At 41.8% G+C, this 250150-nt stretch overlaps 2 protein-coding genes across 4 annotated transcripts; one reads left to right on the forward strand and one right to left on the reverse strand.

Moving 5' to 3' along the window:
* Nucleotides 1-18702: 18702 nt before the first annotated feature.
* Nucleotides 18703-149199, forward strand: nlk2 (nemo-like kinase, type 2). Of its 3 annotated transcripts, XM_080024710.1 has the most exons (11): nt 18703-20407; nt 37128-37257; nt 40504-40559; nt 53851-53957; nt 60856-60941; nt 91637-91846; nt 93129-93230; nt 107927-108013; nt 130086-130284; nt 140527-140620; nt 144570-144768. In XM_080024710.1, the coding sequence occupies exons 1-11, from the start codon at nt 19959-19961 to the stop codon at nt 144622-144624; spliced, it is 1575 nt and encodes a 524-aa protein (XP_079880836.1). In that variant the 5' UTR covers nt 18703-19958; the 3' UTR covers nt 144625-144768. The 3 variants fall into 3 exon arrangements, 2 of the variants coding, with proteins under 2 accessions (XP_079880836.1, XP_079880837.1); XR_013844788.1 differs by lacking the exons at nt 140527-140620; nt 144570-144768 and adding an exon at nt 129184-129330 and having other exon boundaries at nt 130086-130225; XM_080024711.1 differs by lacking the exon at nt 130086-130284 and having other exon boundaries at nt 144570-149199.
* A 3062-nt stretch (nt 149200-152261) lies between these two features.
* On the reverse strand, nt 152262-200234 carry LOC307271279 (Na(+)/H(+) exchange regulatory cofactor NHE-RF3-like; the record flags this gene model as incomplete). The annotated part of the gene is made up of 9 exons (XM_080053688.1): nt 152262-152441; nt 152526-152722; nt 155673-155880; nt 156485-156621; nt 180600-180732; nt 182742-182813; nt 198466-198677; nt 198797-198858; nt 199591-200234. 9 exons carry the CDS (start codon nt 200232-200234, stop codon nt 152262-152264), a joined length of 1845 nt encoding a protein of 614 aa, XP_079909814.1.
* Between the last annotated feature and the right edge of the window lie 49916 nt (nt 200235-250150).

Raw genomic sequence — 250150 nt, forward strand, 5'->3', positions numbered from 1 at the left:
TTTTATTTACAAGCATGTTTTTAGAACCAAAATGTTATACCACTATACGATCAATGTCGAGAAGGAAAATGTTCTTAACGCTGTTGTGCGAGCAAGAAGACTCCAGACTTTTCAATTAATGCACACTGGTTGTGTTGCCATTCCATGTTGTTGCAGAATAAAAACCAGTGCAGTACTCCACCCAACCTGTCCTGAGGTCCTGTCATTCAAACAGCAGAAGAATTATAACAAAGGTCACACTATCACGAACTAATCTGCTCGTCAGACATTGCCCCACAGCCAACAGCTGGCTCCAAGCTTCGTGCTGGTTACGCACACTGTGACACAACTCTTACCTCACATTGTATTCCACTCAAAGGTTATGGGAGTGTAAACCGATATTAACTAGATCGGATTCTTACGGCCAACATGAACATATAGCCTAAACATTGGACGTTTACGGGGTTTTGATCAGGCATCGACGTAGCTACCACCACCAGCTACCCTGATCACCAATTAATCTGACACACCGGCCAGCATACAAAAACCCAGTCTTACCGGAGCTTCTACACAAGGCGGAGTCTCCCAGGCTTCGAGTTGAAAAAGTTGATTATGTCATCATAATCCGAACTGTCAATTAGTTCTCTTTCAAAAGACAAAAGTGTCAAGTTGTTAATATGATATTCCTTTCGCGGACAAGTCTGCGGTCGCAACAAAGCCCACTGCCCGCTCTTTGATGACACCTCCGTGAAGGAATCGCACACACATGGCAACCGGCTCACGTTTAGCTAAGTCTTTGTACTCATCTGCAAGTATGGCAAAATATTGTCCATGCAGTTCGGTCTTTATCTTGCGTAGCAGGATTGATGCTGCAGCGTCAAGCAGCTCATCCTTGATGTGGTGGCTCATCAATGTGACATTTCGGGGTGGTATTTCTAGCTTGGCACAGAACACAATATCAAGAACAACTTTGCTCCCGGTTTCGTTCCACAAATGACGGGGCGTCGCCGTGCAGCTGATTCAAAACTGTCCCGCGGCTTTGCGGTGTATGGCTGTCACTGTATGCTTTTAGTTTAGTTTGTGCAAAATCATGCGACTTGCTTGATTTCCTGTAACCATCTCTGATTAAAGTAAACTCTGCGTGCATATCTGTAAAATGCCTACACGCCCTGCAAAAGACTGCGTCCCGCTCTTGGCTGTATTCCATCCATTTGAATTGCTCATACCACCTGATGTTAAATGAGCGTGATTTCCAATTTATGACAGTAGCTGGAAATGTTTTCAGCTTTGATTGAGTGGCGGGTTCCTCCAGGGCAGAGAGATCCGATGGAGTCCCGCCGACGGTTGTCTCTCTGGATGCCAGCGGCTGCGGCTGTATTCTAACATTAGCAGGACTGGTTGTGGCCATTTCCTCTGCAATCTCCGGGCAATCCTGATGCTGCGGAGTCTGCATAGCTACAACCTGGTCCAACGGTATTTCATCATAATTTTGTAGACGTCGTTTTTTTTTAAAGTGACTCAAAGAGAGCAGTTTAGCCATTGCTAATTGAGGCTGCTATAGACCCCTTATCAGTCTACGTTGTAAGAGCCATTTTCCTGTTTGCCATTTGTGTTGTAATGTATGTTTTGACCACTGAGTGTTGCTGTGTCCTACTGCAGGCACAGGTATAAAGGGTACGTCATTTGGGTTACCTCTGTTGTTTTGACCCCGGAAGGGCATACGGTTTTTGACCGCTAGACGCTCAATTGTCAATATTGTTATCACTGAGGAACCTAACGAATGTATTCCGTATTCACATGTGCAATAATTGGTGTCATGATGAGCAGAATAAACGGGTTGCAAATCGGAGATGATCGCTTGGTTCAGTCATTGCTACACAGCTATATGATAGGCTACAAACATTGAGGGAAACATCATAGCGCGTCAGCCAAGTCACCCGGGAGTCAATCCACACGGAGCACACACATTGGATGTGGCTTCTATATACGTCACACAGCGTCAATCCCCGCTCTACTGCGCATGTCCGTTGCAGAAAGAGACAAGAGCGACACGAGCCACAATCATGTCTTGTTGTCCTGTTGGATGCACAAACCGTTTATTTTTTGTTTGAATGGTGATAAAGCTAGTAAATGCCCAAATTCACCGCTGTATAATTACATAAATGAGTTGTGAAATGTTTACAATAAGGACAGTGACCGGAGACGAGGCTATATCAATGGAAAGCAATGGAGGCTTATTTACAATGACCCAGACGTTATACATCTCCGTCCTCTTCCCTTGTGTTTGACTCTATGGTTTGACTAGGCAGTAGGGGTTTGCACGTGTACACGTGTAGCCGGTAAGTAGGCTAAATCATACCATTTAGGAAAAATCAATAAACGAAAACCGAGTGGGGTCGACATGTGCTAGCCTACTGTAGGCTACTAAAGCAGATAACACAACACATTATTGTGTTTGGTTATAGGCTAATATTTATTCATTTAACTATTTAACTGCTCCACCATAAGTTTCACTTTCCTTTTCATCTCCGTCTCAAACAGCTGGTCTGACCCCTTTTCTGATAAACAGAAAAGGGGTCTATCTGATAGTGCACGAAACCGCCATCCGTTGTCTGCGTCGACCATGATTTTGCGTAAAGACGTCACTGGACAGAACTAATGAGTAGGCTACGAGAGGGGTTTCTGAATATCATTATATTTTAGTAGCTACTGTACATATTTTAAATTATAAATGTATTCAAGAAAAAAACATATATTGTATGAGAAAAGACAATTAAACATTAAAAAGATTTTTTTTTCTTTTTTTCATGAATCTGATTGGGTGGGCCCACTGTCAATCTGCGTAGATCCGCCCCTGAGATGGAGTTGAGTCAACTAAAAATATCTATTTAAGTTAACTAATAGGTTAACTTAACTTAGTTGTCTTGACATAAAATTTCAAGGCAGCATGGACACTTGAATTTTTAAGTTGAAACAACAAGTTCGGGTTTACAATGTATAGTTAATTTTGACTGACATGACATAAGAAAATGACAATGTTATAAAACAGCAGAGAATTGTATGAAAGCAACTGATACATGTCCAAAAGCATTTGCAATTTGTTCAGAGGAATGAGAAATTGCTACTATGATGTGCTCAAATGACTAAATGTTGCGGAGGTTGAACTAATAGTTATGTGAATTTTCATTCTGATCTGAGAAAACACCAAAGCAACTGAGAAAAACTGTAAATGTGTTAAGCACTGTAACAGGCACATCTGTACAAGGCATAAACAAGCCAAACTAAAGCAGGGAATGTGTATTGGGTATTGGGTAACACTGCCATCTTTAGGCTATCTGTATGAAGTAAGCCATAGAGGCAGCTTGGATATGAGAGAAAGAAAAAACGTCATGTGTGACACCACAGAGGGGCAGTGTCTACCTGTTGTTGAACATTAAAAGAGGATTTATAAATCAATAGTATACATTTTTTTATTGAAGAAGCTGACTCTAGGAAAATCGCACAAGAATCTGTGCGATTTCTGTGCTGTTCTTTACTTGTGCAAATGGAAATAAACATATTCTATTCTATTCATATGATATTTTTGTTGAAAATCTTTTTTTTATGCTTTCTAGTGTTAAACAGGGTCCACTCTACTCCAAATAAGAAGCCAAAGAAGACAGTACGAATAAGGCTACAATGTTTCAATTGTATGGTTTCATTTTTTATATTTAGTAGCCTTTGCTTAGCCTGGCTCCGCCCGCCTACCTACTTCCGCTCAATTTTCATTTCACGAAATGAAGTACGATGGTCTGGTTGGACCAGGCTTGCTAGCAGATGACTGTGAATTAAATATGCCTGCAATACTCTATTCATCCACACGATGTCAGTGTTGCACTGCTGAATACTTCACTCTGTTCCGTCTGCCCACTCTACACCAGTGGTTCAGAGAGCGCCTTGCATGGCAGCTACTGCTATAAGTGTATGAGTGTGTGTGTGAATGGGTGAATGTATCAAGAAATGTAAAGTGCTTTGGGGCTGAGAAAATCGTCAAAAAAGCGCTGTATATGCATCGGCTAAAAAGCGCTGTATATGCATTCATTTACCATTTACCTGTCTCTCTCTTTCTCTCCTCTCACACTAAGCACTAAAAAACCATCTATTGTCCTGCATCATCAGGGATGTACGCTTATTTTTTTAGGTGGTAGCACTGGTGCTAGCAAGCAAAAAAATTCAGTAGCACAAAAATAAATTTGGTAGCACACAAAGTATGATCGAAAACTTGCATAACCTTAACCCTTGCATTTCACTGTAATTACCTTTGAGCCTGTCATCTTGGTCTCATTTGAGATTCTCAATTAATATTATATCCTAGTGTGCAGTAATAATTATAGAAAAATGAATAGGGGTGCACTGATTGCAATTTAGACAAAATAATCTAAAATGCCAATTGCAATTTTTTGCTGATTCAGAATGATTTCTCCCCATAAAAATATAAAAATAATATCTATATATTTTTTGTATATACATATAATTATTATATTAATAATAATATTTTTTTTTAGAAAATGTCCTTCTGTTAATTAAAACCAAACTTTAAAACATTAAACATATCCTATTACATAAATAAGTATACATATTGGTACAATTTAGGATAAATTAAATATGTTGTGAATGTGTTGTGAGTTGTTGTTCAGTGGTTTATTTCAAACGTTGTTTTTAGACTACTGTTGACTTTTCTCTGCAGCTGAATGAGTTGCCTTTCTAGCTAGACCACTGCAGGGCTGTGAAGCGCTAACTTCCTGTTCTTACCGGCTTCAAAATAAAAGTCAACTCACGTTTGGCTAGTAACAGGCTTTTAACGTGAAGGCGCACAGGAAATGTTCTGTTTGCACACGCGTTAACTTAACTGCGGTAATGTGCCGTCTCCTTCCGGTTATTACCGTTGGTGAAGTTGTTATACGCTAGAATCGCTGCACGAGCACAGATCCCGAGGACACATCTTTCACCAGCCAAAGTGGAGGGTGGACTCAATAACTTACTTGCCTAAGACTACATTCGCCACTGCCGCCACTGCCGTGGGTAGGAAGATTGCCTCTGGAGTGCAGGGTCGGAGGTTCGATTCCCCGCCTACCCACCACATGTCGAAGTGTCCCTGGGCAAGACACTGAACCCCAAATTGCTCCCGATGGTTCAGAGAGCGCCTTGCATGGCAGCTACTGCCATCGGTGTATGAGTGTGTGTATGAATGGGTGAATGTGGTAAGATATGTAAAGCGCTTTGGGGCTGCGAAAATCGGCTAGAAAAGCGCTATATAAGTCAAGTCCATTTACCATTTACCATTTACATTTACCCCCATTTGGAGTGTTAATGTAGGGCCCTCTAAGCAGTGTTGTGCAGCGCTCCTCTGTGTTTCAAAGACAGCCTCTCCTCATTAGCACTAGTGCGAATGGACTTGTTTTCATCATCGCACGTGATCAATTTCAGTAGCAAATGCGATCAAAACTGTCGCACTGTACAGCCCTGCCTGCATCTCACGTTCACAATGCATATTGTGGATAAACGGTGTTTCAGCACCATGGACAGAGAGCGGAGGCCAGCACGCGCAATAGTCTGGCTTGGCTTTGTGAAGTGCACTGCTGGAACTTAGCCTACATCGTCTTGTGTTTTTGTTTTAATAATCACAAGTTTGTCTCGTTATCCATTTTGTTGGGTTGGTCTCGGAGTTTTGTGACTCTAGTTCTGCTACTTTATTAGGAAGGTCGGGGCGAAATGTGCGACGGCAAATGCAACATTCAAGTGTTCCTCGGAAAACTTTGTTTAAAAAAAACTGCGTCCTGCGGCGCATCTTTTCCCCATAGTTGCCCCAATTAGCCTATGTAAATGGCAATAGCTGCTGCTGTTAAAGGTCACATATTATGCTAAATGCACTTTTTAAATGTGTTCTAACATATCCATGGGTCCACGGTGTGCCTAGAGACTGCCAAAATATTAAAAAAAATAACAATCTCTCCTTTTCTCACTCTCCCCCTTTCTGAAACCCCCACCCCTCCCCCCCAATATACTCCAGTCAGAATTCTCCTCGTTTCTGACCTCAAAAACTGGAAAGCCAGAAGCTTCCACTGTGCAGCCCACACCCCTATTTCTTATTGGTCCACGGCCCTGACAGACAGAGGGCGAGGCGTATCTGGCTTCGCTTCCGGACAGGGGGCGGGGGGAGCTCAAAGATTGTATATTTACGAGGGGAGCTGCTGCTCTTTTTAAAAAATAGGCCATTGTGAGATTAGCTGAACATCAGCATAGTACAATAAATTATCTGAAAGTTTTTTTCAGCAAACAATTAAAGAAAAACGTATTAGGGACCACTAAGACCATATAATATGGTGTATAATAGAACTGAAAAGTGTATAATATGGGAGCTTTAAATCATGATAAATTGTAGGCTATAATGTGGTGGTTCTTTCAAATCCACCATTGCAGCATGTCTCAGGTGTCTGCCTAGGCTATAAAAGAAGCAGGTGTATTTATGAAGCACACATGATTAATAAAAAGTAAAGTCAAATGGTGAGTTAAAAACTAATAATTTTTTTTTATATTTAGTAGCTGTGTGTGGGCCTGACTATGTTTGCAGTGTGCTTAAATTTCGCTGGTATTGATTTAGTCAAACCTATAGGCTATAGCACCTTATACCGTCTACATAGCCTATGTGTGTGTGTGTGCGCCCGCGCGTGTTGTCCTCCGCTCTCTGTCCATGGTGCTGAAACAACTTGTCAAAATGAGCATTATTTTTTTGTGAGAGAGGAGAGAAAGAGAGTGAGAGAAGAGAGAGAGAGTTAGAAACTCCAGGGATTGTGTATATAGTCGGAATATCGTCGGCCTCCTTTTTGAATAATCGGATAAACGGCACTTCGGACCAATGCGATCTGTTTTCTCAACATCCCCCCCACACACACAGACATGCACGAACACTGCTGCGTAGCTACCTGGGGCCGGTTTCCCGAAGCCTTCTTAGAGCCTTCTTAACGCTACGTCATTCGTAACCCCTACGTAGAGTTCCTACTTAACATTTCGCCTGTTTCCCGAAACGTTCTTTACTACGAATCTCTTTCGTAGGCTACGTCATACGTTGGTAAAGTTGGTCTGGAGCGCCCTCGGAGCCTTCTTAGATCTACCGTAGGGGTGTTTCAGCTCTCGCTTGTGTCATTTAACTAATAAATCTGACTGTATTTCATATCAAACGGACACAGCGATGACTGTATTTAATAACAAACTGTTAAAAACGATCCAACTGTATAGTGTATATCACGTATATTTAAAGTAGGCTATTTGATATTTTAGCAGAATACCATTCACAAAGTGTTCAAACTATATGAACAAATACTTTTTAGTCATCTACTGACTTGCATTAACTGATTGGATGCGATGTCCGTCAATATGAAAATACTTTATACGTGATACACAATAGCCTGCAGTCGGATCGTTTTTTATCAGTTTGATATTTAATACAGTCATCGCTGTGTCCCTTTGATATGAAATACAGTCAGATGTATAAGTTTAATGACACAAGTGAAAGTCCCTCCGATCGCTGTGGCATCGCCAGAGATACAGACCCCCACATATCCTTCCGTTAAAGCACCATGCACCATGCGTAAAACGGACACAAGTGACATCCCTGTTGCGCATGGAACTGCCACACATTCATGAAGAAAATAATTGCTGGAAACACTCTTAATCTTAATCTCCTCCGCTGTTTCTATATTTTCTATATGTTTTTTTAAATCAGTATAGGCTATGGTAGAGTATGTCTCCGGGGCTGCAGCTGGATACTATTGAGAACCTCCGAACTGTGTTCCACACGGCTCGTCTGGCTGGCTCAGCTGACAGCAGCCGGGCAGAGTTTGTCGGATCCTCCGGCTCAAAACATGTAAACGTGTGAAAAAAATTATTAATAATCAATTAAAGCTTACCTTAAAATAAGTGTGCCATGTTAATGTTTATTGTATTTAGGATTTTAGCTCATTTGGACGCTGTTTTGGCCGTCTGTTTTTATTGATATAGGCTATTGGCGATATTATATCTACTTTCAGTTTCCTTACTGACCCACCACGAAACGTGATTAGTGTTCTTAAAGATACTTAGATTATAAAACAAGAGGTCCAAAACACAGATGATGGTTAAACAAACTAATGTATGACTTTATATTACACTAGAAATGCACGGGTAGATTTGATTACGCAGCATATAAAGAGAACGCTGGCGCTTCTAGTGTTAAATACATGTTTCTGCCTTGAAGGATTTCTAGCAATCTTTTATTCGCAAAGACTGCAATACGTTTTATAATATAGCCTAGTGTTGTCATGCAGCTGCGCATGAAATGAGCAGGCAATGGAAAATCGAACTCTGAGCAATCGATTTCAGCAGTGTACGAACGACGTAAGGAGTGCTTCTCCTAAGAGACCGTTCGGGAACCACGACTACAGAGGTAAACAACTTTGGTAAGTCATAACGTAGGAGTCTTCGTAGCTCGCTAAGAGAGGACGTTATCGGGAAACCAGCCCCTGGTCTATTAAACTATGCTTTATAAAGCATAGTTTTATAGACCAGGTACCTATAGGCCTACATTATACAATCATATGAAAAAGTTTGGGAACCCCTCTCAGCCGGCATTATAATTGACTCTGCTTTCACAAAAAAAAATATAAAAGTGGTATGTCTTTAATTTACCAGGAACAGCTAAGTACTGGGATGTTTTCCAAACAAAGATTTTTTGAAAAGCAGTATTTGGTTGTATGAAATAAAATAAAATGTGAAAAACTGGCTGTGCAAAAATATGGGAACCCTTGTGGTTTTGTTGATTTTAATGCCTGTAACAGCATGTAAAACTGATTAATTTAAACACAAAGTTGGTTGGATTATGTTGTTAAGCCTTGAACCTCATAGAAATGTCTGTTTAATCATGAGAAAATGTATTTTAGGTGCCTAAATGCAAGTTGCACTTCTCTTTGACTCTCTGCTGAAGTGAGACAGAATGGGATCATCAAAACTGCTCCCAAAAGATCTTAAAAGCAAAGATTATTCATTATCATGGTTTAGGGGAAGGCTACAAGAAGCTTTCCCAAAGGTTTCAATTGTCAATTTCTACTGTAAGGAACGTTGTCAGGGAATGGAAGGACACAGACACAGTTGCAGTTAAACCCAGGTCTAGCAGACCAAGAAAAGTACAAGAGCAGCATATGCGGCGGATTGTGAGAATGGTTGCACACAACCCAAAGATCACCTCCAAAGACCTGCAAGAACATCTGGCTGCAGATTGTGTATATGTACATGGTTCAACAAATCAGTGCAATTTGCACCAAAACATCTGTATGGCCAGGTGATGAGAAGGAAGCCCTTTCTGCGCCCACGCCACAGATACAGTTGCATGGAGTATGCAAAAGCTCATTTAGACAAGCCAGATTCATATTGGAAGAAAATGCTTTGGACTGATGAGACAAAAATTAAGTTATTTGGTCTTTATAAAAAGCAGATGTTTTGGTGCAAATTGCGCTGAATTGTTGAACGATGTACAGATACACCAGTGGTATTCACTATTTTTTTCAGGAGAGCCGCACTGACAGGACAAAGTCAGCAGGAGAGCCATTTTTGCCGCAAAGTATCAACAGCTATAAATCCAGTCATACATAAGCATGCCTGCTTATTAATATGTAATTCTTGAACCAGTGTTTCCCACAGTATTTTGTGAAACTGAGGGAACCCAGTCCTTAGGGGGGTCCGGGGGCATGCTCCCCCGGAAGAAAATTTGGTACCTTTTAACCCAGAATGCATCAATCTGGTGCACTTTTGGAGGAAAATTAAGAGTTGTGTGACTGTGTACTATTATCTGGAATAATTTGGAGACACTGGGTCACATAACATCAAAGCTATTGAAGAATAAATTATTATCCTACTTTTTATTCAAATATTTGTTTAAACAAATTTATGAATGACATATTATCAATCAAAATGGATGTGTTCATATAATACCCCCCTGGAATACATTTTTTTTACCTTTCAAAAGGTAAATTCATCAATCTGGTGCACTATGAGAGGAAAATTAAGAGGCTAATTCAACTGTGTCCTATGTGAGTTGTTTAGCAGCCTATTATTTTTCTGGAATAATTCAGAGACATTGGGAACCCTGCCTGATCAAAGTGAACATACAATATGCAGTTTAGCCAAAACACTTCATTTTCCTCGTTTGTGGAGTTTTTCATCTGTCCACCTGGTGCCCAACTGGTTCTGAATAGACATCTATCAATGTACCAGTAACCAGCATGAAATGTTGAAATCGCATCCAAGCTAGCATTGTTGCGGTACCGTGCGTGTGGTTGCCAGGTTGTTAAGTGTTCTCCAATTTAAATGTCCAACTTAGCGATATGAAACGAGATCTATTTTTTTGCAAATGATTTAATATATTCCATGTTCGTGAGCATGCCTGTGATAGACGGTATGCATAACATATTTTTATTGACCGTGAGTTAGTTTTTTCCCCCACAACCCAATCTATCCAAGAGCACATTCTCCCTTGTAATGCATGAAAACCGCAAATCTGGCAACCCCGCTGTCAGTCAGCGTACGGCTGAGCAAGTTTAAATATACTATTTTCTAGTCTGTATTTCCACCTTGTAATGCCGTTGTTGACTTATTCTTTTATTACTTATTTGTATGAGAGCAGCCACGTTAGTTTAACAGGTTTGATGTTATAGATCTGCTTGTTTTTAATGGTTTTATGAAATATCTGTGCATGATCATATCACAGTATTTTTTTATTGCCATGCGAGCCGCACATAGAAGCTTGGCGAGCCGCGCTATGAGTAACGCTGAGATACACAATCTGCAGCCAGATGTTCTTGCAGGTCTTTGGAGGTGATCTGTGGGTTGTGTGCAACCATTCTCACGATCCTCCACCTATGCCGCTCCTGTTTTTTTCTTGGTCTGCCATGCCTGGGTTTAACTGCCACTGTGCCTGTGTCCTTCCATTTCCTGACAACGTTCCCTACAGTCAAAATTGACAATTGAAACCTTTGGGAAAGCTTCTTGTAGCCTTCCCCTAAACCATGACAATGAACAATCTTTGTTTTTCAGATCTTTTGGGAGCTGATGATCCCATTCTGTCTCACTTCAGCAGAGAGTCAAAGAGAAGTGCAACTTGCATTTAGGCACCTAAAATACATTTTCTCATGATTAAACAGACATTTCTATGAGGTTCAAGGCTTAACAACATAATCCAACCAACTTTGTGTTTAAAGTCATCAGTTTTACATGCTGTTACAGGCATTAAATGGGACATATTATGCAAAAACTCGGGTTTAAATGTGTATTTCCGAGGTCTACTAGAAAAGGTTTTAATGGTCTATTGTACAAAAAGCCCATTAGTTTTCTACCAATGCCCATCTCTTCATTGCCTTTTCAGGCCTTTTTTGGCCTCTCCCTAAAAAATTTGGTTTTGACATCTACCCCCCTCCTAGTCTGCTCTGACTGGTCAGATCTACATGGGCGTGCATGCACCGCCCTGCTCATTTACTCTATACCTACCTATATGGGCATGGCACACGCCCAGCTGTCAGTTTTGTTTACTTTTGGCCAATGCAGCATGGAGATCGATGTTACCATGTTTAGCTTCATTTCTACAGCAAATGTCAGCACACTTACCACTTCTAAACCAAAAGCTTTACAACTGAACCTGGTCAGGCAGGAATCTGAGCTGAAAACTGTGAAAATTGCATCAAGATTTCTGGTTTCCCTGACATTATCCTCAGGTAAATACAGTTTAAATATGTCACTGTCAATAACAGAATATGAGCTAAGTATTTATGCAAAAACCTCCTAACTTGTAACATACAACGTTTTATGTATGTCTCTACAGGTTAAACTGGGGAATGATCTACAACCCAGTGGAGTGAAAAAGCTTTGGTTGTGAAGCCATGCTGAGGTAACATGTATACATGTACAGTAACGAGGCAGGAAAGGAATGTATCATGTCAAGATTCACTGGAAAGGCATCTTTTGTAAAAAAAAAAAATTGAAATAATTAGTCATAACTGCGAATTATCACAATTAGCTGGCACCCTTTCAATATCATTTGTATTGTGATCACTGATTTATAATAAAGTTTGACTGTTAAAAAATGTATTGTGTTGCTAACTGTCACTGTTTGCTTCGTGTAGTAAAGGATTACTTGAAACTCACATTTTCATAGTCAAGATGTTGGACTAGTTTTCTGACCGATTTACATGCATTGACTTTACGTTTTTTTTAATTCAACCCTTTATCTCTCTGAAGATTTCTTATAAAACAGTATCATTCATTACATTTTAAAAAGACCAAAACCATACTTAAAAATAAAGCAGTTTATTCAAAGCCAGTGAAATGGAAATATAAAGTTTACATATCAAACAGAAGCAAAGTCATAACTTGTATGTAACTGTCCTGTTGTTGCTGGTGGGCCCCGAAGAAAACCACCTGTCCCAGCAGTGAACACATCCTCTGAAGGAACGAATAGTGTGGTCCGTCAGGTCACTCACATCTGTAAAACATGACACATTCAATGTTATATCATGTAGACTAGCTGAAATATACATCATACATCTGTAGTTATGGCAAAGCTACAAACTAATGAAAATATATTTTTTCTTCCATTATTAAATAAGATTGGCTACTAATAAGTTCAGTATAGCCCTTGCTTAAGAAGCAACGAGTTCTGAGTGATAGGCTACTGTGTGCTTTTTGAAATATAATGGACAGGAAACAAACATCAGCTATTTACAGTATTCCTGTCTATTATATTGTACATTATACTGGAGATGTAATAGGCCTACTGCTGCATGTACCACAACTGCTTGCATAACTACACACTGTCAACAACAAATAAATACTATTCAGTTTCCAACACACCATAGTTTCACAGTCTGTTTTTCACACAGGGGCTGTCATGGACAGACTCACAGATCTAAATGTTAGCATAAAGCTAACGGTTAAGCTAGAGGACGCTAACGCTAACTCTAGCTATATACTACTGTAACCAAGCGTTTTGGCCGTCCCTATACTTCAGTATTATAGGAATAAGGACTCGGAAAACTCCATTCACGGAACGGAACGAGCCACTTTATTGAAGCGCTCCCAACATAAGTCAAAACAACCACATTACAACAACACTTCCGTGTTCCACCTTTTCACAATAGAGCCTACACAAGAAATAGCGGCATTATCTCGTTTGGCGTTGGTTATTTTAGGAGGGATAAATGAAAGCACATTACACACATTGAACTCATAAACGGACAGATTTGTTTTTAAATAGGACTAGGCTACTTACATTTCCAGAGGAGAGATGGTGTCTCTCAGTCTTCCAGGCACAATCTCCTTCACACTCCAGTACTATAATGGCAGATCACACTAGATTGCCAACCTTTGCTGGGCATAGCCTAACAACAAATGAAGTAAATCCATTCAGCCCCGGGCTGCTTCGAGGCTGGGGTGTGATGGTTCTATCTATGGTGATGGTAGCTTGAGGATGAGCTAACACTGCAGCTTGCTTCTGCTCTGTTGTTGCATTAGCAGGTGCAGTTCCAGGTGTGTGTGGTTACCAACGGGGCGTATTGATTTGCCAATCAACTGCCGAGTTTCTGATGAGCTTTCCCGTGGGAGTATTTATGTTAATGAAAACCGACCGATTTCGTCATCAGTCTATGTTTTTTGGAAGAAACCTTCAAATCCCCCCTTTTTCGAAATAAGCATCCTAGAAGAAACTAACATAGTTGTCTTTTATAAGCTTGTGTGTGCTGGTATTGACCCCAATAACCTACAAAGTGTGCCCAAGCACCGGCAATGTTTGGTTTTTCATAATATATGTCCCCTTTAAAATCAACAAAACCACAAGGGTACCCACATTTTTGCACAGCCAGTTTTTCACATTATATTTTATTTCATACAACCAAATACTGCTTTTCAAAAAATCTTTGTTTGGAAAACATCCCAGTACTTAGCTGTTCCTGGTAAATTAAAGACATACCACTTTTATATTTTTTTTGTGAAAGCAGAGTCAATTATAATGCCGACTGAGAGGGGTTCCCAAACTTTTTCATATGACTGTATACCCTCACTGTGATAATCTAGTCCAGTTTTGAAGAGTCTACGTGCAGTGGTTTTCAATCAGGACCAGTTCTAATGCCTTCTGGAACCCTAAAAAGCATTAGAATGTACATTATTAGCATTTTCAAAAATAGAATAAAAGTTTCACAAATCAGAAACTATTTTTTCTATAATGTACAGCCTCACTGTGATATTCTAGTCCAGATTTGAAGAGTCTAGGTGCAGTGGTTTTCAATCAGGACCAGTTCTAATGCGGTCTGGACCCCTAAATGGCATTGACATGTGCCTTTATCGCATTTTCACAGATAGAAAAAAAGTTTCACAAATCAGAAACTATGTTTTCTATAATCTATAGCCTCACTGTGATATTTTAGTACAGGTTTGAAGAGTCTAGGTGCAGTGGTTTTCAATCAGGACCAGTTCTAATGCGGTCTGGACCCCAAAAAAACATTGACTGTGCCTTTATTGCATTTTCACAGATAGGGTAAAAGTTTCACAAATCAGAAACTATGTTTTCTATAATGTATAGCCTCACTATGATATTCTAGTCCAGATTTGAAGAGTCTAGGTCCAGTGGTTTTCAATCAGAACCAGTTCTAATGCGTTCTGGACCCCTAAAAACCATTAAAATGTGCATTCTTTGCATTTTCACAAATAGAAAAAAAGTTTCACAAATCAGAAACTATGTTTTCTATAATCTATAGCCTCACTGTGATATTCCAGTCCAGATTTGAAGAGTCTAGGTGTAGTGGTTTTCAATCAGGAGCAGTTCTAATGTGGTCTGGACCCCAAAAAAACATTGTAATTTATCTTTATTGCAATTTCACAAATAGAAAAAAGATTTCACAAATATGAAACTATGTTTTCTATAATCTATAGCCTCACTGTGATATTCTAGTCCAGATTTGAAGAGTCTAGGTGCAGTGGTTTTCAATCAGGACCAGTTCTAATGCGGTCTGGACCCCAAAAAAGTGTTGACATGTGCCTTTATTGCATTTTCACAAATAGAAAAAAGGTTTCACAAATCTGAAACTATGTTTTCTATAATGTATAGCCTACTGTGATAATCTAGTCCAGATTTGAAGAGTCTAGGTGCAGTGGTTTTCAATCAGGACCAGTTCTAATGCGGTCTGGACCCCTAAAAGGCATTAAAATGTGCATTCTTTGCATTTCCACAAATAGAAAAAAAGTTTCACAAATCAGAAACTATGTTTCTATAATCTATAGCCTCACTGTGATTTTCTAGTCCAGATTTGAAGAGTCTAGGTGCGGTGGTTTTCAATAAGGACCAGTACTAATGCGGTCTTGACCCCAAAAAAACATTTAAATGTGCATTCTTTGCATTTTCAAAAATAGAATAAAAGTTTCACAAATCAGAAACTATGTTTTCTATAATCTATAGACTCACTGTGATATTCTAGTCCAGATTTGAAGAGTCTAGGTGCAGTGGTTTTCAATCAGGACCAGTTCTGGAAGCCAAAAAACCATTAAAATGTGCATTCTTTGCATTTTCAAAAATATAATAAAAGTTTCACAAATCAGAAACTATGTTTTCTATAATGTATAGCCTCACTGTGATATTCTAGTCCAGATTTGAAGAGTCTAGGTGAAGTGGTTTTCAATCAGGACCAGTACTAATGAGGTCTGGACCCCTAAAAACCATTAAAATGTGCATTCTTTGCATTTTCACAAATAGAAAAAAAGTTTCACAAATCAGAAACTATGTTTTCTATAATATATAGCCTCACTAGTCCAGATTTGAAGAGTCTAGGTGCAGTGGTTTTCAATCAGGACCAGTTCTAATGCGGTCTGGACCCCTAAATGGCATTGACATGTGCCTTTATTGCATTTCCACAGTTAGAAAAAAAGTTTCACAAATCAGAAACTATGTTTTCTATAATCTATAGCCTCACTGTGATATTTTAGTCCAGGTTTGAAGAGTCTAGGTGCAGTGGTTTTCAATCAAGACCAGTTCTAATGCGGTCTGGACCCCAAAAAAGCATTGACATGTGCCTTTATTGCATTTTCACAGATAGGGTAAAAGTTTCACAAATCAGAAACTATGTTTTCTATAATGTATAGCCTCACTGTGATATTCTAGTCCAGATTTGAAGAGTCTAGGTGCAGTGGTTTTCAATCAGAACCAGTTCTAATGCGGTCTGGACCCCTAAAAACCATTAAAATGTGCATTCTTTGCATTTTCACAAATAGAAAAAAAGTTTCACAAATCAGAAACTATGTTTTCTATAATCTATAGCCTCACTGTGATATTCCAGCCCAGATTTGAAGAGTCTAGGTGTAGTGGTTTTCAATCAGGAGCAGTTCTAATGTGGTCTGGACCCCAAAGAAACATTGAAATTTATCTTTATTGCAATTTCACAAATAGAATAAAAGTTTCACAAATCAGAAACTATGTTTTCTATAATGTATAGCCTCACTGTGATATTCTAGTCAAGATTTGAAGAGTCTAGGTGCAGTGGTTTTCAATCAGGACCAGTTCTGGAAGCCAAAAAAACATTAAAATGTGCATTCTTTGCATTTTCAAAAATAGAATAAAAGTTTCACAAATCAGAAACTATGTTTTATATAATGTATAGCCTCACTGTGATATTCTAGTCCAGATTTGAAGAGTCTAGGTGAAGTGGTTTTCAATCAGGACCAGTACTAACGAGGTCTGGACCCCTAAAAACCATTAAAATGTGCATTCTTTGCATTTTCACAAATAGAAAAAAAGTTTCACAAATCAGAAACTATGTTTTCTATAATATATAGCCTCACTGTGATAATCTAGTCCAGATTTGAAGAGTCTAGGTGAAGTGGTTTTCAATCAGGAGCCGTTCTAATGTGGTCTGGACCCCCAAAAAACATTGAAATTTATCTTTATTGCAATTTCACAAATAGAAAAAAGGTTTCACAAATATGAAACTATGTTTTCTATAATCTATAGCAGGGGTCACCAACACAGTGCCCGCGGGCACAAGGTAGCCCGCAAGGACCATTTGAGGCGCCCTCAGGCCTGTTCTAAAAATAGCATAATAATCTGTTTCCCACCTTTTTTAAGTCATTGTTGATAATTATTGTGAGAAATCATTAACATGATTAGTGTCTTCACATAGATGAATATCATTCATCATTAATAATAATATATAACTAAAGGCAAACTGAGCAAATTTGTTATTTCAGAAGATTGTATCAAACTGGGTGCCCTTCGTATGACTCAGTACCCATGAAGTAGCCCTCAGGTTCAAAAAGGTTGGTGACCCCTGATCTATAGCCTCACTGTGATATTCTAGTCCAGATTTGAAGAGTCTAGGTGCAGTGGTTTTCAATCAGGACCAGTTCTAATGCGGTCTGGACCACAAAAAAGCGTTGACATGTGCCTTTATTGCATTTTCACAAATAGAAAAAAGGTTTCACCAATTTGAAACTATGTTTTCTATAATCTATAGCCTTACTGTGATAATCTAGTCCAGATTTGAAGAGTCTAGGTGCAGTGGTTTTCAATCAGGACCAGTTCTAATGCGGTCTGGACCCCTAAAAGGCATTAAAATGTGCATTCTTTGCATTTCCACAAATAGAAAAAGAGTTTCACAAATCAGAAACTATGTTTCTATAATCTATAGCCTCACTGTGATATTGTAGTCCAGATTTGAAGAGTCTAGGTGCAGTGGTTTTCAATCAGGACCAGTACTAATGCGGTCTTGACCCCAAAAAAACATTAAAATGTGCATTCTTTGCATTTTCAAAAATAGAATAAAAGTTTCACAAATCAGAAACTATGTTTTCTATAATCTATAGCCTCACTGTGATATTCTAGTCCAGATTTGAAGAGTCTAGGTGCAGTGGTTTTCAATCAGGACCAGTACTAATGCGGTCTTGACCCCAAAAAAACATTAAAATGTGCATTCTTTGCATTTTCAAAAATAGAATAAAAGTTTCACAAATCAGAAACTATGTTTTCTATAATGTATAGCCTCACTGTGATAATTTAGTCCAGATTTGAAGAGTCTAAGTGCAATGGTTTTCAATCAGGACCAGTTCTAATGCGGTCTGGACCCCAAAAAAACATAAAAATGTGCATTCTTTGTATTTTCAAAAATAGAATAAAAGTTTCACAAATCAGAAACTATGTTTTCTATAATGTATAGCCTAACTGTGATATTCTAGTCAAAATTTGAAGAGTCTAGGTGCAGTGGTTTTCAATCAGGATCAGTTCCAATGTGGTCCAGATGCAAAAAAAGCAGTGAAATCTCTCCTCTCTTTTTTTTAACAAACTAAATAAAGGTTACATAAATTGTAAACAATTTTTAAAGAATGTTTAGACTCTCTTAGATAATCTAGACTAATTAATGTGGCTTTACCGCGGCGATTTAGGAGGTTAAACAACTGAGAATTGGGCCTTCCTTCGCACCAGCATTAAAATCCAACCCCGCTATCATCCCACCCTACACGCGCCACTGGCTGCGCGCCCTGCCAATCAAGGAGATTACCATAACGTCATTGCGTTGCGGTAGGTGATTGGCTGGTCGTCGCGCATAATCTCACCGCTGAAAAGCTAAGGTTTTGTTCACCATGTTGGATCAACTGCTCGTTTTTTGTGACCAATACTTTTATCATGTCAGTAACAACAGGGCGTCGTGGGCCCAAAGTGTAGTGTAGCCACAGAGTGGCTTCCTCTTTTCCCTCCGGGCAGCAGGCTCACCTACGAAGGGACTAGGCCTACTGTTTTGATGTGGGGACAGGGCCACCGATGAGTTAGCTCCTATCTGTCAGGTTGAATACTGTTGTATCACTAGGTCCTGACAGCAGGGGAATTTAATCCGCTTTACAAGGGTTTAACTTTTTTCTTTTTCTCTCGCGCATTGTTATTTGGTCTCCCTGGATGAGTGTAGCCTATCTAAGCCGCGAGGGGAAACAAACAGGCTACTGAACACAAGGCTGTCGATGGGGAAAATAAGTTGCCTGCCGGCCGTCTGCCACGATTTCTCTTATTTTGTTGTCATGTCCGAAGCTTCGTCACTCTTGTCTGAATGGTGGGGATTTGTTTGGAAACGCGCGGCTTGAATCGGTCTCATAATATGTGAGTGGAGTTGGCCTACCTGCCTGCATGCGCTGTTGTATTGTGGCTAGGGCTGGGATACACCTCCTCTGCACCGGATCAGCAGCGTTCTTTACGGCTCGGACATCCCCCCTGTTGACACAGCGGCTGTCCGGCCTGCGCACACATTCGAAGGAGGATTCCGTTTGGAATAATAGATGCGATTTCCAAGCCGTTTGGAACCCCGGTGGTGGGAAGAACAACGTCGCTGGACCAGAGCCTGTGAAAAACTTGGACTCTTGTAAAAGATGGATGTCCCATATGACACGCTTTAGATCCCACTGTTTAATCAAGACAGGGAAGTTGAATTTCATCAGGAGGGACGCGGCACCACCTTTATCATGAGGGGCATTTAGGGCCATCTACTTTTATTGATCGAAGGGTGTGTGTATTATGTTCTGTTCATAGTTTACTATTCAACAATGTTAGTAGTAGCACTAGTACTGTTATAGGGTTGCACATATTTCAAGACCTGGGTTGTCATTGCTCTACATGCTCATGTTATGTTTTCTCGTTATCAGCCCCAGGCTACAGTAGCCTAATGGAGTGCAAGCAAGAACATTAATTTAGAGGAAGTGGGTCAGTATCTTGTTGGCATTATTATGAGGACACACACCACCATGGTTTATCTTCCCACAGATTTAAATAAGATGTTGTTGGATTATTAAACCCTGAACTTTTTTCTCATTCCATTAGTGGTATTGTTACAGCCTGGTAGCCATTATCGTTTCTTTTAGAAACAGGGTTGTAAAGGAAGGCATTTCAGCATCATTGAATGGCTCTTTGCGATACAACAGCTACACATGTTACAAAAAGGATGGCTGCTTACAATGGTGGCTCCTCAGCAGTGCTTGCCCATCACCCCCATCACCACCACCAGCTCCAGCACCTTCCGCCTCCCCACATGCACCACCACCACCATCATGCAGGCCTGCAGCACCCTGGCTCTGCGGCCGCCGTGCACCCTGTTCAGCAGCACAGCTCAGCTGCTGTTGTGATGCTGAACCCCGGCCAGCAGCAGCCCTACTTCCCCTCTCCTGCCCCAGGACAAGCCCCCGGGCCAGCGGCAGCCGCGGCTCCTGCCCAGGTTCAAGCTGCCGCCTCTGTCAAAGCTCACCACCACCACAACCAGCAGCATCAGCAGCAACACACACACCACCTACATCAGCCGCTGGAAATTGAGCCCGACAGGCCCATCGGCTATGGAGCGTTTGGGGTAGTCTGGTAAGTCCATTGCAGTACTTAAAAGAAAAAGAAAAAAAAGACCTTCCAGGTAGCCACTGGTTTCCCTTTCTTTAAAGAGATCCTATTATACTACTTTTCTGGTCTTAATTTCTTGTTAAAAACTGCTATAGAGCAACCTGACACGAATCACATCACAAAAAACTATGTAGATTTTCGGGACACTCTTCCTCTTACCCTAGCCAGCACAGCAGTCTCTCTCTACACACTGCTTTGAGCTTTTCCGCCCCTCCCCCCCCCCCCCCCCCCCTGCTGCAAACCCCACTCCGTTGTGATTGGTTACCTTCCTTCCAGTAGCGGGAAATTTCAGGAAATTTCCAGGAAGGTGGGGGCATGCAGCCGGAGCTTGCCTGAGCGGCAGCATAACCATACATGGAAACATGACAGAAACGACCCGAGCGTGACAGAGAAAACCCGGAAATTTGAACAAGTTCGGCTCGACCGGCTGCCATAGTTTTTAGTGCTCTGCATAGCCACCCCAGACGGTCAGCAGGGAATACGTCGAAATGCATGTACGAAATTATTTGATACTCTAGTATGGTTAAACATGACTATAAATCATTATAACAACGTTTATAGGTCATAAAAGTCGAAAAGTATCATAGGTCCTCTTTAAGTTTAGTATGGACATTTACTTAAGTAGTCTTCTAGTTTGTCACGCTGAGCATAATTTTGCCTTTAATTAGTCAGTTAAATAGTTTTTGTGGTAGTGTTAATCTTTCATGTATCTGCCATTTAAACTGTACTCAGGGTTTCCCCCAGTAATGTTGTTAGGCCAGGTGGCATTAGTGGCGCACGATTTGGTGAAACCTGCGATTGTCATTATAGTGGATAATATTTCGATTTGCGATATAATGAATAAATGTTATTATGATTCTACTTGAAAATGTAGGCTTATTTCTCAATTTACACGCACATTGTTTTATATTTCTCCGCCAGGGTTAGGATTTGATCCAAAACAATAACCAAAAACAGTTTGATGACATGGATCATGTGAACAGCTTAGGCGAGAGAAAAGGGCAAGGCATTGTCCATCATGATGACGCAAAAAGTTAAATCAATTTAATAAAAATGTTTTTACCCCTTGAAAATAAATGCTTTCCTCCAAAGGTCAAAGACATTAGCAGTCTGGCACTTCTGTAAGCTTACTGAAACATGCATGGCCTTCACTGTCTTACAAATGGACTTTTTGGCATACTAGCCAAGGTGATTGGATTTGATTTATTAGGATCCCCATTAGCAACACACCGGAGTAAGAGCTAGTCTTCCTGTGGGGTATACTACGAAGCGAGATTAAAGGGGTAGTTCAGGATTTTAGACATAGGGCCTTATTCCCAAGTTAGCCTTGGTGTTCTTTATCAGTGGAGACAGTTTTCAACACATTTAATTCAGTCCTTATAGTTGCAGAGTGCGCTCGTGCTAAGCTAGCGCACGGCATCGGGGGGATATCTAGCTTGCAACTAAAACAGTCTTACCCACTCCACAGTACACCCGAGGCCAATCAATTATAACGCCAGACTATCGATGTAAATGTCTGTGTTGATAGAATAATTTTAGAAATAAAACCAACCTCGCATATTGCATTTTGAGGGACTTTATTCCTTGTAGGCTGCGGCAGCGGCGGACTAATACCTAGGTTACAGGCTCTATAATAGTTTGTTTACCTGCTGCTGCCCGTACCTGTACGAGCCGGAATACACTGATGAAGAATTGAGAGGGATGCTCAAAGGGCAGAAAGAGAAAGAGCGTCTGTAGAGACAGCCCCCGCTGGAGCTGCAGCAGAGAACCGGGACAGAATGACGGTAGACTGGTGGCAGTGCAGTTTCAGTTTCTGTCCCACGCTGCTCTGTTTACTTTCTGCTGTAGTGATTCGGTTACACAGCAAAGTAAAAGTCCGCTGCTGCTAAGAAAGTAGTCCCTCAAAATGCGATAATTCATGCGATGCGAGGTTGGTTTTATTTCTAAAATTATTCTATCAACACAGACATTTACATCGATAGTCTGGCGTTATAATTGATTGGCCTCGGGTGTACTGTGGAGTGGGTAAGACTGTTTTAGTAGCAGGCTAGGTATTCCCCCGATGCCGTGCGCTAGCTTAGCACGAGCGCACTCTGCAACTAGAAGGACTGAATTAAATGTGTTGAAAACTGTCTCCAATGATAAAGAACACCAAGGCTAACTTGGGAATAAGGCCCTATGTCTAAAATCCTGAACTACCCCTTTAAGGGCTGAGCGAGGTCTGTTGAGTCTAAAGCCAGAGTTTTCAGTATCACGAAAGGTGGCTCTCTTTCTACCTGGCTAGATCACCGTGGTAACAGAGGCTGCACGGCTAACCTGCCCAGACCAGTTTTTGTTCCAGAGTTTGAGTTTAAATTCGGCTCTTAGACCCCGTTTCCACCTGGCATTAACATGTGGTTTTTGTGATCCGATCACATGAATACAGCTCTAACTACAGGTGAGAACACTCTCAAGGCGCATTGAGATCGGATCACAAAAACCACATTCGGAGGTGGTTTACGTCGCTTGTGTCGCTTGTGTTCGCATTCATTTGGTAGTGGAAACACCAATGTGACTCTTGTCCACTTTAGGGACCTCCTACTCAACTGCTGCCCCCTGCCTGGGCGGAAATACGTTGAAAATGCATCACTGGCGTTCATGCAGCTTTTATAGAAGCCTCATGAACGAGTTGCAAATGACAAGTTACTCCTCTGTTTTCATTTCACTGCGTAAATCTGAAAACACGGAAATCGCTGCTATTGACTGGAGAGCTGCAAGGCAACGACTTCCTGTTCTTATCTGCTTAAGAATAAAAGTCAACTCGCGTTTGGGTAGTAACAGGCTTTTAATGTGAAGGCGCACAGGAAATATTCTGTTCGCATACAGTATCTTAACTTCATACAGAAAGCCGCCCATGTAGCCTACTGGTGGTGGCGGTGACAAGAGTGTAGCAGACGTTAGAAAAGGCGCCCCGCAAACACACATCTTTCACCAGCCAAAGAGGCGTAATAACTTACTCGCCTAAGAGTTTTTACTTTTAACTATCTATGATATTTCCCGCATTTGGCGAGAGCCCTCTAAGCAGTGTTGTGCATCGCGCCTCCTTGTCTAAATGAGACAGTAGCATATCTCGTCAACCTAGACTGGTAATTATCTTCGCATGTAATGCATTTTAATAGCAAATGCGATTAAAACTGTGGCACTGTACAGCCCTGTATGTTTACTTGTTTGAACCCCACCGGTTAAAAACACCAATGCAAACGGAAATGATGAACGTGTTGATTTAAATACAGCGCGGGTAAATGGAATCCGATCACAAGTAGACAGAGAAGTCACATTTGAAAATACAAGTGGGAACACACGGACTGAGAGCTGTCCACTTGTAACCAGATTCAAAAAGTCAGATGTTAATGCCAGGTGGAAACAGGGTCTTAGAGCGCTGCCCTTTAAGGAAACTACACCTTTTGAAAAGGCGCGGACCTGACTATATTGTCTGAGCGATACTTCTCACTGAGTAAACTAGTTAAATCAGTAAACTTATTGATCAGTAAGTTAATGAACGAAACGAAGCCGTGACATAAGGCTTACATTAGAGTGAACTGTAACATCGCGCTGCAGCTTTTTTCCACATGCATAGTTATTGATGCAGAAAATTTAAAATAGCCTAGACATACAGTCATATGAAAAAGTTTGGGAACCCCTCTCAGCCGGCATTATAATTGACTCTGCTTTCACAAAAAAAATATAAAAGTGGTATGTCTTTAATTTACCAGGAACAGCTAAGTACTGGGATGTTTTCCAAACAAAGATTTTTTGAAAAGCAGTATTTGGTTGTATGAAATAAAATACAATGTGAAAAACTGGCTGTGCAAAAATATGGGTACCCTTGTGGTTTTGTTGATTTTAATGCCTGTAACAGCATGTAAAACTGATGAATTTAAACACAAAGTTGGTTGGATTATGTTGTTAAGCCTTGAACCTCATAGAAATGTATGTTTAATCATGAGAAAATGTATTTTAGGTGCCTAAATGCAAGTTGCACTTCTCTTTGACTCTCTGCTGAAGTGAGACAGAATGGGATCATCAAAACTGCTCCCAAAAGATCTTAAAAACAAAGATTATTCATTATCATGGTTTAGGGGAAGGCTACAAGAAGCTTTCCCAAAGGTTTCAATTGTCAATTTCTACTGTAAGGAACGTTGTCAGGGAATGGAAGGACACAGGCACAGTTGCAGTTAAACCCAGGTCTAGCAGACCAAGAAAAGTACAAGAGCGGCATATGCGGCGGATTGTGAGAATGGTTGAACACAACCCAAAGATCACCTCCAAAGACCTGCAAGAACATTTGGCTGCAGATTGTGTATCTGTACATGGTTCAACAAATCAGTGCAATTTGCACCAAAACATCTGTATGGCCAGGTGATGAGAAGGAAGCCCTTTCTGCGCCCACGCCACAGATACAGTTGCATGGAGTATGCAAAAGCTCATTTAGACAAGCCAGATTCATATTGGAAGAAAATGCTTTGGACTGATGAGACAAAAATTAATTTATTTGGTCTTTATAAAAAGCAGATGTTTTGGTGCAAATTGCGCTGAATTGTTGAACGATGTACAGATACACAATCTGCAGCCAGATGTTCTTGCAGGTCTTTGGAGGTGATCTGTGGGTTGTGTGCAACCATTCTCACAATCCTCCACCTATGCCGCTCCTGTTTTTTTCTTGGTCTGCCATGCCTGGGTTTAACTGCCACTGTGCCTGTGTCCTTCCATTACCTGACAACGTTCCCTACAGTCGAAATTGACAATTGAAACCTTTGGGAAAGCTTCTTGTAGCCTTCCCCTAAACCATGGCAATGAACAATCTTTGTTTTTCAGATCTTTTGGGAGCTGTTTTGATGATCCCATTCTGTCTCACTTCAGCAGAGAGTCAAAGAGAAGTGCAACTTGCATTTAGGCACCTAAAATACATTTTCTCATGATTAAACAGACATTTCTATGAGGTTCAAGGCTTAACAACATAATCCAACCAACTTTGTGTTTAAATTCATCAGTTTTACATGCTGTTACAGGCATTAAAATCAACAAAACCACAAGGGTACCCATATTTTTGCACAGCCAGTTTTTCACATTTTATTTTATTTCATACAACCAAATACTGCTTTTCAAAAAATCTTTGTTTGGAAAACATCCCAGTACTTAGCTGTTCCTGGTAAATTAAAGACATACCACTTTTATATTTTTTTGTGTGAAAGAGTCAATTATAATGCCGGCTGAGAGGGGTTCCCAAACTTTTTCATATGACTGTATGTATGCAGCGCCATGCTCTCACCTCAAATGATTTTACCTGGCGATCTACACACACTGGCTCTTAATGAAGCGTTCTATAAAATCACAGGTTGCAACATTATTTCACTGTAGGCTTCTTTCTTTTCATCAGTAGCGATTACAGTTGTGACGTGACAGGTGACAGCTGTCACAGTTCGGACATCGCTGCAGACTCGCAAGCTTCTCAAAGTAGATTCATATTTGTCCGGAAAATACAGACTAGACTACAGGTTTTGTATCTAGGCTATTTATTTTAATGGTATTTAAAAGATGCAAATCAAGGGCTATTGGCCTAAATCAAAATTGTATTAATTTTGATGTGGCCCAACACTAACGTGATTTTCCACATAGGCTATATGCTATTCATTAGGGGACAGTGTCAGACTTAAATCAGATTCTTAAGTGTAGGATTATCAACTAGGCTAAATGGTGTACTGTTTAAATCCGAGTTCAACCTTTAATTGCTTTATAATGTCATTTAATGTCATTTATTTTACAGATCGTTCTCACTGCGAGAACGATCTGTGAAATAAATTAATCAATTCAGTAGCCCAATTTTCTGACAACATTCCACTCTCTCCTTATTTGCAGTATGAGTTTTTTTCGGCTCTCTGTTTTCTGCTGTTCTGTGATCATTCAGACTGACAAACTCTTGTGAAGTCAGCGAAGTCAGCTGCTCGCAATCAGTCCGTTAGTGTAAAGTTAGCGGCACAAGATCAGTCCAGTCTGTGCGGAAGCAGAGTCAAATGACGGCCAAACGCCCCCTCTTATGGGGACGCGCACAGAGCCTGAAGCTGAAACCCTCGTTCAACATAAGAGGTTGATAACTGCCTTCGTGATACCGGTTAGCTCTGAGCGAGGGTATGTGTTATGTTGAACCAGATCAAAAAAAGAGAGCCGGGCTCTGTTGAGTTTGCTTTGTAGTATACCCCTCTGGGGTCCGAAACATAAAATATAGACAACAGTTTAACACTAAGTTTAATCACTGTTTAACATTATGTCAAACAAAAATAAAACAAATAATAACAACAATAACAGTATGATTTAAAAACATCAGAATTACAAATATAACAAAAGAAAAAAACATAAGTAAGCTACAAAATTAAATAAACTTTAAAAATGTATATAGTAGTAAGTAGTAAAAATATTTATTTCGGTCCATCAAAGCACATCACATGCGATCAATAAAAAAATTAAAAAAATTAAAAATTAAAAAATAATGGCCGAAAAGGTCTAGGCTGAAGCCGAGGCTTATTATGCCGACCCTTTTTACAATAATAGTAAGTTCATTATTAACACCTTCATTTACCATTATTAATTATATATATAAAAGAAAAATACATATACTGTATATATACTATATATATATATATATATTTTTTTTTTAACGTTTACAAATATATAACTCTCTGCAAATACATAATATAATATAATACAATACAACAAGATACAATATGACATAATACAATATAACATAATATAATATAATACTATAAATATAATACACTAAAAATATAATATATATATTCATATTTTAACCTCTAAAATATATAATTTTCTACGCTTACACAACATAGCATAACATAACAGAACATAATATAATATAATAAGATACAATATAACATAATACAATCTAACATAAGATGACACAATATTATAAATATACCATAAATATGAATATAATATACTATAAACATTATTTACCATGAATACAACATAAGATAAGATAACATTATATAACACAACACATAATACAATATAATAATTCGAAAAAAAGAAAAACAACAAAAAAACTAAAACAAAGCAAAAACAAAGTCATAATGACGCTTTATATCTTTCTATTACCTTGGTTTTGAAATTCCTTTTGAATTTTTTAATAGAGTTGCACGTTTTTAGTTCACAGTCCAATTGGTTCCATAGGTTGATACCTTTAACGGAAATGCACCTACTCTTAGTGTCCGTTCTTTCCCCTGCACTTCTAAACATATGTGCGCCTCTTAATTGGTAGTGACCATCTCTAGCCCCAAACAGCTCCTGGATGCAGTGCGGAAGTGTTCTGTGATGTGCCTTGTACATTACAACTGCCGTTCAAAGGACAGCTAGATCTTCTAATTTCAAGGCGTGGAGTTTAATGAAAAGAGGATTTGTTGATGCATACTAGTTAGCATGATTTACAATTCTTATGGCTTTTTTCTGCAGTAAAAAAATTTGGTTGATGTTTGTTTTATATGCGTTACCCCATACCTCAACACAGTAAGTGATGTAAGGAAGAATGAGGGAGCAATACAATATATATAGTGAGTTCTGATTTAAAATATTTTTCATTTTATACAATATTGCAATGGTTTTTGATATTTTTGATTTTATATTATTTATCTGTGGTTTCCAGTTAAAGCGGATACGAGTAACATTTAAATATCTTTTAAACAACCTCATGTTTCCTCTGATAATCATAAATTACCTTTAACAGCAAACGAGACCATCAGTGCAAAGAAAGACGTTTTTATATAGTTTTTATTACTGCTTTTGGTCTGGTCGCACACCCAGTCCGATTTTCGGTTCGCTCGTGCAGGCTCTATGGTCACATATCCGTATTGGTTGCAGATTTCAGTGTGGCGCTGCAACGCGATTTGAGAAGCCTATCCCTCCAGGTGAGGGAAGGGGAGCGGGAGCCTTGTTTGAGACAGTTATTTGTCGTCATAAATGACTGATAACGGGGCTGAACCATCAAAGAAAAAAAAGAGAATGCAATGAAGAAAAGCGAAAAGGGAGAGTGAGTGATAGGCGGGCGGGAGGACGTTGCCAAGCAACGTGTATACAATTTCACGAGAGCGAAACTAGACTGCTAAATGAATGAGCGGTTGGTACTAACACAAAGTTTGCTTTGCTTCACCATCATCAGATAACCATTATCTGAAATAGTCATTATTTACATCAACAACACAAACACATTAGGCTACCTCATCGTGATCCATAGTCTACTAACTGCCGTCTCTCATTCATTCGCTTTCTGTGAGGACACAGCTCCGTGAGAGAGAGAGTAGTTAGGTGACGCTGCTGAATCAACTCATTGCAAGCAGGTGTGTGTACTGACTGGCATTAGTTGATGCAGTGTCAAAACCACTCTCACGGAGCCGAAAAGAGTCCTCACACTTTCAACACACGAACATGCACTATATTGCGCCCTTCTCAGTCCACGCTCACGCGCCTGGCACGAGCATTTGCGACAGCGGGCGTCGTAAAAATACTACCGCTTTTGTCCAAAGGGGACGCCAACGTGCCATCTTACTCGTAGTGCCTTTAAGTTTATTATCGATTATGGTTCCCAAAAAAATATTTTCATTTACACGCTCAATTTCAACATCATTAATCATAAGTTTAGCCTGTTCATTAATTTTCTTATTGCCAAAGATAATAAATTGTTTTTTTTAGGTTCAAAGACAGCTTATTAATGTCAAACCACTTCTTTAGAATTGTTAATTCGTTTTCCACTGCATCCAGGAGCTGCTCAAGGTCTTTTCCAGAGCAGTGCAAACTGGTGTCATCCGCAAACAAAACACACTTTAGTAATTTCGAGACGTCACATAAATCATTAATGTACATAATAAAAAGTTTAGGACCCAGCACAGAGCCCTGTGGGACCCCATGTGTTACTTTTTGCAAGTCAGAGTCTACATTATACATATGCACATATTGGTCTCTATCATCAAGGTAACTTTTAAGCCAGTTATGAGCAATGCCTCTTACACCATATCTTTCCATTTTTTCCAAGAGTATACCATGGTCAATTGTGTCGAAAGCCTTCTTTAGGTCGATAAAAACCCCAACTGTATATTCCCTGTTGTCTATTGCAGTAGATATCCCTTCAACCAGCTCCATCACTGCCATTGAGGTGGACATATTGCTTCTGAAACCGTACTGGTGGTCGCTCAATAGATGATGCTTCTCTATAAAATTATCTAATCTTGTAACAAACAGTTTTTCAATTATTTTTGAGAATTGTGAGAGCAGAGAGATTGGTCTATAGTTTGTGAATTGATGTCTGTCTCCACTTTTGAAGATTGGAATTACTTTAGCAGTTTTCATTGTATTTGGGAAAATTCCTGTGAGGAAAGATTGGTTGCAGATATAAGTGAATGGTGTTACTATGCAATCAACTATGTTTTTTACTAGCATCATATCTAAATTAGCAAAGTCAGTAGACTTTTTGTTTTTAAATTTATTTACAATATCAAGAATTTCATTTTCATTTACATTGCAGATAAAAATGGAATTTGGATTCCTTCTGATAATGTTTACATCCAATCCTTCCTTGTCTCTCTGCTCTACAATCTCTGTGGCTAGGTTAGATCCAACTTTTACAAAGAAATTATTGAATTCATTTGCAATTTCCTTTGATTTATCCATGGTTATATTCTCTTTAGTAAAGTACGTTGGATAATCATTTTTGCCAGTGCCTTTTTTGATTATGCTATTTAAAATGTTCCATGTCCCTTGGATGTTACTCCTTTGCTGTTCCAGTAGCCTATGGTAATATTCCTTCCTATGAAATCTAATAATTCATCATCATCATCATCATCATCATCATCAACCGCTTATCCGAAATCGGGTCGCGGGGGCAGCAGCTTGAGCAGGGAACCCCAAACTTCTCTTTCCCGGGCCACATCAACCAGCTCTGACTGGGGGATCCCGAGGCGTTCCCAGGCCAGTGTGGAGATATAATCTCTCCACCTAGTCCTGGGTCTTCCCCGAGGCCTCCTTCCAGCTGGACGCTCCTGGAACACCTCCCTAGGGAGGCGCCCTGGGGGCATCCTTACCAGATGCCCGAACCACCTCAACTGGCTCCTTTCAACGCAAAGGAGTAGCGGCTCTGCCCCGAGTTCCTCACGAATGACTGAGCTTCTCACCCTATCTCTAAGGGAGACGCCAGCCACTCTCCTGAGAAAGCCCATTTCGGCCGCTTGTACCCGCGATCTCGTTCTTTCGGTCATTACCCAGCCTTCATGACCATAGGTGAGGGTAGGAACAAAGATCGCCCGGTAGATCGAAAGCTTTGCCTTACGACTCAGCTCTCTTTTCGTCACAACAGTGCGGTAAAGCGAGTGCAAAACCGCCCCTGCTGCTCCGATTCTACGGCCAATCTCACGCTCCATTGTTCCCTCACTCGCAAACAAGACCCCGAGGTACTTGAACTCCTTCACTTGGGGTAAGGACTCATTCCCTACCTGTAGTAGACAATCCATCGGTTTCCTGCTGAGCACCATGGCCTCAGATTTAGAGGTACTGATCCTCATCCCAACCGCTTCACACTCGGCTGCAAACCGATCCAATGAGAGCTGAAGGTCACAGGCCGATGATGCCATCAGAACCACATCATCCGCAAACAGCAGAGATGAGATCTTCAGCCCACCAAACTGCAACCCCTCCCCACCACGACTACGCCTTGATATCCTGTCCATGAATATCACAAACAGGATTGGTGATAAAGCGCAGCCCTGGCGGAGGCCAACCCCCACCGGAAACGGGTCTGACTTACTACCGAGAACCCGTACACAGCTCTCGCTTTGAGCGTACAGAGATTGGATGGCCCTCAGAAGAGACACCCTCACCCCATACTCCCGCAGCACCCCCCACAGTATCTCCCGGGGAACCCGGTCATAAGCCTTCTCCAGATCTACAAAACACATGTAGACTGGATGAGCAAACTCCCAAGCTCCCTCTAGGATCCTTGCGAGAGTGAAGAGCTGGTCCGTTGTTCCACGGCCAGGACGGAATCCGCATTGTTCCTCTTCAATCTGAGGTTCGACTATCGGCCGAACCCTCCTTTCCAGCACCTTGGAGTAGACTTTGCCGGGAAGGCTGAGAAGTGTGATACCCCGGTAGTTGGAACACACTCTCTGGTCCCCCTTTTTGAAAATAGGAACCACCACCCCGGTCTGCCACTCCTTCGGCACTGTACCCGACTTCCACGCAATGTTGAAGAGGCGTGTCATCCAAGACAGCCCCTCCACACCCATTGCTTTCAGCATTTCTGGACGGATCTCATCAACCCCCGGGGCTTTGCCACTGTGGAGTTGTTTGACTACCTCAGTGACTTCCACCAGGGAAATTGACGATGATCCCCCATCAGCCTCCAGCTCTGCCTCCAACATAGAGGGCGTGTTAGTCGGATTCAGGAGTTCCTCAAAGTGCTCTTTCCACCGACCGACTACCTCCTCAGTTGAGGTCAACAGCGTCCCATCCTTACTGTACACAGCTTGGATGGTTCCCCGCTTCCCCCTCCTGAGGTGCCGGACGGTCTTCCAGAAACACTTTGGTGCCGACCGAAAGTCCTTCTCCATGGTTTCTCCGAACTTCTCCCACACCCGCTGCTTTGCCTCGGTCACGGCAGAAGCTGCAGCCCTTCGGGCCTGTCGGTACCTTGCAACTGCCTCAGGAGTCCCCCGAGATAACATATCCCGGAAGCACTCCTTCTTCAGTCGGACGGCTTCCCTGACCACCGAGGTCCACCACGGCGTTCGAGGGTTACCGCCCCTTGAGGCACCTAAGACCTTGAGACCACAGCTGTCTGCCGCGGCTTCAGCAATGGAAGTTTTGAACATCGACCACTCGGGTTCAATGCCCCCAACCTCCACAGGGATGCTAGAAAAGCTCTGCAGGAGGTGCGAATTAAAGATCTCTTGAACAGGGGCCTCCGCCAGACGTTCCCAGTTCACCCGCACTACCCGTTTGGGCTTACCAGGTCTGTCCAGAGTCTTCCCCCACCCTTTGACCCAACTCACAACCAGATGGTGATCAGTTGACAGCTCCGCCCCTCTCTTCACCCGAGTGTCCGAAACATGCGGCCTCAGATCAGATGATACGATCACGAAATCGATCATCGACCTTCGGCCTAGGGTGCTCTGGTACCATGTACACTTATGAGCATCCTTATGTTCGAACATGGTGTTCGTTATAGACAAACCATGACCAGCACAGAAGTCTAACAACAAACGACCACTCGGGTTCAGATCGGGGAGGCCGTTCCTCCCAATCACGCCTTTCCAGGTGTCTCCATCATTGCCCACGTGCGCGTTAAAGTCTCCCAGCAGAACTATGGAGTCCCCTACCGGAGCCCCATGCAGGACTCCGTTCAGGGTCTCCAAGAAGGCCGAATACTCCGAACTGCTGTTCGGTGCGTACGCACAAACAACAGTCAGAGTCTTCCCCCCCACAACCCGGAGGCGTAGGGAGGCGACCCTCTCGTCCACCGGGGTAAACTCTAACGTAGTAGCGCCCAGCCGGGGGCTCGTGAGTATCCCCACACCGGCCCGGCGCCTCACACCTTGGGCAACTCCAGAGAAGAATAGAGTCCAACCCCTGTCCAGAAGTACGGTTCCAGAGCCAAGACTGTGCGTGGAGGTAAGCCCCACCAGGTCTAATTGGTAGCGCTCCACCTCCCGCACCAGTTCCAGCTCCTTCCCCCACAGCGAGGTGACGTTCCACGTCCCCAAAGCCAGCCTCTGCCGCCCGGGTCTGGTCCGTTGTGGTCCCCGCCCTTCACTGCCACCCTTTAGGCAGCGCACCCGACCCCAGCGGTTCCTCCGACGAGTGGTGGGCCCATCGGTCATAGAGGGGGTTGGTGCCACGTAGCTTCTTCGGGCTGTGCCCGGCCGGGCCCCGTGGCAGACCCGGCCACCAGACGCTCGCAGGCGGGCCCCCTTTCTGGGCCTGGCTCCAGACGGGGGCCCCGGGCTTCCTCCGGGCAGGGTCTCTCCTCCTCTTTGGTGATTTTCCATAGGGTCTTTTTGAACCATTCTTAGTCGGGCCCCTCACCTGAGACCACTTTGCCTTGGGAGACCCTACCAGGAGCACTAGGCTCCGGACAACACAGCTCCCAGGTTCACAGGGACACACAAACCTCTCCACCACGGTAAGGTGATGGTTCCCGGAATCTAATAATTCGTATTAATTAATTTTTGTATGTCTTATATTTATTTTCAGCATCTTTTGTTCTTTGTTTTAAGAATATCCTGTAAAGTAAATTTTTCTTTTTACAGGCATTTTCTATACCTTTAGTAATCCATGGCTTATCATGTCTATATTTTCTTCTGGTAGCAGTCTTTCTTATTGGACAGTGTTTATCATATAGCTTAAGTATAGTCGACAGAAAGGCCTCATAGGCTTGATTAGGGTCTTCAGTTGCATAGACCTGATTCCAAGTCTGTGTGCTTAAGTCCATCCTAAGGGCAGCGATGGCTTCTGGTGTTCTACATCGAGTCAGCTGATGGGTGTGGTTCTTTTTTATATTTTCCACCTCAAGAAGATTTTGAAAGATTGCAAAAACAGGAAGATGATCGCTTATGTCATTTATAAGGAGTCCAGCTGTCACTTGACTTGCTATTGTATTTATGAAAATATTATCTATCAATGTGGCTGTGTCTTTTGTTATTCTACTTGGTTTTGTAATAACAGGAAATAGACTATTACTATACATTGTGTTGATAAAATCAATTGTGTTAATATACATTACATATGGACCAGATGTTTTTTATGCAGACTTTTTAAAGTTGTATTTGCTATTTATGCTAGAAGTTATGTCTTCTGGTAGTTCATTCCATAATGAAATCGATCTGTAAATGATGGTATTTTTAAGAAGATTGGACCTCGGTCTGGGTAAAGCTAGATGTCCGTTACTTGCTTCTCTCATGCTACGACCGTGTCTTCAACAAAGAAGGCGGGTCTTCTGCAGCTACTGACTGACCTCAGGAACATCAGGAGATTTAGTCCATGTTCACACTGTGAAAACGCAATGGTTTTCCCCTTTATGTTTCCCAAAAGTTTCCACGTTCAGATAGCCTGGCGTTTCCAGACCTGCCACGCTGGAAAATTAAATTTGCTGCGCCTGTTGGTCTGGGCACTCTCCATTGAAGCTCATTAAATATGTCATGAAATCCTGAGCTACCAATCAAATCGTTCTATCTGATATGGGCGGGCTAGAGCCCTTTGTATGGTGCTCTGGGGCGGACGTAACCGGATGACGACAGTGACGTGCATGCGCCGTCGAAGCCGTGATAGTAAACATCAAAGATTGCTGTGGATATGTTGTTTGAGTTTGAGACGGCTTTGGCCTCGACGTTTTACGATTTGGAAGACGGCACTCAAATAAGTAAGTGGAATGTTCAGTTTTGCCGACCGACCACGGCCAAAGTTTAATTTAACAGTTAAACCACTGTTCGCTAAACGAACAGGGCTTAATACGTCACCTTGTGCATCGCTCTGATTGGTTGTAGTGCTATCCAATTGCGTGCAGTGGCATTTGAAATGCGTAGGAGCCGCCCCTTGAGTTGGAAATTACTATTGATCATGACCAGACCCTCTATCGTTTATGATATCAGGGTCTGGATTTCCAGGCTAACATTCAGAAGCAATTGATTTGAAAACTTAACTTGTGTTTATGGTTTCGGAAAACGGGACGAAATCGCTGTAGTATGCATGCCAAGCCATTTGTCGGCGGTGACACTTAAGGCCGAATTCCACCGGCTGCCTGTCCGGTCTTTCTCCGCTATAGCACAGCATTGAAGCTGTCAGGTTTTTACTTTAGTCAGTGGGTGAGTGTCCACCACGTCCGCTGCACCGTCTCTCTGCTCCGCTGCTGCTCCAGCTGTCTGCACTGCTTTACTACTAGTTCTGCCGGATGCCTGATCTCATCGCATCAAATTAGCTAGGGCTCTGCGATATGGCGATATACACACTCACCGGCCACTTTATTAGGTACACCTGTTTTATGGCTTATAAAAACAAAAAGATAATCAGCCAATCAGATGGCAGAAAATCAATGCATTTTCTGAATTGGTGGATTCTTTTTTTGTTTTGTTTTATTTCCTTGCACTGTCTTGAAAATTTAAATTTTTTGTGTTTTTTTTTTTTTAATTGCATCGGTTTTCTCTCATATACCATTGGTTTTAATTACAGGCTGAGATTGAATATTGCTCTCCTCTGCTACTAGCCACTGCAGGCCACATGAATAAATTGTTTCAGCTAAAATGCTCTCTCTCTATTCTTAGTGGTGGCATAGTATAGTATAGATGTGTTTTTCGACAAATAAGTGTGTGTGCGTGTCTGTGTGTGTATCCAAACACGGACACTCAAATTCACATAAAAACTGAGAAAAACAGTTCAGTGTAAATCCATAAAAATTGCATGTTTTGATCCCATGGTCAATTGAGGTTAAATACATGAATTTGGTAATATTAGACATTCATCCTGTTCTTATACCTTGAAATTTTACATTTTTACTATTTTACAGCTGATTTCATCCTTATAGGCCTGAAGAGCAAAGATACCCCTAGTGGAAACGAGGGAACTGTGATTAATTTTGTATTGTTATTATTTGTAAAGGCTATAGGCAGGACTTAATTCATAAAACATCTGAAAAAATCATAAAAATATTAAATTTCAAGTTATAAGAGCATGATGAATGTGTAATATTACCATATTCACAAATATATCCTCAATTAACCATGGGATCGAAACATGCTGTTTTCATGGATTTACATTGAGCTGTATTTCTATGTGAATTTCACTATCTGTTATTGGATACACACACAGGCACACATATTCACAAATACATATTTGTTGAAATACACATATACACTACCCTATGATATTATGAAGAACCCAGACAGAGCATGTTATCTCAAATAATTTATTCATGTGGCCTGCAGTGGCCTAAGTATCAAGGGAGTGCAAATTTACATTTTAGCCTGTAGTTGAAACACTGGCATGTGTGAAATTAGCAACAACTAGTAAAAAACACAAAAAATGGAAAATGTCAAGACATTAGTACAAGGAACCAAAAGAATAATAAAAAAAAATCAGTTTCTCTCATCTTTTGGCAGCAGGGTCAAAAAGTGTGGTTCTAATAGAATTCTGTGTGCCGTACAATGGCCCTTAATGGAGGGCACATTTTAAATCTTAAATAGCTAAAAGAATAGAAATGCATTCAATTCAATATTATTGTTAATTCTTGACATATATCACAATCTTCTAATCCCCCTCAAAAAAATCCAATTTAGACTAATTATTTAGCTTTTAATTGATTTTTTGTGTTTTTTCTTTAAAATAAACTAGTGACTTTTTCTAAAACTGGAATTTAAAGGGTTAAAATCCTTAAAATAAAGATGAATATGGTTTGTATGGTGAGGACTCGAGTTGAAAAAGAAAGTTATAAAAAAAAATTGGTGGAAAAATACATTCATGTTATTTTTATCTACATATCAATTCAAAGTGACACCTTAAGCGCCGAAGGAGGCAGAGTGTGATTTTTTTTTTTTTAAGGATGCACTGAAGGATAAGATCCACTGAAGCTTGGTAATATTTGTTTGTCCTTTTTACCCAGGTCAGTGACTGACCCCAGAGATGGAAAGCGAGTAGCCCTCAAAAAGATGCCCAATGTCTTCCAAAACCTGGTTTCTTGCAAGAGGGTATTTCGGGAGTTGAAGATGCTGTGTTTCTTCATACATGAAAATGTAAGTACACATCAATGTTAAAATGTGTCATCCATGGTTCTATGACATACTGTATGTTAGAGACTGTATTCACATTAATGCTGGGCTTACACTACAGACAATCTTCCAATGTCGAACTGAAATCACGGGAGTCTGCTGGAGTTGCGGCGCGCGCCAGTAATCTCAGTCGTTTGGTGTAAGGTGGTCATCCGACCCCATTTCAGTCAGTCTTCTTCCAGTCTTGACGTTATCAAACATGTTTGATAATATCGTTAGTCTTAAGGGTTTGGCTCAAGCTAAATTACGTGAACAGTCAACCACCAACGGGTGCATTCTCTCCAGCACCAAACACGACGCAGGATGAGCGGCATTAGTCGCAACCTGTGTCCGCCTGTGAGGCACTTTTTTCGGATACTTTTACCTATCGGCCTCGGCTGGAGAACCAGGCTGACAACTGCGCAACCTTAAAACTTTACCTTCACATTTAGGTTTAGGAGTTAGAGGTATTGGGGGAGAGATCAGCAAATAAAGCTGGTCAAATAACTAAAGGATCCCTCCTTAATCGGAAAATTGAATTACATTTTTATAAATTAAATAATCACAATCGCGTTTGCAGTTTTTAACATGATCATGCATGTCATTGAGCCTACGTGATAAGGGCATATAGTTGTTTATATTTACTTAACACCAAGTCCATTTAACCTGCTAAAAAATACTTTTTATTCGACTGAAATCACTTTTATTCCCCGGTAGCAGGATTGGAAATAATATTAATCTCAAAAGGAATCTAGTTGTAGTCTTGCACAGGGCTGCCTTTACCTGCCACTGGGCCCTGGGGCTGAGAGGTTTCGTAGGCCCCCCCCTCCCCCCCCCCCTCGGGCGGCGGTCTTACAATACAGATGCGTAAAAGCCATGTTTGTCTACACCACAATATCTCTATTGATGAAATACAAAATCACCTAAGGTATCAAACCCCTCCTGGTATAATGACTTTTAATAACCAAACACACATGGTTGGTTACAGTGTTTTTCCAAGTTATTGAAGAGACAGCGGTGGGGACCCAGGACCTTCTAGGGGGGTCCGGGGGCATGCCCCCCCGGAAGAAAAATTTGAACCTTTTAAAGTAAAATGCATCAATCTGGTGCACTTTGAGAAGAAAACTAAGGCTAAATCAACTGTGTCCTATGTGAGCTATTTTCTGGAATAATTTGACACAGAAATACCAAAAAGCAGAAACAAAAATATAAAGGTTTAAAAAATCCAGTCAGTCAGTATTCCATTTTTTTTTTTAAATAATCCCTTATCCCAAAGCTACTTCTCTCTTTGAATTCTTCGTTTTGTTTTTATGGCTCAACTCAATATAGGCTCATGATCTGCGTTGCCCCGAACAATGTTATTTAAACAAAAATAACATATGTACTGGTGAATGATAGGCCCCTTGATCTTCATAGGCCAAAAATAATGTGATTTTTTTTCCTTTTTCTTTACTGGTTCATAATAGGCCCCTGTTCTCCGTACGCCCGCCCCCCCTACGAAGATTAGGGGCCTATCATGAGCCAGTCAATAATTTATTGTTTTAAATGACAATGTTCGGGGCCTTCTTAGATCAGGGGCCTATATTGAGAAAGTAAAAAAAAAAAAAAAAAAAAAATTTTTTTTTTTTGAGAGGCCCCTGATCTTCGTAGGCCCTGGGGCTTCAGCCCAGGTAAGCCCGTGCATAAAGGCGGCCCTGACTCTTGCAATATGAGACCCCTTGTCCTTTCAAAATCTCATTATGTGACTGAAAACTCAGAGGTCTTTTCAAAGTCTTTTAAAAGTCCTCTAGTGTAAGCCCAGCATAAGCTGCTCAGACCACAACATATGCGAACATCGCTTTATTTTTCTCAAAATGTTTGTAAAATCAACATTGTATTGTGCTTTTTTATTGTTGCTACAAAAATGCTATTTAATTTACATTTTGTATGTTGAACCGAAGTGACAGTTGTTTTCTATTAGACTTTTCAGATTTAGAATTTTTATTTTTAAATTACAGATATATTTTGAACACATGTATATATCTGTTAAAGGGCCCATATTATACACTTTTCTGTCAATTGTATATGGTCTCAGTAGTCCCTAAAGGTTTTTTCTTTAGCTGTTTGCTGAAATTTTTTTTTTCAGATCATTTATTGTAGCATGTTTCTATATCCTGATTTTCATCTCATCTCAGGATGGCCTATTTTGGTGTGTGCCTCTTTAAAAAGAATGAGTTGCGTTCTCCCCCCGCCCCTGTCAGGAAGCCACCCGGCCCTCTGGTCGTGGTCCCTGTCTCCGTCCCCGTAGTCAATGCTAAGCTTGTTTAATTTCTACGCAAGTAGCTTCCTATCCTTTGTCTTGTTGAAAACTATGCTTATTAGACTGCAATGGGTAAGCAGAGTCAGTGGATTATAGGCAAAAGGCTTCTGTGTTGGTTTATGCAACACTCAGCATGCCTTGCTTAACTATGGGCATCTTGTCGATTAGAGGGAAAAACAATATGGCGGTCGCTGGAAAATTTTTCCAAAGGATCTGGGGGCCGTGGACCAATAAGAAAAAGGGGTGGGCTTATCATAGCCTATCGCACGGTGGAAGTTCCTGGTTATTAATGTGGGGGGAGGTGTGCTGGTTTGATTTAGGGAATTGGAAGAGGCAGGATGCCATTGTTGGCACCGGCATTTACCGTTACTGAGCGACACTTGTGCCTCACTAGAATGTGTGGTGGTGTGTTTACCCCCCCCCCCCCCCTCCCTCCCCTTGGCTGTATTTTGCTTTGTTATGGTTTCCTTTGCTCCGTTGGGACGTTTCTAGGTGTCAACCAATTGAGCAGTGCACATGGAGAGTGTTGAACCCTCAACCAATAACAGCGTGAGGCTCAGGGCGCTGCCAAGGCGCTGCACCTGGATGACAAGACGCTCAACTAGGTCTCATACAGCAGAGCACAGAGCAGCAACCCCTCCCCTATCCATTTACTTAGATAAACACACAGCCACATATTCTTAGTGGGGCAGAAGTGATCATCGAGAGGGATTATTTTTGTGTGACTGTAAACATATATCATACTAACATCTAAGTACTTTACCGCTACAACTTCTCAAAAATGAAACTTCTATTGGGGACCCATTGAATTTCCCAGGGACCCACTTAAAGCCCCACCTGCAGGTCCCAGTGACCCATTACATTGAGAACCTATCAACATCACTGACCTGAAAATCTAAAAAAAAAATCATCCCTTGGCTCTCTCTCCTCAGGTGCTCTCTGCTCTGGACATGCTACAACCTCCACACATTGACTACTTTGAAGAAATGTATCCTTTACCATTGATAGATTCAAAGATGGATCTTAATCCGGGAATATTATCAGATTTTTGGCCAATCTGGGAATAAATTCTTTACCACTAGATTTCTTCACCAATGTGCTTGTAAAGGTGTCTACTAAGACATCTTAAAAAGTTGAAATTCAACTCCCGTAGGAAAATCCCTGAGAGCTGCTGAAAGTTGGGGTACTTTATATAGTGGCATTTCTAGATGTAAAAAACAGACCCCCCCACCCTCCATATTAAGCCGGCAGCTTGGCTGATCAAAATCCCGGGTTGGGTATTGGATGGATTTTTCCCTATATCGGTTACTGCTCTGTATTTTTTAAACAGTTCCGGTGCTTAAACGGTACTTTAACCGGTACTTTAAAACCTCAAAATGCACACACTTTGTCAAAAAACAATGCCCTTTTATTTCCAGTGCCAAATTGAACACAATTAATTTAAACAATTTAAATACAAGTAGGCCTAGGCCTAGCCTGACATAAAAATAAACTATTATTAACACTAGAACCGCCATTGGGGTCAATTTTACCCTTGGGGATTTTTCAGTTGCCCATATACTTTTGTAAAATATTGAAGCCCCCCACTCTTTGACTTTTCCTAAAACGGTCTATTATACCCGCACAGGAAAATTTAATATTTTCAAGCAAGTTGCTGGGCAACCGCATTTTTTGGATTCCGCGACCCGACAACTATACGTGCAGTCATTAATAAACACTTAGGCCTACTATAGAGACACTGCGGAGATAAGAGATGAAGATAAATACCTAACAACATGAGAGTAACTAAGTGAAATAAGTGATGGCGAGTCTGATAGCGGGGAGACAGAACTGAATGCTGTGTTCCACTCCGCGGCTTGTCCAGCTCAACTGACAGCTGAGTGCTGTCAGATGAGTCGGACAGAGTGGCTGTGTTCAGAAAGCCATATTAACGTCATACTCATACTAATTTTGACGTCAATTTGAGTACGTGAAGGTTGTGTATGCGAGTTTGGGTAGGTGAGAAATGCCCGGATGAGTAATGATGGATTGGATTTATATAGCGCTTTTCAAGGCACTCAAAGCGCTTTACAGGGGTCCAGGTTCCATTCATTCACCAGGGTTTTTCCTGGCTCAGAATGGGCCTTTGGGGGGGTCAGTACGCGGACCAATTTTTTTGGGGTTGCAACTATGTTTAACAGTAAAGGCAAAACGTTTGTGTATTTTAAAGCTCCCATATTATGCACTTTGCTGTCAATTTTATATGGTCCAAGTAGTCCATAATACTTATTTTTTTAAATGTTTGCTGAAAAACCCGTTCAGATGATTTATTGTAGCAAGCCTCGATACCCTGATGTTCCTCTGGTCTCAGGATGACCTATATTGGTGTCTGCAGCCTGCGATCTGGCTGGCCCCTCCCACCGTCTCTGCCGTGCTCTCGTGATACTAGAGAGACACTGCGTGACTGCGAACAGTGTTTACCCGGAGCAAAGCCATACTTTGAACAGTTTGACATGACCTGACATGATTAAAACCAGTGAAAACAGTAGCTTCACAGTTTGATTTCTACAGGAATAACTTCCCACCCTTTGTGGTGTTAAAAACGAGGCATTATTAAACTGCAATGGGAAAGCTAAGTTAGTGTAATAGAAGCAAACGTTGGATGCTACATCCGAAGCTACATGTGCGCTAACGGCAAAAAATAACACTCAGACAATTTAAAACCAGTGAAAACAGTAGCTTCACAGTTTGATTTCTACAGGAATAACTTCCCACCCTTTGTGGTGTTAAAAATGAGGCATTATTAAACTGCAATGGGAAAGCTAAGTTAGTGTAATAGACTACTGCACGGTGGAAGTTTCTGGTTACTAATGTGGGGGGGAAGCATGGACATATAAAGAAAATATGGGGAAGTGGCTTCTTCTCGCTGTGACGACATATCGGGAAGAATTCTGAACGGAGTACATTGGGGGGGAGGGGTGGGGGTTTCAGAAAGGGGGAGAGTGAGAAAAGGAGAGATTGTTATTTTTTTGATATTTTGGCAGTCTCTAGGCACACCGTGGACCCATGGATATTTTAGAACACATTTAAAAAGTGCATTTAGCATAATGTGTGGGGTTAGGAGAGGTGTGTTTCTGTCCAGCTATAGAGCATTTCAGTTAGGCTGTCAATCGGTATGTTACCATGAAGCTCACTGACTTATAAAATCTCAATAAAGAACCTGTAGATATGAAGTCAAAATACTAATGATGACTATCTATTTGATAATGTAATTGTTTCTAATTGATCTAAACTATGGAAATTGCAAGAAGGAAGGGCTGCTTGATTATGAAAAAAATCATAATCATGATTATTTTGATTGACATTGTGTAATCACGATTATTAAAGACAGTCAATCATTGATTTAAGAACATCATGCATTTATTTAACTTTTAACAAGGTTGTTTCTATTAACACCATGACTTTGGACTTTAAACATAGGTCTAATTGAACTAAAAACAAGGAAAATAGAAATAGGCTAAATAAGTGAAACATATATTTTTAATAAAATCAATATGTCAAAATAAAAATAACCCATTGCTAATGGTGTTGATAGGACACATATTTTGCTAGCAGGAATGTGAGGACATCATTTATTCATGTCTCAAGGAGCTGGCTGGATAGGCAGTTGCATTGTACAGTGTTGACAGTTGTGGTGGCAGGAGTCAAGGAGCTTTAAATTCCTGTGTTTTTAATTCATTTATTGCCTCGTCATAGACCGCTATGATTCGACTTAAGATGAATAAACAAATTGGTCGGGATGTTTTGAGGTGCAGACATGTTCGCATTTGCCTTTTTCTCTCTCTCTCGATCGCGTAGCCTATGTCACGTGACTCGCGTGTCCGCGTGTGACTTATCTTGCACATTGTTTTAGTCTGTTGTGAGTCTGAAGTGTTTTCAGACAACACGACCAAAGGCTGACTTTCTGTCGTCCTCGGAAGTTTTTCAAAACACCCGGCAATGCGCAACATTTCCCTCCTTCTTTCTGGACCAGCCGATAGCTAAACTATCAGGTGAGGGAGGGGCCGAACGGAGCTCATGGCTGAAAGGGTTCACTGCATTTACAAGCCTGCATGCCCCTGCGTGCGGAACAATGATAGTTTAATTACGATTATTTTGTTTACATGATTGAGGGAAGCCGTAATAGTAATCGAAATTGAAATGTAAGTTATTGCCCAGCCCCTCAAGAAGGGTGACTTAAATTGGGCTGAATTTGGAGAGGTTTTAAATGGCTATAATTATTCTAAAATGTTATCATTTTGGCGCTGGTGATTTTCCTTTGGCGCTCGGTAAATCCTCTTTGGGGGGCGCCTAAAATTTCTCTATGCATGAAAAACACTGTTCACACACAGTCATACTGGTGGTGGTAAACTACAACAGTAGCCACAGCTGCCCTGGGGTAGGCTGCCGGAAGTGTGGCTGCCATTCAGCGCCTACGGCCCCTCGGACCACCACCTCAAACATACAGCAGTCATACACATTCACACCAGGCGAGGTGGGTGAAGTGTCTTGCCCAAGGACACAACAACCATGACACAGGTTGCAGAGCGGGGATCGAACCGCCAACCCTTGGATCATTGGCCAACCCGCTCTACCTACTGAGCCAAGGTCGCCCTAAGTAGATTTCTTCCAGGAAGATTTTGTGTATGGATCGATAGGATACTTTTCCTACTCAACCGCCCCACAATGCATTGCGTCTTTTCAAACGACATCAACGTTTTTTTCTTTTCTTTTTTTAATTCTTGGACTATATGAAGTACCCAAACTTTCAGCCGCTCTCAGGGATTTTCCTAGGGGAGTTGAATTTCAACTTTTTAAGATGTGTTAATAGACACCTTTACAAACACATTGGTGAAGGAAGCTAGTCTAGATTTTCACAATATGCCCTCACTATTTAGGGATTCCTTTATTGATACGTTTTACAATAGTTCTACACCTGTGGCAAGACTTCATGTACTGTGTTCAGGCAATAAAAAAGCTCTGTAGCTGCTACAGATCTCTGGGGCCACACGGAATGAGAGAGTCTACCAGCAAGTCTACAAACATATGCGCTGATGTCGTTGTTTGCTGTTACAGTTGATTTATTTATGATCATCAGAGGAAAAATTTGACTGTTTCATAAACGTTTAAAAGTTTCTCCTAGGCGGTTTAACCCTCCTGTTTTCCTCAAATATTACTTGCTAATTTCACCCTTGGCAAGCGCTCACCCAAAGCTTTCTCTTGTATCGGCTCAGGCTGCCTACTGTTAATATTGCCTATGGGTTTTCTGGCTGATGCAAGGTGCGATTTAAAAAAAAAAAAAAAAAAAAAAAAAAGGGTGATGTTTATAAACATGAAAAAATAAATCTCCCACACCGCAGCAATCAAAGTCGATTGTGTATTGTGTTCAACAGGTTTAAAACAAATATGTAAATTAGATTTGTTTTTCCTTGCAATTTTACTACTTTAGTCTGGAAAATTCCTTAATATCAGTAGTATTCCCGCCAGCTGCAGTAGATTTTCAATTCAGAGATACTGTGATATTTCATCAAGTTCTGAGGTGTCTTTGTGAAGGTTCTGTAGGTGTTGTGCAAATTATTCTGTATATTTTATCTATTTATTTTCTAAGAAAATTAAATACTTCTGCTTTTCATAGAAGGTGGCTGATATGGAAAGCTTCTACAGTATGAGTGAGACGGGTGTTGGTTTGTAGCGTTCTCTCTTCTGATTGGATAAAAATTTCGGGATACTCCAATACGTTTATTTGCCGATTACATGCAAAGCAGCTGACTGAGAGATCGGCTTTATGAAACGCGCACATTATGTAAGTGATCACTGTATGAATAAAGAGCGATTTAACACTAATATTAACATAAATAAACCGCTTACTTCACCTTTAAGTTCCGCTGTGTTTACTCTCTTTTGTCAGACGTTTTTTCCCCTCTCCCATCAGCTGTTATAATTCTGCCTTCATGCACAGCGGTGGAGATGAACCCAAAACAACATACAGTGGGACTTGGTGGTCCAGCAATAAGCAAACAGCAATAAGCAAAAGTTTCTTTTAACAAGAAACTTTATAAAGACACTTAAAGTTATGATCTCTGCGTGAGTACGCCCTGAGAATACCTGTAAATTGCATCTAGTGCAGTAAGAGCAGTGGTGTAGTCCACGTGATACGCAGGTATACTCAGTATAACCACTAAGAAAGCGCCAGCATTTCCGTATGCCCACTTAGAAATGCGAAATGACACGTAACAATTTCGATAGTGACAGAACTTAACTGTCATACTTTCATTCATATATTCAACCTGTGCACTGTGTCCCTGTGGAAGTCGCAACAGACTTATAATAGATAAACGGGACTAGGCATTAGCCCTCGGCCCGTTTCATTGCGGAATGTCCAACCCGAAAATAATGGCAGCGCGACGCAACATTCAGCTCAGTAGTCCCCTCGGGAGACGTGCACGGTGCTGTCGGAGCACACCAAAAGCACGCATGGACTTATTTTCTCTGTGAGGAAAAAGTTATATTCTCAGTTTGCATAACCCGTTTGGAATTCATATTAACTTTTGCAAGCACTTCAAGATCGGATCATAAGTGCAGTTTATGTCATGGGGAAGAGATACGATAAAAACAAACACAACGGTCAATTATCATAGGCTTAGGTGGATTGATTGATTCACCACATCAATCAATACACCAATGAGTAACATGAAAGAAAACCAGAGCCGGCCCGAGGCCTAAGCCAACTAAGCGGTTGCTTAGGGCCCCCGACCGCCAGGGGGGCCCCCCCAACTTTTTTATTTTTATTTTTATTTTTTTTAAGTTTGTGTGTTTGATATTATGCAAATGTGATTTATCATACAAAAAAATGTGGAATACAATTTTTGGTCTAGATAGTTAATAGCCTAATAATTGAATCAGTTCATCTGGGAGGTAATCCGAGGTTAACTGATCACGTCACATTCACGTCCTAGCACAGTGTGTATTGAGTTTATTAAAAAAATATGGAAATGGGGCTGCCCTCAGTTGCCCATGCACTGTTTAGTCTATAGCCTATTTCAGCCTCGTCTGTGGAACAAAAGATTGCTGGACAACGGAGTTCTTCTGCTTCGTTCCTCTCACTGCATTTAAATGCATTCATTATATTACAGAGAAATATGTCCCATAAAAGAAAAAGAGCACCAAGCCCATGCCAGAGGACCCTGCATAATATTTTATTTTAAATTAATATTTTTATGGAAAATCAATGGGTCTTTCTTCAATAGCTTCTAATTCATCGGACCCAGTGTCTCCAAATTCTTTGTCCACACAATTCCTCAGATTTAGCCTCTTAATTTTCCTCTCAAAGTGCACCAGAGTCATAGCCTGGCATTCCCAGACCTGCCACTAGGCGCTGGCAAATTAAATTTGCTGCGCGTGTTGGTCTGGAGACGCTCCGTTGAAGCTTATCAAGACTACCAGAAATCTGGTATAACGTTTCAATTGGTTCTATCTAATATGGGCGCGCCAGAGCCCTTTATATGGTGCTCTGGGGAGGACGTAACCGGATGACGACAGTGACGTGCATGCGACGTCGAAGCTGTGATAGTAAACATCAAAGATGGCTGCGGATATGTTGTGTGAGTTTGAGACTGCTTTGGCCTCGACCCTTAACGAATTGGAAGACGGGACTCATAGCTTTCACTAGCAAGTAAGTGGAATGTTCTGTTTTGCCGACCGACAACGGCAGACGTTTAATTGAACAGTTTAACAGCTGTTCGCTAAACGAACGGGGCTTACGTCACTTGTGCATCGCTCTGATTGGTTGTAGTGCTATCCAACTGCGTGCAGTGGCATTTGAAATGCACGAGTAGGAGCCGCCCCTAGAGTTGGAAATTACTATTGATCGTCGCCAGACCCTCTATCGTTCAAGATATCAGGGTCAGGATTTCCAGGCTACCAGAGTCATGCATTTCACTTTAAAAAGGTAAAAAAAATTCCCCCATACCCCCGGACCCCCCTAGAAGGGTTAGGATCTAGAACAGACAGTGTTTTTCTATTGTAGTCACCAGAAGGCGGGAAACAATGTACTTTAATATATAGACCCCCCATACCCCCCAATTTCATTTGGGAATAGAAATCCTAAATTCTGTGTTTCTAAAGGCAGGCTAAGGTGTAAAATGTGTTTGACTTTGCTGCACCTAATGCAGAAACAACAAAATTGTAAACTAACCATGGTATAAGCCATATGTTTAATGTCTAAATGCTATGCTGCATATTCAAGAAGAGGCTAGGAGGGAATCATCACAGTGTACCCACTACAAATAAATAGACTGAGTAAGAGGAAGCAGAGGGTTTTCCCTCAACATCAGGCTATCAAGAAAATAAAAGGAAATAACTTAAATTAATTAAATTGACTTCTAACAAGGCACTGTTTGATAACAGATATATGTATGCATTTAAAGATCAATGTCACAATTTACAGATCTGTGTATGCATTTAAGAAACTGGTTGTACACACGGATCTGATTACACATGCACAGTTTAAGATACATATTTGTAATTTTTTTTATATAATATTTGCCCCATATCTTAGCGTTTGATTGCTACAATTGTTCAAATGTTTGATGGGAAATGGCTTGCTGACGGGCGGAGCTGAGCACTGATTGGTAGTTTAAACCCTGTGCCTTTGATGCATTTCCCCAATTGTGAAAACACAGCTAAAACGATTTCTAAATCAAAAGTAAAAAATTACCCTTTTGGACAAAAAAATTCCTAATGATACTACAGGGCTAATCAGGATTTCTCCTCATATAGCCTATATTAAGGCCGTTAAGTTCATCATGTCCATCTCTACAATAATAAAAGGGGATTTCTAATTACAAATAAAAAAAGCCCTCTGTTTAAATGACTACCGCCCCGTAGCTCTTACATCGGTCATCATGAAGTGCTTCGAGCGGATAGTCAAAACCCACATCACCTCTTCTCTGCCTGACACCCTGGACCCTTTACAGTTCGCCTACAGGCCAAACAGGTCTACTGACGACGCCATCGCCCTCACACTCCACACTGCCCTCTCCCACCTGGATCAGGGGAGCACTTACGTGAGAATGCTTTTTATTGACTATAGCTCAGCATTCAATACTATAGTGCCCTCTAAACTCATCACCAAGCTCATGGACCTGGGACTGAACACAGCCCTATGCAGCTGAATTCTGGATTTCCTGACGGGCAGACCCCAGGCTGTGAGGATAGGCAACAACACCTCCTCCACCTTGACTCTCAGTACTGGAGCACCGCAGGGCTGCGTGCTCAGTCCTCTCCTCTACTCACTGTTTACGCACGACTGTATGGCCACACACAGCTCAAATAGAATAATTAAGTTCGCTGACGACACCACAGTCATTGGTTTAATCTCCAACAATAACGAGACAGCCTACAGGGAGGAGGTGAGGGCCTTGTCAACATGGTGCCATGACAACAACCTCCACCTCAACGTCACCAAAACAAAGGAGCTCATAGTGGACTATAGGAAGCTGCAGGGAGGAGAGCACACCCCCATCCACATAGATGGGGCTGCAGTAGAGAGAGTCAGCAGCTTCAGGTTCCTTGGCGTACACGTCACTGAGGACCTGTCCTGGTCACACCACACTGACACTGTTGTTAAGGCAGCAAGACAGCAAGACAGCGGCTCTTCTTCCTCCGCAGACTGAGAAGGTTCGGTATGGGCTCCAGAATACTCTGCAACTTTTACCAATGCACCATCGAGAGCATCCTGACCGGCTGTATCACCAGCTGGTATGGAAACTGCAACGACCGCGACCGTAAAGCTCTGCAGAGGGTCGTGAAAACCGCTCAGCACATCATCAGGTCTGATCTGCCATCCATACATGACCTCTACACCCGAAGATGTCGGAGAAAAGCACAGCGCATCCTCAACGACCACAGCCACCCTAGCCAGGAACTGTTCACTCTGCTACCGTCAGGCAGACGGTATCGGAGCATCAAAACCAGAACCACCAGGTTCAAGAACAGCTTTTTTCCGAGCAGCACAAGAATGTTGAACTCCGCAAGTCCCTTAACTGCTGTCTGAGACACTTATATATATGTGTATGTATTCTTTACATACATGTTTACATGTTGTGTGTGTGTGTGTGTATGTGTATATATATATATATATATATATATATATATGTATATATATGTATATATATGTGTGTATGTGTGTGTATATATATGTATATATACTGTACATACAGTATCTCACAAAAGTGAGTACACCCCTAACATTTCTTCAAATATTTCATTATATCTTTCCATGCGACAACACTGAATAAATGACACTTTGATACAATGTCAAGTAGTCAGTGTACAGCTTGTATAACAGTGTAAATTTACTGTCCCCTCAAAATAGCTCGACACGCAGCCATTAATGTCTAAACTGTTGGCAACAAAAGTGAGTACACCCCTAAGAAAAAATGTCCAAATTGGGCCCAAAGTGTCAATTTTTTGTTTTGCCATCATTATTTTCTAGCGCTGCCTTAACCCTCTTGGGCATGTAGTTCACTAGAGCTTCACAGGTTGCAACTGGAACCCTCTTCTACCCATTCATGACGACATCAAGGAGCTGGTGGATATTAGAGTCCTTGCGCTCCTCCATCTCCCGTTTGAGGATGCCCCAAAGATGCTCAATAGGGTTTAAGACTGGTGACATGCTTGGCCAGTCCATAACCTTTACCCTCAGCTTCTTTAGCAAGCCAGTGGTCGTTCGGAGAAGTGTTTGGGGTCGTTATCATGTTGCAGTACTACCCTGCGGCCCAGTTTATGAAGGGAGGGGATCATGCTCTGCTTCAGTATGTCACAGTACATGTTAGAATTCAATGAACTGTAGATCCCCAGTGCTGGCAGCACTCATGCAGCCCCAGACCATGACACTCCAACCACCATGCTTGACTCTAGGCAAGACACACTTGTCTTTGTACTCCTCACCTGGTTGCCGCTCCACACTCTTAACACCATCTGAACCAAATAAATGTATTTTGGTCTCATCAGACCACAGGACATGGTTGCAGTAATCCATGTCCGTAGTCTGTTTGTCTTCAGCAAACTTTTTGTGGGGTTTCTTGTGCATCATCTTTAGAATAGGCTTCCTTCTGGGATGACAGCCATGCAGACCAGTATGATGCAGAGTGCGGCGTATGGTCTGAGCACTGACAGGTTGACCCCCCACCCCTTCAAGCCCTTCAGCAATGCTGGCAGCACTCATACGTCTATTTTCCAAAGCCAACCTCTGTGTACGACGCTGACCACGTGCACTCAACCTTCGTAAACTGGGCCGCAGGGTGGTATTGCAACATGATAACGACCCCAAACACACCTCCAAGACGACCAGTGGCTTGCTAAAAAAGCTGAGGGTAAAGGTTATGGCCTGGCCAAGCATGTCTCCAGACCTAACCCCTATTGAGCATCTTTGGGGCATCCTCAAACTGAAGGTGGAGGAGCGCAAGGTCTTTAATATCCACCAGCTCTGTGATGCTGTCATAAATGGGTGGAAAAGGGTTCCAGTTGCAACCTGTGAAGCTCTAGTGAACTACATGCCCAAGAGGGTTAAGGCAGTGCTGGAAAATAATGGTGGCCACACAAAATATTTACACTTTGGGCCCAATTTGTAAATTTTTTCTAAGGGGTGTACTCACTTTTGTTGCCAGCAGTTTAGACATTAATGGCTGTGTGTCGAGTTATTTTGAGGGGACAGTAAATTTACACTGTTATACAAGCTGTACACTGACTACTTTACATTGTATCAAAGTGTCATTTCTTCAGTGTTGTCCCATGGAAAGATATAATGAAATATTTGAAGAAATGTGAGGGGTGTACTCACTTTTGTGAGATACTGTATATTCTAGGTTTTTATCTAAAATTTGGTTCTTATTGCACTATACGTTGATACTCTTTTACTCTATATACTCTATACTATTTTTAAATTTTTTATTGTTGCATTATTGAGGAGAGCTTGGAACACAAAAATTTCATTGCCAGCTATGACTGCTTGCCTGTTATGTTGTGCATTTGACGAATAAACTAACTAACTAACATTCACTTCATCAACAATTTCGTATTCTTACTATGTAAATCACTCATATTTTTCTTTATATAAATAGGGGAGAGTGGGGTGAGATGTGCCACTTTTTACTCAAAGTTATTTCAAATTGAGGGACAGTTATGTCTCCAACTCAAATATGTACATATATTTCAGGATGTTGTGCATCCCTGGCAATAAAAACTTTGGATCTGGAATAAACTGTTTAAGAAATATAGCTTTCGAAAAAAAAGTTGTCTTGTGGCACAACTTGCCCCCCGGTGTGGTGTAAGTTGTGCCACAAGAGAGAATACCATGGGGTAAATTGTGCCATTGATATATATCCCATAAACTGTAATGCAAGACAAATCCATAAGACAATTACTTTTTTTTTTCAAGCTTTATTAGATAGTACAGAGTTGAAATGGGGAGACATAGAGAGGGGGGATGACCTGCAGTAAGGGTCCACGGGTCGGATTTGAACCCGCGACAACTGCAACGAAGGCCGGAGCCAATATGGTATGCGCTCTATCCACTACACCACCGGAGCGCCCCGACAATTACTTATTTAAGGTTTATTTAAAGTAAATAAAGTAAATATTTTACAAAGATTGAAGGTCAATTTTCTTAAACAAGGCCTAGCAGATCTAGGTGGTCTTACCTGCAAAGCTCACAATGACAAATATCTTACCTCTAACTATCTTACCTCTGCACTATTAGCTTTGTTTATATGTAGATGTCTGGGCTTTATGTCTTTTATTTTTGTTATTGTTATTTTACCTTCATTGTTTACCTACTGAATGCACTATGTACAACACTTTGGACAGTGCAAACTGTTATAAATGTGCTTTTATAAATACATTTTACTTACTTACTTATAACTCACCTAGGCCCTTTGGCACAAATCACCCCAACCCCAGAATTTTGGATAATAAGCATGATGCAGCAGTTTAGGGCTGACATCGTGCTAATTGTATAGACTCAAAGTTTAGCATACTAAAGCACTAAAACATGTGTCAAATGTTTTCAAACTTGTCTATAATTGTTCAGACACAATAATCAAAAACCTTGATCATGGAAATTTTACTTTGAAAGGCAAAACACAGTTTTTTGAGCTTAAATGTGCTTATATCTTATTCTTTGTGTCTCCCTTATTTACAGGATGAGTCAAATGGATGGCTCTTCTTAAATATATGGTCACATTTCCAATTTCTTCCACGGTTTTCTAGAAACAAGGGGTGGCACAACTTCCCCACTGGCACAACTCAGGCCACTCTCCCCTACTATAATTTCTTATATCTGCCTCGGCCAGCAGCTCGATTCCAGCCCGCGGTCGTTCTTTGCATGTCACTCCCCTCTCTGCCCCATTTCAACTCTGTCTCTATCAATAAAGCATAAAAATGCCCAAAAAATATCTTTATAATTTCTTATATCATATTCATTGTTAGAAAGGAGAAGTAATCCCTTATTTTCTTGGATTGTAAAGGATTTATCACTTCAAAGTAGGCTGATCTAATAAATGTAAGAAAGATTCTTGTTGTTTTGATTAATGCCGCTAGCTTATTTGAAGTGTTTAGTCCTTTTCGTTTTGTAGTGTTCTGTTTCTAATCGGTTATAGTATGTGTAGCCCCTCTACGAATATATGCACTTTTCTAATAGGCCTTCAAACTAATACTAGAAAACAAACTTCATCCGCAATAGAGATGCTACTTCCGGCAGCACATGCCACTTGGAGCTGTCAAGCTTCAGTCTGGCTTTATGGTCACTCCCCCAAATGCACACGGCTACCCCTTTCTACTTTCCTGGGCTCAAACAAGCCTATTGTCTTCCAATAACTGTTAGTTTTATTGATCTTGCCTCTTTATTCATACAGAGAAGGAAGTAGCCTAGTGTCCCACTGTGGAATGGTTTCAGTTTTTCAGGGATATTAGCTAAATCAGTTATTTGCACATAAAAGCTTCCGTGATGAGCACTAATATAAGTGTGAGGTACTCAAGCCCCAAATAAATCAACCTGAGATGCGACTAAAAGAGATTGAATTACAACCATCTCTATTACTCTAATGACGAACCTGTACATTTTACAGCTGCCATCTGCCTGTGATGCTTAATCAAGACAATAAATAATGTACAGCTTTAGAATATCACTTTCTTCCAATGGATTTGCAATTTGTGCACTTGGTTGTGTTTTTGTTTTTTTCCCTTAATTTTCCAATGGTCAGCTATGTGGTGACTGAACTGATGCAAAGTGACCTCCATAAGATCATAGTATCACCACAGCCTCTAAGCTCGGACCATGCCAAAGTTTTTCTTTATCAGATACTGCGAGGTAAGTTCTCTGCTTGGTATACAGTAGTTACATTATATTCAAGTCAAGTTTAAACTATTTTATGTCCATACGAATTAAACAGGGGATAATGGGGATTAAATAAGGATAAAATGCTTAAACCAAGATTTGACGAGATGAGTTTTCAAGGTTTTTAGACTAAGTCATTCCAACCAAATACCAGGGGCCGTATTCACAAAACATTTTATCTTAGCGCTAAGAGTACTCATAAGGAGCACTAAAAGTTCTTAGTTAAGAGTGATATCTTTAAACCCAACTTTTACTAAGGAGTAAGCTAAAATGAGAGGACGGAGTTGACCCTGTTGCTATGGATGACATCATGTTCCTACCTTCTATGCCCATAGTGATTGGCTTAGACGGAATGAGTCTGTAAGAGTGAATATGACCCCTGACCTTTATTAGTGTTTTGATCTGGGGCCATATTCACTAAACATTTTAAGGCTAAGAGTAGGTCCTAACTTGCTGATTTAGGAGTGACTCCTAATTTAGGACTCCTAAGTCACTAAAGGCGAAGACACACCGGGTCGACTGCTGATAGTCGGCACAAAATGGAGTCAGACGATTCAGTCAGCTCCAGTCTCCCCGACACGGTCAAAAAATTGCGAAGAACACACCGAGCCGACTACCGACTTGCCGTACGTTCTGCGCTTGCATGGGACAGTGGCGGATACAGAACGTCATTGATGGGTGGGCCTGGGAATGCTTATAACTATGGCTGTCAAATTAACGCGTTAATTTCGATTAATTAATCACAGTAAAATTAACGCGATTAAAAAAATTAACGCAGATTAATCGCACTTCTATAGTGCCCTTTGACCCGGTGCTAAAGGGGTGAGACGAGAGCGCAGCTTGCGGACGCGGCCCGCACGGGATTAAACGGTAAAGAAAGAAGAAGGGCAAAGGGGCCGAGGTCTCTATGGATGTGTTATGGGATGTTTTGGGCAAATAAGCATGAAGGTAAGAAGACAGCTTATTTTATTCTCCGCAGTGTCTGTGAATTATTCATTTAGTGGCCGCCAACAATGTAGGTTCAAAACTCAAGTATCTCTCAATCTTCCTCCGTGTCTCACTTTCGTTTGCTAGCTGTGTGTGTGTGTGTGTGTGTGTCTCTATTTTTGGCGTAGTACGATGGCGAATGAGTCGGCGCTATGTGCAGCTTTATTTCATGTAGCCGAGAGAGAGAGACATATAAACAAGACATACTTCAGCAATAAATAGTCAGTAATCATGTACGAGAATAAATAAATTCTTAAAATCTAAAAGCTAAAAAAAAACCTGTGGGTAGGGAGAAGGCTTCAATAGGTTGAAGCCTGGAGTGATGGGTCGGGTTTGGCTGGCTGGGGGGCCTACTGTTTATTCAACAGCCTGATGGATGCTGAAACAAAGGTGGACATGGCTCGTTTGGTTCTTAGTGGCAGGGAACAAAGTCTCCTTCCTGAAGGTAGCAGGTGGTACTGTACTGTTGAGGTTATGGGTGGGGTCCGATATGATCCGTCTACTTTTCCTGATGGCCTATATAAATTATTAGGATAGATAACTTGCAGATCGATAGTGAATATTAATTTGCTCCTATCAGAATATAGGCTGCCACCCTGTCAGATTAAAAACTCCAAACATAAAATAAGAAATATAATAGCTTTCTATGAAAATGCGTTGAAAGGAGCCAGTTGAGGTGGTTCGGGCATCTGGTAAGGATGCCCCCAGGGGGGCGCCTCCCTACGGAGGTGTTCCAGGAGCGTCCAGCTGGAAGGAGGCCTCGGGGAAGACCCAGGACTAGGTGGAGAGATTATATCTCCACGCTGGCCTGGGAACGCCTCGGGATCCCCCAGTCAGAGCTGGTTGATGTGGCCCGGGAAAGAGAAGTTTGGGGTTCCCTGCTCAAGCTGCTGCCCCCGCGACCCGATTTCGGACAAGCGGTTGAAGATGATGATGATGATGACTATGAAAATAAATCTCACATTTCTTTCTAACTCCCCTACAACATGGGTTGTGGCGATTTTGGGGAACAAGCTAATTTGCCACCTCAAACATCACATCGCACCGACAACTGAGGGACAAGCATATTGTTGACACCTGTGATCAGCAGATAGATGAACCGCACAGAACTGGTGCAGGTGATATGGGAGTGTTTCCGTTGGTGAGATGTGCCAGTAAAAACCCTCTGGGGTCTAGACAGGGGTCAGTCAGAAGTAGTTAGTTTAGTCAGCCTAAAATAAAGTAGGGGAGAATAGGGTTGCAGGGCTGTATGCTTATTTTTTTAGGTGGTAGCACTGGTGCTAGCAAGCAAAAAAATTCAGTAGCACAAAAATAAATTTGGTAGCACACAAAGTAGGCTATGATTGAAAACTTGCATAACCTTAACCCTTGCATTTTGCTCTAATTACGTTTGAGCATGTCATCCTGGTCTCATTTGAGATTCACAATTAATATGATATCCTAGTGTGTGCAGTAATAATTGTAGAAAAATGAATAGGGGTGCACTGATTGCAATTCAAAATAAAAGTCAACTCACGTTTGGCTAGTAACATGCTTTTAATGTGAAGGCGCACAGGAAATGTTCTGTTTGTACACGCGCTAACTGAACTGCGGTAATGTGCTGTCTCCTTCCGGTAATTGCCGTTGAAGCCGTGAAGTTTTTTATACCTAGAATCGCTGCATGAGCACAGATCCCGAGCACACATCTTTCACCAGCCAAAGTGGAGGGTGGACTCAATAACTTGAAGCTTAAGGTGTCGGCTTGAAATGTGTATCCCTCTCGGATTCCAACTTATTGTAATAAAGAAGAAATTAATCATCAATGACACCCTGACACATTGTGACAACCAACCCCATCAAGGGGGCGGTTGTCACACACTATGGGGTTGTTTGTCACAATGTTATCTTAATGGGAAACATCTTAAAAAGAAGGCAAGAAAGCAGAACTAAATTAGAAAGTGTAATTGCATTGTCAAGTTGAAAAATAGGCCTACATAACTTAATGCATCTTAACACAAAATGAGCAAGGAATAAAAGAACAAGAAAGACATATTAAGACCAGCCTATGTAATAACATTAGGAACAAAAAAATAGGTCTAACAATATTAGCCTACTCAACTTGGCTACACACATTCATTATCTGAGTTAGGTGGATTCATACCTCCGGATCTGGACAAAATTTGTCTGTCCGTACTAAACGTTGTATCCGGTACTACCCTTCATAGCTCCGTCCGGTTTCAGCGTAGTTATGGATGCTACGCAATACAGAGGGCAGTGTTGTTTTGCAAATGACCAGCAACGACAATCGCTAACATGGCATCTGTAGAGGAGATGATTTAGCTTTGTGTTATCTGAAATCGGCAAAAGAAGGCACAAAAAGTGTACACAGCGGTGTCATGTGAGACCACTCAATGAGAACCTATACATCAATGGCGAGTTTTTTTCTTTAGTTTTGACGATGAGAGAGCTAGATGATGATTCCTCGATTTTCGGACGTTATTATTCTCTTTTTCGTCTATTTTCGGGAGTTACTACTCTCTTCTTCGTTGATTTTCGCGAATAGTTGAACTTCTGTCTCTATACTCTATACTGCCCCCTCGATTTCCATTGGTATTGCTCCAGTTTGTCCGGAGCGCTCCAGATTCGTAAGCTCTCTGGCGACGGACCCACTGACGGACTAAACGACCTCCGGGAACGTACGAAAGGGTCCCTATCCGTATTTACCGTAGGGTGTGATGGGCCTGATGGAAAATGTAGAGTCTGCTCACTCCCACTAAGCAGAGCTTGTGTGCCCACTGGTTGCACATATAATACAACACTTCTCCCATACCTCCCCTGAACGGCTGTTGGAGAAGGTTTCCAAACAAACCACTTTTTTATGTAGCTCTTTTTTTCTTTTGCATAATAGCTGCTTTTCCTGCTCTATTCTTTCCTTCTCTGGGATGTCAGTGAGGATACAGCTTTATTTTAATCTCTGTAGCTGCCTGCAACAGGGGGCTGTTAATAAATATAGCCTAAATAAGTATGGTCACTGAACAAAACAGTAGGTCTAGCTATTTGTTGAGTGACTTGCATAAGGCTACAGGCTGTCGGAAAAACATTGGTATTTATAGAAAGATTCTTTGCGGAGAAGTGTGCGTATTCCCGCGCTAACTTCTGACCATGCGTAGAGCACCCGCAAGGTTTTCCCGACTCGGGGAATCAGCTACACTCAATGGCAACACAATGAAATAAAGCTCAGTCATCAGAAAAACACACACATATTACCGTGAAATGCTTTGGTCCAATATATTTAATCAATTATATGTATAAGCGTACCTCAAGTTGCGAATATAGGCTACTGTAGTCTATGATATGCAGTTATGATGTATGTTGAATTACTTTTCAAGTGGTCTATACATGTTCAAGTAGGTCTATACATGTTTTGGTTATATTTTTAAATTGAATCTTATAGTTCTACTCTATAAGGGGGGTGCGGGGGGTCGGTCGGTACTCGGGGCTGGCGTTGCTAAGGCGGCCGCCTTAGCCATAAAGGGGGGGAACACAGATATATACCATCTTCAGACTCCTTTCCTACCTGGTTGACAGTTTTCTATCCCATCCAGACAATACATTTTTTGTCTCTAAAAATCTGTGTCCCATGCAGGGCTGGACTGGGACAAAAAATCGGCCCTGGCATTTTTGGCCATGGCAGCCCACCATGATTATTTATACGATATGCGGAGGCAGGGGCGTTGCACCAAATTCTAGGCCCCTATACAGAAAGTCTTTCTGTACAGAAAGTCCCCTATACAGAAAGTCTTTCTGTATAGGGGTCTTACAATACAAACATGTAAAAGCTATGTTTGTCTTTAGCCCAAAACGTATGAGTGACTGGTCCCTCTCTGAGCCAGATAACAACACAATGTTAGACCCGAACAATGTTATTTAAAAAATAACAAAAATGTACTGACGAATGAAAGGCCCCTGATATCTGTTTTTTTTTCCCTAAATACATTTTTTCTGGGCCTTCAAAGATCAGGGGCCTATATTGAGCCAGTAAAAAAAATAAAAATATACGTTTTAATTTTTTTGGGTGCAGCCCCCCTCTGCCTTGGGCCCCCCAAGCCTGTCCGCAGTCCGACGGCCCTGAACGTAACTGACCATTGTCAGATGCTCATAATTACCGAGTAGAAGTTGAATGCGTGATAATAGAATTCAATGCAGCCTCTGAATGGGCGGCCCTCTGCTGTGTGTGTGATAGGGCCAGGCCCAGCCTAGAACCACTCATAATGGCCTGGGAGTGCTGGGACAAAGTTTTAGGGTGTATTCACACATGCTGTGTTTAGTTCGGTTGAAACGAACTCAGGTGCACTTCCACCTTCGGTGCGCATCTTTCAGACAGGTGTGAATACAGCAATCGCACTCGGGGGCGGACCAAACAAACGCTCCGAGACCCAGCTGAAGAGGTAGTCTCGATGCGCTTCAAAACGCACTCTGCTGCAGTTCGTTTGTGGTGTGAATTTGGCCGGACTCGATCCGACCCAATTGCAGGAAGCACTGCGCCTTTTCTTTCTTTTCTTTTTTAATAAATCGCCATCAGCTTCACATTATGGGAAAGTGTTGTTGTCGCCATTGTTAGGAAGATTAGTTGTGGTTTGACCGGGAGCCCCGAGCGAAAATATTACATTTGATAATGATGCGTGCGGATCAGCGATCAGATGGAGAGGAGCGTCTCCCGTAGCGTAGCCTACAGTGCCAACAGGTTCACGCTGCGCTTTGCATGAAGTGTGTGTTTTTATTGTTCTTCCCAACGGGACCGTCAATACTGTCCCCGTGTCAGTTTGGTGCTGAACTGCGCCGAACTGACACCCAGCTGATACACAGCTTAATCAGCTGTGTTTCAGTTTGAGCCTATTCTTCACGCGAGTCGCGCGTCCAGCAGCAAAAATACAGTAAAAATGATGTTTCACATCGTAGGCTAGAAGCCACATAACGTGGCATTGTCATAGGGCTACATATTATAAACATATGAAACAACAATAATTAGATTTTTTTCTTCTTTATTTATAGGCTAGATGTAGGCATTTTTATTATTTTTAACTCCATATTATATCAATGATAAATTCGCAGTTTTTACTTCGTTCTTCCTGCTTCTCTCCACCCCAGAATGTCTGTCCAATGAATGAATGACCTTAGATCACGTGTGGTTTTGCTTCGTAATGCTGGTTCACTTGCAAAAGGGGCAATATGAAAGTGGACCACACCAAACAAAAAAATCCAAATTCTATTTGGTCTGGACCAAAGCAAGTGAACTAACGGACTTTCCATGTGTGAATACACCCTTATTTAACTTTCAGGTGAAGTTGACAGCCTGCACGCACATGTTTATGTCCATGGCACTCCCGAGAGGAAAGGGACCTCGGCCCTCGGCTGTGTGACTTGGCCGGGCCGGGCCGGGCCGGGCTGAGTCACACAGCCCAGGGTCCAAAAAAAAAAAAAAAAAAAAAAAAAATTAAATTATTTATTTTTTTTTATGGACCCGGTCCGGCCCAAAATTCCTGCCGGCCCACCGGGCATTGCCCGGTACGCCCGATGGCCAGTCCAGCCCTGGTCCCATGCAAACCCTGTCACAGCTGAGCCTAATTTTTCAGTTTATAAATTGGACACAGTTGACATCGGGCTTAGACCTGTGGCAAAGTTACATGACCGTAATAATGGTGATACATTTGTTTAATAAAAACATGATGTTATGTTTATATTACAATGTTTGACACATAGCTTAACAATTATTTATATTTATTTCAAATATTTGAATGGACATGTTTTACTAATACAGAATGGTTTCAAGAAGTGGCACTGGTTTCCAATATCTAATGTAAAATCCTTTCCTATGATCTTTCTCCTCACCCCTCACCACCACCAGGACTTAAATACCTTCATTCTGCTGGCATTCTCCACCGGGACATTAAGCCTGGAAACCTCCTGGTAAACAGCAACTGTGTGCTCAAGGTGCGTGTCTACCCTTTTTTCACAAAAAGTGATGGTAACTTTATATAAAGGTCCTTGTAAAAAAATAAGTTAATAGGTAATAAGACCCTAAATGCTCATTAACTTCCATATGTAACTGGTGTTATCTTAAAAAAATAAAAAATATTTAAAAGTGTAGATGTTATTAGGGATTAAGAATAGAATGTCTGGAGCACAATTATCCCCTTAAATGTAATTTTATCATTATTATGTCAAATATATGACACTTGTTATCTTCTGACGACGTCCAAAACAGTGTGTCCAGAGAGAGGTTTCAATCTTTCATATGCAATAAAACCTATTTTCATCAAAAGCAACACTAAATAATCTCTCATATCAATAAAAACTGTTTTTCTTCAACACATTAATGTTTTATATAAGTGGTGGGACACTTTTTGTCACCACCGTCAGACAATCCATTAAAATGTAAGAAAATCAGTCAAAATAAGGGGCAGCTGTCACTATGAAGGACATTTTGTTACATTATACCTCTGCAGAGTACATTAGAGTCAGACAGGCTATGGTAAGTGTTGTAGTTTTAGAATATTTTACATTCCAAATCTTGAAAGTCCTGCATCACAACCATGATACGTCAACACCGACTTACAATTTCTGAAGAAGTTATTTGAAATGTTTCCATCATTTTATTTTCCTGAAGTAGTTCATACTAGCACCTATTATCAACAGAAAAACCAAATGGCTACTAGAAACTCCATTTGTTCTGTTTAAGAAACGTTAAAAATGTCAACACCTTCAGATGTCAAAAAAATATTATATTCATATACATTTTGAAAATATTTTGAGTGGCCTCTGTGAGTCTTGGTGAATATTTATTCACATAAATTGAGGGAAAATTAATTGGTGTTTTTGGCGTCTGATGGTGTTAACACAAAATAAGGAATGGCAAGCTAAAAAGTCCATTTTGTTAAGGAAGGGCAAGGTAAAAAGTCCATTTTGATAAAAAGGACAAAAGCTGGGAGGTTGTGTCAAAGCTTAGCTCAGTAGCTTAGTATATGTTGGATACATACTTGTAATTTAATTTGCCTAAACATAGGGTTTGTATTTTTTCAACATTGCACCCTGTTTTGTCCCACTTCTCAAGAATCACTGCACTGTTAATAGAAGCATTACAAACCCATTTATTGAATCTTACTAACTTACCTTTACTAAACATTTTTGTTGTTGCTTTATTTAAGGTGCTCCGAGGAACTTTCAGTTTGTGGTAATCCTTGCACCCCTTTTGGACAAAAGCGGTAGTGTTTTTACTGCGCCAGCTGTAGTTCCTGGGTGAGTGTACCCATGACAATGGCATTAAGAAAAAACATATAAAAATTGCTTAATTTGCACTGATGGTCTTGTTTGCTGTTAAATGTCATTTATGATCATCAGAGGAAAACATTTACTGTTTCAGAAATATCTAGAATTCCTCGTAGCACCTTTAAGGTAAAAACAACTTTATTATCTTTTATTAAACTGCTAATTATGCATTTCGCCTTTTCATCATGACCTGATCTAAAGCATGAACAATGCCTATTAGGTTTAATAAATCCTTCATTATACACTTATTAACAGTGGTGGACTCAAACACTTTACAGAAGTCAAACTAAACATAAAAAGTCAAAAATTTACTCAAATGTACAGCATTAACTTTTCTAGTTAAGTTAATGTAAGAAAGTACTCACTTTTAAATATACTTAAAGTATTAAAGTAAAAGTACAAGCCAAATGTATATCTCTAAACCAACAGTCTAAAGCAGGGGTGTCAAACTCTGGCCCACGGGCCAAATCTGGCCCGTTTCAATATTTAATCTGGCCCGCGAACCAATTCGGCAATTCCATTGAATTCGGCCCGCGAAAAAAATAAAATAAAATTATGATGATTTTTTTTTTTTTTCACATAAGGAGCCTGTGCCATATCCGCACGTCGCACACGCTCCCAACCGTTAGGACACTCGCATAGCTTACCACTAGGAATGTCTGCTGAAAGTTCCACAGCTCAGGATTTTAAGCCATGAATTGATGAACTTGCATTGAAGAAAATATGTTTTTTCTAATGGCTGTAAATAGGCCAATCTATGGGAGTAAATAGCATGCTAATATGATGATTGATTGTGTCAACTGTCTAAGGATGAATGCTAACATTATCTGGTTTCTAACTTTTGCCTCAAGTTACAATTTAGCTATAGCCCACCCCTTTCATTTCCAATGGTGGCTTTGCATTTCATTACCAATGTAAAGTGTCATAAACATTTAACACTGCTGCGTCATGATTCCTATAAAAAAAATAAAAAAACGTGATGTTTTGAATGTGCAGAAAGTTTTGAAAAATCCAAGATAAAACATATTGTCGCTCAATCCAGAATGCCTGAGAGCCCTACTGCATTATAGTCCTTTATAATTGTTTCACCAGGAACCTGAATGTTGTCTTTTCCTTTACAAAAATAAAGACATTTCCTCAATAAATTTACGCAGAAAAGGCACAGAAAACAGAAACAGAAAAATCTACCAGAACACAGGAAATGAAGTGTTTGACGCACAAACATTTCTGGGGGAGCACCCCCATACACCCCACCTATAATTTGTCCCCCAAAATATGTAAACAAAATCTAGCCTATGTATGTACGCAGGTTATATACCTAGATATTTTGTTTGATTTTTGGATTAAAAAGAAGGCAGCGACATGTCTGGCCCTTGAAAGGTGCCTTAATAAATGTGAGGGTGTATTGATCCTAGTAAGTTTAATTTCCTACTAGAGTAGGCACTTGAGCACTGATGTGGCGCTTTGCAGCATCTCCTTTGTTCCAAAGGTCCGCTACTGTATATAGTGGCTCGCCTTTTTCCTTACGCATGCACTTTACCATTTCGCCGGCGGTTGTTTTTAAATGATGAATTTCCCGCTTTGTCGCTGTCTGACTATTGCCGCCCTTGAGAGAAATACAGTGGCATGTCGTACAGCTCTTCAGTGAGGATATTTTTTCCAATTCAAATCAATGTAAAATTTTAAATTAATAGGCCTTTGTGGCGCTATTGTAGGCTAATTGTGAACAAATGTGTGGGAAACCCTGCAGTATATTCTTGGCTTCATGTTAAATCAGTGTCACTTATCATTAATTAGGGCCCGAGCACCGAATGGTGCGAAGTCCTATTGAAACCGTAAGGATTTTTATTCCCTATTATTATTATTGCGCATTCTTCTCAGTGGTTTTTGGCCCTTTTCACCTACTTCGCGTCATGCAAAAGTTGAAAAAGTTGAAAGTCAGACCTAGTTATCAATGGTTTCAGGATTTGATTAAAAAAAAAGTTTTTCAGGAAATGCATGATCAAAAATTGGGCTACAAGCGTGACATTTTAGGAGAATGTGTATTGGCCCGAGGCGCACATAAATGCAATTTTATGTTCTGGGCCAAACTCAAGAGGAAGTCCGCCATTTTGGATTTAGCGCCTAAAATCGCCATTTTACAACATTTCCCATATCGACGAACTCGTCCTAGACTTTTTACGCCAGGGACGTCAAACCACCTCTCAAATACTCAAGTCGCTTGCCCGATCTTGAATTGCGAAGGAATTTCAAAATTACCCTTGAACCAGGGAGCTAATGGGGGTCAAAGTTGACGTAAACAACATCAAAAAAGAACCTCATGTCATTCGCCAAAACACATCAAAAACGGACCTCATGAACCCTTTAATTGATCATAACCCAGACTGTGTTATACTTAGCTGCACACAATTTGGCGTCATCGCCACGAAACAGGAAGTCGCCGTAACTTAGCTCTGCACAGTCCCACTTGCTCCAAACTTCCCTGGGCAGGTAAGAGCCTAAGCCCGAGGACGTCCTCGCGTCCGTATAAAGCGCGGTAGCGGCGCCTCCCGCAGGTGACTGAAAATGCTGCACGGCGCGCTCCGAAGAGGAGACAGTGGCGCGCTATCTCGCGCGGCTTCACGCAGTCGGCCGGAGGACCGTGGCCGGACGGGACGGTGCCCAGCACGGTAGTGCGAGGGCCCGGTCATCACTGCTTGCAGTTTTAATTGTATTCATATTAGGGCTGTCAAAATAAACGCGTTAAAGCAGGGTGATTAATTTCTGGAATTAACACGTTAATTTTTTTAACGCAATTAACGCATGTGCAGAATGGTCCGCCCCGTACATCCCATCCGCTCTGCACTACAGTCACTCTTAACGTTGTGGTTGACCCAGGATCAGTAGCTGCACGCAGCCAAACATAGCAGCACGTTAGCCCATGCCATGTTTTGAACTGCTAACGGCCACCTGTGTCGTGGGCATAGATAGTATATAAAATCAACTGCCGCGGGTTGCAGTTGATGTCGAAGCAACAGGAGGAGAAACATTGTCCGGTCTGTTCAGAGCCCGCGAGGACATAAACATCTGCAGTTTTCAGAGGTGTGTGTGATTAGACATCAACATAACGTCGGCTTCCTGGCACAAATGAACAGTCCCCTAGAACGTGGTCGCGCGTCCAAACACACACACACACAGACACACACACACACACACACACACACACAGCGGACTGTAATCAAGTTGTATTGGGCGACCGTGGTTCAGATGGTTAATCGGGTTGGCCAATGATCCAAGGGTTGGCGGTTCGATCCCCGCTCTGCCACCTGTGTCATGGTTGTTGTGTCCTTGGGCAAGACACTTCACCCACCTTGCCTTGTGTGAATGTGTATGACTGCTGTATGTTTGAGGTGGTGGTCGGAGGGGCCGTAGGCGCTGAATGGCAGCCACGCTTCCGTCAGTCTGCCCCAGGGCAGCTGTGGCTACTATGGTAGTTTACCACCACCAGTATGACTGTGTGTGAATGAATGGAACCTGGAACCTTGTAAAGCGTCTTTGAGTGCCTTGAAAAGCGCTATATAAATCCAATCCATTATTATTATTATTCAAGATTGCACAACCTATAGATTCACCAAATAAATGCCATTATATAGCCTATATTTGCCCAAAGACGTAGTAAAGAGACAAAACCAATTGAATTATGGTGTGGTATATATTTTAGTTTGATTTAAATTTATTTTCAGTATTAAAACCATCATTTGGATTTTCAATTAATAAAAAAAGACTAATTTTAAATGTACATATCCACCTTCTGTCATTTATTTCCCGTTCATACAACAATATACAGAGAAAATTCAAATTTTTCGGGCATATATCGAAAGGTAAAATTAATCGTGATTAATCCACAGCATCCTGTGATTAATCTGATTAAAAATGTTAATCGTTTGACAGCCCTAATTTATATCTCTTTACTTTAATAAAGTAACTCCTATTTGGAGTTTTATTTTAGTTATTTTTCTTTTTCTTTTCTCCTTTTCTTTTTGATTTATTATTCGTGAGTTGCACTCGGACACTGGCTTCATTATGACAGCTGGACTCTTTTTGTTTTGTTTTCCTGGCTGTATCAAGACAGTTGGACACTTTTTGTTTTATGAGAAGTTCATACTATTGTTTTGTCATATGTTCAAAAAACACAGGAAGGTACATGGTTACAAGCGATCATCTGAAGGAACATCAATTTGTAAAGATATTTTTAATGGACACATGGGAACTGGCAGACAGTGACTTGGATCATAAAATATTTTATTTATTTCTGATATGTTCAGGCAGTTAAATGTCTAGTAAGCTAATTAAATTCATTTCATGGAACATAAACGGTTGTGGGAGTCCCCTTAAAAGAAAGAAGATATTGACATATTTGAAAAATAATCAAACAGATATTGTTTTTATACAGGAAACCCACATGCAGGGTGAAGCTGAGAAATTCAAAGTGGGCTGGGTAGGTCATCTTTTCCATAGCTCATTTTCAAGTAAACGTAATGGAGTGCTGATTCTAATTCATAAGAACTTAAATTTCATCCTCTTAAAGCAAACTAAAGATACAGAGGGAAGGATTGTATGCATTGAAGCAATAATAGAGGAAATCTCCATAGTATTATGTAACCCTTTGTTTTTCCATGAGGTTAATAAGATCCTAGGAGATACGGAAGGTCAAACTATACTAGCTGGGGACTTCAATTAAGTTATTGACCCGGTCTTGGATAAGAGTTTTTATAGAGCCCCTCCCCTGACGAAGGAGAGAGAGGCATTTCACATGCTGAGTAGAGATCCAGGTCTAACTGACATATGGAGGCTGACTAACCCGACAATGAGAGACTATACTTGTTTCTCCCACCGTCATAAAACATATTCAAGGATTGATTTTTTTCTAATAAGTTCCTCTCTGGCAGATAGTGCAGCTAGTTGTGCTATAAAAGCAATATCCATCACAGATCCCGCACCAGTCGAATTACTCATTACAGCAAACTTAAGTAATGAGGTAGGTGGAGATTAAATACCACATTACTATCAGACTCACTCTTTAGAAACATGGTAGAGGAGGACTTGAAATATTTTTTTTAAACTAACATTGGCAGCATTGAGGAAATAACAACTGTGTGGGAAGCTTCAAAAGCATACATAAGGGGAAAATTTATAGCACAGGCTACTAAAAATAAAAGAGAAAATCCTAGTAGGATGAAATATTTAGAAAAGGAAATACAAGATAAAGAATTAGACCTGGCAAGACACTTCTGTAATGAGAAGTATCAGGAACTCTCTAAGGTTAGGGACAGCAGCCCCCTGCCTTCCATGACAACATAGAGTGGCGGCAGGAGGCGCTGACTGAGCCCTCAGTGGGAAGCGAGAAATGTTAAATATGTTGAAAAACCTGCTTAAACCGTGCAACTCCCCTGACCCGCCGGGAGTGCGCATGCAAGCCAGAGCAGAGAGAGCACACCTCTCTGCCCTTCCGTGGACAAACGAGCCTTCTGTGGACAAACGAGCCTTCTGGAGGGGACGCACATTCCCTCGGCTTACATGAGCATCCCGGAGCCGGGGTCAGGGACAGCAGCCCCCTGCCCCCCATGACAACGAAGAGTGGCGACAGGAGGCGCTGACTGAGCCCTCAGTAGGAAGCTAGATAGATAAAATACCTTAGTGAGGCTATTTAAATCTATACAAAATGATAGTTATTGAATAACAGGGTGGAGACTAATATCGAGACGCAGACTGAGCAATCGTAGGAAGCCAGATAATTAAAATACATTTGAAAATGCTACTTAATCTATGTATATGCTTAATACTTTATTAATTAGCTAACATGTTTGATAGTAAATAAGAGCATCAAATGCCATCGCAGTACCTGCTTGAGGAAACCTCTCGAACGCTATGGTCCTACCAGACCATCGTACTTCAGCGGAAGCCAGATAGATTAAAGTACCTTAGTGAGGCTATTTAAATCTATACGAAAAGCTGATAAGTTATCCAATACCAGGGTGGACTAATATCTAGGCACATGAAGACAAATCATATATGCCCTAATTATTTGAATGAGTCAGCAATAACACGGCACCCATGGATGCTTTTGAGCGTAGATTATACTTGAGGCCCGGACCGGAGGTGATATTTATAGGCAGACGAAGACCCACAGCCCAAGCTTTGAGCGTTAACAAAGGAGCTACTGATGCTGCAGATGATGCTGCTCTGCACAGAGCATGAGGAGTGGAGCGCTCAGGCTGGAGCCCACAGTATGGCAGAGGAGGCGAGGGCAGGAGGCAACCTGGCTCCAGCTCTGGGCATAGGTTTCTCCTCCGTAACGAGGAGGCTCACGTTGCTGGAGCCCACAGTATGGCAGAGGAGGCGAGGGCAGGAGGCAACCTGGCTCCAGCTCTGGGCATGGGTTTCTCCTCCATAACGAGGAGGCTCACGATGCTGGATTGAGGTGGGCTTCACCAATATCGACTCATAGGACAGAGGACAGAAAACAGAGTTAGATTCAGCAGTTAAGATGATGTTCCCTCCTTATTCCCCTCAGGTTATAGGTAATGCAAAGTAAGTGAGGTTGGCGGTTGTGATCAAATAGCAAAACTGCCAAACAGCAAATGGGATGCTTCAAGCACATCCCCAGTTCAGGAACATTGGCGTGAGTCAGTGGCTTATTTTACGCTATAGCCTGAATACTGTATATTTGATATATGCATCTATTTAATTTCCCATTCTGTAAGGCTAGGGTGCTAAGCTAACTAATGGCGCTTTTCCACCGCATGGTATCAGCTCGACTCGACTCAACTCGCATTTTTGGCTTTTCCACCGCAATTTCATGGTACCTGGTACCACGTAGCGGCTGCTTTTTTGGTATCGCCTCGCTCTAGGTTCCAAGCGAGCTGAGCCGATGCTAAAAGGTGACGTCGGCAGACGGCCGGCCACTGATTGGCCAGAGACTATTGTCTGGCCAATCAGTGGCCAGAGACTACCGGCTTCATTCTGTTGTTTATTCTCCCCAACTCTCCGGGACTTTTGAGTGTATTTACGCCGCGTGCAGCCTTCTCTGGCTCTCTTTCATTTGATTTGCATCACAGATCTGAATTTATTTTCCATATATTCGCTAAGCTCACCCAGTGTTGGTTGTTGGGGAAGTTACTTATCATACGAGAGGAGACATGTAGGGCAGCTAGCAGCTAGGCTAATAGTAGCCAGCTGGGACAGACATGATAGCGAGCGATTACATTACAAGCCTCGGACTGAACTGATTACCTCAATAAAATATTCAGGCTGAGACACGGCTTGCATTTGAAAACACGTATCCTGAAACAAGCACTAAACAGTCAACTTTATAATGCCCGTGTTTACGTGCATAGGGATGTACGTGACGCATCCCTACAGCTGACTGTGTGGCAGAGTCACACATCGGGACAACAACCATCCCTTTTAATGGCCCGTAGCAATATTCTTCTACTTCTTTTAGCAAACAGATACAAGGGGGGTATTTCTTAAACATTTTTCATCCGTGTTTTTGGCGGTTGGTTCAGTTAATAGTGCAACAACTGCTCGCAATTTCTGCTCTGCTACTTTGCTCCGGAGTAGGCTTTCAGCCCCTTACGACGACCCAGCCCACGTTCAGCAGGTACTATTTGCGGTGGAAAACGACCCGTGCTGCTACCAAACCAAGTTGAGTCGAGTCGAGTTACATTTGCGGTGGAAAAGCGCCATAAGCTAACTATCGGGAGCAATTCATGGTTCAGTGTCTTTCCCAGGGACACTTCGACATGTGGCGGGGAGACGGGGGATCGAACCTCCGACCCTGCACACCAGAGGCGAACTCCCTACCCACTTCGCCACTGCCGCCCCAAAAAAAGAAAAAAGAGAGAAAAAAAGCATGGGCTGTATTTGGCTAACAATCAAAATAGACATTTAAAATAAGAAGGGCAGCAAATACAATAAAATTATTGTCCTACAATTTAAACACATAGATAGGCTAAATAACTCACCAAAGCAGTAGAAGTAGTAGTATATCCAACCGCGTAATGCTCACTCCTGTCCGTGACTAATTACCGCGACTAATTCCTCGTTAACGGAACGTTACACCGGTCGGCTTTTGAATCTCAATCCTATATTCCATAATAAAGGCTTCTTAAATGTCGTTTGCTCGAATGTGCCCGAAGTCAGCCTGGCTTCTTTATGTGACTTTCCAAGTTTTCCAGCACCGCATTCAGCTCTGCGGTGCTGTGGAGACCACACACTGGCTGCGCTGCACGGAGGTGGCAGTTATTTGCGGTTTCTGTTTGACACAACGCTTAGTTTATTTAACTTGGATCAAAATATTTAATTTTGTTAAACTTTATATCCGTTTTGTGCCGTTTTGTACACGTATATAACATTTTAAAATAGGGGCGGCCGGCCGGCCGGCCTAAAGGCTACAAACACTAAAAAAAACAAAAAAACGATTTTCCTCATCCACCAATCGAGATCATTTGAAACGAGGAGTACTCGAGTACTCGATTACTAACGCCCATCCCTAGTAGCTACAGAATATATACTGTGCTGTGTAATAACAGGGTCGAAAAACGGGGAAAAAGTTGCGGCTTGTAGGCCGAAAAGTACGGTAGTCAAGAGTTGAGCGGCTATCAATCGTTTTGCACAAAAAAACTTCTTATATTCATACATCCTTGGCTGCTTATGTTTCACAGTAGGGCTGTCCCCGACTCGGAATTTCAGTTTATGAGTGAACCGGAGTGAGTGATTACTAACTTAAATTACCGTTGTTTGGTGAAAACAGTTCCGAATGTCTTCTCCTTTCCTTTTCTTCCCCGACATTCTTCCTTCAGCCGCATTCACAGCGCAGCAGCTGAGCTGATTGATTCCGTCCCGAAATTACAGCAGAAGCTGTTTTACCCATGGTTTTACCGCTCTCAAATGAAGCAACCAATCGCCGTTAACCGAAACACAACCCACGACAACCAACAGGAGGCAAAGCCAATCACAAAATACATAAGGCGGGACTATAAAGAGGCAACGCATTAACCCTTTCTCGTCGTTGTCATCTCGTTCTCATATTGGTGTGGACAATTTCAGCACATTTGAATATTGGTATGGACACGTCCACACGGTCCATACGCAATTTTACGCCCATGGCCACACCCAATACAGCCCCCTAGTGTTATGGAGCGCAAAACATGAACGTAGCAGAATAAATGAATATGGCTCCTATGAGGCCTAACATAGGCTATTGCGCTCGGAGATAGGAGAGACTGCAGCAGCGGTGGTGTGCACCATTTAATGAGCCACACTGATAAGACGAAATCACGTACCTTTACCCATACAGTCTATGCTTTACCACGACTGTATCAAGCTTCATCCGATCAAATAAACAGCCACACGTCTGTTTAGTTAGCCGTCATCATCATCCCTGAACCATGCGGCCCGTAACGGACACTCATAAAAAGCAGCATTGCCTACCTACTAGAGTGGGCGGATGCATGCATGCATTACCAATCGTATCCCCTCGTTGTCACGGCGTGTTGGTTCTGTCCACCTGGTGACTACTTGATTAGAAATCAATACATCCAGTATGTTGATAACACAAGCTAAAATGCTGCAATACCTTAGCCGACACATGGAATATAAGAAGCAGAACTAGCGTTGAGAATGAAATGCCAGGTTGTTATAGTGTCCCTCAATTTAATTGCTTCGTATTAGCGATATGAATGCAAGAGCACGGTAGCCGTTAAATGCTTGATTAGGCCGCCCGACCTGGCAACTCAGCAGTTAGATTTTTTTTTATTTTTTTTTATATATATTTCACCGTATACTGCCAAGCGAGGCACGCATTTAACTAGGTAAGCAGCAGGGGCTTGCGAGACATGCGTAGTTCGCACAGCCAGACAAAGCTACAGATGGTGTAGGGTGTAATGAGTAGGCTAACACTTGGAGTTTTGCCACTGGTCAGAGGAAATAACCGGAACTACACTTCCCAGCATTCTCCGCGGGATAGTGATGCCTCGCTACCCACTAGAGTGACGACATCGGCCGGCGACGCAGCCGCTGGCTGCTGCTGCTGCTCAGCTGGAGAGGGAAGAGGACCGGAGCTTGTTGACCTGGGAACGTCATGGACCCGCTGAGTTTGCCGAACCGGACTCCGAGGCTTCGATGCGGGAATACATCATAGCAAGTGATGTTTGGATGTAGAGCGGCGCTGGGAGGACGACGTTGTCTTCCGAATCACGGAGCTGTCTGCGGCGGCTGGACCCGTGATTGGATCCATGGACCTCACCCAAGAGACTGGAACCAACTCGTGTGCTCTCTTGGGCCGCCGCGGCCGGGGTTGTAACTTCCAGGGTTTTGGCCCCAGCCATTAGCCGATGCTGGGTGATTGAGGTTTTTAACTTGCCCGACGGGAGCTCCGACGAGTGAAACGCCGCTCTGCATACGGATGGCTTCCTCTGCTTCGGATAGCTGTAGCTGAGATAATCCATAGTTTTGTCCATCTGCCATGAATCTTGGTCGTAAATGGAGTGGATCGACACGCCAACAGCAGGGTAAGTAGAGCAAGTGAACTGACAGCCATGTCGTTCGTGTAAGCAGTTGCAAGAGTTTACAGAGGAAGCAGCACCAGTAGGTAGGCTAGAGCAGCTTAAATGAGTGTACGGCCAATGGTGCGCTAGGGGCGTATCCTGGCTGTCAGCTGACGAGCCCAGATGACAGCCGGCTTGACGTCCGTACCCTGCCTGAACTAACGCTACGCTCCATCAGTGATTCTTGAGAAGTGGGACAAAACAGGGTGCAATGTTGAAAAAATACAAACCCTATGTTTAGGCAAATTAAATTACATGTATGTATCCAAATACTAAGCTACTGAGCTAAGGTTTGACACAACCTCCCAGCTTTTGTCCTGTTTATCAAAATGGACTTTTTACCTTGCTTCTCCTTTTTAACATGGGCTTTTTAGCTTGCCATTCCTTATTTTGTGTCAACTCCGTCAGACACCAAAAAACACAAATAAATGTTCCCTCATTTTATGCTGGACCAATGAGATGTATAGTGATCACAAATATTCACCAAAACTGATAGAGCCACAAAAAAATATTTTCAAAATGTATATGAATATACATGTTTTTGATATCTGACGGTGTTGACATATTTAACGTTTCTTAAACAGAACAAATAGAGTTTTTCTAGTAGCAGTTTGGTTTTTCTGTTGATGATAGGTGCTAGTATGAACTACTTCAGGAAAATAAAATTATCGAAACATTTCATAAACTTCTTCAGAAATTGTAAGTCGGTGTTGACGTATCATAGCCTGGTCCAACCAGACCATCGTACTTCATTTCATTTGTACAGGTCTGGAAGTGCTGTAATTGGAAAACGTTCACTCACTTGAAGGCGGGTGTCTGTTGAAGTTTAAAACTATTGGATCTGCCCAGTGCCACTCTGGATTAGCCAACCAATCGCATAATGTTTGGTCGTCACGTGTGTCATGAGCCGGCTTCTGGCGGTGCGTTCCAGTTGGACAGGGAACTCGGAAATTTCCGACTTCATTACATATTGTGGTCTATGGATCTACCGGTACTGGCAACGGTAACTTGTTAGAGCCTAATGTTTAGTTATTTGGACGAGAAAGGTTTTCGGCGTCCATACTTTCGTGAGCAGATGCACTGGAACACAGACAGGTCGGAACTCGGAACGACCAAGTCGGAAATCTCCTTCTTCCGAGTATAAAGGAACGCAGCATTCAACTGAAACTGGAGCGCGATTTTGACGTCATCGTTCTCAGCCACTCGCTCTGTTCGCTGATTGGACACACAGAAATCTGTTCGAGCAGGATCCCACTAATACGCCCCATCACCAGACTGACTACTGAAGGGAAAATTTAATTTGGCCGGATGTAGGTAGGCGGGCGGAGCCAGGCTAGACGTATCATGGTTGTGAGGCAGGACTTTCAAGATTTGTAATGTAAAATATTCTAAAACTACAACACTAATCAGAGCCTGTCTGATTCTAATGTACTCTGCACAGATAGCTTGTAACAATACGGAGACAGCTGCCCCTCATATTGCCTGATTTTATTAAATTTTAATGAAATGTCTGACGGTGGTGACAAAAAGTGTCCCCCCACTTAGAAACCTAATAAAACATGTGTTGTAGAATTTTTTTTATTGATATGAGAGATTATTTAGTGTTGCCTTTCGATGAAAACAGCTCTTTTTAATCATTAAATTACATTTTTAATAGGTTTTATTGCATATGAAAGATTGAAACCTTCTCTGTGGACACACTGTTTTTGACATCATGAGAAGATAACAAGTGTCATAAATTTGACATAATAATAATACAATTTAATTTAAGGGGATAATTGTGCTCCAAACATTCTATTCTTAATCCCTAATAACATCTACAATTTTAAATATTTTTATTTTTAAAGATAACAGCAGTTACATTTTGTCCCAGCCTTTTGTCCCGGTTCTCAAGAATCACTGGTATATGTCACCATGAAAGCAATGATATGGAAGCCATGAAATATGATTTTGTATTATGAATTTTTATCATGTGTCCCTGTATCCTGTGACCAAATACCACCTGTGAACATTTAATAAATATGTGAATTACGAAAAAAAAAAAAAAATCCCTCTTAGTAACTCATTCCCTCTCAGCCAATCACTGAGGCCATAGAAGGTATGAACATGATGTCATCCATAGCAATAGGGTCAACCCGCCCTCTTATCTGAGCTTAGGAGTTCCTCACACTCCTTCGTAAAAGTTTTTAAGGCTTTAAGAAAATACTCTTAACTAAGAACTTTTAGTGCTCTTAGCGCTAAAATTTAATATTTTGTGAATTCGGCCCCTACTGATTATTTCCCCCTGATTTTATTGATTACTTATATTAAAGCTCTCATATTATACAATTTTCTGTCAATATTATATGGTCTTAGAGGTCCCTAATACGTTTTTCTTTAGTTGTTTGCTGAAAAACCGTTCAGATCATTTATTGTAGTATGCCTCTATACCCTGATTTTCAGCTAATCTCACGATGGCCTATTTTTGAAACCGAACTGCAGCTCCCCTCGTAAATATACAATCTATGAGCTCCGGTCCGTGTATGGAATGTTATTTTGTATTAAGATCGGAGTCCAAAGTGACAGAAAGGAACTACCGCTCGTAATTTCGTTTTACCATTTTCTAGCTGGAATGAAGAAACGAAAATTCCATCCGAATTTTCCTTTCTTGTTTCTCGGTACAAAACGAAAAACAAATATGACAGAACAAGGAAATGGGTGAACAGAGGGTTCTGTTAATTTGTATTAAGAGCTGAGTCCAAAGTGACAGAAAGGAAACGGAAGAACGGAGAGCTTTTATTTCCTACATTCAATTCTGACAGTAAAACAAATAAACGAGCCTCATTGGCTTTTCCGTCTGTGGGCGGACTTCTCCTGATTGGTTGCAGCGCTCCGTCAGTTGTGCCACTGAGCCTACTTCTGTATTTCCAGCGTAAAAGTAACCTTTATAAAAGGATCGAAAACTGATACATTTATCTTCAGATTGTGATCAATGCTTGCAATAAGAAAGTAGGGAACTCAGAAAGCAGCACATAATACGCCTAAATAGGCTATAATCAACCTCTAAATAAAATGCATGGTTGGACATATAATAAAAGGTCGGAACATTGATTTTTTCCTGATTTTTATTTTTATTTTTTTAAGTCTTGCTTTAATAGCGTTCATAGCATCAGGAGTGAACACATCGCCAAAGCCGCAATATACGCCGTGACTATAATCTGCTGGATAGATGGTTAGACCTACTCTGAGTTTGTTTTCACTTTACGCTGCAGCTCCAACTGAAGAAATAGTCACTGTCTGTCACAACGCGACCCTGTACAGTTTAAAGCAAAATCACTCCATAGAAATCTCCATCGGGATGTTTTTATCATTTCCTGATGATTTTTCGTTTGATCGATCATTTATCTGATTAGTAGCCTTGTTCTCAGCCCTCTTGTCGTTCATATATAGGCGGCCACCTTACACATCGTGAACATGCTCTACATTCAGATTAATAAACCTAGTTGTATAGGCATATATCATTCTTTGTTTTATTAACATGAGTGTTTTAGGATCACACATTTGTTTATGTTATCAGCGATCATTGACTATGGCTTTTACGCACGCGCTCAACCCAGAGTGAACACGCTCAGAGTTGATTGACCCAACGCTGATCGGGCGATCATAGTCTAATGCATATTTCTCGCTAACAATATTATAAAAACAGACCTGTGGTCTTGCCATTGCTAGGTAAAATTCATAATTTCCCCATGGAAAAAAAGCCATTGGGGCGGCCAGCTGTGGTGTGGTCCTCCCTGCGGTCTCGGCTCGTGGATTATAGACGTTATGAGTAGGCTATAGACAGGTCCGTGGCAGGTGTGTGTGTGTGTGTGGGGGGGGGAGGGGGAGGTGCGAGGCCCTGCTCATTGACGTGCACGCGCATTAATCAAGGACACACGCACGCAGCTTTACTTTTGCGCGCAGGTAATCTAGGTGCAATAGCCTTCATGTTTAACAAGTAGACACTTTATTTTCACATGTTGAAACCTGTTATACATTCTGAAGTATGACAGTATCATTGTCTGGGTACAGAAGGCGAGGTCAGCTCGACTAGCTTCCAATAATCTCCAAGCACTCGCGACTTCAAAAAATTATTGCCTTTATTTTACAACTCAAAAAAGAACAAAACTGTCTTGGAAATAAAGCAAAATATACTGGGAAACGAATAAGCCATTGTAAGCAACGAGTGAATAAGCGGTCGAAATACTTTTTTAAACCACCGCCTCTTTCCCTTGACATTTATTTTTCATCATGACAAACACACACCTGGCCTACCTGGTCGGTGCGGAAAGCCCGCCCACAAAAAACAAAGCAGTCTAGGCATAAACAGTAGCTATATAATATCATTATCATCAATATCATTTCAATTCAAAATGTCTATTTTCATAAACAATAAACAATTCAGACATCTTTGTAAACAGAAAATCAATAGCCTCATTTTAACGGCTGCGACAATCATAGCATTATACAACCAGGTTGCAATCATCCTGGTAGGCTATAACAAATTGGCCATCTCGCGGACTCCTGTCTCTCAACCAGAAGAGAGGAAAGATTTGTCTTCCTTTCCACGCACAAGTCGATCTTGTGGCAGTCCCAGAACGGGATGGTTTTCCTTTAGCATCATGCACGGCGCCAGGATTTTTCCAATATGTGGGGGTGCTGCACTATAACGTATAGCCAGAAAAGAGATTATGTGTGTTTCATTAAAACTCGGTGTGGCACGTTTATTTAGGGTCTGTACAATAACGGGGGTCTGGGGGTCCTCCCCGGCGGATCTGCTTGACTCTCGGCCGGGTGCGAGGCAAAAATAAATAAATAAAAGGACTCGGCACATCACTAGGCTACATAATAGGCTGGCCAGATGTGAAACTTCTCTAAAATATAGGCTACTTATGCAGGCTCGCCAACATAAAACAGACATGCACAAAGCCGCGTGAACATATTCTCAGCAGGGGGTGCTGAAAAAAAAAGCTCAGCCTGCACCTCTCTCTCTCTCTCTCTCTCTCTCTCTCTCTCTCTCTCTCTCTCTCTCTCTCTCTCTCTCTCTCTCTCTCTCTCTCTCTCTCTAAGGGACACTGACCACCATTCGTCAATGAGGACGAGTTGGGGAGAAATGTTGAGTGGTTGGGAGTGAGAACGTGTTTTTACATTAAAATAAAAAAATTAAATGTGGCCTATTATTTATTCGAACATGTAGGCTATACATTTTACAGATTGTGCTCAATAGGGCATAGGCTATGGGTCAGTGTATGCTATGATCCTATTATAAAGGCTACTTTTACGATGGAAATACAGCAGCAGGAAGCTCTCAGTGGCACAGCCAATGAGGCTCGTTTATTTGTTTTCATGTCTGAATCCAACAAAGGGAAATCGGACGAAAATAGCTCCTTAAATTGGGACTAAGCTCTTAATACAAAGTAACAAAACCCTTCCTTCACCCATTTCCTTGTTCTGTCATATTCGTTTTTCGTTTTGTACCAATAAACAAGAAAGGAAAATTCGGATGGAATTTTCGTTTCTTCATTCCAGCTGGAAAATGGTAAAACGAAATTACGAGCGGTAATTCCTTTCTGTCACTTTGGACTCCGATCTTAATTCAAAATAACATTCCATACACGGACCAGCTCCCCACGTCCCTGTATGGAAGCGAAGCCATTGGCGTCTGCCCATAGGTCCATAGCTTGCCGTGCCGGCACTGCATGTTACCACGGTTAGGTTTAGCCCGAGAAGAACCATGTCTAGTGCTAGTAACGCAGGAGCTCACCCGCACTTTGAACAGTTTGACTTGACCGATCCTTGTCTACATGAAAGACTATGTTCATACAGATGCACTGACAGCCACAAGTTAATGGAAACGGCATGTTCACAATAAAAATGCAGCAAAAGATGGAGGCTACTGCGAAGCTAGCTCGGCAGCTTACGGCTAAAAATATTACTAAAATCAGTGAAAAAATTTGCTTCAAAGTTAGACTTCGACTCTATTACCTTCCAATGCTTTGTCTTGCTAAAAACGAGGCATTTTCAGACTGCTGTGGGGAATATAAACAGCATGTTATGAGCAAAAGCTGGTTGCTTGTCCCAAAGCTAATAGCTATACACCAGTCAGGCAAAAATACCAATAAAAACTATTATTTTAGTTTCACCGTTTAAAAAAAAGCACAAGTAGCTTCCTATCCGTTGTGTTATTAAAAACGATGCATTAATAGACTGCTGTGGTTAAGATAAATTAGTGGAGTATGAGCAAAAGCATTCTGTGTTGGTGTATGTAACATTCAGCATGCTTTGGGGCATCTTGTCGCTTAGCGGGGAAAACAACATGGCTGTCGCTCGGAAAATTTTCCATCGGATCTCGGGGCCGTGGACCAATAAGAAATGGGGGGGATGGGGTTATCATAGACTACTGCACGGTGGAAGTTTCTGGTTACTAATGTGAGGGGGAAGCATGGACATATAAAGAAAATATGGGGAAGTGGCTGTGCCGACTGTGACATTATAGTCGGCGAGAATTCTGACTGGAGTATTTGGAGAGGTTTTTAGAAAGGGAGAGGGTGAGGAAACGAGAGATTTTATTTTTTTTGGCAATCCGTAGGCACACCGTGGACCCATATGTTCCAACACATTTAAAAAGTGTGTTTTGCATAATATGTGACCTTTAACAACGCTACCTATTTAGCTTTCCAAGGCTTAAGTAACTATTATCTTCATAACTTCATGGCTCATGATGCCCTTATCAGTTCTCTTCTCCCCTCCCTATATAAGGAATAAAAAGAACAAAAAAGTCAACTAAAATCTGGAAATATAATTTAAGTGGAGCTGAATGATCAAGTCCACCATGCAAATATAATAACAGACAATAGGCTACAGCAGGTTAAGAATCATTAGTAGTTTTTGTTTCATTAAACCCCCCAAAAAGATCTGAGTTGTGGTTAGTCTCTAAGCTAATCAAACACATAATTGAAATGGCTGTCGCATCGCTCGTCATTATCACCTTGGGTCTTTCTGTAATAAGCTGGATGGATGCAACGTTAGCAAGGAGAATGGTTAACTGTCAAATAACGTTAACATGTCAATAGCAGTCAATTGTGACACACACTGTGTGTGTGTGTCACTGCCAAGCTCAGGCTTTGGGTTTAGCTCGTTTAGCTTTTTCAAACGGATTTAAATCATTTCATGAAAGCGATCGTGTTTACCTTCACCTGTAGCAACCCTGTTACAAGGAGTCGGGTTGGTTGAAAAATTTATACAAAATGGCTGAAGTTGCAAAGTAATGAGGTGCTTTTATTTAAAAAAAAGGAGTGACAAAACTACAAAAACGGACGTCCAAACAAAGTAAAACAAAGATTCAAAAAGATTGATCAAAAAGGTGTCTTCAAAAATAACTCTACCGTCACACACTGACTTTTCAGACTGACCCCTAGTCACAAATGCTTGCAGGCTTTTAAAGGCCTAGCCCCTCCCCTTAGCCAAACCATTCAGTTAACTATCAATCAACTACAAATTAACCCAGTTTACACTTTCGTTAACATTTATTTACTACACCACATTTTCCTTCTCCCTGTATTGATTATGTCCATAATCACATCTTCCATAAACATGTTACTCTACACACAAGCTCAGCTACAATCACATGTCACCCCTGGGCCACCATCAGATGGTATCTCCCTGTGTCAGCCCATCTGATTCACCTGGTTGCCACCTGGGAAGAGTTGAAGATGTTAGGTATACAGGATTGAATAAACAATAATTGTGTGTGCGTTAACTCACTGTCTTAAGTGACATGGGATTTATGTCACACTACCACCCTCCTCTCCTGCAGCGACAACGTATGGCAGTCGCGATAGGTAGTCTGCGGTGACATTCTCCTTGCCTGCTTTGTGTCGAACACAGAACTTGAAAGGTTGGAGCTCTAGGTACCACCTTGTTACCCTGGCATTCCGATCCTTCATTGTCTGAATCCGGGTAAGGGCTCTGTGGTCCGTCTGGAGGTTAAACTCCCGCCCAAGCAGATAGTACCTCAGGCTATCCAATGCCCACTTGATGGCAAGGCATTCCTTTTCGATGGTGGAATAACGGGTTTCGCTGGGAAGAAGTTTCCTGCTGAGAAACACCACGGGACGTTCTTCACCTGATTCCCCCTGGGCCAGTACTGCTCCAAGCCCCACTCCTGAGGCATCCACCTGGACCAGGAAGCGTCGTTCAAAGTCAGGACTCTGCAACACGGGTGAAGAGCATAACCTCTCCTTCAGCCCTCGAAAGGCCCTTTCACATTCCTCACTCCAATCCACTGGATTACGGGCCAACTTGCATGTAAGGTTTGTCAAGGGAGCTGCAAGGGTGGCAAACTGAGGGATGAAACGACGGTACCAGCCCACCAAGCCAAGAAACGATCGGACCTGCGTCTTGGTACGTGGTCTTGGGCTTCTCATGATGGCCTCCACTTTGTCCACCTGAGGCCGGACTTCACCTCTCCCCAGCCGATAACCCAGGTAATGTGTTTCCTGCTTGGCCCACTCACATTTCTGTAGGTTGAGTGTAAGTCCTGCTGCATTGATTGCACCTAGGACTCGACGGAGGTGCTCCTGGTGCTCCTCCCACGTCAGGCTGAAGATGACCACATCATCCAGATATGCTGCACTGCAGTCCTCACAGCCTTGAAGCACCTTGTCCATAAGCCTCTGGAACGTTGCCGGGGCTCCATGCAGGCCAAAGGGCATCACTGTGAACTGGAAGAGGCCTAGTGGGGTCCTGAAGGCAGTGAGGGGTCTGGACTGGCTCTCCAGTGGGACCTGCCAATACCCCTTACAGAGATCCAATGTGGTAATGAAGTTTGCCCGCCCAATCCTCTCCAGCAGGTCCTCGATCCGGGGCATAGGATAAGCATCAAAGAACGAGATGGCATTTAGTTTCCTAAAGTCAATGCAAACCCTCAGGGATCCATCTTTCTTTGGCACAATGACAATTGGACTACTCCACTCACTCTCAGATGGTTCGATGACTCCCAGCTCCAGCATCAAGCGTATCTCCGTCTTCAATGCCGCCACCAACCGCTCTGGTACTCTGTAGGCTTGCCGTACGGGATTCTGGTCAGCTTTGAGTCGTATGGAGTGCTGCGCCTTATGGGTATGGCCAGGTTTCTGTGCAAACAGTTGGGGGAAAGTGTCAAACATAACTTGTAATTCAACTTGCTTCTTACCATCCAGGTGAGAGAGATCCACATTTCCCGGCTGTTTCCAGGCCTCCACTACACCTTCAGAGTCGTCTTCCTCTATCACCTGGCGTGCTAGTAGTGAAGTAACGGACGTTGGACTGCTTCGCTCCTCCCAGGCTTTCAACAGGTTAACATGGTATGTCTGCTTCGGTTTTCCCTTCTCCGGATGCAAGATCTCATATGTTGTAGGCCCCATCTTCCTATTGACTTCAAAAGGTCCCTGCCACTTAGCCAGTAGCTTGCTTGTGGAGGAGGGAAGGAGCAACAGCACCTTTTGCCCTGGATTGAACTCAAGTTTGCGTGCCTGCTGGTCATACCACCGTTTCTGGCTCTTCTGGGCCTCCAGGAGGTTGAGTTTGGCCTCCTCTCTGTACTGCTCCAGCCGGTCTCTCATCTGGAGGACAAACTGTACAACACCTTGGCCCTTATCATCAGTGTTTACCTTCTTCTCCCAATTTTGTTTCAGCAGATCGAGAGGTCCCTGGACTGGCCAGCCATAGAGGAGCTCGAAGGGAGAGAATCCTGTGGAGGCTTGCGGTACTTCCCTGTATGCAAAGAGAAGAAATGGTAACCACTTATCCCAATCCTTCCCTGTGTCAGATACAAACTTCCTGAGCATCCTCTTGAGTGTTTGATTAAACCTCTCTACCAGTCCATCTGTCTCAGGGTGATAAGGAAACGTCCTGATGGCGGTAATGCCCAACTCCTTCTGTAGCTGACCCATGAGACGGGATGTGAAGTTGGTTCCCTGGTCGGTCAGGATCTCCTCCGGGATGCCTACACGAGAAAACAGCTGGACAAGAGCACTGATCAGTTTTGGAGTGGTTATTGACCTGAGAGGAAACGCTTCAGGAAAGCGAGTGGCATAGTCACATATCACAAGAATGTACTGATATCCTGCTGAGCTTTTCTCCAGGGGCCCCACAATGTCCATTGCAATTCGCTTGAAGGGGGTGGTAATGACTGGCATAGCTTGGAGTGGTGCACGGTCTGATTTACGGATAGCACAGGTTTTTTGGCACTCTGGGCATGTTTTGCAATACCTCTGAACATCAGTGTACATTGAAGGCCAAAAGAAACGAGAACCTAGCCTTAAATAGGTTTTATAGTGACCTAAGTGTCCTGCCCAGGGGATGGTGTGTGCTAAGTGTAGTACAAGTGGTCTGCAGCTTAGTGGCACCACTAACCTCCCGCTACCTGGTTTCTCCCCCTGATAAAGCATGTCATTGTGAAGCACATATTCAGTACCACCAACCTTGACAGTGTGGCTAGCAGAAGCTAACACCTTTGTTAACACAGACTTTAACACAGGATCAGACAGTTGTAGCATGGCAATATTCTCAGGTATTTCCCACTTAACATCTGCTAAGGCATTATTAGGCAACTCATGTGATGCAGGTGTACCAGTGTGTTTCTCTAAACGCCGTTGTCGACGTGTCTTTCTGGGCCCTTGGGTTCCAGCCGATCACATAAGTCTGGCAGAGGTTGTACACCAGACTGAGCTTGGAGTTTTGCCTGGGAGCGTGTCATGACAAAACAAGAAACTTGCATTTTTTTTCTTGACTCCAGCCCACAAGTATTGGAGAGACTTTTACCATTGCTAAGGAGGTCACACAAAACAGGTAAGTCCCACCCCAAAAGCATTTCCACTGGTAAATTCTCCATTACTCCCACTGTCATCAGATACTTTTGCCCCTCTACTTCCACAGTAAGCTCTACGTGTGGTTCTGGCTTACAGTCACCATGTACACATAACACCTCTGTTTGCTGGCTGTAGTCAATGGCACATGGAACAAGACTCTTTCTTATGAATGACATTGAACTACCAGAATCAAGGAGAGCAGTTATAGGTTTACCATTAACTTTAACTGGAACAGATCTAGACTCTGCCAAACTGTCATGGCTATCAGCTTGCTCACCTTTTCTTGGCACATACCACAGACCAGTCAGTTTTGGTTTCTTCAGAGGGCAAACTGACGCTTTGTGTCCTTGCTGCTGACAATGATAGCATACAAAAGTCTGAAAACTTGCCTGAGCAGTGTGTCCCCGGTCATTTGTCCCCCGATTACCTTCGAAGAACTTCGGAACGCTGTCTCTGAGGCGGTTGAAGTCCCTGGTATCCACTCGTGCTGGACGTGATGTGGACCCCTTCCTCGCATTCAAGTACTGCAGGGCCAACTTTGCTGCTGTTAATCCATCTTCAGGTTCATGTTCTCTCACCCACGTCCTGATGTCAGGAGGAAGCACCAGAAGCAGCTGCTCCAAGATGATGGACTCCCCCAACTCTTCTTTGCTCCTCTGCTCCGGCCGCATCCAGCGTCGGTAGAGGCCCTTCAACCGGTGGTACGCCTCCGATGGTGTCTCCCCAGGTGGTCCTGAAGTAGCCCGGAACCGCTGACGATACGTCTCTGGAGAGATGTCAAACTTGTCCAACAGCGCCTCCCTCAGGTCCTGGTAAGAATCAGACTTATCTTCATCCATATCTTCATTCGTGGCTGTCTTGGCGCATGCTCTGCTGCGACATCACTCACGCGTACCTCGCTCGGCTGCACGCCACGTCTGTCTACGTCTGTCTACGTCTCGTCTCACTGTCTGTCTGTGTATGTATGGACTGGATAAACATGACCACCCTCTACAAATCATTCATCATCCCTGTGACTATTGTATGGCTAATCTGCGATAGCCTCGCACTACAACCTGTCACTGTCAACGGATTACTCACCTATGGCCGCGATGAACTCCTGCTCCACCGTAGCTCACCGCTGTGTAGCATCAAGCCGGCGGTAGCTATCCCACCAGAGCTCCGGCCAAGGAAAAGAGGGAGACGCGGAGGTGTCCGAAGCAGACTACGGAGACGGCCTTTCAGGCCTCCTCTCCCCTCCATCATCCTCTCGAATGTCCGCTCCCTCCGGAACAAAATGGACCTCCTTCACGCCCGGTGCCGAATGGAAAGGGCCTTCAGAGACATCTGCATCATCGCCCTGACTGAGACCTGGCTGGACGAGTCGGCATCCGATGACGAGGTCAGCCTGGACAACTTCACCATCATCAGGGCAGACAGAACCAGGAAATCGGGGAAGACGAGAGGCGACGGGCTCTGTCTTTACATCAACGACAGGTGGTGTAGCAACATCAAAACACACCGGAGGGTCTGTTCGCCAGACCTGGAAATGCTCACCGTGTCCCTTCGCCCCTACTATCTCCCTCGGGAATTCCCAACTGTTGTGGTCAGCTGTGTGTACATCGCACCCAGCGCTAACGTCAACGTAGCGGCAGAGCTGGTAGCCGAGGATGCTAACGCTATGGCAGCTAAGTACCCCGGAGCGCCAGTGCTTATCTTTGGGGACTTCAACACCTGCAGACTCGACTCCGTGCTCCCAACATTCCAGCAGTATGTTGACACTCCTACCAGAGGAAACAACATATTGGATTTATGCTACGGTAACATCTCAGACGCCTTCAGGACAACTTCATATCCACCGCTCGGACTCGCAGACCACAACGTCATCTGTTTACTTCCGCTGTACAAACAAGTACTAAAACGCCTCCCCCCACAGTCCTGCAGCGCCCCACAATGGTCGGAGGACTCCACTGCACAACTCCAAGGTTCCCTGGCATGCACCGACTGGACTATCTTCGACGGAGATTTGGACAACAAAGTCACTGCCATATCCGACTACATCAACTTCTGCATACATACCACCATACCAGTGAAAGCAATAAAAAAATACCCCAACTCAAAACCCTGGGTTACCACTGAAATAAAAAAATGCCTGAAAGAGAAGCACACAGCCTTCAGGCTCAAGGACTCAGCTGGTCTCCAATCTGCAAACCGTAATATTAAAAATAAAATCTTCATGGCCAAAATACAGTTAAAAAATAACCTGGAACACAAGTTTAGCAGCATGAACACTAAGGAAGCCTTTCAGATGGTCAACACTCACTGGTTACAAACCCACTCACAGAAATACAAAATCACACACCACACATGCTCTCCCCACTGAACTGAACACATTTTTCAACCGGTTTGACTCACAGGATTTCACAAACAACTGCATACAAGCACTGCAGGCTCTCCCCCCAATAGACCCAAATGAGTCGGCCCCCTTCACAGTGGAGGAAGTTCGGCACCAGCTCAGCCGGTGCAACCCATCCAAGGCCCCAGGACCCGACGGCATCCCAGCAAGGGTGCTGAAGACCTGTGCCGCTGAGCTGGCTCCAATTGCCCACTCCCTCTTCTGCCAATCCTACCTCACAGCCACAATACCCCTCCTCTGGAAAAGTGCAACAATAATCCCGGTACCCAAAAAATCACGACCCACCGAACTAAATCACTACCGCCCCATCGCCCTCACACCAATAATCATGAAATGCTTCGAAAAACTGCTGCTCAGGACCATCCTCCCATTCGTCAAACCACATCTGGACCCCCTTCAATTCGCCTACAGGGAAAAAAGGGGCACAGAAGACGCTGTCGCCTGCCTGCTGCATCTCCTCCTCCAGCACCTGGACTCCACAGGCAATTTCGCCAGGATCCTCTTTGTGGACTTCAGCTCCGCCTTCAACACCATCCAAAGACACCTGCTCATCCAGAAGCTTCACCACCTCAACACTCCACCCATCCTGATCCATCTCCTGCACAACTTCCTCAGCGACAGACGGCAAGCTGTTCGGGTAGGCACAACCACATCACCCACACTCACCACCAACACCGGAGCCCCTCAGGGCTGTGTGCTTAGCCCTTTCCTATACACCCTTTACACTAATGACTGCACCAGCCCCTCCCACACCACCACCTACCTCAAATACTCTGACGACACTGCCATCCTCGCCCTCCTATCAGACAATAACTCTGTATCAGATTACCACAACACTGTCACTCACTTCTCCCAATGGTGCACACATAACTTCCTCCATCTCAACGTAGCCAAAACAAAAGAAATAACAATAGGTACCCCATCACCCCAGCCCCCCACTCTCATCAACAATGACACAGTAGAAACAGTTGACAGCTTTAAATACCTTGGACTCACACTGGACAATAAACTCACTTTCGACCAGCACACAACAGACATTCAAAAAAGGAGCCACCAAAGACTGTATGCCATCCGTAAACTCAAAGGACTCTATGTTGCACCCCATCTCCTCCTTCTGTTATATCAAAGTATTGTCCAGTCCATCCTGCTCTACTGTTCCACCTGTTTCTTTAACATGCTCACTGTCAAAAACCGGGTCAAGCTTACACGTGTCACAAACATTGCTGCCAAATTAATCTGTCTCCCCACACCCACACTGTCAGAACTGAATCTCAAGGCCATCTCACGCATTGCATCCACAATAGCACAGGACAACATTCACCCACTCAACTGCCACTTCACTGTCATGCCCTCCGGACGCAGGTACAGGTCCCTGTTGTGCCGGAGGGCTCTCTATGGCAAAAGCCTGGTGCCTGCAGCCATAGCAGCCCTCAACAAAAGGCCAAGATAAATCACCCCAGTCCCACCCTGTTTATATATCCTGTATGTATGTTTACTTTGTTTTTGTCTATTGTCTGTCGGCGTGCAGCCCATAAATGTACATGTGATGTGAAAAAGATTTTCCCCTTGGGGACAATAAAGTCTAAAGTCTAAAAGTCTAAAAGTCTAAAGTCATAGCTGTATAGGCCTCCAAGGCTTTTCCAGTCAGCAGGGGAATTAGACGACAGGCCCATTGCCCCCTCGGCCATTGCCATGTTTTTGCCATGCGTTCAAAACGGAGAAGGTAATTTTCAATGTCCTCACCCTTCTGATACACTGGCATTTTTGGCTCCCGACTCTGGATGACTGTTGGCCCCACTGGAGGATTTTCCTGTCTCCCAGAAAAAGACAGCGATTGGCCGATGTTGAAGTCGTCGGTCGGCCCCCTCCTCGAGGTCCACGGAGTTGGGAGGTTAATTCGGGGGCTCCCTCCATCAGCTGTGTTAGACGGCCCAGGTGATGGTGAATGTAGGACAGGCTGTCTGGAGGCCTCAAGTGAAACTCGCAGGCCCCGAAGCTCCTCTTTGAAACGATCATCTCTGCCCTGCTGAGCAGTTAAAAAGTCTTTGAAGAGAGTTATTACCTCTTTGTTTGAAGGCCCCACCTCTGTTTCTGCTGGTCCAGCCTGAAACTGCTGGGTTTTGGGTTTGGCTCCCTCTGCTTCAAACCTCTGCAGCGGTGCATCTTCCTCTGATGAGACAGCTGTCTCCCAATCATCCTCATTCCAAGGGGGTTCCGGTTGTGTGAACGTAGTCCACTTCTTTTCTTAAAGCCACGCTCACCTTTGCGACTGGCCATCCCACCTGCCACCAAATGTTACAAGGAGTCGAGTTGGTTGAAAAATGAATACAAAATGGCTGAAGTTGCAAAGTAATGAGGTGCTTTTATTTTTTTTAAAAAGGAGTGACAAAACTACAAAAACGGACATCCAAACAAAGATTCAAAAAGATTAATCAAAAAGGTGTCTTCAAAAATAACTCTACCGTCACACACTGACTTTTCAGACTGACCCCCAGTCATAAATGCTTGCAGGCTTTTAAAGGCCTAGCCCCTCCCCTTAGCCAAACCATTCAGTTAACTATCAATCAACTACAAATTAACCCAGTTTACACTTTCGTTAACATTTATTTACTACACCACATTTTCCCTCTCCCTGTATTGATTATGTCCATAATCACATCTTCCATAAACATGTTACTCTACACACAAGCACAGCTACAATCACATGTCACCCCTGGGCCACCATCAGATGGTATCTCCCTGTGTCAGCCCATCTGATTCACCTGGTTGCCACCTGGGAAGAGTTGAAGATGTTAGGTATACAGGATTGAATAAACAATAATTGTGTGTGCGTTAACTCACTGTCTTAAGTGACATGGGCTTTACAGTCATATGAAAAAGTTTGGGAACCCCTCTCAGCCGGCATTATAATTGACTCTGCTTTCACAAATAAAATATAAAAGTGGTATGTCTTTAATTTACTAGGAACAGCTAAGTACTGGGATGTTTTCCAAACAAAGATTTTTTGAAAAGCAGTATTTGGTTGTATGAAATAAAATAAAATGTGAAAAACTGGCTGTGCAAAAATATAGGAACCCTTGTGGTTTTGTTGATTTTAATGCCTGTAACAGCATGTAAAACTGATGACTTTAAACACAAAGTTGGTTGGATTATGTTGTTAAGCCTTGAACCTCATAGAAATGTCTGTTTAATCATGAGAAAATGTATTTTAGGTGCCTAAATGCAAGTTGCACTTCTCTTTGACTCTCTGCTGAAGTGAGACAGAATGGGATCATCAAAACAGCTCCCAAAAGATCTGAAAAACAAAGATTGTTCATTGTCATGGTTTAGGGGAAGGCTACAAGAAGCTTTCCCAAAGGTTTCAATTGTCAATTTCGACTGTAGGGAACGTTGTCAGGAAATGGAAGGACACAGGCATAGTGGCAGTTAAACCCAGGCATGGCAGACCAAGAAAAAAACAGGAGCGGCATAGGTGGAGGATTGTGAGAATGGTTGCACACAACCCACAGATCACCTCCAAAGACCTGCAAGAACATCTGGCTGCAGATTGTGTATCTGTACATCGTTCAACAATTCAGCGCAATTTGCACCAAAACATCTGCTTTTTATAAAGACCAAATAACTTAATTTTTGTCTCATCAGTCCAAAGCATTTTCTTCCAATATGAAGCTGGCTTGTCTAAATGAGCGTTCGCATACTCCATGCAACTGTATCTGTGGCGTGGGCGCTGAAAGGGCTTCCTTCTCATCACCCGGCCATACAGATGTTTTGGTGCAAATTGCACGGAATTGTAGAACCATGTACAGATACACAATCTGCAGCCAGATGTTCTTGCAGGTCTTTGGAGGTGATCTTTGGGTTGTGTGCAACCATTCTCACAATCCGCCGCATATGCCGCTCTTGTACTTTTCTTGGTCTGCTAGACCTGGGTTTAACTGCAACTGTGCCTGTGTCCTTCCATTCCCTGACAACGTTCCTTACAGTAGAAATTGACAATTGAAACCTTTGGGAAAGCTTCTTGTAGCCTTCCCCTAAACCATGACAATGAATAATCTTTGTTTTTAAGATTTTTGGGAGCTGTCTTGATGATCACATTCTGTCTCACTTCTGCAGAGAGTCAAAGAGAAGTGGAACTTGCATTTAGGCACCTAAAATACCTTGTATCATGATTAAACAGACCTTTATATGAGGTTCAAGGCTTAACAACATAATCCAACCAATTTTGTGTTTAAAGTCCTCAGTTTTACATGCTGTTACATGCATTAAAATCAGCAAGACCACAGGGGTTCCCATATTTTTGCACAGCCAGTTTTTCACATTTTATTTAATTTCATAAAACTAAATACTGCTTTTCAAAAAATCTTTGTTTGGAAAACATCCCAGTACTTAGCTGTTCCTGGTAAATTAAAGACATACCACTTTTATCTTTTTTGTGTGAAAGCAGAGTCAATTATAATGCCGGCTGAGAGGGGTTCCCAAACTTTTTCATATGACTGTATGTCACACTACCACCCTCCTCTCCTGCAGCGACAACGTATGGCAGTCGCGATAGGTAGTCTGCGGTGACATTCTCCTTGCCTGCTTTGTGTCGAACACAGAATGTCACAAACCCCATCAGAGAATGTGCTAATTCAAATGGAAAACGCTAACTGAAATTAGCATCACTGTCGTGGTAGTGTTTAACTATACATTAACTGTATTACAGTGAAAGTAGCGTAAAGTACGATTGTTCACACTAAAGAGGACAGGTTTGAGGTGTTGGTGATCTGTGGAAAGGTTTAACGTTTAGTTTGGAAAGTTATCCCGGCAGTCACTGTTGAGGGTGAACATGGAATGAGGAAGTAACAAAAGGCAATGTAAGTTTTTGGTCCAAGCTGCCAATCAAATCAGAAGAGGGCAGTTTTACTCTGGGATTACTTCATGGCCGTCCTTACTGCGGCCTTCAGTATGCGCATGCTAGCATGATATAAATATGATAACTTTTACATATTTGGTCCAAAACACTTCAAAATCAAGGATGCACACCCTCGTGCCGTACGCAAGCCACATCGGGAAGCTCAGGACGATCTTACTAACAGTCAGAGAGATATGAGAGCCACAGACAGCCAGACGTTTCTTGCTAGATAGATAGATAGATAGATAGATAGATAGATAGATAGATAGATAGATAGATAGATAGATAGATAGATAGATAGATGTTGTACATGGACAAGATTGCTTATAATTCATTTGCCTCTGATCTTCACAAAATTCTAACCACATGCACATCCCAACATTGACATGTAGTTGCACTGCACATATCCACGGATAAGGACCAGTTATCAAGACTTATTACCTATTAACTAATTCTTATAACAAAGACCTTAATGTAAAGCGTTACCTAATTTGATTCACGTTCATTTCACAGTCTGCCGTTTAGGGTGTTTACAGTGTAGCCTTTATTACTTGTCGGACTTGTTTTCCATAAGATTAGATCAATACATAAATATTACTAATACTGTCTTCTAGATCTGTGATTTTGGCCTGGCCCGAGTAGAGGAGTCGGATGAATCACGGCACATGACTCAGGAAGTGGTGACACAGTACTACCGAGCTCCTGAGATCCTCATGGGGAGCCGCCACTACTCCAACTCCATCGATATCTGGTCCGTGGGCTGCATCTTCGCTGAGCTGTTGGGGCGCCGCATCCTCTTCCAAGCCCAAAGTCCCATCCAGCAGGTAAAAACTCTTACTCTATTAAGATAAGATGAGATGACACTGGAGAGAACTATCAGTTACCCTCAAAGGATTTAGTGTAGCCGAGATGCTAGACATCAGGGGCTAAAGATTAGCACTCCCCAAATGCGGGTACATTTACCCTGCGTTTCGAATCGCATACTTTCTACTATTTAGTATGGTAGAAAAAAGATTTAGTATGTCCCGCTACTTGTGGCCAGGTTTAAGATAAGAGGTTAGAAAGACCCGGATGTCTACCACATCCGGCCAAGATTTTTAGTGTAGAAAGCAGCATACTCTTTGTGCAATTTTGACGCATAATCCAGTGCGAACCTTAAGTGACGTCACATCAACGGAGGCTCCATATGAAAACAAACAGGGATGCGACGGATATAAAAGCAAGAGGCAAGATCAAGGCGCAATGTTATGATGAAATAAATAAGTAAAAGTATGTCCCAATAGTATGCCTACTGCATGCTAACTAGATTCTTTTTTTTTGTCGGTTGTAGTATGTAGAATAGAAAAAAGAAAGAATATGCGATTAGGAGCGCAGGGTTCATCTTAGGTGAGAAAGTTCTTGAGACCACAGCGGTTTGCTGAAACTTCCTGCCTTGATAGGTGTTCGGCCGGACTTCTCTAACAACTAATAAACTTGTTTCACCAACAGCAAACCCTGGGACACGGCTTACTACATTAAAAACCACTATCTGTAGCTTGCAGTCAAGTTATTGCTAAAACAAACTGAACATTTCCTACAATAATAGCATATAATAATAATAATAATAATACATTTTATTTATATAGCGCTCTTCTCTCACTCAGAGATATATAATTGGCCAAAAATGTAGTTGACTTTTATTTTGAAGCAGGCAGGAACAGGAAGGTATCGCTTCACAGCCCAACAGCATGCCTTTGGTGTCAAGAGCTCTACGTGGTGAAAGAAGAGGACAGAAAGCTTGTAGTTTGCAATACTTTTAAGTGTTGGCTTCCAACTAAAGCTTAATGAGCCTCAGTGGCAGGTGCCAGTCAATAAAAAAACATAAAAAAAAAACATCTCCCTTTTTATTCCTATCGACATGCACACACTCACACTCACACATATGCTCCACAAAACAGTTTGGATCTCACAAGCATGCAGACTCCTAGATTCAAGACACACACAAACACAAACACACCTCAACAACCTCAACATATACATCTTTTGAGACCTGCTATTCAGAAACAGACCTTACTATCTACCTCCTATTGACTGTGTTGTATGTTGGTCTGTCTTTTAACTTTGAAGTTGGATTTAATCACTGACCTGCTGGGGACTCCGTCTATGGAGGCGATGAGGACTGCCTGTGAAGGTGCTCGTGCACACATTGTCAGAGGCCCTCACAAACAGGTAAGCAATCATAGAGCTTTCCCATCTGTATTTCTCAAAATATGAAATGAAGGTAGGGTTTTCATGGGATGGGACAGATCCGATCCAATATCTGTATTGGGTCCGATATGGCTTCAATCTACTTATCAGACAGACAACTCTAATGCATTTTTACGATCTAAATTCCATATAATTATTATTTTTTCTTTCAAAATTAGCTTAACTAACAGGAATTTCAGTATGTGATAGCTATGTGATATAGCACACATTAAAAAGAATTAAGCAATTAAAAAGTAAAAAGTAAATTCTGATGTTCTCCTGTATTAAAACTATTCAAAGCAGTTCAAATAAACCTTTATGCATTTTCTGTATATTTTTTGCACTTTTAACTGCCTGCAGCCAATTCTGGTCATTCTGGATTTATTATCTAATAAACCTTGTAAAACATGTGCCTCGTGATGCACAATCAAGCTATGAACATCTTTTTTTTTCAGGACAACCTGGGCTATGAGAATAAACATGCAACAGTGATGTCAGTTGAATGTCGAAATAATTATGGGACGATGAAAACCAAAAAATATTATATGACACCCAAATCAATATTAAAGTAGCATTTCTAAGGCTAAAAAAAACTTCTCCTGTGTGTTTGGAGTTAGAAAATGAAAAAAATATTATTATAACATATAGAACAGTCAAAACCGAAATTATTCATACCCCTGACAAATTTTGACTTAGTTACTTTTATGAAACCAGCAAGCTTTTTCTTGATTTGGAAATGACACAGGCTTCTCCCAAAAGATAATAAGACGATGTACAAGAGGCATCATTGTGGGAAAAAAATATTTTTCAGCTTTTATTTACATTTGAACTAAAAGTGGCATGTCCAAAATTATTCATACCCTTCTCAATAATCAAAAGAAAAAGCCTTTTATGCTATTACAGCAATCAAACGCTTCCTATAATTGCTGACCAGGTTTTTGTACAGTGCCTTGCAAAAGTATTCATACCCCTTGAAATTTTCGACATTTAGTCACGTTATAACCACACACGTACATTTATTTTATTGGGATTTTATGTGATAGACCATAATTGTGAAGTGGAATGAAAATGAAACATGGTTTTAATTTTTTTTATAAATAAAAAACTGAAAAGTGTGGCGTGCAAAAGTATTCAGCCCCCTGAGTCAATGCTTTGTAGAACCACCTATCGCTGCAATTACAGCTGCAAATCTATTTGGGGTATGTCTCCACCAGCTTTGCCCATCTACAGACTGACATTTTTGCCCATTCTTCTTTAAAAAATAGCTTGAGCTTCAGATTTAGCATCAGATTGGATGGAGAACGTCTGTGAACAGCAATTTTCAAGTCTTTCCAGAGATTCTCATTTGTATTGAGGTCTGGACTTTGACTGGACCATTCTAACTAGGGCTGTACGGTATGGTCTAAAATGTATATCACCAGTGACGTGCGGTCAGGGTAGGCAAGGTAGGCAGTGCCTACCCTGGCGCCGTGTGCAAAAAAATAAAATAAAATAAAATATTTTTTTTTTATTTAATAAACTTATATTTGTATTATTACTGTTAATTATTTCGATCTTTACATGTAATCCGCGATTACTTTAAAAAAGTGTAGACGTTTTGATTAGAAAGGTGGCAGTTAGTAAGTTACGCCAAAGAAATAATGTGCTTTTGCTGTTTCCCATTCATTGTGTACGGCAAAGAATCAGTGCTTTTGCGCCTATTCATTGTGGACGGCAAGAAAAAAAAAGTTTTCGCGCATGCGCACTTGATTCTGTATTATTTAACATGTACGCAAATAAGCGGAATTCTTTGTGCTTTTTTTACGTAAATGGTATGCCACATAAGCCTTTACGTTACATATCATTCATGGACCAATTAAAATCGAGATATTACTAGACATTTACGCAGCTTAGGCCAACGTCATTACGTTGGCTATGCTCATTCACGTCGCGTTACCCCCGCGGATTTTTAAGTCAACATTGCAGCTGCCGTGTCTGTGCCCGCGGATATTTCAGACTGGAGGAATTTTAACAAATTGGATTATAATTTAAAAAGGAACAGAATGAATAGCAAGAGAAAGGCCTGCGCCAGCCTTGGACGGTGTACAGCAGCAACAGGGACAAACAATGTTCGAGCATTTCAAACGGACAGGTAGCCTACATGAACGGAAGGATGCTAGCTAGCTGTGCTGTCAGTCAGACTGTCACTGGTTTACTATCGTCTTGCTTATTTCTACAGCCAGGGAGTCAGATTGGTGAGTCAGAAACTTTTTGGGGGTTTATTTAATAATAAAGTTGGATGAATTGATACTGAGTGCAATCCATTCTGCATTTTATATTCAATTGAGCAGTTGTGTTTTCATTGTTACTGACGGACAAACCTAAGCTCTGCAATGTGGATAAATGGTTACATTCTGATGCTGGACAGGTCCATGGGGCATATGCTACTGGTACTTTATCTATTAAGATAAAGTTTATGGAGTGGAGTTGCCATCAGTTATGCTGTAGTCCTACATAATGATGAATGCTGTCTTTTATTTTTAAGTTGAATAGAAGTAGTACCGGTAGTTTGAATCGGCGAAGGTTTGACTTGTTGCCTTACGTTTTTTCGGCCCTCGGTGTGAGGGACGGGTCCGTTAAGTCGATGGATGCGATGTTTAATCATTTAGACCAAACTACAGTAGGCTACGGGCAAACCTGAAGTCACCGTCGTGACATTTCATATACGTCCCGTCTGTGTGTGTGTGTGTGTGTGTGTGTGTGTGTGTGTGTGTGTGAGAAAGAAAGGGAGGAACTTATTTGAAATCGGCCGTGCGTGCCTGTTTGTTGTTTATTGTTTTTGATTTAACAATATATAGGTTTAGAGATATCTGGCTTTCAGGACTCAGTGCCTACCCACTCGCTGACCTCACCGCACCTCACTGTATATCACGGTATTATTTGAAGCATAGACGGTAACGGTATTATATCACGGTATATTCATTTATCTTTAAATGAATGCTTGTGAATGGGTAAAATACTTGCTATTACTGTATGCAGCCGGAGCCTCTGTTAAGTGAAGTTTCCTTTTCTTTCTCCCTCACTTGTGTGAACGTGCAAGTTGCCGCAGTAAACTATCATTCCACGGTTAAAACGTTCTTTCCCTGAGTTTGTTTTGCATCACCTGTTTGAGTAAGTACATGGAGTTTCCCGATCGCTGTAATAAGTTATAATTTATGCACATTATTAAAAGGCCGGGATTCGCCTGTTGCAAAATCTGTTTAATGGGTCATCACGAGCGTATTGCTATTGTTCTTTTCCCGGGATCTGTATGCTGCTGTGCATGTTAAAGAAGAAATAAACAGCGGATACATCCTTACTCCTCGTTTGATCGTCTTATGCTTCATATTCTGACATTTTGGGCGATGTTTTGGTGGTGTTTTGGCCGACACTTCTGAAGTAAAACTAGTGATATTAGCCGATCACCATGGTAACAGTACATCCACCAGTTTCCTCTACTACAATTTATTTTATTTTTGTGAATGACACAGGATCTAGCAGCATAGTCATGGATGTGTGGGCACGTCGATGACGCAGCGGCCGCCTGCATTCATTGTTTGGTAGCTCTCATCACTGCTTTTAAATTCTATACCGTTGACACGGTAGAGTCAAAATCCATATCATAGCGCAACTTCATACCGGTTTACCTTCTATACCATTTATACCGTACACCCCTAATTCTAACACATGACTATGCTTTGATTTAAACCATTCCATAGTAGATCTGGCTGTATTTTTAGGCTAGTTTAGTTGGCCTTAGTGAAGAAGGCCAAATCTAGCTATTATATTTCCCTTACAACTGAAAATTTGAATAACCCACGAAAATTCTGGCAGACAATCAAATCTCTATCTCCAAATAACTCCCCTAGTCTTCCAACTTCCATTGTGTCAGAGTCTGCCACTATCCATGACAGAGCTGAGATGCTAAATTGTTTTAATAAGTATTTTGTTTCTTTTGGTTTTCTTTTTGATAAATTAAATACGCCCAATACTGCAATGGCTCCACTTGCTTTTGCTGAACCCCCTTTGGATAATAAATTTAACTTTAGACCCTTCACTGTTTCGGAAGTACATAAAGCCCTTATGAAATTAGATTCCAAAAAACCATCAGGGCCAGATAATATAGGTGTTTATTTTTTTAAACTTGCCACAGATTTTATTGCAGAGCCACTGACCTACATTTTTTATTTAACTCTAACTAGTAAGGAAATCCCAACGTTTATTGTTTTGGAGAATCTGTGTTAATGGCTGTTGAACACTTGCAAGTTGCTTTTAAAGAAATGGAAGCCCAACTCCTGTCTTTAAGACTAGTACTTAATGTAGATACAACTAAAATGATGATCTTCACTAAATCTAGGAATAAAACTAACTGTTGGCCCACTTTATTTACAGCTCAAGGTACACTTATTGGCCCTCATTTATCAATCTTGCGTAGACCAGAAAAATGGGTGTACGTACATTTCCACGCAAATCTCGGCATTTATCAATATGGACGTGAGCGTAGGGTACGCTCAAATCCCACGCCAGCTCTCAGCTTGTGTACGCAAATTTGAAAACAGCTTGGACTCGCAGTGCAGGCTGTGCCGGGTAGCCGATGACTTTGTTGGACACTTATTAGAAGATAATACAAATGCAGTGCAAATAAGACCGAAATAAAGATATTAATCACTTAAAAATTAGCAGCTTATGTGCAACTGAGTAGGAGAGCTGATTCAATAGTGCGCACACCGGCTGCATGGGACTGCGTAAGGGCAGTCTCCGTCTTGGAGCAGCTGGGGGGACACTGAGGCACGGGGGCTGCATTCATTCAAAATGTTAGCCTAAGTATTAAATATGTAGGCTAGTAGACATACACTGCTCTTTATGATACAAAAAAATACACGGCACAACATTCAGCTTAACATTTTATTTATTTGACGCATTTGTAGATGTTAGTTCCTCTTTTAATGTGTCATTAATGCTAAAGCGAGCGATTTATTTCCACCGTTAACCGGCACGTTGTTCCTATCTGCTGGTGGAGCAGGACGGTGGGCGCTCTCACAGCTGATCGCTGCCGGGTCGGCTTGTGCAGCTGACGGCCGGGCTGACCACTCGTGCCAAGCGCATGCTGTCATACAGTAAAACGCTAAATGTGTTATTTTTAGTTTTTAAAACCCTTTTGAATAGTGCTATCTAAAAGGGCCAATACATTCCAATCATTCAAATCTCTGCAGACGTGTATTTATTTTATGGGGACCATTATCGGACAGTTGGTGCGTCTTTTTCTCCTCCACCACTTATATTATGCCCGCACCCTCAGTTGGTTGCATTTCAGAACAGCAACACGCTTTTTTAGTGGCGATTTTGAGTCAACACCAACGCTGTTGACCGCAGCAGTTATTTCCTTCCTAACTGCTGCCTTCTCTCGTTCTTTGATGCTGCTTGTAGGCTAATGCTCCGAAATGAAACTCTTTTTTTTTCTACTTTCGCTGTTATTCTGTCAATTTCTACTTCAGGGAAGTGCCGTATTGCGCATATCCATGTCGTAAAACCTCTGGGCGAGGCCTCTAAACTGAGAAAATATAGGGGCGTGATACGCTCGTTTTCATCCGCCGCATTTATCAATAATGGCCTGGCGTACGCTGAGATTGGCGAGATACGCCTGTTTGATAAATACCACGCGACACCTGGCGTAGGGAGGTATTTGCGCCAGAATCTGCACCAGTTTCCACGCAAAATTGATAAATGAGGGCCATAGAGACTGTTTCCACTTATAAATACCTTGGTATCATCCTTGACGACAATTTGTCTTTTAACCCATTGATGACTATGGCAATCTAGGATGCATGTCCTTAATGCCTGAGGGTTTTCTGAAAAAATAGTATGAATTGTAAAGTCTACCAAAACTTTAATATATAAGCCTGTGTAGCACATAGAAACATGAAATAAAATACATTTAAAAGTTAAGGTTCACAGGTTTTATTTAAACATGCTCCCTTAGCGCTTACAAGCCAACACATTTTTCTAAAAATCGTCAAAATTAGATGGGGGAGAAAAAAAAAAATAAATAATATAAAATAAAATATTTAAAAATAATGTGCTAAACGAGGTTATAATCCTGCTTCCTTTTAGCATGGATAGTAGTGACTGAGTGTGCAGTGGAGGGATAAAGATAGACGGATATAGGAAGGAGAAGATAGCTTTATTTTATTATTTAGTTCAGTTATCACTAGATTGGATTATCACATATATCGAACAAGACACTCGAACGGACCGTGTCACTTGTCTGAGTATACATGGCCTTTCAGAAATCGGATAAATGTCCGATGCATGGCTGTCTCCACTATGCTAGGTGGCGCTGTAGCCCTTTCAACCATGCTTTCAACAAGTGGTTTTAGAGCCACGTCCGGTTCCCTTCCGTCAATAACCCATGGTCATCACGCGCAGGCACACAAGCACAGAACGAGAAGTCCGATATGCGATGTCCGATCCCTGTATACATGCAGAGAGAAAGCCGACAATGAACGAATTATCTAGGTGTTCTTATCCGACTTCTCTTGTCCGTTATTGTGCCGATTTGTGTCCGAAGTAGATCGGATAAAGGTGTTTACATGCAGTTTAAAAGTCCTGTTGAAGTCTTATTCGTTTAGTTATCCGATTATGAGTCTGCATGTAAACGCACTGACTGGCACCATAAATCCGATTTCCCAGTACAACTGGAACGCAGACTGACTCCTGCTGTCGGGAGCCGATCAGCTGGTCCAAACGGCTGTATACCACGAAGATGAAATCGAAACTGAATCTTAACTATCGCCTGGCTGGGCTGAATTTGAGTTGGAGCAGCAAAATATAGCCTAAATTCATAAATATTGTTAATAAATAGATGCAATGTGTTGTGTGATTTTCGTCAGTAGCCTATAGTAGACCTTGATTCTGCGCTCCGAACGCCACTAACTGTTCTGTAATACACTATCGCCGACACAGCTGGCGTATTTTTTTTATTATTATTTATTTATAAATTTTTTGATTGGCGTGATTTTCGGCAAACCACACATTTTTTGGGTGGTCACGTGGTCTTAAAAAATCAACAAAACCCACCTCATGTGTATTTGAACCAATGACGGTGCATTCTATGTTGCGCACGATAAAGTAACAATGCTGCGCAATGCAGCATCAGGCAGGAGATACAATGTGGCATCGCGCAGCAGCCGTCATCAATGGGTTAAACCCCATATTGAGAACCTGGCAAATAAACTAAAAGTGAGATTGGGCTTTTATTTCAGGCATAAATCCTGTTTTTCTTTTGTTTCTAAAAAAAGGCCAATTGCTGCTACTTTTATCCCATTGTTAGATTATGGTGATGTACATGATCATGAATGCCTGCTCTACTTCACTGCATATGCTTGATGCTACATATCATTTTGCTTTAAGATTCATTCATCACCCATCATTGCACCCTGTATTCTAAAGTAGGCTGGCTGTCCTTGTCAGCTCGCAGGCTTCTTCACTGGTACACCTTCATTTACAAAGCAATTACTGGACTACTCCCCTCATATCTCTGCACATACCTCACTTTTAAATCAAATCCATCATACAGTTTACGCTCTCTGGACTTTCTTTCCACCTCTGTCCCCAGAACTCGTACTGAGTTTGGGAAGAGGGCTTTCATGTACTCTGCTCCCTCCGCCTGGAACACACAAATAACACTCAAATTACAAGAACTCATCACTATGAATTATTTTAAAACTCGGCTCACATGTTTTTTAATGGCAAATTTTGGAGTGTGTCAATGTTTCACGGAGTAGCACTTTATCATTGTCTGAAAACTGTTCTTCTTTTTCACCCACTGAAATGTATGTATTTGTCTCTGTTTTCTCATGTCTGTGCTTTCTCCTTATGTTATCATGTCTTTGCTTTCGTCTCGGTTTTCTCATGTCTGTGCTTTCTTCTTGTCTTGTATTTTATTCATTCTAGCTGCTGCCATTTTGGCCAGGCCTTGCTCGGAAAAGAGGTCATTTGACCTCAAGCAATTTTTCCTGGTTAAATAAAGGTTAAATAGTTGTCCCTCTGGAAGGTGAACCTCCACCCCAGTCTCAAGTCTTTTGCAGACTCTAACAGGTTTTCTGTCCTGTAGGGGAGAACGGGGTAATTTGTCACATGGGTTGGATGTCACATTCGTTATATCTCGTCACCAGAGCGCGCTAGCTCTGAAATGTTGATATAAAAAAGGTCCAGAATTGGGATCAGAGGTCACATACATAGACTTCCTTGGAGGAAGACAGCTGCATTTCAGGTGAGAGGATGTTTTGTGTTTTTCATGTCAAATTCAAAATATTTTGCTTCTCAGTATTTTTCTTCTAGGCTTTTACACAATGGGTTTATAACAAAACACTTGTTACCCTCAGAAAGTGTGAAGGGTAAACTATAGTTTAGATTGTGGTTAGCAAGCTAATTAGTTGTCAGATGGTTGTTGACCTTGATGCTAGCAAGAAATTCAAGTTGGGGTTGGTCGTCAAATTTTTTGGGGGGTTGGTTGTCACATGTTATCTCAAGGCTGCAGCCAGAAAAGGAACCCAATAACGAAATAAATTGTCAAGCTGTATCCTCACTGACACCCCAGAGAAGGAAGGAATAGAGCAGGAAAAGGCAGCTAGCAAGCAAAAGAAAAAAGGGCAACAAAATCAAAACAACCCAGTGCATCCCAAACTAGACCAGCTGCCAAGGCTACAGAACGTTATGTAGGCCTATTTGTCAACTTGACAATGCAATTAAACATTCAAATTTGGTTCTGCCTCCTTGCCTTCTTTTTAAGATTTTTCCCATTAAGATAACATTGTGACAAACAACCCCATAGTGTGTGACAATCGACCCCTTGATGGGGTTGGTTGTCACAATGTGTCAGAGTGTCTTTGATGGTAAATTACTTCTTCATTACAATAAGTTGGAAAAAAAGAGAGACACACATTTCTAGCCAACACCTTACGCTTCAATTTAATGTAGGAATGGCTATTGACAGATGTTTTGGTGATGAGCAATTCTCACTAGAGTAAAAAGTGTGCCTACTTACCCTGTTCTCCCCTATTTGGCTCCATCCATCTTCCCATCAACTCTAAACAGCTTCCCTCTTCCCTGCTGAAGAAAAGCATCCCCATAGCATGATGCTGCCACCACCATGTTTCACTGTGATGATGGTGTGTATAGGGTGATGTGCAGTGTTAGTTTCCGCCACACATTGCATTTTGCATTCAGGCCAAAAACTTCAAGTTTGGTCTCATCTGAATATGCTGTGTACCCCGCATGGCTTGTGGCAAGTGTTGGATGAAGGTGCTCTAGTCAGATGAGACCAAAATTTAAGTTTTTGGCCTTAACGCAAAGTGCAATGTGTGGCAGAAAACTAACACTGCACATCACCCTGAACACACCATCCCCACAGTGAAACATGATGGTGGCAGCATCATGCTGTCGGGGTCCTGTTCTTCAGCAGGGATAGGGAAGCTGGTCAGAGTTGATGGGAAGAAGGATGGAGCCAAATACAGGGCAGAAAAACCTGTTAGAGTCTGCAAAAGACTTGAGACTGGGGTGGAGGTTCACCTTCCAGAAGGTTAAATACCCTAAACATACAGCCAGATCTACAAGGGAATGGTTCAAATCAAAGCATAGTCATGTGTTAGAATGGCCCAGTCAAAGTCCAGACCTCGATACAATTGAGAATATCTGGAAAGACTTGAAAATTGCTGTTGACAGATGCTCTCCATCCAATCTGATGCTGAATCTGAAGCTTGAGCTATTTTGCAAAGAAGAATGGGCAAAAATATCAGTCTCTAGATGGGCAAAGCTGGCGGGGACATACCCCAATAGACTTGCAGCTGTTATTGCAGCGATAGGTGGTTCTACAACGTATTAACTCAGGGGGGCTGAATACTTATGCACGCCAAGCTTTTAAGTTTTTTATTTCTAAACAAAAATTAAAACCATATTTCATTATCATTCCACTTCACAATGATGCACCACTGTGTGTTGGTCTATCACATGAAATCCCAATAAAATAAATGTACGTGTGTGGTTTTAATGTGACAAAATGTGGAAAATTCCAAGGGGTATGAATACTTTTGCAAGCCACTGTATGTCTCCACTAGTATTTTTGACCATTCATCTTTATCAATGAGCTCCAACTCTTTCAGTTTGGTCTCACTGCCATCACCCTGATCTTTAGCTCCTTCCACAGATTCTCAATTGAATTCAAGTCAGGTCTCTGGCTGGGCCACTGTAAAACGTTAATGTGTTGGTCCACTAACCATTTCTTTACCACATTTGCTTTGTGATGGCAAGAAGACCCTCCAACCTGAGAGAGTTGGAGCTCATTGGCAAAGATGAATGGGCAAAAATACCAGTGGGGAGATGCAATAAGCTGGCCAGCAATTATAGGCAGTGACGATTTTGGTTTGGAAACTCTGGTGGGGCCATGCAGGAAAATCTTATAACGCAATCCAGAAATACCACATATTACTACCATCACAACAAAAACAAAGTAGCAAGTGACAGAGGGGACCAAAATTGCAGCTGAATAATGCCATCACTCAAACGCGTATCTGACGACATATATTTGGCTATTATATCAACAGCACCACCAAATGGCAGTGTTCAAGATCTCACAATATCAAAAACTCAAGATCGAAACAACAACGTGGCAACAATAAAAACACAACGGCGCACACCCTATACACAGCAATCAATATACAATGCCACGATTCACAATATAAAACAAACACAAGTTTTCCGCTTAAAAAAACGATCTAGTCCTTTGGTTGAACGATCTAGTCCTTTCCCTCTTGAATAATGTTTAAATCCGTCGGGCGATGTGGTCCCAAACGTTTTATCTCCAACTTCTGTTCAAGTGGTAAAGTGCTAAATCGCACAGTAGACAGATACTCAACACGATTCATTATCATTTAATGAATGAATAAAACGTCAATTTGTTATTACTGTATTACTACGTTAGCTGAGCTAGCAAGATCTGAGCAGCTCCCGCCGTAAACCCCGCCCTTTCTACAAATCAGCCAATGAGAAGCGCTCTGGGGCCCTAACCTTCTGGCCCCACTGCCTAAACTAAAGTGGCCGCTGCGCACGCGCATGCTCGCGCAGCAGCTCCCTCAGTCCGCTACACTGCAGCAGGTCCATCTCGGCTGGGCCCCACCGAGCGGAACAGACGAGACGGAGCAACAAACTATTTCACACACAACTACTACACTACAAAAAGTAAGACAATTGCCATCAAATTAAAACTGCGGACATTTGATTAATTATTAACAATTAATTTATTATTAACTTTTGCTCAATTACACAGAAAAACTTAAATTTATAATCCTGCCCTGCACGGCAGCGCCCTCTGGTGGGGCCGTGCCCCACCGGCCCCTATTGCAAAGACGCCACTGATTATAGGAAGTGTTTGATTGCTGTAAACTTTTCATGTTATGTATTTATTGTATATATTTTGTATTGCTTTTACTGTAACATCCACCTGCCTATGGACTAGGGGTGTGAACGTTTACAAAAATGCCTAACTGTGTACACGACAAAAAACATTTTGTGTACACGGTTAACCGTGACGTCATTGTCCTCGTGCCCCCGCCGTCTTGTAGGCGCGCGCGCGCACACACACATACGTGTTCGTTCGCCTGTAAACACACAATTGACAGGAACTACGCTCGTTTACACACCTCTTATAATAGGTCCATGGTACACACACACACACACGTTCGCCGTCATAATCGCGCTTCATTCATTTCCTGATTAATATAGCCTATCGCTTTCTACATGTCCACGTTAAATGCATGTTGAACAGGTGTTATAAAGTTCGGGCTACTTACGAGCGTAGTTCACGTCAACCGGGTAACTTTAATCTTTAGGTTATCTTTCATCACTCTTCCGTTGCTGTGAGTCGAGCCCCAGCACGGCGACTCCCCGTGTGTGTGTGTGTGTGTGTGCGCCGATACACACACTCACTCACACACACACACTCGCCGAGGGACAGACAGATTCTCGGCAGACTAGCTTTTATCCTCCCCAATTAGTTTATTAGTGATGTAAAATCAATAAACGCGTGTCTCCAGAACATATTTAAAAACTTTAAAATTTGAAAAAAAAAAAAAAAAAAAACGGTTTTCGTTTATTGATTTTTCCTGAACGGTTATGATTTACTAAACGGTTACACGTGTACACATGTACACATGCACACCCCTACTATGGACAACAGATGGAAATTAGCCCCTGGGCTACAATCTGGCACATTTACATGTTGGAATGACTATGTTTATCAATGTGCATTGTCCTGAAATAATTAAATAAATAAAAAAGGAAATAAATAAATAAATAAATAATAGCCAATAAAGGATTTTCTATTGACTATTGAGAAGGTTAATAATTTTGGACATGCCAATTTTTGTTAAAATTTTTATAAAAGCTGAAAAATATTTTTTTTTCACAATGATGCCTCTTGTACATGGTCTTATTATTTTCTGGGAGAAGCCTGTTTCAGTTCCAATCATGAAAAACCTTGCTGGTTTCGTAAAAGTAACTTTAAGTCAAAATTTGCCAGGGTTATGAATAATTTTGGTTTTGACTGTACGTTCCTTCCATAGATAGTAAATAATATGGATGTAGCATCCGGGCTGACCTCAATTATTCACACGGCATCCAATAATCCTGGTATGTGCGCGTCGCTATTTTGTGAGGGGGAGGGAGATAGCTGACGTAATACCTCCGAGGCAAAGTGAGGGACAACGGGCGGAGAGCTGTCACTCAAGCGATCGCGCCAATACATTTTAACCTCAGATAAAATAAAAACTAGCGTGGTCCTAAAAAATTCACCCCCCTCAGTGTTGTCATGGAGATATGACCTAAACATACAGACTAACATGGTTTTGTGGCCCAGGCTGTAAACAGGTTTAATAAGACTTTGAAAATGGCCTGTCTAACAAGTGAGTCAAAGAAAAGCTGCTTGGTCTTGGCACCACGCCCTAGTGGCACTTCCGGTTACTACAGTTGTGGTCACTTCCTTATTGGATGCTGGTAAAAATCGCTGAGGTTGGGGCTTGGTTCCTTCCCTTATACATAGATAGAGGCCTTTTACAAGCTCCAAACACATCAGAGGGGTCTGCAATCATCATAATTAGAATTTTCCAACTTTATTCCATGTCCCTGAAGCGACTCGAGAGATGAAAGGACGAAATAGAACAGGTATATCTCCTAAAGTACGTCATCACGTTAGGGTGGGAGAAAGACGGATAACCAATCAGTAAGTCCCTCCCTAGGTCTTCTTGACTAATCAGAGAGTACTTTTGAGAAGCCACGTCAGTAACGTGACCAGGAAATAGATAAGCATCAACACGCGGCCGAGAAAAATCATGATTTTTGGACAAAATATTGGATCTAAGAGTATGGATTTTTTGGTAGAGGCTCCTTAAAGAGGCACACGTTCGAGGATGGCTGTAAAACCCACTATGTGGACTAGATAGGAGCCTAACGTAGCAATAGAATGGCACTACTATGAACTTTGAACAGGAAAAAAAGGTAAGACGATCATCCTCTCGTCAAAAGATATTCATAACCAAATCCAATTGTGCACGACAGATTTTGCACAATCTGAGAGGCCAAGCAGGGTTGTTGTGTTGCTTAAGCCTTCCTAACCTTACACATAACATCACCCCCCACAAAGAGATGTATGATAATTATGACATCGGACAGATCAATGGAAGATATGTCAGAGAAAGAGAAACACAAGCTATGCTGCGAGTCAGGAGAGACACTAGCCTCGTTTGAGTAGGAGCTGTCTGGCTCAGACCTGCGCAATTATGATGCGCGTCTTGCTGAGCGCACAGCATTTTTGCAGCATTTTGTCAGACACGCGTCATAATTCCGTGGGTCTGAGCAAGACGGCTCCTACTCAAACGAGGCTATTAGCTCTGTAAATCCTTTGAAATCACGATGTGAACATGGTCATGGATCCACCTTCGCCCATTTGCCCAACCCTAAACAGCACTGTGCACATATGCCTTTTTATTGGATCTTTCAGTCAAAAAATTTAGTAAACTAGGTTTATTTGGTTCACAATTCAACAAAGGTTTATGAACATATTTTAGTTCACCTGTACTTAGTGAACATGTGGCGTAACCCAGTGATGTGTTTCATTGAGCAAAGTCTGTTAATGGAAGTAGTACTTTCAGTGATTGCTTGTGATTTCGTCCTTATTGTGACCAATGATAAAATCTAAAAAGTATTAATACTACAATACTGAATAGCAAAAAGAGGTTTGATATGTAGTGATCTGTTTAACGTGTGATTAATGGGTTAATTCTCATGGTATCATGTCAGGTTGACTTGTAATGAAACATCTCTTATTTAGATCTATTGTTTATCATAAAAGCTAATTGTGTGAATCCATGACGCTTCACTGATGTGTTCAGTATACTTTGTTTTATTTTTATATAATTTGAATGATACAGCCATAGTTAAATAAGCTAGCGGTCTTCTTTTTCCTCATAGTATTGGCACACAGCTACATGTTATGGCCCAATTTTAAGAAATGCAATTAATCAAAAAGAAATTGTCTGATAAACATGTATAGTAATATGTACCAGAGAGGGGTTCGATGGTTGATGTTGTGTTGTTTGTATTGTCTGCAGCCATCCTTTCCTGTTCTATACACACTATCAAGCCAAGCAACTCATGAAGCTGTCCACCTCCTTTGCAGGATGCTGGTGTTTGATCCGGTGAGACTTTTGTTTTATACAGTTTTGTATTATGTTTTTGTAATTCGTTTTTCTTCTTTATTTTGAACAAACTAGTGCAGTGCCCGTAGGAAGCAGGTATTAGCGTATGCATGCTTAAATGTAACCCTTCTATGAAAGTGGGACACAGCTCGTTTAGGTGTTAGTTTCTAAGGGATTTAAAACATTTTGTGGAAGCGATCGTGTTTACATTCACCGGTAGCAGAGCTTCTCGAGACCGTGCTAATTAAATGGAAAGCGCTTTTGTTACGCTAACTGAAATTAGCATCACTGTCACAGAAGTGTTTAACTATACATTAACTGTATACAGCGGTGTGCACAGACATTTTGGGGGGCAGGTGCTCAGTGAAAAATAAGGTCACTTTGTGCGGTGTTACGTCCCCTAAGTGGGCTATCTATGGGTAAGGGGAGTAACGTATACCATGTCAAAAACAGTAGGAGTCATGTAGTCCAAGTTAAGGTGTTTATTTCCAAACCCAAGCACAAACAACAAACAAAGCGTAGCCTATCCCTGACTAGAAAAATAAAAAAACAACTTTCTAAATTAAAGAAAAGTGCATGTTCTCACAGCAACAGGGTAAAAGTGGGAACAAACACAATGGCCGGCTTCCTGGCTCAACACAAAACAAGAAATAACAAAAGAACTGCTGAACATTTGACGGGACAGGGATACCGGGCAGCAGGCGACAGCAGACAGCGGCAGGACTCCATGTGTGCACAGTCTAGAGGTGGAGATGAGGGGGTGGAGCCAAGGGTCTTGAGCTAAAGGCAGCATACACAAAAGCACATTAGAACACATGGGAATGAAACATGCAGCCTTATTATAGCAGTGTGAGTTTTTTTTAAAGTGTCATTTTGAAGTAAAGAGTGATCATTACCACTCTCTAAAGCAGCATCCTCCTTGGTGCCATGTCTTTAAAGATGTTGATGACCTCACTATGATTGATCTTGATATCCTTTTCTATAGCAATCAGGAGAAGGTCAGAGAGCCGTTCTTCTCCACACAGACTTCTTAGTTTAGTTTTGATGATTTTCAGCTTTGAAAAGGATCTCTCCACAGAAGCAGTTGTCACTGGCAATGTTGCATAGATTTGTATCATCTTCACAAAGGCAGGAAAGATGAGCTGGCTGCTGTTTTCCCTCAGTATGGCAAAGATTTCTTTGAGGTCTTTTACAGGAAAGCTGGAGTGGAACACCTTGAGTTCTGTCTGCAGCTGGACCTCGTCTTCTCCATAGAAATCACAGAGGATATGCACAGCTTCCTTGGCTTCTGTGTTTGGCGTGCTTACCCAGTTGGCATGTACCGTTAAGGGGTGGAAGGACTGAATGATTCTAGTAGTGGGACATCCAGTGTTGAATCTCCTGTTTAGCTCCTCAGTCATTGTATCCAGAAAGGTGAAAAACACACTACTCCGGAAGTATGACTCCACAGACTCAAACTGAGCACCTACTTGAGACACTGTTGGGCTTTGTTGTAAACGCATTGGCACTTTCCTTTTCCTCTCCTGACCAGGCACTACAGTGGGTACTGGGATGTTGAGACTCTCTGCCTTCTCTGTTGCACATCCAAATATTTCTTCAAACTTCTCCTCAGACCTCATGGTTTGCAACGTGTGAAGCACACCATCAATAACCTTGTAGGCAGTGGAGTGGTCCAGGTGTTCTTCCTGCAGAGAATCTGATGCCAGAGCAGTGACTTCAAACACTGGGGTGGCGATTTCCAGGCAGAGAATAAACATGAAGTTGATGGCATTTCTGTACATCTGAGCATCCCCTCTGGCCAGGTTAGGTGGGTCGCTGTCACTTATGTCATCAAGGAGCTTCAAAATAGCTTTCAGAATTCTCTGAAGGGCCTTCAGTGCTTTCTCCCTGCAAGCCCATCGGGTATCTGACAGCTGCTGGAGCTCCATAACACGCTGTCCAGGATATAGAGACTGCTGCCATTTTACCAAGGCAGCATGGCGCTTTGGGGAGCCTGTGCAAAAGGCATACAATTTCTCCACAAGGTTGAAAAATGTCACGAAATGCTTGTTGGACTTTGATGCTTCCACTAGGACCAGATTGAGACAGTGTGCCTTGCAGTGCACATAGAGGGCCTTCTCATTGTGTGCACGTATTCTGGCTTGAAGGCCTTTATATTGACCACTCATATTTGCAGCTCCATCATAGCCTTGGCCATACATATTCTTCAGCTCTAGGCCGTTCTTCTGCAGAAGCGAAAACACAGTTTTCTCCAGCTCCTGGCCTGTAGTTGTATCAACATTGCAGACCTCAATGAATCTCTCCTTTATTTGCATGTGATGAAAAAATCGCACAACAAATGACACTTGTTCTTTGTGTGAAACATCAGAGGTTTCATCAAGTAGGATGGAGTACATATCAGCCTCCTTTATTTCACTTTGTATCTCCCCCCTGATGTAAGTACCAAGTGCTGCAATTATGTCATTTTGGCTTATGTTAGAAAGCAGTGACACCTGGGGCCTTGTCTTGGTGACTTTAACTATGTCAACTTTTTCCATATGCATATTCAGCACACTGTCATACCGGGAAAACACATCCACCAGTTCAAGGAAGTTTCCACGGTTGTTACTGGACTTGCTCTCATCATGACCTCGGAATGCTTGTCCCTGACGTGCAAAATATACTGTAAGATCAATTAATCTTGTCAGGATTTCTCTATTTGTCTGCCTCTCTCGCTCTCTAACTTCCACACCCTTTACATGTGAAACATCAAATGCAGACTGGAGGGCCTTTTTTTGGAAATTGGTCCATCTAACCATGCTTGTCATGTGCATCTCTGTGATGGAGTGTTGCTTGATTTTTTCAAGAGCAGTGTTCCACTTTCTTATGCCATCAGTTGTCCAAGCTGTTCTATTTCTATACTTTTCCTCAGAAAGGAAAAGCCGACAACTAAAACAGTGGATTGAATCACCAGTGGGAGAGTATTCCAGCCACACATTCCCATCAAACCATTGATTCTGGAATGACCGCCCCTCAGCATTTTTTGGGTAAGGCACTTCTGGTGGTTGACATGGGCCTACACTGCAGCACATGGAAATGTAGCTTTCATTGCCCTTGATATGACATGGGTCATGTGAAGGATCTGTAGGATACTGCATAGCAGCTATCCGTTTAATTGTGTCATCACTTTCAACATGCCTTTCTTGTTGTTCTCCCTCATCTTGTTCATCAGAGAGCACTGTTTCTGAACCTGGTGCTGCACTTGAGTCTGCTTTATGTATATCTCCCTCATCTTCCATGCTGGTGGATTCCCTGACCAGGCTGGCCCTATTGCAGGACAGCACTGAGCTGCTTCCCTGCTGTAGCTGCCTAGAATAAAATAATAATTGTTTTGATAATATCCTATTGAGGTAAATACAAGATTACTGCAAGTCTTGTAACAAAGAAATAACTTATGGTTGGGACAAAATAATATAATTAGCTTATATAGCTTCATGACTGATTTAGTACCACCAACCCACTTTGCGTAGTTAAAATAAAATGTGTGGACAGCTTTTAAGATATTTCAATAACATTTGAGGAACAGTTCAACATTAAAATCTGAGCTTTAAAAGGCCCTCTGACATGACTCTGGTCTTGACTCTGACCTTTCATCTTCATCTTCCTCCTTGCTGCTGGTGGATGCTTTCATCCAGGAGAGCAGAGAGCTGTTCCCCTGGGCTGCCTGCTGTAGCTCCCTTTCTTTTTCCTTTTTTAATCTCTCCTTTCTAGGCATTTTACTGCAATTTGTAAATAAAAAGAGACCAACCATATAAAATAAGACTGCTTGGTTACATTACAACCAGGCACAAGGCTACTTTTTCTGCAGGCAATTGGGAATTGCCCGTTTGTCTTTTAGCAAATAAATAATATTACTGCAAGTGAAGTGTTAATTATATAGCCTAAAGTAAACCTAAACAACACTAAATATTCAGCATACTGATAGATTCACATGCTGTACCAATGACAAACTCCGCCGACATTAGTTGTGTTCATCACGTCATATCTATTTTTTTTTTTTTTTTTGGGCTAGCTTGTTAAGCAGGACAGTCGGCTAATTTATGCTCAGCTGTGTGGCGCTGCATGATAGAGGCTACTTTAAAACAGAGACAAATAAATGCAAGTTATAGCTTGGCAACTGAGGCTTAGGGGGCAAACAATACACTCTTGACTCCATTCATGTATGTGTTACCTCGCTGGTGGGGCAGGGCAGGCCGGGGAGTAGGTGTGTGTGTGCAGCAGCTGTGAACTGGTGCGGCAACACGCCTCTGTTTGTGTCCACTCTGCGCGCTCACGTTGACAAAGGAAGTGTGTGCGGAGGGGGGGTGGGGGGGGCATATTTATTGGGGCATTATTATCAAACGTTTTTAATCGTTGAGCATTTATAGATGATAATGCACACTGGTGGGCCACATAAACTGTAAAAAAAAAAAAAAAAAAAACTTTCAATTTCACCACTTCAGGTCTACCTGTGCACGCCACTGACTGTATAACAGTGAAAATAGCGTAACATGTGATCTTTAACACTAAAGCGTTTGAGGAGTTGGTGATGCCTGTGGAAAGGTTTAAGAACGTTGTCCTGTCCTCTCCACACGCCTTGCATGGATATACAGGTGGATAACTCCGTCCCAATCACCACCACGTAAACAGAGGCTTCCAGTTGAAGTTCTTTATTGTAGTCATTGATTGGCCATAGGATTAAAACTACAAAGAAAATACAGTGTAAATAAATATGTCCACATACACGTTCGTATGTATGCTAATACGTGACAAATAATATGTAGTAATACACCAAACATAAATTGTATCTATATTAAATCCAAAGTGTTAAGATATTGCTAAACATAATGTGACACGTGAAAACACCACTTCCCGTGTCCGTTAATAAACACCTTAAACATGCTTCGATCTACAAAATATAACTCAATATAAATAATAGATGACCCAAAAGATTGATAACACATACCAACGATTCTCTCTCGGACGTGAACGCCTGGATGATAATGGATATGAACATGTGCTTCCTCTCTCTCATATCTAAGATGGAGGACTGCCTCATAGTAACTGATGATGTAACTTCTGGTCACATGACCTGAATCTCCACTACACAAACTCACCAGTAGGAGGTGCCAACACAGGAAACATACAACTGATTAACAAGGCAACACACTCCCCGTCTAGTATCCCTAGATACCATAACATTTCCACAAACCACCTCTAAAGGAGGAAATCGATCAAGCCTGTTCCTCGGGAGAGAACAGCAGAACCACTTCAGCCACAGGCCTGAGATACAGCTTCGGTCCATCTTGTCTGTAGATCTTCACCTCGACTTTACGGACTCTTCCGTCCTTGCTGGGGAACACCTGAGATATGACTCCCATAGGCCAATCGTTTCTTTTAGACTGGCTATCCCTCATGAGAACCACCGAACCTGGAGTGATGTTCGGTTTGTCAGACGTCCATTTCCTTCTTGCTTGCAGGGTAGACAAGTACTGTTTGCGCCATCTGTCCCAAAAGGTATCGGCCAGGCTTTGCACTTGTCGCCACTGTCGCTTATGTAGGTTCTTGTTGTCACCTGGAGGGATGAGATGAGGACCGGTTTTCTGCGTCAGCAGTGTGGCAGGACTGAGGATGAATGGATCCTCTGCATCTGTGGAAACAGGTACTACGGGTCTGTTGTTGACAATTGCCATCACCTCAGCCATAAAGGTGGTGAGCACCTCATGAGTGAGCCGGGAGGTCTGGGACTGGAGAAGCATGGAGTCGAGAATTCTGCGGGTGATTCCAATCATCCTCTCCCATGCCCCACCCATATGGGAGGCATGAGGCGGGTTGAACGTCCAGGTGCAGCCCTTTTCAGAGAGGTACCTCTTCACCATATCCTCATCAACATTAGAAGGGATTCCTAGCTCCTTGCACGCTCCGATGAAGTTGGTACCCCGGTCTGAGCGGATGTGCTTGACCGGCCCACGGATTGCCAGGAACCTTCTCAGCGCATTTATAAAGCTGGAGCTGTCCATTGACTCTATAACCTCAAGATGGATAGCTCTGACGCTCAAACAGGTAAATAGGACGGCCCATCTTTTACTTTCGGCATGGCCACCCCTAGTACGACGTGCTGAGACAGTCCAAGGTCCAAAGACATCAACACCGACATGAGTGAAAGGTGGGTCCATGCTGAGTCTATCCAGAGGTAAATCGGCCATTTTCTGGACCTCACATGTACCTCGTAGCTTACGGCAGGTGATGCACTTGAAGATGAAGCTGCTTACACACCTTTTGGCCCCCACAATCCAGTAGCCAGCTGAACGGACTGCGCCCTCAGTAAAATGGCGTCCTTGATGTTGTGACTCTGTATGATAATGTCGCACAAGAAGGGATGCAACATGATGACGTCCAGGAATGATTAAGGGCCTTTTCTCCTCGTATCCCAAATGTGACTCCTGTATCCGTCCTCCAACCCTCAAGAGACCATCCTCATCAATGAATGGATCCAACATCCTGAGAGGGCTGCTCTTGGGCATATTTCTTTGATCCTTGATGCAATCGATCTCTTCAGCATAAGTTTCCTGCTGCACCGATAGAATGATGACATTTCTACTCTGCCTGAGTTCCTTCACTGAGTATGGTGTTCCACTGTGATGCCATTCTTTGGAGGTACGGCCAGGATCTTCTGAAGCCTTCTTGAAGTGGTAGGCAGTGCGTCTGAGGAAACAGATGCCACGACTAAGAGCCCTCCAAGTCGAAAAGCGTTGAAAACGCTGGGATCCAAGTCGGCTGTCATCGGTGGTGGAGGCAAGCACTGTTACTTGGGTGCGCTGGTCTTTATCCTGCCCTGGGTCTACTAGCTCAAACACATCTGTCTTGAAAGGTGTTTCCTCTGGTTGAGACAGAAACTGAGGTCCGGTAAACCAGCTTGTGTACTTCAGACGAGCTGCATGTACAGACCTTGTGGCGTGGTCCGCAGGATTGTGCTCAGTAGACACATAACGCCATTGCTGTGGCTTTGTGCTCCTTCTGATCCTTTGGATCCTGTTGTGGACATAAACATGGAATCTCCTTTTCTCATTGTAAATGTAGCCCAGGACTACTTTGCTGTCAGTATAAAAGGTGAGTGCATCAAACTCAATGTCGATCTCGGAAATAATGAATTATGCCATGCCCCCAGCCAGCACTGCTGCACACAACTCTAACCGAGGTATAGTTTGTTCTGGCCGTGGAGCCAATCTTGCCTTGCCTAAAATGAACCCTGTGCGGCAGTTACCTTCTGAATCTGTGACTTTTAGGTAGGCAACAGCACCTATTGCCTTGTTCGAAGCATCCCCAAAGACACAGAGTTCTCTGTGCTGCGCAAGGGCTGGAGACACTTTTGTATATGGCCTTGGAATGTTCAGGAGCTGCAGCTCTTTGAGGGACTCTCTCCACTTTTCCCAACTTTCCTGTCCATCCGGAGACAATGGAGCATCCCAGTCACTAGTCTCAGATGAGAGGTCTCTAAGCAAAGCCTTGCCTTGTATGGTGACTGGAGCCACAAATCCTAAGGGGTCATAAAGGCTGTTGACTGTTGCTAAAACTCCTCTGCGAGTGAAGGGCTTCTTTTCTTTTGCCACTTGGAACAGGAAAGTGTCGGTCTTCAAGTCCCAGCAGAGTCCAAGGCTGCGCTGTATAGGTAAGGGGTCGACGCCAATTTCCAGATCCTTCAGATCGTTGGCATGATCTTCGATGGGGAATGCCTCCATGACTTCTCGGCTGTTCGAGGCTATTTTATGTAGCCTGAGGTTGGAGCAAGCCAGCATGTTCTGCGTTCTCTTGAGCAAATCAATGGCAGCTTCCTTTGTGGGGAGAGACTTCAGTCCGTCGTCAACATAAAAGTCTCGATCGACGTACTGCCTGGCGTCTTTGCCAAACTCTTTCTCTCCTTCTTCTGCGGCTCGCCGGAGACAGTGAGTGGCAACGGCTGGCGATGGACTATTGCCGAAGACATGCACTTTCATGCGATATTCCACGATGTCTTTTTCCAGGTCGTTGTCCCTGTGCCAGAGAAATCGTAGGTAATTCCTGTCTTCCGGTCTGACAACGAAGCAGTGGAACATCTGTTGTATGTCCGCTGTGATGGCAATGGAGTCCTTTCGGAAACGAATCAGTACCCCAAGGAGACTGTTATTGAGGTCTGGGCCAGTCACAAGTACCTGATTCAGTGAGACACCTTTGTGTTGAGCACTTGAATCGAAGACGACCCGGATCTGGCCTGGTTTCTTAGGATGGTAAACTCCGAAGCAAGGTAAGTACCAACATTCTTCTTCCGTTTTAAGTGGAGGAGCTACCTCTGCATGGCCATTCTTGAATATCTTTTCCATGAAAGAGATAAAATGTTCCTTCATCTCAGGCTTCTTGTTAAAGGAGCGGTGTAGTGAAGACAAGCGATCAGCTGCTTGTGACCTGTTGTTGGGAAGGCGTCTCCGCGGCTCTCTGAAAGGCAAGGGAGCTACCCAGCTATTGTCCTCATCTTTATAGACTCCCTGTTCCATTGTCTTCTGAAAGAGCATATCTTCAACAGAAAGGCCTATTTTGTCATCATCTTTTGTCTGTCCAAAGACATGACGTCCCAGATGCTCTCCGTAGTCCTCACATGTGGGAGCCTCCACATGGACAGGTGCAAGGAGACTTGTGGCCTTGTTGTCATATAACTTTTCCTTCACAACATAGTGGTTAGGACATGGTCCAAAGACAGAATAGCGTCCATTTTCCAGAGTGTTGGTAAAATAGGTGCTCACAGTGGCTGGCTTGTGGACACTTCCAAGACAAACATTACCAACGATAACCCATCCCAAGTCCAGCCTCTGGGCATAGGGTGAATCATGTGGCCCATTTATCTGTTTCCTTACTTTGTGAACCCTTATTATGTCTCTGCCAAGTAGGAGCATAATAGGAGCCTGAGGGTCTAGCTTTGAGATGTGATGCACCAGAGGTTTCAGGTGTGCGTGATGCTGTGCCGCTTCCGGAGTGGGTATTTCGCAGCGATTGTTTGGAATTTTGTTACACTCAATCAGTGTAGGTAGAGAGAGAGTAACTTGTCCATCTATGGATTCCACCTGGAAACCATGTGCTCTTCTGCCTGATGTCTCAACTACACCAGCACATGTCTTAAGTGAGTAAGGAGAGTTGTGGGATTTGACGTTGAAGAGGTCACAGAACTCAGACCTTACTAACGAACGATTGCTCTGATCGTCTAGTATTGCGTAGCACCGCATTGCCTTTTCCTGCTGGCCATTTGGATAGACTTTCACGAGACAAATCTTAGCACATGATTTTTCGGTGAGATCTCCCCTACAGACCTGAGTACAGGTCGCCGAAACAGTAGCCTCATCAGCATTGAATCCTCCCTCCCCGCCATGCTCACATGGAGGGGTGTGGGCCATCGAGAGCCATGGTGCAGGTCCAGGGTGCAGGGCTGAGTTGTGACTCTCACTCCCGCATTCATCACACTTGATGCAGCTGTTGCAATTTTTGGCCAAATGTGCTGATGATGCACAGCATTTGTAGCAGATGCCATGTTGCTTTAAAAAAGCCTTCCTTTCCTCAATGGATTTTTCCCTAAAGCCACGACACTTTTGCAATGGGTGTGGTTTGTTATGTATGGGGCATTGCTTGGCAACATCCATGTTGTTCTGCTGTGTTGTGTTAGCCCATGTTGAGGTGCTAGGTGACACATCAGTCTTGTGGACAGAGATTGGACTGTCGTACTTAGGTGCTGATTTCCTCATCGGCGTAGGTTCAGTACTGCTTGCAGTGAGTGAGAAGCTAGGGTCGTTTCTCATTTTGGCTTGCTGGCACACAAATTCCACAAAGTAGTCAAATGGAGGGAAAGGAACATTGAAATTTTCCTTAAACCTAGAACCGTGAGAGAGCCATCTCTCCTGCAGATTGTATGGCAGCTTCTGTACGATGGGGTTGATACCACGAGCGGTGTCTAAGTAAGTAAGTCCGAGCAGATCTCCATCTGATTTAGCCGCTTCAAGCTCCATTAACAAGTCACCGAGCTCTCTCAACTTCTTATGGTCCTTATTCGTGATCTTCGGGAAGTCTTCCAGTCTTTGGAACAACAAATTCTCTATGACCTCTGGCGACCCGTAGCACTCGTTGAGCCTATCCCAAGCCATTTTGAGCCCATTCTGTGGGTGGTGGACATTCACAGCTCTTATCCTCTTCACTTGAGTCGCTGATTCTGCACCTAGCCACTTCACTAACAGATCCATTTCTTCGCTGTCTGTTAGGTTTAAACCTTGTATGGCATTGAGGAATGATGCTCTCCAAGCTCTGTAATTCTCTGGTTGATCACTGAATTGGAGAAGCCCTGAAGACACAAGTTCCCGTCTTGCAAAAAACCTGACAAAGTCTGACATGCTCTGGCTGTCAGACGGATGAGCCTGATGAGCATTTGCATACGGAGAAGCTTGTGAACAGTCTCTGTTATTATTTGCTTGTGTCGGACTCATGTGATCCATGCCCCGTCCTGAATACAACAATTTTGGGGGCTTTCTATCAGAAGGTTGTGGAGTGTAAGTAGCAGCCTGCCCTCTCTGGCGTCCAACTGTTGATGCTTGCACTCCAGGATGACTGTTGTGGATTGGTTTATTATCCTGCCAATTGCACTGCACACTAGCGTCTGGGACCCGCTGGATAACCGTAGCTTGTTGACTAATACTGTCAGTAGAAGGTTTTCCCAATGCAGGTACTGGCTGATGAGCAGTGTTTATCTGCTCTTCAACGTATGCTTTTGTGCGCTCTGCTGGGTCATCCGTTGCCATATCAATATTAGAGCTCAGGGCTTCGCTTTGCTCATCCATTGCTGCCTCTAATGCTTCAGCCTTAGCTTCTGCTGCAGCAGCTTTTTTCTCTAGTTGAAGAGTGTCGAGGGATACCTCCAAACGTGTTTTCTCCACCTTTAAGCGTGCTTGTTCCATTTTGATGTGGCTTTCTTGCTCTGCAAATGATGCCTCTACTTTAGCAGCTTGGGCTTCAGCACGAGCTAAGGCTGCAGCGGCATTGGTGGAAGAGCTGTTGGAGCTCTTCGATAAAGATGAACGTGAGGTACGAGACCGTGTCCGTGATGACTGAGATTTTGATGATTTCTTCTCCGACATTTTGATAAAAAAGGTTTTCACTTACTCTCGTCGTGAAACCTTGTCTTTTGCATCACAGTTCAGTCCGTTAGAGAGCGTTGTTTTACTGTCCTGTCCTCTCCACACGCCTTGCATGGATATACAGGTGGATAACTCCGTCCCAATCACCACCACGTAAACAGAGGCTTCCAGTTGAAGTTCTTTATTGTAGTCATTGATTGGCCATAGGATTAAAACTACAAAGAAAATACAGTGTAAATAAATATGTCCACATACACGTTCGTATGTATGCTAATACGTGACAAATAATATGTAGTAATACACCAAACATAAATTGTATCTATATTAAATCCAAAGTGTTAAGATATTGCTAAACATAATGTGACACGTGAAAACACCACTTCCCGTGTCCGTTAATAAACACCTTAAACATGCTTCGATCTACAAAATATAACTCAATATAAATAATAGATGACCCAAAAGATTGATAACACATACCAACGATTCTCTCTCGGACGTGAACGCCTGGATGATAATGGATATGAACATGTGCTTCCTCTCTCTCATATCTAAGATGGAGGACTGCCTCATAGTAACTGATGATGTAACTTCTGGTCACATGACCTGAATCTCCACTACACAAACTCACCAGTAGGAGGTGCCAACACAGGAAACATACAACTGATTAACAAGGCAACACAAACGTTTTGTTTGGAAAGTTGGGTGCATTGAATGAGGAAGTAACAACATGCTGTCTGCTGTGTGTGTCCCGCTCGTCGATGCAAGTTTTGGTCGTAGCAGCCAATCAAATCAGAGGGAGGGGTTTAGTCGAGGATTACTTCATGTTCCATCCTCACTGTGGCCTTCAGTGTGCGCACGTATTCACCGCAAGCATGATATAAATATGATAACTTCTACATACAGTCATGGACAAAAGTGTTGGCAGCCCTGCAATTCTTGCAGATAATGCCCTGCTTCTCCAAAATGTTTGCAAGTACAAATGTTTTGGCATGAATATGTTTGTCATTTGTTTGTAAAAAAAACACAAAAGCGAATAGACAAAAAGCCAAATCGGATATAATTTCTTTGGTAAAAGACATAACAGAAAACGATATGAGGCCTTCAAAGAGAAGAACACAGTCCCTAGAGTTGAACTTGGTGGAGGTTTAAATATGTTTTGGGGTTGCTTTGCTGGCTCTGGAACAGGACTCCTTGACTGTCTGCATGGCATCATTAAATCGGAGGACTATCAAGGAATTTCGGAGCGCAATGTACGGCCCAGTGTCAGAAAGATGTGTCTCCGTCAGAGGTCATGGGTCTTCCAGCAGGACAATGACCCAAAAAGCACAAAAATGGTTTGTTAGAAGTGCTGGAGAGTTCTGAAGTGGCCAGCAATGAGTCCAGATCTGAATCCCTACCAACAGTCACTGGAGCTGAACAGTTCACTTCTGCACACGCAAAATAGTCTCAGTGCAGCAAACACTATGAACCAACCTCATTGAGATAACACATACTGTCACTCAGAACTAGGGTAGGGCACCGAAACCTGGTACCAGTATGGCACCGGTGCCGACGTAAACGGTAGTAACCAGACCAAATAAGAATGAAAGTTTTGGTGCCTCATTTCGGTGCTGCCCTTGCTGTAGTCACGTTTGTATTTTGACAGACTGATCGCTCTTTATGTCATGATTGATGAAGCATGTCCGCTCGCGGATGCTGTTCTGTGTACACCGAGAGGAGCATTTCTCACCGGGCTGTGAGTGACGAGAACGAGCCCGACCGTCTCGAGGAGCGCGCACAAGTGCTCAACAGTCGCTCACGTTAGCAGTTTCACAGACTGATCGCTCTTTATGTCAGACTATTTTTGAACGCCAATGCAATGCATTTCTTTTTGCGAATGACACGTGATCTAGCAGTATTGTCACGGATGTATTAGGCACGTGTAGGCTGACGATGAGGCAGCGGCCGCCTGCATACTTCCTCCCGCATACTTCCTCCCGTCAGCTGTTCTTTACGCACGGTGGTGGAGACGAACCCAAAAAAACACACAGCGGGACACGGCGGCCCGGTGATATGGAAACGTTTAACAAGAAACTTAATAAAGACACACTTAAAATAACGATCTCTGCCCAAACAAAAAGCTCTGACTTGGATAACTTTATGGAGCGATCGATGTATAAAACCATCCGGTAGGCTACATGTGCCTGATGACGGGCCGTTATATTAAACAGCGCGTTGCCGCTGCACATTAGAACAGCATGTACATTAAAGATCTCGTATCCATCCTGAGAAGGCAAACATAACAATTTTTCTGCACAAAAATTGTTAATTTGACAACGTTAATAGTTGTTGTCTTATCTTTACAGAAGACTTATTTGTATTTTTTATGTCAGTTGAATTTTGTTTCAAGTTAAATGCAAATGAGCACTGTTAATATTCCAAAAGGCTAACGCTCTTCCTTGACTGTTTTCAGTCTGTGGTTCTCATTGGGTGTACTTATTCCCTTACTGTAAATCCAATACTGCATTTAAGTTCATATGGGTGTTTTATATGTGTATCTATTTTAATTTTTAAGGTGTTGTATTGTTGAGGTCATAAGGACTCTTTCTTATCAAAATGATTACTTTTAGCTAAAGTTTTAAAATGGAGATTAGATTACCTGGTAGTCTCCATATTAATCTCCATTATTATATTGTTTGAAACAGTATTGTTGTATTAGATAGTATGTAAATTGTGTGAATTTAATTTGATTTAAATTTTAAAATAGTTTATTTGTAAGTTACTCGTAATTCTATTGTTAAAATGAATTGTGTTAAATTTGGCACTGGCTATAAAAGGGCTTTTTTTGACAGTGTGTGCAATTTGAGGCTTCAAAGTAGTGTTGTTTTTGGCGGCAAGTTTTAAGTTTAGTTTTAGTCTAGTCTTTGTGTCAAACTGTCATTTTAGTTTTTATTAGTCTTAGTCACGTTTAAACTCTTTTTCGTCTAGTCAAGTTTCAGTTGACTAAAAGTCTTGAGCTTTTTAGTCTTCTCTTAGTCAGAATTATCTGGGACTATTTTCACCTAGTCTTAGTCAACAAAAACTGATGACATTTAAGTCTAGTTTTAGTCAATGACATTTGTATTTTAGTCTTTTTAGTAATGCAATTATATTTAACCCAGTTAATATAGTACAAGTACCTAGTATAGTACAGCCAAAGTCAAAATGTTCTTTAAGTCCCCCATTTCACAAGTCAAACAAGGTTATCTTATCTTATTATATTATTTTTACCTTATAGACTCAAGAATACATGCAATTCCAGACACGGAAGACGCTCTGATTGAATTTACATCATATTTATTTGAACTACCAAACATGTAAGAATGCCGGATTCCTCAACCTGAACAGCAGTCTGGTGGAGCTCGGACAGCTTCTCTTTGTTTTTCAAAATCTCCTGTCTAATGACATACATTTACATAAAATAAATAGGCCTAAATAAAATAGCTTCAAATGACAATGCCAGAAAAAATTGACATTACATTCAAGTTTAATTAAGAGAAAAAAGGTTCTTGAATGCTAGAGCTACAATAACATAATAACAAAGTGAAAATAAAATGTTTGTGTATGACTTGTATTGCTTGTAAACTGAAGTCAGATTTTGTATTACAAGATATAACACAAATGGTTTGAACCATGAGATTGGAAGCACAGACTGCATACAGTGGAATTCGTTGACAGAACTTATTACATGGTACTTTGAAAATCCTATGTAAATCACGGCATTCTACAGGTCTATTATTTCCAGCAAGACAGACCTCTGTCAAGGGTATAATGACCGTTGCTAAGGACCCACGTCATAGTTTTGATGGATATACGTCCACAAACAGGGCTACTACTCGTTCAGAAAACAATGGAATACTTTTTCGACATGACTCAGGAAAGCAGGGAACATGGTTAATATCCGACAGGAATCCAGTCAAGATGACGTGAGTACGTTTGGCCGCATATTGACAGTTAGCCTATACAGTAACTTCAGGCTGCAGCTGGTTAGTCGTTATAGTTAACCCACCGCCGCAGCTGCATCTTCCTTATTGCCGCGAGTGGGGATTGAGGAAGTAACGTCGCTTGCTAACTTCCTGCTATTTCAAAATAAAAGCCAACTCACGTTTGTCTAGTTAAATACTCATGTTAAGCCAGTGAAATGCTTTTAATCTGAAGCCGTAACCTGTTTGCAGCCCCGAGACTCAGGAAACAGAAATATTGCAAAAATAATAATAATGGCGAGACAAAATAGCCTTATAACATTTCGTGTCCTCTCGTTTTTGTCAGTGAACATCAGGGATGGAAATTAACACCCGCCACACGCCAAATGCGGGTAGATTTGCGTGCTGGCGTGTAAATTGTGTCACTTCACCCGCCACTGTGTCGGGTAATACTTTCCAGTCAGGTCCGATCTAATTTGCATATTTAATACATTCGTCATGAACATGATGACAGGGCGCTACACAGTTCAACAGTTTCTTTTTGCCTTTCTAGTCGAACTGAACTACGGCGCGATCCGCTCCGCTAGGAAATACTATCTGCGAGTTAACGTGTGGAGGCATAAGTCGACAAATCAATCGACTTACTTTGCCCCCTTTTTTTCTTCCCACAGCAGAGGTTGAGGTGCTGAAAATAAAGTGAAAACTGCGCTTTTCCTTTAAGCAGCAGAGCTGCCGCCGTTGTTACAGAATTTGCATCAAAGCCCTAATGGAGATGCTTTATTTAAACGCTGTCCGTTCTTAGAGGTGATTTTAATTGTGTCGGCTGAAACAGAAACTAACGGAGGGATTCGGCTCACATACAGTCCCTTGAGTCGCGCAGTCAGTTTGCCGACATGGCTTTGTATTTAAGGCTCGAGACATACAATCAGATCGCATACAAACAGGGAAGCCTTTCCCATCGATATCGCTAACGGGGAGAATATCCCCGGTTATTATTTGAGCCTCAAACCACAGAGTTCTTCCCCGTGCGGTGGCTCGCGCACTCACTAGTGATCTCACGGTGAAACGCTGCTTTGCTCGGACGAAGGCATCGTGTGTTTCTAGATGATTTAACGTCATAGTCTCAGACGAGCGTTTAACATTATGCTGCATCTTTTGCACTGCACTGTTTTTTATCAACAGTGAAAAAATGGTCCCACACCGGACTCTTATGTGTAGCTGATTACTTCATGCACGCACCTTGCAGAAGTGACGCTCCTGCAGCGCGCTCACGACCAGACGTGACACGGTGACATCTCCCATTAATAAAACGGCATAACTCCCTGATTTTCAGATTTCTATTTTTAAATTCGACTTGAGCGCAAGTGGAAAACCGGTCAATGTGTCGACACATTCACATCCCTAATGCATATGGAGAAAGTGATAAACAATATCAACATTTCATATCATTAACTAAAAAGAAAAAAGAAATCTAAAGGTAACTTCAATACTGTATTATAATTATTGACTAAATGATGAAAAAAAGGTGTCTGCAGGGCCAGTGAAAATATACAAGGGGCCAGTAAAACTCGGATCTATTGGCCAAGCGGGCCAGTTGGGAAAAAAAGTTGCATTGAACCCAGAGTATATATGGAGTTCAATTATACAATGTTTTGAAATAAAGATGGCGTGTATTGTGTATCATATATAGTAAGAGTGTACCATTTAATTTGCAACTCAGTTCCTTGGTAGCACCTACTTACAGTACAAATGACTTCTGATGGAAAACATTTGTATGAAAAACACTTTCATTAGCTATTCTTACTATTGTATTGTTTAACATTAACGCATATATTAAAAAAGATATTGCGTATAAAAAGTGGCTGGTAAAAAAGATGAGTGGCTGGTAGATTTTTAAATCTACCTGCCACAGTGGCTGGTAGGCAAAAAAGTTAATTTCCATCCCTGGTGAACATGAAGAGATATTTTATCAGAGTTTTTGTTTTTGTAAACCATATTTAGTCCCGTTTTTATTAGTCAACAATAAAGCATTATATATTTGATTATAGTCTTCGTCACATGACCACCATTTACGCTGCGTCTCGTCTCGTTTCTGTCACGTGATAAATGTTCGTTGACGACGATATTTTGTCATACATTTCGTTGACAAAAACAACACTACTTCAAAGTACCGGTTAAAGTACCGTTTAAGCACCGGAACCGTTTCAAAAGTACCGAGTAGTAACCGGTATCGGAAAAAACCCAACCGATACCCAACCCTACTCAGAACACACTCAGAGTATAAACACTAGCATCAAACCCCAATACACAAATTACAAACTTTTAATCTTTACAGTTTGAATAATTTGAGTAACCAACATATGTCTAAAATTTGGACTTGATCCGATTTATAATTTTGGATTCATGATTTTTTACGTAAAACGTAGCTAATCAACTAATATTCAAAGCGCTACTGTTTCGTCATCGATGGTCGGGCTTGGCCCCCTAATGAAAATCAAAAGTTTGCTTCAATAGATACACATTTTGTATATTTTATTGATAACATTTCCAAATGTAGTATTTATCTGTGTAAATATTCTATAATTGTAATACAGAAATCAATTCCTGTAATGTTGTCATTTACTGTAAGGGTGCAACTCTAAACTGTTTGTTTGCTGGAAAAAATTGGATTACAGATGCAACTTTAGATCTTTGCATATCTGGTTGCACTCTCAACCCTGCCTCTCTCAAAGAGAGACCATCCCTGCATTCCAATACCCTGTAGTGGTCACGGCTCATTCAGATTAATTTAGCTATTAGAATTAATCTGAAAATATCAATGCATTAATAATTTAGTTGTGTAGGGACGCCACCATTCACTTAAGAATGGAAAAATAATAGCAAGTTTGTCTCGTTTTATCAATGGTTTGTCTTAAATGCTGATTCGTTTAGTGATCAGTATAAATCAATATTAATCAAACCTATACCGAAAGTTAAGGAATTCTTGACGTGTCAGCGGTTGACTTAACCTAAAGTATTCCCACAAATGAATTACAGACACTTTTAGTTACAATATAAAGGCAAGTTTATTTTAACAATAATGAACTTAAGGTTACATCATCCAAATATACAAGCACAGAGAAATTCTACCTAACAACAATCAAAACTTAATCGAAGAAAAGGAACGTCTAGAAAAATGTTAAATATCTGTACACAAATGTCAGTGGGTGTCAGCGTATTTGTGTAGGTGGGTGTGTGTATGTGCGATGAGGGGTGTGTGTGTGTGTGTGTAGGTGTGTGTGGGTGTGGGCCAGCAAAAGGGGAACCAGAATGATGGACTACAAAAACAAATCAGGAGTTTGGGAAAACTACCAAAATGGCGGACAATCTCATGGGATTGAAGTCTCGCATGACTTTGAGATGGTCTTAACCAGTGGGGAAGAGTCACTTATAAAAACTCTTATTGCCTCGTCTCAAATGATACGCAAGGAAGAAATCCTAACCCTAACCCTTCCACGCGATCTTTAACTTTACAATTACAGCCAACATTCATGTAGTCTATTCGTTAAGGCTACGGGAGTGTAATGTGTGTGACAGTGAGAGAAAGTGAGCACATTAGTGCGTAATAAAAAGGAAGAGAGTAGGAATATAGAGTTCACGCAGATATGGCTGGATCACGTCAACAAGCTATAACCAATCTCTACACAGTATTGTAGGCTACATGTAAACAGTGGAGCTCGGATGAGCGGGTTAATGTAAACAAAAGCACAACAGCAATTTCCAGCAGTGGAAAAATAAAACCAACACACTTTTCTCTGTAGAGAAAATAAATCATGAACAGCACAGCAAATCAAACATTCAAAGTCAAAGTAAAACAGAGTTTAGTGATCACTTTAAAAGACGTAGCCTACCTATCTAAACCGGTCCGGTGTTTTGTCTCGTTAACTCGCCAGTTAAAAGGAGACAGTGTTTTCTGCTTGTGTAGACATCAGCGGAACTGTGTGTCCTGGTTCAGAAAAATAATTAAGCAGCTGCAGGCTACTTTGTCGGAGGCGGATAAGCTGAATGGGTCGTCAGCTGGTCGTTCGTTAGGGTGTCGACGTGAGGATATGAAACAGGAAACTGGTCGCCTGGATCGATGCTTGAGATTAATTCACTTTTTAGTGAATGGGAAACAAAGGTATACCGGTTGGTTTCCTTTCGCTCTGGTAGAGCGTAAAACAGACAATCACAATCATCTAGGGCGGGGCTAACCCCGGGAAGCAGCAGCGGTGTCCTGCAAAATATTGCCGGGGGGGGACTTATTTTGATGGAACGTCTTCACGTCCAGAGACTGTCAGAGAAATGGCTAAACCCGCAAACGCCACACAAAAACTATTAAAGACAAAAGGAATATACATAGTGTGTTGCTTTCTAACCAGCATGTCAAGACACCATACACTTTAGCCCCCGAGGAGCTCACGGGATAACTTAACCGGAGTTAACTAGCCACATAGTGTTATCTCTGGTAACATTATCATCGGCGGTTGAGAGGACGGCTACGGCGGTCGAGTAGAATTTTTAGCATTCGAGAACTTATGTCACCACCTCCTATCGCTGTGGTCAGAGCCGTAGTCCGTCTGTTTACAGGCAGAACAGGGTTTTGACGTTGTGAGCGCTACACCAACTGCAGCAAGTAGCCGTAAGAGTTGCTAGGTGATAGTGGAAGCCGTTGGAATCTTTCCCCGTCGCTAAAACACCGCTGCTGTGTCAGTCCCTAATTCACCAAAGAAAGGGAACGGCGGATCTTAATCTAGCTGGTTATAAGGTCCGGTGCTCAATTCAAACCCCCACGCTTCATTTTCCAGAGTTTATGAGGGTATTTCTGCCCGGGGGTAGTTGTACAATGAAGTTGGACAGCTAGGCTAGGATAATCTAGGCTGCGTCCCGGACCGCCGCCGCCAATATTATTATCCCGAAGTATCGCCACACTTTATTTCTGTCTACAGTAATGTGACTTCTCACACCCTGTGTGTGTGTGTGTGTGTGTGTGTGTGTGTGTGTGTGTGTGTGTGTGTGTGTGTGTGTGTGTGTGTGTGTGTGTGTGTGTGTGTGTGTGTGTGTGTGTGTGTGTGTGTGTGTGTGTGTGTGTGTGTGTGTGTGTGTGTGTGTGTGTGTGTGTGTGTGTGTGTGTGTGTGTGTGTGTGTGTGTGTGTGTGAGAGAGAGAGAGAGAGAGAGAGCGCTGCACGTAAGCACACGGGTTGACTGTGAGCGAATTGTTTCCGAATTTGAGGGGGATCACAATAGGGGAAAGCCAGCAACCGGAAAAGGAGGGGGCTGCGTCAGGGCTGCGTAGCTTGCCGCCGCAAGCGAATAGACGCTGGCGGAAGTGGTCATGCCAGACTAGGGTCTATGTAATATACAGGAAACTTGTTGGAATTTAATCAGGATGTCTCTGTTGATATTAGACAGTAGCCCTTTTGAGCTGACAGCAGAATATGCCTCTGCTACAACCCGTTCAACATGCCCTCGTTCACTTTCCCTAGGCACTTGCCCTCGGGGGAATCCCCGCCGCCATCATAAGTGTCGTTCCAATTGTCTGGAAACTGAAGTGAACTTCATGAGATAGACCCTCGGAGGGCTGAGTGATCGAGTGAACATCCATGGTCACTCCGAGGTGGATATCACCCACAGTGCATTGCAGTTCGTCTTCTTCTTCTTCTCCTTTTATTTTCCGGTAGACTGTATGCTTTTAGGGACATCTCGGCCACCCGCAGGATAAATATATATATAAATATATTCCAAAACGCCTCAATTAGCCTATCCTATTTCCATAGGAACAATCCAGTGAATGTATTGCAGTTTACACATTGCTGCTATAACATCGATGGCTGCCAATTATAGGACTATTTAAAACAAATGTTTTTGGTTGAAACTTACATAAATAAGAAAATACGTCGGAGCAAACAATTTACATGTGTAAGTAACAATATCTTGATAATCTGAGTTACCGTGTCGAAATTCAATGTTTGTTATGCTATGGAAATGGCTTTCTGCAATATAGGCTACCTTAGCAGAATGTTATAATTCTGTATTATTTGCATTCAGAACTACCTATGTAACTGACGGTCCATTGCGACTACAAGGGCAAGTGGGTTCCATTTAAATCCCCCGCTCCTCCCCCGCCCAGTCTCCCTCCGCGCTCCAAGTTCCCTCCGTGCAACGTATGCTGGTACGTCATACCAAGGGCTGAGGGTAAGTGAACGAGGGGAAGTGCAACTACTAATGGAATGCAGCTCATGATTCACAACAGGGTCTATCAGTGTAACACTTACTGTATTTCATCAGAAGTTACAGCTCTATGTCTTCCTCCACACATACACACTCTCACTGCCCCACTTCTCCCTCCACAAACCTTCATTGGTCCACTTTCCGAAAGAATGTTTGAGCTTTCCCTATTTACTGTATATGTTCACTAACAAGTCTAAAACAAGACACCTTCTTAGTGGTTCAGTTGAAATTGCAATCCACAGTGCTTAAAATGCACCAGGATGAAATCCATTCTGTTTTGAATGTGTGGTTTACAGTTGTGACAGCAGTATGTTAGCATTTGAACAAAGTGCTGGAAATCCACAGTGTTGTGCAGGTTGTGATATAAGCTATGAGATAAGTGTGTAGAGTTTTGAAAATTGTGTTTAAGCAATGACAAACAAGCTAGTGTTTGGTCCACATGGACTGCTGATGTGCATAGGGTTGTTAGAGTTTTGCACATGTCGCTCCAGATGTGACCACTGTGGTTTAGCGATCGAAAAAAATCGATCTGAGCTTTCCTTATTTATTTTACTCATCATACCAGACGGTATTTTAACCATAGGATATGGTCTGCAATAGGCATTCAGATATAGACAAAAGCCTCCTCAAGGGGGTGCAGGGGCTAGAAAGGGAGGAAAATATTCATACTCTCCCTCAGTAGCTCAGAAAAGGACCTGACATCTAACTTTGTTTTCCAGTCAAAGAGGATTTCAGCAAAGGATGCCCTGGCTCACCCATACCTGGATGAGGGCCGACTGCGTTACCATACATGCATGTGCAAATGCTGTTACACCACATCCTCTGGCCGTGTTTACACCAGTGACTTTGAACCTGTCACTAATCCCAAGTTTGATGATGGTTTTGAGAAAAACCTGAGCTCTGTGAGACAGGTCAAAGGTAAGTGTATGTGCTGAGCTGAGCTACTGGAAGCTTTAATGTTTACTGTATTCAAAGAGATTTTAATTTTTTTATTAAGAGTAGTTGTTCACCCTCATTATTCTTTCGTTAATAACAATATTAAGGCTTTGATTCACATTCACGACAATCTGACAGGGTGGGCCTGTAAAAATCTCCCCCACTTCAGGACTGCTTTGACACGACTGACTGGAAGATGTTTAAAACCCGTGACCAAAAAACCTGCATTGATCCGGGCTTTTTTGTCCAATGGGAAGGGTTACACCTTGCAATTAGATGGCTCAGCTCTGCTCGGCTTTTCTGTGGGAAGACAAGTCCTAGATCAACAAGCTAATTTCTGACGTATCAAGCCATGTGTATATTGCCTTGGCTTTATGTATTAATAATAACTGCTCAACCAGACGGATCACCGTTTTGCAGGGCTCCAGAGTGTGCCTAATTTGCATGTGCGCCCAGATATTTTCACTGGTCGCACCAGTGCACCTGAAATGTATCAAGTCATACTAAATGTAATAGTGGGTGTTTTGCTGCACCATTCTGAATTTATCTAATCGCGATGTGAGCTAATGCAATTAGATAACTGCAAAATGGCTGCGAATGCGATTTAATGTAGGCAAAATAAATGTGCTCACGTGTGTCTATAAACGTTCCAACCGCTCCTCTCCTTTTTGGTAGCGCCCCTCGGCTCCTCTGACAGTGTGTGTGTGTGTTTGTGTGTGTGTGTGTGTGTGTGCGTGCAAGACGGTTGCCGACCATGGACCTATAAAGAGGTGCCGACAGTAGAGTAAACAAACAAACATGGACGCCGACGCGCAGCAGCATCCACGCTGAACTGATGCAAAACAAAGGCAACGTCTGCTAAATGGGGATATTTAGGATTCGGGTATGGCGACGTCGAACAAATTGAACTGCTGTTTTTAAAACTTGGAAAGTTATAGTCGCTATGTCACGTGGCGACCGGTGGCAACACGCCCAGTCTATCAACACATGAGACAGCGCAGAGAAAAGTCTGTTGAGTGCATGAGAGTGAAGGCCCACGCAAGTTTCAGTAAGTTTATAGAGACTATTGTCTTTGGAGGAATGCATCTATTTTCATGGAAAGAATAAATAAAAAAGTATCGCAAATCGCAATATTGGCCACTATAATCGCAATCGCACAACTTCTCCAAATCATGCAGCACTAATTTGGTGCACCCAAAGTATATGCTGGTGCACCTAGATGAAAAAGTTAGGCGCACCGGTGCAACCAATGAAAAGGTCAGTCTGGAGCAGCTGGTTTATTAGCCTGGCACCGCCCACCTACATACTTCCACTCAATTGTCATTTCCCTTCTGTACCAGTCTGGGTTTACGGTATATTTGCGGGTTTTTTCCGCCATATTTTTGCCAGTCCAATCAGCCAATGAGAACAATGACGTTGAGGTTGTGCGGCAGTTTCAGTTGTAGTCAGAAGAAGACCATTGCAACATGATGGCGGATTGCAACATGATGGCGCCACGTACGGTCGCAGTCTTTCGAGCTCCTCCAAGACATTGCTTTTTTATCTTTATTTTGTTGTTATTTCTTAGTACTTTTGTAACATGTACCAGTGCTATCTAGTACGATAGGCAAACGCTCTTAGACGTCAGAATGAGGGCAGAAACAAATTTTTCACCAACACAAACAATTTTCTGAGATTTTCCTTTCTGTTGTATACCTGGGGGCTTACCTGTGAGACGTAAACGCCGTAAGAGACGCGGTAACTGGGCGGGCCTTCTGGTCAGACTAAGGAAACGAGTACATCGAACTCCTCTTCAGATCATTCTTCTAGCTGTCCAGTCACTGGGTAATAAACTTGATGATCTCCAAAGTAGGATGGCTTTTCAACGGGACATTAAGGTGCGAACACACCAAACGCGTTGGGTGCGGTGGCCATCGCGCCCAACGCACCTGATCTGGCGCTTGGTCATTTTGTGTCAAAAAATGGTTCAATGCACCCAACGCTACGCAGCTAGTCTCCCCCCCGATATATTTATTCCCCTAATCAACCATGGCTGCGATCAGACCCGACCCGATACGACAGCGTTCATGTCCGCACAAAAACAACAACACGGCCAACAATTGTGCCAAAAGACAAATAAACAGCAACTGAACGGAACAAATAGCCTTATAACAGCATTGCAGATTCATGCCACTCGGAAATGAACACAAAAAGCAAGGCAGCACCATACCAAACACATTTACAGCAGCATTGTGCGCAGGGCAGTAGAAAATAAAGGCAAGTAGCCTACATTACCCTACCTGGCTGTGACGGGATCGTGGCTGGCATAGATAAACACCGGTGCTTCGCTGTACTCGTGAAAGTTCCCCGGACTTAGCCGTTATGTTTGGGTTCATTATATGGAGGTGGTGGCCGCACACAACCGGGTGAGTTAACTAACGCTATCCGACCGGTAAACTTGGTTTATCGGCTAAAGCACAGCCGCACATATTCACTGAATTAACCAGGAAGCCTATTCTCCTGGCTCACTTTCCCCACGTCTTCTAACCCAACCCCGATCGGCTTTATATCACCAGCCAGCCGCAAATACATTTCCTACTCGGTGTTTCTCAGCCTCTGTGTTGTCCTCCCACCGTGCCGATGTCCGTGACGTCGGGTCAAGCTCACCGCTGATTGGCCAACGCGGCTAAACGTCACGCGATGGAGCGTTAAAAGTTACATTTTTTGACCTTGCGTGGTGGTGCGATGGTGCGATGACGCTTTGGTAACGCGGCTACCGCGCCCAAAGCGCCGCTTTACCGCGGCCAACGCATCATCACGCCTAAACCAATGGTTCCCTATGCAAAAATAGGATTTTTCAACGCCGCCACCGCACCCAACGCGTTTGGTGTGTTCGCACCTTAAGGGACTCCAACGCCATGATATTCACTGAAACTTGGCTGGACCTATCGATTCCTGAGCCACAATCTACCGGAAAGACAGAACGCTGGAATCGGGGAAAACCAAGGGGGTGGTATTTGTACACTACCGTTCAAAAGTTTGGGGTCACCCAGATAATATGTTTTCCATGAAATTGCACAGTTTTAATCATCAAATGAGTTGCAAAATGAATATGAAATATAGTCAAGACATTGATCAGGTTAGAAATAATGATTTTTATTTGAAATGATAATTTTGTCCTTCAAACTTTGCTTTTGTCATAGACTCCTCCTTTTGCAGCAATTACAGCCATGCAGACCTTTGGCATTCTAGCTTTGTCAATTTGTTTAGGTATTTTGAATACATTTCACCCCACACTGTAAACCCCAATAAGTAAGCAGAACTGATGAACTTAAAAGTCAAATGTTTTCAAAACTTAAATATTATGATCACCTGGTACATGTATCTTTTGATTATAAGTCAACTTAAAGTGTTTATTAAGTCACCTCAAATAATTTCATTTAGTACAACTCAAAAGTTTTAATTCACATCTCCAATGTGATTAAGTTTTCAAAACTTAAAATAAATAATTACCTTTTCATTACCGGTAACTTAAAAGTGTTTATTAGGTCACCTCAAATATTTTAATTTAGTACAACTAAACACGAATAAGTAAGCAGAACTTTAAAAAATCAAGGCAACGCGTTGCCTTAATTTTTTTGAGTTGATGAACTTGAAACAAATAATAGCAAAACTTAAAATAAATAAATACACAAATGTCAATTTCAATGACGACAGAGGCTGGTAGTGAACTGGACTTGTCGTTGTCACTGATGACTGTCAGGACGGCCACTGCAACATCTTCAAGCTCTGGCTCAGAATCTGAATTCTGTTTAGGAAAAATAGCATTGTAAGTCAAAAGGAGTACAAATGTAGTATAAAAAAAAGTTATATAATTTTGTTTCACTTAAAAAGATGTAGTCGGCGTATCTGGAGAACGCTTGTTGACAAAATCACTTTGTCAAAATCAGTGAATACCTCCTCACAAAACCCGCTACCTGTCCATACTGTGTGTGCACTGAAAATAAATCCAGTTTTAAGACACAGCCTAGGCTCTGTAAAAGGGTATGTAAACAAAGGTGTTGACCATAACTAGCAACATGCCCGTTTACAGAGCCTAGGATGTGTATTGACACAGCATTTTTTTTTCAACGCACACACAGTAGGGAAAGGTAATGGATTGTGAGGGGATATTCACTGATTTAGGCAAAAAAAGTAATTTTGACAAAAAGCGTTCTCCGAAATCGCTGACTCCACCTTTTAATATAGAGTTTAATGATAATTATTCAATAAGACTCACTGTGCAGGTTCTGAAAAATTCAGAAGCTTCTTTGTGGAGGTACAGGATGAGCATGGAGAACAGTGGTACGCCTGGTGTGGATGACATGCAAATACATAGTGTACATAGTTTGTTGAGCAAACCTGCAATTGAAATGACAATTTCACATATGTATTGCAGTATGACAAATAGCTAAAACTTTTTTTTTTTTACTAATTGTAGAATCAAAAGCTCATTTGATTTATTGAACCCATCTAATGTTACAGAGGCTCAACCTATTAAATGTTTAACTATTTCCTTACCTGTACATCGTGGATTTTTTAAATTTCAGCCGTCTTCCCAGTTTTGGACGCCTTCTGTCTGAATATGGTCATCAATCGCGGAAGATGGCGGTCAAGCTCTGCATAGAATCTGTTGGGCAGGTTCTGGTTTGTAATCCGTTGGAACTCAGAATATACCTACATTTAAAAACCAAGCAGAAGGACAATACAGAATTAGCAATTAAAACAATAATCAATCTAGGTAAAACTGATAGTTGTAGTTCTTCCCAATACTGTGATATTTACTTGTTATATATCCTCCAAGTTTGACCCACAAGCACTTTCCCTGTGTCAAGAATGGGATAATGAATCCCCAACAAACTTGTGTGTGTGTGTGTGTGTCTGCGACGCTGGCTGCACACACACACACACACACACACACACACACACACACACACACACACACACACACACACAGAGGGACCGACAGATTCTACAGCTTTTATTATCCCCAAATTGTTTGTCTTATTTCTGATGTTAAATTAATGACTGCATGTCTCCAGAACACACACAAAAAGGTTTTCGTTTATTGATTTTCGTTATGATTTACTAACCGGTGGTTACACACGTCCACCCCTAATCAGAACTGCGTGCGAATAGGGGGCACAAAGTGCAATAAAACCTTAACAAGTAAACCTTAACAAGTAAAAAGCCCAAACTTTATCAATACACCTGTTCAACCAGCATAAACGTGAATATGTACGGGATATTTTAGTCTGCTATGCCTGTCCACATGCTAGCTCAGCCACAGCTCATTTTTAAAAACACAAGCTTAAACGAAAACTGTAGTGTTGTCTGCCCCCTCCTCCGCCCATGTGGTCCGCAGCAGTATAACATGTACACGGTAAAAATGCCCTCTAATAAACGTTTAGAGATACATCTACATGGTCGGTCACATTCAGGGCTGGACTGGGACCAAAAATTGGCCCTGGCATTTTGGACCCAGACCGGCCCACCACAATTGATCGACCACCCACCAGAACACATTTATCACGGTCCCTTAAAGATGACTGTTCCATTGAATTAAATTAAAATGTTGGTTTATTTTGAAGAAGTGTACAGACATATAATACAATAATATTTACAAAGTTTTATAGTAGCTATAGTATTCTGTTGTAGCCTGGCTCCGCCCGCCTACCTACTTCCCCTCAAATTTCATTTTCCCTTCAGTAGTCAGTCTGAGGCTGCGGTGAATTCACGCGTTTGAGCTCAGGAAAATGTTCGGCCGTCCAATCAGCGAACAGAGCGAGTGGCTGAGAACGATGACGTCGAAGTCGCGCTCCAGTTTCAGTTGAATGCTGCGACCAAACGTTATGCGATTGGTTGGCAGATCCAATAGTTTTAAACTTCAACAGACACCCGCCTCTAAGTGAGTCAGTGAACGTTTGCCAAATAGAGCAGTTCCAGACCTTCTGTACAAATGAAATGAGGTACGATGGTCTGGTAGGACCAGGCTAATTCTGTTGTGGGTGGTGCTCAGGACGGACAAAGTAATCAACCTCCTGCTCCTTGCTCTCTCTCTCGACTGATTCCTCCTCTGTGGATGGTGGCTCAACCTGTTTCATAAATGAGGAGAGACACAGATTTATACAGGCAAAATGCACAAATTGTTGTTTTACTAAGTAAACCAATGTGAAAAAAAGTGTACAAAAGTAATGGTCTAATGTGTATTATTCTAAAGTACATGATGGTCTAGAAAGCAGGTCTAGTAAAATAAACTCAACAGCTCGTAAAAAGTAAGTAGGCTACAAATCTGTGGTGGTCTAATTTTCTGAATGTTTCTTAAAAAGAGAAGCCTAATGCCTCAAACACTGAAAGTGTTGTGAAAGGAGAAAGTGTGACAACTTTATGTTGCATATTTGAGTGAATATACTTTTCTGCATTTACTGTTAACTTTGTGATATATTAATATATTTTTAATGGTCAGGTCAAATTACAGTCTGTATTTTTAAATTGCATTTAAATTATATATAAAATAAATAAAATGCAAGTATGTTTAACCATGTCAACAATCAGTTCAGAAAAGTATATTTAAGTAAAACATTATTAAATCCACTATACTGAATAAGTAGGCTAGCAAGAAGCAAAAACTGACAGCTTCCTCACTTTAATGACGTGTTGCTCAGATAGCAAAGTAATGATACTCTTTGAATACACCAACAACAGAGCTATTTAACTCCTCTTAAAAACCACAAGAGAGCTAGCAAATGTTTAGTAGGTTATTAGCTAAAATAGCCACTTTGACCTGGCTCTATAAATCGCTCTATCCATGATGTTAACGCAAGCAGCTAGCTGTTGGCAAACTGTACACATGCTGTGTTGGTTAAAATTCAGCAAGCTACACAAATAATTGTTCTCAACATAACTTTATTTTCAACTTCTTACCACTAGTCCAGCAACTGTCTCCTTTCCGTTTCTTCTCGAGTTGTTTTTCTGTCTGTTAGTGACGTGACTTGATTGAGTGATTGACAGCCGAGGCCCAAGGGGCGGGACCTCGGCCCTCCGCTGTGTGTGTGATTGGTCCAGGCCCGGTCCAGAACCAATCATGATGAATGGGCCAATATTTCATTGGAAGGCTATAAACATATTTGTTTCTTTAAAAAATGTGAATACAATGAATGATGATAATTACCTTTGAAAATTGAGAGCAGAAATTCAGATCCACCTCACTGTTAGCATTTGCAATGCATGTGTGGCGCGAATCCAACAACCAATGTCTTCTTCTCTTGGTTTTTTGAATAAGCATATGAGGTGCAATACCGCCACCTATTGCTCCGGAGTGTTGGTCAGATATTGAGACCTTTTTACAGTCTGCTTGAGACTCATTAATCCCGTTTGTAAAATAAAGTTAATAAGACTGACAGTCTTTTTTTAAAACTAACAATCATACAATTTTTTATTGCATGAATAATACTCTCCTCAGTGTGACAGTGCTCACATATCCCGTTTGGATGCTATTCCTCACCACAAACACTAACATTACTGTTACTCGTGCTGTTACTCGTGTCTCAGACACACACACACACACACACACACACACACACACACACACGCGTTGAAACAATAGAAATAAGTAGAGTGAAATTATACCTTTTAATTGGTGCTTACTTAAACCATAAAATACTTCAAGTTAATCAAAAATGATCAGTTCAACTAACTCTAAAGAGATAAAGTCACACAAACTCAAAATATTTAAGTCAGTACAATTTTTTCTCAAAATTAAGTTTACAGTACCTAATCAGTATAATTATTTTCAACATTCGGGTTTACAGTGCACCCTTCCTTAAGCACCTCCCACAAGTTGGATTGGCTTGATGGGCATTTCTTACATACCATACAGTCAAGCTGCTCCCACACAAGCTCAACAGGGTTGAGATCTGGTGACTGCGCTGGCCACTCCATTACAGACAGAATACCAGCTGACTACTTCTTCCCTAAATAGTTCTTGCATAACGTGGAGGTGTGCTTTGGGTCATTGTCCTGTTGTAGAAGGAAATTGGCTCCATCAAGCACTGTCCACAGGGTATGGCATGGTGTTGCAAAATGGAGTGATAGCCTTCCTTATTCAAAATTCCTTTTACCTTGCACAAATTTCCAACTTTACTAGCACCAAAGCAGTCCCAAACAATCACATCACCGTGCTTGACAGATGTTGCAGGCACTCCTCCAGCATCTTTTCACTTGTTCTGCATCTTACAAATGTTCTTCTGTGTGATCCAAACACATCAAACTTGGATTTGTCTGTCCATAACACTTTTTTCCAGTCTTCCTCTGTCCAATGTCTGTGTTATTTTGCCCATCTTAATCTTTTACTTTTATTGGCCAGTCTCAGATATGGCTTTTTCTTTGCCACTCTGATTAGAAGGCCAGTATCCCTGAGTCGCCTCTTCACTGTGGACGATGAGACATGCGTTTGGTGGATACCATTTAATGAAGCTGCCAGTTGAGGACCTGTGAGGCGTCTTTTTCTCAAACTAGAGACTCTAATGTACTTGTACTCTTGCTCAGTTGTGCACCGGGGCCTCCCACTTTTCTTTTTTCTCTGGTGAGAGCCCGTTTGTGCTGTTCTCTAAAGGGTACCTATGTAGGTATTCCATTACAAATCAGCCGTTTCGAGCTAGAATAGTCATTTACCACATAAACAATGTCTAGACTACATTTCTGATTAATTTAATGTTATCCTCATTGAAGAAAATAGTGCTTTTCTTTAAAAAATAAGGACATTTCTAAGTGACCCCAAACTTTTGAACGGTAGTGTATGTGTATTACTGTTTATGCCCGATACGAACAAAGCAGGGCCCACTCCTTAAAAAGATTGCTCAATAGTGACTCCACTGGGAACCATTCAAACTCACCTAAGCACATCAATTGGAGGTCAGGGGCCGGTTTCCCAAAGCCTTCTTAACGCTACGTCATTCGTAACCCCCACTTAGAGTTCCTACTTAACATTTTGCGTTTTTCCCGAAATGTTCTTTGCTACGAATCTCTTTCGTACGTCATACGATAGTAAGGTTGGTCTGGAGCGCCCTTAGAGCCTTCTTAGCTCTACCATAGTGATGTTTCAGCTCCTGACACTAGTCGCCACCATGTACGTTGTGCATGGAACTGCCACATTGCCAGTGTTGTGTTTCACCAATGGTTTTAAGTCATTCATGAAGAAAATAATTGCTTGAAACAATTAAAATTTTAATCTCCTCTGCTGTTTCTATATTTTCTATAGCTTTTTTAAAAATCAGTATAGGCTATGTTCGACCATGGTTAACACTTGAAACGCTGCACTGTGTTCCACACCGCGGCTCGTCCGGATAAATTGACAGCGGAGGTGCTGTCAGCTGAGCCGGACAGAGAGCATCGGAGGGATCCTCCGCCTCAAAACATGTCAACGTGTGAAAACAAATAATAAAATCAATTAGAGCTTACCTTAAAATAAGTGTGCCATGTTACTGTTAATTGTATTTAGGATTTTAGCTAATTTGGACGCTGTTTTGGCCTTCTGTTTTCATTGATATAGGCGATATTATATCTACTTTCAGTTTCATTACTGACCCACCACGAAGCGTGATTAGTGTTCTTAAAGATACTTAGATTATATAAAAAGAGGTCGTAAACACAGATGATGATTAAACAAACTCATTTATGACTTTATATTACACTAGAAATGCACGGGTAGATTTGTAGGCAGCATATAAAGAGAACGCTGGCGCTTCTAGTGTTAAATAAATGTTTCGGCCAAGAAGGATTTCTAACAATGTTTTATTCGGAAAGACTGCAATACGTTTTATAATATAGTGTTGTCATGAAATGGAAAATCGAACTCTGAGCAATCGATTTCAGCAGTGTACGAATGACGTAAGGAGTGTTTCTCCTAAGAGACCGTTCGGGAACCACAACTATAGAGGTAAACAACTTTGGTAAGTCATAACGTATGAGTCTTCGTAGCGCGAAAGAGAGGACGTTATCGGGAAACCGGGCCCAGAACGTAACTGCTTGCCTTAGTGACAGGCAGACTATGGCATTTATTGGAGTTTACTCAGTTCATATGACTTCTACTCAAGGTGAAAAATAATATTAGAGATAAATTGTGACATTGTGGTTGCAATAAGAAGGAAATCAAAGTAAGAATTTGATTACTAATCCTTCTCTTCTGGTCTGCATTTTCCCTCATAGAGATCATTCATCAGTTCATTTTGGATCAGCAAAAGGGAAGTCGAGTGCCACTCTGCATTAACCCTCAATCGGCTGCTTTCAAAAGCTTTATCAGGTGAGAGGCTATCTAGTACATAGAAGCATGAAAAGTCTTCTGTAATATCCATAACAAAAGGTTGTTAATCAGACAGCTTCGTAGTTATAGGAAGGTTTATATACAGTATAAATATTATTAGGGGTACACAAAAGTCAGCTTTGAAGTCACTGTTCGGTTCGGTTCATAGTTAAGGTGGAGAATGCAAACAACTGCTTGTTTGTAATGACTAACATAAGTATTAACATAACATATTCAAATAAAAGGTAGGGGAGAGGGGCCTAAGTTGTGTAACTTATCACTCAAAGTGACTTTAAAGTAAGGCCTTGACAGTAAAGTCTCCAACTCAAATATGTACATATATTTCAGGGTGTTGTGCATCCCTGGCAATAAAAACTTTGGATCTGGAATAAACTGTTGAAGAAATATAGCTTTCGGAAAAAAAGTTGTCTTGTTGCACAACTTGCCCCCAGTGTGGTGTAAGTTGTGCGGTTGGAGAGAATACCATGGGGTAAATTGTGCCATTGCAATATATCTCATAAACTGTAATGCAAGACAAATCCATTAGACAATCACTTATTTAAGGTGTATTTAAAGTAAATAAAGTAAATAGTTGACAAAGATTGAAGGACAATTTTCTTAAACAAGGCCTAGCAGATCTAATGGTTTTACCTGCAAAGCTCACAATGACAAAGTCACCATCATCATCTTTCTGGCCATCTGAACTCTCATCAGTGGTGTCGTTAAGTGGAATTGAGATGTCACTCTCTTCTGAGCTACTGTAGACAATCACTTTCTTTTGGTGACCAGCGTATACAGCCATGCCACTGGCACAACTCTCAGAAATGTACTTTGCACTAGTTGCTCCGTGCTTGTGGAACCAACTGCCACCTGACAAATGTGATTCCCTCTACATTTCTGCCTTTAAATCAAGGCTCAAAACCCATATGTACACCCTGATGTTTCCTCCCCATTAACTATCTTACCTCTGCACTACTATCTGTGTTTATGTGGATGTATGGGCTTTACGTCTTTTATTTTGGTTATTGTTATTTTACCTTCATTGTTTACCTACTGAATGCACTATGTACAGCACTTTGGACAGTGCAAACTGTCATAAATGTGCTTTTATAAATACATTTTACTTACTTACTTACTTACTTATAACTCACCTAGGCCCTTTGGCACAAATCACCCCAATCCCAGAAATTTGGATAATAAGCATGATGCAGCAATTTAGGGCTGGCATAGACTCAAAATGCAGCATACCAAAGCACTAAAACATGTGTCAAATGTTTTCAAACTTGTCTATAAGTGTTCAGACACAATAATCAAAAAACCTTGATCATGGAAATTTTACTTTGAAAGGCAAAACACAGTTTTTTTTAGCTTAGATATGCTTATATCTTATTCCTTGTGTCTCCCTTCTTTACAGGATGAGTCAAATGGATGGCTCTTCTTAAATATGTGCTCACATTTCCAATTTCTTCTATGGTTTTCTAGAAACAAGGGGTGGCACAACTTCCAAAATGCACAACTTAGGCCACTCTCCCCTATATATAAAAATATTTTTTCTTATTTCAGCTTATAAGTACTTTTCAGTATAAAAAAGAAGTTCTCCAATAAATAAAAATAATTCTCAAATAAAAGCATAAACTGTTCCAGCTTGCGAGCAACAAGCGAGTTAAGGTTAGCAGGCTTTTGTGCTACAACTAGGGTTGCAAAATTCTGGGAATTGTCAAAGTTGGAAACTTTCCATGGGAATTAAAGGGAATTTATGGGAAGACTCAACAGTCATCGGATGGGAACACTGACTTTTTTTAAAAAACAAGCCTGTACATTCACCAGATTAACGCTATGTGTTTATGGGCCGCAGCCCACCAAACAACCCAGAAGTGCCTGTACCCTGACATTTCGATACGAATATGTGTTTTGTTTAACCCCAATATACTGTATATAGGCTATATATAGTGGCGGCCAAAATTATTAGAACACCTGACAAATCTGAAACTATTGACCTTTTTTGCCTCAAAAACACGATTTAATTTCAAATTGTACATGAAATATGCAGATGCTTACTCTGAGTACAACAGATATCATATGCAGTCAGTACTACTGTTTTTATCCACTTTTAACTTTAATATTTGGTATGTCCACCTTTTGCAGCAATTACAGCAGCACATCTCTCTGGCATATTACCTGAGCACTTCAACACTAATGTTATCCTATGCCTTCTGCATGCTGCTGCCACCACCATGTTTCACAGTGGGGATAGTGTGTTTAGGGTGGTGTACAGTGTGAGTTTTCCACCACACATTGCATTTTGCATTATGGCCAAAAACTTCAATTTTGGTCTCATCTGACCAGAGCACCTTTCCCCAACCCTTGCCACAAACCATTAGGGGGACACAGCATATTCAGATGAGACCAAACGTGAAGTCTTTGGCCTAAATGCAAAATGCAATGTGGCGGAAAACTCGCACTACACATCACCCTATACACACCATCCCAACTGTGAAACATGGTGGTGGCAGCATCATGCTTTGGGGGTCCTTTTTTTCCAGCATGGAAAGGGAAGCTGGTCAGAGTTGATAGGAAGATGGATGGAGCCGAATGCAGGGCAGAAAAACACGTCATTATTTTTTCATCCTTAAGGCCTTTACTGGCTAGCCATGCAATTGAGTACTTCGATGCATGTGATAGAGCATTGTCCTGCATAAAAATCATGGTCTACTTGAAAGATGCAGACTTTTTCCTGTACCACTGCTTTAAGAAAGTATCTTCTAGAAACTGGCAGTAAGTTTGGGAGTTGATTTTGAGGCCATCTTCAACCCGAAAAGGTCCAACTAGCTTTTTCTAGAAGATACTTTCTTCAAGCAGTGGTACAGGAAAATGTTTGCATGTTTCAAGAAGACCATGATTTTTATGCAGGACAATGCTCCATCACATGCATCGAAGTACTCAATTGCATGGCTAGCCAGTAAAGGCCTTAAGGATGAAAAAATAATGACATTGACCCCCTTCCTCACCTGACTTAAACCCTATTGAGAACCTGTGGGCCCTGCTTAAACGGGATATTTACAGTGAAAGAAATCAGTACACTTCTGTGGTTGTGGTTGCTGCCGTGGTTGCTGCTGCACAAAAAGTTGATCGTCAACAGATCAAGAAACTGAGACTCCATGAATGGAAGGCTTGTGACAGTTATTGAAAAGAAGGGTGGCTATATTGGTCACTGATTTTCTTTTTTACATGTCGGATTTTTATTTGTAAATTGAGTTGTTTTATTATTCTCACTTTAACAAATGAAAATAAACAAGTGAGATGGGAAAGTTTTAGTTTCTTTATTTATTTGCAGAATAATTCTGCATACTAATAGTTGCCTAATAATAGCAAAACATATATATATTCTCGTAAGAAAGACAAAACCTCACTTTTACTTTCGTAAACATTCAGGTTTAGGTTCTTTAACATTTTGGATTGACAGAGAGCACTGTAGTTGTTCAAAAATAAAATTAATCCTCAAAAATACAACTTGCCTAAAATTTTTGCACACAGTGTAAGTACGATGGTCAACTGGTCTGGTAGGACCAGGCTAGCATAGTGATGACTTTATATATTTCATTTGTTTTATGTTCAGTGGCCAATTCAACAAAAACAACAACAAACCTAAGCATTCTAATAATTTTGGCCACCACTTTATTTTATACGTATATAAACAGAGATAGACGGATATCCACCACACAATGTCTTTGTACGAGTTATTTGTGTGCTTGTATACTTGTTTGTATACACAGTATCAGTGTGTATACAAACAAGTATACAAGCACAGACATATCTTAAAAACATATTTTTTAACATTTGTGGACTACAACATAATTTACCCTAAATATACCTTTAGCCATTAACAAACAACTGTAGCTGATCGACACGTGGTTAGTTAGTACTAACTTCCAGCACTCCCTTTGAACAGTTCCACAGTGGCTCAGCCCTCTGAAATGCCTCCATCTCCACTGGTGTGGGAATAGCTGCAGTAGTGGGTTGTCATCTTTACCAACTGCCAAGCTGCTAATCTGGGAACAAGAATGTGTCTCAACGTCTTCTATCATCTGTGTAGCGTTTTCACTGGAGAGCAGGACTCGCAGGTGTGCTGTGTTTAATGCTGAGATATGAATCAAATGAAGAGAAATCCACTGAATGTTGCTTTATGGGGGTGTATTAGATGGGTTTGGTATGCAAAAGAATGAGACAAATGCTCTGTAGACCAAATTGTAAGTGTTTTAAACAAACCCATCTGGTCACTTTCAGGTAAATAATAATAAACCGTTATTGCATCATAATGAAGTGCATTTCTTTTGCTATATAAATACGAATGATTTACAAAAGATGTCTATTTAAAAATGTCAAATGTATAGGCTAGACAAATGACAAATTTTCCCATACAATCAGGCCATTCTTCATCATTACACCCACCTCGCCTCTGCACTGGTACATTCAGTTCAACTTGCTTCTTATTAGACAATCGATTGTAATTGGGTTGGTAGGCTCAACGTTATTCCAACTGATAAGAACATGTTTTCCAACACATTGCTTTTTTTAAACTTATTCAAAATAATTATTATTGGCATCTACAGTATATTCCCCTTTGTCCTCCTGCATATTTGGCCATGGTTTGTACTTACACAACAATTAGTTTCCCAAAGATCAAGAGCCTCATGTATAAATGATGCATACACCCTACTGATTTCCAAGGTTTGCAATTTGTAATATATGATCTGACTGAACATATTATATAAGCATAATTATAATAACTATAATTATATTATATTTATTATAATTATAAATAGAATTGATCTAAATTTTAGGCTTGGACATTTCAGCAATTTCTGGTTGTCGTCATGATTATACACAATTCAACCAATGTTTGTCAACTTAACAAGGGGACATACTGTATGTACCTACATAAGTGTAAGTATTGTTTCGACATTATATTTGTAAAATTTTAAAGATATGTACAGTATACCATACATGTATGAGAGAAACTAAACCCATGCATGTTTTCTGCTATTTTGCGCATGTTTTCAGTGATACTTGTTTGCAAACGTTTATACATGAGGCTCCAAAATATATGTAATGATGTTAAATCCTTAAACAGCCATTAGACTATAGCATACTGTACAGTTGTGCTGAATTTAAAAAGGAATCTGCTTTGGTTGTTAAGCAATTGGTTTTTAGTTGTTGAGATTATTCGGTCTCGAAGGTAAGTGAACATGCATAATGTTCACTTTATGCATGTTACATGAGTAACAATTAAACTAAAATGTCATACTATGCCCTGCTCCCAAACAAGACTTTAGAAATCCTAAATGCACTTATTGTACAGGAAATTCTACAGTGCGATTTTGCTCCCCCTCCTGTAGCTTCTGCTTATATAGTTTAGTATACTAGTTTATTGCTAAACAGGAATGTAAGCATAACTTTAAAAAAAGTTTCATGAAAGAATCTGTGCTGTTTAGCTGTGTGTCTCCTGATGTCACTGCTTGTACAGTCAGGTAACTGCAGTATTCACCCACTCAGCCAAACTGAAAACAACAAAGTGTATAAAGATTCCTGAAAAATGTCAGCTTCTAGTGTTCCCCATGACCTATGCTTGACTTCCTCTCTCAACATAGAACTCAAATGAAAAACCTCTATAGCCTTTGACCTTTCTAGTGTTACATAAAAAAAAAAAAATTCACAGTCTGGTTCTTATTTTTGAAGCGTGGCCAATGTGTATTCGTTCTTGCAGGGCCATGTAATTCCTTGACCTTCCGTGCACATACTGTACATGACTCTTTGTTCAACTAAGCTTTGCTTATCAAGTTATTGTTTAGTTCTAGATTGAACTGGCTGATCTTTTGTTGATCAAGGTCTTTTTTATCAATATATAATAAAAAAATATTAAGACAAAAATAAGTAAGTCAATATGATCAATATTACAGGAAAAATAGCTAGGTCATGGGCTCAGTTTATCTTCTTCCATATTTTTTAAAAACTGCCATGTAGCCTAGTTTGTTAAATGGATACTCTGATGGTAAAGCAAACCTTCCTGACGACATGTTGATTTTCACACAATGACCAGACTACTCCAATCAGTGCAGATATTTTGAATATACAAAATCTAACTTTGGACCAATTTATAACTGGGGGCCAACCAGTAGTAGTAACCAGAAGGTCTCTGGTTCGATCCCCGGCACCGGACAGGAGGGTGTTACTTGTAAAACTAGTGGTGGCTGCTATTACATGTACGGTGCCCATCATCTCTACAATTGTGTCCCAAAACTGCTCCAGGGGCGCTGTAATATGGCTAACCCTGCACTCTGACCGCCTCCGAAGTGTGGTAACTTGAGAGGGGATATTCGAAAAGACAAACTTCAATGTGCCTCTTGTAAATTGACTAATAAAAATAACTTAACTGTAAATAATCTTACAGTATATTATACCAGGTCTAATCTTTAAAAAAAATTGTGACAATGGCTCTTTTAAAGTGGTAGCCTGAGTGCTTTTATTATTCTATCAGTTGTAAAGCTGAGGCTACACTTGTTTTCATAAGTGACAAGGGATAGTAGCCAGATAACCAGAGCCAGATTTGGAAGAAACCCAGTACGTTGTGAAAAAATATAAAAATGAAACAAAAACATACAGAGGTAAAGAAGCAGTTAAAGCAGCAATATTAAGATTTGAGGCTGCTCATTCTTTTTCTGTCTACTTGAATGTACTTCGTCAAATAATTGACCAACTTTTTCATCATGTAATTCATATAAGCAACTCACCATAGGATGGAAAAAAGTAGCATATGATTGATTTCTAGAGGATGGCATGTTTTTTTTGTGTTTTTCTTCTTTTTTGTCTAATAAATAATCCAGTGTGCCCCTGATCCTCCTCATACAGATACACTGTCTCCAAGAAAAAAAGAGCTTTTAAGTAAATGATTTAATATATTTTTTAGAATTGTTTTCTATTCCTGTTCTTGTGTCCTATGGCATGCATTCCTCTCACACCTGAAAGTATGATTATGTATTTAAATAGAGAAGTACATCTACACACCAAACAAAAAATAACACTGTATAGAAATTGTATAAGCCTGCACATTTCTAAGGCTGTGAAGTTAATTTTAATTTTAAATTTTGCATACAAATGTATATATTTTCTTGATTTATACCCTTGCAACTAGGATCCGTAGAGGACAACAAATCTTATAAGGATTGACGAAGACACAGTGATGTCAACTGTGTCTTGTGTGTACAGCAGAGTTGTAGATATGTCCAAGGTGAAGCCTTTTTTTATTGTTATGTTTCTTATTGTTGTGCATTATTTCATCACAGAAGAACTGTGAATATGTATATAAAGGATTCACCGTGTTGGTCTCTACCTCTTGAGCTTAATAACTTGGCTTGGCTTTTGAATTGAAAACACTTGAATGTCTATTCAAGCTTTTATACTGTAATGAAAATCTACTGCCCCCCTCCCCAACACACACACACACACTCCCTGCAGACCTTTCCTTGCACTATCCAAATGTGTTGCATCATCTGAAATTTTAAATCCTCAGATGTTTGTCTTATAAATTCCTACCAAGCCAAGGGTTCCCTGACTGTTAGCCAATTGTCACTCTAGGATAGTACCTTATGGGGAGTGAGAGTCACTGCTTACACCAGGGTGGCTGACTTCAACGCTCATTTTCAAAGACTCGATTTGATACAAAGTTAATTTTCCTAGTTTCAGGTAACAAACTATATTCTTCTTTTACACTCTTTACAACACTGTTTTATTCCTCTTCCCTGCGCAGGCTGTATGATGTATTGTTGGGGTACAATCAATCACATTTAATCAAATAAGAATCCAGTACAGATCCCTTACTTAATTTACTCAACAAAAATATAAACGCAACACTTTTGTTTTTGCTCCCATTTTTCATGAGATGGACTTAAAGATCTAAAATTCATTCCAGATACACAATTGTACCATTTCTCTCAAACATTGTTCACAAATCTGTTTAAATGTGTGATAGTGAGCACTTCTGCTTTGCTGAGATAATCCATCCCACCTCACAGGTGTGCCACATCAAGATGCTGATCTGACATCATGATTAGTGCACAGGTGTACCTTAGACTGTCCACAATAAAAGGCCACTCTGAAATGTGCATTTTTTTTGCTTTATTGTGGGTCTGGGGACTCAGAACCAGTCAGTATCTGGTGTGACCAATGCTGTGTTTGTCTATTGGAAACTGAAATGTTCTCAGGAATGAATACAGCTAGCAGTGGTAGAAGCCGTCACTCTCCCTCTCCATGGCCTGTATGATGTCTTTGTGTTGATGTATAGTAGTTTTCTATGTTTTACTTTCTGTTGGAATGTAGAACTTGATGAGAAAAATTATGCTCACTTTGGAAAATTGTAGAGTAAAAACTGACAGACTTGTGTTAGAGACTAACAGCAACCCATGTTTTAATCAGATGAATTGTAATTTGAATAAAACGTGCAGTATATACAGTACATGTATGTATCAAACTCTTGAATCCTAGCACTGTTAATCCAGGATAAGGACTGGGTATTTAGTTTATTTACAGCCATTTGAGAAAGTGTAAAGTTTTTACCCAGAAGGTTACATCTGGAAAATAATGGAGAAAACATTAAATGTTTAAAAGGATACCAAAACCTGTTGTCCATACTTCTCTCTCGTCTCATGATGCAAAAACTGAAGACCACAGAAAGCACAACCACACTGTGAGGTGAAAAATTCTAAATGTTACATTTACTCCAGGAGACAACAGCCTATACATGAAAAGTTTTTATTTATCTTTTTCCCACCCACACATGCAACTCACTCTCACCAAGAATTTTACGTTTTCCAATTGATTTTTAAATTAGAATGAAAAAAAAAGAAGATTTTTCATTGTCACTTCATATTTCTATCTACAGTTAATTTGTCTAATATAGTGTACATTTGAACATCAGAGCTCTGTCTAGTAAGGATGCAAATAAAACATCCATCAAAAAATCAGGTATGTATAAAAGAAAATAGGATTTTATTAAGGATTTGTGTGCATTTCTTTTGTCAAACCATTATCATGGAAAGCGCACACACACACACAAATAGAAAAATCATCACACGTCCAATACTTAAATAAAGACCATTAAAAAAGGCATTTTAAAATGCAGTATCAATCAGTAAAATATTTGGCCATTTGTATATAATTGACAAATAAATGTGAATCAAAACGTACAGGTGGAGATCCAGTGTTAGAAAGGTCATGTGATGTCAAAAGAGTTGGAGTGCCAAAACGTGTGTTGTCCTAGACGATAGTTACACAGGGCTGGTTTCCCCTCAGTCTGAGCCCCTCTTCCTTTGTCTGCTGAATGTGGCATTCAATCATAATGTTAAGTCACCATGTTATGATAATGATTTTCTGAATCTCACTTAGTTTATTATTTTCACATTGGCCTATTATAGTTTGAATTTTGCTGCCTGTTACACACAAGGGGGTTGATCTACTAAGATCCAAAATAAAGAGTGCTAAATTGCAGCAGCATTAAAAAAAAACTTCATTTGTGGCCATTGATCAACTTAGAGTAAATTCACAAGTGAAATCGGGCGCATGCCACCATGCTTCACTGTCTTCAAAGTGTACTGTGGCTTGAATGGGGGCCGCAGACAGTTTGTCAGACGACCCCCAAACACTGAATTCAAGCCACGGTACACTTTGAAGACAGTGAAGCATGGTGGCACAGACATCATGTTATGGGGCTGTTTCTCATACTATGGTGTCGGGTCTATTTATCGCATACCATGGATCATGGATCAGTTTGGTTACATTAGAATACTTGAAGAGGTCATGTTGCCTTATGCTGAAGAGGAAATGCCCTTGAAATGGGTGTTCCAACAAGTCAACAACCCCAAACACACCAGTAAGGGAACAAGATCTTGGTTCCAGACCAACAAGATTAATTGTATGTGTGGCCAGCCCAATCCCTGGACCTTAATCCAATAGAAACCCTATGTGGTGACATCAAAAATGCTGTTTTTGAGGCAAAACCAAGAAATGCAGAGGAATTGTGGAATGTAGTCCAATCGTCCTGGGCTGAAACACCTGTTCACAGGTGCCATAAGTTGGTCGACTGCATGCAACACAGATGTGAAGCAGTTCTCAGAAATGGAGGTTATACAACTAGTTCAGTGATTCATAGGAAAGCTAAATCTTCATGCATTTATCAGTTGATACAGTAAATGTTTGAGTTGTAAAGAAAAATGCAGACACTGCTATTTTTTTAACAGTCTAATATTCCTTTTTCTTCACTTTCTGTAAAGATGAAGAAACATTTGACATTTTCATATTTGGATTTGGAATAGAATGTGCAATGTCCCCAATGCATTTGCATGTTTGGAAATAAAAGCTATGATAAGGATTTTGAATTTGCCTCACTTTTTTAAACACACTGCTATTATTTTGAACACAACTGTACATGCTGTGGGTAAAACAACAAGGACTGATGAATTTAAGAGTATATGGCAGGACATTAGAAGATTAACAAAAGAACACATATCTTATAAAAAAAGCCTTGGAGAAATAAAACAGGTTTCACATGAGATCCTTTTGGAAATAGCAACGTGTAAAAGCCCTGTTTGCCTTCATTCTGTGCGTTCGAGTGCGCACCTGACATCAATTAAGGACTCGGGACAGTAGACAAACTACTGTGGGAGACGCCAGCAGAAATAGTTACAGTGCGCTCATTGCGCTGGAATGACCCAGATGCGAGGAAATGCCTCTTGGCACGGCAGGTATTGTGTGACTGTTTCTTGTGAGTGGCTATAAATAAGACCTTAACTCATCTTGGGCTGACCCCCGAATAGTCGACGATTGGATGTGAGGAGCCTGATTCGACTGCCAATCTCACAGTCGAATAGTCGTAAAATGTGTTTATCGAACAAGGGTCATTCTATTCCAGTTATAGGGGTGCTGAATGTCTGATTGTACATGGAATTGCTTGGTTTCATCCAATAAATCATTTAATAGGTGTATTGTTGAAAAGATCAGCCTATATTACTGTTAATACAAATATTTTAATAAATCTGCCTTCACATCACATGTCCACACAGTCCTTTATGTATCCTCCTCACCAGCTGTCTGTGCGCAACACCTGCTTTTCAAACGTATTAAATTAAAACTAAATTAAAACGACCACAATTATTTTCAGACTTTGTAGATCACAGTGCGTGAGCTTAATAAACCTTTTTGCATCTACTCCTCCCATAATTTGTTAACTCGGGAAGAAACGCCTGATTTTGCATTAGGCAAACGTACTCAATGGACAGCACGTGTTATTTGACACGCAATCCTCAGTGAGCAATCATTAGTAGATCAGCTTGAACGTTTTTTTTGGTGGGTGAAATCCTGTTTGCACACATCTTTATGTGCAAACGTTTAGTAGATCAACCTCAAAGACACACTGAATGTAAAGCGTTTTCCATTCATACTCAGTAAACAGAACAAGGTCTGAATCTGATTCTTTGTTTGTTTGTGTGCATACAGAGTTCTATTTGTGAATCTATAAATCTATTTATCTGGTTGGGACTGGAATGGATACAGTATTGACAGTAGAATTTATAGTAGGATTATACCTGTGTGCTTAAAGTTCCTGAAGTAGGAAACCAGAGTCGTGAACATAAAAGGTAGGATCGGTCACAAGTCCATCTCCATCTGGTTTGGTTCCAGTTTCCCTCTGATTCTCAGTACACAGGGACCCAGTGTGCTGTTGCATGGCATCCCAGAGTGGATGGTCAAAGAACAACAAGGGAGACATGCCTAACTGCAGGAAAACAACAGAAGGCAGTTAAAGGCCAGTCCTAAATCCAGCTTTAGTTTTGTGGAACACATTGATATAACTGCTTACCTCTCTGTAAAAGTCTCTTCCTGGTATTGATATAGAGGTGAGGATGACTTTATCACCACTATGTCTAATTATTTTGACAATGTCCTCATGCTCCATAGACTCTACAGGTTCCCCATTGACAGCTAGCAGCAGATCTCCATCCTCCATCCCTGCCCCCTCAGCTGGGCTCCCAACATCCACCTCTCTTAGCACGTGAACTGGGTCACAGAAGGTAGAGATATGCAAGAAAAACAAGTTCATGTAGGCTAGTTGTATGCACCCAACTCCAGATAAACTTGAAATCGTATTAACTGATCAGTTCTGTTTTTGAAGATGATGGGCATCATGTTAAAGCTGGGGTATGTGATTTCTGATTGGTCAAAATGAACATGAGCTGTACACTTTGACAAATCAGAGCGACGCTCCGATTCTCTGTTCTTATTGGCTGTTGGGACTGTCCATTCACTTTGGCACAACTTTGTTGGTGTAGAGTGTGTCAGGGAGGGACCATAGGGGAGGGGCCAAAGAGAACACGTGGAGCGGTTGAGGTATTTGGATTCGAATCTCTATCCCAACTGCCATTTTCTCCCCAGATCCTCCACCCCAGCTTTAAGTATAATGAGCTGCATTGATTTGTTACACAACATTTGTAGCCTATATACTGTACATCAATTTTACGCAGCATAGCCTCCCTATAATAAAGTTAATCTTGTCCATCTCTACAGTAGGCATTGAAACATTCTTGGAAGTTATTTTTTTAATTTAAAAGCATACTATAAAACATATCATAAAACAAATTACCTTTTATATTCAGTAGCCTATAAGTATTTGTACAATTTAGGCTAAATTAAATAGGTTGTTGTGAATGTTTTGGGAGTAGTTGTTTCACCCCAGCTTATTCAGACTTCAGTGTCGACTGGCTGCCTGCAGCGCGTTAGTTAAGTTTTGTAACGTTAGCGTTACCACCTCTAGTTTATGAGCTGGGACCTTTATTTACATTCCATGGCTGGGTCCTCATACTGTCCAATGCATTGGTGAAAAGGGTAGAACTATCTTTTATTAGGTCCATCGGTAGAACTCAACACAACACTGAAGACATGGTGCTGCTGCTGCTGTTGCTAGCATTAGCTGCTAGTGAAGCGCTACCTACATTCCTGTTCCTGTCAGGATCCCTATTTCAAAATAAAAGTCAGCTCACATTTCACCAGTTAAATGCTTTTGAAGGGTAGCTGCATCGGCAGGAACTTTTCAGTTTGTATTAGCACTAACTTCAGTGCTATTTAAAAAAAAATACAGTTTATGGCTGCAGACAGTGTTTCTCATACATAAAGTGTCCACTGGTGTTACTGATCACAGCAAAATAAGCAGTTGGCGCTGGTGCACCTCTACAAAAATGTTACTTCTGAAATCAATAATATGTTTGCTCAAACTAGATCAGCCAATGGAAAAATTTGTTCGAGTACCCATGTTTCCACTAGAACAGGCAGTCTCGAGGCAGATTTATACCATACAATGTTGAATAAACATAATACTTTGGATTAAAATGTGGAGAATTTGACCTGGGACAATCAACAACACTACTGAATTTGCATATAAATTGGTTGTAAGCTGAAAAAAGTGGTTTGGGGGTTTAGTTACACTTTAAATACTTTGTATCAAGTTACTTTTGTATATGACACACATTGTCAAATGACTTAAAGACATTTTTGTTATATATCTATGTAATCTACATATCATATGTTTCATATCAGGTTTAAACTGCAGCATTTGTCTTTAGAACATTGAGAGCTGCGTCTTACTAGGCGAGTGTGTAGGTTGTGTGTCTGTGTGATTGTTGTCCATCCATAGGTGGTTTTAGCACCTGGTTTAAGCCCCCTTATGTGCTTTGATTAAATTGTTTTGGCCTCTCTGCCTGTTGCAAGTAACCCGCATTTTAAAATCAATGGTAGGCACTAGGCACAAATCTAACTATTCTTGAGAACCGGGACAAAAGGCTGTCTTCCATATGTAACTGCAGTTATGTTTAAAACTAAAAATATGTAAAATTGTAGATGTTATTAGGGATTAAGAATATAATGTCTGGAGCACAAATATCCCCTTAAATTTAATGTTATCATTATTATGTCAAATATATGACACTTGTTATCTTCTCACGATGTCCAAAACAGTGTGTCCTCAGAGAAGGTTTCAATCTTTCATATGCAATTAAACCTATTAAAAATTTATTTTAATGATTAAAAATAGTTTTTTTCATCAAAAGCAACACTAAATAATCTCTCATATCAATAAAAACAGTTTTTCTACAACACATTCATGTTTTATAAGGATTCTAAGTGGTGTGACCACTTAACTGTAAATCAACACCGTCAGACATTTCATTATGTAAAATGTAATAAAATCAGGCAAAATAAGGGGCAGCTGTCACTTTGAAGGACCTCTTGTCAAATTCTACCACTGCACAGTACATTAGAGGCAGACAGGCTCTGATAAGTGTTGTAGTTTTAGAATGTTTTACGTTCCGAATCTTGAAAGTCCTGTGTCACAACCATGATATGTCAACACCGACTTACAATTTCTGAAGAAGTTATTTTAAATTTTTTGATAATTTTATTTTCCTGAAGTAGTTCATACTAGCACCTAACATCAACAGAAAAAACAAATGGCTAATAGATAAATTCCATTTGTTATGTTTAAGAAATGTTAAATATGTCAACACCGTCAGACAGGAAATCTGACAGAGTTGACATCTGACGGTGGTGATAAGCCAATGACGGTAAAAAAAACTAAAGCTGGGAGGTTGTGTCAAAGCTTAGCTCAGTAGCTTAGTATATTTTGGATACATACATGTAATTTAATTTGCAGAAACATAGTTTGTATTTTTTCAACATTGCACCCTGTTTTGTCCAACTTCTCAAGAATCACTGCTAACTGTTTTGATGATAATATTCTTTATAGTTTGTAAAAAATATATAGGCTAAATATCTGTTTAATAATGTCAACCACAATTAATAATAGAAATATCTACACTGTATTATATATATATTTTTTTTTATTTATTTTTTTAAATTACAAGTAGAATTTATTTGCTTCCGGACACAAGGGGTTCCAAATGCACCGCATGCACTCCCCGTAAAACCGCCTATGTGTCCATCAGTGTTTGTCTCTCACCTATCCGTCGAGTGCCTGCCAGCTTCTCTTGTCTCAACAGGAAGCCGTATCCATCCGGTCCTTTGACCAAAGATATGGTCTTAGCAGTGTGAGGGAGACCGCAACATTGAGCCAGACAGGGCAGGATGGGCATCTTCCTCCTCACATAGGAACACTCACTGTGACTGTCAATGACCAGCAGCATCACAAAGCCCACACTCTTCTTCAGCTGAAAAAAACAGAGCGAAGGAAATCACACATGTAAGAGCTTAAATGTAACATTGACGCAAAATGTAAAAAAAAAAAAGAAAAAAAGAATAAAACCCAAAATGTAATAACTGGTCCATTATGTAACAAAATGCTGAACCCAATAACGCAATAACTTTGTATCCTTATTGTAACAACTTATTCTATTTTGGGTCAGTTATTATATTGTGGAGCGAATGTAAAATGTAAAAATGTTCTCCTAATAGTGTGATAATTTTATTACAGTATTAGTGAGTCAATATTTTTGGGATGAAAGCGCTAATTGCTTCAAGAGAGTGTAAGATATTACACTCTACAACAAAGATATTACCGTAAAAATTATTGACTCTATAATGTAGTACAATTATTACACTATTAGGATAAAAATAATTTACTCTTTCCATACTGTAATAACAGACCCAAAATGTAATAAGTTGCTAAATTATGGACAAAAAGTTATCACGTTTTGGCTGCTCAGCATTTTGTTACGTTATCGACCAGTTATTACATTTTGGGTTTTATTTTCTATTACATTTTGGGCTCTTACAACACATCACAAACGCTCCAACTGACTGAGGGTTACATACAGTTCTGATGAGAGTGGATTGTGAGAGAGTTGACACCATGACACCGTTGATCCAGATGACTTTGTCTCCATTGCAGACCCCAGCTTTCTCTGCTGGACCATCAGTCACTGTGCTGACAGCGTACTGGCCCTTCTGACCTGCTGATACAACCATACTATTATCAGAATCATTGGTATGTTAATCAATGCTTAATACGTGTTAACTAAGCATTAACTAACCATTAATATAACCAAGCACTAAATTAAGCATAAATTAATAAACTATGCTCAACAAAGCATTAACTTACTGTTAGTAACAGAGCATTAACGGTTAGTTAATGGTTAATAAGCATTAAAGGCATTGTAGCGGGTACAGGTGGTTCAGATTAATTCAGCTATTAGAAATTAATCTGATGATTAATAATACTTTAATAGTTTATTAAAGTTCAAAAGGGGCACTACCATTAATTCAAGAATGGAAAAATAATAGCAAATTGTCTCGTTTAATCAATGATTTATTCTCAAATGTTGATTAGTTTAAGCTCTAGCCTATTTTTTAGGTTTCTGCTCGAAAATGACATACCCAAAATGAATAGAGTATATCTCTGCATCTACAAGGTCTATTTGAATAATTGTGGTGTCATTATGAAAGGAACACTTGTGAAATGTGTTCAGATGTGTAAGTATCAGTATTTATGTCACTGGCTCAGAGTCAATTAAGTTTGCACACAAGCATAAATGACTGATTTCATTTCCGCCTAAAAAAAAAAAATCACACTTTTTCAATGAATATCTCTTTGAAATGATGCTGATGGGGCTAAAACTCTACATCTAAGCATAGCACAAGGTGTTACCATTATCCCTGCAAAGTTTGATCCTCATAAAGTGAAGCAGAGCAGAATTACAGAGGTTTTAGTACAGACTAGTCAGGCTGACTCTCCAAAATGGTCATTTGGCACATTTTGACACACTTTGGCACTAGCTGTGCCATTTGAAGTTTTTGATGTACTGAACTATATTTTTCACTTTTATGTCATTATCTGTGATCATCACATACATTTTCAAGAGTTTTTGACTTTTTTTTTGATTTTTGATTTTTTTTTCTCATAACCAACCTAAACTATATACAATTTTCAAAGAACCATAAAAAGCAACTGAAGTTTGCATCAAAATGAAACATATTTATTTATCAACAATAATAAACAAACTGTAAAAAAAAAAAATCACAGAACTATTTACACTGACTGTGAAGTCCAAATAAAAACAATATATCAACAATAAGTCCAAACTAAAAACAGTCTCCTTTTCCTCTCTACTTGTTGTCGTGCCAGAGCTGGAAACAGTTCTTTTTTGCAGTGAGACAGTGGTACCTGACATTTCCTGCAATACATGGATGTCTTCACCCTCGGGATCCCAGTATTGAGGCACCACTTGCAAATTTGCGAGTCATAGTAGATGGGCATGCGTGGGAGGACGAACGAAGATAATTACACAGCTTGTTCAAAATAGCAAACACCAATTCGAAAATAAACAGTATTGTTCAACACTTTAAAAAGTAATAATAACTAAACATCTGCCCAGGTAATATAAAGCCAAAATCTCACTTGGGGGGACGCCTAAGTGTCCACTGCTCGTCGTCGTTGAGGCGGGCAGGCCAAATCCTTTCCGGGGCTGGCGGGGCTCGCAAGACAGCGATCCAAATCCAGGCTCCGAACCTTTGGCGGTCGGGGAGCTGGTGAGTCAATCTCTGCGGTCTTCAGATCGCAGGAAAGAGGCAAAGGGGCACAGCTGTGCGGAGGATGGCGGTCGGAGACAAATCGATCGGCTTACGGTCCGCTGTCCAAAAGGCTAGTTTCTAGGTAAACCGCCTGTGTCCTAGTTCTTCTTCTGGTCGTTCCAACGGAACAGTTTACAACTCACTTTGTTGACTTGGAGATCGCCGCGGCCGCAGGCGAAAGCTTTAGTAAAACACGTGGTGGTTGGTTCAGGGGTTGAAGAGGGCCCTGTAGGTTTGTACAAACTTGTCGTCTCTATATGGATCAGCTAAACAGCCGAACACCAGAAGACGGAGAATAAGCAGCGTGCGCGTCCTTTTAAAGGTCCCGGCTTTCAACCAGGGTGGGGTTTCAGGCTAGCGTTTGGATACGCCCACCTGGAGCGGTAAGGGTGCACTGCAGTGTTTTGGCCACACGATGGCGGCACAGAGTTGTCCATAGGTTTGACCCCCTACAGCATCATAGGAAATTATCTGCAATATGCACGTTTTAATATGTTGTGAAAAGTGTTTTTTACACCCCAACAGCAATAAATAACTTATGGGCAATGAAAAAGAAACGAAAACCCCCCAAATTCTGTACCTTCTATAAACCTGTTAAAATGCTGACTAGAAGCATGCAGCCCGAGTCTAACCGCTAAGACAGCAAAAAAACGAGGAAAGACGAATGTTGAAAAGTTAACTGCTGAAAGGGAGACGGAGAGAGCTCGAAAAAAAGTACACCGGCCATGTCTTCTTGCCCTATCACATCAAGACCTCTCCGACCGCGACCTCGTCCCCTTCCTCTGCCCCTCGGCTGCCTGCCGCTAGCAGCAGGACGTCCGCTGGCCCTATATAGCCCTAGTCCTGTGCTCAGTGTTGCCAACTCAAAGCGATTTTGTCGCTATATTTAGTGACTTTTCAGCCCCCCTGGCGACTTTTTTTTCAAAACAGCGACAAGCGACAAATCTAGCTTTTTTTCTGGTGTTATTGATTATTGGTTTTTTCGCCAAAGCAAGTATCACCTCTTCTCAACGAGCAGCGGGAGCACTGACACGCAGCCCGCTCCTCGCGCAGCAGCCCCTCCCAGCTGCGGTCAGAGCAGGAGATACACACACACCTCTCCGCTCTGTTACAATTAGTTTGCTATCTTGCCTGGCTGTTACAGCTACTTTTGTTAGGCCTACCAGCACACTTACAATGATTTTAAGCTAACATACATGGTCTGTCTGTGATTAAAATGAAGATGCTCAATATGTACGTATGTAGTTATCATTACTAATGTTTAATCACCTCGGAATCGGACATGGTGTTTGTCTCCTGTCAATGTAACTGAATTCACATGAACGCGCATAGCTGTCGTTCGGAGGGAGGAACTACAGCAGGTAGAGCGTTGGGAAAACAGCCGTTGGGATCCCAACGGCTGAAACTCTCAACTGCAGCTTTAACTATTTCAAAAGAGAGACAACTATAGTTGTAAAGTCGCCAGATGTTGTGATCTAAATCATCATTTTAATTTAATCTTTAACATATAATGTAGAGAAATATTATAAATATTATATAGAGCTGGTCAATGTGGCCCGGGAAAGAGAAGTTTGGGATCCCCTGCTTGAGCTGCTACCCCCGCAACCTGATTCCGGATAAGCGGTTGAAGATGATGATGACATTTAATGTTTGAATATTTTTTTCTAAAGATGGTCTATGTGGCGTCATGGGTGATATGATCTCCATTTTGAATTTTTTGCAAAGTACTACACTAACGCCTAAATCTAAATAATGAATTTAAATTGACAAAAACAAGTTTCACCAGTCAATTGGAAACAAAAGAAGAGAGAACCTACCATCTAGTGACTGTTTAGTAACTGCAATGTGCACTCTTCATATGGTGGAGATGTCTTTTTACCTGCATCTGGTACAACATACATGTTTTTCCCTTTTAATAGTCAATGAGTTATGGCCAATAAGCTGCTAAGCCCCAGCTGTATCTTATTCCCCTGATGCTTCATGATACATTTGTTGTTGTTGATTGCATACAATTTAAATCCAATAAGAAACATGCAGCCCGAGTCTAAAGAACCAATCACAAGCCTGCGCGTTCTCTCCCCTCTGTGTACGAGCCTGAGCGCGTTCACGGAGGGCAGAGAAAGCGTTGTTGCCATAGTAGTCATGGATAGTAGTGCATGACAGTGGGCTAGACCTAGTTGAGGTAGCCTGCACAATGGAAGACAAACCTAGACAGAAGTTACCACTGCCACCGTTACTTGCACCTGCTCACCATTTACAAAAGGCAAAGAAAAGAAAGAAAGACATCAAGAAAAGAGCAGTTACATACAGCTCGAGGTGGACAAACGCCAGTCAACATTGGAATCACTGTTCAGTGATGGCGACAGCTGAGGACGCTGAATGGCTTGGAAAGTGACACAATGGTTGCCGTCTTTCTCTTGTTGGACAGGTAAGCCTTTGTTTTGTTTCCTGTAAAATGTGTGTTATGGCGAAGTCTAGCCAAGGAAGCTATTTATGTTGCATTAGCCATATTAGCCCGATGCTAACGTTAGCTCCCCAGTCGTTCTAGGCTAGTAGACCCATTACAAGCTGCATTAGCTAACGTTGCCAATAATGTTCCTTTCTTTTTTTTTAACTTCTTTTTATTGAGTTTTTACATTATAAAAAACAATTACAAAATAAACATTGAAATATATCTATATCTCCCCGACCCACCCCCCCCTCTTGATGTACAATTAAATGCATATGAATAACATAAAATATATATATATATAATAATAATAAAAATAAAAAATAAAGTACAATAGTACTAGTTGAAATAGCCCAGGAATACAGAAGTAATAATACAATAAGTACTAAAATACTGTAATAATTAATAAAAAAAATAAAAAAACTCTTACACTCTTTCTGACAAGGGATAAACACTCATGACAGTACTCAATACACTATACACTACGAATCCACCCAGTCTGTAATTTGGGTAATGTTGTCAAAATACAAGAGAAAAGGCATCCATACTTTTTCAAATTTATTTGCAGCTCCCCTCAATGTGAATTTGATCTTTTCAAGCTTTAAATAGAACATGATCTCTTTTAGCCATGAGATGGTGGGACTGGTCTCTTCCAGTTAAGAAGTATAAGGCGGCGGGCTAGCAAAGTTGTAAATGCGACCACATCATGCAACCCAGCCGGCCATATTGTATCTCTCCGGCCATATTGTATCAGCGAGTGGAGTTGCAATTTAAAAGATTCCAAAAAGCAGGAGCTTCCACACCAGAACTACACTTAGCCCATATCATTACCTTCTGTATATTGCTAGCCCAGTAATAATAAAGGAAATTAGGCATTGCCATCCCTCCCAATTTTTTCGGTCTTTGTAAAAAAGATTTACGAATACGAGGGATCTTACCATCCCATAAAAAAGCACTTAAGACTTGATCCAGTGTCAAAAAATGTTTCTTTGGAATAAAAATCAGAATACATTGAAATAAGTAAAGAAACCTGGGGAGGTGCGCAGTAGCAGCCAGCGATTTAGAGTCTGTTATGTCCATGGTGAGCACAGCATGAGGGTGCAGTGTTGCTAATTTAGCGACTTTTGAGACCCCTCTGGCAGCTTTTTTTCAAAAAAGCGACTAGCGACAAATCTAGCAACTTTTTCTGGTGTTATTGGTGACTTTTGGAGACTAAAGCATGTATCGCTCTTTACTTCTAAACGAGCAGCGGCTGCCTCCGAGGCACCTCCCCCGCATGGACATATAAGCCTCGTTCAACTTGGAGCCGTCTTGCTCAGACCTGCGCAACTATAGCCCCTTTTACACAGAGATTGCGGCATATTGACGGAAAAACATCACTCCAAAATGCCGGCTTTGCTTGCTTCTGTGTTATTTACACAGAACCAAGCAACGCCGGCCTGCTGGCGCATCAGTAGTCCCTTTTACACAGCGCTCCGGAATGAAAGAGGTGCTTGTAAACAGCGTCAGGTGTGACGTAAACATTTAGCGCCGCGCCGGTCAGCTGCTTTACAACAACAATGGCCGGTGAATTGAGAGCAGAAGTGCTGGAGCTTGCAGTAAGAGGGCCGTATTTTACTGTCCCCACGATGTGCCAGTTGATCTCGCTACGCGCTGAGTCCAACATCACTGGGACAGTTAACCAAACTGACTAAATCAATCCGACCGCTTCACCTCTGTGTGTGTGTGTGTGTGTGTGTGTGTGTGTGTGTGTGTGTGTGTGTGTGTGTGTGTGTGTGTGTGTGTGTGACAGGTTGGTTGTGAGCGAGTCTCTTTGTGAGGGCAGCGATCTGCCAATCAGACATACACATACACACAGTGTGTGAAGTCACGTTACTGTAGACAGAAATAAAGTGTGGATATACGCTCAGACTTAGGATAATAATAGCGGCGGCGGAATGTGTTAGCAAAACAGTAGCTCTGTGGCTAACAGCTGAGCCGGAGCCTTCAGTCAGCTGAAGCAGACAGTCTAGCGGGGCGAGCAGACTATTCCCCCGTTACTAGGTCGACCTTCAAGCTGAACAAGAGCCCTCCGCTGCGCGTCGGGCTCCTGCTTCAGCTTGTCGGTCTTTATTTCTAGCAAGTGACCCGTTCGCTATACTTTATCCCTTACTTAGCCTAGCCTAGCTTTCCATTGTACAACTTCTCCTGGGCAGAAATAGACTCATACACTCTGCAAAATGAAGCGCGGGGGTTTGGATTGAGCAACGGACCTTATGATCAGCTAGATTATACACCGTTCCTTTTATTTGGTGATTTTTACGGGACATCAGGCCGCCGTGGTTAATGTTAAACACACGTCCTTCAACTGCTAACATGGTCGCATGTTTAGAACGTAGACTATGGAACGTCAAACGCCCCCCTGTTCCGCAACAACAAGCTGGAGCATTTAAACAGAGAGGCGGAACTGATCGTGTCGGGAATCTTACTACCCCCCGAGGTAGTAAAATTCCCGGAACGATCACTCGCACCTTTCTTCCCTCGTTCCGCAACTGTCGCATTTACACAGCTGGGGGGAGGGCCGAAAGGCCGGCATATTCCCGGCTTTCACTGGCTGTGTAAAAGGGGCTTATGACGCGCGTCTTGCTGAGCGCACAACAAAAATGCTGCATAAATGCTGTGCGCTCAGCAAGACGAGCGTCATAATTGCGCAGGTCTTAGCAAGACGGCGACATCTCAAACGAGGCCATAAGCTCCCCCGTCCCTGAGCACTGACACACTTGCGCAGCAGCCCCTCCCAGCTGCAGTCAGAGCAGAAGATACACACCTCTCCGCTCAAGTGTTCTGTTTGCATCCCTACTAGCAGTTGTAGGCTACCCCTCCTTTCTTCTACAGTCTATGAGTAGTGCAAATAAAGATGTTATACAGTGCTATCAAACAGAGAGTGAACTGCATGGCGAAAGTCAACAGGAAACCGTAGCTCGCAGGCGCACCCCTGTCATTCAAATCCCGTTTGAGGGATAACTTCGGATTCCAGTAGAATTATGAAAACAGTGATAAACGTGTGGAACAATGTCGGCACACAGGTTATTGTTTCACCGCGATCGCCTATGTATGTAGGCTATGGACATATAAAGGGAGCCAACACGTCGAACATGCATACGCATTTGAAAAGGCACCATCCAGGTCACCGTTACTGTGAAGAAAATCGAGCTGTGCAAACCCAGACAGTATTTGCTTTTTTATACTGAAAATACACAAGCTGTCATTTAATTGATGATGCAGTTGCACTTTTATTTGATAATTGTTATATTTATAAGAGCACTTCAGAGCTTAAGAGAGCTGCAGTAATATATATATTTTTTAAAGTCAACAATACCCTTAAAGATGACATACCCTTTTTTTACATACCAGCTTACAGAGCCTGCTGAGCATTAACACTGGCTTTTTTTTCCACTGCAATTTTAGTTCATGCTGCACCTTCACTAGTATTAAATAAGTATTTTATTTATTGGATAATTGCAGCAGTATTCTTTTTAGATTTGTTATGCATTGTATTTGTATGTTACATACTGTCAGCTAGTTACTGACAGCTAAAGCTGTTCATTCTCCCTTAACTATGAACCGTACCGTACCGTACTGTACCGTACCGTGACTTCAAAACCGAGGTACGTACCGAACCGTGACTTTAGTGTCCCGTTACACCCCTAATATATATATATATATATATATATATATATATATATATATACAATATATATATATATATATATACAGGTCCTTCTCATATAATTAGCATATTGTGATAAAGTTCAATATTTTCTGTAATGTACTGATAAACATTAGACTTTCATATATTTTAGATTCATTACACACAACTGAAGTAGTTCAAGCCTTTTATTGTTTTAATATTGGTGATTTTGGCAAAAAAGTAAAGAAAAACCAAAAATCCCTATCTCAAAAAATTAGCATATTTCATCCGACCAATAAAAGAAAAGTGTTTTTAATACAAAAAAGTCAACCTTCAAATAATTATGTTCAGTTATGCACTCAATACTTGGTCGGGAATCCTTTCGCAGAAATTACTGCTTCAATGCGGCGTGGCATGGAGGCAATCAGCCTGTGGCACTGCTGAGCCTCCATAACACATGGAGGCTCAGGATGCTTCGATAGCGGCCTTAAGCTCATCCACAGTGTAGGGTCTGGTGTCTCTCAACTTCCTCTTCACAATATCCCACAGATTCTCTATGGGGTTCAGGTCAGGAGAGTTGGCAGGCCAATTGAGCACAGTAATACCATGGTCAGTAAACCATTTACCAGTGGTTTTGGCACTGTGAGCAGGTGCCAGGTCTTGTTGAAAAATGAAATCTTCATCTCCATAAAGCTTTTCAGCAGATGGAAGCATGAAGTGCTCCAAAATCTCCTGATAGCTAGCTGCATTGACCCTGCCTTTGATAAAACACAGTGGACCAACACCAGCAGCTGACTTGGCATCCCAGACCATCACTGACTGTGGGTACTTGACACTGGACTTCAGGCATTTTGGCATTTCCTTCTCCCCAGTCTTCCTCCAGACTCTGGCACCTTGATTTCCGAATGACATGCAAAATTTGCTTTCATCCGAAAAAAGTACTTTGGACCACTGAGCAACAGTCCAGTGCTGCTTCTCTGTAGCCCAGGTCAGGTGCTTCTGCCGCTGTTTCTGGTTCAAAAGTGGCTTGACCTGGGGAATGCGGCACCTGTAGCCCATTTCCTGCACACGCCTGTGCACGGTGGCTCTGGATGTTTCTACTCCAGACTCAGTCCACTGCTTCCGCAGGTCCCCCAAGGTCTGGAATCGGCCGTTCTCCACAATCCTCCTCAGGGTCCGGTCACCTCTTCTGGTTGTGCAGCGTTTTCTGCCACACTTTTTCCTTCCCACAGACTTCCCACTGAGGTGCCTTGATACAGCACTCTGGGAACAGCCTATTCGCTCAGAAATTTCTTTCTGTGTCTTACCCTCTTGCTTGAGGGTGTCAATGATGGCCTTCTGGACAGCAGTCAGGTCGGCAGTCTTACCCATGATTGCGGTTTTGAGTAATGAACCAGGCTGGGAGTTTTTAAAAGCCTCAGGAATCTTTTGCAGGTGTTTAGAGTTAATTAGTTGATTCAGATGATTAGGTTAAGAGCTCGTTTAGAGTACCTTTTCATGATATGCTAATTTTTTGAGATAGGAATTTGGGGTTTTCATGAGCTGTATGCCAAAATCATCAGTATTAAAACAACAAAAGACCTGAAATATTTCAGTTGGTGTGCAATGAATCTAAAATATATGAAAGTTCAATTATTATCATTACATTATGGAAAATAATCAACTTTATCACAATATGCTAATTATATGAGAAGGACCTGTATGTATGTATATATATATATATATATATATATATATATATATATATATATATATATATATATATATATATACATATATATATATTATATATATATATATATTATATATATATATATATATTATATATATATTATATATATAATTTGTTTGTAGAACCTGCCTGGTATTTTTCCAGTATATATATATATATATATATATATATATATATATATATATTTATTTATTTTCCAAACCTGGAAACAATTCACATGAAATTCCATTCAAAGAAAGCAATACTGGAAAAATACCAGGCAGGTTCTACAAACAAATTACAACTTAAAATAGTAAAACCCTCAAGGAGACCATTCTAAACTGCAGTATACTGTTAACAACAAAGTCCAGAAGATGTGTTGAAATAATTATTAACACAAACACAATCTGAGGTAGGAACAAGGTTGAGGTAGGAAACTAAGGTTGTACCTCAAAGTGCAATATTCAAAGTGCTTAACATTTAAACATATCTTTTCATTAAGTCACATTTTTTGTGAATGTATTTTTTCCTGACTTGTTTGCCCAAAGAAAAAGAAAAGTTCTAGAACTTGGGTCATAAAAGTGCAATATTCATGCAGTGGGCCCGGACGCACGACGTGGAGTTTAACGGCTCCAAACTGAGGATCTACCCGGACATGTCTGCTGGCCTGGCGAAGAAACGCGCTGCATTTAAAAACGTCAAGCAGCTCCTACAGTGGTTCCCCTACCATTATACAGGCCTGGCGGGGCCGCCAGGCCAACGAGACCCCCCGCCAGGCCAACAGCAGCCTGACTTAAATCATTTTTTTTTTTTTTTTTTTTTTTTTTAATCAATCTTTCATTGATTCCGTAATAATCATTTGCGCGCGTCTGCGCGGCACTGTCGGTCTACCCCTCGTGTGCGCCTGTCTTTACAACCTCTCGTTTGATCATCCCATCAGCTGATCTGTGTGTCTGCGTGTGTGTGTGTGTCTGCGCGCGGCTCGATGCGCGTGTGCATTCGGTGCGCACTTGTTAAACACGGAAGCCAATGAGCAGAAGCATGACTAGCAAGCAAACGCTGAACTAGTGGCGAAAATAAAACCAGCGCCTGCTCTGTGGAAATATTAAGGACTCAGTAACAGGGACGTTGAACAGGAAAAAGTGCTGAGCAAAACTTAGAAAGTTGAAATCGCTACGTCGCCGTGGCAACACAACCAATCTGTATCAACAGCAGAGACAGCGCTGAAAAAACGGCATGCACACGTTTCAGTAAGTTTACAGAAGTGCCACACTGCTACTGCCTTTGCCATTCTCAGAAGAGCATTCATTTATTTTCAAGGGACATATTAATGTATTTATTGTTTTAACTGTTAAGTTATCTTGAAAACAGCAGGCCATAGTGGGGCTACAAGCTTTATTTTTTTGTATTTTCAATGCTACTTTATTTTTATGTTTCAAATTGAGAAATAGGCTAGATGAAATATAATGGTCGGAATAGGGAATTTGCCTTATGTAGCACACATGTTAATAGGCTAATCATGATGTGTAGCCTATGTTAATTATTTATTTTCAACAAGGCTATTTGCCTAAAAAATAAATAAAAAAAAATGTCAGTAGGCTAGCTTCAAGGTTAGGTGATTCAGATTATTCCAGAAATGAGTCCTAGACAGGACCTGTCTATATTAGATCTTAGTGTTTATTGTTTTTTATTGAAATCCACGTGTTTTTCTTCAATAGTTTACATGGCTTGTGTCTCCAAATTATTACAGGAAATAGTTATAGGCAGGACATATGACAGTTGTTTACAGAGCACATAATTAATCAGATTTCACCGCTCAAAGTGCACCAGATTGATGCATTTAACTTTAAAAGGATAAAGTTTTCTTCTGCAGGGGGATACCCCCAGACCCCACTAGAAGGTCCATTCTCACCCAGCAGGATCTAAAAATCCTGTGAGAAACACCACATGTACAAACGTACTGAATGTGAAAGCATAACCCTATGCCCTCATTCTTAACGGGCTTTTAAAAGAGGCTCATCCCAAATGGGGTTCGTTTTGGTCAATTTCTTCTAGAAATTTGATACCCACGCGGCGCGCATACTCTTTATCAGCTCTTACCACCGGGCCTAAAAAAAATTCTAGGGGAAACACTGGAGAAGAAGATAAGATTCAGTCTGCTACATCCTGCACGTCTCCGAGTTCAGTTTGAGGATGAGACTCTCTTTTTCCACTCACCAGAAGCTGCCAAGGTGTTCTATGACCGTCGGGTTGCCGGACCAATTGACTGATTCTGACTCAAATGGACTAATCTGAGACCGACAGAACTTCATCGAGCTGAAGTGATCAATATGTCTGAAGGTTGGTTAATTTGAGCCGTTACATTTTAAGTGAAGCAAATATCAGTCTGTATCACTTTCATAATCGATAGCAGAATGTTTGTTGACAACTGGTTAACGTTACGTTACAGCCTGAGAGGGGCGTAGCTCAAGCAAAACTATTTGCCTATTTGTTCAGATCCTATGGTTCAGATGCATTTAATTATCATTTAGCCATCTATCCTGTCTATGCAGTAGTTTGAATAATGCATACTTAAGTGTGATATAGGAGGTGAACTAAAGTTAGCCTGCCTACTTGTTATAATAATGGCGGTTGTTTATGTTGACTGGGAACTACAATGTTATTCATCTCTGTTCAGAGTCAATGCCCTGAGTGTGTATACTTGTTAAAGTGAGAGTGGGGAGCATTGTGTAGGGGAAATAACGTATGGGCTATTGGAAGTTTAGTCACAGTAAGATAGCTGCGGTTCGTTACTGTTCAGAGAACGAACCTAGAGTTCACACATGTTCCAGGGTTAGGGTTTTTTTTTTTTTTTTTTTTTTTTTTTTCCTTTCTTTTTTTTTTCTCTCCCGTTCTCCTCCATTTTATATTCTCCCGATCTGGCTATACAGCACCGTCCATTTCAGCCGCATCATTACCCAACCCGCTTGTTTATTAAGCTATGAATAGAGCAAGCACAACTTTAGTTGGAGGGTCTGCAGTACGTTTTGTTAGCTGGAATGTCAGAGGCATGAATGGCCCAGTGAAAAGGGCGCAAATTTTTTCACATTTAAAACGGTTGCACACTGAAATTGCATTTCTGCAGGAAACGCACCTACGAGTACAAGATCAAGTTTTGCTTAGAAAGGCCTGGATAGGTCAGGTGTACCTTCAACCTTTAGTAACAGAGCTAGAGGTGCTGCAATTATAATCCATAAAAAAGTACTCTTCACTGCTTCAAAAATAATTTCAGATCCCCAGGGACGTTATCTTATAGTATCAGGTCGTCTCTATCACGCCCCGGTGGTTTTGGTTAGTATTTACGCCCCCAACTGGGATGATGCAGATTTTTTCAGGAAGATAATCACCTTATTACCAGATTTAAATACTCATCACCTAATATTTGGCGGTGATATGAACTGTGTGATGGACACAGCCATAGACCGGTCAAGTCCCAAATCTGCACCTCCATCAAAAATGTCCAGAGCTCTTTTAAGTCTCATGACGCACCTTGGCTGTATTGACCCATGGAGATTTTTGTATCCAAACAAAAAAGAATTCTCTTGTTTTTCACATGTTCATCAGTCTTATTCAAGAATAGACTATTTTTTCATTGATAAGCGTCTTCTTCCCTCAGTGAAATCTGTAGACTACTCGGCTATTGTAGAATCTGATCATGCACCTGTTATTCTTGACATTGGTTTTACACTTAATTACCCACCAAGGCCAGCTTGGAGACTTAACACGGCATTACTTTCAGATGCAGATTTTTGTCAGTTCATGTCTAAAGCAATAGATGATTTCATTTTAACCAATCAGAATGACTCCGTATCACCATCCATATTATGGGAAACATTAAAAGTTGTACTGAGGGGACAAATAATATCATTTTCAGCTTCACGTAATAAAAAAAGAAAACAAAGACAGGAGGAGCTCATTGATTCTATTCTTAAAATTGATCATCAATACTCAACAACTCCAACACCTGAACTATACAAAGAAAAATTAAATCTGAAAGCGAAATATGATTTATTGTCTACTGGAAGGACTGAACATAACTTGTTAAGATCACGAGCATTCTTTTATGAACATGGGGAGAAGGCAGGACGCCTACTTGCTCACCAGTTAAAGGCTAAGTCGTCTGCCCAACTCATATCAACAATTAGGAAAACACCTCAAGAATTGACAATAATAATTGATCCCCAAGAAATTAATAATTCTTTTAAAAAATTTTATTCTGAGTTATATACCTCAGAATTTCCTCAGGACACTTCTTCTATGGTTAATTTTTTAGAAACCCTGAATACTCCAACAATTGCACAGGAACAAAGGGACAACCTGGAAACCACTAAACAGACAGGAAGTAGATAACTCAATTAAGGACATGCAGAGCGGGAAGGCCCCTGGGCCGGACGGCTTCCCAGTCGAATTCTATAAAAAATTCTCCTTAAAACTGATCCCCTTACTTCTCAATATGTTTAAGTACTCGTTCGAACAGACAGCTCTCCCACAGAGCCTCACAGAGGCTCTCATCACAGTTTTACTGAAGCCTGGTAAAGACCCGGTGAATTGCAGCTCTTATAGGCCTATTTCTTTACTGAACGTGGACGTTAAGATACTGTCTAAAATTCTGGCCTCTCGAATAAACACCATAGTATCAGACATCATTTCAAATGATCAAACCGGTTTTGTGAGAGGCCGCCACTCATTCATTAACATTCGTAGACTCCTGAATGTGGTGCATTCTCCAGCGTCTGGGGGAGGACCAGAGGTGGTGGTCTCCCTAGACGCGGAGAAGGCATTCGACAGAGTAGAATGGGAGTATCTTTTTGCTGTACTGGGCAAATTTGGGTTTGGGCCGAAATTTATGTCCTGGGTTCGTCTATTATATTCATCTCCTAAAGCTGCAGTAGTTACTAATAAATTATGTTCACATTATTTTCCTTTATCTAGGGGCACGCGTCAAGGCTGCCCACTTAGCCCATTACTGTTCATTTTAGCGATAGAGCCCCTGTCAATTAAACTTAGAACTACACCATCCATACATGGCATTAGAAGGATGGAGATGGAATATAAAGCTTCCTTGTATGCTGATGATCTCTTAATATTTTTAACGGACCCGCTATCCTGTAAATCTGAACTTTTGAAGATTCTGGTTGACTTTGGTGGTTTTTCAGGTTATAAAATTAACTATTCAAAAAGTGTGTGTTTCCCGATCAATGATAAGGCAAAGCAGATTCCAGACACAGACTTGCCATTTTGTATATCACATTCCGGTTTTAAGTATTTACGAATAAATATCACCCCTTCTTTTTCTGAATTGTTTAAAGCCAACTTCACACCTATAATGGAGAAACTAAAATCTGACCTCCAGAGATGGAGTGCTATTTACCTTTCTTTAGCTGGAAAAATCAACTGCGTCAAGATGAATGTGTTGCCTAGATTTTTATATTTGTTTCAAAGCATCCCAGTTTTCCTGCCAAAATCCTTCTTCCGTTCACTTAATGCCCTACTCTTAAGTTTCATATGGGGAGGTAAATCTTCAAGACTACGTAAAACATTGCTTGAAAGGCCAAGAAAAGAGGGTGGGCTTGCTCTCCTGAATTTCAGGGTTTATTATTGGGCAGCGAATCTGCAAAAAATAATGTACTGGTTTCAGGCCCCAGACACGGGTTGGTGCAGTGAGGAGGCAAAGCTCTGTAATCTGTCATCACTTCCTGCACTGTTAACAACAAAACTTCCTCTCTCCCCATCACAGTTTTCTTCAAGCCCAGTAGTGCGCTCAACCCTAAGAATTTGGATACAATTTAGGCAAACATTTAAATTGTCTGGCCTTTCTATGCTAAGTCCCATATGTAATAACCACCTCTTTCCAGCTGCTAAACTCGATGTCACATTCACACAATGGGACACTATGGGCCTTACTACATGCAAGGACTTTTTCATAGATAATATTTTTCCTACTTTCACAGATTTGGCCAAAAAACACTCTATTTCTAAATCCAGTTTTTTCCGATATCTTCAGATACGCCACTTTATTCAAACGTACAACCCATCGTTCCCTCAATTACCTGAAAGTTCAAACTTGGATGTCATACTAAAGATTCCCTTAACTTTGAAGGGCCAAATCTCTAATTTATATAATTCAATTATGTCGTTTAGTAGTGTATCAACAGAAAAGATCAAAACAAAATGGGAGGAAGAATTAGGAACAGTCATTTCAGATGAGACATGGGTTAGGGCTCTTAGCTGTGTAAATGGAATCTCTTCTTGTGTACGTCTCAATCTTATTCAATTTAAAGTTCTTCACCGTACTCACTATAGTAAGGTCAGACTTGCTAAAATATACCCTGAACTAGATGAGACGTGTGATCGCTGTAAATCCACCAACGCAGACCTAGCTCATATGTTCTGGTCGTGCTCCAAGTTGGAAGAGTTTTGGAAATCAATATTTGGGATTTTGAATGTTGCTTTTGGCCTACATCTACAACCTAGCCCTTTAATGGCTATATTTGGGGTAAGAGGTAACGACACTGCAACAGCCACTAACAAGAAAAATGTTATTGCCTTTGCAACTCTAATTGCTCGAAGGAGAATTCTCTTGGAATGGAAATCCCAATTACCACCGAAGGCATCTGTGTGGCTTTCTGATATGATGATGTTTTTAAAAATTGAAAAAGTAAAATACTTTCTTAGAGGATCAACCGAAAAATTCAACAAAGTCTGGGACCCTTTACTGGTTTATTTTGACAAACTTGTCACTCTCCCCTCTCATTAGTATATAAGCTTTAACGTAAAGCGCAAACACTTTCATCTTAGGAGAACTCCCTCCCCCCCTTTTTTTTTTTTTTTAATTTTTTTTTTTTTAATAATTTTAATTTAAATTTTTTTTATTTATTAATTAATTAATTAATTAATTTATTTATTTATTTATTTATTTATTTTTTATTTTTTTAATGGCACAGGGATTGTTAGGGTTGGATGGGGTTTATAAAAATATAAAAATGTAAAATTGTTAACTTGTTTCATTGTACATTGTCGCAAAAAGAAATGTAACTACTGTGAAATATTGTAACATGTGTGACAGCGTACATCTTGTCTAACAAGCAATAAAAATACATGTAAAAAAAAATAAAAAATAAAAGTGCAATATTCAGCCCAAATGAATAAGTAAAAAACAAACAAAAAAAATATAACTTAAAGAGTCAGTCAGAGTCCAATGCCATGGACAGTGTTACTACTTTCTGTCCAGTGATTGAAAATACCTTCACTGAATAAAGATCTGTCACTGGTTACAGGCCACATAATAACTAAAAGAATAATAAAAATTAATGGAAAAAAATGTGCAGGGCCAAGGACACTTTCTGTCCAGCCTGAAAACTCCTTATCTGAAAGAAGATCCTCTGTCACTGGTTACAGTGGTCTCTCCCTGGTAGATCTGCTGTTTCTTGCCTTCTGTAAAAAGAAGATATGCTCTGTTATTTTCATGCAGCTCACCTCTGCACACCAATATACTCATCTCCATTGGCAATACATTCTACTTCTAAAGCCCAATAAACAGGTCACAACAATATTTAACATACCTTCAAATCTTTTTGTTGGCATTCAAGATCAGCTGCTTCTCAAAGTTGGCATCCCCCAGCCGGTTTCTCCTGGGCCTGAATGAGATGAAACAAGACATTTTAACATCATTAATATGTTGGCAAAATGGTAACACTAATCTGTATTAAAGGATTTGTGTACTGAGGGAATCACTGAGTAATTTGACCAGAGCCGGCCCGAGGCATAAGCGAACTAAGCGGTCGCTTAGGGCCCCCGACCGCCAGAGGGGCCCCCTCAAAAAAAAAGATTATTCTAGATAATTAATAGCCTAAAAATCTGTGAGGTAATCCGAAATTATCTGATCATGTCACATTCACATTCATGCACAGTGTGTATTGAGTTTATTTAAAAACAATTGGAAATGGGGCTGCCCTCAGTTTCCCATGCACTGTGTATGGTCTATAGCCTATTTCAGCCTCGTCTGTGGAAAAAAAGATAGCTGGACAAGAATTCTTCTGCTTCGTTCCTCTCACTGCATTTAAATGCATTCACTATATTACAGAGAAATATGTCCCGTAAAAGAAAAAGAACTCCAAGCCCAACCCAGAGGACCCTCCATAATATTTAATTTTATATTTTATAAAATCCATGTCTCCTTCTTCAATAGCTTCTAATTCATCTGACCCAGTGTCTCCAAATTATTTGTTCACACTAAATTTCTCAGATTTAGCCTCTTAATGTTCCTCTCAAAGTGCACCAGATTCATGCATTTCACTTTAAAAAGGTTAAAAAAATCTCCGGGGGGGGCAGACCCCCGGACCCCCCTAGGAGGGTCTGAATCTCGGCTGTCTAATATTTTCGCACAGCTGCACAGTGGAGGCACTAGCGGAAAACACTGGGTGTGTGAATAATATTTCACAAATATCTATAATTTCAGCAGCGCTTACATTGGAGAGGGGCCCCCTAATCATATTTCGCTTAGGGCCCCCTGAAGGCTTGGGCCGGCTCTGAATTTGACCAAATTGTTTTAGATTTAAAACCACAATTACTATTAGCTGCATAAGCATTAGAATAACATCACCAAGACATAACTATGACTGAGGCTGGGTTTTTACTGTACTTATTACCAAGGCATAGTAATTCTGGAATATAATCACAGTTCATCCCTACCTGAATATTAGACCACCGATGCTGAAGAGCCTCTCTACTGGAGCGCTTGAGGGCAGTGCAGTGTTGTGTTTTATGAACAGCCTTTTGAGCTTTGAAGAATGCATGTATTCATCAAACCCATCTGTGGTTGGGGCATCCAAATAGATGTCCACTTCAGTTGTTCGAGAAACCTGAGCATTTCTGTTAAATCTGAAGAATGAAGCTGCAGGATCTTTCTTGTCACTTTCACCACTGGACTGGGCTTGACCTGGCTCTCGTGCAGCTGAGTCATCAGAGTTGAGTGTTTTGAAATTCTCTCTTCAGCATCAATCTGTACTGCACACGTTTCTCCTCATCTTGGACCCAGTCTAGCTTGAATCTTGGCACCAGCATAGCGGAGAGTATGTTCTCCCTGTTCTCCAGAAGACCTGCAAGCCTTGTGCTCAGTGACTGCAAGATGCTCTTTATGAGGGGACGGCATGTAATGCCGTGGGCTTTATGCTCTCATCCAACAGCTCATTCATATGACATTGCAGTTGCACAATGGTTGGAGCCAGGTAGCCAAGAAAGATGTTCTTCTCTGCTTGGATGATGTTTAGTGCAAGTGCTAAAGGCCTCATTACATCCACAAACTTGTGTATGAATTTGACTTCATGTGGAGAGAATTGACGAAAGCCAAAGTCATCACTCACAGTGTGCAGAATCAGCTCGTCATGTAGGGGAGTGGCATCATTCTCAGCCACATTAATTTCTGCCTTGGTAGTTAGTGTGGCTATGCGAGACAGTCGCTCCATGGCAAGATACACAGAGTTCCATCTTGTGTCATTTGGCACAACAAAGCCAATCCCAAGCTTTTCCTCCATAGTATCAGAAGCCTTTGGACTTCGCTTAACCCGGTTCCACAGAGCAGATGCTTTTGTAAAAACAGCTCTCGACATTGTTTTGTAGCGTTGATCAGTTGCCTTTTCCGTATCTTTGGCCACTAGATTCAAGGTGTGAGCCATGCACCTTCTGTGAGGGGGGAGAGAGGGATGATCCAGACCTGAGAGAGGCTCAGGCTCCATCTGGTCATCTTCATCTGAACTGTCACTGGCGGCAGCAAAGGCTGGCTCTGGTTCATTGTCATCTTCACTTTCATCGAAGTGGACCACTGTCTCTGGCTCTTCAGTATCAATAGCAACATCCATCCCAAAAACCTTGAACGCTTTGACAAAATTTGCAGCATTGTCTGTTACTGTACACACAACCTTGTTGTGGATTTTGAATTCTTTGTTAACATCTGACAATAATTTTGCCAACACATCATGTGTAGGGGAGAACGGGGTAAGTAGGCACACTTTTTACTCTAGTGAGAATTGCTCATCACCAAAACATCTGTCAATAGCCATTCCTACATTAAATTGAAGCTTAAGGTGTTGGCTAGAAATGTGTGTCTCTCTTTTTTTCCAACTTATTGTAATGAAGAAGTAATTTACCATCAAAGACACTCTGACACATTGTGACAACCAACCCCATCAAGGGGTCGGTTGTCACACACTATGGGGTTGTTTGTCACAATGTTATCTTAATGGGAAAAATCTTAAAAAGAAGGCAAGGAGGCAGAACCAAATTTGAATGTTTAATTGCATTGTCAAGTTGACAAATAGGCCTACATAACGTTCTGTAGCCTTGGCAGCTGGTCTAGTTTGGGATGCACTGGGTTGTTTTGATTTTGTTGCCCTTTTTTCTTTTGCTTGCTAGCTGCCTTTTCCTGCTCTATTCTTTCCTTCTCTGGGGTGTCAGTGAGGATACAGCTTGACAATTTATTTCGTTATTGGGTTCCTTTTCTGGCTGCAGCCTTGAGATAACATGTGACAACCAACCCCCCATAAAATTTGACGACCAACCCCAACTTGAATTTCTTGCTAGCATCAAGGCCAACAACCATCTGACAACTAATTAGCTTGCTAACCACAATCTAAACTATAGTTTACCCTTCACACTTTCTGAGGGTAACAAGTGTTTTGTTATAAACCCATTGTGTAAAAGCCTAGAAGAAAAATACTGAGAAGCAAAATATTTTGAATTTGACATGAAAAACACAAAACATCCTCTCACCTGAAATGCAGCTGTCTTCCTCCAAGGAAGTCTATGTATGTGACCTCTGATCCCAATTCTGGACCTTTTTTATATCAACATCTCAGAGCTAGCGCACTCTGGTGGCGAGATATAACGAATGTGACATCCAACCCATGTGACAAATTACCCCGTTCTCCCCTATGTGCTCCTTTAATCCGCCGGCATGCTAGTACTGCAGAGTGTCTCTTTGAAATATCAGTTTTGTTAAGCCAGTGGATAGTGATGCCCATAAATGCCTTGTTCACAGCTGACCAGCAATCTGCTGTTGTGCACACAGCATCGACCTCAGAGAGTGCAGTCTTAAGATCGCATATGTTTTCTTCATATTTCTTGTTTAGCAGTGTCTACTTTTTTCCTTGATGGCACATTTTTGGATGGCTGCAGCCCCTTAATTAAGTTGATGAAAGCTGGGCTGTCCACTTTTCTCAAAGGCTGCAGGTCTCCGACAATATACTGCAAAACCAGGATGTCCAGCTGCGGCTGGGAGATGGAGACCACGGAGCCTCTACTGTACGCCGTTAATGCGATTTGAGTGGAGGATCTGCTTTGAGTCGCCGTTGCGGTGTCTTTTGATTATTTTTTAAGTCGCACATACCTTGAAAGGCTAGCCGGGTGCTTGAGCTCAATGTGCCGTTTCAGGTTTGCTGTTGACGTTATTGATGTACGTAGTTGCTTCTTGAAACCCGGTGGGCAAAGTTTACAGAAATAGGTAAGATTTTTCTCACCTGGATCCTTACTGACCTTCTCATAAAATTAATTTAAGTAATCATTCGAAGAAGAGGTAGAGCCTGAGGCTAGGTCCATGGTCTGAGTTAGTGCTGCTGCATTAATTTGTTTTTGTTTTTTCCCGCGGTGTTTCGCATTTTGATGACGCAGCGGCGGTGCGACGCTGTGGTGGCAGGTGTTGCCAGGTTGGCTGTTTATCCCCTACATATTAAGACCTGTTTACCCTGTCTTTTAGCGGGGGTTTCTTTGGAAATCTGGCACTCTATGAATGATTGAACGACTGTATGAGCGCCGTTCACTAACGCCAGAATGAACGCGTTTGCAATAACGTTCATGAAGCAGAAATACATACGTTCAGTTCACGTTCGCCCCCAATATGAACGAGTTCATGAACGATCGTTCATTGAACGCGTTCAGGCACAACACTGGTCATAACTATAAAACAATAATTAAAAAAATAAAAACATACACTGCATCAGCATTTTGAAAAAGCCAATACTAAAATGACACATGTTCAGACGCTGACGACCACATAACATTAGACTAATAATATTGTTAGAAAGGAACATTATTGGCAACGTTAGCTAATGCAGCTTGTAATGTGCCTACTAACCTAGAACGACTGGGGAGCTAACGTTAGCATCGGGCTAATATGGCTAACGCAACATAAATAGCTTCCTTGGCTAGACTTCGCCATAACACACATTTTACAGGAAACAAAACAAAGGCTTACCTGTCCAACAAGAGAAAGACGGCAACCATTGCATCACTTTCCAAGCCATTCAGCGTCCTCAGCTGTCGCCATCACTGAACAGTGATTCCAATGTTGACTGGCGTTTGTCCACCTCGAGCTGTATGTAACTGCTCTTTTCTTGATGTCTTTCTTTCTTTTCTTTGCCTTTTGTAAATGGTGAGCAGGTGCAAGTAACGGTGGCAGTGGTAACTTCTGTCTAGGTTTGTCTTCCATTGTGCAGGCTACCTCAACTAGGTCTAGCCCACTGTCATGCACTACTATCCATGACTACTATGGCAACAACGCTTTCTCTGCCCTCCGTGAACGCGCTCAGGCTCGTACACAGAGGGGAGAGAACGCGCAGGCTTGTGATTGGTTCTTTAGACTCGGGCTGCATGTTTCTTATTGGATTTAAATTGTATGCAATCAACAACAACAAATGTATCATGAAGCATCAGGGGAATAAGATACAGCTGGGGCTTAGCAGCTTATTGGCCATAACTCATTGACTATTAAAAGGGAAAAACATGTATGTTGTACCAGATGCAGGTAAAAAGACATCTCCACCATATGAAGAGTGCACATTGCAGTTACTAAACAGTCACTAGATGGTAGGTTCTCTCTTCTTTTGTTTCCAATTGACTGGTGAAACTTGTTTTTGTCAATTTAAATTCATTATTTAGATTTAGGCGTTAGTGTAGTACTTTGCAAAAAATTCAAAATGGAGATCATATCACCCATGACGCCACATAGACCATCTTTAGAAAAAAATATTCAAACATTAAATGTCATCATCATCTTCAACCGCTTATCCGGAATCAGGTTGCGGGGGTAGCAGCTCAAGCAGGGGATCCCAAACTTCTCTTTCCCGGGCCACATTGACCAGCTCTATATAATATTTATAATATTTCTCTACATTATATGTTAAAGATTAAATTAAAATGATGATTTAGATCACAACATCTGGCGACTTTACAACTATAGTTGTCTCTCTTTTGAAATAGTTAAAGCTGCAGTTGAGAGTTTCAGCCGTTGGGATCCCAACGGCTGTTTTCCCAACGCTCTACCTGCTGTAGTTCCTCCCTCCAAACGACAGCTATGCGCGTTCATGTGAATTCAGTTACATTGACAGGAGACAAACACCATGTCTGATTCCGAGGTGATTAAACATTAGTAATGATAACTACATACGTACATATTGAGCATCTTCATTTTAATCACAGACAGACCATGTATGTTAGCTTAAAATCATTGTAAGTGTGCTGGTAGGCCTAACAAAAGTAGCTGTAACAGCCAGGCAAGATAGCAAACTAATTGTAACAGAGCGGAGAGGTGTGTGTGTATCTCCTGCTCTGACCGCAGCTGGGAGGGGCTGCTGCGCGAGGAGCGGGCTGCGTGTCAGTGCTCCCGCTGCTCGTTGAGAAGAGGTGATACTTGCTTTGGCGAAAAAACCAATAATCAATAACACCAGAAAAAAAGCTAGATTTGTCGCTTGTCGCTGTTTTGAAAAAAAAGTCGCCAGGGGGGCTGAAAAGTCACTAAATATAGCGACAAAATCGCTTTGAGTTGGCAACACTGAGCACAGGACTAGGGCTATATAGGGCCAGCGGACGTCCTGCTGCTAGCGGCAGGCAGCCGAGGGGCAGAGGAAGGGGACGAGGTCGCGGTCGGAGAGGTCTTGATGTGATAGGGCAAGAAGACATGGCCGGTGTACTTTTTTTCGAGCTCTCTCCGTCTCCCTTTCAGCAGTTAACTTTTCAACATTCGTCTTTCCTCGTTTTTTTGCTGTCTTAGCGGTGTTAGTTGTTGGTATCCTGGGAATGGTAAATTAAGGGTTCGTTTGTGAAGACATTGCTACTCGCTGTGCGCCGTAGTAGCCTAGTACCAAACAGTAGGTAGTGTCAGACTGCTAGGGTCGTTAACGCTCACGCAACTGACGCATCAACGTCGTTGCCAAGGTCCCACAGCCAATAAGAACGGAGAATCTGACCTCGCTCTGATTGGTCAAAATGAACATGAGCGGTGGCAATTTTGGGGGGCAGCACACAGAGGCAGGGGGGAGCAAAGTGATAAAAACATATTTTCAGACCACTTCACCTACATATAGCTGAATGGCTATTATGACAGTTTTGCCAAATATTACAGTAAAAAAACTCTCAACTGCAGCTTTAATATTAGTATGTGTTGTCTTCAAAGAAGCCGTAAAGGACTAGCTTTACGGCTGTGACAGCAGTGTGTTGGTACCTGCCACAGAGATGATGGCCATCCCCAGACCATGCTCTGGGTGTCTGCTGATGTGGCACAGTCTTGGTCTGGACCAGCCGTCCCTTTTGGAGGCCTTGGCAAGTGTCTGCATGTCCACACCAACAGACATTGCCTAGAGAAGAGAGAGGGTTCAGCTGCATCTTTTTGCATAGGCCACGCCCATTTGCGATATTATAGATTTTTCGCAAAACTGCAAAACTTACTTTTCATTTCAGCTCCCACATTTGTTTGCACAATTGAAACCAAACTATGCACAGAACATCTACAGATGCACATGAAAAAAAATATTAAAAGAATTTTGCTTCAACCATCGATGACTAAACGGTAGCACTTTGCTTGTTGGTCTACAACTCCCAAACCAAACATCCTACATTCTGTGAAGTGATTCGACGATGCTTGGGTCCCGAGTTGCGTTGGAGGCTTTGCCCCTGTTTCATTGAATAAGTAAAATTTCAAAAACACTGTAAAATATATGTTTACAAAATACTTGATTTCCGTAGCGTTACCAAAGGTAAAAAAGGCAAAAAACTGAAAAGTGTGGCTTGCAAAAGTATTCAGCCTCCCTGAGTCAATACTTTTTAGAACCACCTTTCGCTGCAATTACAGTTTACAGCTGCAAAATGCACCATCCCCACCATGAAACATGGTGGTGGCAGTATCATGCGGTGGAGCTTTTCTTCAGCCTGTTCAAACCTGTTAGAGTCTGCAAAAGACTTGAGACTGGGGTGGAGGTTGACCTTCCAGCAGGACAACTACCCTAAACATACAGCTGGATCTACTATGGAACGGTTTAGATCAAAGCACATTCATGTGTTAGAATGACCCTGTCAAAGTCCAGACCTAAATCCAATTGAGAATATCTAATATTTGAAAATTGCTGTTCACAGACGCTCTCCATCCAATCTGATGCTGAATCTGAAGCTCAAGCAATTTTGCAAAGAAGAATGGGCAAAAATTTCTCTAGATGTGCAAAGCTGGTAGAAATAAACCCCAATAGACTTGCAGCTGTAATTGCAGCGATAGGTGGTTCTTCAAAGTATTGACTCAGGGGGGCTGAATACTTTTGCACGCCACACTTTTCAGTTTTTTATTTATAAAAAATATTTAAAACCATGTATCATTTTCATTCCACTTCACAATTAAGCGCCACTTTGTATTGGTCTATCACATAAAATCCCAATAAAATAAATGTATGTGTGTGGTTGTTACGTGACAATATGTGGAAAAGTTCAAGGGCTATGAATACTTTTGCAAGGCACCGTATGTATTGCTTGTGTTTGAATTGTCAATCGATTTAATCAAAAGCACAACACAAATGCAAGATGTGTGGCGCACTGGCGGGGGATGAGTAATAGTAAAAATGTACAGTGTGCTTTGGCTGGCGTTTCCAGTTTACCTTCTCGATATTGAAATATGTCTCCAGGATCCCTCTGTCCATATGTGGGGCAAAGTTACGGTGACATTACTAACAGTGCAGCATCGACTCCATCAGTTAACAGGCACAGCGGCTCAGTCTCCTCGTCGTCACCAACAGGCAGCTGCTGCAGCTAGCTTCTCCCCTATGACTATCAACTCTTACTCACTGTAATCCGGCTTGTACAGGAAGACACAAATGTCAGCTCCCTGCAAAATCCCCTTCTGGCGTTTCAAATTGAAAACTTCCTTCTGCCATGGTTTTTCGGAACTCGGTCTCTCGCTTAGTCGTAAAGAAACATGATGGACATTCTGTTTACATTTTGGACGTGAGCTCCCGCCCCCCTCATTCCTTTTTAGTGGGCATAACAATGTGCAGAACTAGTGGTTTTTAGTCCTTGGCCCTTCAAGTTTTCTTCAAATGACGTCAAATGAAGCCTTTGACGTCAATTCAAGGAAAATTTAAATCAGGACAGCTGGGCCAAGGGAAGACTGAGGGAAGACAAACCTCATTCATTATATTATACTAGCGATTCTCTAATGATAAAACACCGGTTGTGTATTGGTGAAGTATTCCTGTAATCATGGCTGCACTCCATTGAGGTATTCCAGTCACAGTGCTCTGAAAATGTGCATTCTGGTTAACTGGCACACCTAAATGGAATCATTAATCATTAAGATTAGGTCATCTGAATCCTAATACAGTACCTGTTCATACTGGTCTCTTCTCAACACCAGGAGAAACAGGTGTAAGCCGCATGACTGAATCATCCTCACCACCTGTCAGGTATTTACAGGGAGACACAAATGGTCCTCTGATATTTAGGTCCATACCAAAAAATGTACTTACCATTAGTGAAGCATTTTCTGTACATTATAGAACCACATGTAATGCATCATACGGTTATGTTTAACATTTAGGAATGAGTTAATAATTTAAGGAGTTACAACTAAACTACTTAACTACTAACTATTTAAAAACACAAGTAATTGATTCATTCATAATTAACTTACCATTACCTAATATTTCACTAAAACAGCAACTCCCAGTCTGTGCATCAGTAACTAACCATTAGTGCTTCAATCCCAGTCACTCATTAACTATACATTCGTTCCCCATTCGTTCTTCATTAGTTCCTCATTCACTCCTCACCTCAGTAACTACCTACATTTGTGTGTACCTTATTTTAAGACTCACCCAAAAAAACATACCACACCTATAGTTATCAAAACTAATGAATGTATTCTTAAATTAAATGTGTGGTTCTTTCATTAGCAATTTTCAGAAAATTATTTCTTAGCATGCTGCAATCATAGGTGCTCCCTGTAATCACTTAGCCACACAGAAAAAAGTACTCGTCATGCACCAGACAAAAAGTATACATATATAAAAAGTTTTATATCATGATCTCAATATATTTTATGGTGTATTCATTGCATGTTTATGTGTGTGGAGTGTACTGTTTTAACCCGGCATATATGTCAGAGCCCTATTTGCCTTTGTAATATAACCCTATTAAAGAGTGAAGAGTTGAACCAATGAGTCTGAACATTTCACTCACGGTAAACATCTAACATCTCAGTATTTGATCTTGTTTCTGTTAAATTAAATTAAATTAAATTAAATTAAATTAAATTAAATTAAATTAAATTAAATTAAATTAAATTAAATTTGAGACAAATTTTTTGCCCTTGTAAGATCTCTGCGTCTGCTTTTTGGCACATTTACTATGAATTGTGTAGAACACAATATGCAAATAAACTTTGAGTGTTGCTGTGTGGGAGATTTGATTCCCAAATTTTTTTTCCCAAATGTTTATGAGTAACATATAATATACATTATATACAACATAATGTATATATTTTTTTAAATCGCAGTATTAGCTGTAGGCAGCCTGAGCTGATTGAAGGGAAAGCTTTGGGACTGGGCAACCTGGATGGTGGTAGTCCAGAGCTATATACTATACACACTATATAGATACTGTATAGTCTTTCCACTATTGCCTCCGATGTCCAGCTGGGTGAAAGTAGTAGCCAGCCGAGGTCACGACCCTGCTAGGGGGATCCGGGGGTATGCCCCCCCGGGAGATTTTTTTTTACCTTTTTAAAGTGAAATGCATGAATCTGGTGCACTTTGAGAGGAAAATTAAGAGGCTAAATCTGAGGAATTTTGTGTGAACAAATAATTTGGAGACTCTGGGTCGGATGAATTAGAAGCTATTGAAGAAAGACACATGGATTTTCCATAGAAATATACATTTGAAATAAAATATTAGGCAGGGTCCTCTGGGTTGGGCTTGGTGCTCTTTTTCTTTTACGGGAGATATTTTTCTGTAATATAAAGAATTCATTTAAATGCAGTGAGAGGAACGAAGCAGAAGAACTCTGTTGTCCAGTTATCTTTTTTTCCACAGACGAGGCTGAAATAGGCTATAGACTATACACAGTGCATGGGCAACAGAGGGCAGCCCCATGTTCAAATATTTTTAAATAAACTCAATACACACTGTGCATGCCATGGACTTGAATTTGACGTGATCAGTTAACCTCGGATTACCTCCCAGATGAACTGATTCAATTATTAAGCTTAACTATCTACCAAAACATTGTATTCCTTTTATTGTTATTTACATTTATATAATATGATGTTGATAACAAACACACAAACTAAAAAAAAAAAAAAATTGGGGGGGCCCCTCTGGCAGTCGGGACCCTAAGCAACCGCTCATTTCGTTTATGCCTCGGGCCGGCTCTGCTGACCAGTGACCACTATAAGCGGGTGGGTAACTTGGAGGCAGGCTATCCTGCCCACCCAATAATACAATTAGAAGCAATGCATGGTAATGGTATATTCTTTAGTATTAATCAATTGTCTGAATTTTATTTTACATTTTCTTGGACAGCGAATGAACAGGTCCGTCCGATAGTGTGTCTGGACTTCCACCAAAAAAGAAAACATTTTATTTTAATTTTTTTTTGATTGGGTGGGCACTGCCCACATTTGGGTGGGCACGGACCACCCTGGCCTCTGGCTACCGCCGGCCCTGGTTCACACTCTCACACGCCACACCTCAAATTTCTCACGCGGAGAAATTAATCCCCAAAATATCTTATTTTGAAAAGCTAACAGACATGAGTGCCGTGACTTCCTCTTTCTGAACGCACATTAACGTTATGCTTTGATGTGCACTGTGCATTCGAAGCGGGAGGCGAGCCCCCTACCTATACCTTCTCTTCTGAGGTGTGTGTCGATAGCCTGCCATGTTACCGCTGATAAGAATCGTGTACCCGCCGGCCGGTGAGCGCGCGTGCATCAAACATATTAACCCTTCAATTTCACTCAAGTAAATTCAGAAGATCTTTGGATCGTTTTGTATATTGTTTTTTGGTAATTTAGTTTGAAAATTAGGTTTGCAAAGTAACAAATGGCTCATCCGCCAATAAAAATGCTTTTATTCTTCTGTGTAATGAACTGTAGCCTATGTATCGCACATTTATAGCACTTTTCATAACACAAATCAAGGTAGCCTAAGAGGAGGGACCAAGTAACCCAGATGTTTTATTTTAGCCTAGTAGTTTGAATTGGTGTTGAACTGTTCCCTATTTTTTTTCTTTGAATAAAGCCTAATGCTGCTAGTAAAATACCACCAGCCACTCATCCCTCAATAGTAGACATGATATAGAATAATTACCTTTATTACAGTTTAACCAAATGCTTTAACAATAGGCTACAGGAGATATTTGAAAGCACTACACATGAATTGAATGCTATTCAATAACATTTGTGTCAGCGAAACCGTGAATGTTCTCTTTTACTTTACATAAAAATGAATGCAGAAAAGGCACACATTGCTTCATAAAAATTCACCAGAATGCAGGAAATTAAGTGTTTAAGGCGAGACACCCCAGGTGAATAGGGATTTTTTTTTAACTTACAGATATGATCATGAAACTTAGCCAGTTGATTACTGACATTTAGACATTTATTTTTTGTATTACACTTTCTTCTTTAATATTTTATTACATATGGAAATTTGGCAATATTTAACCAATTATGCGTAAATTTGGGTCATTTTTCGAGAAAGAAATGAAGATGTTGGATAAAGCCAGAGTTAAAATATTTATTTCATTTTAACAACAAAGTAGTTTCCAAAGTTTTTACACAACAGATTTTAGATACAGGCTTTTTTCATTTAATAATTCAAAAAATACTATGTACAGGTCTTAAAAATGCATTTTCGGCATGTTTTTAAGTATAAAATGTCTCATAAATCAGAAAATGAACAACATATTAACAAATCCTTGTGTAAAAACCTTTAAAATAGTGCTAAGAGAGTTTAGTTGATGTAAGTGCTATAGAAGTTGAGATATCTTTTTCAGCGTATTGAAAAAAGCTCATTTTGAGAAAACGGCCGTTAAAGATAAAAAGTGTGAATTCATATACATACTGATTAGTAATCACTGTTTATAGCAACAATAACTAATTTAATTACACCCCTCAATGCCCTATTACACTGCTTAACATATTTAAACTACAGTATACATATTTGCTGGATTATATAAAGAAAACACACACAGGGGTCACAAGAAGACATTCAAGGAACTGATGGGTACACTGGGATTTCAAATGACTGTGGATGCCTATTGAGCTGTAACTTTTTGTCACATTGTCTTATCTTTTAGTGATCCCAAATTAATCTGCCATGCCTGCCTGATATGTAGGACGTTCTTTTGCCTCTTGCTGGTGCCTTTTGACCTTTTTGGCTGTATCACAGGACTTCCTCCTACGTTTGGCACATGCATTTGCAACAACCTTTGCTTTTGAAATGCGCATCACATCCTCATCTCTTATTGCATTGACTGTGATGGCTGTGCTGTCAAGCCAGAGCCTCTCCATCACAGCTAACATTGATGTGGCTCCCTCATTAAAAGTAGCAATTGCCATACTGGCTGCAGCCTCAACCCTACTTTTACCTACAAACACGGTTTTGGGGCATCGTGACCAAATTACTGAGTTGAGACACTCATTCGCATTTTGTGTGCCTCCATGCTGCATCCTTTGCAGCAGACTGTCACTCGACATTCTATGATAAACAGGGATGAGCTTCTGTCCTACCTCCCGTGTCAGGAAAGTACCCAAATGATTTTTATGGGTGTCTGGAATTTTCCCATTCTCCTCCGCTCTCCTGTACCAGCACCAGGTTGGTTTGCAGCGTGTGTGTAATGGAGTTTGATCTGTAGACATGGAGTGGAGGAGACCAGCCCATATGGCCGTTTTCATCTGCTCAAGTGAGCCCTGATTATTGAGCACTGCCCCCCTGTAATAATTTTGTAAACTTTTGCATTTTAAGGCAGTGAGTTTCCCCACTCCTTTCCCACCCAATTTTCCCTCAGCACTTAGTTTACGAAGTGCTGTTCCCATGCGCTTGTGTGCATGATTAATACATTCCAGTTTATTTATTTCATGATTCGGATACGGGTTCAATGCAACTATTGCTCTGTAAGCTGTGCTGTCCCCATCAGACAGCATCTCTGTGTAGCGCAGGTTGTGGCGTTGGATAGATCTAGCCCACATCCGCTTTGCTGCCTCCTGTTCCATCGCTTTACTTGAGCCGTTGAAATTCTTTGCGCAATCGCATGGGATATTTTCCAGACAATGTACTCCTGCTCTGTAATTTTATCCTCTCGTCTCTCACTTTCCTTCAACATGCACGCATGACAATATGATGACACAACTTCAAAGTCTATCACTAGCCCTGTGATGATGTCAATGCACACACCAATTCCATAGTTAGAGGTAAAGCCCCTTTTCTGCCATGTACCATCAAAAGACACACTGATATTGATGACAGCATCTGCATCCTTCCTCAGCAACTCTGCTACATCGGTATCGATCTCAGCATAAGCCTTCCTGATCTGCTCCCTGCTCCTATCCAAAGACTCCAGACCTCGCTCTATCTCTGCCACTAAGACACACAACACAATTGTATAAATAACATCTGCATTCACAGTGTCTATATTCTTCCAACAGAGTGCAATAGCTCTCCTGGCTTGAACAAGTCCAAAGTCTAGCAATCTAGTCTTTTTTGATGTATGTGGAAAGTCTTTTGGATATATTCCAAGCACACAGCATGTAAAGGGACCCTGATATTAAACATTTCTGACAAACATTCAAACAGCTATGAACATCACATTGGGCTTCACAGAGGGACGGAGAGAGAGACTAGGGACTCACATGTTGCCAAAGAAAAAATGTTGCCTATCTGAGAATAGCCTATTTCAACGTTACACTTCAAATGACAGCTCCTGAATATCATGAAGGAAATTTGCCACACTGCTTAATGTCTCATTATTTCATATGTAGTAGGAATGTTTCCTGGTGCTTTTGTGTAGGCCTATAACTTAATGAGCTGTTACTTTCTGACTAAATAGCCTCATGGAAATCAGATTTAAAAATTATTCATTTTATGAACTAGTAGGCCAACTGCCGTTTAACCTTACCTTTTACTCTCCTGTCGTGTCTCTGATAGGTTTTCAAATGGAGACCCGGGATTCCTAATACTTTAGACATCTTCTTTAGGGCAGCATATCCAAGTCCTAATTCATGAGCTAAAAGGACCATTCTTGTGTTAATGTCAAAGGCCACATCTCTCCTGGTAGAGTCTTGTATCCGCGAGGATGAGAATACACTTTTTCTATATCCCTTTTCATCCCGGGCACATTTGTCACATTCCAGCAACAAACTGGAACAAAACCCCTGATTGTGAGGATCTATACTTATATGAAGCGCAGATTCCATACAATTTGGACAGATCAACCCATCCAGAAGCTCATTGATACGAGATGTGTGGATTATTAGCCACTGTTGTGTGGCTGGCTGGTCATCCTGCTCCGTAGCCGGTGTTGTGCGGAATTCCCACTCCCCTCTAGGAGGCTTAAACGCACCAGGCTTCTCATGGTGCGTTTAAGGACAGCTCGGAAAAATGTGTTACGACATATAACAAATCAATTAAGTGGTTGTAGAAAGTGCGGGGGACAGAGGGCACAAATCGTATAGACTCTCAAGTGCAGCACAACATAACTTATATTTTGATGAAACATGAATTAAATAGCCTACGAACAGTTTCCTCAAAGCCTAAGACGAAGGAACTTGGCTTGTAAAAATCGCCTCGGTTCGTCAAACTACAATTAGCAATACGCTAGGAAGGCATAGGGGAGTGGGATCCTGCGGGGGAGTGGGAATTCGGCACAACACCGGCACAGGCTCTCTCCCCATCTCTCGTATCTTGCGCTCTGATGCGCTGGCAGTTTGTAACTCTCCGACGTGATCATCGTCATTTATACATCTTTTACACGTAATTTCTCCGAAGGGCGATTGTGTCCTTGCCTTTGCCAGTTGATGAAGTCTTTGGTTTTTCTTGACATAGCCGATTTTCGATGTTTTTCCCATTTTATTTTGTGAAAATTAAATTAGCCACTGTTAGCCTGAAGCATGTCACGTGATGCCGTTCAGCGAATCACATCGCCAGAAATGTTCATCAGCCAATGGGATTGCATTCCCAGCTTTAAATCCCTCCTCACAATTTCACGATTAGTTACTGATACAAAGGAAATGACCATATTTGGATCCAATAACATAGTAGTTGAGAGATGTAGCTTTCCAATGGTACCAGGGTTGATATATTTCATACAGCGGTCGCGGTGCTGTATGTTATGTTAGAATGCCCACTTTTGGCAAACTTAGGAGAGAAATACAGACGCAAGCAGACATGGTATGGTAAATTAAACACCTAAAACGTATATTTTGGACCTTTTATTTATACTATCATGAAAGAAGACATGTCATGGAAGATAAATAGACAAAAATCTCAAAATTGACTAGTGCTTAAAAAAACGATGTTTTTGCCTGCCGTGTCTCGCCTTAGCTCAAAATTTTCTGGGGGGGGGGGGACCACGAGACCCCCCCACTTACAATGTGTCCACACCCAATGGTTAATTAAAACCTGTCCTACTACTTTGCAATTCATGAATTAGTGTATTTTAATAAGATTTTTGATGTTTTATCACATTTTCCAATTGTCTTTATTTATGATTTATTATGAACAATATAAACTTGCAGGACACTAGCAAAAATGATTGGGTGGGAGAGAGGACACGGTTTTGGGTCCCTCGGCCAAAAAATCTCACTCCACACTTTTGGTGAAACTTGGCAGCCCTGCCCTTGCATTTCACTGTAATTACCTTTGAGTCTGTCATCTTGGTCTCATTTGAGATTATCAATTAATATTATATCCTAGTGTGTGCAGTAATAATTGTAGAAAAATGAATAGGGGTGCACTGATTGCAATTTAGACAAAATAATCTAACCTGCCAATTGCAATTTTTTGGTGATTCAGAATTATTTCTCCCCATAAAAATATAAAAATAATATCTATATCTATATATTTTTTGTATCTATGCCTACATATAATTATTATATTAATAATAATATATATTTTTGAAAATGTCCTTCTGTTAATTAAAACCAAACTTTAAAACATTAAACATAGCCTATTAAATAAAAAAGTATACATATTGGTACAATTTAGGATAAATTAAATAGGTTGCTGTGAATGTGTTGGGAGTTGTTCTTCAGTGGCTTATTTCAAACTTTGTTTTTAGACTACTGTTGACTTTTCTCTGCAGCTGAATGAGTTGCCTTTCTAGCTAGAGCACTGCAGGGCTGTGAAGCGCTAATTTCCTGTTCATACCGGCTTCAAAATAAAAGTCAACTCATGTTTGGCTAGTAACAGGCTTTTAACGTGAAGGCGCACAGGAAATGTTCTGTTTGCACACGCGCTAACTTAACTGCGGTAATGTGCCGTCTCCTTCCGGTTATTACCTTTGGTGAAGTTTTTATACGAGCACAGATCCCAAGGACACATATCTTTCACCAGCCAAAGTGGAGGTGGACTCATTAACTTACTCGCCTAAGTCTACATTTACCCCCATTTGGAGAGTGTTAATGTAGAGCCCTCTAAGCAGTGTTTTGCAGCGCTCTTCTGTGTTTCAAGGACAGCCTCTCCTCATTAGCAGCCTGTCGCACTAGTGCGAATGGACTTGTATTCATGATCGCACGTGATCAATTTCAGTAGCAAATGCGATCAAAACTGTCGCACTGTACAGCCCTGTCTTTAGTGTTGGAGGAGAATTTCAACTGGCTGTCGAAGATGGTGCCCAGGTATTTATACTCCTCCACCAGCTCCACCGGCTTCCCGTGGATTGAGATGATGGATGCTGCGGCCAGCTCTCTCTGCATCTTAGAAAAGGTCACCACCATCTCTTTGGTCTTACTCACGTTCATCTCAAGGCATGAGCTGTCGCACCACTCCACAAACTCCTGGAGAGCTGATCCATGCTGCTGTGAAGGACCTGAGAGCAGGGACAGCTGAACTGTGTCGTCTACGTACTTCACTTCACACTGAGGCTGTGTGGATCTGCAGTCATCTGTATAGAGGATGAAGAGCAAAGGTGAGAGCACACAGCCCTGAGGGGAGCCCGTCGAGGTGTGTCGGAGGTCGGAGAAGGTGTTGTTGACCCGGACTCTCTGTGACCTGTCGGTTAGAAAGTCCAGTATCCACCGGTTGAGCTGGTCGTCTAGATGGAAGTAGGAAGTGAGTTTGTTCGCCAGGATGTGGGGCTGTAGTGTATTGAATGCAGAGGAGAAGTCTACAAACAAGAGTCTGGCTGATGTGTTGGGCCGCTCTAGATGTTTGTGTACAGTGTCAATGATGAATGCTTTTGCGTCGTCCACACCTCTGCCTGCGCGGTAAGCATACTGTAGTGAGTCCATCAGGGCGTCGGTTACAGTGAGGATGTGTTTTTTAACGACACTCTCCAAGGCCTTCATCACCAGGGATGTGAGGGCCACAGGCCTGAGGTCGTTCAGAGTGTTGATGGTGCTTTTCTTTGGGATGGGGATGACTGTAGAGTGTTTCCACAGCTGGGGGACTGTGCTGGTGTCCATGGATCTCTGAAACAGGGTTTGGAACACTCCCCCCAGCTGCTCAGCACAGAACCTCAGGACGCGGCCACTGATGTTGTCTGGGCCAGGAGAGCTGTTCTCCCTGGTCCTCCTGAGGGCTCTCACCACCTCCTCTGTTTTAAAGGTGAGCGTGGAGTCACCAGGTTTCAGTGTTGTTAATGTATCTGCCAGTTGGGTGGAGTTGTCAGTCTCAAACCTGGTGAAAAAGGAATTGAGGTTGCTAGGGAGAGATGTAGATTTGATGTAGATGTGGTTGGTAGCAACGGTGTTAACAGCAGCCATGGTTTTGAGGCCCTGCCAGGCTGAGTGGAGGTTCCCCTGGGTGAATTTTTCCTCTACCTTGTTCTTGTACTTCAGCTTAGCAGTTTTACTGGCACACTTAACTTCCCTGTTGACCTCCTTCTTTTCGGACTCTGAGCCAGTGAAGAAAATCCTTTTTTTCTTGTTGAGAATTTCCTTCAGTTCTTTTGTAATCCAGGGCTTATTGTTTGGGAAGATGGTGACCGTTTTAGAGGGGATGAGGTTGTCCACACAGAAGTTGATGTAAGATGAGACAGTGTCCACTTGCTCCTCCATGTCTTTTGAAGGGGTGAGGAGGTTATTCCAGTCTGTGGATTCGAAGCATCCTTGCCGCGCTTGGATGCTGTCGCTAGTCCACTGCTTGATGTTTTTAATAACCTTATTTTCCCTCCTTATGACACGTGTGTAAACTGGAGCAAGCAGGATGGTGTCGTGGTCGGCAGTGCCAAGAGGGTGGAGGGCTATGGACCTGAAAGCATCTGGTACAGAGCCATAGCATTTATCCAATGTCCTCCCACGGCGAGTGGTGCATGTTACATACTGTTGGAAGCAGTGGCGTGGCGTGGGGATTTTTATTGAGGAAGCCAAGTGAGACAACACCTTTAATCTACATGTGTATTGGAAGGTGGGGGACAGAAAGGTCACAGCTTGTATTTAATGTAACTACAAGAGCTATTACAGCGCCTGGTCACTTTACCAGGATTTACACACGCCTGTAATCTGTCCGACACCGTTCGTTCGCTCTCTCTCTCTCTCTCTCTCTCTCACTCTCTCACTCACACACCTCCTAATCGTTTTATTATATTATACATTTTATTATAAATGCACCCCCCACCCCGACCGGAATGCACAACTAGCCCAATACAGATTCGAATTCATTCACAATATAATTAGGGGACGTTTTAGGCTATCTTAAGTTTCACGTTCACGTGAGACACGACTCACACAATCAGTTGTATGTGCTTGACATACACACATACTTTCTATACATCCTTTTCGTTTAAGAACTAGGCCAAATGTTCATTATACAACACTACTTAAAACAACCCAGAACAACTTCAGTGGATACCAATGCAACTGAACCCGGAGCCCGCAGTACTGCGTTCTATTGCGTTACTTGACGTGCTGATCACGTGATCACCTTCGATCCGACGCAGCATAGAAACTAAAGCGGGGACAACTGCTATATGCCAGTCTTTGTTTCATTTAAATTGACCCAGTATAACCAGAGATATATTGGTTTGAAGTTGATAGATATCTATTTTATTTTCGCGGGCTCAAAAGTATGATAATTCGATGGTCGCGGCCATTATTTTGTCATTTTACGATCAGAAAATGATGCCGGAAACTAGTTCCTACTCAACAGGCTGCATTTACCAGGGAGGGGAGGAGGAGGGGCAGGGGTTGGCGGAGTGATACGAAGCTACACCAAAAGAGACGGAGAAGAAGAGTGACAGGGGACGGGAGCTGTGGGAGAGTCGAGAGAGAGACGAGGCTGCTAGCTAACAAAATTGACAGACTCGAGAGGAAGATTGAGAGGTACTGAGAGGTTTGAAGATAGACTACTGAGAATGTTTTAGTCATATTGAAGAAAACTTTGAACGTAAGTCAAGCTATCAGCTTGTTCTTTGACATGAAGGAGGAGGACAGTTCATCCTCAGAGTCAAAGTATGACTATGTAGGCTACATAAAGCCATTGTTGTCTGACTGAAGCACTGAGTACACACACAGCAGCCAGCCTTCATAGCGTGTAGCCTACAGACACAGTAGCCTAATAATCTGTTCTTTACACATACATGTCATATATGTATCCATATACTGTATGTGTTATTATATAGGTCTACCTAGGCCTAGCTTTTTTTTAAATAAAAAGGCATATATGAAAAAGAATTTTTTTTTTTTGTTTTTTTTTTGTGGTTTGGGTCCATAATGTTCAAATATTATGTCAAATTGAAAAAAAAACTGTCAGGTAATGTAGGTGAAGTTTTACTGAAACAAAATATACCAAACACAGCAAGCTTAACATTTTTGTATGTGCCCTCTGTGTTATGATTGACAGAACTTTGAGGAATTTGGGGAAAACGCCTATGTATTCACCTGTTATTTGTTCATAAAATTTGTATGAAGGTTGATGCCACCTCAATCAAACTTTTAAATTACCATAAAAACTAGAGGTGGGCATAGATTAATTTTTTTAATCTAGATTAATCTAGATTAATTTTGGAATTAATCTAGATTAATCTAGATTAAAATGGCTCATTTGAATTCATTCATAACATGTGTGTGCTCCTAAATAATGACTCAAAGTAAGTCTTTGAGAACGTGTTTCTCAAGCCAGGTGGCGCATCAGACCAGGGGCTCATCTGCTTGAGGAAGCTGTTCTACTATAATTGGTGATGAAAATAAATAATGTTCAACAAGATGTTACTTAGTAACGCGTTACCGGCATCGGACCTCTTTTTTCAGTAACGAGTAATCTAACGCGTTACTATCTCCAAACCAGTAATCAGATTAAAGTTACTCATCAAAGTCACTGTGCGTTACTTTTTCTGTAATTTTCCTTAGTGAAACATTTTACATAACTGCACAAATGACTGCGATTGCGATTTTATGTAAATAAATGTGCACGCATGTGTCTCTAAACGCTCCAACTGCTCCAACCGCTCCTCTCGTCTTTTTGGTAGCGCCCCTCTCTGACATGCAGCGTGTGTGTGTGCGCCTGTGTCTGTGTCTGTGTGTGTGTGTGTGTGCAGCAGCATTACGGCCGAACTGTGGCGCAAAACAAAGTTTTCCCCCCGATGAAATATAGCGTCTGCTAAGGGGATATTTAGGATTCGGGTACGGTGATGTTGAAGAGATAGAAGTGTTTAAAACTTGGAAACTTATAGTCACGTGGCGACCGGTGGCCACACACACCCACCCTGCGTTCCAATACCCGATTGTGTCGTGGGCAAGTGATGGAGAGAGAGAGCGGCGGGTGTGTGAGAGAATAAAGGCTCCTCAAGTGTCAACAACGGCCCCCGGCTATTATTATCTCCCCTGAGCCGAACAGGAGGTGGAATAAGAGATTAACGGCGATATTTTTTTTATCGCCGATAAGAGTCTTGCGTTATCGCAGCACGTTAACGCCGATAACGGCCCACCACTAATAAAAACATTCCATGTATTTATTTTCAGCTTTCAAAAAAATTCAATATGAATTTTTGAGTTACCCATGGTAGCAATAATATATTTTTTAATCCGTTTTTACATTTATCATGTTGTTTTTGGTCCAATATGATCATTTATCATGTCAAAATGAAAGAAATAACTATCAGGTCATATAGGTTAGGGTGTTTTGAACAAAAAGATACCAAACTTTGGCATGATAAACATTTCTTACTGTAGTTTAGTAAGGATTGATCAAAAGTATGCAAAACGGCCAAAATAGCCCTAGGGTTCAGAGGGTTAATCCAGGCAATCAAGACACATTCAGCAATAAAATAGCACAAAACATAACACACAGCTACTCAGACAGTTAAGGGAACAGTTAACCCGCGCCGGGAGAAGGTGTGTATTTTACTCACTATTTGTAGAGGAAGGCCATTAGCTGAAGATTGCCGCAACCAGCTAGCCACTCGGTGCGGACATAGTTCTCCTCACTGAAAGTGCGATAAACTTTCTTTCTCTCCACACGCATTGGCCTGCCATCAGATTTGATTTTTAATGGCTCCTCAATTGGCAGTTTGGTAAAATAATGTTTTACTAAATACTCAAAATCTCCACCCTCCATAACTGTTCTTGCTAATATGATAACAATGCAAACATGCTAATCTCCCGCTATTGTTATTGTTAAATTTCAGTGACGTGATGATGCTTTCATTTGATTGGTGTGAAGCCAAGGGCCGAGAGGCTTCCCTTGGCACCCTCATGACACCCCCCTGACCAATCACAGGAGGGTAGTGTCAAGACAATAGCCTCACCTGATTGGTCAATCCTTCTTTCTTTTTTTCACTAAGGGATGCCAGCTCGGGCTGGCTTCCTCGCGGACATACACAGTGTGCAGTATCGTGTTAACTGTAAAGGGGCGCTGTTTCGCGCATTGTGAAATGCTCAATGAGAGGAGAAAAATGGGGAAGAAATAACAGCAACACAGCACCAAAGAATTACCGAAACTGTTAATATTTTTTATTTTTATTGGATGACAACTACAGCCTAAAAAACAGGGAAGCCTGGCTTCCCTTGGCCTCCGGGAGAAAACGCCACTGGTTGGAAGCCTTAGAGTGATTTATCAGGAGAGCAGTGGGTAAAATCACCCAGGATGAATTTTGGGGAGTCTGGTGAGAAGTGTTCTAGACTGTTTAATGAGCTTGTGATGTGCTAAGTGGCAGTAGCTGCGTTTGCTCTGGGGTGGATGTAAGCCAGGATGATAAAAAGTTGAGGAAACTCTCTGGGAAGGTAAAAGGGTCGTAGGGAGACAGCCAGGAGCTCAATGTCAGGGGTGCACAGTTTCTCTCTCACTACGACTGTGGAGCACCAGCAGGTGTTTACATAGAGACACACGCCGCCACCATGTTGTTTACCGGTGCGCTCACTGTCCCGGTCGAGTCTGAGAGGGGGTGCGAAGCCATCAATATGCGTCGTGCTTTCTTCATCGTTCTTATTTAACCACGTTTCGGTGAAAGCAAGTATAGAGGCACTTCTATATTCATGCATGTGGTTAACGTTGGCTTGTAACCAAGCCCCAACCTCAGCGATTTTTACCGGCATCCAATAAGGAAGTGACCTACAACTGTAGTAACCAGAAAGTGCCACTGGGGGTGGCGCCAAGACGAGCAGTTTTTCTTTGACTCACTTGTTAGCCGTTTTCAAAGTCTTATTAAACATATTTACAGCCTGGGCCACAAAACCATTTTAGTCTGTATGTTTAGGTCATATCTCCATGACAACACTGAGGGGGGTGAATTTTTTTGGCCCACGCTAGTTTTTATTCTTTCGGAGGTTAAAATGTATTGGCGCGATCTCTTGAGTGACAGCTCTCCGCCCGTTGTCCCCTCACTTTGCCTCGGAGGTATATGTCAGCTATCTCCCTTCCCCCGACGTGACGTCGATTCCCCTTTTCGGCAAGGAGTGAGGCGGAGTAAAAATCTCACAAGGTGGCAACGCGCACAAACCAGGATTATTGGATGCCGTGTGAATAACTGAGGTCAGCCCGGATGCTACATCCATATTATTTACTATCTATGCTTGTAACTCATCCAATTTGTTGCGGAGGGAGCGCACATTGGCCAAGATGATAGACGGAAGCGGCCGTTGTTTACATTTCTCCCATTTAAGCCTAGCTTTAATTCCTCCCTTTTTCTTGCCCCTTCTAGTTACCTTTTTTTATTGTGAGCGTGGTTGTGTGTGCTGGATGAATTCTTGCGGATTATTTCTTCGGAAAAAGTATCCGTGGTGCAGGTGAGATGAGATGAGAGTCCGAGCTGTAGGTGATTTTGCCGTCGGGAATATTGTTCCGATTTGCAGAAACGGACTCACAGATAATCCACATTTGAAGAAGAGTCCATATGAGTGCGCGGATATCCATGCTGGAAAACAGTTAGTTCGGGGAGGGCGAGAAAAAAGCTTGTTGCTTCAGGTTCGCCAGGTAAACACAGGTAACAATGGAGGCTGCTCCGAATGGGCTTATCCTCGGCCAGGTAGCGATTCAAAACAAACAAACAGCGATGCAAGTACACACCATACATGGACACAATGCGTCCAGTATTTCTTTACACAATGCGTAAAGTAGCCTAAGGTAAGAGACAAAACACAACGAAAGCTGCTCTACGAGCTGACCGGTCGACCGCACGAGCAGCGACCCGGATGTGAATCCAAACAAAGTCGCTTTGTTTACATTCCCTTTGTTAACGTGGGCGGACGTGGGTGCAACGAGCAAAACCGTTGGACAGCGCACACGCAGCCAGTGGAATTCCGGGGTCAGAGTTGACGCTGATCCGCTATTCTGAAACCAATAACGCAGAGTTGCTCATCTCAGAGTGGAGGGTTGAAATAAGAGTTTTTAACCTTGCTTCCTGAAATAGGCCACAGATAGATGGTCCGGTTATCTACTAAATCTTAAACACTTACCCTGTAGAAGTCCATGTTTCCCACATATTCCTCGTTGACCTCTAGCACTCGGTCTCCGTGTCTGAGGCCGCTGTAATCTGCAGGACTCCACGGCTCAACATCTCTGATCTCAAAGCCCCCGCTGCTCTGGCCCATCCACAGGTAGAAACCAAAGCTCTGGCCCTCCTCACGCTGCAGCTGGCATAGTCTGGGAACCTGGCTGGGATCAGGCTCTGCACACAGGGGTAAGTAAAGATCATCAACACTGGAGTGGGTGGGCCCTGGTGCAGGATGTAGCAAAGGGGGGTTTCAAAGAGAATGTACTGTACAAGGCATTTCTATCAAATCTCACCAGGATCATCAGAGATCACCAGAGCTGGATTATCAATCCCTTCCTTTGGATTGAAGGTGAAACTGATGTAATAAAAGAAATGGACAAATTCAGTGAAACAGTGCGGTTCAGCAGGGACTGTGCAGATAAACACACCACCTCACATTCTAGTGAGCCAGAAGTGATCATTTCTGGAGAGACACCAGTTTGTAAAAATTGCCATACACAGATATCTAATTTCTCTCTCTCTCTCTCTCTCTCTCTCTCTCTCTCTCTCTCTCTCTCTCTCTCTCTCTCTCTCTCTCTCTCTCTCTCTCTCTCTCAATTCAATTCAAATTGGCTTTATTGGCATGAAAGTTATGGTATTGTACAATATTGCCAAAGCACATCAACAAATTATAATACTACAAGTAAAAATATTCAACATAACAACATAACATACAGATGATTACAACAAAACAAAATGAAATGAGACCTGGTGTATTATTATGTCCTAATGTTGTGGCAAGATTCAAGATTCAAGATTCATTTTATTGTCATTTCAACAGACTGTACTTCCATACAGAAAATGAAACGAAATGCCGTTTCTCACTAGTTCATACAGTGTTTAAAAAAAATAATAATTAAAAATGATCAGACTCTCATATAAAACAACAAGCAAACACAGACATATCAATAAAAACAGACATCAGTCTGAATAAAGTGCTGAATGAATGTTCAGGAGTGTCCTTGACAGTTTCCTGGCTGTCAGTCTGTAGTACCCAAGTTAATGGTGGTGGGGGGGTGTATGTGTGTGTGTGAGGGGGAGGGGGCACAGTCCATTCAGGAGCCTTACAGCCTGTGGAAAAAAGCTGCTCAGCATCCTGCTGGATCTGCAGGGAATGCTCCTGTATCTCCCCCCTGATGGCAGGAGGGAGAACAGGCTGTGTGAGGGGTGGTGAATGTCCTTTATGATGGCGGTGGCTCTGCGAGTGCAGCGTTGCTGGTAGGCCACCATCAGCAGAGGGAGAGGGACACCAATGATCCTGCTGGCCGTCTTCACTATCCTGTTGAGCTGTAGCTGTTCATAGGCCTTGCTGCTCCCGAACCAGGAAGTGAAGCTGTAGGTGAGGATGCTCTCTATGGTGCCCCTGTAGAAGGTGGTGAGATGAGGAGGGGGGAGACCAGCTTTCCTGAGTCTCCGGAGAGAGTGGAGCCGCTGCTGGGCTTTTTTGATGACTGCTGTGGTGTTGGTGTTGGAAGTCAGGTCGTCGGCCAGGTGGACTCCAAGAAACTTGACGCTGCTGACCCTCTCCACAGCTGCCCCAGCCACGCTCAGCGGTGTGTGGTGTTGTTTGCCAGCCCTCCTGAAGTCGATCACCATCTCCTTTGTTTTCTCCACGTTGAGAACGAGGTTGTGGGACCTGCACCACGTTGTGAGCTGCTCCACCTCCATCCGGTATGCAGACTCTGCAGGCATTGTTGGTAGTTGTCCTGTGTACCTGCAGAATTCTTTTACAGAATTCGGTGTTTGCAATTTCAATTGGATGTTTTTCCCATTGGTCAAAAAGTTGGTTTGTTTGTGGGCCCCACACTTCACTTCCATAGAGCAGGATGGGTTCAATAATAGCTTGGAGTAGTTTGAGCCAAATTAGAATTGGAATCTGAATGTAAATTTGTCTTTTGATTGCATAAAAAGCCCTGCGTGCTTTCTCTCTCAGTTCATTGACTGCTGGGTTGAAACTTTCAGTGGAACTTATTTTCAGGCCTAAATAGTTATATTCTAAACAGTTTTCTATTGTATGTGTTCCTATTGTGAAGTGCATTGTGTTTCCCAGACATCTGGATCTTTTCTGGAATATCATTGTTTTTGTTTTCTTAATGTTAACTGCCAGGGCCCAGGTCTGACAGTAACGGTCTAGTAGGTCTAGACTCTGTTGAAGTCCTTCTTTTGTGGGACTCAACAGGATTAAATCATCTGCGTAAAGCAGGAATTTGATCTCGGTGTTGTGGAGAGTGAGACCAGGCACTGTGGACTGCTCCAGAATGGAAGCCAGCTCATTGATGTAAATGTTGAACAGTGCAGGTGATAGACAGCAGCCTTGTCTCACTCCCCGCTCCTGAGAGATAAAATCTGTTCTCTTGTGTCCAATCTTGATGCCGCACATGTTGTTTGTGTACATTTATTTTATAATGTCATATGCTTTACCCCCTACACCGCTTTGAAGAAGTTTATAAAGTAATCCAATGTGCCAGCAAGCAAATATTTTGGTTTTGTTTTGGTTGACATATTTGTCTACTAGGGTGTGTAGGGTGTAAATATGATCTGATGTGCGGTGATTTGGTATAAATCCAATTTGACTTTTGCTCAGGACATTGGCCCTCATTTATCAATCTTGCGTAGACCAGAAAAATGGGTGTACGTACATTTCCACGCAAATCTCGGCATTTATCAATATGGATGTGAGCGTCAAATCCCACGCCAGCTCTCAGCTCGTGTACGCTAATTTGAAAACAGCTTGGACTCGCAGTGCAGGCTGTGCCGGGTAGCCGATGACTTTGTTGGACAATTATTAGAAGATAATACAAATGCATTGCAAATAAGACCGAAATAAAGATATTAATCACTTAAAAATGAGCAGCTTATGGTGTGCAACTGAGTAGGAGAGCTGATTCAATAGTGCGCACACCGGCCACTTAGAAGGGCTGCATGGGACTGCGTAAGGGCAGTTGTCTCCGTCTTGGAGCAGCTGGGTGGACCCAGCTGCTCCAAGACGGAGACAACTGCCCTTATAACATTATAAGAGAATGTTAATTGGTAATAAAGCATTTCAAGCTTTAAGTATGACTAATTGATTTCTTGATCAACCCTTTACTAAAAACACCAGCACAAAATAAAACATACCACTGCTGCGGGCGCCCCGTCCCACAGGAGTCAGGCCCGTGGTGGGCGTCCCTTATTTTCATTTCTGAAAGGTGGCAACCCTACTGGCGAGATCTCACGGTGAAACGCTGCTATGCTAGGGAGGCATTGTGTGTTTCTAAGGTGATTTAACGTCATAGTCTCAGACGAGCGTTTAACTTTTGCTGCATATTTTGCACTGCATTGTTTTTTATCAATAGTTTGAAAAAATGGTCCCACACCGGACTCTTATATGAAGCTGACACTTCATGCTGAAGTGACGCTCCTGCAGCGCGCTCACGACCAGACGTGAACTCGCATACACGGTGAAATCTCCTATTAAAAAAACCGGCGTAACCCCCTAATTTTCGGATTCTATTCTATTTTTAAAGTCAACTTGAGCGCAAGTGGAAAACCGGTCATTTGGTCGACACATTCACATCCCTAATGCATATAGAGAAACCACACCACAAAGAATGATCAGACCTTCATCTCTTATTTATTTTTTTTATGTTTGAACATGACTTCTGCAGGTGAACTATTCATTAAACTGCCCAAATTCAAGAATAAAAACATCATCAAACTATTGGACTTTAAAATACTGGCCGACCCCTTCAACATACTTTCAGTTGTAGGCTTCAAATTCAATATGTTTGCCTGGTTTTATATTATGTGTATGAGCAATATCAATATTTCATATAATTAACTAAAAGAAAAATAACCATTAGATTTGGATATTTTTCTTTATTTTTCTAATACAGGTATTATAATTATTGACACTAAATTATGAAGAAGAAAAAAAGTGTGTGCAGGGCCAGTGAAAATATGCAAGGGGCCAGTAAAACTCGGATCCACTGGCCCGGCGGGCTAGTAGGAAAAAAAAGTTATGTTGAACCCTGTAGTAGTTCAAACACAGTTATGTTAAGACGAACACTTGTTGTTGCACAGATATTGCTGTTGAAAGTCACCAGTTATCTTACCCGATAAAGAATCCCTAGAATCTGAGCTCATAGTCCAGCTTTAATCTACTTCAGTGTTATCAAGAGGGATGTCATCACTGCATGGCAATCAACACAACACACTGTGAACAATTTTGATAGGGACTTCCTGTTTAGTAGAGAATAATTCCAATGAAAAATGTTGACAGTGTTTTGTCTGAATTATCAGCATCAGGTTCAAACAAAATCTGCAACAAATCATAGTTGACTCCTGCTAGTAGCCCTTCTTGTCATACCCTATTGATTAACTGATTATTTTATTGTATTGTATTATATTGAATTTTTTAAAGTGTATTTTATATATTTTTTAAAAATTTTATATATATGGTAATACTTTATAATAACTATCCGTTGTAACTCGTTAATAGATCATTTGTAAACTCTTAATTAATGATTTATTAATGATGTGTTAAGTGTTTGTTAGCAGTTTGTTAAGGATTTATAACAATGCCTTACAGACAGTTAATAGACCATTAATAAACTTTTAGTTAATTGGTTATAAATGACTTGTTAAATGACAGTTAACCGTTTGTTAAGGATTTATAACTGTGCTTTATAGATAGCCGATAGATAATTTTCAAGCTAGTAGTGAATTACTTACTAATGACTTATTAAGTATCAGTTAATAGTTTATATGTGTTATCGGGACGTTATTCTAAAGTTGCAACTATTCCTCATTTATTAATTGTTTGTAAATGAGGAATAGTTGCAACTTTAGAATAACGTCCCAATAACATATATAAACTATTAACTAATACTTAAAGGCCTACTTCACCGGTGGGAATATGAAGGTGTATTGAATTCTGAGATCCTATGTAGTATAAATGTGCAAAACATTTTTAAATTGGTTCATCCTAGCCTGAGAAAAGGCAGAAAGAGTGTTTTTTTAACCCTATATTTCTATTTCTCGTGACATCACAGAAAGAGAAATATAGGGTTAAAAAAAAAACGTACTTTGTAAATATTACTGTGATGTCACAGTAAAAGACATCACAGTAATATTTACAAAGTACGTTTTTTGGTTAAAGTTGCAACTATTCCTCATTTATTAATTGTTTGTAAATGAGGAATAGTTGCAACTTTAGAATAACGTCCCAATAACATATAAACTATTAACTAATACTTAAAGGCCTACTTCACCAGTTGGAATATGAAGGTGTATTGAATTCTGAGATCCTATGTAGTATAAATGTGCAAAAAAAATTGAAATTGGTTCATCCTAGCCTGAGAAAAGGCAGAAAGAGTGTTTTTTAACCCTATATTTCTCTTTCTCGTGACTAAATCATATCTCTGTATGTAATATAAACTGGTTAAAAAAAAACGTACTTTGTAAATATTACTGTGACGTCACAGTAAAAGACATCACAGTAATATTTACAAAGTAAGTTTTTTTTAACCCTATATTTCTCTTTCTGTGATGTCACGAGAAAGAGAAATATAGGGTTAAAAAAAACACTCTTTCTGCCTTTTCTCAGGCTAGGATGAATCAATTTAAAAAAAAATTGCACATTTATACTACATAGGATCTCAGAATTCAATACACCTTCATATTCCCACCGGTGAAGTAGGCCTTTAACTAATATATTAACTCACACTTTACAGATCAGTTGTTAATAGATTATTAACCTTCTACTAATACCAGTGAAACTTTGTAAAACTGCACATGGGTGAAACAAGTTCAAGGTACAGAAATTTGACATGATATTTAAAATATCAATTTTTTGTACCTCAACCTTGTTCCACCCATAGGCTGTTCTGTGTACTGTTTTTTACCAAAGAAACACCACAGATGAAATGTTGAACATTGTGTTTAATCTATAGAAACACACATACTGAGCCATCACATGGCATAACAGTAGTATACAAAAGTATACAACAACATACAAACCCATGAGGTTTGGGAACTTTTTGTGGTAAACACTGGATAAACAGAATTTCAGATGGACATTTAATGTCCATACATCACGGCAATGTCATGGATTATCCGTCCTAATGGCCCTTTGCGATGCTATAAAGCACAGTTATAAATCCTTAACAAACGGTTGACTGTCATTTAACAAGTCATTTATAACCAATTAACTAAAAGTTTATTAATGGTCTATTAACTGTCTGTAAGGCATTGTTATAAATCCTTAACAAACTGCTAACAGACACTTAACAAATCATTAACTAAGAGTTTACTAATGATCTATTAACAAGTTACAACGGATAGTTATTATAAAGTGTTAACATTTTATTGTATTGTATTATATTGAATTTTTTAAAGTGTATTTTATATATTTTTTAAAAATGTAATATATATATAACCTTGTTTTCACTTTTAGCACTCCCCTCCCTCTTCCCCTCCAGGCTGCACTTGAAAATAAGAATTTTGTTCTTAATTTGCTTGCCTGGGTAAATAAAGGTTAAATAAATTAAATAAATCAGGAACAGTATTCTTGAAATGAAAGCCAACTTCCTGTCAATTCCAGATATATCTCTTAAACTGGAAAGATCAAGTCCACTAAAGGCAAGAACATATGTTCTATTTCATTCTTACTGACCGCCAGAGGCAGTGCTAAACATTGGATGTTATCCATTTCATGCATGCGCAGGTTGAGTATTTAATATCAACAAAGTCACATGTGATCTGGGATGACGTAGGGCCACCCGTCTATATAAGCCCAAGTCACGTTCAATGATCTCCCTTGAAACTTTTCGCAGGTAGCGAATACAGGTTGAGAGTAAAAAAATAAATGTAGGGGAGAACGGGGTAATGTGAGGCAAAACTAATGTCGGACTAGTAACAGAATCATGGGGTTTGGTCAATTAAGAAAAACATTTTCTAAACACTTGAAAGTAACTCTGATCAAATACACCATATAATTCATATTCAATAATAATTAACATTCAAATGACAGATAGAACCAGTTAGATTAAAACACAGTCTGGGGGTCAGAACACAGGACCCTTAGAGCCAGCTAGTGTCTGGGGATCAGAGCAAAGAACAATCAGAACCAGCTAGAACAGCCTGGGACTCAGAACACAGGACTAGACCCAGCTGTAATTTTCGATCTTTTGAGTCTTTGATTAACATTGTTCTGCATTTGTTTTATAGGGATCCTTCATTAAATAAAGACATACTACTTAGAGCCTATTGATGTTAAAAGTCACTCTCCTGTCCCCCACATACATACGTGCCAAACCATGCCCTTGCTGACACCCCTATATCCATTCAACCCCCACCTCAAGCCCACATTGTCTTTTGTCTTATTCAAACTAGTCACCTTGCTACCTCAAATATAATGGATTCGTTAAAAGAGGGCACAAACACTGCCTCACTTTACCCCACAGCATTTGTCTCACTTTCCCCCACTGCCACAATTTCAGCAAATCAGGCTAATCTTCAGTTATCATCATCACATGGTTTCATATGTTGGCAGTTCATCAACATGTATGATAGAAGTTTTTCTACCTGAATCAATTTGCTTTGGCACAACAATCGATTAAGTTGACAGCAAGAAAATTTACTTTTACATGCAGAAAATACATTTTTGTGAAAAAAACATGCTTACAACATCACCATGAGGTCCTCTCTTTCATGGCCAAGGGGAAATGAGAAGGGCTTGAAAACATATATCTCACATGACCAAAAATGTGTTCCATTGCCTAGATACAGGGGGTGTCTCACATTACCCGATGGCTCACATTCCCCCGTTCTCCCCTACGTGTGTGGTTGTTACGTGACAAAGTGTGGAAAAGTTCAAGGGGGATGCATACTTTTTCAAGCCACTGTATATATATATTTTTTAAACAAGAGGAAAAATAAATAACTACAATTGTTGTTTTTCGATTTTAGTTTGCTTGCTATTGAACTGTTCACTGCTCTTTGTTGCTTTGTTCATTTTCATGCCACATAGGCTGAAAGTTGCAAGACTAGCAGAGGTGAGCTTCCCCCGCCTGGAAATGTTCCAGAGGTATGTGTACGCTCCCCACCCAGGGCAGGGGAGGGCAGGGCAGGGCTGCCCCCCTCCCTCCCCCCAGGAAGAAGGCTAAGAAGACTGACCGTATTGCTGCCGAATTGAACAAGCTAGTGTCAGAGTTTGCGTAAATCAAGAGTTTGCTCTTTAACCTTCAGCCAGTCATGTTGACTTCAACCCAGGAGTCTATCCCGCAGGCTAAGGCTCCTACCACATCAGAATGGGATGAAGATGTCCTGTCTACAAGGGCTTCCTGTAGCCAGTTATATGAAGACAGGCCGCATGGCAATGGCACGCTTAGGGTTGGATGAGGCTCCATCAACAAGCACTCAAGCTAGTACATTCTTTAGGCGTGTCCATTCACAAGATAGTTTTTCTGTGCCTCCCTCCCAGCCATGTATTGAGGAGCTTCACAAATGCTGGCCAGACCCCAAATATCTATCTCATCAACCCAGTGACAACAGGGCTTTTGCTTTGATGCAGGGTGCCAGCAAGCATAGACTTGACAGAATGCCAGCCGTAGAGTCGTCTATTGCCTCCTTCATTGTGGCACCGGAGGAGGTATTGAGGACGAATGCTCGCTGTCCCAAGCCAGTGTTGCATTACAGATGACATTCTAACAAAGTGCTATGACACAGCGGCACGTATGGGCCGTATTGGGAACTTCTTTACCCTGTCTCAGTCCTTGCATTGTAAGGCAAGCAAGGCAAGGCAATTTTATTTATATAGCACATTTCAGACACAGGGCCATTGAAGGTGCTTCACAGGGTCAAAATTAAAATACATCAAGTATAGAATACACATACAAAAAAGAATAACATTTAAAAACATGGATAGAAATACAACATTTAAATAAAATAAATAAAACATTTGAACAAAAAATAAAAATTACAGGTTAAAAGGGAAACAGGAAAGTTTTGAGACACGATTTAAAAGAGCTGAGAGTTTCAGCAGACCTCAGACTCTCTGGCAGTCCATTTCAGACATTGGGCGCATACAAGCTGAAAGCCGCCTCTCCCCGTCTAGTCCTAGCTCTGAGGATTTTTAGAAGACCTGTCCCAGACGACCTAAGAGCTCTGGTAGGTTCATAACGGATCAGCAGATCAGTAATGTATTTTGGCCCTAGACCATTTAGGGCTTTGTAAACCAACATCAGTATTTTGAAATCAATTCTTTGTTTGACAGGAAGCCAGTGTAAAGACTTCAGAACTGGGGTGATGTGATCCACTTTTTTGGTCCATGTGAGGACTCGAGCAGCAGCGTTCTGAATTAGCTGAAACTGTCTGATTGATTTGTTAGGAAGGCCTGCAAAGACACTGTTACAGTAGTCAAGTCTACTAAAAATAAATGCATGGACAAGTTTTTCTAAGTCCTGCTGAGACATTAGCCCTTTAATTCTTGATCAATCTTTAAGGTGGTAGTAGGCTGACTTAGTAATTGATTTAATGTGTGTTTTGAAATTCAAGTCTGAATCTATGACTACACCAAGATTTCTGGCTTGGTGTGTACTTTCTAATATAACAGATTTCAGCTGTGCACTGACTTTTAATTGTTCATCCCTGGCACCAAAGACAATGACTTCAGTTTTGTCGTTGTTCAATTGAAGAACATTTTGGCACATCCAGTCATTGATTTGTTCAATGTATCGGACTATAGTCTCCTGGTGATATGGTTATGTAACTTTGTGTGTCGTCTGCATAATTATGGTACACTGTAAATAATTTATCTGTAAAATAACAGTAAAATGCTGGCAGCAGAGACGCCAGCAAGTTACTGTAATTCTACAGTACCATTACTGTTAAATTAATTTACAGCCCTTTACTGTAATCGAAACAATATATTTCTGTATTTTTTAAATTTACAGTAAGATACTGGCAGCAGAGACGCCAGCAAGTTACTGTTATTAATTATACAGTAATCTTACTGTTGAATATTTTACAGTTTTTGAAAGTAAAAGTGAAATGCATTTTTTCTCTGTGATTGTTTGAAAATAAATTAACATTCTGATTAGATGGTTGCAAGTAGATAACTGATAAATGTTTACTTTAGACAGATATAATTTAATACAATAACTCAATGTAGCAAATAAAAATATCAAACTTCTAACATTACACATGTTTTGTTCTGTGGCCTAAAGACATATGTATAGCATACATTAATATTGAAGTGATGCAAAATAAACAGTAAACAACTTAAAATATTGTGAATCAAACAGACTTTTATTAAGGGCAGTATTAACAAATACAGCTATACAATTTTTATGTATTTAATGCAATGCATTATCTGTTAAACATCTATATGATCATTTGGGAAACTCATGGAAGCCTTGTGGTTTACCTCTTAAAATAGTCCTTTGAGGTAGGCTTGTCTTTTACCTCTTAAAGAGTCTTGTGAGATAGGAGCATTCTTAGCTTCAGAAAGAGTCTGGGTGTTTGTAGACTGCTGGTATCTGAGAGGAGTCTTCTGGGTCGGGTAGAGATGACCATCCCCTTACTGTCATTGCTCCTCCATCTTGATTTGATCCAGTGTTTAGACTGTAAAACAGCAACAAAAAAATTGTAAAAATATATCTAGAATTGGGAAAAAGCTGATGAAGTCTGTTGTGACTAAATGTTGCTTCATCACTCCATCATAACTGGAGTAGTGAGGGAGAGAGAGATGAGAGAGAACGCACTGACCTGATACATGTGTATTGACTGTACAGCTACAGTCAATCTTCTGGACCCCCACACCATGTCTTCTTGGAGGGAACTGTTCCCCGGATGGCCTTTGTGCCTCTCTCCAGATTAAGGCTATACCATTGAAGCAGCTGAAATCAGAATAGTCAAAGATTAGACACTGACTGTAAAAATGTAACTATTTTATGGGTTCAAAATTGACAATGTATTACAGTTGAAACAGTTATTAGGTATTAGGTTATTAGGTATTGATATATTAGGCTTCAATTCAAATGTATAGGTGGCATGATATGATAATCAGCTCCACTGCATCAGCTCTTAACAAGGAGCTAAAGGCTATCCACTAGCTAAAAACAACCATTAGGCTACTACTCTAAAGAAAAGACTCACTAATGCTCAACACTCTTAGGTTTGAACACACATGGACTCTAACATGCACTTAAGTAGGGGAGAGTGGCCTAAATTGTGCAACTTTTTACTCAAAGTGATTTTAAAGTGAGGCCTTGACAGTTATGTCTCCAACTCAAATATGTACATATATTTCAGGGTGTTGTGCATCCCTGGCAATAAAAACTTTGGATCTGGAATAAACTGTTTAAGAAATATAGCTTTCGGAAAAAAAGTTGTCTTGTGGCACAACTTGCCCCCGGTGTGGTGTAAGTTGTGCCACAAGAGAGAATACCATGGGGTAAATTGTGCCATTGATATATATCTCATAAACTGTAATGCAAGTCAAATCCATAAGACAATTACTTATTTAAGGTTTATTTAAAGTAAATAAAGTAAATATTTTACAAAGATTGAAGGTCAATTTTCTTAAACAAGGCCTAGCAGATCTAGGTGGTTTTGCCTGCAAAGCTCACAATGACAAAGTCACCATTATCATCTTTCTGGCCATCTGAACTCTCATCAGTGGTGTCGTTAAGTGGAATGGAGATGTCAGTCTCTTCTGAGCTACTGTAGACAATCACTTTCTTTTTGGTGACCAGCGTATACAGCCATGCCACTGGCACAACTCTCAGAAATGTACTTCGCACTAGTTGCTCCGTGCTTGTGACTGCCACCTGACAAATCTGATTCCCACTCCATTTATGCCTTTAAATCAAGGCTCAAAGCCCATCTTTACACCCTGGTTTTTCCTCCCCATTAACTATCTTACCTCTGCACTACTACAGTCATATGAAAAAGTTTGGGAACCCCTCTCAGCCGGCATTATAATTGACTCTGCTTTCACACAAAAAAGATAAAAGTGGTATGTCTTTAATTTACCAGGAACAGCTAAGTACTGGGATGTTTTCCAAACAAAGATTTTTTGAATAGCAGTATTTAGTTTTATGAAATTAAATAAAATGTGAAAAACTGGCTGTGCAAAAATATGGGAACCCTTGTGGTCTTGCTGATTTTAATGCCTGTAACAGCATGTAAAACTGAGGACTTTAAACACAAAATTGGTTGGATTATGTAGTTAAGCCTTGAACCTCATATAAAGGTCTGTTTAATCATTATAAAAGGTATTTTAGGTGCCTAAATGCAAGTTCTACTTCTCTTTGACTCTCTGCAGAAGTGAGACAGAATGCGATCATCAAAACAGCTCCCAAAAGATCTTAAAAACAAAGATTATTCATTGTCATGGTTTAGGGGAAGGCTACAAGAAGCTTTCCCAAAGGTTTCAATTGTCAATTTCTACTGTAAGGAACGTTGTCAGGGAATGGAAGGACACAGGCACAGTTGCAGTTAAACCCAGGTCTAGCAGAACAAGAAAAGTACAAGAGCGGCATATGCGGCGGATTGTGAGAATGGTTGCACACAACCCAAAGATCACCTCCAAAGACCTGCAAGAACATCTGGCTGCAGATTGTGTATCTGTACATGGTTCTACAATTCAGTGCAATTTGCACAGGCATAAAATCAACAAAACCACAAGGGTTCCTATATTTTTGCACAGCCAGTTTTTCACATTTTATTTTATTTCATACAACCAAATACTGCTTTTCAAAAAATATTTGTTTGGAAAACATCCCAGTACTTAGCTGTTCCTGGTCAATTAAAGACATACCACTTTTATATTTTTTTTGTGAAAGCAGATTCAATTATAATGCCGGCTGATAGGGGTTCCCAAACTTTTTCATATGACTGTATCTTTGTTTATATTTGTGGATGTATGGGCTTTATGTCTTTTATTTTTGTTATTGTTATTTTACCTTCATTGTTTATCTACTGAATGCACTATGTACAGCACTTTGGACTGTGCAAACTGTCATAAATGTGCTTTTATAAATATATTTTACTTACTTACTTACTTATAACTCACATAGGCCCTTTGGCACAAATCACCCAAACCCCAGAATTTTGGATAATAGGCATGATGCAGCAGTTTAGGGCTGACATCGTGCTAACTATATAGACACAAAGTGTAGCATACTAAAGCACTAAAACATGTGTCAAATGTTTTCAAACGTGTCTATAATTGTTCAGACACAATAATCAATAAACCATGATCATGGAAATTTTACTTTGAAAGGCAAAAAACTGTTTTTTTTAGCTTAAATTTGCTTATATCTTATTCCATGTTTCTCCCTTCTTTACAGGATGAGTCAAATGGATGGCTCTTCTTAAATATGTGGTCACATTTCCAATTTCTTCTATGGTTTTCTAGAAACAAGGGATGGCACACTTCCCCAACCACACAACTTAGGCCACTCTCCCCTATAAATGTTTGAGCTAGTTAACTCATCCTCACTGGTAAACAATATTCTAAAATCACATACTCACTTGATAGACAGGCTGCTGAGCATTAGTTTAATTTCAAACATTATCTTAAGCCACCTTTTAAGAGTAAATAATTGATCAGGAACATATTACCTTAAAATGTGTAGAGCTCCACTCGATCAATGCAGAGTAGACCTAATGCTGGACTTTTTGCTGATGCGTAGCACATGTCCTTCGAAGTGTGTCCTATCTGGAATGGCTTATTTCAAACTAATGTTCCTGAAAAAGGCTGTTGCCCGCCCACTTTCCAAAAAATACTGCAGTGTACTGTAATTTAAAACTGTATCATACTGTTAAGGGCTTCTGAGCTGTCTTTTCAAATTGACCTTCCCACAATGCATTGCTAAGTACAGTAAAGAACCGTAATACATGAATACAGTAAATTAGTGTTAAAATGTGTCCGTAAATTAACAGCAATTGCTTACCGTGTAACATAATTTGTTCTTGTTCATAATCTGAGCTAGTGGGAGCATGTAGATGTTAAACAGAAGAGTCCCAAGAATGGAACCTTGGGGGACCCCGCATGTAATATTTGTCCTCTCGGATGTGAAATTGCCTATTGATACATAGTAGTCTCTGTCCTTTAAGTAGGATTTAAACCAGTTTAGTACAGTTCCAGAAAGTCCAACCCAGTTTACAAGTCGGTCTAGTAGTATATTGTTGTCAACTGTGTCGAACGCAGCACTGAGATCCAATAAAACTAATACAGAGCTTTTGCCACTGTCTGTGTTTAAGTGGATGTCATTGAGGACCTTAACTAGAGCGGTCTCAGTGCTGTGGTGTTGACGAAAACCTGACTGAAAGACATCAAAGCAGTTGTTCCAGGCCCCCAGGACTGTGCCTTCTCCGAGCAGCCAGCATGGACATGTGGCCAAGCCATTGGTATTGCATGATTGGGGGAGGAGCTTATTTTCATGCGGCCCGTAGGCAGATTTCCCTGTCTACACAGTACAAGCGGCAAACAAGATTGTGTCTCTGCAAAACATTTCTGGATATCAATCATAGGCTCATACTTATCTTTAGACCATATACTATTAAAATGGAAGTTTTCTCATTTCAAAACGCCACCTCAAGCGTTTTATTAGCCCAACGGCTTTTAACGGCTTTCAGTTTGTTTTCGCCAGGCTAGATGCTACAGAACGAGAATGATTCTACACCCGCCTCCAGTCCGCTACGCTTGCCGCCCTCTTTCTTGTTAGGTCCATAATGCAGCTACGTCCATGCTACGTCATGCTTCCGGGCCGCATGGAATTTCCGGATTATGCTTCCTTGTTGCTTCTCTGCGCCAATGAGCAGTTTCATAGGAATGAATGTGCGCTGTGTTTCAATCCGGTGTCCATTTCTTTATATGTCCATGAGTTGTTCATTGCCATGTAGTTATTGAGCTGTTTATAAACAGCTTTTTCAGTGATCTTGCTTAAAAATGGTAGGTTAGATATGGGCCTATAATTGTTCACGAGTGATGCATCTAGATTGTTCTTTTTAGGAGTGGCTTGATGACTGCTCTTTTCAGGGCTGTGGGAATACACCTGTCCGAAGGGTTATGTTGACAATTTCTAGGACATCTGAGGCCATGCAGTTAAAAACTGTTTTAAAGAAGCCTGTGAGCAGAATGTAAAGGCAACAGGAGGAGGAGTTCAGGTGTTGTATAATGTCCTCCAGGTTTTTCCGGTTAATCAGACAAAATTCTGTCATGGCACAGGGACAAAACATATCTTGAACCCGGTATTGATGCGGTAACAGCTTGTCTAATTGTATGAATTTTGTCAGTAAAGAAGGAGGCAGATTAATTGCAGGCCCTCATGGAGAGATGTTCAGATGCTACTGACACAGGAGGGTTTGTTAATCTGTCAACAGTAGCAAACAGGGCACGTGCGTTGTTGCTGTTTTTGGTGATGATCAGTGTTGGGAACATTACTTTAAAAAAGTAATTAGTTATAGTTACTCACTACTTGTTCCAAAAAGTAACTGAGTTAGTAACTGAATTACTTTATAATAGAAGTAACTAGTTACCAGGGAAAGTAACTATTTGCGTTAGCCTACTGTAAAAAAAAAGTTGCTATATGTCAACAAATTTAGATTTTTCTGAGCAGTTTTCACAAGTCAGTTGAAATGAGTAGAACAGACTTGTAGGCTACATAACCTTCAATATTTATTGCACATCAACAGACAGCAAGAGGTTTATCCTGCACTTCAATTAGCCTATTTTGTTCTCAACAAAAGTAGTAGAGGAAACTGCTGAATGTACCGTGCTGATCTGCTATAGGCCTATCACTGGATTCACTTCAGGGGTGTCGGCTAAAACGCCACTTAAGGCCAAACACGCCAGACTATGAAGCATGAGACGATGAGAGGAAGAGTAAGGATTTATCCTATGTTTATTTCCTTCTTTAACATGCACAGCAGCATACAGATCCCAGGAAAAGAACAATAGCAATATTCGGCTCGTGACGACAAGCTAAACAGCTGTTGCAACCGGCGAATCACGGCCGTTTAATAACGTGCATAAATTATAATTTATAGAGATCGGGAAACTCCATGCACTTACTCACAGGGCACAGGAGACCGACACCAGGCACCCCCTTCACGGACACACAGCACCTCCACCCCGACTGAAATCCAGAGCCAGCTTCCTGCATACAGTCCCACCTCTCCAGACAACCAAAGAAACAGCAAGGACCAACATCTGGAAAGATGAATGGAACCAGCTCTACACACAAGCCCATGACTGGATGGAGAGAGGAATCACCCCAACAGAATGCCTCGCCAGCGGGCACAACCTCCCATGGCCAACCTGGAAGACTCTCAACAGGCTACGAGTGGAGCAGGGGAGATGCAAATCACTTTTGGCTCCGTCATCCACTGATCCTGTGACCCAAGAAGGAGACCTCCTGCCGAAGAAAACTGCACTTCCCCGGGTGAAGCTTCAGGCCTGCACGCTTAATCCGCTCCAGTACCTCCATCAGGCTCTCAAATGCTGAGTCAAAACATGGTCCATGGTCCATGGACCATGTAGACGATGCAGCATTCAGGGGGCATCTTAGGAGCCATTACGACCGGTTACACCCAAGGGCTCTCTGATGGCTCGATAATGCCAGCATCCCTCATCTCTTGTATCATCTGGTCAGCAGCAGCTTGGCGGGCTTTGGGCAATCGTATAGGCCGCTGGCGGATTGGCTGGGCATCCCCTGTTTTGATAAAGTGCTGGACCAAGTGTGTTTGGCCAACGTCGTTGGGGCATAGATTTTAGAAAGTCACAACAATCCACTGACACTTTTATCAATGGGGAGACTATTCAGGTTGTTACAAACTACAAATACCTTGGCATTGTACTGGACAACAAGCTTAAATGGGACTCATGGACTGACCTTTTGCACACTAAGACACAGCAAAGGATGTACTTTCTAAAGAAAATGCTTGTTTTTAATGTCAATAACAAACTGCTTCAAATGTTTTATACTGCATTCATTGAAAGTGTTTTAACCTTCTGTATTGTCTGCTGGTTTGGAAATGCCACAGAATCACAGAAAAAGACAATCAGAAAAACAGTTACAACTGCCAGCAAGTTACTTGGGATCACACTACCGAGCATTGAACACATTTACAAAGACTGACTGGTGAAAAAGGCCAATAACATTGTATGTGACTGTACACACCCCCTGGCATCCCATTTTAAACTACTGCTATCTGGTCGTCGTTTCTGCGTACCCCTTATGACCAAGAACAGATCCAAATTATCTTTTGTACCACAAGCCATAAAAGCCTTAAAGCTCCCATATTATACACTTTTCGGTTCTATTATACACCATATTATATGGTCTTAGTGGTCCCTAATACGTTTTTCTTTAATTGTTTGCTGAAAAAAACTTTCAGATAATTTATTGTACTATGCTGATGTTCAGCTAATCTCACAATGGCCTATTTTTTAAAAAAGAGTTGCAGGTCCCCTCGTAAATATACAATCTTTGAGCTCCCCCCGCCCCCTGTCCGGAAGCGAAGCCAGATACGCCTCGCCCTCTGTCTGTCAGGGCCGTGGACCAATAAGAAATAGAGGTGTGGGCTGCACAGTGGAAGCTTCTGGCTTTACGGTTTGTGAGGTCAGAAAAGGGGATAATTCTGACTGGAGTGTTTTTGGGGGGAGGGGTGGGGGTTTCAGAAAAGGGGAGAGTGAGAAAAGGAGAGATTGTTATTTTTTTTGATATTTTGGCAGTCTCTAGGCACACCGTGGACGCATGGATATGTTGGAACACATTTAAAAAGTGCATTTAGCATAATATGGGACCTTTAAATCAGTCAAAATAAGCTAGATGTCCAGCTGGCCTGGTCATGTCCAAAGTTGTATAGTGCATTGTAGTGTGTAATGTATGTTCTTCATGTTATGTCTGTCAGTGTCTGATGTATGGACTATCTGTTTGTGTCATTTGTCTGATGTCATGTCATGAAGTGCGACTGTGCCGCAAACCCAACTGCCCCACGGGGACAATAAAGTTTTCTACTACTACTGCCAGTGGCAAAACTGTGTCGATACTCATACAGGAGATTCCATAACCTATCCTGTTGCTTAGAGTTTAGGCCTTCCCGATTCTTCTCCCAGATGCCCCGGACAGTTTCATCAGCTGCTGACTCTTCCCCAGAGCTGGGTTAACACTTGCGGTTCGTACGACAGCATGGGGATGTAACTGGGCATGTGTGTCTGGTTCTGGGGTTATGAGGTTGTCGTCGGACGGTGGAAGAGGGCTTTCTGCAAAAGGGGCCTCCCAGTGTGGAGGACCAGTAGGACATGGTGGGTCCCCCTCCGCATCCCCGCTCTCACCAACCTCGTTGGCCATCTCAGGGGGGGTGGGGATCATTCAGGAAGGGAATGGTCGTCCCGTCTTTGAACGTTACTGTACGTGCTCTGAAGTCTAGTGAAATTCCTGCCGCACACAGAAAGTCCATTCCCAATAAACAGTCCTCTTTTATTTCAGCGACCCAGACTGGTTGGCAGGCTGAGTAGGTCTCTATTTCGATCAGAGCCTCCCACCTCCCCAGCATGGGGGCCTTTTCCCCGGTAACTGTGGTGAGTTGAACATCTGTTGTTAGTGTTTGGGTTCCGGCAGGCAGGAGGTCTGGATGTAGGAGCGACGCAGTTGAGCCTGTATCCAGCAGGGCTTGGGTCCATCGGCCATTAACCAACACAGGCACTCTACAGCAGTCGGCGGTGGGTGTGTTACGGGGTAGAAGAACAAGGGTGACAGGGTGGTGAAGCGCTTTTGTAACAGGTTGTGTGATATTGTCTTTTGGGAGCGAAGGGTGGCTCGGGTCGCTCCCTTTTACACCGAGCCCTGAGCGTTTCCCGGCGCCTGCAGGGCAGAATCAGGCACTGTGCAAAGGCGCCATATGTGACCCCTTTGGTGGCATTTCCAGCAGACTTGACTCTGTCGGTCGTCCGGTGACATCGCTTTACGTTCGGAGCCCGTTGGATACGAGGTAGGTCCCGGAGACTGAACGGCTTGGGTCTTAGGCCGTACAGAGACCTGTCTGGTTTGGTAGTCCAAGCCTTCTGTGAGTATGTCTTCCACTGCCAATGCTTTATCTAGTGCTGCCTCCAATGTCTGTGGGGCAGCGAGTCGGACTTGCTGGCGCAATGGAAGGGGTAAGAGGCCACGAATGAAGGCTTCCTTAGTTAACACCAAGCGTGTCCCATCATCAAAATCGGGAAATCCCCTTTGTGCGAGGTACCACAGCTCAACCGCGAACCCCCCTAACTTTTCTCCGGATTCCCGCACTCGATCGTTGAACCTCTGTCGCATCACAACTGCCGGGGTGGTGCTTCCAAAACGCCTCTTCAAGGCCCTGAATATAGCCTGTGGATTCCCTAGGTCGGCTGCGGTCACGTCCAACAGTACTCTTCTTGCTTCCCCTTCCAATGCTGAAACTAACTGAACAGCCCTTTCAGCCGGGGACCAGTTATTGGCGGCCGCTAGCAGCTCAAACTGGGCGTAATAGGTTTCCCAAGATGTGAGGCCATCATAACGTCCCAATTTTATACGGTTGCCCCTGGGGGTGGGGTCTGGGGCAGGTTTTTGGAGAGTAACCAAGGCAGCAGTAAGTGCGCTAGTCAGAGCCGGAACCAGGTCACTTTGTTGGTTAGCAGCGGTAGCCATGGAGCTAGACTTGGAATACGGTGAGTCGGCGGGAACGTTAGCATTACTGTCATTAGCAGCTGTTGCATAAGCATCGTTAGCTATGGCTGTGTAGGTGCCCGTATAGTTGTTGCCCATATTTGCATAGTCAGTGTTGGCTTTACTATCACCAGCATTGATCCCTGCTTCAGGTGGTTTAATAACACAGCCTTGTGACTCTCCCATCATGGACATTATGCTGCCTTTAGAGCCATCAAGGAAATGTCCAAAGGCATGCTCCATTGCAATGCTCATTCTCTGCATGAAGTCATCTTCTATCTTAGCTGTACTGTCTTTTTGTAACTCTGGGATAGAACTTGGTTGGCCAACCACTTTACCTTGAGGATATTTCGGTATGATGACGTCATCGTTGTCCGGTTGGCCGAAGCCCGGGCTGCATGCATGTAGTTTGTTTACCTCTCTCTGAACAGCGAGTGGCTTGGCCGTGGTAACATGGAAGGGGCTTTGAACTGCAACATCGGGGACTTCAGTCAGCAGAGTGGCGAGTGGTGAGTGAGACTTTTTTTCCTTTCTCCTCACAACTTGACTTGCATCAGTTGGTTTCCTCATTGGTGTGTCCGGCGGGGTGTATGGGTTGAAGAGGTCGGGCTTTCCGATTCGTTCAGCCATCTCGTTCCTGCGGTAGCCCGCGCGTGTGAGGGGAATGGAGGCTTGGAAATCCAAGTAAACAGTCACGCACGTGTGGAGGATTGCACTACGTTGAATATTACCCGCTAGTATTTGGCTACCATGGTGGGTTGGATGAATCCCATCACTTCTGAATAGTTCTGCATGGAGCCAGGAAGAGTCAAAATTGTCGATAAAGAACATGTCATGTGATCTATGCATTTAGCTGAAAGATTCTGCTGAACGATTCAGCGCCACGAGAGGAGGAAATGGGGCCAGAGATATAGATGGACTCAAAGCAGGGTTTTAGGACAGTGAAAAGGAGTTTAAAATTATTTTTGGTTTCCTCAGACTCCCGGCGGGAAGTGTTGTTTCGCCCTGCATGGACCACTATTTTTGTGATGGATGTCGGGAGAGAGGGCAGCAATGCTAAAAGCTTGTCCACAATGACGGGGACTGTGGCACCAGGAAAGCATCATGTGATTGCGTTAAAGAACTGAATGTACCTAGTTATGGAATCCCCGATGATCAATGTAGTGGGGGGAAAAGAGGAGGAGGAGATGGTGAGGTTGTGTGTGAGCTGCCCGGGCAAGGAAGCGGGCGCTCACTTACCTCCGTGTGTGGTGCAGGTGATGGCCCGGGTTGGTAAACCTCCGCAGTCTACCTTGATTGAAGGGATCCAGGCCAAGGAAGACCACCTGATCATCGGGTTACAGCCTCCTGCAGCATCGTCCTGCGGTTGTTCTTCCTAGCACTGGAGCTGCGGTTGTTCTTCCCAGCGCCGGAGCTGCGAGCCGCCCGTGCAGCGCTAATCACAGGAGCCGCCATCGGAGTTGGGTGCGGGGACTTTAGTGGATGCGGGGGCGTCATCAAGGTGATCCATGGCGGTGTCCGGCGTCAGCAACTCAAAGTGGTTTGAGAGAGCCACGGGAGGCTGGGAGGAAACTCGCTCACTGGCCAGCCCGCTCATTTGGCTGCGGCTCACCACCGGGGACCATGGATACTGGAGCGGCTTTGGTGTGGAGCTGTGGGCCGGCGCCTTGGACATGTTTCCCTTGTTGGCCTCGGTCGGCGGCGGTGTTGTTATGTTGGTGGGATCAGTGGTGGCAGTGGCTGGCTCCCCTGAGTTCGGCCCATGCCCAGCGAGGCCGCCGCATAGGCCCACCTCTGGATCATCCGGGCGGGCCGCGTTCACGGAAGTCAGCCAGGGAAGAGTGGCGGCAGAGTCCGAAACCAACTGTGACACGGAGGAGGACCACATTGGGTCAGCCGTAACCCCAAGACTGGAACGTTGCATGATGTTGATTTTGATTGTAGTGATGCCACGGAGGCAAACTCTGCGATAAGCTGGTCCTTGTCCCTAAATTCGGATTTCAGACAGCGAATATCCTCCATTAAGCGTGAGTACTGAGACTTACAGTCTACACACACAGCCATCCTAAATGTGGACGGTGTAGTGGTACAACTCAAAGTGTCCTTTGTCTGTGTACGTGGCGTATGAGGTTGGTTTTGTAGTGGTCGGGCCCAGATGCTAAAAAATGTTAAAACCAAGCCGAGCTGTGCCGGTGAACAGCGGCCTCAGCAGTCAAGACGCATGGTTTTAAATTTAAAATGTAAACATCCGATGAATAAAAAACCCTGAACCAAGTTAAAGCAGGCTATTAGAAGCTTCATGACCAGGGAGTTGGTGTCTACACTTACTCTGGCTCGCCGCTAGGTATGGCTGGCCCAGTCCCCATTATCAGAGCCATGTCGGAGAACCCTCCACACTATCCACGTAGTTCCAGGGGAGCTGTTTGGCCCAGCAGAACAACAGGCCTTGGATCGTGGAATCCAAGCTAACCAGACATGGCAGCAGTTTTCTTCCCCTGCCGTGCTCCCACAGGTCCTGAGGGATCAAGGCCGGCCATCTGACGCTTCTCTACAGACCCTTGGGTGGTGACCACACTTTCCCAAGGGTACAATCTCAAATTCCGACTCCAGTTTTCAGGGGGATCAGAGTGACTTCAGTCAGCGATCCCACAAGGTGACAGGCCCTCAGCCAGGAATTATCCCCCCTCCTGGAGAAGAAGGCAATCGAGATCGTAGATCCTTGGCCACCGAAAGGTGGGTTTTACTCTGTGTATTTTACAAAAAACGGTGGGAGACTTTTTTTTCATGGCAGAAACCTCCTTAAGGGGAGTGGAGACTCCATCCAGAGGTCTCTCTATTTGCTCCAATATGGAGCAAATATGGCACAGCAGAGGTGGACCTGTTTGCTTCAGAGTCCACAACACATTGCCCTCTCTGGTTCTCTCTATCAGAGATGAGTCCAATAAGACAGGATGCCTTGGCACATTCATGGCCACATCAGGTCCTTTATGCCTTCCCGCCATTTCCACTGATAGGGTTAACTCTACACAGAGTTCAGAAGGGGAACCACAGACTCCTGCTGGTTACCCTAAACTTACTGTGTCGAACCATGAAACTGTTACTGTGTTGAACCATGAAACTATTACTGTGTTGAACCATGCTGGCTCTCGGATTGATTCGCGGCATCAAGACTGTGTCCCTCCCTCATCGTGATAATCGTGTAATGTATCCAAATGTTGCTAAGCACAATCATTTAATTTCCATTCCCGTAAACCAAACCCTATAATGACCCTCAGTTGTGGGTTCATAAATATTAGTTCTCTTTCAATGCAAATCTTTACTGTTAAATGACTTGATTAGTTAGATATGATTGGGCTATGTAAAACATGGCTTCAGCCAAACTTTTTTCTACCTCTAAATGAGGCCTCTCCAGCCAACTACTCATACTCCCATGTGGCCCGGGATACTGGACGGGGTAGAGGGGTTGCCCTTATCTATAAATCTACTTTCAACCTTTCCTCGGAGAATGACTTCAAATGTGATGCATTCGAAGCTTTGGTAATGAGGCCACCTCCTGCATATCGGAACAATGGTTTTCATGGAGAGGGTTTCAACTTTGTGGTGATCTATAGGCCCCCTGGCCCATACTCACCATTTATAGAACAATTTAGTGACTTTCTTGCGGATCTTATCACCCATTCGATCATATCACCCATTCTGATAGGATCTTAATTATTGGTGATTTCAATATTTACCTAAATAAGGCAGCTGATCCCTTAAAGGCCTACTTTACCGGTTTGAATATGAAGGTGTATTGAATTCTGAGATCCTATGTAGTATAAATGTGCAATTTTTTTTTAAATTGGTTCATCCTAGCCTGAGAAAAGGCAGAAAGAGTTTTTTTTTTAACCCTATATTAATCTTACTGTGACATCACAGTAAGATAAATATAGGGTCTTTTCTCAGGCTAGGATGAACCAATTTCAATTTTTTTTGCACATTTATACTACATAGGATCTCAGAATTCAATACACCTTCATATTCAAACCGGTGAAGTAGGCCTTTAAGGAAAGCCTTTGTAGATATTATTGATACTTTTGGTTTCAAACAATTTGTAAGTGAACCTATACTCATTGTGATAGGAACACCCTGAACCTCATCCTTTACCATGGGATTGTGGTGACGGCCCTAAGTGTTTCTCCTGTCACATCTGTTATATCTGACCATTTTCTTATTTCTTTCGAGGTTGCCCTGGACTTCCCTAGCGGTGATGATGGAGCGGTGGTAAGCAGTCGCCATATTGGTACAACAACTGTAACAACCTTAAAGAGGACCTATAATGCTTTTTGACTTTTATGACCTATAAACGTTGTTATGATGATTCATAGTCATGCTTAACCATACTAAATTATCAAATAATGACTTACATGCATTTCGACGTATTCCCTGCTGACCGTCTGGGGTGTCTGTGCAGAGCACTAAACACTATTCTAGCCAGTCGAGAAGTCACGTGTTCAAAGCGGTCTACCCTTTGTAACTTTGTGACGTCGCATGTAACTTCGCCGAAGCACACACACTCAAGTGTTGACAGGACGTGCTGGATCGCCAAAATAAGAGAAAGAGCTTCCCGAAAATCTACATAGTTTTTTGTGATGTGATTCGTGTCAGGTTGCTCTATAGCAGTGTAAAACAAGAAATTAAGACCAGAAAAGTAGTATAATAGGTCCTCTTTAATGGAACAACTTCCCATAGTCTTGGCCTCATTAGCACCGGCTACCGAGTCTGTCGATAGTCTGACAGATGCTCTGAACTCAACCCTCTCTACCCTTCTGGATTCTGTGGCACCTCTCTCCACAAAAACCAGACAAACGAATAGGACTTCTCCCTGGTTTACTGACGACGCTCGAGCCCTGAAAAAGGACTGCAGGAGACTTGAACAAAGATGGAGGAAAACTAAGCAAGAGTCCACCTACCAGCCTTGGAGAGAAAGCGTCGCAATGTACTCTGAATGTAGCGAAATCAGCCTACTACTCTTCTCTTATTAATAGGAATAAGAGTAATCAAAAATTTCTATTTTACACTGTTTCCAAATTTACACAAAAAAACACAATCATCAAATGGCTCAATCCACGGTGCGCAAAATGTTATAGACTATTTCGATAGTAAAATATAAGATACCAATATAAGAAACCAAATCAGTTCATTCGGAACAATGAACTGCAATATAGCTGCGTGTAAACTTTACACTTTGATCATATTGTTTATTTTATTTTCTTACCCACTGATGGCATGTTTTCTCCTTTATTGCAGTTCAATGCAGCAGTGTTGATGGATGAATTGATAAAGTATACTCACACAAGGAAAACTGCTCTCAACACAGAAAGTTTGGCTGCTGCCTTCTTATACGCTTTGCAACGCGCTGAAAAAACGGGAGCGGTAGCGGCAGTCGCTTCAGCGGTGCGTTCACGCGCACATATACATTGTGCGCGTGACGGACTCGCAACACTGAGGTACCGGGCAGTTCACCAGTGCCAATGATACTGTGTTCTTTACAGTCTTTACTGGAAAATAAGCTATCTGCTTACACTTTAAGGGTCTATGTGGCTGCCATTTCATCCAGGCACATTAAGATTGATAACTAGACGGTGGGGTCTCAGTCTTTGGTGACCCGATTTCGTAAAGTAGCCCAGCGGAGGACCCCCCCCCCCCCCCCCCACGGGCTGTCAAGGTTCCCTTATGGGACCTGTCTCTGGTGCTAGGAGCCCTCTGTTTCCCCCCCATTTGAGCCCCTGAATCAGGCGCCGCTAAAATGGCTGTCGGCAAAGGTTGCCTTTCTTCTAGCGATTGCACCACCCAGGCGTGTGAGTGAGCTTCATGTGTTGTCAGTGAGTGAACAGTGTATGCGCTGGAAATCCTAACCCATGGCCTAACCCATACTTTTTCTCAAAGCAGCTGCCTTTGGCCCAGTGTAATCAGGTCATAGAGCTAGCAGCTTATCTTATTCACACCTGCCGGATGAGGAAACTATTTCAGCGGAACTACTCTGCCTGGTGAGAGCCTCAAGACGTTACATACAGGAAACTGCTAGTTTTCGCCAGTCCAATGGCCTGTTTGTCTGCTACGGGGGCCCTAGGAAAAGGCAAGCACTGTCAAGACTATCCAAGTGGATTGTGGAGGTAATTGAAGAGGCATACAAGTCAAGAGGAGTGCCTTTGCCTCTTAATGTCAGAGGCCATTCCACCAGGAATGTCTCCACTTCCTGGGCAGCACTAGGATTGCCTCTAAGTGAGATTTGTGCAGTGGCGGGCCGTCAGGGCCAACAAAGCCTTCTCTGCTGGCCTAAAGACTTTCCGAAAAAATGAAATTATATATTATTAATACATTATTATATTTTTTATCAAATATATAATTCACACATTTTAATATATAAAACGTTTTCATTAATTCCATCTATTTTAAAGAGTTTGTTCACTTAAGTCTAAATACGTAATTTAATTGTTTTTCCTTCGCCTGCACTGCCTCCAGTGTGCTAATATATATTAGAGCTCTTATCCAATCAGATTATTTCCCTGCGCTGTCTCCGGGGTAAAAAAATATCTGGCTGAGGCCTTCAGAATTCCGAGAGAATCCCCTCTCTGTTGACGCTAATGGGGACGATGTTGTGATTGACATGTTCTTTAACCAATCAGATTTAGAGTTTTCCGAGTCGGGCGTATAATTTTACACGGCTAGGCCTTCTAGCTGGCCTTGTCGCAATCTGGAGGGAAAGTAGCCTACTTGAACTACCGCTAGCTAGCCAACATTACTTTCCATGGATAGAAGGCAGTATTTTAGATCTCTTCTATTTTTGATTAGATCTTTTAGATGAGACTTTGTCGAAATACACAGTGGTTTACAGAGGAGAAGGAGTGGATTTAATGGCCAACTCACTGGGGAAGTTTTTTATTGAGAAAAGGACCTTTTTAAGAAATGCTGGACATTGTGAAGCAGGGTCGAAGAACAACGCAGCTAGCCGCTCTGACCCAGCTGGATAAAGGATCTGTGCAACACTTCCAATCAGAGAGCAACTTATGAAAGGTAGGTCTATAGTTGGCTTCTTGCTATTTGTATTGCTGTATATGTGTGCTAGCCTACTTGCAACCGATCACTGCGGTGTGTGGTGCTACGCTGGGTTTTCAAACCGGTGTTTACTACTGTATGAGCGGTGACCACAGGACGCGCTACGTGCACTGCCAGTGCCGTACTGCTATTCATTCTCCATGGTATGACCCACTAGTAGTGCGTTGCTTCCCAGCATCATTTTCCAGCTTAAAACATATTAAAACATGCAAATAATGTTTGTTTTTCTTAGCTGCTGCGCTGTCCAGGGCTCTAAAAATTTAAACTAAATTGATAGACAGAAGATCTGACAGGTAGTTTTCATCCTGGTGCAGGGTCTGTGATTAAGCTGGGATCTGTGTGTGTGTTTGACATTTGCCTTGACCGGTAGTTGCTAGTGACTTGTGGCCGTTTTGAATTTGTTCTTGATTATTTGCTCATGTCATGATTTAGACCACGTGGGGTCTTTTCGTGATGCAGAATCTTGTCAAGCTGTGTAGTGTGTAATATTAGTTGGCCTATGCTCTTGATGGTTTAGTCCAGTGATTTTCCGTGAGAGATCGTCAGGTGTGCCGTGGGAAATTATTTAATATCACCTAATTAACCATTGTCGGGTGTCTTTGTGTGAGGAAATGGGAGCGGAACATAAAGTCTTATTGCTCCACACGGAGGTGGCTGTCGCGCGGCAAAGTGCTGGCCCGTGTGTATTCGCTGCGAGAGGAACTTAAAGTTTTTCTGACAAACGAGAGGTCCGATTACTCAAAGCTGCTTGCAAGTGATGAGTGGTGTGCAAAGCGGCAGGGCTCATTTTGCGACCATTTTTGAGACAGTGCGAGTAGGCCTACTATTTTGAACTAGGGGCACGCACGCGACCAGGAAATTCGTCAACATATTTTTTCATTATTATTATTACATCCATTATTAGTGCTTTGTGTTTGAGAGAGAGATAGAGCAGTCCGCGACTGATCAGTGAAACGATCAAGTGCGCGGATCACGTGACCAACTCTCATCTCAGTGTCCCGCTGTCACCTCGTTAACATGTTGCCTGTCGTGTTATTCTTATAATAAGGCTCGTACAACAACGTAGTCGGAGTGTGTCTTTATTAAGCTTCTTCTCCAGCCGTAACCGTAACTTAGTGTGCGCATGCACGGGACTCCAGCTAACCCCGCCCCCGGTACAGACGTCATCAGGTTGCTACAAAATAAAGGCATTCCTTACAGTATTATTCAATAATACCACATCTCCCTTTCTTTGAGAACAAAGGGTGGACTACCTTTGTCTCTGCAGGTCTTAAGGGGTTTATTCTGCCCTTTTGCTGGAAGACCTGTCCCTGATCTGTCCCTGTTTGAAGCATGCAAAATATAAATAAAATAACTTACACATTACCATACTGTGAACTATTACTTTAGCAGGCTGTGTTCTCAAAACGTAAACTCTCAGGTTTCAGGTAATTGTAAACAGTGAAGCAGAACAATTTAACATCACATGTCACTCTCTTTTTCTTCCCTTTTTTTTTTTTTTGTTTGTGGAAAACCAATCAATAAGTCACAAATCAAGTCTCTGCGGCTTTATAACCTCTCGCCCACACCTGGTCCACACAGTCTCTGTGGTGGTGGGGCCCTCTCTGCTGGGTGATGTTTCCACTGGTGGAGCTGAATCTGGTGCAGGTGATTCTCCTCCCCCATCAGCGTCGACTACCCCACCGTTGGTCTGCAGTGGCACCAAGTGACGCCGGTTCCTCCTCAGTGTGCCCTGAGGCACCTGGACGATATAAGAGCGAGGGGTGTTGTGTGTAGATAGCACTTTGCCCTGGACTCGTGCATCGGTGATCCACACATCCTCCCCAGGTACGAGTGGCTCCAGGTTTCTCGCTCCGTGTCTCTTGTCGAAGGATCTCGCGTCATTCCTCCTCTTCTCCTTTTCTTTGGCCTCCAGCGCATCGTAGTCAGGCAACACTGGATTCAGCAGGGTTGGAAGGGCAGGAACTGTAGTGCGGAGGCGGCGCCCCATCAACAGTTCGGCTGGGCTATAACCGTTCTGTAGAGGGGTTGCTCTGTAGGCCAGCAATGCAAGATATGGGTCTGATGCCTTTGTTAGCAGGTTTTTCACGGTTTGTACAGCGCGCTCCGCCTCCCCATTGCTCTGAGGAAACCTGGGGCTGCTCGTGATGTGCACAAAGCCATACTCTGCTGCAAAGGCTTTGAAGTGGCTACCGGAGAACTGGGGCCCATTGTCACTTTTAAGAAATTCACAAATTCCATGACGAGCAAACATGGATTTCAGGTGCACCACTACATCTGTGGACCTTGTGGGTGACAGCAGTGCAACTTCCACGTACCTCGAGAAATAATCTACTACCAGTAGATAGGCCTTGCCTTTCAGGGTGAAAAGGTCAGCTCCCAAGGTTTGCCAAGGCCTGTCTGGCATCTCCGTTGGCATCAGCGGCTCTGTGACGTTCCTTCTCTCCTGAATGCAGGTCCTACATTTCAGCACCATGTCATTCAGCTGGCTGCTGAGTCCTGGCCACCATACCGTCTGTTTGGCCCGGCCCCTGCACTTTGTCACCCCCAGGTGTCCCTCATGTAGTCTCTCCAGCACATCACCTTGTAAGGCCGATGGGATGACGAGCCGCGTGCCCCGCAGCAGCAGTCCATCGTGCACAGTCAGCACCGCTTTATCAGCCCAGTAATGTCTCAGCACTCCCTGCAGTCGGCTCTTGTCAGGCCAGCCGTCTGTGCAGTACTCCATCAGTGCAGAGCATGTGCTGTCTGCCTTCAGGTGGTCACGTAGGCCGCTCAGATAATCTCCACTGACAGGAATGTTGCTGATGACAGAGTCTACATAGATGTTGGTGTCCTCTAGTAGGCTTGTTTCTGTGTTCGCTCTTGCGGCTCTCAGAGGAGCACGAGATAAGGTGTCGGCCATCCACAGGCTTTTCCCAGGGACATGATTAACTGTATAGCTGTACCTCATGAGTCTCATCCTAAACCTTTGGATTCTTGGTGGGAGGTCATCCAAAGCTTTCCCTCCCAGCAGACTCACCAACGGCTTATGGTCAGTTTCCAGCTCGAATGGTCTTCCTAGGATGAAACAGCTGAACCTTTCACACGCCCACGTAGCAGCCAAGGCCTCCTTCTCCACTTGAGCATAGCGCTGCTCTGTCGGTGACATTGACCTGGACGCATATGCCACAGGTGACCACATGGCATTGCTCTTCTGCAGCAGGACTGCCCCCAGGCCAAAGGAAGAGGCATCAGCAGAGATTTTTAGTGCACTGTTTGGGTTGTATAGTGTGAGCACCGGTGTGGATGACAGCTCTGCTTTTAACCGATCGAAGGCGGTCTGCTGCTCTATCCCCCAGTACCAGTGGTTCTTCTTGGACAGCAGGTCTCGTAGCACTTTGTCTTTTTCAGCCAGGTTAGGCAAGAAGCGGCCCAGCTGATTGACCATGCCCAGAAAACTCCTGAGTTCGCTGACATTTTTGGGTGCATCCAGCTCTTGTACTGCTCTCGTCTTCTCTGGATCTGGCTTCACTCCATCTGCAGAAATCACATGACCCAGGAATCTGATTGTGTGGCGTGTGAGCTCACATTTGTCCATGTTTAGCGTAATGCCGGCCTTTTGTGCCTTCTCTAGCACCGCATGTAGCCGCACATCATGCTCCTCCTGTGTCTGTCCCCAGACCAGGATGTCATCCATGTGACACAGTACCCCCTCCAGGCCACTGGTCACTTCTGTCACCATCATCTTTTGGAAGTGCTCGGGAGCTGATGCTATGCCGAAGGGTAGACGGTTGAAATAGTAGCGCCCAAAAGGCGTGATGAAGGTGGTGTATTTGGCCGACTCTTTTGTCAATGGTACTTGCCAAAAGCCCATGTTGGCATCTAGTTTGCTGAATACTGTTGCGCCAGCTAGCATGCCCAGAGTGTGTTCGACAGAAGGCAGGATAAACTTTTCTCTGCATACTGATTCGTTCATTTTTGTGAAATCCACACAAATGCGGACAGCACCTGCTTTTTTTTTCGGCACCACCACCATCCCGGCACACCAATCAGTCGGCTCCTCAATCTTGGTGATTACGCCCATCTTCTCCATACGGTCTATCTCCTCCTTCACTTTCCCCATAAGCGGTAGAGGTACTCTGCGTGGTGTGTGGAGAGAGAAGGGCACAGCCTCTGGCTGTAATTTAATTGAGTAGGGCCTCTGAACAAGACCCAAGCCGCTACACAGCTTCGGATACTGTTGTTTCAACGATTCCATGGTGATGCCGTCAACCCTGCACACAAGCTGAAGCTTTTCTATGGCAGGCCTTCCCAATAGTGCAGTGTGCAGGTCTTTTACGACATAAATGTCCTCTATGGCTGTCTTTTTGCCACCGCGCAGTGTTTCTCTGGCGACACCTAGGACAGAGAGTACATTGCCACCTGGCCCAAACACTGGGCGTGTCGACTCTGCCAGGTGCTTCACATCATGCCCCCCTGTAATCTCATGGTACACCTCGGCTGGCAGGGCGGTGACATCAGCACCAGTGTCTATTTTAAAGCACACAGTTTTTTGTCTCACTTGTAGCTGCACCGTCCACGGGTCTTTTCCAGAATCCACGGCCCCCAGGAAAAAGCACTCTTCTTCCTCTGTAGTGACAGCATTCAGAGATTTCGCACTGCTTCTGCACACCTTGCCATAATGTCCATTTTTGCCACAGTTGTGACACACAGCATTTTTAGCAGGGCATTCCATCATACCATGCGAGGGCATTTTTCCACATCTATAACAGGCCTTTGAGCCTGACTGTGGCCATGCATTAGGTTTATCTTTGCCTGGTGATTGTGCCTGAGGCTTTGAGGGAAATTTTCTGTAGCTTTTAGCATGCACAGCATCAACATTAGAGCACCTGCTTGCACCGCCATTTTCTCCTCTTAAGTCAGACTGCTGTCGTCTAACTTCTTCAGACTGCCTTGTCTTAGTTATAGCAGTTTCAAGGGTAAGGTCTCTGTCTAGCTGTAGCTTTTCTGACAATGAGACGTTTCTCAGCCCGACCACTAACCTGTCGCGGATCAGCTCGTTCCTTAACTGTCCATATTTACAGTGTTCAGCTAATCCATATAGAGCAGTGATGAAGGAATCCACCGTTTCTCCTGGCAGTTGCACACGCTGATTGAACTTGGCTCTTTCGTAGATTACATTCTTTTTAGGCACAAAAAATGCATCCAAGCCCGCCTTGACATCCGTGTACCCCTTCCTCTCATCCGCAGTTAGCGTTAGCCCTTTTAGCACATCTTCACCTTCATCGCCCATGCAATACACTAACGTGTTCACCTGGTTTTCTTCCGACGTCGCGTTTAAGTTGCTTGCAAGCCGAAAGCGGTCGAATCTCCTCATCCAACGCTCCCATTCTTGAGGCTTTGTAAAATCGAATGGCTCTGGAGGTTGTATTGTGAACGTAGCAGTTGGTGTAGGTTGTGCCATAGCTGCCGGCTCATCTCCCATTCCCGCGTAAACGATATACTTTCCTCTTCGTTGTCTTTCTATTTTTTTTTTTCTTTTCACTCCGCTTACAAGTCGCCCAGTTCTGACACCATGTCGTGTTATTCTTATAATAAGGCTCGTACAACAACGAAGTCGGAGTGTGTCTTTATTAAGCTTCTTCTCCAGCCGTAACCGTAACTTAGTGTGCGCATGCACGGGACTCCAGCTAACCCCGCCCCCGGTACAGACGTCATCAGGTTGCTACAAAATAAAGGCATTCCTTACAGTATTATTCAATAATACCACAGCCAACTGGCGACTTTTTCCGCTATATTTGCCGACTAAAGGCTAGTTAAAGACCAGAGATATCTTGCAACTTTTTTTTAATACCGCGCTCACCAGAGCCGTGTACTAGCAACGGCTGCTGTCTACTCCTCCTCACCGTTGACATCCCTCACTCACACGGTTTGTGTGTCGGATAACAGCCCCCTGCTACCGGCAGCAGCCAGCAGACAGACAACACCATGTCGCTCTGAGCAAGAGCTGCCAGGTGACGTTTGTAAACACGTAAATAGTTTTATAGGTCCACGTTCAATTGGCGACTGCACATCTAGGCCTATATAAAAAAAAGCTAACCTTGTAGTTAATAGCAACTAACACATTTTTTAAAGTTACTTTGTAAATATGTAAAGAGGCCTTGGTAATTTGTATATGCCAACTACTCAGCATTTTCTATTCATTTAGCCTCTTTCAGAATTGCATATTATGCAAAGTAGTTGATTATGTCATCCAGCTACTACTAGTTAATTTTGGGCCAATAACTTGTTTCCTTATAGAGGAGTCAGCAGAGATAGAGAAGGAAAAATCACAGGGCTCAGGTGTAGAAGGGGTTGTGGTGAAAATGGGTCAAAATCCCAGTCTTTCTACCAGTCCTGCCAGGATATCCATTTTGTGTTCATCAAAACAGGCCCAGGTTTAAATACATTTAGAAACTATATTATTAACTATATGTATTATATGTACTGTGTTAGAGTGTCATTTTGTGTCATTTTGGTTGGTGTGCCTTAGGATTTTGTAAATGTAAAAAATGTGCCGCGGCTCAAAAAAGGTTGAAAATCACTGGTTTAGTCAACATGTTTAGTGTCATTAGTATAATGTAATTGTATTACGCTCATTAAAGGTTACTGTAACTGCTGCAATCGTATGGTTAATCCAATGACAATAGCCCTGACGTCATCATGAAGTTATTTATTAAGCGGTTTGATTTTCGGGATGATGGCTCTGAAGGCCTAGGTGTAAAAGGCATGGCCCGCCACTAGATTTGTGCGGTGGCCACCTGGGCTTCAGCATGCACCTTTGCCCGTTTTTACAGGCTCAATCAGGCCATTCCTAATAGGTAGGTACAGGATTCCCTCTATGTTGGTAATAGTAATCCAGTGTTAAGCACTGCCTCTGCATGACAGTATAAATCTGACATTAATGGTAAATAATGGGTCGAGTCCAACAACCCAGCCTTAACATATACAATGTTAAACTAATGCCTCGTTTCCACCGAGTAGAGCGGGTCGGGTCGAAAAGGCTCAGAGCGGGACAGCTCGCTTTTAAGAATCTGGGTGGTGTTTCCAACGCCGACCCTACCATTACTGGTGCATAGAGGAATATGCATAGAAACCTGGCTACTTTAATAGCAGGCGTACAGCAACAATGAACATGTCTGTTCCTCTGACAGACTGGCTTCTTCTGGCAACTCATGGTTACACAGTTACATAGAATCTACCGCGCACCCTACAGGCATAACTGGTTATAACATGTTTTCCATTCAAACACCACAGCGGGGTTTAGGCTAGACTGCGATAGCCTTCACCAGAATATGGGTCAAACTATCTGGCTGTGGACCAACTGTGGTCAAGCCAGCGGTCTCTCGTTTTTGCTTGGTCAAACCAGCCGCTTCTTTATTTATTCCCCCCGTGTTGTGAGTGTATTACAGTAAATGCACAGAGACGGCTCGGTGCAAGCCAACAGAGACAGTGAACAAACAGCGCTGGCTGTGGCAGCTACGTGACATCATAGCAGTGGGACACAGTGTAGCCCACTGTTTACTGCAGTGGTTCTCAATTATTTTCTGTCAGGCCCCCCCTAGGGGACAGAATTTTTTTCGCGCCCCCCCTAAATTGAAATACTATTGAGAACCTGCTAATATTTATTTATTTATCTGTACAAAACCACTGTATGAGTTTCTGGCACGAGCATTCTGCATACAATCACCTTATTATCAAATTAGATAACAAATTAGCTGAGATAACTTCTGCAGAAAAAAAAATCAAAGTTCAGTTTATTAGCTCAATTTGTAACGCGCCCCAGCATTTGAGAAGCACTGGTTTACTGTGTGGTGTTTTTCCTCATCATTAAATTAATCAGTGCTGCGCTCACATTTTTCGCCAAAACACAAGACTCTTCACTCTTGCCGAGGTGACTACACACAGCGGAAATTATTCTTTCGACAAATCAACGGACAGCAGTGTGTAGCTCCACCTTTTCGGCACCCTTTTTAGGCGGCTGGTACCCCAACGGAGGAGTACCGATAAATGGGAGCGGCTTAAAGCGGTTAGGCTCGCTTATATCCGTACCCTACCCAGCTTTTGGCAAATGGAAAGCCAAAATAACCGGACCGAACTGCTCTGACCCGACCCACTCTACTATGTGGAAACAAGGCATAAGGTATAACCATGGACTTATAAAGAAATGGACACCGTATTGAAACATGGCGCCCATTCATTCCTATGAAAGCTGCTCATTTGCGCAGAGAAGCAACAAGGAAGCGTCCATACTGCTTTCATGGGAGCCTGGTACGCCCCTAAAGCATGACGAGCAGGGTACGTTTCACTGACGTTACTCATTCTCGAGCAGTGTAACGTTATAATATGTCCGTGCATTAAGCTAAGCGGGACGAGCACAGTTGCATTGTTTATCGACCATGGAAGTATAAATTACTAATCCCCGATGATTCTCTATATGTAATCTTTAAATTACACCCCGTCGTTGTAAAGTAATATAGTGATAAACGAAGATTCCTCCCGCCATCGGAGGAAAATAAAACGTCTATAAAATGCTTTCGGTGGCGTTTTGAAAAGCAAAAACTTCCATTCTGTTAGTACATTATCTAAAGAAAAGTATGAGCCTTTGATTGATATCCAGAAAAAAGTAGCGGAGATACGTTCTTGTTTGACAAAATTGTATCGGGAATGAATGGGGATGGCTCCCTATGATCTCCATTTTGTTTTACGGACCCGTCCCAGATAGTCAAAGCGTGTAATACCAGGCGTGGTGACCTGTCCATGCTGGCTGCTCGGAGAAGGCAGAGTCCTGGGGGCCTGGGTATAACACACAGGTATGGTCCTCTTAAGTAGTAGATTCCAGTTTATTAGGAAGTAATAGTACTCAAACAGTGCCTCTATTAATGGACTTACCGTGGAAAATCCATAGCATCATGGCAGCCTGTGGGAGAAGACAGTGACACAATGAGATACTTCACTGCAGACTCATTTAGATAAGCTCAAGCAGTGTTGAGTCCCATGCCTGTATTCAAAATGTCAATTATGACAATAGCCAGATTAGTGCCGTAACCTAGTGCCCAAAAGCATAGAAGCTTGAAAATTAAGCTTACTGAATTACTTCATAGCAAAGAATACATTTCATGTTTTTTATACGTAAAAAACTGGCGGGGCACAAACTGTTGGGCCTTGTGAGCCTACTGTGCTGACGCAAATTGTAATGGCATATTAATGGGAGAGAAATGTCAACAGCAAGTTTGAGATAATTTTTTTTTTTTACGTTTTTAGGCTGCCTATTGTAAATATGTTTTCAGGTTGATGCAAGGGGTGATTTTAAAAAAAAGAAACAAAGGGGTGATGTTTATAAAAAGTTTTTGTTTTTAATCATGAACAATTTGGAAAGAAAATATGAAAGAATGAAATCTCCCACACAGGAACAGTCAAAGTCGATTGCATATTGGGTTCTACAGGTTTTTTTTTTTTTTACATACATTATTTTACCCCTTGCAATTTTACTTATTGTGTCTGGATCATCACAGGTCCGAGTTTACTCTGCAGAATTATGGACTCACTATATGACTGTCAGCTGATGACAAGCAGCTCCACACTATTTTTTTTTCTACCCATCACAGACAATCTGATGAATTACTTAGTTTTCTGACGACAAAACTGTTCAATAATTGATACCCTTCAATAATCGATGCCGACTCAGCTGGGTGGACTAAGACTATTTGTCTTTTTCTGATCTTTAGGTTACAGTGAGTAGATGTAAATAGTGATTATTCATGTCCATAAATCAATCATACATCAATAATACCCCCTCCCCCCCAGTTCGCACCCTGCAAATGATGCTAAAGGCCCAAGGATGTCACGAAGGAGATTAGAAAACTTTGCAATCTCAAACCGATGTTTTCATTTCAGACCAACCAACGTCTTGTTTTCTTAAGCGAGTGTTAGCAAAAAAGCTGTTTTTGACGTTCATCGGACTGATAATTGACTCATAATGTATCTATACCATTTGATAAAATGTTTTCCTCTTTCAAAAATGTCTCCCTTTTAATCGTTTACTGATGCTTTATTTATTACTTATGATCTGTGTAGTGAATGTGTACGTGTTTCATTCATTGAGACTTTTATTTGAAATACTGGTATGTGACACAGTAACACTGTGCTTCAGATAAGGTATTGGCTTTGTTTGTGAATTCACACCTTTCAACCTAGTGGGATGCCGAGACAGCCCAGCCGAAATGGTGGGCTGCCCCCCCCCTTTTCTCTGCCATTGGTCAAGAAGTCTCATCCTTGCTTTGAAATAAGCTATTTGTGCCTTTACAACTCTCTCTCTCTCTTTACCAGCCACCGTCCGGAGGTGGTGATACTCTCTCTCACGTCCGGCCTCCAAAAAGGAGGGTCGCCTCTCTGCTCTCTCCCAACTTCCATACTAGAAGTGGGACTTATCCAAGTTCTCTAGAGCCGGCCATCAGCCTCTCCTCAATCCCGGCCCTACAGTACGGCCTGTCCAAACAGCCATGAAGGCCCTCTCCGCACTGCAAGACGCCTGCTGCTCCAAGTAACCAAGGAGGAACAGAAGGAACGAACCAAGCTGGCAACACAGCAGACCTTCAAGGGAAGAAGAACTACAACTTTAGCCCAGAGACAACAGGACCAGACCGGCCGTAAACCCAAACTCTGTACCCTTCAACTGGTTTTCCCCAGCAACTACTGGATCTTCAAAGAAACGTCTGGTATCGTATTTGACCAGTGAGCTTTAGCATAGCACATGGCTAAGAATAAGACTATTTTACCCTGTCATTCTTGTTTTGTAATTGGGTTTACATACTTTGGATATCACACTGTATTTATTAGAGAAACAGAGATCTAAAGTCTTAGACCCTGCTTACACATGGCGTTAACATGTAGTTTGAGTGAGTGATCCGAACACAAGTGGACAGCTCTCAGTCTGTGTTCACACCTGGCAGTACACATGCGTCTTATTTGTCCAATTGTGATCTGATTCCATTTACCCACTCTGTATGTAAATCAACACGTACATCATTTCCATTTACATCGCTGTTTCTAACCGGCGAGGTGCAAACAAGTAAACATACAGGGTTGTACAGTGCCACAGTTGATCGCATTTGCAATCAAAATGTATTGCGAAAGATGAATACAAATCAACTCGCTCTTGTGCGACAGGTTGCTAATGCTGTTTTTGAGACACAGAGGAGTGATGCACAACACTGCTTAAATCCGAAATCAATGCGTCTTTAATGCGTCCTGAGCAGTGATGCCGGTAACGCGTTACTTAGTAACGCGTTACTTAGTAACGCGTTACGTCTTTTTTCAGTAACGAGTAATCTAACGCGTTACTATCTCCAAACCAGTAATCAGATTAAAGTTACTCATCAAAGTCACTGTGCGTTAATTTTTCTGTCATTTTCCTTAGTGAAACATTTTACATAAATGCACAAATGACTGCGATTGCGATTTAATGTAAATAAATCTGCACGCATGTGTCTCTAAACGCTCTAACTGCTCCAACCGCTCCTCTCGTCTTTTTGGTAGCGCCCCTCGTCTCTGACATGCAGTGTGTGTGTGCCTGTGTGTGTGTGTGTGTGTGTCTGTGTGTGTGTGCAGCAGCATTACGGCCGAGTCTAAGCTGAACTGTGGCGCAAAACAAACGTTTTCCCCCCCATGAAATATAGCGTCTGCTATGGGGATATTTAGGATTCAGGTACGCTGACGTTGAAAATAAGTGTTTAAAACTTGGAGACGTATAGTCACGTGGCGACCGGTGGCCGCACACACACAGTCTATCAACACATGAGACATCGCAGAGAAAAGTCAAATGAATGCATGAGAGTGAAGGGCCAAGCACGTTAAGTTTAAAGACACTGCTACTGTCTTTGCACTTTGGAGGAATGCATTTATTTTCATGGGGGGGAAAAGTTTTTTTTATTACATTTTTTAAACCATAATTTTTATTATTTTGAAAACAGTATGCCTATAGGCTACTAGCCTACACGCTTTATTTTATATACTTTCAATGTTTTTTAATATGTGCATGTTTTAAATTGAGATATATGGGTTTCAAAACCTGTAAAGTAACGTTTAAAGTAATTTGTAATCTAACTTAGTTACTTTTAACATCAAGTAATCAGTAAAGTAACTAAGTTACTATTTAAGGAGTAACTAGTAATCAGTAATTGGATTACTTTTTCAAAGTAACTGTGGCAACACTGGTCCTGAGAGTGTTTCCACCTGTAGTTAGATCTGTCCACTTGTTCGGATCACTCATGCATAAGAATGAACATTGCCATCCTCTTCCATTTAGAAATCCCTTGACCCCCTAATTACTAGTAACTTTTTATTGTTATTGATTTAATTATCAATTCAATTGATAACATGTATGAGACTGATTTAGGTAGAGCTGTCATTTTCCCAGTTAACTCTGGGTGGTGCCCCGTAGAGAAGTTAAGTTAAAATTAATATCTGTTATTATTTTTTCTCGATAGCCAAAACAGGAGGAAACTCCTCTACTTGTTATTGTTGCATTTTTATGCAACCTATAGACAATCTACGTAGGAAACCACTACATCTGTCACTTTATGACTGTACAGTTTCATGGAAATTATATTCTAAAATTCTTCATATTGTAAACTAACATATCTAAAGTTAGATATGGGCCTATAATTGTTCATGAGTGACATATCTAGATAGTTATTTTTTAGGAGTGGCTTGATGACTGCTGTTTTCAGTGCCTGTGGGAAAATACTTGAGTGAAGGGATATGTTGACGATTTGTAGAACATGATGATGCAGTTAGCAGGCCATGCAGTTAACAAGTATAAAGTAGCAAGAAACAAAAAAGTATTCGTCAAATTTGGAGTCAAAGGTTATCTACAAACCCCATGTGCAGACCCAAATCAACAAAGTGTCTCCATGCATCTCTCTTTGCTTTCTGGATTCCTGTCTGCGGCTCACAGCTCTCTTAATATTTTATTGGTAAAGCACAATTCATACAATAAAATGAATGTGATACACATTGGGATTTTTTTGACAAGAAGGAAAATTTACAATATTGACTGACTTGTCCTATACATCTGAAATGTAGTATGTTATTATCCAGCAGTTCATGTCAGGGTCAATGGCTGCATTCAAGGCAATCAGTAACCGCCGTAGATACAAGAACACTATCATTGACTTCATGCCTGGAGTCCCCACAACAGTCAACGGGCCATTGTCCATGGACCCAAAAAGATACGTAATACTCTATTGACAGTCATACCAGTAGCATTCCCATAGTTTTACGGTTTCCCGGCACTAGGATTACTGTTGAAACTCAATATTAATCATATGCATCATAAAATGACATGAAACAACTTGATAGATATATATATTTCTATATATATATATATATATATATATATATGGTGCACCTTATCTATACACATTTTAACTACTCTGTGTCCATACATTACTTTTGTGTTTATTTGTCTCAGGTGTTGCTCTCTTCTCTGCTGCTGTAACTTTTGTGCATTTGACAAATCAACATCTTGAAGTTTGTGAAGCTGAAAGAGAAAGAAGCCTACCTTTGGATGAGGCCATGGTGTCCTGTGTGTGTGTGTGTCCCTGCTCAGACTGACAAACTGTGGACGGACAAGGTTCACAGCACACACACACAGGCAGTAAAAGACTCCTCAACCAGGTATGATGCCTGTCTTCTTTCTTCACAGCCAGTGGGTTAACCATTTACTCACTGTTAAGAGTAAAGTGCTGAGTGTGATTGAAGTGACAGCACTGCTATACAATGTAGTAAGCTGAGGCCAAGTGGGGGAAACTATGGAGCAAAACGATACAGAGCTGTAATGTTTTGATTCAGCATCCCAAACATGTCTTTCCAACATGACATGTTCGTAATAAAAGAGATTATTACAGTTATTAAAGAGGTTATCACAGTGATTAAAGAAAGTACCTACATGCAGGTCTACATTAGCACAAGAATACAAAACAGACTGAGTATGAAAGGCATTTATATACAGGTCCTTCTCATATAATTAGCATATTGTGATAAAGTTGATTATTTTCCATAATGTAATGATAATAATTGAACTTTCATATATTTTAGATTCATTGCACACCAACTGAAATATTTCAGGTCTTTTGTTGTTTTAATACTGATGATTTTGGCATACAGCTCATGAAAACCCCAAATTCCTATCTCAAAAAATTAGCATATCATGAAAAGGTACTCTAAACGAGCTCTTAACCTAATCATCTGAATCAACTAATTAACTCTAAACACCTGCAAAAGATTCCTGAGGCTTTTAAAAACTCCCAGCCTGGTTCATTACTCAAAACCGCAATCATGGGTAAGACTGCCGACCTGACTGCTGTCCAGAAGGCCATCATTGACACCCTCAAGCAAGAGGGTAAGACACAGAAAGAAATTTCTGAGCGAATAGGCTGTTCCCAGAGTGCTGTATCAAGGCACCTCAGTGGGAAGTCTGTGGGAAGGAAAAAGTGTGGCAGAAAACGCTGCACAACCAGAAGAGGTGACCGGACCCTGAGGAGGATTGTGGAGAAGGGCCGATTCCAGACCTTGGGGGACCTGCGGAAGCAGTGGACTGAGTCTGGAGTAGAAACATCCAGAGCCACCGTGCACAGACGTGTGCAGGAAATGGGCTACAGGTGCCACATTCCCTAGGTCAAGCCACTTTTGAACCAGAAACAGCGGCAGAAGCGCCTGACCTGGGCTACAGAGAAGCAGCACTGGACTGTTGCTCAGTGGTCCAAAGTACTTTTTTCGGATGAAAGCAAATTTTGCATGTCATTTGGAAATCAAGGTGCCAGAGTCTGGAGGAAGACTGGGGAGAAGGAAATGCCAAAATGCCTGAAGTCCAGTGTCAAGTACCCACAGTCAGTGATGGTCTGGGGTGCCATGTCAGCTGCTGGTGTTGGTCCACTGTGTTTTATCAAAGGCAGGGTCAATGCAGCTAGCTATCAGGAGATTTTGGAGCACTTCATGCTTCCATCTGCTGAAAAGCTTTATGGAGATGAAGATTTAATTTTTCAACAAGACCTGGCACCTGCTCAGAGTGCCAAAACCACTGGTAAATGGTTTACTGACCATGGTTTTACTGTGCTCAATTGGCCTGCCAACTCTCCTGACCTGAACCCCATAGAGAATCTGTGGGATATTGTGAAGAGGAAGTTGAGAGACACCAGACCCAACACTGTGGATGAGCTTAAGGCCGCTATTGAAGCATCCTGGGCCTCCATAACACCTCAGCAGTGCCACAGGCTGATTGCCTCCATGCCACGCCGCATTGAAGCAGTCATTTCTGCGAAAGGATTCCCGACCAAGTATTGAGTGCATAACTGAACATAATTATTTGAAGGTTGACTTTTTTGTATTAAAAACACTTTTCTTTTATTGGTCGGATGAAATATGCTAATTTTTTGAGATAGGGATTTTTGGTTTTTCTTTACTTTTTTGCCAAAATCATCAATATTAAAACAATAAAAGGCTTTAACTACTTCAGTTGTGTGTAATGAATCTAAAATATATGAAAGTCTAATGTTTATCAGTACATTACAGAAAATATTGAACTTTATCACAATATGCTAATTATATGAGAAGGACCTGTATATATAAACCCCACGGTACGCTACTATATACAATTGATTTGCTCCTATTATGAGGTTCTGGGGTATTTTTTGTGTGAATCGCTTTGTGATACATTTTGTTTTATAAAAAGCAGGATGTAGGATTTCACGGATTTCTGGTGAGCGTTTCAAGATGGTGACATAAATCGAAATCTCTTGTCGTGGATTTCAGTATTTGATCAATAATATTGGTTAAGTGAAAAACACTATACCAACTCAGAGTCACAAGACACACTTATCTAAGACATGACCTTTTATCCTCACAACATTTACAGCACCCATCAGGTGCTTATTAATAACACATGGACACATCTATTAAAGGAGCACATATTATGGTCTGATATTAGATACATTGCATAATCTCCCTTAGAGCACACGTGTGAAGACACGGCACACACACACACACACACACACACACGTAGTTGCCACCCACACGGACAGGCTAAATAGAGATGCAGTTCAGTTCCTCTGGGCTTCTCGGCCGGGTTTCGGTTCGGCTTCGGCCGGTTTAGGGTAGCATTGAGCTAGAGTGGGTGGTGGGGATTAGCTTGTCCATACTAGCTTCCATGATGCATAGCTATGACAATAGATTTTGTAACTGAAGAGTATAACATCTGTATGCATGCGTAAGGAGCTGCGTCCCTCTCACTGAAACTCATGATGATGAAGACTGAAAAAAGAACCACCTGTTACGACCAACAACACCTTCTCCTCCTTGATCTTTTCTCTCGGTCAGGCTGGGTAGTTCAGCCCAACATTCCTCTACACTCTCTCAGCCAGTTTGTTAAAAAAAGACTCCAAAACACAATTTATTTTACAAGATACTTCATTGAACTACAATGAGAGGTAGGGATGGTAGGATGGCCTACAGGAAAAGGGGGCCGACTAGTAACCCAGAGGTCGCTGGTTCGATCCCAGGCATTGGACAGGAGGGTGTTATTTGTAAAACTAGTGGTGGCTGCTATTACATACTGTATATGGTGCCCACCATCTCTACTAAATGTCCTTGAACTGGACACTTAACCCTAGAACTATTCCAGGGGCCCGCAGACTGCTGGGGCAGACCCTGAGCAATGATCCCCTTCTGTACAAATGCATGTGTGTGTTAGAGATGTAGGAGGGATAAGCGAAATGTAATTTAGATTGCTATGAGTGACTTTCCTTGGCCCTGCCATGGGTCCAGGGCCATCCCTATACATAGGCTGTATAGGCGAATGATAAGGGTGCATCCATCCATATGAGGTGCCGCAAAAAATATTCAAAATATGAGTAAAGCCTACCATAACACAATTACAGACAATACTATTAAATCGATCATAAAGAGCGCCTCCTCCTCCCTGCTCGTTAGAATCTTACCGTCTGGCCATCAGTCAGGTATTTGAAAGGCCACTTCACTGGTTGGACCGGAAGAAAAGGGCGCTTTTATATTATAAACATCACCACATCAAAAAGACCAGGGGCCGGTTTCCCAAAGCCTTCGTAGAGCCTTCTTAACGCTACGTCATTCGTAACCCCTACGTAGAGTTCCTACTTAACATTTCGCCTGTTTCCCGAAACATTCTTTGCTACGAATCTCTTTCGTACGTCCTACGTTGGTAAGGTTGGTCTGGAGCGCCCTCAGAGCCTTCTTAGCTCTACCGTAGGGATGTTTCAGCTCTCATTTGTGTCATTTAACTAATAAATCTGACTGTATTTCATATCAAACGGACACAGCGATGACTGTATTAAATAACAAACTGTTAAAAACGATAACTGTATATAGCGTACATATCACATTTAAAGTAAGCTATATATTTTAGCAGAATACCATTCACTCTGATTCACAAAGTGTTCAAAACTATAAGTAGCCTACATAGTCATCTAACTGACTTGACAATCAGCATTAACTGATTGGATGCGATGTCCGTCAATATGAAAATAGGCTACTTTATACGTGATACACTACAGCCTACAGTCGGATCGTTTTTATCAGTTTGATATTTAATACAGTCATCGCTGTGTCCCTTTGATATGAAATACAGTCAGATGTATAAGTTTAATGACAAGTGAAGTCCCTGCGATCGCTGTGGCATCGCCAGAGATAGGCTTGGCTACTACAGACCCCCACATTTCCTTCCGTAAGCACCATGCGTAAAACGGACACGAGTGACATCCCTGTTGCGCATGGAACTGCCACAAGTCATTCATGAAGAAAATAATTGCTGGAAACAATCTTAATCTCCTCCGCTGTTTCTATACTTTTCTATAGCCTAGGCTACCTTTTTTAAATCAGTAGGCATAGGCTATGGTAATACGTTCGACCAAGGTTAACACTAGAACCATCACACTGTGTTCCACACACTGCGGAGCTGTCAGCTGAGCCGGCTCAACTGACAGCTCCGCAGTGTGCGTCGGATTCTCCGCCTCAAAACATGTAAACGTGTGAAAAAATTAATGAATAATCAATTAAAGCTTACCTTAAAATAAGTGTGCCATGTTACTGTTTATTGTATTTAGGATTTTAGCTCATTTGGACGCTGTTTGGGCCGTCTGTTTTATTGATATAGGCCATTGGCGATATTATACTTTCAGTTTCCTTACTGACCCACCACGAAACGTGATTATTGTTCTTAAAGATACTTAGATTATAAAGCAAGAGGTGTTAAATAAATGTTTCGGCTTAGAAGGATTTCTAGTAATCTTTTATTCGCAAAGACTTGTCATGCAGCTTCGCATGAAATAAGCAGGAAATGGAAAATCGAACTCTGAGCAATCGATTTCAGCAGTGTACGTACGACGTATGGAGTGTTTCTCCTAAGAGACCGTTCGGGAACCACGACTACAGAGGTAAACAACTTTGGTAAATCATAACGTAGGAGTCTTCGTAGCTCGCTAAGAGATGACGTTATCGGGAAACCGGCCCCAGAGCTCTCTGGTGCCAAGGGAAGAAAAAAAGGAAAAGAAGACGAAAGACGTGACAAAGACAGAGGTAGGCCTACAGTGATGTTACTGTGATGAATGAATAGTGTGCTGCATTGTTGTAAGCTTTGCAGGTTCAGTGTGTTAACTTGCTCGCTTACTTTGCAAGAACGGGCAACGTTACGCCCAGCTTAAATTCCTTAGAGACGTTTGGAAATGTTTTTCTGGTAGCCTACCTCACCTGTCATAACTTTTCATTTACATCTCGTTAGCCAAAGTTTGCACTGCTTTTAATAGACATTAGAAAGCTCTTCCTTTTCCATGTACTTTATAATGAATGCTTGTCAACCTTTGGTTATTGTGTTAGAGTTGATACTGTCTAAAAGTGTGCTTAGTTTAGTGTTAGTTTGCATCATTTTTAAACACAAGGTATTTCAAAGTGCTTTACATAAAGCCATGAGATATCAATCAGAAGGCTTGATTCTGATTTAATAAAAGGCAGAAGTAAACTTTTCTGTATGATTGTACCTTACCTTAGCTTTACAATGTTTCATTTGCTATAAATCGCACTGTACTGCTTCTCTGTACTATGGTTAGATACTAAACTGCATTTCATTATAATGACAAAGATTCTAATACGATGTTATTTCCATTATCATGCATTTTGTATTATGTTTTATTATTATAATGTAACAACCGATGGTCACGTATACTTCTCTTCTCAGATGCTCATTTGAAATTGTCATGAATCCTTACTTAGTGGTTAAGAGTAACTCCTTTTCATGTTGTAGAGTTGACTGTTTAATAGTTTGGCTCAAAGTCATACACGGACATTGCATACCAAGCATAACATGTGACTCCAACACATAGCTCAATAACCTTTGAACTACACATACAAGATGCTGAAGCGCTCTCTAGTGGCTAACATAGAAATAGCCATATCAACTCACATCACAGAAATATTTTGGGCCACCTGTCCACCTCAGCACAGCCCAGTGATGCAGCATCAGGAATAAAGGCTTCACCAAATACCCAAAGGTAAGAACAGTCACACTGTAGCATGGTCAGATGTGCAGGGGCCTCATTTATAAACGTTGCGTACGCCCAGAAGAGGGCGCACGCCAATTTCTAAGCAAATATTGGGATTTATAAAAACCAAACTTGACGGGAGATGTGCGGTCCTCCACGCAAACTCTGACCCATGCGTACGCACAGAAAGTGGAGAAAGGAGAAACGGCGACTCCGTCGGCACATGTATGAAGTGCGAGAACGAATGTGTTTGTGTAAAATGTATCCAGATAGGCCTATTATAAGCCATGTAGGTCTATCATATATTGGGAGTTCCTTTGCAAAACGGATGAAGCCATTCTTACAACTAATGAACAAATGCCTCCACGGATTTTTCCATGGAGTGATACCAACTAAAACAAAACGAATTAGGATCTTAAATAGCCTACAAACGGAGACATATGAGTGCAAATAAAAACAAAATAGCAACGTTCGAATAAGCTCTGCAGTTATTAAAGAATAACCTATCTGCATGTTGTGGAATTAATTCTGATAATATTGAGGTGGAATACAGCCTATTACTTTTACACTGACGCTGTTCTCGATGCCTCAGTCAGGCAGACAGGAGTGCACCTTTTCATACACTAATGATAAGCCTACTGTACATCACATAGGCTACTGTGATTTTTTTCACGGCTTTTAGTCCGTTTTATCTATGTGTTTTTCTTTGTGTTTAAGCACGTCGCAATTGTGTTTTGAAAGGGACTGTGAAGTTTATTATTAACCCTCCGCCGCCCGTCACTGCCCCGGGATGAATTCTCCGAATCTGTATCTCATGGGGGGTCTCAGTGCCCCCCGCTCGTGGCACAAACACTGTTGTGTGAGGATATGCACTTGTTTGCGTCCACTTTTATGTCGGATCACTTCTTTTTATTTCGGCCACAGCGTTCACAGAGATCGCCACAGGCTGCACTCTATCGCCTTTACGCTCACACTGCCACCAAACTATATTTTCCCTGTTCGCCACTTCTCCAACGGGTACTTCGGGGTGACCGCAGTGATCCACACCGTGTGGAGTTTATTTTTCCATTTCCCTTTCAGTCGGCGATTGCCACTACCGCCTTCATGCACTCAGTAAATGATATTAATTCGGGCGTGTCGATGACTATGTATGGGTAAATATGGGCGGTACGTGAAGCCCGCAAAGGCTGCGCCACATTTAGAGTAGATTGTGATTTATAAAGGGAAACAGGCGTAGGACGTGAGTGCGCACTGTTTTATAAATCCGAATATTTTTGTTCGCACATACATCCTACATTTCTTCCGTACGCCAGCTTCCACGTGAATCCCACGCAAAGCTTTATAAATGAGGCCCCTGATGAGGTCTTAAAATGTAAATGTACATAGCTCTCTGTTGGAATCAAGTTAAATGTCAGTACAAACCAGAGGTTCCTGTAAAATATTAAATTTTTTGTGTGCATCAATACACAATGCAAAGCTTTGTTGGTGTAGAGCGTGTCAGGGAGGGACCATAGGGGAGGGACCAAAGAGAACAAGTGGAGCGGTTGAGGTATTTAGATTCGAATCTCTATCCCAACTGCCATTTTCTCCCCAAGTCCTCCACCCCAGCTTTTAAGGTGAAGTAAGCGATTTATGTATGTTAAAGAGATCCTATTATACTACTTTTCTGGTCTTAATTTCTTGTTAAAAACTGCTATAGAGCAACCTGACACGAATCACATCACAAAAAACTATGTAGATTTTCGGGACACTCTTCCTCTTACCCTAGCGAGCACAGCAGTCTCTCTCTACACCAGGGGTGGCCAACCCGCGGCTCGCGAGCCGCATGCGGCTCTTTGCCCAGCTTCGTGCGGCTCTTCAGTTCATATCAAATTATGTGATTACAATTTTTTTTTTATTATTTTTTTTATACTTTTTTTTTGTGTGGGCCTATGTGTGTGCATGTTCGCAAACGTTTCATGCGGCTCTTACGTTCGTTTTACATGTTGTCTATTATTTCATTTTTTATTTTATTAATGTGTAGGCCCTATGTGTATGCCTGTTCGCAAATGTTTAATTGAGGACGCAACATAACGTTCGCAAACGTTTGGTGCGGACGCAACATAAAACTGCCCGCTCAGCTTGGAGGGAGGTTTTCCGTGAGTAAACTATTTGTGTCAAGTTCGCTCCGAAACAGAGTGGGAGAGTTCATATTTTTTGTTGAACGTTATGCCAAGCCATTCTGCCTTATATGCCAGGTGTCATTTGCGCATTTCAAGGCTTCAAATCGTAAGCGCCACTTCAGCTCTCTCCATGCTAAAAGTAAGTCCCACAAAGCAACATGCATAGTAAGAGAAAAACGCTATTTTAAATTGTTATATTTTTGTTTGTGGACTTGGTTGAACTGAGAGTTTGTGTGTGAGGCAGTACACACAATGTTCATTGTTGAAAATTACTGGCCTGTCGTCTTTAGTCCAGTCCTGTCATTATCACAGGGGCGGCCTCAACGATCTGGGGGCCCGTTTCAAGTCCTAGTGTGGGGCCCCCTTTTTTTTTTTTATTATTATTATTATTTTTTTTTAATAAATAATGCTTGTGCATGCATGTGCAAGCTCCCCGCGAAAATAAAAACGCCCCCCCCCCCTGAAATCTTACTGGCCACCCCAGTGCCCCCCCCCCCCCAGTTCAAATGTTATTTTTTATTTTCATTTTATTTTTTTAATTACATTTTTTTCCTGATATGTATCCTAGATCAGAGATGATGTGTATTTTTTTTTTCTTAGCTTTTTTTTGATAGGTAGTTGCCAAGTTCATCACACAAACACTCCAATCCACTGATCAGTTTGCAATTTTCAATTACTAAATTAATGGTAGGACTGTGGCCACTAGAACTTGTCTCTGGTCAGCAAAGGTCTTGAAAACAGCATAAGAGTGCTTGTGACATGCGTGCCACCCATGCATGTGTATAGGCACGTGTCCTAGCAGATTTTTGAAATCTGAATAAAAAAATTAAAGTTTGTAGTTAGCGAGTGTAACATGTTCTTAGCAAGGGCAGACTTTCATAAATAAAGGTTTATTTTTTTAGCAAGATATTTGGTCAAAAGCTAGTGGTCATCCGTCCCTCTGTCCAGTTGTTAGGCATCTGGCTGCTAGCAAGTTATGTTGTCTTGCTAATTTTACTATTCATCTGAGCTGAAATAAATATTGACTTTTTCCTTTATTATCTTCGCGAGAATGCACCAGAATGCTTAGATTACATGTTAAAAACACAAAAAAATCTTCTGGGGGGGATGCCCCCAGACCCCCCTTCAGGGATTTGGTTTTCTGACAAACATTACAATGGATACTAACATGATTTGGGCATTTGGGATTATAAATCATCTTTGAATTGGTTGTACAGCATATCACATGCTATTCATTCAGGGGTGCGATGGCCACCCCACTCTAACTCTGTGGCCCACCTTGGCCACCCCCAGTCAAAATTTCCTGGAATCGCCACTGTGTGTACCCGTGTGTATGATGTGGCTCTTTGCAGTAACACAGTAAAAAATGTGGCTCTTTGTCTCTGACTGGTTGGCCACCCCTGCTCTACACACTGCTTTGAGCTTCTCCGCCCCTCCCCCCCTGCTGCAAACCCCACTCCGTTGTGATTGGTTACCTTCCTTCCAGCAGCGGGAAATTTTCAGGAAGGTGGGGGCATGCAGCCGGAGCTTGCCTGAGCAGCATTACCATACATGGAAACATGACAGAAACTACCCGAGCGTGACAGAAACTATCCGGAAATTTGAACGAGTTCGGCTCCACCGGCTGCCATAGTGTTTAGTGCTCTGCATAGCCACCCCAGACGGTCAGCAGGGAATACGTCGAAATGCATGTACGTAATTATTTGATACTCTAGTATGGTTAAACATGACTATAAATCATTATAACAACGTTTATAGGTCATAAAAGTCGAAAAGTATCATAGGTCCTCTTTAATATAAGTGTTCAATCACTCTTTATTCATACAATGATCACTTACATGTGTGCGCGTTTCATAAAGCCGATCTCTCAGTCACCCACTCTGCGTGTAATCAGCAAAATAAACTTTTCTATGAACCCTTCACTGATATCCAATCAGAAGAGAGAACGCTACAAACCCGCACTCTCCGCTTGGTCATATTGGGCCATATTAACCGCCGCGGCCGCCGCATCGAAGGCGGCGGTTGGCCGCGTGACCGCAAGAGGCTCGCCGCTTGATCATATTGGGCCATATATTCCTGACGCCGACGCCGAGATCAGACCCGTCACACTTACGGTGCAACAATAACAACAACATGGTCCAGCTGTGCCAAAAAATACAGATGTAGGTACACTGTGTACAGCGGCAGTCATGTCACAAATATCATTAAAACATTAAAACAGCATGAAGACGCACCCCGATCGAAAATACACACATATTAATAGTAATTCAGCAACATACTATAACAATACAATAACAACAGCAGTGTGTGCTCAGCTGCAAAAATAAAGGCAGACATCAGCCTACCTGAAAGTGAAAGTGTGCCGGCTGACGGAGGACAACACCGGTGCTTCACTGTACTATATTGGAATTCCACACGGACACTGCCGTCAAGTTTGGGTTCATATTATCCTCAGGAACAGCATACAGCTGGGTGAGTTTCACTATGCTAACTGGCGCTGCCTTGGCTAAAGTACAACCAACAGCTAAACAGATGCAAAATACACATATTTGCAGAATGTATTGGAAGCCCAATGTCCTCACTCCACACGCCCACCTCGTCTTGCAGACCACCAGGCAATCTCAACGCTGATTGGCTGTGGAGGCGCGGCGCCCAGCGGCGCTGCAGAAAAAGATGAAAATTTTCATCTTTTTCTGCGGCGCCGCGTTCGCCGCACAAGCCTTTGATTCACGCTCCTTCGATGACGCAATTTCTACGCGCCGCAAATGGCCGCGCTCCCGATTCACGCGCCTCTCATGACGCCGCTGGACGCCGATTATTGGGTGGACGCTCGGCCACGCGCTAGTACAATGACTTTGTATGTAATCTCGTCGCGCGGCCAGTGCGGTGTGTTCGCAGCTTTACCAGGCAGGTGAAGTTTGGAGCACATGGGACAGTGCAGAGCGAAATTACAGCGACTTCCTGTTTCGTGGCGATGACGCCGAGAAACTACGAAGGCCATGGAGCCGATAGAGCCAGCTTCCCGTGTTATCATTGTTTCTAGACCTCCCTGAGCAGCTTTGAGGTTGATTTGATCA

Source organism: Ammodytes marinus, assembly GCF_949987685.1.
Source record: "Ammodytes marinus genome assembly, chromosome: 3".
Taxonomy (NCBI): domain Eukaryota; kingdom Metazoa; phylum Chordata; class Actinopteri; order Uranoscopiformes; family Ammodytidae; genus Ammodytes; species Ammodytes marinus.

Excerpts from the sequence above, each read along its gene's own strand:
- nlk2 (XM_080024710.1), top strand. The coding sequence starts at position 19,959 with ATGGCTCTTTGCGATACAACAGCTACACATGTTACAAAAAGGATGGCT. Across the intron at positions 91,847-93,128 it reads CCCAAAGTCCCATCCAGCAG|TTGGATTTAATCACTGACCT; the intron begins GTAAAAACTCTT and ends TTAACTTTGAAG. Across the intron at positions 108,014-130,085 it reads GGATGCTGGTGTTTGATCCG|TCAAAGAGGATTTCAGCAAA; the intron begins GTGAGACTTTTG and ends TTTGTTTTCCAG.